The sequence below is a fragment of the Hemiscyllium ocellatum genome, chromosome 32, assembly GCF_020745735.1.
Source record: "Hemiscyllium ocellatum isolate sHemOce1 chromosome 32, sHemOce1.pat.X.cur, whole genome shotgun sequence".
In the NCBI taxonomy this organism is placed as follows: domain Eukaryota; kingdom Metazoa; phylum Chordata; class Chondrichthyes; order Orectolobiformes; family Hemiscylliidae; genus Hemiscyllium; species Hemiscyllium ocellatum.
In genome coordinates this window covers 21,125,405-21,413,762 of record NC_083432.1, presented here as the reverse complement: position 1 = coordinate 21,413,762, position 288,358 = coordinate 21,125,405, and the positions used below count along the sequence as shown (strand labels likewise).

The window sequence follows — 288,358 nt, the reverse complement described above, 5'->3', positions numbered from 1 at the left end:
GAAATCAAGTCCTACTATTCCTAGAATAGATAAGTCACAAAAGATTTTAGAAAAGTACATGGTATTCCCAATGTACCTGCATTTTACATCTAGGGTGATGGAAAACAAATTTCTGTTCTTAGCAGGAATGATGTTTCATTACAAGTAAATAGGCTCTAGCAACAGATAAACAATTATGAATCATCAATTATAACACTTAACAACAAAAACAATAACTGTTTAAAACTCTAAATTCCTTACAAACTACCTCTCTACACATACGCAGACAGCAAATAAAATTGTGGATGTTTTTGTTGGAGGGAAAGATTGGGAAGGCAGTTCAGTGGTCCCTATCCCAGGTTTGCCGAGATTACCCTTGTCTTGATCAAACCATTGTTCCGAAATCTTCCTTCTCCAAATGCTTTCATTTGTTTGCAGGAAGTACAGGATTAATGGTTCCCATTTAGAAATGTCATTGGCACATCAAAAAAAAGTCACAGCCAACGGCAAATGAAAAAAGAAAATAATCTGGCTGTCTTTAAGCTCAAGATATTCCTTTTAGTGCAGAAAAAAGAGACGGCTCTCGCCTCTGTAGAGATCTAAGTGCTTCTCCCAAACATGCAAATTCCAAGCTATTCAGCTATCTGGGAGCCAGTCACAGTGTGGTCATCAGGCAGAAGGCCTTCGTCAGCAGTAAATTGTTAGTAGTCACAGACCAATCAGCTACTTGTTGTCAGCCAAAGCTCCATTCATACACATCCCTTGGAGAAATGTCATGGGACTGTATTCGGACAAAATTATGAGTGAAAACTGAAGAAAACAAGTTTCACACCCATGGGAGTAAATGCTGAAGTAAATGGTAAACAGAATAAAGAAAAGAGACCCAGAAATCTATTCCAAGCTAAACAACAAGCAAAGGAGCACAGCATATATTTCTGAAGAAAGAAAAACTTGCATTTATATAGCGCATTTCACAATGATAGGATACCCCAAAATTCTTTACTGCCAATGAAGTAATCTTGAAGTGTAATCATTTGTGATACAATATGGAGAACATGATTGCTAAATTGCATGCAACGGGTCCCACAAGCCTCAGTTGCTACTGACCAGATAGTATAATGATGTTTGAATAATAAACATTAATTTAAACAATGAGGATAGCACCCTTTCTCACATTTGCTTGAGAAGGTAGAGGGGCCTTTGTTTGACACTTCATCTGAAAGATAGTCCCTCCAACAATGTAGCACATCCTCAGTACTGCACCAGAGTGCCAGCTAAGATGTTTCTACTTAAGCCCTGGAGTGAGACTTGAAACCACAAACAAACAATAATACTACCAACTGGGCTTTGACTGACATAGTTACAAGTGGAAAATGGATTTAAGACTGAAGTTGTTTCTCATACAAAGGTTGATCACCCTCAAATGGGCTTCATGTAGAGTGGTGACTTTTCTAAAGAATCAGTTGAATTCCACGAGAGGTGGTGTTTATTAATGACAACATAAGCTGGAAAAATAGCCTGTCTCACTTATTCACTTGAGAGAAAACATTTTCAAGAAGGAATATAAATTGCAGTATAGAACTTCCTTTAATACACTGGCTCTCTCCTATCATTTACAACTGGACTGCAGAAGTTTGGGCTGGGTGCCAACATCAGTTTAATGCCACTCACTGTTTGTATTGGTGTGGAGGTATGATGGAATCCAGTAACCAGCACAATAAATCTTTGTGCTACTTTCATTGCGGCCCTTTTATACAAGAAATTTTCATGCAATCAGCTTCTTATAAGAATGGTCTCAAGGTGGTTCTCATGTAAAACTGGCAGCGGAAACAGTGCATTTATGATGATTGATTTATTTTCAGAACATGTTGAAGTTTTTATATGAATGCTACGTGGCATTATTATTAGACAGAACATTTTAAAGCTTGTTGTTACGGTATCTATTAAGTTATATATAATATACATGTGTGTGTATGTGTGTTTCGTTTCCTTTGAATACTAAGCAGACATGTGGTTTAGTAAATGTGTATAGATTCAAAAAAGTAATTTAATATTTAATGTTGCCCTGTAAACATTTTGGTTAAGCATACATTTGGGTTTATACCAACACATTCCCATTGGATAGTAATGGAAACATGGTTTAATGCTTTTTCATTTTGCACATAGCTGTCCTCCAGATGTAAATACTTTCAAGGGGTTGGGACAGGTTCTGCTTACTGTTATCAAGGAATAACAATGACCTGCATCTACATCGACTCTTTAACATAATAGATTAGCCAAAATACTTCACAAATTGGCATTATAGAAATAAGTACCAGGCCAGGAAGGGAGTCCTAAAGGAGTGTGATTGATGCTTGATCCAAAGTGATACATTTTGGTCAAATCTTGAAGTTATGAAGAGATGCAATAGAATAGATGTAAAGATATTTCCACTTGCGTGGGTGTCTAAAACTAATGTTCCTAAATATAAGATGTCACCAATGCTATATAACACAGTTAGGACCTGGAAGGTTAAAAAACATCTTAAGATAAGCTCCACCCTTCAGGATATAAAGAACTTTTCCTGAGAGTAGCTGCACTGTTCGCCATGTGTTCATCAGAGTGTGCACAGTGTTTCAGTGATTGCTCTTAATGTTAACAGCATATAGCTGAAACAAGAATCTGCAATTGTGTCTGTGTTTGCAGTTGTGTCTGATGTCTTTAAGAGACAATTATGTATTTTGGACATAATTCAAATAACTATTAAGTGATATGTGATAAACATATCCTGTTTAAACAAAACCAAGCCGACCTTCTGCCTAAGATGTCTTGTGAGCATTCTTTCTCACTGAGTATCACTCACGTAAGGATTAGTGGCAGTGTATCTACCCAAGATGTCATAGATAATTTCAGCAGAAACCAACATTTACAATAACTGCTAATCCTGCAAGGAATTCAGGAGAAACATCTATATTTAGACATTTGTTCGAGTGTGGAACATGCTACAACCTGGAGTGGTTGAAGCATAGCAATGATCCATTAAGTATAAGTTAAATACATAAATATAGGATAAAGGAATAAAGGATACGTGAAATATATTTAGAGTGGGGTGAGACTTGTTGTCCAAATGGACAGATACAGTACACTTCTGTATTATTCTATATAACTTTTAAATGTGGAGTTTTCAGAATCAGTGACAAAGGATGGAGTTTGTGGTTAGGACTAAAAGCTTGGTGCAGCATTACAAGCAGGTGATTCATTCTGCTACATTGCACCTCTTGTTGACTACTTTTGAAGTGCTGGTGTTTACTGTTACAGAGGTCTGCAACAAAATTGTCCTTGCCTTACAATCGCAGTAATCAGACGATCTACACAAAAGATCCACAGCCATATTTTACAGTGAATTGAGTTTAAAATCAGAAATGCTTCAAGTTAGTTATTAACAGCAAATTGCACAGTCACTGTAGATCCTCTTTATGCTGAATGGAAAAACTATGAAGAGGAAAATTGAATTTCAATAGAGGGAAGTGAAACATATGCAAATTCAGAATCATGCAAATTCTTTGTATCTTTCGTCCCCACTAAAGTATCTTTTAAAAAGTGTTTTGCTATATTCACTTTTTACTGTTTTTTTAAAATATGCCAAACAATGGGAAATGGACGCAAAATATTATGGAATACATTACAGTACTATTGTTGTACGATGTTAATGTAATGAATTGATTAAAACGTAATAATATGAAATCAGTATTGCAATCTGATGGAAGTGTTTATCTCATGCAGTATATGTTTATGCTTGCCTTTGCATTCTTCTTGTTAGTTAGAATGTGATCCAAAGATGGTCTGATGAATAAGAGCTTAAACAGAAAGCAAAAGCAAAAGAGTGTGAGGCAATAATTAAATACGGCTATAGCAGGATGGCTTAGACTTCTGCTCAAACATTGAAAAGAGATGCAAAATGTACCTGCACGAAACAATCTCATGCACGTTCCCTGTATGAGCAAATAAATCACATTTCAACGGAGTTTTTACGAATCCAGTTCACAGAAGTAAACAGGAAACAGAGTACAGGTTAAACCAGGTAACACCAACCCATTTTCTAGCTATCAGTTATACTATCACACGCATAAGCAGGTCACTTGCTAGGCCTATCGCTGGTGAGTAATTTACAGCACAGTACTTAATGTGTTTACAATATATGAAATATATAGTACTACTTGGTGCGGGTTAGAGTTTTACTGGTATCCCATTCCGTACTTTGCATGTGGGAAGGTTGGCTGGCTCAGTTGGCTGGATGGCTGGTTTGTGATGCAGAGTGTGTTTAAATTTCATACTGGCTGAGGTCAGTATGAAGGTCCTGCCTTCTTAACCTCTCCTTCCACCTGAGGCATAGTGACCCTCAAGTTAAACCACTGCCAGTTGTCTCTTTCCAATGAGGGAGCAGCTGCATGGGGCTACGGTTGCTTTACATGTAAAACTTTCTGTCTTATCAGTCCACAATCTGACTTTCATACCTCAACTTCTTCATTCCTCAACTTCTTCATTCCTCATCTCCTGGTCATCTTCCTTTCTTTCCCTGCATAGCTATCCATTTCTGATATGTTTATCCTGCTGCAGATTTAGAATGCTTACAAATTCAGGTCTAATTTAGACAACCATGGATTAATGATATGTCTCTAAACATTGTGCAGCACTTTACCCTCACTGTCTTCTACCTACTTTTTCTTTATTCTTTCATGGGATGTGTGCATCATTGGCCAGGCCAGCATTTATTGCTCATTCCTAATTGACCAGAGGCAGTTAAGAGTCAACCATATGTGAGTTAGGAGTCATGTGTAGACTGGACCAGGTAAAGATAGCAAATTGCCTTCTCAAAATGGGGTCAATTAATGACTAAAGGGGACTTGTGAACCATAAGTTTCTTTTTAATGACAGTCATTACAGGGCCACCAGTATGTTAGCTCTTTTATAAATTCCAGCCTTTTATTGAATTCAAATTTCACCATTGATGGGATTCAAATCCATAAATCCAGAACAGTAACCTAAGGTTCTAGATTTCTAGACCGGGGTAATACCAGCATGCTGCCACTTCCCCTATGTATCTTGGGAGTTGAACAATAGTAACTAGTTATAATCTGAACTGGGAATCTGTAATTCCCGCACATATACCCCCTGACTGTATGTCAAAGGAGCAGCACCTTTAGGTGGCATAATGCCCACACAGGCACAGAAACTCCACCTGGCAGTGTTACATGAATGTCCAGTGATGGAAACAGTTGCCTTCCAAATGGAAGAATTGTCTTTTTAATCAGCTCTCGGGCATTCAGTGAGGTTGCGCCTGCTTTGTACCAGGCAGTGGGGATGTCCTCAGGGTCACCAATCCCACCTACCTGGAGCCACTATCTCCCTCTCACCCATATGAGAAGTGACATGGCTGCTCTGCTTAATGGTTAGCACCATTTTACCAACCTTTGTCCACACTCCCTGTCATTGCCCCTGCATACTGACTCTCAGTTCCAGTCTCTCCCTCACATAGAAATGCAGCCACAGTCAACCCTCTGAACAAGTTTCTGGATTAGTGGTGCTAGAAGAGCACAGCAGTTCAGGCAGCATCCAAAGGAGCAGCGAAATCGACGTTTCGGGCAAAAGCCCTTCATCAGGAATAAAGGCAGTGAGCCTGAAGTGTGGAGAGATAAGCTAGAGGAGGGTGGTAGGGAGAAAGTAGCATAGAGTATAATAGGTGAGTGGGGGAGGGGATAAAGGTGATAGGTCAGGGAGGAGAGGGTGGAGTGGATAGGTGGAAAAGGAGATAGGCAGGTAGGACAAGTCATGGGGACAGTGCTGACCTGGAAGTTTGGAACTAGGGTGAGGTGGGGGAAGGGGAAATGAGGAAACTGTTGAAGTCCACATTGATGCCCTGGGGTTGAAGTGTTCCGAGGTGGAAGATGAGGCGTTCTTCCTCCAGGCGTCTGGTGGTGAGGGAGCGGTGGCCAAGGAGGCCCAGGACCTCCATGTCCTCGTCAGAGTGGGAGGGGGAGTTGAAATGTTGGGCCACGGGGCGGTGTGGTTGATTGATTGGTGCGGGTATCTCAGAGATGTTCCCTAAACTGCTCTGCTAAGAGGCGCCCAGTCTCCCCAATGTAGAGGAGACCACATCGAGAGCAACGGATATAATAAATTATATTAGTGGATGTGCAGGTAAAACTTTGATGGATGTGGAAGGCTCCTATAAGGCCTTGGATAGAGTGAGGGAGGAGGTGTGGGCACAGGTTTTACAGTTCCTGCGGTGGCAGGGGAAGGTGCCAGGGTGGGAGGGTGGGTTGTAGAGGGCATGGACCTGACCAGGTAGTCACGGAGGGAACGGTCTTTGCGGAAGGCGGAAAGGGGTGGGGAGCGAAATATATCCCTGGTGGTGGGGTCTTTTTGGAGATGGCAGAAAAGTCGGCGGTTGATTTGGTTTATGGGAAAGTTGGTAGGGTGGAAGAAGAGCACCAGGGGCGCTCTGTCCTTGTTACGGTTGGAGGGGTGGGGTCTAAGGGCAGGATGTGGACGAGATGCATTGGAGGGCATCTTTAACCACGTGGGAAGGGAAATTGCGGTCTCTAAAGAAGGAGGCCATCTGGTGTGTTCTGTGGTGGAACTGGTCCTCCTGGGAGCAGATATGGTGGAGGTGGAGGAATTGGGAATACGGGATGGCAGTTTTGCAAGAGGTAGGGTGGGAAGAGGTGTAGTCGGTGGGTTTGTAAAATATGTCAGTGTCAAGTCGGTATTCATTAATGGAGATGGAGAGGTCCAGGAAGGGGAGGGAGGTGTCAGAGATGGTCCAGGTAAATTTAACGTCAGCGTGGAATGTGTTGGTGAAGCTGATGAATTGCTCAACCTCCTCGTGGGAGCACGAGGTGGCGCCAATGCAGTCATCAATGTAGCGAAGGAAGAGGTGGGGAGTGGTGCCTGCGTAATTAAGGAAGATCATCTGTTCTACATAGCCAACAAAGAGGCAGGCATAGCTGGGGCCCATAACCGCGACGAGGTTGTGTAATTCATCAACTTCACCAACACATTCCACCCTGACCTTAAATTTACCTGAACCATCTCTGACACCTCCCTCCCCTTCCTGGACCTCTCCATCTCCATTAATGACGACCAAATTGACACTGACTTTTTTTACAAACCCACCGACTTCCACAGCTACCTGGATTACACCTCTTCCCACACTACCTCATGCAAAAATGCCATCCCATATTCCCAATTCCTCCGCCTCCGCCATATCTGCTCCCAGGAGGACCAGTTCCACCACAGAACACACCAGATGGCCTCCTTCTTTAGAGACTGCAATTTCCCTTCCCACGTGGTTAAAGATGCCCTCCAACGCATCTCGTCCACATCCCGCACCTCCACCCTCAGACCCCACCCTTCCAACCATAACAAGGACAGAACACCCCTGGTGCTCACCTTCCACCCTACCAACCTTCGCATAAACCAAATCAACCGCCGACATTTCCGCCACCTCCAAAAAGACCCCACCACCAGGGATATATTTCCCTCCACACCCCTTTCCACCTTCTGCAAAGACCGTTCCCTCCGTGACTACCTGGTCAGGTCCACGCACCCCTTAAACCCACCCTCCTATCCAGGCACCTTCCCCTGCCATTGCAGGAACTGTAAAACCTGTGCCCACACCTCCTCCCTCACCTCTATCCAAGGCCCTATACGAGCCTTCCACATCCATCACAGTTTTACCTGCACATCCACTAATATAATTTATTATATCCATTGCTCCCGATGTGGTCTCCTCTACATTGGGGAGACTGGGCGCCTCTTAGCAGAGCGGTTTAGGGAACATCTCCGGGACACCCGCACCAATCAACCACACCACCCCGTGGCCCAACATTTCAACTCCCCCTCCCACTCTGCCGAGGACATGGAGGTCCTGGGCCTCCTTGGCCACCGCTCCCTCACCACCAGACACCTGGAGGAAGAACACCTCAGCTTCCGCTTCGGAACACTTCAACCCCAGGGCATCAATGTGGACTTCAACAGTTTCCTCATTTCCCCTTCCCCCACCTCACCCTAGTCCCAAACTTCCAGCTCAGCACTGTCCCCATGACTTGTCCAGACTTGTCCTACCTGCTTATCTCCTTTTCCACCTATCCAGTCCACCCTCTCCTCCCTGACCTATCACCTATCGATCTGTTGGGGCTGATTATTCTGCTATTTGCTCAAGATTTTACTCAGAGTAATAAGCAAACGCTTGGTGCAACAGGAGCTGAAGTGAATAAAAATGCTGTTTTATTCACAATAGATTGTATTAATGTCCAGTTTTCTACAGAAAATCTATTGAGGAAAACATATCTTAAACATGATTTTTCAAAGCAAAATACCTACATGAATTTTCAAAGACAAGGATCTGAAATGAGAGTTCATTAAGATACTTAATGCTAATGTTTTTCGATTCATTTCTTGCAATTGTAAAACGATTAAGCTATAGATAAAACACACTGACATAGATTGTTTCAGACTATTTATTGTCACAAACTTATGAAAAAGACACAAGTGTTCACAGTTTTTTATATCGATCATCTTTCTTGTCTTAAACTATCTATGTCATGTGTTTTATCTTACAATGTCATGTAAAACCTCCAGTTGAGTGTAAGGATCCAATGACTTCACAATCTAATAGGCATGAGGGGCTTATTGATTATGAGACAAACTAACACATGGCTTAATCAGGAAGACAATTTGCTTTGAAAAATGATTTTTAAGATATTTTTTCCTCTATATATTTTCTATGGAAAACCATGACCTATGCTAATTGTTTGTCATCAGCAGCAAGGGGAGAACCTGATGCTCAATTTCCATTCTATGGACTTATCTAATATGATCATTCTTCCTCCAACTTATGACCAGATCACATTTTTTTCAAAAAAGAGCTCATCAACAAAGATTAGGACTTGCTCTGTGATGTTAATTTAACATATTTTGTTTACTGGCTTTTACCTCACTTTGGTACATATTGATCCTGGTTAAAAAAGCTTCCTCCTGTGCTACAACTTCCCAAGTTATAGGTCATGATCTTTGTGAGGTCACAAGATGAAACTTTGGAGTCACAGGCTCTAAGATATTGATGGTTGCCTGGCAGATTGGACTGATTTGTGTCAGTTTCATGGCCCTATTGAAAATGCCTGTGTTTTCTTCTGACTGGACAATGTGGTCTAACTGGCTACTCATTAAAAGGTGAAAGAGAGGACTGTAGCTGCTGGAGATCAGAGTCGAAAAGTATGGCTCTGGAAAAGCACAGCAGGTCAGGCAGCATCCGAGGAGCAGGAGAGTCAACATTTCAGGCATAAGCCCTTCATTCCTGTGCGTACATCCCTGATGAAGGGTTAATGCCAGAAATGTTGACTCTCCTGCTCCTCAAATGCTGCCTGATCTGCTGTGCTTTTCCAGCACCACACTTTTTGACACTGCTCACTAAAGGCCCAATTTCTCCTGTGAAAAAAATAGTGTTCATCCTGCCCACCTTTGTATCAATAGGGAAATCATTTGAGAATGGGCGCTAAGGAAGGGGAGGATTTGGTGAAAAGAGGGGACGATGGGGTACTTTGCTGAAGGGGAGAAGATGTGGATGTTGACTATACTCATTGGAATTTAGAAGAATGAGGAGGGATCTTATAGAAACATATAAAATTATGAAAGGAACAGATGAGACAGAAGAGAGAGGCTGTTTCCTCTGGTGGATGCAACTAGAACTAGGGAGCAGATTTAGGAATGAGTTGATGAGGAACCTCTTCACCCAAAGGATTGTGAAGTTGTGGAATTCCGTGCCTGGTGAAGCAGTTGAGGCTAACTCATTGAATATTTTTAAGGCAAAGATAGATTTTTAAGCAGTAAAGGAATTAAGGGATATGGTCAGCAGGCAGGTAAGTAGAGCTGAGTCCACAAAAACATCAATTGTGATCTTATTGAATGGCGGAGCAGGTTCGATGGCCCAGATGGCCTACTCTGACTCCTATTTCTTAAGTTCTCAAGATGGGGGATGAAGATGGAGGTTGATCAAGAGGGATGTAATGTTTGTTGAGGAAGGAAGGGAAAGAGGGCATTGGTGAAGCAAGGGGCAGGTGGAGACTGTGTTGATGAAGGGAGAGGGAGTTGGGACTGGTGATGAGGAGAACGCTGAGCGTATTGGTGAATAGAGAGATAGATATTTATAAACATGCAATAAAGGAACAGAAGTAGACCATTTGGCCCCTTGTGTCTGATCTGTAGTCAGTACGATCACGCCTGATCGGTTTGTGTTCTGAATTCCAAGATTCTCAACGATAACCTTTGATTCCCTTGTCTGGCAAGAATCTATTCATTTCTATCTTAAAAATACTCAATGACCCCACCTCCAACATCTTCTGCTGCAAAATCCTGCTGAGAGAAAAGAAATTAATCTCATCTCTTTCCTGAAAGGGTGACCCTGAAATGTAAAACACTGGGTCCCAGCATTGGAAGTAAGCACAGCCTGTCCACACTATTCCCATAAGTCACTGTAAATATCAATCTAATGAACTGTCTTCCTTAATAATGGGACCACAACTGCACATAGTTTTTAAGATGTGGTCTCACCAAAGATCTGTAAAACAGAAGTATAACTTCCTTACTTTTATGTTCAATCTCTCTCATAATAAAATATAGCATACCATTAACCTTCTTGATTACATGGTGTATCTGTATTCATGTAAACGACTGGCGAAATTTGTCATAAGTGAGAAAACTATAGTTCTACGAGGCCTGGCTAACTGAGATCATAATTGTTCAATGTATGTTATATTATTTTAATACAGATACTGATTGGAGAATGGAAGGTGAGATGGGTGAAAATGCTCAGCTCCTTTCACTGCACACTGCTACAAATGAATCACCTCCCCAAATCTGTTCAACAATGGAAAGCTCCCCCTCCCATCCTGCTCAACAATTCTTAGCTGGCCCTTCCACCCCACCAACCCAATTTTCATCCAGTGTAGTGCAAAGACTGTGGCATAAAAATGGGGTCACACAGGAAATAAAACTTTCAGAAACAGTGTCCTGTGCCACTAAGTCTGTTACATTTAACCCAACTGTCACAAGGTGCTCAGCTCTCAATTTTCTAACTATCCTGCTCTGGGGAAGTGGCTAGCCACTGCAAGCCATGCCCTTTGTTGATGAGATTGAGATCTGTTATTCACTACATCAGAAATTCTTGTTAGAAGTCTAGGTTGTATATCATGCACATGACTGACATACTTGATAAACTCCAGAAATTAGGATATACCTTTCACACAAGTGACATCCTTAGCAATTGAATTTAATTATTGTATAATTAAATCAGATTATTATAAAACTGACAAAATGACTGGTAACAATTCTCAATTGGCTGTGAATCGTTCCTCACCCAAGTAACAGCAGTTCACAATTGAACATAGATGGGTAGAAAGAGAAGTAGGGCAATGCAGAAGTGGCAGAGGATGAGTCGGGCAGACGCTGGGACGGTGAGAGGACTTCAGCCTAACCATTCTCACCCTAGGCCTGAATTCTTTAGGCAGATCTATAACTTAAACTGATCTGCCTGGGTCATGCATAAAGCAGCAGCTTAAATATGCAAATCAGGTTCCTACATTAGTTGGGTGCCCTTGCTTGCAAATTTCTAGTTGCAAAAATGGGGGAGTGTGCATCTTGGGAGAAACAAAAGTCAGTTTGTCAACCTCTCTGCTTTTGAGGCTCTGAATGACTGACTTCTATTTCCCTCCTGATGTAGCCTCATCTGTGCATTATTTCTAGTTTTGTTTTCAGACATCCAGCTTCTGTGGTACTTTACTTGTTGTTTCTACCACATGAGTTAAGGTGACGTTGAGTTCATGTACAGTTTGTATTTTGGATCTTCCAGTATTTCTAACTAAGTACATATTTCTACCTATGAACATATGAGCAACACTCGAAATTAGAACTGTGTCTCAATGCATTTCAAATATCACACACCCTCCAGCCAAATCAAGTAAGAACCATTTAAAACGTGCTTGTTTTTCACACAGGGCAAAGTACTGCAAACCTTAATCCACTGGTTGAACCTGATGATACTGTAGACAACTGTTAAGGAATACAGTTACTCACACAGTGTGTACTATTATTTGTGTTGTTTTAATTCGAATGCTAGAAACCGATGAATTTGACACGAACAGACTTGGAGTAGAGACAGTGCTTCTTTGATGTGGAAATCTATAGAATACCAGGTAAAATGTCATTGCTTAGATGTTGATGAGCAATCAGATAGTGGCTAAATCTCAGGTTAAAAATATTCTACAAGCAATGCAGTCACTGAAGCAAAAGGAAACAGGAAGGATGCTTGGTGATTAAATATGTCAGTAGCATTCAGATGTTGCAGAAATTTTGATGAGGTCTCTGTGAAGATTTACACAGCAAAAAATTTACTCAATTCATAAAACTAACTTTTGTGAACTCATTTAAAGATGCTTCAATCTATTTTCTAATTAACTACTTTAAAAGTAATCGGACAGAATCTGTTTGCAAGTCAATGGAAATATATTACTGTACATGTACTTATGTACTTTGCAATTCAGGCCATTAACTGAAACAAATAAAACTTGAAATATTTTCTTGATGGTGATTAAAGGCATAACCTGTTTTGGGATAGAATTGTGTAGATCAGGAACCTCAGAATGCCAATCTGAACAGAATAATCTCACAGGGTAAATTGAGACTTTACAATTGCAGGAGAGAAAATAAAAATTAAACCAGTGTTTTTAAATGTGAATGTTGTCCATTGCCAAAATATGTATGTATGAACAGTGAGTGAGGACTGGTTCAGGCCTTTCTGTGATTTTTCAGTCAGTCAAATTTTAGCTAGCTTCCAGGATCACACATAAAAAATGGTCATGGTAAAAATACAGGTGGATGCCCGTAGAACTGTAATACATGGGAAACAATATTAAAGGAAGGAGACAATTATTTATGTGCATTCCACAGATGTAGTTAATTGGGAAGCATTAGCTTGTTTTCCTCACTGTTAGCTTGCAGTATTTACATAGAGCCAATAAATAGCTTGTCACTGCTCTTTATTGCTGTTGAAAATGTGTTGCTGGAAAAGCGCAATAGGTCAGGCAGCATCCAAGGAACAGGAGATTTGACGTTTCGGGCATAAGCCCTTCTTCAGGAATCTGTTCCTTGGATGCTGCCTGACCTGCTGCGCTTTTCCATCAACACATTTTCAGCTCTGATCTCCAGCACCTGCAGTCCTCACTTTCTCCTCTTTATTGCTGTTGCCAAAATACATCATTCCTGTTTTCTTTTCTCAGTCTGTATTTCCCCTACTGCTTTCATCTTCATGGCTCTATATGCTAACTGACATGCCTCTGCACATATCAATTGTGGAGAATGTTATGGTGGTGGTAAAATGGACTTTCAATTCTCGACTCTCATAATCTGATTCTTTTATGGAACCTTTTATGAATAAAATGGACTTTAAAAGGAAAACCACTAACTTAAAATGGTCACCTGTCCTAGTTAAGCCAATCCCATAAAACCATCAACAAAAAAGACCCAGTCTGAATTGAAATTATCATGTCATTGATAACAAATGATTGAAACCATTCTTTCAAATCTGGATCTTCTGTTTGGTTCACACCTTACTGGAAGTTCCACATATTGGAATGAAAGTTGCAGCAGCTGATCCAGTATTGGGGGGAAAAAAACAATGAATCCAGAAATGGGAAGATACAAAAGAATTATATTTATGGCTATAGCTTTTGGGAGAACAGAGAGAAGAATGATGGATTTTTTTAAAAGCAGAAATTTCAAGGAACCTGAGAAACAGTGTCTGTGGTAAAACAAACTGGAAAAATATCCATTCACTGGTAACTCAAGGATGTCACAAAGTTCACTACTGCCGAAGAGACAAATAGAGTCATAGAGTCATAGAAATGTACAGTATGGAAACAGACCCTTCAGTCCAACTTGTCCATGCCAACCAGATATCCCAACCCAATCTAGTTCCACCTGCCAGCACTCGGCCTATATCCCTTCAAACCCTTCCTATTCATATACCCATCCAAATGCCTCTTAAATGTTGCAATTGTACCAACCTCCACCACATCCTCTGACAGCTTATTCCATACACGTACCACACTCAGCATGAAAAACTTGCCCCTTAGGTCTCTTTTATATCTTTCCCCTCTCACCCTACAACTATGCCCTCTAGTTCTGGACAACCCCATCCCAGGGAAAAGACGTTGTCTATTTACCCTATCCATGCCCCTCATAATTTTGTAAAGCTCTATAAGGTCACCCCACAGCCTCCGACACTCCAGGGAAAACAGCACCGGCTTATTCAGCCTCTCCCAATAGCTCAAATCCTCCAACCCTGGCAACATCCTTGTAAATCTTTTCTGAACGCTTTCAAGTTTCACAACATCTTTCCGATAGGAAGGAGACCAATGTCCTGTACAGCCGCAACATGACCTCCCAACTCCTGTACTCAATACTCTGACCAATAAAGGAAAGCATACCAAACGCATTCTTCACTATCCTATCTACCTGCGACTCCACTTTCAGGGAGCTATGAACCTGCACTCCAAGGTCTTTTTGTTCAGCCACACTCCCTAGGACCTTACCATTAAGTGCATAAGTCCTGCTAAGATTTGCTTTCCCAAAATGCAGCACCTCGCATTTATCTGAATCAAACTCCATCTGCCACTTCTCAGCCCATTGGCCCATCTGGTCCAGATCCTGTTGTAATCTGAGGTAACCCTCTTCACTGTCCACTGCACCTCCAATTTTGGTGTCATCTGCAAACTTACTAACTGTACCTCTTATGCTCGCATCCAAATCATTTATGTAAATGACCCAAATCATAGAATCCCTACAGTGTGGGAACAGGCCCTTCAGCCCAGCAAGTTCACACCAATCCTCCCACCCAGACCCATTTCCCTATATTTACTCCTGACTAATGCACCTAACCTACACATCCCTGAACACTGTGGGGAATTTAGCATGGCTAATTCAATTAACCTGCACATCTTTGGATTGTGGGAGGAAACCAGAACACACCCACGCAGGGAGAATGTACAAACTCCATACAAATAATTACCCAAGGCTGGAATTCAATCCAGGTCCCTGGCACTGTGAGGCAGCAGTACTAACCACTGAGCCACCATGCCACCCTGGCAATCATTAATTGATCAGTAAAATACAAAGAACAGTAGATGTTATAAATCAAAAATCAGTTCTGTAAATCAGTTCTGAAGAAAGTCACTTGACCCAAAAAGTTAACTCTGATTTCTCTCCACAGATGCTGCCAAACCTGCTGAGCTTTTCCTGCAATTTCTGTAACAATTAATCAGTCATAGTCCCAGGTTAAAACTGTGTTAATTTCCTCTTTCTTTAATTCAAGAAAACTTAATGAATTGGCTATTAAATTTTGCTTGGTAATATATTTTAATTGAAGTATGAGATAGCCAAATTCTAAAATGAGCTACAAGTCTTTGTTGCAGCCAACTGCATGGGTGACATGGTGGCTGAGTTGTTAGCACTGCTACCTCATAGCATCAAGAACCTGGTTCAATTCCAACCTCAGGTGACTATCTGAGTGGAGTGTGCACATTCTTCCTGTGTCTGCATTGGTTTTGGCTAGACCTCTACAAAAGGAGGAGAGTTTAATTCTTTGTGTTAATGTGAGATTAAGCAGATGTTCTTCCACCACTCCACCTCTGGGTGGTTAATGTTGGAGAAGAGGAAGCCCCACCCTCTCTCTTCCCTCAGATCCATTAATGATACTTAGCAGGGGTTTCTTCCCTGAAAAAAAACACATAATCTGCTTTCCCCAGCCACCACATTTAAATCTAATAAGTAGAACATCTGATGTGTTTGATTTCCATACTCTATTTTGTGGGTAACAGGCTGAGAATTAATCAAAGAATTTCACATACAATGTTAGTATTTTTATATAAGGAAGAATGCTTGCTTAGGAAGCAAATCGGAGAAGGTTCCTAAGGCTGACTCCTGGAATGAGGCTATTGTCTTGAATTAGATCTAAGCTGGGCCTATGCTCAAGAATGAGAAGTGATCTTATTGAAGCATAAAAGACTCTGAGGAGAGTTTGATAGAGTAGATGCGGTGACATTATTTCCCCGCATCGGAGAATGTAAAACTCTAGGTCAAGTCCAACGTAAGTGGTCTCCCATTTATAACAAAGATGGAAAGGAATTCCTCCTGCAGAGAGTTAGCCTTAGAATTCTTTTCACTGGAGGCTGAGTCATTAAATATATTCATGGTTAAGCAAGACAGATTTTTGATTAATGAGGCAGGTTATGGAGAACATTGAAGAAAATTGTGTTAAAACCACAATCAAATCACCCACTATTTAAGTGAATGGAATGGCTGGCCTGATGGGCAGAATGGCATACTCTTTTCCTGTATTTGATGATGTTATGAACAGTCTTTCAACTGATTGACATTTTGCTCTTTATTAATGGACCACCATTTTTCCATGGAAGTTAATTTGGGAGCTGAGTGAGGCACTGACAGCTGATCAAACTGCTCGTGGTCATCAGCACCTTGTGGTCCTAGGCCCAAAACTGTCACTCATGAGGAGCAGCATCTATAAAATTTGACCTTTTGTTTTCATAGGTAAGCCTGAAGCTTAGGCCAACATTGTACAAGGTGACCCATCTGATATTCAGTTGTGGGGTCATGGTGTGCACAGATTTGCTGCCAGTTTTAACAATATGACAGGAACCACTCTTGTACAAGTCACTGTCTTGTGTCACAGGTGGTCTGTGGAATTTTTGTAATTTGCAGAGTGCCCTCAGGAGCAAAACATTGAGAGCGCTGTGAAGAGAGCTCTGTCAAGGCTGGGCCATTAAGCATATTCAAGATTGAGCTTGACATATTTTTAATCAGCTAGGGAATCAAGAGTTTAATTAGTGAGGGAAAAGGCAAGAAAGTGTAGCTCAGGATTATCAGATTAGCCACAATTTCATTGTACAGCAGAGTAAGGGCTGAATAGCCTATTTCTGTTCTTACACCTTATGGTCTTCTGATCAAAAGAAGTACCACCACAATATATGAAATTCTACGCTCTGAAACAAGATTCAAATAAAGCAACAGTTAGCTGTTCTTACCTAAACTGCACTTTAAACTTGCCAGTTAGGCATGCAATGTCACACAAGTTTATTTTTCGGTAAATTACTAAATCCCATTACCTAATTGATCTATATGTGCATCCTATATATATGATATATCTATATGTAAGGTAGGAAAAGCTAAACTGTGACTAGTTAGAAAAGAGAATATTGAAAATACTCGTTTGAAGAACAACTGATAATTATTTCTTATTTTCTACTGCCTTATCCATTGAAGGTAAGAGTGTTGAGGACCAGGAGAATAATTTGGTTAAATGGCTGATTAAAAAGATATCATTGTCACAGACATTTAATTATTGTAATCAGTTACAAATATTACTATTTTGAGTTCCACCAGTGGCTGGCCTTGCCTGCACTCATCTTCTCACCACCACCTAATAACAGCTTTCGCATTTCCTTCACACCCTCCCAAAATGGAGCTTAAACTTTTCTTTCAAACTCCCGCCTCTTCTCTTATTTGTAAATGTGCACCTCACGCCCACCTCCCCACCCTCCATCTGCCTGAAACAGCCTCCCACATCTTCCGCCTACTCCACTGCTGCCTCTTATCACTATATCTCCATAGCCTGTGCTGACCCTGATAGCCACCCACTCACATCAACGGAAAATGTTCTGAAGGCATGATAGCCATGTGCCTTAGACAGAAGTGATATTTTTCACTCACCTCCATAGCATTTAGTCTTGTCAGAATAAAGATAACAAGGTGTAGCAGCTTTGGAATAATAAGAAGGCATCACAGTGAAGATATCATGGCTTTCTGAAGGTTAGAAAACACGGTATAAGAATCATAGAGTCATGAATAGCACAGCACAGCAAGGCAAGAACACTGACCTATCCTATCCCTAAGTGTTAGATTAATTTGGTACTAACGCTTAACCTGCCTGTTCTCTCCAATTATTCTCATCGCTTTGCTCAACTCCAATTCTAAATGAGATTGGATACGCAGTCATTCATTTTGAGAAATATTTAATGGGAACTCACTAGCTTATTGAAATACTTTGTAGCCTTAATGTACAAAATGTTTTACACATTTATAGCCCTGTTTAATGGCCCACCATTTTCAAAATTGTGATAATTTCGCAACAACGCTTAGGGATATAAGAATGTGGAAAACATTGGAAAAGCAATAGACCACTGGAGCCTGTTCCAGCATCAAACAGAGAATGGCTGAAATATATCTCAACTTTATTTAATCATATTAAGTCCAAATCACTCATACATTCGCCATCTAAAATCTAAGGAACTCAACCTTAAAAAAATTGCTGTTGTTGCAGCATCCACTATCTTTTGGGTGAGAGAATATCCAAATTCATTTTAACAAACTTTTCTAAGGTCTGACAGAGACCAAGTAGATCAATATCAATATGCCTGCATGTTTACACCAGAGTATGTTAAAATATCCAAGCTGTTTCCTGCATTAGATTTTTGGATTTCAGTTACATATAAATAAATACCATAAGCACTTTATGTCAGTAATGTTTCATATACAGCACTAAGTTGAGTCAGATGCAATTGTTTGCATTATTTGAGAGAGTGATGTTAAACCAGAAGAATTTCTTGCTTTTCTACCTGAATAAGCAGCCAAGATTGTGATTCAACATTTCAACAAAGGGCTTCACCATTACAATATACCTGCCTAGAGAACACAAACTTTTTAAGTGTGTACAAGGAAAAGTTCTGATTCAGTACGTAGATGTACCTCCTAGAAAAGGTGCAAAACCTGACCTGCTCATAGGAAATAAGGAAGGGCAAGTGACTGAGGTGTCAGTGGAGGAGCACTTTGGGGCCAGCAAAATAGTGATGGAAAAGGATAGACCAGTTCTAAAAGATGAAGTTCTAAACTGGAGAAAGACCAATTAGGCAAGAACTTTCAAAAGTTAATTGGGCGTCAATGTTCACAGATAAAGGGACAGCTAGAAAATGGGAAGCCTTCAGAAATGAGATGAGAGTCCAGAGAAAGTATATTCCTGTTAAGGTGAAAGGAAAGGCTGTAGGTATAGAGAATGCTGGATGACTAAAGAAATTGAGGGTTTGGTTAAGAAAAAAAAAAGGAAGCATATATCAGGTATAGACAGGATAGATCGAGTGGATAGGATAAAGGTAGTAGGAGTATACTTAAGAGAGAAATCCAGAGGGCAAAAAAGGAACATGAAATCGCTTTGCAAGTAGAGTTAAGGAGAATCCAAAGGGTTTTCACAAATACATTAAGGACAAAAGAGTAACTAGGGAGAGAATAAAGCCCCTCAAAGATCAGCAAGGCAGTCTTTGTGTGGAACCACAGGAGGTGTGGGAGATACTAAACAAATATTTTGAATCAGCATTTACTGTGGACAAGGACAGGGAAGATATAGAATGTGGGAAATAAATGGTGACATCTTGAAAAATTACAGAGGAGGAAGTGCTGGATGTCTTAAAATGCATAAAGGTGGATAACTGCCCAGGACCTGATCAGGTGAACCCTAGAACTCTGTGGGAAGCTAAGGATGTGATTGATTGGCCCATTGCTCAGATATCTGTATCACTGATAGTCACAGGTGAGGTGTCAGAGTCTAGAAGTTGGCAAATGTGATACCATTTAAGAAAAGTTTTAAGAAAAAGCCAAGGAACTATAGACAGGTGAGCCTGACATTGGTGGTGGGCAAGTTATTGGAGACAATCCTAAGGGACAGGATTTACATGTATTTGGAAAAGCAAGAACTGATAAGGGATAGTCAGCATGGCTTTGCGCGTGGGACATCATGTCTCATGAACTTGACTGAGTTTTTTGAAGAAGTAACAAAGGGGATTGATGAGGAAAGAGCACTGGTTGTGATCTATATGGACTTCAGTAAGGTGATCGACAAGGTTCCGCATGGAGACAGGTTAGCAGGGTAGATCACATGGAATCCAGGGAGAACTAGCTATTTGTATATGGAACTGGCTCAAAGGTAGAAGATAGAGGGTGGGGGTGGAGGGTTGCTTTTTAGACTGGAGGCCTGTTACCAGCGGTGTGCCACAAGGATTGGTGCTGGGTCCACTGATTTTCATCATTTTTATAAATGATTTGGATGTGAACATAGGAGTTATAGTTAGTAAGTTTGCAGATGACATCAAAATTGGAGGTAGAGTGGACAGTGAAAAAGGTTACCTCAGATTATAACAGGATCTTGATCAGATGGGCCAATGGGCTGAGGAGTGGCAGATGGAGTTTAATTTGGATAAATGCAAGGAGCTGCATTTTGGGAAAGCAAATCAGAGCAGGACTGATATGCTTAATAGTAAGGTCCTAGGGAATGTTTCTGAACAAAGAGACCTTAGAGTGCAGGTTCATAGCACCTTGAAAGCCGAGTCCCAGGTAGACACGATAGTGAAGGCAGCGTTTGGTATGCTTTCCTTTGTTGGTTAGAGCATTGAGTACAGGAGTTGGGAGGTCATGTTGCAGCTATACAGGACATTGGTTAGGCTACTTCTGGAATACTGTGTGACATTCTGATCTCCCTCCAAGAGGAAGGATGTTGTGAAACTTGAAGGGGTTCAGAAAAGATTTCCAAGTATTTTGCCAGGGTTGAGGGTTTGAGCTATCGGGAGAGGCCGAATAGGCTGGGTCAGTTTTCCCTGGAGCGTTGGAGACTGAGGGGTGACCTTATAGAGGTTTATAAAATCATAAGAGGCATGGATAGGATAAATAGACAAGGTCTTTTCCCTGAGGTGGGGGAATCTGGGACAAGAGGCACAGTTTTAGGGTGAGGGGTAAAGATGTAAAAGGGACCTAAAAAGCAACTTTTTCACGCAGACTGTAGTGCGTGTATGGAATGAGCTGCTTGAGGAAATCGTGGAGGCTGGTACAATTACTACATTCAAAAGGCATCTGGATGGGTATAAGAATAGAAGGGTTTAGAGGAATCTGAGCTAAGTGCTGGCAAATGAGACTAGATTAATTTTTAGGATATCTGTTTGGCATAGACAAGTTGGACTGAAGGTTCTGTTTCTGTGCTGTACGTCTTAATGACTCTGTGAATTGTTGACTAGGGCTGATATTCAAACTTTGATTGGATATGTGTCGACTGTATTTGTCAAGCATTTTTTGGGAGAAATCTTGATGTTCTTTTTTGTTGCACAGCTTATTCAGCAATATGATAATTTTTTTAAAAAATCAGTTGTAGCAGTCTAAGAAGTGATCCAAAGTTCATATTTATAAATATTGACCATTAATTGCATGGTTTCTGGACAGTTTTTTGACCCTTTTTATCTATTACGCATTTTTCAAGTTTTACATAGGAAAGAGGAAAAACGAAAACAAGGGAAGTGATATTGATTGATTCACAAATGCGAGTGCCACTGAGCAGTCTTTATTACCCATTCATAACTCATCTGTGACTTCTTTCCTGAATCACAGTGTGCTGAAGGTACTTCTACATAAGATGCTGCTCTCATATGTCTGCTGCCCTTTTAAGTTCTGTCACTTCTAACAACTCTCTCATTGGCAAGATTTGGAGATGCCAGTGTTGAACTGGGGTGTACAAAGTTAAAAATCACACAACACCAGGTTATAGTCCAACAGGTTTAATTGGAAACACACTAGCTTTCGGAGCGATGCTCCTTCATCAGGTGGTACCACCCGATGAAGGAGCATCATTCCGAAAGCTAGTGTGCTTCCAATTAAACCTGTTGGACTATAGTCTGGTGCTGTGTGATTTTTAACTCATTGGCAAAGTACATCTGCAACTGGTAGATTGGTTGGTCCACCCAGTTCAATTCCTATCCTATTTTGTCATTATAGTTTGGTATATCCAAAAGGCCATTTCAAAGGGCAGTTAAGAGTCAACCGCATTGTTATGTGCCCAATATCACAGAGAAGCCAACTGTTTAGAAAACTGATGAACAGATTGTGTTTTTTTAATCAAAGTCCGGTAGCTTCATAGTCACCATCACCAAAACTAATGTTATGCTCCAGATTTATTTACCTAACAATATTTAAATGACTCAATTTCTATTGCAGGATTTAAGTTCAACATCTGGATCATTAGCCAGTACCTTGGATTGCTGATCCGCTAAAATAACCACTGCAGTTGCAATCTTATCAGGGTTTGAGTGACGTGGGCTGTGGCATGATGTACGGCTAATTCCTATAAAATCCTCACAAATAGAGAGCAGTCGGATGAAAAGCAGCAGGCCACCTTCAATCTTCTGCCCTACTGTCATTCCTCATGGAATGACAGAAATTGCAGATACTACAGGAGACAAAAGACTGCAGCACCATAGTGGGGAGGCAGCACAAATGGCATGCTGGGTAAATGGTGTCAACGGTGGGAATGGATTAGACCAAATGAGGAAGATTTTGCAGGCGGTAATGAAAGTCGCAGAACATGAGCTTTAGTGGGAGGTTGGTGCATTAACAGTGACACAGTGAGTGTAAGGTATAGGAGAGATCATGGTGGAACTTACCCTGGCAGAGGGGTGCAGGCATTAACCCTGTTCTGCAGTACTGGGCATTCCTCCAGATGGTTGAAACTGCTTTAATTTAAGTGGCAACCTTGGATCAGCTGACATATTTTGATGTTGTGGCTTTTAGCACTGGTCTTATGGGAGGAAGAAGTCTCAAATCAGCACCACCCAATTCAGCAGGACCTCCAGGACTCTGCCCTGCAGGGTACTAAATCTAAATGATTATCAAACAGTCTTCTCTGGAAGTGAGGATTGATATTTATAAGTGTGGACTTTTATTCCTTCTGATTTTAATCTTTTCAATAATTCATTTCCGGGATGTGGACGTTATGGGCTAGGCCAGCTATTATCGCCCATCATTAATTGCCCAGAGGGCAGTTAAGAGTCAATCATATTGCTATGGGTCTGGAATCACCTGTAGGCCAGACCAGATAAGGATGACAGTTTCCTTCCCTAAAGGATCTTAATGAAAAAATGGGTTTTTCCCAAAAATCAACAATGGATTCATGGTCATCCTTAGACACTTAATTCCAGATTTTTTTATTGAATTCAAATTCCACCATCTGCCATGGCAGGATTTGATCTCCAATCTCCAGAACATTACCTGGGTCTCTGGATTAATTATTGTTAGAAATGTTTTAAAAGAAACAAAGATAAAAATCTTTTATAAAATCTATTTATTTCTGTAACTGTATTCCCCTCTGTTAATTTCATCTTTCTTCCCTTCTGTTTATTTTCCTTTCTGTAGATGATTTGACGTGAATCAATCTATCCTACACTTTGTGATTTATTCATTCAAAATTCTTTATGATCCTTGGTTAAGGTGATACTCAACCTCTTACCTTATTCCATGGGTAATTGAACTCTTGAGGAGAACTCCACACTAAAAAGAGTTTCTAATTCTATATAAGATCTAATCAGCAAGTGTGAATATTTTAAACCAAATTTTGTTCAGACATTATTATCCACCGCTGGCAGCATTGGGAATTGATCCATGTCTCAAAATGTAAATAAATATGAAATAAGGCAGCAAAAAACGATTTCCATTTATATAGCACCTTCCACAAGCAAAGAATTACTCAAGTTGCTTAACAGCCAATTAAATATTATTGAAACACAGTAACTGTTGCAATACAATGCACACAACCTACAACAATTCCTTGAACAGCCATGAAATAATGACCAAAACAATCTATTTTAGTAGCATTGACTGAGTGATGAGGAATCGCTATGCCACTGGCAAGATTTCCCCTGCTCTCCTTTAAATAGTGTCATGTCTCATCTAAAAGACATCAATTCCATTCCCTCCTCTACACTAACAGTTAGTCCACATTACATGGTGGAGATTCTGCAATGTGGCTTGAACTTACAACTCCTTGACTCAGAGCTCACGTCCTATCATTGCACCATGGTTGGCACTCTCATTAGAATACTTCAGTTTCCGATCAAGAATCTACGTTACTGTGCATTCTGCATAACTCGGTGAGTGTACTAACAGTATTTCTGAAGTTGGCTGGTTTCAACATCGAAGTGAAATATAACATTAGGTTTTACAATTGCAAAACATAATGTGCAAATGCAAATTCTGAATTTCCTTCAATTTCCTAAATATCACAATCTAAAAATAAATGTTAACAATGAGGTCAAGTAATTGTTCGTGACAATAGCTGATAATAGCACTAAAACAGTTATTTTAAAGTTCTTGTTCTCGTTTCAATGGGCTCCCCTCCATCTCTTTAATCTTTAGTCATACAGCCCTCCAAAGTTTATGCTCTCTTCCAATTTCAGCCTCTTGCCTATCTCTAATTTTACAAGCAAAATGATTGGCAGCTTTACTTTCGGCATCCTTAGCCCGAATGACCAGAATTTTCTCCTGAAATCTGATAACTGTCATAAAGCACATTACTTTGACCAAGCTCCATGTCCTAGCCTTTTATGTAGCTCATTGACAAATTTTGTTTCTCAACTTTTCTTTGGAAATGGTTGACTGTTGAAATGCCATACAAGTGCACAATGCAGTTGTGTTTCAGTTAATTATAAGCCTCATTATATAGTCAAATCTTTTGTTAAATATGACAGTTTTCCACATAAACATGAGAAATCTGGGTGTGGTTGCTTTAACTGTTTACTTTCAGGTTTCTAGAATGTCTCTTCAAACAAACATTTCTGTAAGTATTTTTTTCTGCATTCTGTTTCCTGCAGAAGCAGAGCCTAAAGATTAAAGCAAATTCTCATTAAAAAAAAAGAACTAGCACACATTAAATGGTCCAGAGCCAAGGAGGAATAACAAGATTATCCAGGAGCCCTGAAAATTTGTGTAAGATACTTTTAGCTTCTGACAAACAGCTCCTCTCAATGAGATGCAACTGAAGCTCATTTTGAATGCCAGTTAGCTTATCTGCAATTATAATTACTCTTGCACATCTTTAACCTCGATGACAGTTGTCATATTTTTATACATGGGAACAAACCCTCCTCAGAAGACAAGGTTTAATGCACAGCTGTTGCATACCACTAAGGGTACATCGATCACAGGGACTGTGTTACCTATCGCAGCTGCTACAGTTGGCAAGGAAAGTGAGGTTTAACTGTCTAATCCATCTTATCATCTTAATGACTGCATTTGGAACACACGCAAATATGCAATTGTACTACAATGCTCATTTCTAGCACAAACAGGTATTTTACTGTTGCTTCTTGTGGTTTAACTTACTAGCTCGGATTTGCAATTTAGAAAGTGGAGAAGTTGTTCTCCTTTGACTAATTCATATTAGATTGAATAAGAGCCATAACCTAATGTGCACCATTTCAGTTGCAAACACTCTAACTTATGACAATATCATGAAACAAAATTTCTCGTCTTCTTTTACATAAAATAAAATTCATTAAATGAACGCAACACGTTTGGTTTGTAAAATGGAAAATGCCTGCCATTATACTTCCCACCAGAATGTGGTAGTAATTGGTGATTAATGTTAAATTCCAGTGCAAAAAAAGATTTTAATGGTACCAAACATGACTAACTGAATCATCCAGTAATATTTACCACTGATTCCAATAATTATGGTTACTTCACATATTCCATGTGACATTCAATGAAGTTGAGACGGAACATGAATTGTTAACTGATGAAGGAAACTAAAAAAAATTAAAGAAGTACTTCATGCTTTAGATAAGTTCAAATTCTACATAGAGTATTGAGTTGGAATTTAAGCTAGACTAAGACTGCTAGAGACATTTTGTTAATATGCATCTGAGTCCAAATATGCTTCACACAAATGTTTATGTTTGAACAATGAAAGCAATTAAAATATTAATGGAAACTTTGTCAGTATAATCTTTTCCTGAACATCTACAGGTCACTTGATTGAAGATCCGTGTGCCTGCGTGATAATTTGATTTCACCAAAGATTTGATCATGTGTTAATTGTCACATGCTGAATGAGTATCTGGAATCCCATTATCTATTGGCAACAGTGTCAATCATTCCCATGTCCTTATCAGTTTTGTGTCACATTCATTTCAGAAGGAAAAAGTTACATTGGCCTTGCCCATGCTGTATTAATTATTCAGCAGCATCTAGCTCTCAGTGCTGTCATCATATAGAGACAAATGTTTGGAAGAATGCTGACAGAGTACTGAGCAAATAGATGGCTAGCCAGATATCTGTACTTTCAGCCAATTGTGGGCCTCCTGTTGGCTTTGGCAGTGATGAACTATGTGTACACAAAATTTGGAAGGGCTTGCTAATTTAAAATTCTGCTCTCCTTTAGGAGTGAGTGAGGATCATTAGACTTCTTCTCAGCGTCTTCTGACTAAAATATACTATAACATATGTATTATAAAATTATCATGTGTTAACATTAGATAGTCAGGATAGGGCCTACCTGTGATGCCCTCAATTAGTTTCTCTCATAGGCTGAGGGAATGCTGCATTGTTGGAGTCACAAAGTCACAGAGATGTACACCACAGAAACAGACCCTTCAATCCAACTTGTCCATGGCGACCAGCTATCCTAAGTAAATCTAGTCCCACTTGCAGCATTTAGCCCATATCCCTCTAAACCCTTCTATTCATGTCCTCTTCCAGCTCCCTTTTAAATGTGGTAATTATACCACTTCGTCTAGCAGCTCATTCCACACACGCACCACACTCTGTATGAAAAAGTTGCCCCTTAGGCCCCTTTTAAATCTTTCCCTTATGCCTTAATCCTATGTCCTCTAGTTCTGGATCTCCCAAGGAAAAAAGCCTTGTCTATTTACCCTATCCATGCCCCTCATGATTTTATCAACTTCTATAAGGTTACCCTCAGCCTCTGACACTCCAGGGAAAACAGCCCCAGCTATTCAGCCTCCCCCAGTAGCTCAAACCCTCCAACCCTGGCAACATCCTTGTAAATCTTTTTGGAACTCTTTCAAGTTAGATTGAAATGGGTATATCCACAAAAGATTCCTGCCTTAGGTGCTGACCTCTGTCACCCTTCCTGGAGTTAACCCATCTATGTGACTGTATCTGAGACTTTCCCCCCTTCCTTAACTGCCATCCATCACATACTGTTGCTGTTGCAAATTCCTCATCGCTTCTATCTGTCTCTCCAACCAATCCACTCGATCTGATAAGATTCGCATCCAACAGCATTTATGGCAGATATAATCCGCAGTAACCCTTAAACTCTCTTTAAACTCCCACATCTGACAAGAAGTACAAATCACTGCAAAGGCCATTTTTGCTCCTTCACAATCTACAGACCCAGAAAATAACACCAGCTTATTCCTCTACAAACACTGCCCCAGGTTAAATTAAGAGCAATGGTTTATATTTTAAGTTTAATCAAAAGACTTATCTCCAAAAACGTATAATCAAGAAAGAATCCACTATACTCACTACTGCAGCCTTTCTCTTGTGCAGACTTAAAACAACAATTAACTTATCTGAGTCTGTGCTGTGAACTTCACCCAACAGCTCCTCCAAGATTAGTTGTGAATTTCACTGTTTGTTAATTTTCCCAGATGCACTCTGATGTCCAGCGATACACAAATTCAAACAGAAAATGGGGGAGATACTAAATGAATATTTTGCATCAGTATTTACTGTGGAAAAGGATATGGAAGATATAGACTGTTGGGAAATAGATGGTGACATCTTGCAAAATGTCCAGATTACAGAGGAGGAAATGCTGGATGTCTTGAAACGGTTAAAAGTGGATAAATCCCCAGGACCTGATCAGGTGTACCTGAGAACTCTGTGGGAAGTTAGAGAAGTGATTGGTGGGCCTCTTGCTGAGATATTTGTATCATCGATAGTCACAGGTGAGGTGCTGGCAGACTGGAGGTTGACAAACGTGGTGCCACTGTTTAAGAAGGGTGGTAAAGACAAGCCAGGGAACTATAGACCAGTGAGCCTGACCTCGGTGGTTGGCAAGTTGTTGGAAGGAATCCTGAGGGACAGGATGTACATGTATTTGGAAAGGCAAGGACTGATTCGGGATAGTCAACATGGCTTTGTGCGTGGGAAATCATGTCTCACAAACTTGATTGAGTCTTTTGAAGAAGTAACAAAGGAAGATTGATGAGAGCAGAGCAGTAGATGTGATCTAGATGGACTTCAATAAGGCGTTAGACAAGGTTCCCAATGGGAGACTGATTAGCAAGATTAGATCTCATGGAATACAGGGAGAACGAGCCATTTGGATACAGAACTGGCTCAAAGGTAGAAGACAGGGTGGTGGTGGAGGGTTATTTTTCAGACTGGAGGTCTGTGACCAGTGGAGTGACACAAGGATCGGTGCTGGGCCCGCTACTTTTTGTCATTTACATAAATGATTTGGATGCGAGCATAAAAGGCACAGTTAGTAAGTTGGCAGATGACACCAAAATTGGAGGGGTAGTGGACAGCAAAGAGGGTTACCTCAGATTACAACAGGATCTGGACCAGATGGGCCAATGGACTGAGAAGTGGCAGATGGGGTTTAATTCAGATAAATGCGAGGTGCTGCATTTTGGGAAAGCAAATCTTAGCAGGACTTAAACACTTAATGGTAAGGTCCTAGGGATTGTTGCTGAACAAAGAGACCTTGGAGTGCAGGTTCATAGCTCCTTGAAAGTGGTGTCACAGGTGGATAGGATAGTGAAGAAGGCATTTGGTATGCTTTCCTTTATTGGTCAGAGTATTGAGTACACGACTTGGGAGGTCATGTTGCGGCTGTACAGAACACTGGTTAGGCCACTGTTGGAATATTGCATGCAATTCTGGTCTCCTTCCTATCGGAAAGATGTTGTAAAACTTGAAAGGGTTCAGAAAAGATCTACAAGGATGTTGCCAGGGTTGGAGGATCTGAGCTACAGGGAGAGGCTGAACTGTTTCCCCGGAGCGTCGGAGGCTGAGGGGTGACCTTGGAGAGGTTTACAAAATTATGAGGGGCATGGATAGGATAAATAGACAAAGTCTTTTCCCTGGGGTTGGGGAGTCCAGAACTAGAGGGCATAGGTTTAGGGTGAGAGGGGAAAGATATGAAAGAGACCTAAGGGACAACTTTTTCATACAGAGGGTGGTACATTTTTAGAATGAGCTGCCAGAGGATATAGTAGAGGTTGGTACAACTGCAACATTTAAGAGGCATTTGGATGGGTATATGAATAGGAAGGGTTTGGAGGGATATGGGTAGGGTACTGGCAGGTGGGACTAGATTGGGTTGGGATATCTGGTCGGCATAAATGGGTTGGACTGAAAGGTCTGATTCCATGCTGTACATCTCTATGACTCTAAGTTGAGCTGCAATCTTTGGATAAGATGTGAAACCAGGGTTATTTCTTCCCTTTCAGGTCTACTGTAAAACAAATCTAGGGCATTATCTGAAGAGATGTAGAGGGGTTCTCTGCAGCAGGCTAGCCAATACTTACTGCTCAATCACCAAAACCAAAATCGAAATGGTTATCTAATTAGATCGGGTATAAATTTTCTTCAGAACTGCCCTCATGCTGAAGAGGGGTCATATTGGACTTGAACTGTTATTGCTTTCTCTCTCCAGAGATGCTTCCAGACCTGCTGAGATTCTCCAGCATTCTTAATGCTTGTTCCAAGTTACCAGCATCTGCAGTGTTTTGCTTTACGTAATGATAATTGTAGAATAAGCATTTAAGACTGACTGTGTGATAAGCTATTGAGACATTGTCCAGAAATATGGCACTGGGAAAGGACAGCAGGTTAGGCAGCCTCTGAGAGTCGATGTTTCGGGCATAACCTCTTCATCATTCGGATGCTGCCTGACCTGCTGTACTTTTACAGCACCACACTTCTCGACTCTGAACTCCAGCATCTGCAATTATCATTTTCTCCTGTTGAGACTCTGTACCTTATCACAGAATATGATGTAGTAACATGTTCTTTCTTTCAGCCTCATGGCAAGATAAAGCCACAATAAGATACTCCTCAAATAAATTGAATGTTTTCCTAACCTCAACAAACTTTGTCAATATTCTTTAGCAGTGCATCAAGACAAGGAATATTAAATGGTGACAGTGAGTGAAAGAATATATGGAAGTCTCTGCCATCACCGTAAAGCTTTGAGTAGGTCTCAGATCTCAAATCAGCAAGAAGTCTGGCTACGTTGGTGCTGCACATTTGCAAGGTATCGTGCTGCACCTATATTTACTACAACACCAAGCACTGAGCTATATAGATGGTGCCTATATAGATGGTGTCCTAATCAGACCAGGGATTAAAGAAGAAAAAGCTTACTATGAGATCATATTAAAAGTGCTCAATGCCTAAAATTATCAAGCAGGCTAAATTCAATTAACACCTTTAGTGATACTTTTATCAATAATCTGTACAGATGTGCAAAGAATTATGAGAAAGGAAATTTAAAAGAAGAATTAATCTCTCAGCGCATGAGATTAAACTTTACCTGACCGATCATTAACAGTCAAGTGACTACTCACTGTTAACAAAGACACTGGTTGGAAATACCTAGCACAAAAGAAGATGTACAAAGTTAAAATATCACACAACACCAGGTTATAGTCCAACAAGTTTAATTGGAAGCACTAGCTTTTGGAGCGCCGCTCCTTCATCAGGTTCATCATCACCACTCTGAAAGCTAGTGCTTCCAATTAAACCTGTTGGACTATAACCTGGTGTTGTGTAATTTTTAACCAGTCCAACACCAGCATCTCCAAATCATGACAATAGAAGATGGTCGTGGTTATTGGGTAGAGACCATAGGGTAGTGTAGTGACCTAGGCCCAACTAGCTCCAGCTCCTTCCCAAATTCATAAGGTCAGAAATGGGGATGTTTACTGATGAATACACAATGTTCAACATCATTCACAGCTCCTCACATAGTAAAGTGTGATACTGTGAACTTCTGAACTTTAATAATTATTCATGGATTGAAATAACTCTGAAATAACTCAGTATAGTATACACTGTTATTTGGGGATTGAAAATAATTAGTCGTGTCTTGGGAAAAAAAAAGGTGTCGAGAGCTACATAACAAGATTGTTTTAACTTCTGCTTGATAAATGGCTGCCTATGCCACAAGGACAAATGATTACCCTGCAGAAAAATTTAAGGAGTTAATTCTTGACAGCCATATAGAACATAGAACATTACAACACAGTACAGGCCCTTCTGCCCTCGATATTGCACTGAGCTGTGAAACCAACCTGAAGCCCATCTAACCTTCACTATTCCATTCTCGTCCATGTGCCTATCCAATAACCATTTAAATTCCCTTAAAGTTGGCAAATCTACTACTGTTGCAGGCAGTGCATTCCACGCACCTACCACTCTCTGACTAAAGAAACTACCTCTGACATCTGTCCTATATCTATCACCCCTCAATTTGAAGCTGTGGCCCCTCATGCTAGCCATCGTTATTCAAGGAAGAAGGCTCTCAATGTCCAACCGATTTAACCCTCAATTAAGTTACCTCTCAATCTTCTTCTCTCTAACAAAAACAGCCTCAAGTCCCTCTGCCTTTCCTCATAAGGCCTTCCATCCATATAAGGCAATATCCTAATAAATCTGCTCTGAACCCTTTCCAAAGCTTCCAATTTCTTCCTATCATGCGATGACCAGAACTGAACGTAATACTCCAAATGTGGCCGCACCAGAGTTTCGTACAGCTGCAGCATGATCTCAAGGTTCTGAAACTCAGCCCCTCTACCAATAAAAGCTAACACACCGTATGCCTTCTTAACAACCCTATCAACTTGGGTGGCAACTTTCAAGGATCTACCTGGACACCAAGATCTCTCTGCTCATCTACACTCCCAAGAAGCTTACCATTAGCCCAAGTGTCTGCATTCCTGTTACTCCTTCCAAATTGAATCATCTCACACATTTCCACATTAAACTCCATTTGCCAGAAATTTACCTCTTCCTCCACCAAGGTCATCTATTGTATCCATTGCACCCAATGTGGTCTCTTCTACATCAGGAAGATTGGACGCCAACTTGCGGATCATTTCAGAGAACACCTCTGGGCCATCCACATGAACTCATCACACCGCCCCGTGGCTGAACACTTCAACTCCCCCTCCCACTCCGCGAAGGACATTCAGGTTCCGGGCCTCCTCCATAACAAACCCTAACCATCCGATACCTGGAGAAAGAACACCTCATCTTCCGCATTGGGACCCTGTAACCACATGGGACCAATGTGGATTTCTTCAAGCAGACAGTTAAGGCCAAAAGTAACAAGGAGCAGGGGAGTTATTTTGGATAAGGTAGCAAGATTTTCTGTGAGACTTCTTAATAAGTAGCTGAATTAAAGGTAGCTTGTGATGATTGACAAACAACAGTAGCAGTCTATGTCCAAATGCAGCAAAACCTGGACAACATCCAAGCTTGGGCAGATAAGTGGAAAGTGTCACACAAATCCCTGGCAATAGTCATCACCAAAATAATGGAATCCCCTCCTAATAGCATCGTGCATGCCTCAACACTCCAAGCACTGCAGCATTTCAAAAAGGCAGCTCACTATCACTCCAGGCAATAATGATTGGCATTAAATACCGCCCATCTATAGTGCACTTATTTCATGAATGAATGAACAAAATCTGCACTTTAAGTCACTAACTTCAGCAATAGGTTGAGATGAAGGGAAGAAAATTGGAAAAAAAAATCATGGTTCTGAAATATGCGACTATGATTGACTACATTTAATTAAAAAAGATATTTGTGCTCCATTTCTAGATGTCCATGAGTGAATTACAACTTAATTAAGGAATTCAGGTTAATTATATGTGCCAGATATGAGGAGTGAACAGCTCCAATCTCCGCACTTTCATATAAATCTCCTGGCTCCATAATTGAATGCATTTTCGCATATTCCTACAAGTTAATAGTTAGTTCAAAAAACCACTGCCCAGCTCCCTGTATGTGAGTACTGGATATTTTCTCAAACTTGTCAGAACGTTGTCAAATATTAACACTCTGCTTCTGCACTAGACCATTTTCTACTCAGCCATAAACCTACTGCGTTTCGTCACTTAAGTTTTAAAGTAGCTTTGTTTATCACAGCTCTGCCCCTATCGCTATTGTTGTTGAATGTGTTTGTGACTGGCTGCTGGTTCAACTGGTTTTTCAGCTTCAGTTCCTGGCTAAAGTTTCACATTCATGCGCTGAAGTGCATTTCTTCAGTGCTTTGGAACTTGTTAACCACCAAATGTTGGTGCTATTTTGTTTTACTTTCTCACAACCAATTTAGCACATTTCTTGGATATTTGTGGAAATAACCTCAATCAATGTAATGAAGACCATACTACTGTACAGCATAGGAACAGAAGGAGGCCACTCAGCCCATCATGTCTGCTCCCCCATTCAATCTGATCATATAACCTCCAACTTCACTTTCCTGCCTTTACAATAATTCTTGATTAAAGATCTGTCTATCTCAGCATTGAAAATATTTATCAACCCAACTTCTGTGGTAAAGAATTCCACAGGTTCATTAATCTCTGAGAGAAGAAATTGCTTTTCATCTCTGTCTTAACTTTGCGACTCCTTGGTCTGAGATTACACCCTCGATTCTCCCACAAGAGGGAACAACATTTCCACATCTACCCTACCAAGTCCCTCAAGAATTTTGCATGTTTCAATAAGGTTGCCTCTTATTCTTCTACATCCCAAGCAGTGCATGCCCACCCTAGTCAACCGCTCCTTATAAGAAAGTCTCTGGTATCAGCCTAGCAAATCTCCTTTGGACTGCCTCTAATGTCAGTATGTCTTTCCACAGACAGGCCCCAAACAAATCACTGATTTCCAACTGTGGTCTCACTATTTCTCTGTAAAATTTAGTGAAACTCCCTACTTTTATACTCCATTCACTTCCAAAATTCCATTAGCATTCTCTATTACCCACTGAATTTGGGTGCTAGCGTTTTGTGATTTCTGTAGGAGGATTCCCCAATTACTCTGCTCCTTAGTTTTCTTGATTTGGAGATGCCAATGTTGGACTGGGGTACACAAAGTTAAAAATCACACAACACCAGGTTATAGTCCAACAGGTAGGACCTGTTGGACTATCACCTGGTGCTGTGTGACCCTTAGCTTTCAGTAATCTTTCTCTGTTTAACTAATGTTTAGCTCCTCTTCTCCCTGCAAAATCTCACATTTTCCCGCATTATATTCTATCTGCCAAGATTTTGCCCGCTCACTTAATCCGTCTCTATTCCCCTGCAGATTCTTTATGTCATCTTCACCATTTGCCTTTCCACCTACTGTATAAACCATATGTCAATCTCATGTAAAATTTGATCCCCTATTTTTGGCCAGATAACCTGGAATTTTCCATATAACTGGTGTAAAAGTCGACCCTAGTTTTTCACAGATAACAAATCAACATTTATGAGTCAGTGTGCCGACTGTCGCATCCCGCTCCAGTATTCCAGTCTGCCGGTTGTTCCACTCTGCTCTTGGTCTTCCAGTCCGTGGGCTGTTGTGTTCCACTCCGGTTTCTCAGAATTACCATGATACGATTTTTTTTCTTCATTCATTTACAGGTCATTTGGGCTTCTGCTAATGATATAGTATGAATTTTGACGGGCATGAATTTCAGCCCCTCAAAAGTAGTATCCATATAATAGTCAACTCCATAAAGTTAACCTTAAACTGTAGTCAAAGAATTCGACTATTACTCGAGTATATATACAAACCTGGCTAAATTACATTCACTTGCCTCTTTCAAGCCATTAAAGTATACTGTAAATAATTCCAGCCTCTGCATTGATTCCTGTAGCACACCACTAGTTACAGGTTGCCATCCTGAAAAATACTTCCTTGATTCCAATTCTCTGATTTCTATTCATTAGCTAATCCTCTATCGATATTAATACACTACCTCCAACATCATGGGCTGTAATGTAATTAAATAGCCTAATATCTGATACCTTATCAAACACCATCTAAAAATTCAAATATATGACATCCAATGCTTCCCCTTTATCTATCCAGTATGTTCTCCTCTAAGAATTCTAATAAATTTGTCAGGCATGAATTCCCCTTCAAGAAGCAATGATATTATTCATTTCTAAATGCTGTGCTATTACATCCCTTATAATAGGATCTAAGAATTTCCCAGTTACAAATGTTAAGCTAACTAGCCTATTGTTACCTGCTTTTGTCTACTTTCCTTTTTGAATAAAAGTGCTACATCGGCAGTTTTCCAATTCTCTGGCACCTTTTCAGAATCTAAGGATTCCCAATAGATTATGAAGAATGCATCCTATGACAGTCTAACTACCTTTCAAATAGTTTTAGGACATACATTGTAGGAGCAGTAGGTTATTAAACCATTCAATAAGATTGTGGCTAATCTGACAAGCTGCCACCTCTGCCTCTCAACTTTTAATAAATTATTTCTGCCAGTTCCACCCCAGCTTTGTCAAAATTACCTCATTACAGAACCACCAACATTAACTTCAGACTTCCTTGTATTTTATCTGTTTTCCCTGTTTACTATCTGAATACAAGCATCTTAACAATACCAGACCCGGAGTTTTACCATGCTTCTTTCATATGTATGTTCTGCCTGTGATTTCAGACAAGAACTGACACTATCTTCAGATTTATACTTCCTCTGTTTTACTTATTTGATCTTTATTCCTCATATTGTCCTTTCTCCTCATCATTATGCTTCCTTTCCATTGATCAGTTAAACCAAATTTGCACTTCACCATGAAGTAGCTGCCACAACCATCTTTTGATTGCAAGGAGTTACAGGAAAAGCCACTTACCTGATCTAACTAAACAAAACAGTTTCATGAACAAGAACAACTTCTTCCTTGCTGTTATCAGACTTAGTAACGGATTTCTCATATTGTAATTGATTATTCTTTACACTTTCTCTGTAGCTTAACACTATGTTGTGCATTTTGTCCTATGACCCTGATGTACTTATGTAATGATGTGGAGGAGCCATTGTTGGACTGGGGTGGACAAGGTAAAAACAATGAGGTCAGAAGTCACTGCTCCTTTGATTTCACCTGATGGAGGAGCAGCACTCCGAAAGCTTGTGACTTCAAATAAACCTGCTGTACTATAACCTGGTGTTGTGTGACTTCTGACTTTGTACTTATGTAAGGTATGATTTGTCTGGTTAGCCCATACAAAACAATATTTCTCACTGTCTCTCAGTACATGTGACAATAATAAATCAAATCAAATGGCTGAGGGGTGATCTTATAGAGGTTTAGAAAATCATGACAGGCATGGATCGGGTAAGCAGACAAGTCTTTTCCCTGGGGTCGGAGAGTCCAGAATTAGAGGGTATGGGTTTAGGGTGAGAGGGGAAAGATTTAAAAGAGACCTAAGGGGCAACGTTTTCATGCAGAGAATGGTGCCTATATGGAATGAGCTGCCAGAGGAAATGGTGGAGGCTGGTACAATTGCAGCATTTGAAAGGCATCTGGATGGTTAAATAAATAGGAATGGTTTAGAGGAATGTGGGCCAAGAGCGGACAAATGGGACTAGATTAATTTAACCTATTTGGTTGACATGGACTGAAGGGTGTGTTTCTGTGCTATACATGCCGATGACTCTAAATCATGTAGTTTATTGCATGTTAGCAACGAGACTTGGTTTACATTGACATAGACATTATTGCAGAGACTATGAGGAAAACCTGGATATTCTGTCTTAGTCCTTCGAAATCCTAAGATGTTGAGCCTATAACATATAATATTGTTATGGGAGGGGAGTGGGGTGGAGGTTGCTTAAGGAAATCCTCGGTGTTAAACCTTTCAGACCGTTATACCCTTTAACAACACTTTCCACCCATCCCAAGTACTCAGTGTCTAAAATCTGTATACAACTTTTCAGAACACATCAAATTCTCAAATCTCAGTTGCCACTGCCTGTCCAGTAGGAGTATACATTTTCTCTTGCTGCCCACCTCTTCCTCCGCTACATTGATGACTGCATTGGCGCCACCTCGTGCTCCCGCAAGGAGGTTGAGCAATTCATCAGCTTCACCAACACATTCCACCCTGACCTTAAATTTACCTGGACCATCTCTGAGACCACCCTCCCCTTCCTGGACCTCTCCATCTCCATTAATGACAACTGACTTGACTCTGACATTTTTTACAAACCCACCGACTCCCACAGATACCTGGATTACACCTCTTCCCACCCTACCTCTTGCAAAAATGCCATCCCGTATTCCCAATTCCTCCGCCTCCGCCGTATCTGCTCCCAGGAGGACCAGTTCCACCATAGAACACACCAGATGGACTCCTTCTTTAGAGACCGCAATTTCCCTTCCCACTTGGTTAAAAATGCCCTCCAACGCATCTCATCCACATCCCGCACCTCCACCCTCAGACCCCACCCCTCCAAACGTAACAAGGACAGAACGCCCTTGGTGTTCACCTTCCACCCTACAAACCTTCGCATAAACCAAATCATCCGCCGACATTTCCACCACCTCCAAAAAGACTCCACCACCAGGGATATATTTCCCTCCACACCCCTTTCCGCCTTCCGCAAAGACCGTTCCCTCTGTGACTACCTGGTCAGGTCCACGCCCCCCTACAACCCACCCTCCCATCCTGGCACTTTCCCCTGCCATCGCAGGAACTGTAAAAGCTGTGCCCACACCTCCTCCCTCACCTCTATCCAAGGCCCTAAAGGAGCCTTCCACATCCATCACAGTTTTACCTGCACATCCACTAATATCATTTATTGTATCCATTGCTCCCGATGTGGTCTCCTCTACATTGGGGAGACTGGGCGCCCCCTAGCAGAGCGCTTTAGGGAACATCTCTGGTACATCCGCACCAATCAACCACACCGTCCCGTGGCCCAACATTTCAACTCCCCGTCCCACTCTGCCGAGGACATGGAGGTCCTGGGCCTCCTTCACCGCCGCTCCCTCACCACCAGATGCCTGGAGGAAGAACGCCTCATCTTCCACTCAGAATACTTCAACCCCAGGGCATCAATGTGGACTTCAACAGTTTCCTCATTTCCCCTTCCCCCACCTCACCCTAGTTCCAAACTTCCAGCTCAACACTGTCCCCATGACTTGTCTGGACTTGTCCTACCTGCCTATCTTCTTTTCCACCTATCCACTCCACCCTCACCTCCCTGACCTATCACCTTTATCCCCTCCCCCACTCACCCATTGTACTCTATGCTACTTTCTCCCCACCCCCACCCTCCTCTAGCTTATCTCTCCACGCTTCAGGCTCACTGCCTTTATTCCTGATGAAGGGCTTTTGCCCGAAATTTCGATTTCGCTGCACTTTGGATGCTGCCTGAACTGCTGTGCTCTTCCAGCACCACCGATCCAGAGCCTTGTGGTATCCTGCCTATTGTGGCACTTATCACTTTCACAATCAGCAATACCAAAAGCTTCATCCTGCCGATCTCACGGCCTTGCACACCAACTGGGGTCTAAACTTGGAGAAAGTGAGAACTGCAGGTGCTGGGGATCAGACTCGAGAATGTGGTGCTGGAAAAGCACAGCCGGTCAGGCAGCATCCGAAGAGCAGGAGAATCAACGTTTCAGGCAAGAGCCCTTCAGACCTGCCTGACCTGCTGTGCTTTTCCAGCACCACACTCTCGACTAGGGTCTAACCTTGTCAAGACTGAAAACAATCAAATGTTGGAGATCACAGCAGGTCAGGCAGTATGCATGGAGAGAAAGTTTCGAGTCTAGATGACTCTTCATCAGAGCTGATGTGGTGTGGAGGGAGCAGCATTTATACTATATTGGGGGTGAGTGGGTGGAAATACACGGGGTGGAGTGTTGGGGAGAAAGGATGTTGACAGTGCAGATTCAGTGATCAGAATGTGAAAATGGCAGAACAGTGGTGTGTCTTAACTGCCAGACTGGAAAAAGCAGACAGTCCCACTGGAGCTGGGGGAGGGGAGTGAAGACAAGGTGTCAGAGAATGTAACAAGCAAAGCTAAAAGAAAGAGAAGGAATGGGAATAAATTCAATTTGAAGTTGCTGAACTCAATATTAAGTGCAGAAGGTTGTAACATGCCTAGTCTGAAGATGAGATATTGTTCCTTCAGTTTGTGCCATGAGTTACTGGAATATTGCAGCATGCTGAGGACAGACAAGTGGGCATGTGAACAGGATGGTGTGTTAAAATGACCGGCTATGGGAAGGTCAGATCTTGTTTGCACGCAGACCAGGGGTGTTCTACAAAGCCGTCATCCTATCTGTGTTTGGTTTCTCCAATGTGGTGTAGGCCACACTGAATGCCATATTGAGCTCAGCAAACACAATACAAAAGATTGGAGGAAGTACATGTGAAGTGCTGCTTCACCTGGAAAGATTGGTTAGGCCCTTGAATAGTCAGCAAGGAGGACGGGAAAGGTCAGGTGTTGCACCTTCTGCGGTTACATGGGAAGGTTCCATGGAGAGAGGGGGAGGTGTTGGTGGTTGTGAATGGACTAAGATGTCCCAGAGGGAATGACCCCTGCGAACTGCAGACAGGGGGAGTGAGGGGAAGATGTGTTTGGTGGTGGTGTTCTGCTGAAGTTGTCAGAAATGGCAGAGACTGATCCTATGAAGGCTGATGGGACGAAAAGTGAGGATAAGGGGGACCCGATCACTCTGTTGTGAGTGACAGGAAGGGGCAAGGGCAGAAGCACGGGTGATAGGTCGGATGTGGTTGAGGGCCCTGCCAACCACAGTGAGTGGGAAACCATGGTCACGTAAGAGGGAAGCAATGTCTGTGATGCTAATTATGGAAGGTGGCATCATCCGAACAGACATGACATAAGCAAAGGAACTGGGAGAAAAGGATGGAGTACTGTGAGGATGTGGGGTGTGAAGATCTGTAGTGTGGTAGCTATGGGAGTCAATAGCTTTGTAGTGAATGGCAGAGAACAGCTTATTCCCCGAAATGGAGAAGGAGAGGTCAAGGAAAAGAAGAGAATTGTCAGAAATGGATGATGTGAAAGTTAGAGAGGAGTAGTAATTGGAAGCAAAATGAACAGATTTGTCAAGGTCCAGGTGGGAACAGGAAGTGGCAGTGAAACAGTTGCCAATGTACCGAAAAAAAGTTGGAGAAGGGGACCAGTGTCGGACTGAAACAAGGTTTGTTCCACATACTGATAAAGAGGCACACATAACTGGGACACACGAGGGTACCCTTCGCCACACCTTTGATTTGACAGAAGTGAGATGAATTAAGGGAGAAATTGTCCAGTAGAGAACAAGTTCAGCCAAGTGGAGGAGGTTGGTAGTGAATGGGGATTTTTCAGATGTATGGTCAAGGAAGAAGCCAAGAAACCGAAGACCATCCTGATGGGGAAAAGAGAAATAGAGGATTGGACATCCATGGTGAACAGGAGGCAGTTAGGGACAGGGAACTGGAAATTGTCAATATAGTGGAAGGCATCAGAGGAATCGCAGATGTAGGTGGGCAGGGTCTGGAAAGAGGATGGAGTCAAGGGAGGAGGAAATGAGCTTGGTGGGGCAGGAACACACTGATACAATGAGCCTACTGGCACAGTCAGGATTGTGCATTTTGGGAAGAGGGTAGAAGCGAGCTGTCCAGGGTTGAGAGTCTATAAGATTGCAGGCAGTGGGGGAAGATCACCGGAGGGAATGGAATCTGTGACAGTCCTGGCACCAATGACTTGATGTTCAGATATGGGGTCATGATCCAGGGAGAGCTAGGAAGAAGTGTCTGAGAGTTGGCATTGAGCCTATACAATGTAAGGATCAGAACGCCAAACTACAACTGCTGATGTGATGGGCCTACCCGGACAGTCTGATTTGTGGAGTTTGAGCTAATCTTGTCAATCTCCTTCCCAGACATTCCTCTCATTCCTGTTCTATGGACTTTGCCATTTGATTGGGTGCATCACCTATTTCCCAACAAAATATCCATTTACTTCTGCACAAGGTTGTAGCTAAGAAACATGTTCTGAATGATTACATGAATAACATGGCCTTGATGGAAATCTGACTCATTCTCCTACAATTAAACATCCCATCAGGATGTATCTTCCTCCACTTGTTTCTCTGGAACTGTGATGGTGCAGTGTGGCTCTCATTGCCAGAACATCTCTTGGACTATACCCCTACTGCTCTCCGACCTTCCTTTCCTTTCAGCAATGCCCCTTGCTCCACCATTCCCACCTCTCATTTACAATCCTCATTTTCTACCACCTACCCACCATGATTTCTCACTAAAATACCTTTATTGTTTTCCTCCCTTGGCATCCACACCAAACAACTTTTCACTCACAGTGACCTCTGCTCCCAGCTCATTGCATCATGTTCTCACTGCTCCCTCTGAATTTTATATATGTTTAATCTCTCCTCCACATAAACTCCTTAGTTCAAATTCACAGCCAGCCCTTTGATCTTGCCATTTAATGTCTACTTCCATGGTGTCAGTCAAAGATAAGTCCAATTCTAATCACTTTGTTTCTTTACCCACATCCCTCAACCCAACGCCAATCCTACTTTCTTCTATGAATGCCTTTGGAAAAGACATTCTCCCCAACCTCTGCCTCCCCCATAGAAACATATAAAATAGAAGCAGGAGTAGGCCATTCCACCCTTCAAGCCTGGTCCAAAATTCAATGTGATCATTGTTGATCATCCAACTCAGTACCCTGTATTAGCATTCTCCCCATACAACTTGATCCCTTTAGCCCTAAGAACAATATCAAACGCCTGCCTTTAAACATTCAATGTTTTGGGTTCAGCTTCTTTCTGTGGAAGGAATATCACAGATTTAGCATTCATATTATATTTCATTGGATCAAATGAAGCACAATTGGTTCTTTTTTTAAAAAACAGCTCATTATTACAGAATCATCCTGGTGTGACATTATAAACTTCAGAATTTTAATAACTGTCCATGGATTGAAAGAATCAAAGATAAACAATTATACATGGCAAGAAACAGCAATAACTCTGTCAAGAACAAACTATTAAAGACAAGGACAGACTTATACAGGAATTGAAAGCAATTAGCCATGTGTGGGAAAAGGAGTCAAAGCTACATGAACAACTCTGTTTTAATATCTGCTTGATAACTGACTACTTCATGCCACAAGGACTATTGAATGTCCTATGGAAGAATTTAAGGAGTTAACTGTAGGAAAGCTATGTCTTCAAGCAGACTGCCAATGCCAAATGTAACAAGGAATAGAGAAGCTACTTCTGATAAGAAGGTAAGCTGCAGACTCAATGTCTTCAGAGGAGGAGTCGATAATTTGAATGAAAAAAATCAATAATATCACATCATACACCTGAAAGATAAGAAAACTGTATAAGCAAGCAATTCCAGAAATCTTCCTGAGCAGAGCTTTGAAGGACAACATTGCATACAGATCGAACCCTGAGACAGAAATTGTTGGTTCGAAGTGTAGATAAATTCCACCATTTATCAGATAATAGTCAAGTTGAATTGTGAGGCTTAACATGCTCATTTGAGGGTCTTATTTTGGTTGCCACATGCAATAAAGTTCAAAGCATTGTTTCAGTACTTGATTGTGAGATTTCTTAATGAGCAGCCAAATTAAACATAGGTTGTTTTGATTTACCCACAACACTGTGATAAAAGGATAGTCTCAGCTTTCTTTCCTCTATTAGAAACTGTCTTCTCAAATCCCTCTCCCAATTGCCTTCTTCTTCACCTGTAACAAATGCAAGGTGCTTTGAGCTGGCCTCTGTCACCAAGTTAGAGATCATCTGATCAGCTGCCTCTGCCACCTCTCCACACCGCAGGACCAAACATCCAAAAAGGTTTCCCCAAACCCTATCCTGAACTTATATCTTTCCCTGTTGTTTCTTTCATGTCCTCCTCCTGCCTTCCCCACAGGATTCATCTCTATGTTCCTCTAACTACATTGCTAGTCACCTAATTTATCTACCCTGGGTTTCCAAGTTGGTTACCTACAAAATTATCCCTTACAAATCTGTAAATCTCCGGAAACCGTTCTCATCATTGGTGTTATATTTGATCCCAAGGTGAACTTGAGTCTTGTCCTTGCTGAGAGCTTCTAATTCCACCACTGGAATATCAGCCAGTGATGATTATGCCTCAGCTCATCTGCTGTTGAAATGTTCGTTCCTGTTTTTGTCATCTCCAAACATGGTCATTCGAAACACTCTGTCTGGATTCCCATGTTCTACTGTCTATAATCTTTGAGATTAATAAGAACATTGGTGCCCATATGTCGTCCTATAACAAGTCCTATTCATGCAAAAACCGTGTGATTGTTGATCGTACGTTGGCTCTTCCGTTTTAGTAACACTTTGATTTTAAAATTCACACCCTTGTTTACAACTATTTTCACAGCAAGACTCATTGCAAACTCTCAAAACTCTTCGAGTCATAGAGATGTACAGCACAGAAACAGACCCTTCGGTCCAACACGTCCATGCCGACCAGATATCCCAACTTAATCTAGTCCCATTTGCCAGCATTTGACCCATATCCCTCTAAACCCTTCCTATTCATATACACATTCAGATGCCTTTTAAATGTTACAAATGTACCAGCGTCCACATTTCCTCTGGCAGTTCATTCCCTTAAGCCCAACAAGTTCACAATGACCCTCTGAAGAGTATCCCACCCAAACCCATTCCCCATTACTCTATATTTACCCCTGACTAATGCACCTAACCGATACATCCCTGAACACTATGGGCAATTTAGCAGAGCCAACTCATCTAACCTGTACATCTTTTGGATTGTGGGAGCAAAAAAAAGTCCCTCATTTAAGAAAATATAATATTTCTTTGGAGGCAATTCAGAGAAAGTTCACTTGCATGATCCCTGACATGTAGGGATTGTCTTATGAACAATGGTTAAACAAGTTCAGACTCGACTCACTGGTGTTTAGTAGAATGTGGGGGTGATCTCATTGACGGGGTCAATGCTGAGACATGTTCCCCTCATGGAACAGTCTGGGATCAGAGGGAATAGTCTCAAATTAAGGGATGCAATTTAAAACTGAGATGAGTGGGAATTTCTTCTCTCAGAAGCCTGTGTGTTTTTGTATCTCCTTGCCACAGAGAAGCTTTGGACTTGGAGTGCTTTTATATATTTAAGGCTAAGATCAGTAGTGGAATCAAAGTCTAAAGGGAAAAGGCAGAAATGTAGGTGTGAGGAATGCTGGATCAGCCATGATCCTATTGAATGGTGCAGCAGGCTCAAGCAGGAGCAGATCTACTCCTGTTCCTGTTTCTTATGGCCTTATGGTCAGATGGAAAATATAATTGAGAACTAAGAGAAATACAGAAGGTTCCGATGAAAGGTGAAAGTAGCATATCAGAGAAGCAAAGGGATGAAATTCAAAGCAAAGAAATGACTGACAGCCACAATAAAGGGGAATCCTAAAGTCTCCTACAGACTCATCAAGACTTATAGGATGGTAAAAGTGGAAGTAGAACCAATTCGAGACCAAAAGAGAGGATTGGCATATGATGGCAAGAGCATGTCTATAATGTTCAATGAATACTTTGTATTTACCAAAGAAATAGGTGCTACACAGGCCACAGAAAAAAACCTCTCTCTGGAAGGGGTCAAAACTGACAAGAAGAGTGTGTTGGATAGGCCTGCGAGAATTAAAAGTTGACAAAGCACTGAGATCTGACATAGATACAACAAGCTTAAGGAAGTAATATTGGAAACTGCTTTCCAGATTTGAGAAACAATATCAGCATTGGATAGTCTAGCCTTAAACGTCCTCATTGTTTGCACTCCTCCAGTTCAGTCTGTTGAGCATCCCTGCTTGCTCTGATCACTGGCCATGGCTTAATTGGCCAAGGTGTGAAACTCTTCCATGAAATCTCTCTAATTGTTTTTTCCTATTTTATGCGCAAGATAAAATTTGACCACATAAGCTTTTGGACATCTATGCAAATATTTCTTTATATGGCTTGATGTCATATTTGATAATGTTCCTGTGAACCACCTTGTGGTGGTTTCTAACATGAAAGGTAATAAGTGCAAGTTTGTGTTGATATTTTGATCTTAGTGTTAGTGTCAGCCCCAAATTCTGGAAGCAGAACTTTAATCTAATCAAGACTGTACTAACAGCTCTCGTAGCACTGCACCTTATTTTGAGATATACCCTTTGCCTGTACTATCTCTGTAGGCAACATGCTGCTATGGTGTAATGAAATGGTTCTGAAAGGGTTAATGGTGGAGATGACATTAAGTTCCACCAAATCTGATGATGCAGAAAGCCTTTGGGTGGGGAAATCAGGATAATAGCTTAAGGCCTTGAAGGGTTCCGGTATGCCATCTATGTCTCCCAATAGTCTTAGTAGCAACGTCAAGTTCAGTGTTTTGCATCAATCCATTTAGATACATCTCACAGGGCAAGTGGAATGCAAATCCAGACTTTCCAGCCCAGATGCAGGGACACTTCCACTGTGTACCTAATTGCTATCTTGCAAAAACATCTTGTTAAGACAAGAGCCTCTTTTCATTACAATTCTCTCGAGGCTATTCCACTACACTTGTGAACCAAATAAGCCCTTAGACCCAGTCAGGGCAAAAATAATGGCAACAACATCCTTTGATCTGCCCGATACCACAAACAGATGTTCGTTGTTTTTTTCTAAGATTGGAGATGAGATGACCCCTGACCCATTAAGCCCATAGCATATGGGAGAAGCTTCACAACTAGAAAAGTAAGATTGCAAACATTTTCAGCAATTTGTACAAGCATGGTCTTGTCTCTTACCTGTTACATTGACTGCGTTAGCCAGCGACATAAACTGGGCAGATTCCCCAGCACTATAAATCTCACAAAAAGTACTTTCACAACCAAGAATTGACAACATACAGAAGAATTTATGATTGTGAACTTTGCCTAAAAGTACATGTTGGCTCATTGTCTGTTGATGTTTCATCCTGTCTTGTTTCCTGGGCAGTTTTTGTCAGTGGGAGTTTGCCATTACTTTCTAATCCCTGGACAGAGGAAGGATGTTTACTTCAATCAGAGCAGGAATCGAACCTGTCCTATTTTGATATTATTCTGAATGACTGAATAGCCATCTAGCCCACTAAAACCCCATTCAGAAGAAAATGTCTTCTATTTCTGCAAAGAAAAATTCTAAGCTAATTGCGATTATTGAAACTAAAAACAAGTCCATACAACTGAAGCATCTAAAGCTAAGCTATGCTTAAGATAAACACGTATGATCTGCTCAGCGTTCGCATTATCCATTGAGCAGATCTGACCACAGCACCAGCTGCATAATGGGAAATCAGAAGAGATCAATTCCATAGCTTTTCTTTCATTTCACATTGACAAGCTGTGTAACATGGCTGTTTAAATATTCCATTCTGTGTTTCAAGGTATTTGGGTATTGCTTCTTCCTTCAATATCTACAAAGCAAAGATGAACTGATTTTTCATGCCCTTGCAATTTGTTGTGCACAAAGTGGCTGTCCCACTTGCTTACTACTGTAATCAACTCTTTGGAGTTTCGGTGATGAAACAGCAGGTTTTACTGAAGAAATGGCATTAATATTAATGTGATTTGCCCTTACATGATTCTTTTCATCTCACCTCTGTTTATTCCATTTAACGTGGTGACAATGCTACACAACATATGGAGACTATCTTCAATGTGGAGACAGGACTTTATCTTTCTAAGGTCTGTGTGACAGGCACAGTCAGGCAGTCATATTGGTAATGTTGGAGTCAAGTATGGTTTCCCTCTAGTTGGATCCCTCACCACCTACTGCAAACACAGTCTAGCAGCTATGTCCTTTGGGACTCGACCAGTTTGATCAGTTGCAGTACTACTGTTATACACTTGGGAGTGGACATTGAAGTCCCTCTTCCAGACTACATTCTATACCTCAATGCTTCCTCTCAGTGGTATTCACTATGGAGGAGCATGGGTTCATCAGTTGACTGGTGGAATGGTACATGATAGTCAGTAGGGGTTTCCTTGCCCATATTTTACCTGATGTCTTCAGATGTTATGGAATCCAGAATCAATGTAGATGAATCCCAATGCAACTCTGTCCCGACTGTAAAATACTGTGCTGTCACCTCTGCTGGTGCTGGTGTTGCCTGGGACATAGTGTGAAAATTATGATTCTGTGAGTATGTCAGGTGTGACTAGTCTGACAGACACCTCCTGAAATTTTAATATTAACCCCCAAATATTGGTGAGTAGGGCTTTTCAGGCATGACGGATTGAGTTTTATTTTGTTTATTCTGGTATCTAAGTCAATGCAGATTGACTGTCCAGTTTCATTCCATATATTAGGGATTTTTAAAAATTAATGCAAGAATTCAAAGCGGGTGTGGATCTGGAATCCTTCCCCAAAGGGTGTTGGTGAACCTTATATATTTTTACGTAGATGGATTCATGATCATCATTAGATATTGTATTGAATTTATATTCCACCATCTGCCGTAGTCAAATTCAAATCAGGACACCAGAACACTACGTGAGTTCTGGATAGTAGTTTGGCAATGATACCACTATGCCATCACCTCTCGCTGAAAGTTGGTCTAAGTGTGAGCTGATAGCACAACAATGAGGTAAAGCAGATATCTAGAACCTGATCTATACACAAATCAGTTTCAATGATTAAGACGTTTGGAAGGTAGAGTAAATTGGATTTGGTGATATCCATGATGAATTGGGTACAGAAATGAAATAAAGGGAACAGAATGGAATATTTAAGCAGCCATGTTACACAGCTTGTCAACGTGAAATGAAAGAAAAGCTATGGAATTGATCTCTTCTGATTTCCCATTTCGCAGCTGGTGCTGTGGTCAGATCTGCTCAATGGATAATGCGAACGCTGAGCAGATCATACGTGTTTAACTTAAGCATAGCTTAGTTTTAGATGCTTTAGTTGTATGGACTTGTTTTTAGTTTCAATAATTGCAATTAGCTTAGAATTTGTCTTTGCAGAAATGAAATAAAGACAAAAGACTGGATTAAAAGAGAGAAAAGTGTCAGAAAGTAAAAAGGAAAAATGTAAATTTAAAATTTTCCAGTTCTAGAATGTCCAGCAATAATTAAAACCTGAATTTGCAACAGTTATTTTACATTGCAAAAAAGATTGACTGGCTGTTAATTAAGACCTTATATATTGACCCAGAATGAAATGCCCCCAGCTTTACTTTTGTTGACATGCATCTAGTTGTACCTATTACGCAACTACAGCAACGTCACTCCATATTAGAACAGTGAACTAAACAAGAAGCCAAGAAGTCAACAGCGAAGCATGAGCCCATCTCAGACAACAACAACTGAATTTCTGCATTTAAGCATGACGTTTCCTTGACTGAGGTATACTGTAGCATTTGCACATGAACACAACAATTGCAGATAGCCCCACCATTATTTTGACAGCCTATACAACACTATGATTGTGCATATATTTCCTCTTTATTCCTGATTTTCTCCCAGTTTTTCTTTTCAAATTCGAACCATAAAAATCAAAGTGTTCATTACATCAGTTCCTCCCAATCGAACTATGGTTTCATGATTTGAATCTGAGGTATATAATATTCCCAAGTTACTGGCACCTTTCATTGTAAAAGGAAATTTTGAATAATATTAAGTATCACAGAACACAATTTGCAAGCTCCAATTTCATCTGAGAGTGTGACACATGCTTAATTGAATGGTACAATGTTCGTGCAGGCAAACAATATTGTTCTCAAATAACCTAAGGTCGACCTTATGTTAATATATCTTTAAAAATAAATCAATGGTTTTTATAAAGCTATATGAATTGTTGCTTACAATTTTTTTTTACTCATTTCAATTCATTTTTCACACTTATAACACATTGCTAAATACATCATCTATAGCACAGCTTACTGGATGACCACAATACTGGCATAGACCCACATGTAGTAGCTCTATGTGGCGGTTAAAGTCTCTAGATTCTTCGCCTGAAAAATGCGGTCTCCTAAATTAGTATCTTTTGTGGGTTTGTCTTTAAAAAGATCATAGTTACATCATTGCTGTGCTTTCAAAATACAGTTCCACAACTATCTCGTTTGCATTTTCTCTGATTCCTCTGATGAAAGAATATCTTAAATCGTGGAAAGAGTTGCACTGACTTGTTTATTATACATCAAACACAGAAACGTTCTGGAAGCTTTAAATGTCTCAGCCATCAATTTATAGGATTTTTTTCTGCTTTAGAATACATAGCTGTTCTAAAAATAAACTCTTACAATTGCTGTTCTCAGGTGTACCAGGAAAAGTCTATTATCCACTGGGAGAAAGTTACTAAGGCAAAATTCCCTTTAGCAGCTTGATCTAAAATGAATTCCTATGCATTCTTTTTTTCCTCAGATTTCACTTCACCTTCTAAAGGAGGTGTTTTATACTGGGCCAAAGCGTCCTGTTCCTTTTGCAAATGCCACAAATGAGTTTGGTATTTATTACACCTGATTGGTTCCCCACAAGATGCAAAAATGGGGGAAAATTAATTCTGCTTCTATTTTCTCCACCCAAATTTCTGAGTGGATCCAAGGTGGCCATTGCAAGACAAATAGCACAACATTTCAATATTTAAAAATGGGCAGGCAAGGCCCTCACGCCATTTTCCAGCCATTGGACATGAAATGCAAGCATGAGCTTTGGGTCATCAGGTAGGTCATTTCGGAAGTTAACTGATAAATGATTTTTGGATTGCTGTTGTCACGTCTTTGAGTTGGTCCATGCCTGTAATACCTTCCAGGCTGTTTCAGTAAGGAGATGAGATTATGTCATGATTGTCAGAGGTAACATCGACAGATGTTTCTCTTTTCAAAAAGAAGCTACACCAGTCCACCTTCCAATATTTAGCTAACAGTTTTACAGGCTTTTCAATGCATATAATATTGAATGAAACAATGCAGTGCAGATTACGTTCTCTGGCTGCAGTCACCAAAAAGCCGCCAATGAAGTCTGTAGATGATGACACAATTACATAACAATTTAGCTTTACAGGGCCTTAATCAGATATATTGATATTCTATCTGCTGCAAGGACATGTGCAGCTACCCACACACCATGGGGCTGGCACTTGCTGGGGCAGTACCTAGAATGTGGCTACACTTCCTTGCAGCTCTCTTCAATGTTGATCTACTGCAAAGGTGTTGAAACCCTCCCTTGCATGCATTTGAGGCATTGCATCAAACTCAGCAGTTAGCAAACAAGGTCAGAAGAGTTGCTCAATAGCCGCCCAGACATCCAGGTTCTTGTTATTTTTGTCGCAGGCTTCTAAAACTCCAGCCCTTTCAGCTGCTGCTGGATTTAGTTGCTTTTGAAAGCTTTTCAAAGCTTTGTAGATTTTCTTTCCCCCACTGCAGTGACACTCCCCTTTAATTGTCTCCAACCCTTTAAAATTGACTCGCATGCAATCCGTCTGGTTCACCATCAGTGTCCCCATGAACCTGGCTGAGCATACACCTGGTGTTGTTAATAGTTATGCAAATGAGCTCACCAGGGAATTGAATGCTGTTTGCACTTCACCTTACAGGTGGGGCTTGCATCAGTACCCGATCTGTTTTGATCTGAAGGAGGCCTGACAATGATCCTCACCTCCTACAGGCTGGATATTAACAAGGTCAGGTTCTGTGGACTGGAGTTTCAGGCAGGAACAACCGGAGGTCTCGGCTGTCCCCGACAGTGTGCATCTTTTTGCGTTGGTGGTTTCGTCATCTAGAAGTCAGCCTGATTGACAGTCAGGAAGGGAGCACTTCAGGGCGAGCCATGGGAGTAGGTTTGTTCCACCCATGATTCCAATGGTACAGTCTAATCTTGGGTGCTGGGATGGGGTGTGTGTGTTTGTGTGTGGAGGATGGACATCAATCCTGATGCAGGAATGCATTTTTGTCCAGTCTAAGAGGTCAGGGGCACTGATTCCACAGGAAAGGAGTCGGATCCTCAGGGATGTGATGCTGGCTCAATTCTTGCTGGTATGGTCTGATCCTGGACCCTGGGGACCTGTGTGAAGGAGAGGCCACTGGGGAAACTATTATTGTTTCTTCTAACCCCCTCCCCCAAGATGTTCTGCAAAGATGCTTAACTACACTCTGAAGCTGAAGCTCAGCTCACTTCAGTTGTCAAAATTCCAAAACGTGCAAAACCTCAAAAGAAGGTTAAATTAAAGGCTTCCAGTCTCTTTAAAATATTTAAGCTGCTAAACAACCTGTTGGTTAACTGTGTCACCCTTGTTTTACCTCAAATAAAAACCCTTGGATCTGTTTAAAGATAGTAATGAGATTTCCCACTATCCTTGTCAACATTGCTTGTTCAATGACTGATTAATGATATTTTTGTATATTCTGCTGGATAAGAGCGTTAAGTAGTAGGATTTGCATACTGATTAACATTTGTTATTGACAGTCTGACAGGTTTCGCTATGAACACTCCGTCTGTGCTTGTAACCATCTTCATTTCAGACAATATGTTAGATCGAAAAACGGAAATTTAGCATCTGTGGAGAGAAAGCAGAGTTAACGTCTTGAGTCCAGTGACCCTTCTTCAGAACTAAGAGTGAAAAGACTCAAAATGTTAACTCTGATTTCTCTCCACAGATTCTGCCACACCTCCTGAATGTCTTCAGCAACTTCTGTTTTTCAGATTTCCAGCATCCAGAGTTCTTTGTTTTATTATAGTTAGTCCTGTACACAGTAGGGGTTTTGTGATCTTTACAAACCCATAGAACAATGAAGAAGGTAAAGACGTTGGACGCAAGTGTCATTTTATGTGTTAATCTAGACCTGATATTCTGATCCACTCAAAGGCTTGTCTAGAGCACGGTTTGAACCCTACACCTTTTCAGTGAGAGTGCTGCTACCAAAAGGTCACTCTACTTGAATGGTAATAACAATGAGCTTATTGTGTGAAACTGACTACTGTTTTGACCTACATAAAGACAAAGGCGATAGTGATGTGGAGAGGTGGAAAAGATTAATTGTGGAAGTTCCAGAGCTTGCAGCCTAGGCAGCTAAAGGTATGGCTGCCAAATGTGAAACAATAAAGATCGGGCATTCAAAAAAGGCAGAAACCTCACAGGGCTGCAGATCTGGAAGGTATTACAGAGAGTATGAGGAGCAATGCCATGGAGGGAATTGCAAACAGCTTTTTAAGTCAAAGGTGCTCCTAACAAGGAGCCAGTGTAGCCCAGCTTGCATAGGACTGATGGATAAGAATTTGGTGTTAGTGAGGAAATGAGAAGAAGAATTTGGATAAGTACATGTTTATAAAGGGAAGAAATTAGGAGATTAACCAAGAGAGCTTTGACATAGTTAAGCCTAGATATAACAGATAAATGAGCAGCAGATGAGCTGATGTACAGCAGAGTCAGATGATCAAAGAAGTAAGTAACAGAGTTCTATTATGCTTTCTCTCTCAATAAACGTATGTTCTAGAAGCTCTCCATCAAGTATTGTTGATTTTATTTAACAGATTTCAGCATTTTCATATTCCATTTATAAAAGAACCTTGGATGGAATTGGTTCTACATGGTAATGGTATAATTAATGCAGAATCACTCTCAGTTAGGATAAAATGGAAATTCTTACCTGAAAGAAGTTGGTACAAAATTCAATGACATTATTCTAGCCATAAACTTTCCTAAAGTCTGCAGAAAATTCACAGAGACCAGCAATGGTAAAAATGAACAGCCTGATTAAATGTAATTACTATTGGCAGCAGTCATTTAAATAATTCTTAGAGAGAAACTAAAGCCAAATAAGGAGTTTTCAAACTTCTGACAAACTGACACTTGGTTACTAATGTTATATAGTTGGCTATAACAATAATCCTGGGATATTAGGTGGCCTTGGGCGGCACGGTGGCACAGTGGTTAGCACTGCTGCCTCACAGCACCAGGGACCTGGGTTCAATTCCCACCTCAGGCGACTGACTGTGTGGAGTTTGCACGTTCTCCCTGTGTCTGCGTGGGTTTCCTCCGGGTGCTCCGGTTTCCTCCCACAGTCCAAAGATGTGCGGGTCAGGTGAATTGGCCATGCTAAATTGCCCATAGTGTTAGGTAAGGGGTATATGTAGGGGTAGGGGTATGGGTGGGTTGCGCTTCGGCGGGTCGGTGTGGACTGGTTGGGCCGAAGGGCCTGTTTCCACACTGTAAGTAATCTAATCTAATCCTGAGACATTGAATAGCAGTCAATGTTGACTTATAGCACCATTCACAGGTTAAAATTCACAGCATTTTAAAGACCTTACTTTATTAGCAGTTTCATAACTTTATCCTTTGTATTCACAGTAACATTCCTCTTTTCAAAAAACAATGCTTATGATTTTATAATCTAACCTGGATTTGTTTTTAAGCTGAGCAGTGCTTCATGGCATGTGACAATGTTTCGGTGATTTTACATTTATCCACACATGGGTTACATTTTTAAGTGCACATTTTTGGCATGCAAAGCAAAACTATATGCCAGTAAATGGTCACAAGCTGGAACACGTCTGTTTAAATATAGTCAAAGAGGAAGATAACAGCTGTAGTTCTGCTATAACTGCCTTTAGGAAAAATTCTTTAAATCAAGTTTAAAAAAAGCTAATTATCCAGGTGTACTGTACAAGACATATAGCCCATGTCAATCTCTGTTACAAAACTTCATGGAAGCTCCATGCATTATAGAAGGATATGGTGTAGTTGAATGAGTGTTAGAAAATAGAACCCATCCCATTTAAGGCACCAAGGACAAGATGTTCCCTCCAGGGCTTCAAACACAGGTAAAGACTGGTTCCTGCCCAAAACTGTCCCTCACAGGGTGTCAAATTAAGGATGATCAGCAGGGGGTGGGGATGGCCCTGTAAATTGGTCAACCAATCAAAGACTTCTTTTAAAAAAGCAACTGGCTGCAGGAGAGAATTAATAAAGAGGGAAGTCAGAAGGAAGCTTAAACTAAAAAGGAACTTATAGGCAAGCCACCTCGTGGCAAAGGATGATGGAGGAATGGAGGGAAGGAGATTCTCCACAGGCAGCAACTCCTGAAGTCAGGGAGCGCTTCTTGCAGCTTGCCTGGAGATCACTGCACTGCCTCCTCCCCCTTCCATTCCACCAGGGCACTCTGAATTCCAACAACCACTAGGATGTTCACCAATGATGATCGCCAATAAAATTGAAACCATTCTTTCAGATTTCTCAGCAACTTTTCTCCCTTCCTATGCTTACTAATAATGTGGAAGAGCTGGTGTTGGGCTGGGTTAAAAATCACACAACACCAGGTTATATGTATAAATTACTTGGTAAAAGTGAGAACTGCAGATGCTGGAGATCAGAGTTGAGAGTGAGGTGCTGGAAAAGCACAGCTAGTCAGGCAGCGTTCGAGGAGCAGGAGAATCAATGTTTGTGGGCCAATAGGGCTAAGATAAAAATGGGAGGGAGATGGAGCTGGGGGGAAAGTAGCTGAGAGTGCGATAGGTAGATGAAGATGGGTATGAAGGTGATAGGTCAGAGAGAAGGGTGGAGCGGATAGATGTGCAGGAAGATGGACAGGTAAGAGAGGTCAGATAGGTCAGTGCCAAGTTGGAAGTTGGATCCAGAATAAGGCAGAAAAATGAGGAAATTGGTGAAATCCACATTGATCCCATATAGTTGCAGGGTGCCAAGGCGGAACATGAGGCATTCTTCCTACAGGTGGCAGGTGGTTAGGGTTTGGCGATGGAGGAGGCCCAGGACCTGCATGTCTTTGTGGGAGTGGGAGGGAGAGTTAAAGTGTTTGGCCATGGGGCGGTGGAGTTGCTTCATGTGTGTGTCCCAGAGATGTTCTCTGAAGCGTTCTCCAAGTAGGCATTCTGTCTCCCCATTGTAGAGGACACCACATCAGGAACAATGGATACAGTAAATAACATGTGTGGAAGTGCAAATAAATCTCTGATAGATGTGGAAGTATCCTTTGGGGCCTTGGATGGAGGTGAGGGGGGAGGTGTGGACACAGGTTTTGCAATTTTTGCAGTGACAGGGGAAGGTGTCAGGATAGGAGGGTGGGTTGGTGGGGGTTGTGGACTGAAAAGAGAGTCGTGGAGGGAATGGTCTTTACAGAATGCAGATAGACATGGGGTGGGAAATATATCACTGGCGGTGGGGTCTGTTTATTGGTGTTGGAAATGGCGGAGGATGATATGGTGTATCAGGAGGTTAGAACATAGAACATAGAACATGACAGGCCCTTTGACCATCAATGTTGCGCTGACCTGTGGAACCAATCTGAGGCCCATCTAATCTTCACTATTCCATTCTTGTGCATATGTTTATCAGATGACCACTTAAATGCCCTTAAAGTTGGCGAGTCTACTGCTGTTGCAGGCAGTGCGTTCCACACCCCTACTACTCTCTGAGTAAAGAAACTACCTCTGACATCTGTCCTATATCCATCATCCCTCAATTTAAAGCTATGTCCCCTTGTGCTAGCCATCACCATCCAAGGAAAAAGGCTCTCACTGTCCAACCTCTGATTATCTTATATCTCTCAATTAAGTTATCTCTCAACCTTCTCTCTAATGAAAACAGCCTCAAGTCCCTCAACCTTTTCTCGTAAGACCTTCCCTCCAAACCAGGCAACATCTTAGTAAATCTCCTCTGAACCCTTTCCAAAGCTTCCACATCCTTCCTATAATGCAATGACCAGAACCCTACACAATACTCCAAATGTGGCCTCGCCACAGTTTTCTACAGCTGCAGCATGATCTCATGGTTCCGAAACTCAATCCCTCTACCAATAAAAGCTAACACACCATATGCCTTCTTAACACCTCTAACAACCAGGGTGGCAACTTTCAGAGATCTATGAACCTGGGAGCAGATGTGGCAGATATATAACTTGGTGTTGTTGATCTGTAACTTTGTGCTTACTTGAAGTACCTACTTCAAGCTAGCCCCTGCTTGAACTCTGATGTTGAATTTCACCTTGTCCTTAAGAACCATCTCCTGCACCCTTTCACCTGATGCACACTAAACTCCAATTCACTTTCTGGACCATGCTTGCTGAGATTTTTCCTCCAGTACTGTCCCTTGTCTCTTATTAAAATGGCTGTTACCATGATTTAGAAATCTCACCCTTGAATTTTCAGTCCTTGCAATCTCTGGCCTCATCACTAACTTTATTTTCTTCTCCAGACACCTTCAATGATTTGGAACCTTCCAAATCAACACCTACCATAATTGCACAATGCCCTCTTTGAATCCCTTTAATCAGGTTTCTGCTCCATTATAGTACCAAACATTGCTAATTGAGAATGTGGCTTACTTTTCTTTCTCAGCCTCCATGACCTTGTTATAATTTTCAACATGGTTGACTACAAAATCCTCTTTCAAGACCTCTCCTCTGTTTTCCTGTTTAGTCAGACTTCTTTCACTTGACTGAATTCTTACCCATCCAGTCAAAGCCACAATACCTTTCTTTTTCATCCTTAGTCTCATGCTGCTCCTCAGAAACACAAGGTAAACACATTGGTTTTAAATCTAGCAATACTTTGATCTCAAAGTTATCACCTCATTTACAAATGTTCCTATCTATCTCTGCAACCTCTACCAGCTCTACAATTCATCAGAATTGCTGAACTTCTCCGATTCTGGTCTTTTTTATGCCCCTATGTTAACCTCTTTGCTGCTGGTTGCTGCAGCTTATGTCCTAATCTCACCAATATCTTACAAAAACCGCTTTATCTCTTTCTTCATTTACAGCACTCCTTAAAACATACCTTTTTGACAAAGCATTTGATCTGTACTAATTCTCTTCGTATGTATCAGTAGATGGAGGTGGGTACTGCAGATGCTGGAGATTAGAGTCAAGATTAGAGTGGTGCGGGAAAAGCACAGCAGGTTAGGCAGCATCCGAGGAGCAGGAAAATTGACATTTCGGGCATTCCAGATGAGGGGCCTTTGCCCGAAACATCGATTCTCCTGCTCCTTGGATGCTGCCTGACCTGCTGTGCTTTTCCAGCACCACTCTCATCTTGATTTATATGCATCAATGTCAAGGGTTGTTTCACAGCTCTTATGGAGAGTCATCTAGACTCGAAATATTAGCTTTCTTTCTTTCCATGGGTGCTGCCAGACCCCCTGTGATCTTTAACATATTTTTGTTTTCAGTACAGATTCCAGTATCTATAGTAATTTGCTCCTATTTTCCTTGACTGTAACAAGAAACATGGTACTGATTTGAAAAGCATTAATGATAGCCATCAGTCTATTTAACCAGTTAAATTCCAGCCATACCTCAACCTGCATGTATATCAGAATCAAAACATGTCTCTAATGATCTGAGTCTTGCTTTCTGCATTGAAATAAATCAGGTAAATCCTTTAGAGAGAGTAAGTGTGCACCCTACATCATGGAGATGCACAGATGAAGGGTGCCAGTCACTTCATTTATCTACAGAAACATCCAACATCTCTTATTATTGTGCCAAAGTGTCTTGACAGACTTTGACTTTTTGTTTTTCTATCGCACTACCAAGAAAACTATCTTGAGTAATAATCACCTTCTTTTAGAAAAAAATACTTTATGATAACAGTCCTGAACTTGTCCTTTGTTAGCAAAGAGATCTCGACGTGCTGGTACATAGATCTCTGAAAGTTGCCACCCAGGTTGATAGGGTTGTTAAGAAGGCGTACGGTGTGTTAGCTTTTATTGGTAGAGGGATTGAGTTTCGGAGCCACGAGGTCAGGCTGCAGCTGTACAAAACTCTGGTGCATCCGCACTTGGAGTGTTGTGTATAAGTCCTGCATTATAGGAAGGATGTGGAAGCTTTGGAAAAAGTTCAGAGGAAATGTACTCGGATGTTGCCTGCTATGGAGGGAAGGTGTTATGAGGAAACATTGAGGGATTTGAGGCTGTTTTCGTGAGAGAGAAGTTTGAGAGGTGACTTAATTGAGACATAAAAGATAATTAGAGGGTTAAATAGGGTGGACAGTGAGAGACCTTTTCCTTGGATGGTGATGGCTAGCACAAGGGAACATAGCTTTATATTGAGAGGTGATAGATATAAGACAGATGTCAGAGGTAGTTTCTTTACTCAGAGTAGTTGGGCATGGAAAGCAATGCCTGCAACAGTAGTAGACTCGCCAGCTTTAAGAGCATTTAAATGGTCGTTTAATTAACATATGGATGAAAATAGAATCGTGTAGGATAGATGGGCTTCTTTTGGTTTCACAGTTTGTCGCAACATCAATGGCTGAAGGGCCTGTACTGCGCTGTAATGTTCTTTGCTTGTATCCACAATTCCTTTGTCCTACTCCCGCGATTTGATTTGAAGCAATGCTTGGCTTCAAACTTTTTTATTCTGCATTGTTTCTTCATAACTTTTAACTCCAAATTTGAGGGTACCCATTTATTTGAAGCCAGGGCTTTTCTCCTTACAGCAAAGAATGTTATGAAGATTTATGATAGACTTGTTTGAAATTATGGTTCCTGATGAAGGGCTTATGCCTGAAATGTCGATTCTCCTACTCCTCAGATGCTGCCTGACCTGCTGTGCTTTTCCAGCACCACACTGTCAACTCTGATCTCCAACAAACTGCAGTCCTCACTTTCTCCTTGTTTGAAATTATGAATGGTTCTGAAAGAATAAATTAAGATAAATTATTTCTAGTGTCAGAAAAATCAGTAACCAGAAGACAAAGATTTAAGACGCTTGACAAAAGATTCAGAGAAGGCAATGATCTGGAATACACAGGCTGAAAAGGTGTTGGAAACAGATTCAGTAATGACATTCAAAAACAATGAAATACATTTTTGAAAGGGAAAAAAAATACAGGGCTATGGGAAACAGCGAGGGTGTGGAGTTAATTGAATACTCTACCCAACAGCTGACACAGGCAAAAGATGCCAAAGGACCCTCTTCTGTGCTCTATCGTTCAATTATTTTATCATTCTAAGATCTGTCTCCATTCCTACCTTGCAAGATTGGGTTGCAAGTTTTTATCTGTTATTCATACACAATAATTTTACACCGTGACAGGTTGTTTTCCAGGTTTTCGATATTTCTCTTGCTTCTCAGCAGCCAGAATTGAATGCAATATTAAAGTTGCAGCCTGACCAAAGCATTATACAATGTCAAGATGACTGCCCCACACATTTGTTATACTGATTTGCCAATATAGGTCAGCTTACCATTTTCTTCATCAACTGATGTGTCCTATAACTTATATAGCCTTTTCACTATTTGAATGGATGAAATTCTTGAAGCATGTCTGTCACTTATTCTTCAGTCAGAAACTGATATTATACCTTCATAGAATTTTTAGTTTAAAGAATATTAAGCCTAATGAATTTTCACAGTTTCCAGCTGATCAAAATAAAATTGTTCTACAATGAGATTTATACTAACGAATGGGACCTTACCGCACTTGTAATATAATCAGTTCTTATTTGATTGATTCGGTTTGTGCATTAATTGTTGCACCATTACTTTGATAGGGAGATCTGTTTTGGTTTCATTTGGTCCAGGTGGTGTTTGTGAAAGTTTGTTTTGAAGATTAGGTTGTTTTTGTAAGTTGTCTGCTCGTTTTTTTTCCCCTGTTTTGTTGACATTCCAAAATGCTTAAGGGCATTTGGGGCAAGAAAATTGCTGTGGTTACAGCTGTGTGCTTGCTAATGGTGAGAGTGAGCAGGGAGCTGTTTTCCCTTTCTCTTTAATTTGTCAATGCCTTCCAAGAAAATTGAGCTGATTTTTTTTCCCATGGGGAGTAAGGTCCTCCATCACAGGTTTGCAGGTGGGAGGGTCTGTACAATTTCCAGATGGTCTTCTTGCCACCCTCACACCAACCTCCAGCCTACCAACACTATTGTGTGAGACAGGTAAGGCCTAGAGCCAATCATTAGCCATTCAAGGGCTACTTCCTACCTGACCTCAATTAAGAGGCTGAGTTCAAGGCAGGAGAAAATCTCAGCAGTTCACTCTGCTCGAGGCTCAGACAGAAAAATGGCCTTGGCATCTCCCGAATGGGTTTTCCTATCCACATCAGGTTCCCCCCCACATCCCACCCTCCTTACTTCCAAGGTCTGCATTGCAGGCATACCCTCTTCATTAAGGCTCCAACATGCCTCTCCGCAGTCCCCTCTCTGCCCTGGGACATAAGAGTGATAGACATGCAGAGTGACAGGCGTGTAGAGAGACTGACACACTTACATGTACTCAGTCTTGGCACCTGGGACATGGAATCTCAAAACTGCTTCTAATCCCAATCCTGGTCACTGCTTTCCATGGCATTGCCACTCACAGTTTAAAGTTCTTCCCAGCAATTCTTCGCCAAAATCTTACACCTGTACATTTAAATAATACGAGCAGTCTTTCTTTATCTACCTAATTTAAATTATTCATAACATCCATCTAAATCATCTTTTCTCCAAGGAGAACAAGCACAGCTTCTTCTAACCTTGTAGCTAACATCTCTCATCCCTTGAACTATTTTGATAAATCTTCCTTTTACCTCACCAGCACACATCCTTGCAGAATGGTCAGACAAGTTGGATAGAGAGGGAATGTTGAAACCTGAGTCTAGAACCAAGAAAAACCGTCTTAAAATTAAGGGTCACTTTGAGGACAGAAATGAAGGGGTTTTTTTTCTGTGAGGGTTGTGGAATTTTGAAGTTCTGCTTTAGAAGATTTCATAGTGTCATTGAAAATCTTTAAGGCAAGTTAGATAGATTCTTGCATCTGCAGTCCTCACTTTTTTCTCTTTACGAAACCAAGGATTCCACATGCTTCACTATTAACTCCCTCAATATGTTCTGCTGACTTCACAAAAGTCTATCTGAGTCCTTCTGTCCCTCTCAACTTGTGTACTCTTTAGAAATATGCCATTAAATCAATATTGACCCCGCTGATCCTTTTCACCCAAAATGCATGCCCTCACACTTCTGCATTAAATTTCATCTGCCCCCACATGTCCATTATGCTAACCTGACCTGTATCCTATCACAGTCAATTAATATAATCCTTGTTCCTTGCCATTCCTCCAAGTTTGGTGGCTTCAGCAAATTTTGAAATTTTACTTTGTATTTCAATAAGCAATTAATTAACTTATGTGTATTTTAAAGGTGTATATCAGGAAACAAAAATCTTCAAAAACTAAAGTGATATTGTCAGTAGTAACATCTTTTCCAGTATTCTATAGCCACAATACAGCTACTGACCCTATGAAGGGGTGTTCTTTTACATTTATTTTCCAGCTGAATAGTGATTCATGCTTATAAGACAAAAATCAATCCCACCTGTCATTCACACTCTGGTTACATTATCAACTGGATCCACTGCTGCAAGTCACGAGGATTATTTTAGCAATAAATCTGTTCCCTCAGCCTCTACCTGCAAGGATGCCAAGAATACCAATATTGTGTGAATAGAAAGTCACAATCCATTTCAACGTAGACAAAAATCACTCTTGCTTCTCAATTAGTGAATCAGTATTCTGGAAGTCCATACCTAGCCCTATTAAGGAAGCATCATGACCACAAAGACAGCAGCAGTTAGGATTTATAATGATGTAGACAAGGACAAGTAGTGGTGGATCATTAATGCAAGCTTCTCTGCAATGCTGTAATCCTCCATGAACTCTGCATTTCTTACAGACTGACTTTTTGTACATACTCAGTTCCATGACCCATCCTTGGTGGCCATACCTTCATTCTTTGAGGCCTTGTTCTCTGCAATTCTCTCTGCAAATATTTCCACTTCTCTGTCATTGTTTAACATATTTCTTCAAGTCCACCTTCGATATTTATCAACGTTTTGGCCACCTTATCTAATGTTTCCTTTGTTGGGTCAATGCTAATTATTGTCAGATTTCCACTCGTGTAAAACATCTTGGTATGCTGACAATGCTAAAGGCACTATGTCAATACAGGTGGTTATTTTTGCTGCATCCACATTCCCTGAACAAATAATTAGAATGTAATTGAACTGAACTTCAAGCACCTCTTTAAACTGAATGAATCTTTCGAAAAAAGAAGAATAAAACGCCTTGATTTCATTCTTAAACTGATCAATACGAAAAAATTATCCATATGACATAAATAAAATGCAGGAGACTGGTAAGAATTCTGTAACTTGCAGAATTGCAGAGGTGCATTCCACATTCACACTACGCTTTTGGTAAAGATAACTTTGCTGTTAGGTTTATTAGTGACTGAATTATATTTTTGTCTTTTTTTCTTGGTTTGCACCATAAGTGAAAGCCCTATCTTTTACCTCCAGCCTATCAAAAGCTTTATCATCTTAACAACCTTTATCAGATCACCATTCAGCCAACTCTTATCTAAAGAAAAGAGCCCCTGTATGTTTGCCTCTCTCGCTAAGTAAATTATCTTTGCTCAGTTACCACCTTTATCAATCTTTTTAAATATGTATCAATGGCTCTATATCCTTCCTATAATATAGACTCAAGAACTGTGCAGTGTTTGAAATTCGGTGATATGTATGCCTAGATTTTGTGTCCATACTGTTTACTAAGCAATGATAAATAGATTTAAAGCGAACTCTCTACATAAAGCACATCAGTCAGTGACACACTTGTGTTTCTTTTTGCAGTCAAATCTAGTCAAAGACAATTGTTTCCATGTTCTCTAATTTCCAAATTTTAGCAGAATTAATATCAAGCAAGGTACCCAACAGGACACAAATAAAACATTACTTTCCTAATGTAGTTAATCCACTCTTGAGCCAACACGAAATAAGTTACCCGTGATAATTTTACATTTATACTGGCTGTCCCTACCACAAACGGGTGTTCAATGTTCATAGTGCGAGAGGTAGGGGATATTAATTTCTCTCAGAGTGATTTCAACCTGATTCTGTGCAAGTTATCTCGAGGATTCTTCGGTAGAGTAAGGAGTGAGGAAGAGGTGAGAGACAAACAAATGATATGGGAAGACAATCTGAGAGAAAAGACAGGCTGTGCTGCTCTCCTTTTGTTTCTCAGGTCAGGTTTTAAGACCATGTGGACACTCAGCCCAATGGTAGACCTGAAACAGAAAGTACATAACTTACAGTGAGAAAACGACAGAATCTTGAAGATAATATTTCACCTGCATAACCTTATTAAATGGAACAGTTTTCTACAGAAATTGACCTAGAATAGAATTTGACAAGCTGAAATGTTGCTTTTGTCCTCCATCACAGAGTCATAGAGATGTACAGCACGGAAACATACCCTTCGGTCCAACTCATCCATGCCCACGAGATATCCTAAAATAATCTAGTCCCATTTGCCAGCACTTGGCCCATACCCCTCTACTCATATGCCATCCAGATGTCTCTTACATGCTGTAATCATACCATTTCCTCTGGCAGCTCATTATCCTCTGTGTGTATAAGTTGCCCCTTAGGTCTCTTTTATATCTTTTCCCTCTCACCATAAAACTATGCCCTCTAGTTCTAGACACTCCACCTCAGGGAAAAGACTTTGTCTATTTATCCAATCCATATCCCTCATGATTTTATGAACCTCTATAAGATCACCCCTCAGCCTCCAACACTCCAGGGATAACTGCTCCAACCTATTCAGCCTCTCCTGGTAACTCAAATCCTTCAACCCTGCAACATCCTTGTAAATCTTTTCTGAACCCTTTCAAGTTTCACAACATTCTTCCAATCGGAAGGAGACCAGAATTGCACGCAATATTCCAAAAGTGGCCTAACCAATATCCTGTAAAGCCGCACCATGACCTCCCAACTCCTATACTCCATGCTCTGACCAATAAAGGAAAGCATACAAAATGCCTCCTTTTCTATCCTATCTACCTGTGACTCCACTTTCAAGGAACCATGAACCTGCACTCCAGGGTCTCTGTTCAGCAACATTCTCCAGGGCCTTACCATTAAGTGTATAAGTCCTGCTAAGATTTGCTTTTCCAAAATGCAGCACCTCGCATTTATCCAAATTAAACTCCATCTGCCACTCCTCGGCCCATTAGCCCATCTGATCAAGATCCCTTAGAGCTCTGAGCTAACCTTCTTTGCTGTCCATTATACCTCCAATTGTGATGTCATTGACAAACTTACTAATTATACCTTCTACATTAGCATCCAAAACATTTATATAAATGATGAAAAGCAGTGGACCCAGCATCGATCCTTGTGGCACACCACTGGTCTCAGGCCTCTAGTCTGAAAAACAACTCTCACTGAGCCAGTTCTGTATCCAAATGACTCATTCTCCCTGTATTCCATGAGATCTAACCTTGCTAATCTCTCTTCCATGAGGAACCTTGTTGAATGCCTTACTGAAGTCCATACAGATCACATCAACCACTCTGCCCTCATCAATCCTCATTGTTACTTCTTCAAAGAACTCAATCAAATTTGTGAGACATGATTTCCAATGCACAAAGCCATGCTGACTATCCTTAATCAGTCCTTGCCTTTCCAAATACATGAATACCCTGTCCTTCAGGATTCCCTCCAACAACTTCCCCACCAGCAATGTCAGGTGCACCGGTCTATAGTTCCCTGGCTTTTCCTTGCCACCTTTCTTAAATAGTGGCACTAAATTAGCCAACCTCCAATCTTCTGACACCTCACCTGTCACTTTCAATGATACAAATATCTCAGCAAGGGGCCCAGGAATCACTTTCCTAGCTTCCCACAGAGTTCTTGAGTAGACCTGATTAGGCCTAGGGATTTATTCACTTTAGTGGGTTTCAAGACATCCAGCACTTCCTCCTCTGTAATATGGACATTTTTCACCATCTATTTCCCCACGTTCTATATCTTTCATGTCCTTCTCCACAGTAAACACTAGTGCAAAATACTCATTTAGCATCTCCCCCATCTCCTGTGATTCCTTGCTGATCTTTGAGGGGTCCTATTCTCTCCCTAGTTATCCTTTTGTCCTTAAAATATTTTGAAACTCCCTTTGGATTCTCCTTAACCCTATTTGCCAAAACTATTTCATGCCTCCTTTCTTCCCTCCTGATTTCCCTCTTAAGAATTCTCTTTATACTCTTCTGAGGATTCACTCGATCTCTGCTGTCAATATATGACATATGCTTACTTCTTTTTCTTAATCAAAACCTCAATTTCTATAGTCAACCAGCATTCCCTACACCTAACAACCTTGCCTTTCACCTTAACAAGAACATATTGTCTCTGGACTCTCGTTATCTCATTTTTGAAGACTTCCTATTTTCCAGCCGTCTCTTTACCTGCGAAGATCTGCCCCCAATCAGCTTTTGAAACTTCTTGCCTAATACTTTCAAAATTAGACTTCTTCCAATTTAGAACTCTAACTGTTAGATCTGGTCTATCCTTTTCCATCATTGTTTCAAAACTAATAGAATTATGGTTGCTGGCTCCAAAGTGTTCCCCCACTGACACCTTAGTCACTTGCCCAGCCTTATTTCCCAAGGGGAGGTCATGTTTTGCACCTTCCCTAGTAGGTACATCCACATACTGAATCAGAAAATTGTCTTGTACACACTTAAGAAATTCCTCTCCATCTAAACCTTTCACACTATCGCAGTCCCAGTCTATGTTTGGAAAGTTAAAATCCCACACCATAACCACCCGATCATTCTTACAGATAACAGAAATCTCCTTACAAATTTGTTTCTCAATTTCCCTCTGTCTATTAGGGGGTCTATAATACAATCCCAAAGAGGGATTGTCTTATTTCTTAGTTCCATCCAAATAACTTCCCTGGGTGTATTCCCAGGAATAACCTCCCCAAGTACAGCAGTAATGCTATCCCTTATCAAAAACTACACTCCCCCTCCTCTCTTACGTCCATGGCCAGTGGGGAAAACACCTACAAGAACCAGTATCTGAGGCTGCAGAACCCATGGAAACTCCGTTTCACTGCTGCCCATCCTACAATGCGTGGTGTATGTATAGCTTATTTATAACGCTATGTAAGCATGATTGCGAGGTCAGCCCACATATGAGTAATGTGAAAATCACTATATCACAAACTCAGGTCACATCTTTGCTTTCTACTGTTAAAGATCCGTTCAAAGGTAAGATACTCGTGCGAGGTAAACTTTTTTTGTGACTTATCAAAGTTTACATTGGGGGATACATAATTCAAGTTCGGTGTAATGCAGTAGTTCCAATTCCATGCTTCAAGAGCGAACTGCAAGAGATTTATTGGTCAGGCTCGCAAGTAACCGATGTGCAGATAACCAGGGCAAGTCTATGGCACTGATTATTAAGCAAGGTTTCCCGGAGTGTGTGCTTCTAAAAAGTAAACCGTGTTGTTAAAAATGCATGTGCCCCTGGATGTCAAAATGCTTACTTGTTTGAAATCCCAAATTTTAAATTCAATGTGCCTTATGCTGTAACATGTCATTTTCTACAGCAGGGTGTTACTTCTACAGACTGGAAACTTGTAAATAAAGGTGCAAGGGACGATTCCTAAAGTACAAAATAGATGTGCTAAAGCGATTACTGTTAACGACACGGCTGTTTTGTTTACTGTTTGAAGTTCTCAACCAGAGTGTTCATCTAAAAGTGATTTTATATTGATGCTTTGAGTCAAAAATAAACAAACGCGTTTTTAGTTTAGATTTTATCGTTGCCCCTTTTGAACAGATTGTAAATTGAATTGTGTGGTACGAAGTCGTACAATTATTTTTAAAGTAAGGCGACATGCTTTCAAAATGGATAACAATTTCACTAGTACCTCGACTAGCAGAGGGGCACTAAATGTAAAGAGCTGGCTGGCTGTTTAAGTAAATCGAAACGTTCAAATTGAACAAACTGGGATGGTTGCCAGATAACTGTGGGAAAAACAGAGACGTTCAGTTTAGATGTACTGTATTAAGTTACAATGGACTCAAATAGAGACCAATGCGTTTATTATTTCGACAATGACACATAACTTGCTGCAATTTACTGTTAAGTACTTGCAGCACTGAGCGCGAGTTTAAAAATACAGTATGAGCACACTTGGAATACAGTTTCTCTGAAAATCGGAGGGCGTGTTTGCAAATATCTTGTCTCCGTGGATTTTGAACCCAATTGGACTCATTTGACGCAATTACAGCATGCAGCAAGAGCTCGCACAGCAAAGCCACATTGTGCCTGTCATAGAGAAAGAACCGAAGTGTTATGGAAAGGGGAATGGTTACTTGCAGCGGTTTTATAAAGTTGCTAACTCAGGTTTTGGATGGCAGTACTAAATGCATTCGGAAGCGGTGACACTGAGAGCGTAGCTGTCAGTGCAATTCAATGTACTCTGCACTGGGGAGACACACACAGAGATCAGGTGTGCGAGTGCACACATCGGTGTGTAGCCAGACCCTGGGACAGTGATTGACAACTTGACAGCTCGGGGGTGAGGCGGGCTACCGCGCAGGCGCAGAACGGCGGTCTCTTTAAATGCCGGTTATGGAGCGTCGTAATTCCCGGAGCCGGATATCTGTAATGTCATGGGTGCGTTCATCCTCCTTCCCTCCCCGCTCCGCCGCCGAATTCCGAGTCGGATCGAGGTGCGTGGCGGGGAGTTTGCTCTTGGGGAGGTTGTGCCTGTGTTGAGGGGAGATTTTTTTTGGGGGGGGGGGGGGGGGAAGGGACGGATCGCGAGCCGGCCCCGCGGCGGTGCCACTATTGGGCAAAGGTGCGCGGGGAGGCAGCCAGTGCGCAGGCGCACGGCGGCCGCCGCCGCTGCTGGTCAATGGAGAGCTCATTATTTGGCAGCGACCCCATTCCCCCTCCCTCCCTACCTTCAGTCACTGGGACAGGCCACGTCGGCCCGGCCTCTCCCCGCGCGCGCGGGGGGGCGCACGGGGGAAAGATCATTCTGGAAGGAAAGTGTTAAACCGCCCCACTAATTGTACCCCCCCCCCACCGCATACGTTCAACCTTTCTCTTCCCACCTCTTTTTTTTTCAACAGTGTAAACACTTCCAGTTTATTATGAATCATTATTTATTATTATTCCGGTGAGAAGGATCCAAGGGGAGGCCAGTGCCTGAGGAAGTGTCTGTGTGGCTGCTGCGGGCCCGGCGGGTGAGTGTGACTGACTGACTGACGGGGCTGAGCCCCTGACTCCTCCATTTGCCCCCCCCTCCCCCCAGGATAGGGACAGGGCGAGGGTTTGGAGACCACCCCCCCCCAACCCTCTCCCCATGACACCTGCGGGCGGGTACCCTCTACCTCCACCCACCCACCCAGAGCGGGTTTTGGGGTGGGGGGGGAAGAAAAAGGGGGTAAACCGACAAGGGGACACAGCCCCTCTTGTTTTGAGGGGGGAGGGATAGTGCTGGATGGGAGGGAAAGGGTAGGGAATTTACACACACACACACCCCGTGGGGTGAGGACAGACACCACAACAGACGTTCTGTCCCCTTCCTGAGGGAGGGAGGGAGTGATATAAAGACAGATCCATGAGGTGAGGTAATGGGGACAGATCCCACCTCCCCCCTCCCCTGAGGTGAGGGGTGGATATGGGGACAGATCCCACACCCCCCCCTCCCCTGAGGTGAGGTGAGGGGTGGATATGGGGACAGATCCCACACCCCCCCCTCCCCTGAGGTGAGGGGTGGATATGGGGACAGATCCCACACCCCCCCTCCCCTGAGGTGAGGGGTGGATATGGGGACAGATCCCCCCCCCCCCCCGAGGTGGCGGGGGAATAGGTGCAGACCCCCCTCCCTGAGCTAGGGGGATATGAGGACAGAACCCCGCCATCTCGGTGGGGTGGGGGATATGAGAACCGACCACCCCCTCCCTGAGGGGGGCGGGATATGGGGGATAGAACCCCTCCTCCCTGAGTAGGGGGATACAGGGACAGAAGCCCCACTTCCCTGAGGTGGTGGGAACAGAACCCCCTCCACAAGGGTGGCGAAATGGTGACAGACTCTTTCCCCATGGGAGTTGTAATGAGGACACACTCCCTTTTGTTTTGAGGGAGGGGAAACGGGGCGGGTGGTGGTGAGTAGGCACCCCCATCTCTTCCCCCCCCCGATATATGCAGAAGTTCGGACACTCCTCAATCAGTGGCTGACCAGATGGAAAGGGGATACAACTGGTGTCAGGACAACTCCCCCACCCCTAGAATCCTGCGATCGGAGAGAAGGGGCAGAACGCCCGTGTGCAGCCACCCCGATTGTGAGCGTGGGGAGAGGGGAGGAACACTACAGGGGTGCTTAATGAGAGGGGAGTCCCAGAGTGGAGCAAAAGATTGGATGAAAGTGACGGAAGCAGACAGCCCCAGAACGGGGCAGATGAAAAGTTTAGGAGGATTTGGGGTAGGGATGGAGGGGTTCTGGGAATGGGTAACAGACACCGCGACAGTGGGCGAATCGGTCAGACACCATCACCGAACTATCCAGCTGGTAATGCTCCACGATCACTTCCTCGAACATACACTAAACCCCACTTCGTGTTCCATGTCAATTTCATTTGACTCCCTTAGGTGCTTGATAACTGGACATTCAAATATATCTTTTATAATCGTATATCTTATACATGAAGGGATTAAATCCTTCTTCAGGAGCATAATAAATATGAGCGCCATAAATGTATCTTGAGTTCTTTCCCCGCTGCACAATTCCACATCAGATGTGGCAGTTTTCCAGAGGGAAAAGCGAGGCTTAGCGAATCATTTCGTGTCGTTTTCGTCTAAATATTAAAAAAATGTATTGATGTCAAAAGCTTTGCGGCTTTCCAAGTCTTGATTTGCAAAGTATACTGGGCAATAGCATTTTACTTTCATTCATAGTTAACGCCCCTGTGCAAATGTCGAGTATATGTTAACACTGTGCTGACTGCAGTACTGTTGAGCAGCCTCATCCACCACCATTACCCCAAAATTTCAGAAGTGTAACTTGTATTTGACATTATGCATCTTTTTATTTTGTTCTACATTGGTGGAATTAATTTTGTGAATTGGTTTAATATAAGCCAAGTTTGAAAGCTGCATGCACGTAGCAGGTTAAAGGAATGCAAGTGGGCGGATTTTTGTGGTCCGTGTACATTCGTCAACTTATATTTATTTCATGAGCTGTGATTTGAAATGTTGTTTAACTCGAGTGATAGTACAGAATAAATGGGGAGAATGTGTTTACCTACTGAAAATATATAAACTCATTTGATAGTGAAATTCATCCGTTGTTTTCATAACGGGAGAACACTGATTATTTATCACTTCCAGTCGTGATATTCACAAGTATAGAACTATACTTTTTTTGATTGTTGCTGCAACTCGGACGGCTGGAAAATATTGTTGCCCCTCTTGTCCTTGTGTTACTGCTGTTTAAATCATGCGTTGTTTATCTGCTGTAGTTGTTGATTTTAAAACAATTCAGTGTTACATCTCTGTGGCAGGTTCACGGGCCAAGTGTTTGCTCAGTCCATTAGTGTTGGTCATGCATCATTTTGGAGATTAACCTCAGGCCTTCATATAGTTCTGTTCTTAGTGACCTGTATTTTTTTTTGAAGAAAAACACAAGCAAAAATAAAGTATCTGTACACTGGATACTGAATACGTTTTGGTCAGCCAGATTGTTTTAATGCAGTTGAAACAGGGTGCAGGTCTGTCGGTATCGCTGCAAGAAAAACAGAGTTAATGTTTTGAGTCCAGTTTGTATTGAGTTCTGAAGAGTTTTACTGGTCTCCAAAGTTAATTCTGTTTCTCCCTCCTCAGATGCTGGCAGAACTGCTGAATTCCAGAATTTTCCATTTTTATTTAGGTTTCCAGCCTCCACAGTATTTTGCTTTTTAGTTTCAACTGCATACTTGGACAGTAGTTTGATATTCTATTATGATTGTACTCTTAAAAATATTAATTGCAGTTGAAAATGCAGGCGAAACATTTAAGGCACTTTATTGATGTTAAGTTTGCTTATTTGAATTTGCTTTGTTTTTAGCAGTTATTTTAGCTTTCAATTTTAAATGAAATGACCACAGACAATTATGACTTTTGGGTAATTCTGACTAAATCTTTGGCACCTGAGGAAAATATCTGTACAGTTCAGGAGAAAGTATTGTAACCCTTGCACTGATGTATATCAGTCCAATGCCATTAATGTTCTTGACTATGTTGGCAATAATTCAAATAATATTTCTATTGCTCATTTTAAATGTAAATGTAATGTCAATGGGAATATTAATGGGCCGCACTTAGTATTATTGAGTGTTTATTCTTCTAAAGATGGATTAACATACACCATTTGAAATGTTTACAATCTGTCATTGCAGAAGAAATGAATAAAAAGTCACTGAAAGCATCTTTTGATTTTAAAAGATTTTCTATTTTTTAAGAAATTTTGCTGGCATTGAGGCTTGAGGCAGAGTTCATTGTCTAGTTTCATTTTTTAAAGGAATGAGTTGCAGACTTTTTTTAAGAAACATGAGAGCTTTGGTGATGCAGGTGCCAGCAAAATGTTTACTCCGTTTTCTTAAATCTCTGATTTGGTGTCCTGGTTAGTTTTGGTATTCTGCTACTGCTTACCATAGTGAGATTGTTTAAATTGATGTCAGTGGAGCAGAGATTCTTTTTGACATTTTCCACTTATATCAAAGAAGTCATAGTGCAGAGAAGTAAGATTTTCTTATCTGACTCCTCACCTTAAGTTTTTGCCCATTTTGAAAAAGGAATGGTGAAATATTCTCCATAATAAAATCAAGAAGTGAATCACTTATATAATTTAGATTAGGCTTGGTATTTATGAACTTTAAACATGAGAAGGTTTGGAAATGTCTGCGTACTAGTGACAGAAACGAACAATGCAGACAGGCTCCTTTGGCCAGGTGATTTAAACACATTTCCAAAGTTGGGAGCAAAGAAAAGCCAATAATTCAGATTGTAATTTTACTCACTGAGCTGGTAGATTTTATTCTCAGACATTTTGTCATCATGCTAGGTAACATTATCAGTGAGCGTCCGTTAAAGCGCTGGTGTTGTGTCTTGCTTTCTATTTGTGTGTCTTGGTATGTTAAGGTGGGTGTTATAATTTCTGGTCCTTTTTTCTCAGAGGTTGGTAAATGGAGTCCAAATCAATGTGATTGTTGATGGAGTTGTGGTTTGAATACCAGGCCTCTAGGAATTCCCATGCGGGTCTTTGTTTAGCCTGTCCTAGGATGGATGTATTGTCGCAGTCGAAGTGGTGTCCTCCTTCGTCTGTGTGTATGGATACTAGTGATAGTTGGTTATGGTTTTTGGTGGCTAGTTGGTGCTCGTGTGTCCTGTTGCCTGCCCAATGTAATGTTTGTGGCAGCCCTTGCAGGATGTTTTGTACATGACATTTTGCTGGTTGTTGATACAGGGTCATAGAACATAGAACATAGAAGGATACAGCGCAGTACAGGCCCTTCGGCCCTCGATGTTGCGCCGACCGAATCCTACCTAACCTATACTAGCCCAATAACTTGCAAATGCCTATCCAATGCCCGCTTAAATGACCATAAAGAAGGAGAGTTCACCACTGATACAGGCAGGGCATTCCATGAACTCACAACCCGCTGTGTGAAGAATCTACCCCTAACATCTGTCCTATACCTACCACCCCTTAATTTAAAGCCATGTCCCCTAGTAACACCTGACTCCATTAGCGGTAAAAGGTTCTTAGTATCTACCCTATCTAAACCCTTAATCATCTTATACACCTCTATCAAATCTCCCCTAAACCTTCTCTTCTCCAATGAGAACAGCCCCAAGTGCCTCAGCCTTTCCTCATAAGATTTTCCTACCATTCCAGGCAACATCCTGGTAAACCTCCTCTGCACTCGTTCTAAAGCTTCCACATCCTTCCTATAGTATGGCGACCAAAACTGCACACAATACTCCAGATGAGGCCTCACCAGAGTCTTATACAACTGCAACATGACCTCAGGACTCCGGAACTCAATTCCTCTGCCAATAAAGCCCAGTACACCATATGCCTTCTTCACAGCACTATTTACCTGGGTGGCAACTTTCAGAGATCTGTGTACATAGACACCAAGATCCCTCTGCTCATCCACACTACCAAGTAGCCTACCATTATCCCAGTAATCCATCATCTTGTTATTCCTACCAAAGTGAACGACTTCGCACTTAGCTACATTGAATTCCATTTGCCACATTTCCGCCCAGCTCTGCAACTTATCTATATCCCGCTGTAACCTACCACTTCCTCACTATCCACAACTCCACCGACTTTTGTGTCATCCGCAAACTTGCTTACCCAGCTTTCAAGTCCTTCCTCTAGATCATTTATAAAGATAACAAAAAGCAATGGTCCCAAAACAGATCCTTGTGGTACACCGCTAGTAACTGCACTCCAAGATGAACATAATCCATCAACTACTACCCTCTGTCTCCTTCCAGCCAGCCAATTCCTAATCCAAACCTCTAATGTATCCTCAATGCCATACCTCCGAAGTTTTAGCATTAGCCTACCATGGGGAACCTTATCGAACGCCTTACTAAAATCCATATACACAACATCTACTGCTTTACCCTCATCCACTTCCTTAGTCACCTTCTCAAAGAACTTTTTAGGTTCATCAGTAGCTTTTTTTTAGTAGGTTTGTGGGCAGCCATGATACCAAGGGGTCGGAGTAGTCTGGTCATTGTTTCAGATATGTCTTTGATATATGGCTATGTGGCTAGAGTCTCTGGGCATGTTGTGCCTTCTTGTTTAGGTTTGTTGTTTGAAGGATTGGCAGACTGCTTATAGAGTACCCGTTGTTCTTGAATACATTGTATAGGTATTTTTCTTCTGCTGCATGTAGTTCCTGGGTGCTACAGTGTGTTGTGGCTCACTTAAATTATGTGATGCAGCTCCATTCGTGGGTATTGGGATGATTGCTCCGATAATTTAGTATCTAGTCTGTGTGTTGCTTTCTTGTAGATGCTGGTCTGCAGTTCTCCTGAAGGAGAACGATGAAACCTGATGGATCCCACATACTGTTTCTACGGATTACCTAAGGTATACAATTCCTGGGCCCCTCAGACCCATTGTCTCTTCCCAACACGCCAACATACAGACTAGCAAAGGAACTTCATTGTAAGCTGAAATACCTAGTAGAAGACTCACTCCACTCCATCCAATCCACCTAAGAATTGCTTAACATCAGTGAAGACACCAAGATAGATGATGATGATGATGATAAAGTCATAGTCTCCTTCTACGTGATGGCCCAATTCGCATCAGCCTGGCCAAAGAAACACGGACCTCACTACTAGTCAAAGTATGCAAAGACTCGAACAAACAGCCCTCCCCTTGATCCAACCCAAGCTCTGGGTCTGCTATGTGGATGACACCTTTGTCGTCATGAAACTGAACAAATTAGAAGAAACCTACAATATCATTAACACCGTCCTTACTGGCATAAATTTCACCAAAGAGGAAGACGACAACAACAGACTCCCCTTCCTAGGTGTCACAGTGGAATGAACTGCAGACCAGCATCTACAGGAAAGCAACACACCAGAGACCAGATACTCAACTATAGGAGCAATCATCACAACACCACAAACAGCTGCATCACGATATTATTTAAACGAGCCACAACACACTGCGGAACTACGAGCAGCAGAAGAAAAATACCTATACAATCCATTCAAAAACAATGAGTACCCGATAAGCATTGGCAGACTGTGCTCAAACAACAAATCTAAAAGACACAACACATCCAGATACACTAGCCACGTTACCATATATCTGATGATGACCAGACTACTCCAGCCCCTTGGCACCATGGTAGCCCACAAACCTACCAACAAACTGAAACATCTCTAGATGAATCTAAAGGGCCCTGCACCAACAACAGCAGAATAAACATCATGTACAACATACCCTGCAAGGACTGCAACAAACATTTAGTTTGGACTGACAGGCAGGAAACTAGCCACCAGGATACATGATCACCAGCTAGCCACCAAAAAATATGACCAACTATCACAAGTACCCTTGCACATAGATGAAGAGGGACCAGGAGAGTGGTGTTTTTAATAAGGGATAGTATTTCAACTGTACTGAGGGAGGAAATACATCAAGGGAAGTTATTTGGGTGGAACTGAGAAATAAGAAAGGGATGATCATCTTATTGGGATTGTATTTATAGATCCCTTAATAGTCAGGGAAATTGGGATACAAATTTGACAGGAAATCTCTTATATGTAAGAATAATAGGGGATTTTAACTTTCCAAACATAGACCGGAACTAAATCTAAGGGTTTAGATGGAGAGGAATTTGTTAAGCATTTCCAAGAAAATTTTCTGATTTCAGTATGTGGATGTACCAACTAGAGAAGGTGCAAAACATGACCTACTCTTGGGAAATAAGGCAGGGTAGGTGACTGAGGTATCAGTGGGGGAGCACTTTGGGGCCAGTGACCATAATTCTTTAAGATTTAAAATAGTGATGGAAAAGGATAGACCAGATCTAAAAGTTGAAGTTCTAAATTGAAGAAAGGCCAATTTTGGTTTTAGGCAAGTACTTTCAAAAGCTGATTGGGGGCAGATGTTCACAGGTAAAGGGGCGACTGGGAAATAGGAAGCCTTTAGAAGTGCGATAATGAGAGTTCCACGACAATATATTCCTGATAGAATGAAAAGAAAGGCTAGTAGGTATACAGAATGCTGGATGACTAGAGAAATTTGAGGGTTTGGTTAGGAAAAAGAAGGAAACATATGTCAATATAGATCGAGTGAATCTTAAGAGTATAAAGGCAGTAGGAGTGTACTTCAGAGGGAAATTAAGTCAAAAAAGGGACAGCGGATAGCTTTGGTGAATAGAGTTCAGGAGAATCCAGAAGGATTTTATAAATACATTAAGAACAAAAGGGTAACTAGGCAGAGAATAGGGCCCCTCAAAGGTCAGCAAGGCAGCTTTTGTGTGGTGACATCTTGAAAAATGTCCATATTACAGAAGAGGAAGTGCTGGATGTCTTGAAACGCATACAAGTGGATAACTCCCCAGGGCTTGATCAGGTGTACCCCAGAAATCTGTGGAAAACTTGGGAAGTCATTGGCTCTCTTGCTGAGATATTTATATTGTTGATAGTCACAGGTGAGGCGCCAAAAGACTAGGGACTGGCAAACATGGTGCCACTATTTAAGAAAGTTGGTAAGGACAAGCCAGGGAACTACAGACCAGTGAGCTTGATGTCAGTGGTGGGCAAGCTATTGGAGGGAAAAATCCTGAGGGACAGGACAGCGAAGAGGGTTACCTCCGATTACAACAGGATCTGGACCAAATGGGCCAATGGGCTGAGGAGTGGCAGATGGAATTCAATTTTGATAACAAGGTGCTGCAATTTGGGAAAGCAAATCTTAGCAGGAGTTATACACTTAATGGTAAGGTCCTGGGTAGTGTTGCTGAACAAACAGACCTTGGAGTGCAGGTTCTTGGTTCCTTGAAAGGAGAGGAGAAAGTGAGGACTGCAGATGCTGGAGATCAGATCTGAAAATGTGTTGCTGGAAAAGCGCAGCAGCTCAGGCAGCATCCAAGGAGCAGGAGAATCAACATTTTGGGCATGAGCCTTTCTTCAGGAATGAGGAGTGTGCGCCAGGCAGGCTAAGATAAAAGGTAGGAGGGACTTGGGGGAAGGGCGTTGGAAATGCGATAGGTGGAAGGAGGTTAAGGTGAGGGTGATAGGCTGGGGTGGGGGTGGAGAGGTCAGGTAGAAGATTGCAGGTTAGGAAGGTGGTGCTGAGTTCGAGGGTTGGGACTGAGACAAGGTGGGGGGAGGGGAAATGAGGAAACTGGAGAAATCGGAGTTCATCCCTTGTAGTTGGAGGGTTCCTAGGCGGAAGACGAGGCGCTCTTCCTCCAGCCATCATGTTGTTATGCTCTATGCTATGCACCTCCAAATGGACCCCACTACCAGGGATATATTTCCCTCCCCTCCCCTCCCCTATCAGCATTCCGAAAAGATCACTCCTTCCGTGACTTCTTCGTCAGGTCCACACCCCCCACCAACCCAACCTCCACTCCTGGCACCTTCTCCTGCAACCGCAAGAAATGCAAAACTTGCGCCCACACTACCCCCCCCCCCCCTTTACTTCCCTCCAAGGCCCCCAGGGATCCTTCCATATCCACCACAAATTCACCTGCACCTCCACACATCATTTACTGCACCTGATGTGGCCTCCCCTATATTGGGAAGACAGGCCGCCTACTTGCAGAATGTTTCAGAGAACACCTCTGGGACACCCGGACCAACCAATCCAACCACCCCGTGGCTCAACACTTCAACTCCCCCTCCCACTCCACCAAGGACATGCAGGTCCTTGGACTCCTCCATCGCCAGACTGTAGCAACACGACGGCTGGAGGAAGAGCGCCTCATCTCCCGCCTAGGAACCCTCCAACCACAAGGGATGAACTCCGATTTCTCCAGTTTCCTCATTTCCCCTCACCCTCACCTTGTCTCAGTCCCAACCCTCGAACTCAATACCACCTGCCTAAGCTGCAACCTTCTTCCTGACCTCTCCGACCTATCACCCTCACCTTAACCTCCTTCCACCTTTCGCATTTCCAACGCCCCTCCTCCTACCTTTTTATCTTAGCCTGCTTGGCACACTTTCTTCATTCCTGAAGAAGGGCTCATACCCGAAACGTCGATTCTGCTCCATGGATGCTGCCTGACTTGCTGCGCTTTTCCAGCAACACATTTTCAGCATCCTTGAAAGTAGAGTCGCAGATCGGATAGTGAAGAAGGCATTTGGTATGCTTTCCTTTATTGGTCAGAGTATTGAGTACCGGAGTTGGCGGAGGTGGGGGGGGGGTCGTCATGTTGTGGCTGTACAGGGCATCAGTTAAGCCGCTTTTGGAATATTGTATGCAATTCTGATCTCCCTCTTTAGAAAAGATGTTGTGAAACTCGAAAGGGTTCAGAAAAGATTTACAAGGTTGCCAGGGTTGGTGGATTTGAGCTATCTGGAAAGGCTGGATAGGTTGGGGCTGTTTTCCCTTGACCATCAGAGTCTGGGATGTGACCTCTATAAAGATTTATAAAATCATGAGGGGCATGGATAGGGTAAATTGGCAAGGTCTTTTCCCTGAGATGGGGGAGTCAAGAACTAGAGGGCATAGTTGTAGGGTAAGAGTGGAAAGATATAAAAGAGACCTCGGGGGCAATGTTTTCAGAGGGTTGTGCATGTGTGAAATGGGCTGCCAGAGGAAGTAGTGGAGGCTAGTACAATTACAACATTTAAAAGGCATCTGGATGGGTATATGAATAGGAAGGGTTTGGAAGGGATATGGGTTGGGTGCCAATAGGTGGGACTAGATTTGTTTGGGATATCTCATCAGCATGGAAGAGTTGGACCGAAGGGTCTGTTTTCATGCTGTACACCTCTGACGTGGGACAATATGTCCGTCCTCGGACAGGCTAAACAAAGGCAAGCAGGAGAATTCCTAGAAGCCTGGCATTCAAACCAGAACTCCATCAATAAACGCACCGAGTTGGACCACATTTATCAACCTCTCAGAAAAAGAACCTGAAGTGATATCACCCACTACAACAGACCACGACAAACAAATAGAAAGTGGGACAGCACGCCAGTGCTTCAATGGAGGCTCACTGATGATACTTAGCATGTTGACAAAATGTCAGAATCAATCTACCAGTTTAGCGAGCAAACTTATAACTGGAACCACAACCTGAGCTACAAATCTTCTAAAATCTTAGAGCATTTTTCTTTTTGTGTTAAAGATGCTGCACAAATGCAAGTTGTCAATAAAGTATGCATTCATATAATGTCATGTAAATTGTTCTCATTTTACAATTCTTACAGAAACCATAACTTAATGAGAATATTAATCTTTAATGAAAAGAACTATGCAAAATTTCAAGTTAAGACTTTTACTCAAAAATTGGCTATTTAGTAGGTAAGTTTTATACTCTTGAAGACCCACAATTTAACTTTTTTTAAAATGTGCTGTACATTTCTATGACCGACCGACTGAAAATCCCCTTCACATTTGTACCTTACCCTTGACTCAGCACTTGCATCCTCCCAAAACCAATCCAAAGCTGTTCTCCATTTGCTTTCTTTTCCAATCAGATAATGTCTAATCCTTCAATTGACATTTATGGTGAGAATTACCCTGGAGATCTCCTTCTAAAGTTTGGCTAATTTTCCAGTCTTGTTTAATTCCTCGCAAACTTGGTTTCTTTAGTTTGAGTGCAAGGTCCCACTCACTTTCAAAGTGCTGAGCAATGGAAACTGGATATGCTATCTCTCTGCCTTTTTTTTCTCTCAGCTTCTTTCCTACTGGCTTATTTGAGGTTCAGGGTATCTTAAAGAAAATGCTGAGAGCAGATATTATTTTGGGTTCTTCTCTCAAAGCCCTTCTGCGTGGTAAAGTGAATTTAAATAGGCCTTGTATTTAATGTGTTTCTATCTTTCAAATTCCCAACTCCATATTTTTTTGGAGTTGAATAGATATTCCTAACACCTTCCAGTGAGACTTCGATAAGTTTGAACTGTATACCGTTTAGCAATCAATCCATGCAAGCTGCTTGTCCTAAGAATTTGGATCAGGTCACTTCATTACTCCAGTTCACAATAAACAAATAGTCCCAAAAAATAGTGTCTTAAATTCCCTATTTGTAGCACTCAATTAAACTAGGTGATATATGTGTCACTTGACATTCCTAAGGATTTGAGTTGGAAAGTTAGGAATTTAAACCAAATTTGTCACTATTTCTGCTACAAGTGTCAGGGATTCTGATATAACGGGACTTCAATCTTTTATTTTCCCTCAATAGGTTAACTGAAAAAGTGTTAAATTGCCACAGTTCATCTGGTTTGCAGTAAGGCAGACTCATAGTAACTGATCAAAACTGAGTTCTGAAATGACTATTGACTTGGAATAAAAAAAATGCCATTTCACATTCTGTTGATTATTGATAATTATTCCTTTGGCAACCTTCGAGCATTGATTCCAGTTATTTTCCTTTGGAGTTGTCCAGTTTCAGAACCATCTATATTATTTCTTTGCTCTACTTAAGCATCTTAATCCTGTTGAATCAGTTTTTTTGTGGGCTTCTAATTGTAGAAGTAAACAGACATTTGTACAATAAAACAGTACTAAATTAATTTTGTTTATCTTTTAAATACCTACCCTTTAACACAAAAAGGGGAAAAGTGTTCACATCTGTTGAACACCATTTCATCACTAATGGGTCTTGCAATTTGTTTGTCTGTTTCTGTTTATTTCTACTGGAATTTTTTTTCCGTTCTTGGGATGAGGATGCCACTGGCCAGTTCAGCATTTATTACCATCCCTAATTGCCCAGAGGGCTGGGAAGAGTCAACCACATTGCTTAGAGTCTGGAGTCACCTGTAGGCCAGATCAGGTCAGGATGGTAGTTTCCTTCCCTGAAGGACAGGAGTGAACCAGGTGGTCATCGTTAGACTCTTAATTCCAGACTTTTGTTGAATTCAAATTCCTTTGATGTGAAGGGCACTGCTTATCACTGGCCACTCAGGTGTTTCCTTTCTTCTTGGTTTAAAAAAATAAATAAAAATTGAATTCAAATTCCAACATCTGCCATGGCAGGATTCTAACCTGGATCCCCAGAACATGACCTGAATCTCTGGATCAACAATCCAGCAATAATACCATTAGGCTGTCTCCTCTCCCTAACATACCATTGTAGTTCTTAACCCCGTCTGTTCCAGAATGCAGATATTTTAAATGCTAATTCTGACTCCTGCCATTGATATTAAAGTTTGTAAATATCAGATTTGTTTTTGTTTAAATCGGACAGCTCTGCAGACTTGGTCCAAGCTGAAATTAAAGTCAGCAATGAGGCCACGGGACAACAGCCATTTATATATCAGTGTTGGAAAAATACAGTTCCTGTCAACTGTTAATCTGTTCAGTACTAAGATACTTAAATGCAACTGTTGTTACTGACTAGAATCCTGGCTTTCACTGCTGATCTTTTTAAAATTTGTACATGGTCCAGTGGGATGAATAAATTAGAAACTTTTTTTTATCTGGCATCTTTTTGATGTAAAATGCTTTGGCATATCTACAGGTGTAAGAAACAGAATTGATGACCACGCAACAAGGTGAGATGAGTAATAGTTTAGTCAAAGTTATATTCTCCAACAATATTGTCCCTGCTTATCAGTTGTAGGAGAGAACAGTGGAGAGATGGAAGGCTTAAGGAAAAAACTTTCAAAGTAGTAAGCCCAAGTGGTTGCAGTGAGAACTCCTGATGGTGAGGTGAAAAATGTATTTATATACAAACAAGCTGGTTTCTGAATATGGAGAACATGGATTGGACTATAGCACCAAACAGAGTAAGGATGAAAGAAAAGGGTTGAAATAATGGAGAAGAATTAAACTCATGAACATGATTTTTAAATAAAGGATCATAAACAAGAGGCAGAAAGCCTAACAACCAATTTGGTTTGAGGATGCATGAGCAAAAGCTGATGTGGTACAAGATGAGCTGCAGACTTTTGGATGAACTCCAGTATGGTGCATGGAAAATTGGCCAGTGGAACGTTAGAACATAGTCAGACCTGGGTGTTACAAAGGCTTGGCTTCAACATCCGTCTGCAGTAGGATGAAGTAGTGAGGTCCAAGTCAATTATGTTGTAAAGGTGAAAGTAGGTTATCTGCAAAGTTTGATTTGTGTACCAGCCTTATATCCTTCAATCAGAAGAAATTGGGATGGGGATTATTTTCTGCTTCACACCTTCTCCTCTTTTACTACCCCCCACCCACCAAAAACTTTGGCTGCATGGCTTTGCATCTACTTTTCTGCCTTCTGCACCAATTGTCCCCACTAATGCTCTGCCATTCAATGAGGTTATGGCTAACCTGAACTTCACATTCTCGCTGACCCCCAAGAATCTTTCATATCCTTGCTTAGTAAGAATTTATCTGCCTCTGACTTAGAAATATTCAAAGACTCTCTGCTTTTTGTAGAAGGGATTTCCAAAACCTCAAACCTCAGAATAAATTTTTCAACTTTGTTTTAAATGATAACACCTTCTACAAGGAAATATCCTCTCCATGTGCACCATGTCGTGGCATTTCAGGATCTTAAACACTTCAATTAAGTTGCATCTTTCTAATCTAAACTCCAGAAACAAGCCTGGTCAACCCAACCTATCCTCATAAGAGCCCATGTCAATTCTTGGTATTAGTCTGGTAAATCTTCTGACTTGGTTCCAACTCACTTATATCCTTCCTTCAATAAGGAAACCAGTACTGATCATAGCACTTCAGATGTGGTCTCACCAATGTCCTGTATAACTGAAGCATAACATCTCTACATTACATTACTTGCAAAGGGAATTGAATGTCATGATTAAAACTCTATTAGCTTTCCTAAATGAACAACTTCAGATTTTCCCCATTATACTCCATTTGCCAAGTCTTTGCCATAATCCTGACATTTTTATAGATCAAAAAATCTGTCTAAATCAGTTCATAGAATTATAATGAAAAATGTTAATCAACTAGAAATGATGACTTTAGTTCATTAATTAGTTATTTTGGGTCACAACAGCTTCAGCACAAAGCTGCTGAACATCAATTAAGTTACATTTTTGAGTGTTTGTCCTAGTTTTATATATAAAAGTGGCAGTTTGTGCAATATAAATTCTACTTAATATTGTTCTGCTTTTATCTGTTCTTCCTTGTTGGAACAAAAGTGGATGGTCCTACCAGCATGAGCTGGTTTTTAGAATCTGATTCAAAATATATTCAGTGACTTAGCCTCCACTACTGTTTGGGGAAGAAAATTCCTCTCCTCACTGTCACTCTTGCCCCCACCCCCCTAAAATGAGATCCCTATCTGTGTTTCAAAAATGTTAGCCCTTCTTCTAAGCTCCTATGACTTTAGGCCCAACCTGTTGACATTTTCTCATGAGGCAACAAAGGTGTCCAAGGAGTTCGCCTAGTAATCCATTTCTGAATTATTTCCAGTGCTCGTGTTCAGCTCCCTGACAAAAGAGACATTGTGTGCTGTCCTCTAGGAGTGGTCTCACGAATACCTTTATACAATTATAGCAAAATTTCACTACATCAGTACTCCATGTTTTCAGTGAAGGCTCAAATTCCGTTAGCCTTTCTAATGACTTGCTGTATGCATGCTAATTCTGTGATTCACATACAAGGCCAGCTCAATTTGAGATTGAGAATGAAAGTAGTCCAGCTCTGACTAAGGTGGTGACTGAACAGGGAATTTAGGCCAGTATTAGGGTACTGAATCAAAGTTGATCACTCTGGCCTTTCAAACTGAAAGTGTTGCACATGGGTTGGATATTGGACCTGCAGTATAATGGCTGTTATAAGACCTGGCTCATTAATCTCATTTGGCTTGATGAACCAAAACTTTTTAAATATTGGAATAAACGGAAGATCAAAAGGAAAGAAAAGGAGCATGCTGTCCCCTTCTACCTAGAGCCATTTCTTCAGCTTCAGCATTGCTAACTCTGTAATGCAATAACTTTTCTCTCAACAAACACACTCAAAAAAAAATTGAAACCAGCAAACCGCCTTAAACTTCAGTCATCTCCATGACAATGCAGCATGCTTTGAGCAGTTCCTAATCTGACTTCTAGTTTTACGAATGTCTTCTTTACAATTTTCCTTTTGATCTGATAATTGATTTTCACAGCTTTTCATACTTCACTGAATTAGTTTAACTTGGCTTTAACTCCGAAATGACTTTCTGGGCTGTCATTATTGCATGCAATGTACACACCATATCTCCAGCTGAGCCCACCTGCTGCTGTTGATCCTACATTTCTAACTGTTAACCTCTTGAAGCAATATGACCCTCACCTGTTATTTTTAATTGACCTCAATGTGCTTCCATTGCATTTATCACATTTTCTACAGTTAAACTTTAATCCCTGCAGCCCCAATGTTACACTCTACCTAGATAGTCTCATAACGCTAAGAGAAGTAGTGAGAGGGACTGTTGGGTGTCATGAATGTGTAGTATGTGTGGAAGCTGACTTTATCTGAGACCCGGGTTCAATTCCCGACTCAGGCGACAGACTGTGTGGAGTTTGCACGTTCTCCCCGTGTCTGCGTGGGTTTCCTCCGGGTGCTCCAGTTTCCTCCCACAGTCCAAAGATGTGCGGGTCAGGTGAATTGGCCATACTAAATTGCCCGTAGTGTTAGGTAAGGGGTAAATGTAGGGGTATAGGTGGGTTGCGCTTCGGTGGGTCGGTTTGGACTTGTTGGGCCGAAGGGCCTGTTTCCACACTGTAAGTCATCTAATCTATGGATAATGTTGTAAAGTGGGAGTGTGTAGATGATGAAGAGTGGCTGACTCTGGTCTTTAGGCGATTCCGTAACTTTGTGCAGGGGTGGAAATGAACACCAGTGGGCTGAGCTCACAAGGAGAACAGTCCCATTGGATTGAACAGTGATAGTGGATGGCTTGTTGATTGTCTAAGTCTACAGAGAGACTGGATAATGCAGGACAAGAACTGTTGCAATTGCTGCGTTTGTTTAGAGTAGCTTATGAAACATTGAAAACTGTTGGAGTAATTAAGATTTAAGGGAGAATCGAGCATGAATCTTGGAAGAGGCATGTTTAAGGATGCATGACAGCAGGAATTGGGGCTAAAATTTGGAGGGGGTTTAATTTTGTATTGGGAGCAATGCAATAACCAATGGGAAAAATTTAAGTTGGTACTGAAAACATGGAGCAGCAAATTTTGGCATGTAGAAGTTCTTCAACATTTGTTTAAGATATATTTGGATGTAGATTATCTTGCATTCCTCAATTGATAAAATGTAATTTTATAAGTTGTGAAATCGATACTAAAGAGGCATTTATAGTACACTTTTTGCATATTAGATATTTCAGCTTTACGTTAACACCATAAACTAGTTAAATGTTATGAGATTTAAGTTACTCTATTCCTTTTTTAATACCTGTATTTAAAGGAACACAGAGCTGAAGTAGACCATTCAGCTCCTCAAGCTTGTTCAATCATCCAAACCAGATCATGGCTGATCTGTGGCCTAATTCCATATGCTTGCTTTGGACCCATATCCCTTGATACTCTTGCTTAATAAAAATTGCTTTTATCTCCAAATTAAATATAACGATTGAATTAGCATTGACCGCTGTTTGAGGAAGTGTTCTAAACCTCCACTGCCCTTTGTGTAGATGTTAGAAAACACTTCTCTCCTTTTTTTAATTGAATAAAGGGAAATGAGTAATTGTAATGCAAACATTTTGTCTACTGAAATGAGTAACACATTAAATACAGAATTATGTCTGACCATCAGGATATGGTTGGAGATTACAGAAATTCAGTTCAGAAGAAAGAAGCATACACTATACCTAACTAAATTGGCTGTGTCTTTTAACAAAGATGAACATCTTAAGATAGTTCACAGATATGTAATCAGAAAAAATTGATACAGAATCAAAGAAGGAGCTATGATTAGGGGTGACTTAGGTCAAATAGGTTTTAATGAGGAAAAGGTTTAAGGATGAAATTCCACAGCTTAGCTCTTAGAAGTTTAGTTGGCTGAAGGCATGGCTACTGGTGATTAAAGGATTGGAGAATGTACGATAGCATTGTAGGACTGGAGGGGATTAGCAAAAGGAAAAGGAGAGGCTATAGAGGGATTTTAATACAATTATTAAAATTGTAAATTGGAGGCACTGTGGACTAGCAGCCAACATATTAGTAGATGCAGGGATTGGTGAGTTGGGTTTGTACTTTAGCCTATGAGTAGCAAAATCTTGAAGCTGAAGTTTCTAGAGATTGCAAACTGAGGTCATTCAGGAGAGTAAAGTCTGGAAATGATATTTAGTATAGATGAGGGTTTCAACAGCAAATGGATTGAGGTAGGGAAAGGCGTGCCAGTTCAGGGATGATTTGGAGATACCAGTGTTGGACTGGGGTGTACAAAGTTTAAAAATCACAACACCAGCAAGTTATTGTCCAGCAAGTTTTAATTGGAAGCACTAGCTTTCAGAGCGCTGCTCCTTCATCAGGAGGTTGTGACCCGCTTCCATTTCAGGGAGGGTTGATTAAAAGGCAAGATGTTGCCATCCATGAATAAAACTTTTTACTGTCCTAAAGTCATGGATTACATTGATTTCAATGTGTGAGTGGACATGGTGGAAGATGATGTGGTGATGGCAGCAGTGTGATCTGAGATAAGCTGCTGGGGAACAACAGTGGATGAATGAGCAGAATGTTAAGCAGTTTGGTGAGATTACCCACAGCAGCTGAGAGTTTAGAGAGGGAGATGGAATTGTTGAAGTTAATGGTTATAAGGAAACAAACTTGTATGGGGGCTTTTGGAGAATGTTGAGAGGTACATTTGAGTAACTGGGATTCGAGCTCAGTAAAGTGACAGATGGATATGATAGCAGAGGAAATTGAAGAGTTGAGGTAGGGATTGCAGGATGAAGTCCTTCTGAGGAAAAATAAAATCTAATGTGACTGAGTTACATGAAGGTGGGGTGGGGGGGGAGAAAGGTTGATTTATTGGGCTGAAGTGACAATGTAGACATCAATGGATATATAGTATTTAAATTCCACGGCGCACTCCATTTTTCTCTTGCCCATATCATAGCATTGTACAACATGGAAACCATGTCCAACCAGTCCGTGCTGAACATAATCCCAAACTAAACTAGTCCCACCTGCCTGGTTCTGGCCCATATCCCTTCAAACCTTTTCTTATTAATGTACTTATAAAATTTAGAATCTCTAGCACATCCACCACTTCCTCAGGTGGTGAGAAATTCATTCCACACATGAGCCATCCTCTGTATAAAATAAAATTGCCCCTTGTCTTTTTTTAAAATCCCTCTCCTCTCACCTTTTAAAAATATGCCCTCTAGTATTGAAAACTGAATCAAGTTTATGACACTATTTTCCTTCCAAAAAAATCTATGCTGACTATCCCTAATCAATTTTTCTCCCTCTAACTCTCTCTATAAATGCTATATTTTAGAATCACCACCTACAATTTGCCCACAGCTGAAGTCTATGGTTCCCCAATTTCTCCTTGCAATCCTCCTTAAAAGTACATTAGCCTCCCTCCAGTCATCAGGCACCTCACCTTTAGTTATAGATGATTCAAATATTACCTTATTGTAAATGTAGGATATGGAGGAGAGAATGTTCATAAGTTCAAAGCTCAAGTCAGAGTTAGTGATTATAATGAAGTTTACTTGTCAACACCAGCTTGGAGCATTTGAGTCCAGTTTCAAATTTCAAATTTTAGTGGCAGTTGTAAAAGATAATTGTATGAGAAGTCAGGCTACCAAAGATAGTTTAATATAAAATAAGGTAATTAGAGTGTGATCTTTGGTGGTTTCATAATATATACAACTGACCCAATACTAGAGTAGAAGAGGGAGAAACAGCTGGAGCAAAATCCAAGGAATGAGAGCAGTAAAGCCCAGGAAGACAGTGATGGATAAAGTCACATATCTGAAGCAACTTAAGTGAAGGGTCCAGGAGTTCTGAAACACAAGTGAATTTGCCAGTAATTGGAAGCAAGTAGAGGAGAAGAAAAGAAAGGTAATTGGGAGCATGATCTAAAGCAAGGAATGACCAGCTGGAGTAGGTTAGGGTTAGGAGAAAGTGAGGACTGCAGATGCTGGAGATCAGAGCTGAAAATGTGTTGCTGGAAAAGCGCAGCAGGTCAGGCAGCATCCAAGGAGAAGGAGAATCTCGTTTCGGGCATGAGCCCTTCAGGAATGAGGAAAGTGTGTCCAGCAGGCTAAGATCAAAGGTAGGGAGGAGGGACTTGGGAGACAGGCGTTGGAAATGCGATAGGTGGAAGGAGGTCAAGGTGAGGGTGATGGAGTCGGGGTGGAGAGGATTGCAGATTAGGAAGGCGGTGCTGAGTTCGAGGGATTTGACTGAGACAAGGTAGGGGGAGGGGAAATTAGGAAACTGGAGAAATCTAGGTTCATCCCTTGTGGTTGGAGGGTTCCTAGGCGGAAGATGAGGCGCTCTTTCTCCAGCCATCGTGTTGCTATGGTCTGGCGATGGAGGAGTCCAAGGACCTGCATATCCTTGGTGGAGTGGGAGGGGGAGTTGAAGTGTTGAGCCACAGGGTGGTTGGGTTGGTTGGTCGGTCCGGGTGTCCCAGAGGTGTTCTCTGAAACATTCCGCAAGTAGGCAGCCTGTCTGCCCAATATAGAGGAGGCCACATCGGGTGCAGCGGATGCAGTAAATGATGTGTGTGAAGGTGCAGTTGAATTTGTGGCGGATATGGAAGGTTCCCTAGGGGCCTTGGATGGAAGTAAAGGGGAAGGTGTGGGCGCAAGTTTTGCATTTCTTGTGGTTGCAGGGGAAGGTGTCAGGAGTGGAGGTTGGGTTGGTGGGGGGTGTGGACCTGACAAGGGAGTCACGGAGGGAGTGGTCTTTTCAGAACGCTGATAGGGGAGGGGAGGAAAATAAATCTCTAGTAGTGGGGTCTATTTGGAGGTGGCAGAAATGATGACGGATGATATGATGTATGTGGAGGTTGGTGGGGTGGTAGGTGAGGACCAGTGGGGTTCTGTCCTGGTGGCGATTGAAGAGGCAGGGCTCAAGGGCAGAGGAGCGGGAAGTGGAGGAGATGCGGTGGAGGGCATCGTCGATCACGTCTGGGGTGAAATTGCGGTCTTTGAAGAAGGAGGCCATTTGGGTTGTACGGTATTGGAACTGGTCCTCCTGGGAGCAGATGCGGCGGAGACGAAGGAATTGGGAGTATGGGATGGCGTTATTACAGGGGACAGGGTGGGAGGAGGTGTAGTCTAGGTAGCTGTGGGAGTCGGTCGGTTTGTAGTAAATGTCCGTGTTGATTCGGTGGCCCGAGATAGAAATGGAAAGGTGTAGGAAGGGGAGGGAGGAGTCTGAGACGGTCCAGGTAAATTTGAGGTCGGGGTGGAAAGTGTTGGTAAAGTGGATGAACTGTTCAACTTCCTCGTGGGAGCACAAGGCAGCGCTGATACAGTCATCAATGTGCTCCCACGAGGAGGTTGAACAGTTCATCCACTTTACCAACACCTTCCACCCCGACCTCAAATTTACCTGGACCGTCTCAGACTCCTCCCTCCCCTTCCTACACCTTTCCATTTCTATCTCGGGCCACCGAATCAACACGGACATTTACTACAAACCGACTGACTCCCACCCTGCCCCCTGTAAAAATGCCATCCCATACTCCCAATTCCTTTGTCTCCGCCGCATCTGCTCTCAGGAGGACCAGTTCCAATACCGTAAAACCCAAATGGCCTCCTTCTTCAAAGACCGCAATTTCCCCCCAGACGTGATCAACGATACACTCCACTGCATCTCCTCCACTTCCCGCTCCTCTGCCCTTGAGCCCCTAACCTGCAATCTTCTTCCTGACCTCTCTGCCCCCACCCCCTCTCCGGCCTATCACCCTCACCTTGACCTCCTTCCACCTATCGCATTTCCAACGCCCCTCCCCCAAGTGCCTCCTCCCTACCTTTTTATCTTAACCTGCTGGACACACTTTCCTCCTTCCTGAAGAAGGGCTCATGCCCGAAACGTCGATTCTCCTTCTCCTTGGATGCTGCCTGACCTGCTGCGCTTTTCCAGCAACACATTTTCAGCTAGGTTAGGGCTAGGTCAGCATATTATAAATGTCACACTAGATTCGCAAAAAGCTAAGGACACAAATCGAGGCAAGGATTCAGTTGGCCCATGTCACTGCTTTCTGCAGAGATTACAATCATGAAGGTCAGTATGATCCTGAGACCAACAGCGGTCCAGGCAAAAATAGATTTCTGTCAAAAGCAGCAATGTAAGCAGAGGAACCATAGGTGTAATGAAATACAGTCAGAAAATCAGTTTGCGTAATGTTGCTGGTAAAATCTTAGTTTTAAGCTAAAATCCTTCCCAAAAATTAACAAGTTTTTTTTAAAAGGGCAAGAAGCAGCAGTGTAGAATCCTGAAGCAAGAATAAAAATGATATTTCATAATATCTAAATTTTGTCTTCTATGTTTCCATTCCCAAAATACTAAAGAAAATGTTGAGGTACTTAGGTTTGCTGAAAAAAATTGGTAAAATTGTTATTTCAAACAATAAATTTTTTGATAAAAATTGATGTACTGCAACATTGCACATGAAGGAATCCAAAAATCTTTGTCAAGTTTGAGCCATGTTCGAAGTATTGAATTGTGTGACTTTAAAACAAATTTGATTCCATTCCAACATTTTGATAGGGTAGTGAATTGCTGAATTATAGATCATAAATGTGTCTCTATCCTACTTCCCTACCTAAATAACTGGTAACTTAGCAGAGTTTGCATTCCACTTTTCCCACTAGATGTCAAGACTAGTGGTGCGCAGTTGTTTGAACCTCCTTGTTAAGCATTTGCTACTTGTGTATATAATTGAGACAGATCCTTTTTTCAGAGGAAAATAGTCCAAATCTAGGCATATAATATGTATTATACAAGAATTGCTCTTGTTTTGTACTACAGTTCCTGTACTAACCATGAACAGCCCTTGTAGAAAAGGTCTTTAAACAGTTATTTTGTAAGTTAACTAATTGAATGTGTAATCAGATTCTAAACAAGAATGTTATAACTGTGTTACAGGGAAAAATGTTCTTTAACAGCTGTAATAAATACTTCTTCTGGTATTTTACTGTTCATGTGATTTTTACTTCCATATCAAAATGAGTATTTTGACCTCTTATCCATTTCAAATTTAATTATTTTAGCAATTCTACAAGAGATTCCCTCAAATTATGTTAATATCTTTAGTCTCAACTTCAATTCATGTGTATATACAATGTATTAAAGCGAAGCAGTTAACCAGGCTTTTTATGAAAGGCCATCTTGCAAATAGAACCCTTGTCTATCGCAAACAAAATGTTATACCTCATTAATCAAAGATAATCTACTCTTTCTAATACCTGACCGAGGTAATTTGCTGGTTTACAGTGGAAGGCTACCCTCTTCCTATCATGTGATGCAGAGATAACACAAAACTGTGCTGCTGTATTATTAAAGGAAAATTGGAAGATAGAAATTTCTGCAAAACAGGAGAAAATAGTCCTAGCATAACAAAATTGTATTTGCATCCAAATCGTGGTAATTGAGAAAAACTGCTAACTTAATCAAGTGTTGCTATTGTGAATTAATAAATTATTGAAGTCCGATGGACAGTGTGAATTTGTATCAAACTCCTAACCACTTCTTATTTTAAGAGGAAATGATGTCATTGGACCAGTAAGTACATAGAAGGATACAGCGCAGTACAGGCCCTTCGGCCCTCGATGTTGCGCCGACCGAATCCTACCTAACCTATACTAGCCCAATAACTTCCAAATGCCTATCCAATGCCCGCTTAAATGACCATAAAGAAGGAGAGTTCACCACTGATACGGGCAGGGCATTCCATGAACTCACAACCCGCTGTGTGAAGAATCTACCCCTAACATCTGTCCTATACCTACCACCCCTTAATTTAAAGCTATGTCCCCTAGTAACACCTGACTCCATTAGCGGTAAAAGGTTCTTAGTATCTACCCTATCTAAACCCCTAATCATCTTATACACTTCTATCAGATCTCCCCTAAACCTTCTCTTCTCCAATGAGAACAGCCCCAAGTGCCTCAGCCTTTCCTCATAAGATTTTCCTACCATTCCAGGCAACATCCTGGTAAACCTCCTCTGCACTCGTTCTAAAGCTTCCACATCCTTCCTATAGTATGGCGACCAAAACTGCACACAATACTCCAGATGAGGCCTCACCAGAGTCTTATGCAACTGCAACATGACCTCAGGACTCCGGAACTCAATTCCTCTGCCAATAAAGCCCAGTACACCATATGCCTTCCTCACAGCACTATTTACCTGGGTGGCAACTTTCAGAGATCTGTGTACATGGACACCAAGATCCCTCTGCTCATCCACACTACCAAGTAGCCTACCATTAGCCCAGTAATCCATCATCTTGTTATTCCTACCAAAGTGAACGACTTCGCACTTAGCTACATTGAATTCCATTTGCCACATTTCCGCCCAGCTCTGCAACTTATCTATATCCCGCTGTAACCTACCACTTCCTTCCTCACTATCCACAACTCCACCGACTTTTGTGTCATCCGCAAACTTGCTTACCCAGCTTTCAAGTCCTTCCTCTAGATCATTTATAAAGATAACAAAAAGCAATGGTCCCAAAACAGATCCTTGTGGTACACCGCTAGTAACTGCGCTCCAAGATGAACCTAGTCCATCAACTACTACCCTCTGTCTCCTTCCAGCCAGCCAATTCCTAATCCAAACCTCTAATGTATCCTCAATGCCATACCTCCGAAGTTTTAGCATTAGCCTACCATGGGGAACCTTATCGAACGCCTTACTAAAATCCATATACACAACATCTACTGCTTTACCCTCATCCACTTCCTTAGTCACCTTCTCAAAGAACTCAATAAGGTTTGTGAGGCACGACCTGCCCTTCACAAAACCATGCTGGCTATCCCTGATCACGTTATTCCTACCCAGATGTTCATAAATCTTATCCCTTACCATTCTCTCTAAGACTTTGCCCACCACTGAAGTCAGACTCACTGGCCTATAGTTACTAGGGCTATCCCTACTCCCTTTCTTGAACAATGGGACCACATTCGCTATCCTCCAGTCCTCTGGTACTATTCCCGTTGACAATGACGACATAAAAATCCAGGCCAATGGCTCTGCTATCTCCTCCCTAGCTTCCCATAGGATCCTGGGGTAAATGCCATCAGGCCCAGGAGACTTATCTATATTCATCCTTTCCAATATTCCCAAAACCTCTTCCCTGCATATTTCCAGGGCATCCATTCTAATTATTTGTGATTCCATATTCACATCAGCAACAGTGTCCTGTTCCTGAGTGAATACTGATGAAAAGTACTGATTTAATGTCTCTCCAATCTCCTCCGCCTCCACACACAACTTCCCACTACTATCCTTGACTGGACCGATACCTACCCTAGTCATCCTTTTATTCTTGACATACCTATAGAAAGCCTTTGGGTTTTCCCTAATCCTACCAGCTAAAGACTTTTCATGTCCCCTTCTCGCTTCTCTTAGCTCCCTCTTTAGCTCCTTCCTGGCTACCTTATAACTCTCAATCGCCCCTACTGAACCTTCACGCCTCATCTTTACATATGCCGCCTTCTTCCCTTTCACAAGGGACTCCAATTCCTTACTAAACCACGGCTGCCTCACAAGGCCCTTTACACCATGCCTGACTGGTACATACCTATCGAGGACACGCAGTAGCTGCTCCTTGAACAATCCCCACATCTCATTAGTGTTCTTCTCTTGAAGCCTGTTTTTCCAATCCACACATCCTAAGTCATGCCTCACTGCATCATAATTTCCCTGCCCCCAGCTATAGCTCTTGCCCTGCGGCGCACGATTATCCCTCTCCATCACTAAAGTAAAAGTCACCGAGTTGTGGTCACTGTCCCCGAAGTGCTCACCTACCTCCAAGTCTAACACCTGGCCTGGTTCATTACCTAGAACCAAATCCAATATAGCCTCCCCTCTTGTTGGCCTGTCGACATATTGTGTCAGGAAACCCTCCTGCACACATTGTACAAACACCGACCCATCTAATGAACTCGAGCTATAGCTCTCCCAGTCAATATCTGGGAAGTTAAAGTCCCCCATAACAACCACCCTGCTACCTTCACTCTTTTCCTGAATCATCCTCGCAATATTATCCTCTACTTCTCTAGGACTATTAGGAGGCCTGTAGAAAACACCTAACAGGGTGACCTCACCTTTCCTATTTCTAACCTCAGCCCAAACTACCTCAGATGGCAAGTCCTCTTCCATCGTCCATTCCACTGCTGTGATACTGTCTTTGACAAGTAATGCCACGCCTCCCCCTTTTTTACCCCCATGTCTGATCCTACTAAAACATTTGAACCCTGGAACGTGCAACAGCCATTCTTGTCCCTGTTCTACCCACGTCTCTGTAATGGCCACAACATCGAAGTCCCAGGTACCAACCCACGCTTCAAGTTCACCTACCTTATTCCTTATACTTCTGGCATTGAAGTATACACACTTCAATCCACCCTTCTGGTTACAGGCACCCTCCTTAGAGATCGCTGCATTATTCCTAACCTCCCTACACTCAAGGTCCTGTACCCTAAAGCTACAGTCCTGGTTCCCATGCCCCCGCGGAGTTAGTTTAAACCCTCCCAAAGTTAGTTTAAACCCTCCCAAGTAGGGAGATCCTGTATGTTTATTTCAAATAACTGGCTTGTGTAATGTTGTCTTTTATGAGGATAGCTTGTCTAATCTTCTCTAATATTTTAAATGCATAACCATTTCATCCAGCCCAATTTTCATCAAGATGTATTGGTACTGAGCATATGCTGCAAACTTGCCAGCTGTATAGAGATGGATATAATTGGCCATGCTCAATTCATGATTGAGAAATTTGGGTCTGTGGCTCATAGACAGGTATTATTAAATGTGTTCAAATTATCAGCAGCATTTTAATGAGATCAGTGTTCTTTATGATGTTGTTACTCTTCAGACTGTGATTGTTTGAGCGCAGCAATTCTTTTTGCCAGCCATAATTTTGTTGTTTTCTTGAGCATCTTAGTGATGAGATATTATAATTTTTTTCCAACTTTTCTCATAATTATGTGAAATGGTAATTCAATAAATTGGGTTCAGCAAAGTAATAAGGAAATACAAAAATTAACTGTCCTATTGCCTCTAGGGGGGAAAATAATAATCCGAGTGCAATGAATAAATGACAAACTTGTACAAATGACATGGACTCAAAGGGAGAAACTTTTCCTTCAGTACCGTGAATATTATGCAACTATCTGCCAAGAAATTAGGGCTAGCTAGCACAGTTGGTATCTTGCATTCTATTTCATGTTGTCAAAGACCATGGGAGAAAATATCTGCAGCTCATCATCCTCAATTCCTTGTGGTGATATATTTAGTCCAGAGCAGAACCAGGACTAAAGGAATGACTGTTCATAGTGTCATAACTTTTTTTTTAGTACAATATTTATTAAACTTCTACCTGTCTGAATTCTACTGAGGAAGCATGGTACTGTGTAACCCCACCCCTTTTTTTTTGGAGTGGTCCTTTCAGTGATTTGATGGTTTTTAGTCTCTAAGTTTCTAGCGACTTGCAGTCAAACTAATACTGCCAAGCCTTAGCAAAAGTACCACACACTTGTCTGGAGTTGAGGTTTGTTTTGGTTTAAATACAGTAAAAATTGAAACTATATTGATACTGGAGTTTTAAGAAGCTTATTTTCTTACTGTGCTTATTTGTCCTTAAAGCTACTTGAATTGTGAGTTTTAAAATGACTAATATGCTACGTGTGATATAATAACAGCTTCCAAAGATGCATGAACTTCTATTCGCCTTCCATTGAAAATTGTCTGAAGCCATGCATTGATGCATATTTCTATTTCAAGTCTTAAAGATATACATTTGAAATATTTTAATTTGCTTTCATAATAGTTGCTTGTTGACTTGCTGCTACAGATGAAAATTTTTTCTTATACTGGATCCTCATGAAATATATAGCAATTTGCATAAAGCATATAAGCTGAAAGAACTGTGGCTTTTGTAAATCAAAAACAAGAACAGAAATTGCTGGAAATGCTCAGCAGGTCTGGCAGCATCTGTAAAAGAAATCAGTTAATGTTTCTGTTCGAGTGACCCTTCCTCAGCTTCCACTCAACCCAAAACATTAACTCTGATTGCTCTCTAGAGATGCTGCTGGACCTGCTGAGCTTTTCCAGCAATTTGTTTTTGTTTTTGCATTTGTATAAAGCATTTGTTATACAGTGAAATCACAGTATAATTAAAATAGTTTTTCAGAATTACTGCAAATTGTGTAAAATGTTTCTGGTAACTTAATTGTATCTTCTGTGCATTTTTAAATCACGAAATTTTAATTAGACATTCTTTTAAAGCCTATTACTAAAATAGCTTGAAAATGTTATTGTAATGCGTAAACATATCTGTATATTTAAAAATTAATGCATGATCTGAGAATAAACCCAATATAACTTCTGATAATGTTTTTGTTCTATTGGATTTCATTTTGAAGGATTTATTTGAAGCCATGATTAGAAGAATATTTAGTTTGAATTTCTCCCTGATTTTTTTTTTAACTGGGAAATAGACACCAGCATTCAAAGAATATATCATTCGAGTTAACTGTGTCAAACTGATCCAAATCACAAGATAATTCTGTTGAACTTACTGGCAGTTTTAATGATACACATGTTGTGCACCAAAACCAATTTTTTTAGAGTCCAGTTGATAAACTACAAGGGTAATGGATTACACCAGTATTGATGAGAAAATTACGAGTTTTAATTTAATTGGCACATAATCTTGTGTTAGCAGCAGAAGTTTTAAAAAGGAGCAGCTTTACATATAGAGAATATTTAGAAAATGGTGAGTGTAACTGAGGCTGTAACATTTAATTCTCAGTTTGGAATTCAGATCAGAGAATTGGGTTTCTAGAGAAAGGGTTAATCCTAATCCATCTCCAATTCATCACTGAAAAGACTTTATACGATTTCAAAGAATAGATCATACTTGACTATTCATGCCATATACCATGTGTTACTGTTGTAACTCTAATTTCTATTAAGGGAAAACTACCACAACAATCTTAGAATCCACTTTTAAATAAACGTTTACGATAGCTTGAATTTGTTAAGTGTTAGCATAAAGATCAGATAAAGATATAACTCTTTTCTGAGGAAATAGAATGGATGCTTACTAGTCATTTATAATGTGTCTTTACACTTTTTTGTGACTGATACTAGTCATTTGGTTCCTTGATTAATCTGCTGAGGAAAGGTGTGTACACACACACACACACACACACACACACACCTACCATGTTCTCTCTCATACGAAAATGTATTTTCAATTTTAATGTACTGAGATTAGTCCATAAAAGTTTTCTAAACTGGATTTGACTTTTCATTTAATTACTACACCTTGACCATGCTAAGTGGGGTGAGAGTCTATCTCAAGAGTATCTCACTGTACCACTGGAAAGGGAAAATCGTGAAGGGAATTAAGTGGTGATGCAGAATGGAAACAAACTGTATTGGAGGAGTACTCAGGTTGCATTGGCTTGGGCTAGGCTTTTGTTATTGATCTTTGTTATTAAAAATTCATCCTAAACAAATATGCAGTGAAATAAAAGAACTGCTTCCATTTGTTACAAGTCACTTTTTTGGTTTCGCTCCCAACAATGGATTGGACAAACTTTTTTTAAAAAAAAAGTCTTGCTTGAAAGCCTTAAGTCAGTTGCCATCGTTCCAAATTCACCAGTGATGTGCATGTTTCCTCCTGTCTCAGCAAGACAACCACTAGCACTTAGAGATCCAATAGCATGGTAATTTCACATGAGCCCTAAAATTTATCACTACATCATATTCCTTTAGATTAGGTTACTTAGTGTGGAAACAGGCCCTTCGGCCCAACAAGTCCACACCGACCCGTCGAAGCGCAACCTACCCATACCCCTACATTTACCCCCTACCTAACACTACGGACAATTTAGCATGGCCAATTCACCTGACCCGGCACATCTTTGGACTGTGGGAGGAAACCGGAGCACCCAGAGGAAACCCACGCAGACACGGGGAGAACGTACAAACTCCACACAGTCAGTCGCCTGAGGCGGGAATTGAACCCGGGTCTCTGGCACTGTGAGGCAGCAGTGCTAACCACTGTGCTACCGTGCCGCCCACAAACTCCTATCCTAATGTGCTGCACTAAAGTGTCATAAATTCATAATTGGCAACATGATCCATACAACCCAATTGGTTGTCTAGTTGAAATTAGAAAATACATTTCTAGCTATGATTATTTTTGTTAGTCTAACTTAAATATTTAAGTCTTGGTTAATTTTGAAATATGCATTTTTAAAGCTAATATTGATTTTCAAGAGCAAAAACATGAAGTGGCTGACTGAAATCTGCACACAGCGTGACAATCATCTGATAAACATGTGTATTTGTTTATATACTGTTCCTACTGCAGGGTTACTTCTCAAGCCCAGAGCAGGTATCCCAAGCCCTGGCACCCGACAGACACTCAGCTGTCTGGACTTGCACTCTTCACTGCAAATAAACTGCACAATCAGTGTCAATTTCCCTTCATTGTACTGTTTTCTGCTACTACTACATTCCTCCTCACTCCTCAATCTTTAAAGGCTCCCTATATCATGCTGCCGTTGCCAATGAGCTAATCCACTGTGGAACTCTCATAATCATTCAGATGATGAGGAGGTGCCAGTGTTGGATTGGGGTGGACAAAGTTAAAACACTCTCAACACCAGATTATAGACCAACAGATTTATTTTGAAGTACTAGCTTTCGGAGCGCTGCTCCTTTGTCAGATAGCCAGTGGGGCAGGATCATAAGACACAGAATTGATAACACAAGATCATGGTGTTATGCAACTGATATGATATATTGAACAAACATAGATTGTTGTTAAGTCTTTCATTTTTTAGGGTGGGTTGCAGGTTTCAATTCATTAATATGTAAATCCCAGAATTCCTTTTCAAGTCACATTTCTGAGATAACAAGGTTTTATATAAAAAAAAAGTGAACTCTCAGCTCAAGCAATGCATTTAAAGGTGTGAAGTTAAAGCTGAGCTGAGAATGTCAGCCCAGTTGGAATATTGCAAAGGCTCAGGTTCCTGCCTTCCGGTTCCCCTTGCCTGCCTCATCTGTAGTCCGATCTTCCTGTTCCTGACCACTGTCCAAATCAGAAGACACACTCATACCCAAGAATAGTCTCCTGAAATGAAGGGTTAAGTAAATTTCTCCCTTCCTAATTAACTGTAGTGTCTGCTGCTGGCCTCCAGCTCAATAAATCTGACCTTAAGTACTTTCACATGTTTGCCATGGGTTTTATCAACAAACAGAATCTCTTCTCTGTGTTTTCTAATCAAGCTGTTGAGATGTTATTGTGTGGTGCAGGTGGTACTTGAACAGAGTCTTTTGGCCCAAAGGTTGGGACACTATCACTGTTTCACAGCCATCCATACCAGAATCTCCTATGTTCTGCACTTACGTTACTTGCCCTGCCAAGTCCAGTCTGTTGGTCATTGCTAATTAATTGATTGATTATAATGAATACAGCATACACCTCGCAAAATGTTTTAGCACTGCCAGTAAGCTTTACAATACTTGCTCATGAAACTTAGTTTCTAATAAAGGTAATTACTGCAGAAAATTGGAAGTCAAATGCTGAAGGCTGAAAAAATGTAATGGAAAATAGCATCTCCTCCATCCTTCACAATGTCTCACTCAGCACCCTTTTTTAAACTTACTTTGGTAAACTCAAATATGATGCCAGCTGAGATACCTTATTTTAATAAACTTTACTTGAACTATCAATGTGCATTGAATTCCCACTTTGATTCAAATTTCCAGATATTCTCAGTTGGTTGGCAAAGTCTACCTCACACAGTTGTACTCCCCTCCTGAGAAATACCTTTTTGCCTTTATATAATTGCAAATGTAGTTGCGTTGTATTTGAGAAGCTTATTTGATCTGAGAATCAATTCACAATCAGAATTCAACTTCAGCACTTTAAGTGTTGGACCAGCCGTCCTATTGGCTGAAATAAAAACAGAAATTGCTGGTAAAGCTCAGCAGGGCTGGCAGCATCTGTGGAGAGAAATCAGAGTTAATGTTTCCAGTCCAGTGACCCTTCCTCAGAATGCCCCTTGCTTTTCCAGTAATTTCTGTTTGTTTGTTTCTGATTTACAGCACCCGCAGATCTTTTGATTTTTATTAAATTGATTTTGATTTTTGTGTGATAGCCTATTTCACTTAATGAGAAATTAGGCCTTTCGGTGGGAACATCGAGTAATCTATTGGTTTATGTACAATTCATAACTTTGCAATACTTGTTCATTTTAGAGTGACATGGTTCAAAGCTGAGTCTAGGGGAGTATACATTTGTTGCGTTTTGGTACCTAGAAATGCATAAATTGTATGACAGGAATATGATACAACTTGCAGAAATGAGTAGTGATGTGAACAAAAATCTCAAATCTTTATCAGTTTAATTATCTTCAAAACTGTACAATGCAGAACAAATCAGAAGTTGGAAACAAATATCCGCATTTTATGTGAAGGCCATTTTGAAATTTGGAAAGCTGATGGTAAATCTCGCTTGCATAAAGGAATGTGTTTAAAGGAGTAAAACATTTAGTTCATGTTTGCTCAGTGTAAGGTGTCTCTGTTTACAGTAAGAATGTAATAAACCAGTTAATTCTGTGAACACAGGCAGTATTTTGTTCTCATGTATTCCTGTTTTTTTTTATGGTCTGCCCCATCAAGCCAGATCTAGCAACCTAAAACTGGGCATCCATGAGGAACTGAAGGCCATCAGCAACAGCAGAATTGTACTCCACAATCTAACCTCATAGCCCAGCATACTATTACTATCAAGCCACGGATCAACCCTAGTTCAATGGAGAGTGCAGGAGTGCATACCAGGACCTGCATCAGGTATACCTAAACATGGGAAGTCAACATGGTGAAGCTACCAAAGAGGACTACTTTCATGCCAAACAGCATAAGCCACGAGTGATAGACGGAGCTAAGTGATTCCACAGCCAGTGGATCAGATCCAAGCTCTGCAGTCCTGCCACATCAGTCATGAATAGTGATGGATGATTAAACAACTCCATGGAGGAGCCAGCTCCACAAATATCGGATTAGAGTGGTGCTGGAAAAGCACAGCAGTTCAGGCAGCATCTGAGGAGCAGGAAAATCGACATTTCGGGCAAAAGCCCTTCATCAGGAAGGGCTTTTACCTAGCTCCACAGGTTTTTACCTAGCTCCACAAATATCCCCATCCTTAACAATGGAAGAGCCCAGCACATCAGTGCAAAAGATAAAGATGAAGCTTTCAGCCAGATGTGCTGAGTGGATGATCTATTTCTGCCTCCTACAGTGGTCCCCAGCTTGGTAGATACCAATCTACAGCTATTTCGATTCACTTCACATGATATCAAAAAAACATTGGAGGCACTGTATACCCCAAAGGTTTTGGGCCCTGACAAAATTCTGGCAATAGGACTGAAGACTTATGCTTCAGCACTTGCTACTCCCTTAACCAAGCTGTTCCATTACAGTTAAAACACCAGTATCCACCTGACAATGTGGAAAATTGTACATAAAAAAGCAGGACAAATTCAACATGGAGAATAGATTGATGGGGTAGTAATTAGTTATCATCAGTCAAGTGATGAAAGATGTCATCAACAGTACTATAAAGCAGCACCTGCTCAGCAATAATTTGATCAGTTCCCAGTTTGGATTCTGCCAGGGCTACTCAGCTCTTGACCTAATTTCATCCTTTGTCCAAACATGGACAAAAGAGCTGAATTCCAGAGATGAGGTGAGAGTGACAGCCCTTGACACCAAAACTACATTTGACTGAATGTGGCATCAAGAAACCTTAGCAAAACTGGAATCAAATAGATATCGGGAGCAAACTCTGCTGTTGGGAGCCATATGTGACATCAGATGTTTGTGGTTGCTGGAGGTCAGTCATGTCAGCTCCAGAACATCTCTGAAGCACTACTTCAGCAGTTTAATCAATTACCTTCCCTCCATCGTAAGGTCAGAAGTGGGGATGTTTGCCAATGTTCCGCACCATTCAGACTGCTTCAGTATCTGAGGAGTCTTATGTTCAAATGTAACAAGACCTGAACAATATCCAGGGTTAGGCTGACAAGTGGCAAGTAACATTTGTGCCACAAAAATATCATGTTGTGACCATAATCGATAAGTGACAATCTGACCACTGCCCCTTAGCATTTGATGGTGTAATCAATACTGAACCCTCCACTAGTAACATCCTCTGGTTTATCATTGACCAAAAACTCAACTGGATTCATCACATAAAAACAGTGGCTACAAGAGTAGGTCAGAAGCTAGGAATACTGCAGGGAGTAACTAGTCTTCTGAGTCCCCAAAGCCTGTCCACCATCTACAAGGCACAAATCAGGTGTATGATGAAATACACTCCTCCTTGCCTGGATGAGTGCATTCCCAACAATGTTCAAGAATCTGACACCATCCAGGACCAAGCAGCCCGCTTGTTTGGAACTACATCCACATGCATTCACTCTCTTCAACATCGACACTCAGGAGCAGCAGTGTGTACTAGCTGCACTTGCAGAAATTCACCAAAGATCCTCAGGCAGCACTTTCCAAACACATGACCATTTCCAGCTAAAAGGACAAGGGCAGTAGATACATGGGAACATCGACTATCTAAAAGTTTACCTCCAAGCCATTCACCATCCTAACTTGGAAATATATTGTATTCCTTCACTGTCACTGGATCTCCAATCCTTGAAATCCCTCCCTGATGGCATTGTGGGTCAACCCATAGCAGGTGACCTGCAGTAGTTCAAGTGGGCAGCTCACTGCTCCCTTCTCAAGGGCAGCTAAGGATTGGCAATAAATGCTGGTCAGCCAGTGATGCCCACATCCCACAACTGATTTTTTTTTAAAAAATGCATTGAATGGAATTTTACTAGATTTGGAAGGAGTGAAGTTTTAATACTGAGTATTATAATGCAATTTATAAATCCTATTGTCAAATATTGTTTCTTGTGACCATGATCCAGTTTGGGGTTGAGATTTGAATCATGATTCCTAATTGGCTTTCAGGAAGGAAAGGTCAGGCATTTTGAAATAACGTAATCAGGTCCCACAATCTGCTGCTTAGTCTCTTGTTGGTTGAAATATCCTGAATTTACAGTTAACAAACAATAAAAGTTTGTTTGATTTAGGAAGTGAACAACGCTTGTGATTGAGCCTAATGCTAAGACATAGGAGCTGAAATTAGGCCATTTAGTCCATAGTCTGCTCGCCATTCAGTCATGGTTGATAAGATTTTGAACTTCAGTCTCCCACTTTAACCCTGTAACCCTTGATACTCCAGAATCTATCTCCTTATATAGATTAGATTTCCTACAGTATGGAAACAAGCCCTTCAGACCAGTAAGTCCACTCTAACCCTCCAAAGAGTAATCCACCCAGACCCATTCCTCCTTGACTAACGCACCTAACACCATGGGCAATTCACCTGACTCCCACATCTTTGGATTGTGGGAGGAACCCCACACAGACACTGGGAGAACGTGCAAACTCCACACAGACAGGTGCTGTGAGGCAGCAGTGCTAACCACTCAGCCACTGTGCTGCCCTCAATGACTTGGCCACCTGATTTCCTCAATGTCCTGGCCTCCACAACTTTCTGTGGTGGTGAATTCCATAGATTCGCCACTCTCTGGCTGACAAAGTTTCTCCTTTTCTATGTTCTAAAAGATCATCCCTTTTACTCTAAGACCATGCATTCGGGTCTGAGTCTCTCCTACCAATAGACATCTTCCCAACATCCACTCTGACAAGGCCATTCAGTATTCTGGAAGTTTCAATTAGATCCCCCTCATCCTTCTAAACTCCATTGAATGTAGACCCAGAGTCCCCCAAATGTTCCTCATATTTTAAGCTGTTCATTCCTGGGACTATTCTCGTGCACCTCTGAACACCCCCCAGGACTAGTACATCCTTTCTGAGATATGGGACCCAAAACTGCGCACAGTACTCCAAATGTGGCCCAACCAGAGTCTTTTATAGTTTCAGAAGTACATCCCTGTTTTTGTATTCAAGTCTCCTCAAAAGAAATGCCCTCATTGCATTTGCCTTCCTAACTACTGACATAACCTACAAGTTTACCTTGAGAGAATGCTGGACTAGAATTCCCAAGGCTCTTTGCACTTCAGACTTCTAAATTTTCTCCATTTAGAAAATAATCCATGCCTCTTCTTCCTACCAAGGTGCATGACCTCACACTTTCCCACATTGTACTCCATCTGCCACTTCTTTGCCCACTCTCCTAAGCTGTCCAATGCTTCTGTAGCTTCCCTGCCTCTACGATGCTACCTGTCCCTCTGCCTATCTTTGTGCTGTCTGCAAACTTAGCCAGGATGCCCTCAGTTTCTTCATCTTGATTGTTAATGTGTCAAGTGAAAAGTTGTGGTCCAACACTGAGCCTTGCAGGACACCACTCGTTACTGGCTGCCAACCTGAGACGGACCATTTTAACCCACTCTCTGCGCTCTGCCAGACAGCCAAGCTTCTATCCATGCTAATACCTTGCCTCCAAAACCATGGACCCCTGTCTTACTCAATAGCCTCCTGTGTGGTACCTTGTCAGAGAGGCCTTCTTGAAGTCCAGATAAATAAAATCCATTGGTTCTCCTTGGTCTAACATACTCATTACTTGCTCAAGGAACTCTAGGAAATTCATCAGGCTGACTCTACTCTTTTACCATATGCTTCTGATCCTTCACAATGGATTCCTGGATCTTACCCACGACAGAGGTTAGGCTAATTGGTCTGTAATTTTCCATCTTTTGCCTTACTCCCTTTTTAAACATGGGTGTACGTTAGCGATTTTCTTCTGGGACCCTTCCTGATTCAAGTGCTTCCTGAAAGATTACCACTAATGCTTCCACTATCTCTTCAACTATCTCCCTTAGAACTCTGGGGTGGAGTTTCTGGTCCAGGTGATTTGTCCACCTTCAGGCCATTCAGTTTTTCCAGCACTGTCTCCTTTGTGTTTGCCACCATACTCATCTCTGGCCTCTCACTCTTGAATGTTTGGGATATTACTCCTGTCTTCCACTGTAAAGACTGACACAAATTAATTATTCAGATCCTCAACTATTTCTTTTGTTCCCCACTATTTTCTCTCCTGCGTCATTTTCCAGCAGCCCAATGTCTACTTATGCCTCTCTTTTGCCCCTTTTAGATATCTAAAGAAACCCTTACAGGCTTTTATTACTGGACAGCTTACCCTAATATTTAAATTTCTCCCTTTTTTTAATATATTGCCCTCTTGATCTTTATAAACTCCCCAATCCTCTGGTTTCCCACTGTTACATGCTTTCTCCTTTGCTTTTATGCTATCCCTGACTTCCCTAGTCAGCCATGGTTGCCTCATTCTCCCTGTACCATGCTGCTCTCTCGTTGGGACGAATCTCTGCTGTGTCTCCTGAATTACTCCCAGAAACTCCTGCCTTTTGTTCATTGTCTTTCTTGCTAGGCTCCTCACCCAGTCAGTTCTACCCAGCTCCTCCCTTCTGTCTCTGTAGTTGTCTTTATTCAGCTGAAATACTGTTACCTCTGGTTCTATTCTCTCTCATTCTTGCTCTCACTCTCACTCTCAAATTGCAGAGTAAATTCGATCATGTTATGATAACTGCTTCCTTAAGGGTTCCTTCACCTTAAGCTTGCTTATCAAGTCTGCCTCATTGAACAAAACTAAATCCAGTATTGCCTGTTCCCTAAAGGGGTCCACCAAAAGCTGCTCCAAAAAGCCATCTTGTAGACGTTCCACAATGCCTTTTTCTTACAAACCACTACCAACCTGATTTTCCCAGTCTGCCTGCATATTGAAATCCCCCATGACCACTGTAACTTTGACTTTCCTACAGATCTTTTCTAGCTCCTGGTGTATCTTGCACCTAGCTCCTGACTACTATTTGGAGGCCCATTCATGACTCAAAGTATGTTTGTTTTTAAACCTTTTTTTTATGGTTCCTCAATTCTACCCACACAGATTTTACACCATCTGACCCTACTTCATTTCTTACCATTGATTTATTTTCATTTCCTATTAATAAGGCAACCCCACTCCCTCTGCCCACTTGCCTATCTTTTCAGTATGATGTCTGCCTTTGAATATTTAGCTCCTAGTCTTGATCCCCTTGCAGCCACGTCTCCGTGATGACCGCACATCATACTTGCCGATTTCAATCTGCACCAGAAGCTCATTTACCTTTATTCCTTTCTAGTGCGTGCCTTCAGATATAACATTTTCAGTCCTGTATTAACTGTCTCTCTTCCCATTGTCATTTGTTTGTCCAGTGTACTTGAAGTTTGATTGCTCACCCTTTACAGACAGTTAAAAATCACGCAACACCAGGTTATAGTCCAAAAAGCTTATTTGGAAGCGCTAGTTTTAGGAGTGCTGCACCTTCAGGTGATTGTGGAGAATAAGATTGTAAGACACAGTATTTATAGCAAAAGTTTACAGTGATGTAACTGAAGTTACATATTGAAAAAGACCTGGATTGTTTAAGTCTCTCATCTTTTAGAATGACTATGTTGGTTTCGGTTCTTTCATATGTAAATCACAAAACCAGTTTTAAAAGTTACATTCTCAAGTGTACTTTAACAATTGGTGTCATGTTGGCCCAGATAAGGTATTGAAGGTGTTAACCCCTGTGAGGCTGTCTGTGCCAATGGCCAGTCTGATTCTAATCTAAAAATTGAATTGCACAATCTTGCTTGGATTCATGCAGTTTTTGAGCGAAGTAAAATATAATTCTGCAAGTACAAATTCACCCCACAACCTTTGTGTGTGTGTGTGTGGGGGGGGGGGGGGGGGGGGGAAAGAGGGTTATGAGTGTCTGAAAGGGTGAGAGTGTAAAAGGGTTTAAGTCTGAGAGGGTGTGTATATGAGTGTGTGTGTATAGTGCAATGGGCTTGCCTGTAATGTGACGTGAACCCAAGGTCCTGGTTGAGGCCAACCCAATGGGTACCAAATTTGGTTATCAGCCTCTGCTCGGCTGAAGGGAATTCCAAAGAAGCTAAACCCTCTGAGTGGGGGAAAATGTGTTTCCTATCTCTATCTTAAATAGATAATCCATTATTTTTAAAGTATGACTCCTAGCTCTATATCCTCCACTTAAGGAAACGCCCTTTTCAGCATTCACAGGGTCAAAAGTCCTCTTTGGATCCTTGTTTCAATTAAGCCCTGATGCTTTTGACAACGGATACGAAGAGTGTTATAATCCCGGACCTGGTCATCAAATTTATATTTCAGTCTGGCTCGAGACCAGTAACTTTTATTTTTAAAGTAGACAGTAGAAAATAGAATAAATGCACAAAATTCTGCAATTTTGAACAAACAATAAACTTAACCAATAAAGCTTTACAATGTCAGTACAGAAATCCAATCCACGTGTGCAACTCATTGCAAAGCCAGAATTGACATCATAAATATCAGTAATAAACTGCTCAAACACCTATAGTGCATAGCAAATGCAATCCAGAGGTCCCACAAATCTCAGCAACAGCACTTGATGTTAATGACACAAATCCACCTCCTCCACCCACCAAAGGCAATGCTCAAGTATGAAATTCTGTTCCAGAAGTAAAGTTGTGTGCGGTGATTTCCATATTCTTATAGTAAAGGTTGCTCCCTCATTCTTCTGAAAAGTAGGATTTGGCTGTCAATTATCTGCCATTTTTCTTTATGTTAAGTGAATGATTTGCTGCTTGCTAAAGGATGATGCAGTGAAGTTGTTATAACATCAAAAGCTGATCAGTGAGCTCTTGTGAGCTTAATTGTGGTTCAAATAGCTTTGGGTATTGCTGAAGAAAAGCACATTTTGTTGAAGCACCATGACAATTTGCAAGAAATATCTAAGTTGAGGGATAACAAAATTTCATGCCTTGGGAAGAAAGTATCAATTATCTTGCATGTGGACTCTGACAGAGATGTTGCCATGGAGCATACACCAGTAAATGATTGCTGATAGTCAATTGCCTGTCTTTTGCTTAAATTCTAAGTGATCCAGTTTGACTCTGGTCAAGGAATTGCTCTCAAACTAGATAATAGTTCTCACCTAGTTTGTTGAGTTGAAACAGATCCAGTTTATGTTATTTTTCTGTATTCTGCATTCTGTATTGCAACTGCATTGTTACAGCATGAACCAGCTAGCTTTAATTTTCGCGCAAGTGTTTTTGGACACCTTTTGCTTCGAGGTATTCTTGAAGCAGACTTTTCAGGACCAAGAGAAATATGTTCTCCGGTACTCCAATGAGTCATTGGGATCTAGATTTTAGCAGAATAAAATGAATGTTTTTATAATGCTAAAGAATATCTAAATCAATAATATACTTCTGATGTACCCAAGGAATTGATATTCTCTTGACTTAACACTGTGGCGGATTACTTGCTTTAATCAGTGTTAAAATGGGATATTTCAGAGACTGTAATGACACACTATTTACAGAACAATGGGTATTATGTTACAAATTATTATAAATAACTAACACTGAATTGCAGGAAAGGTTTTGTAATTTTGATCAAGCTGAAGATTTGAGTTATACATCTTTAAAAGAAGCATGCTGAACTTTTGTTATTTATTGACTTGCACATTTTTGATTATTTATCAAATGTGTAAATGTAATACCAAGCTTTGTGATTTACAGCTAATAAGATTTTTGTTTCTCCTTCTTACAGCTAATGATTGAAAGGAGTTCTCTCAACCATTTGGAAAATACCCTATTGGAGAATGCCACTTGCCTTTGCACATGCTTGATGAACAAAGAGAGCAATGCACGCTTGAGCCTCACTGCTGTGACGACAACATTATTGTGATAAAACAGAAGCAATTGTTCATTGCTATAAAACAAACGTTGACTGCTTATAGCTGCTTTCTATTACTCCTCACGCAGACAAAGTGGCTGCAGAAATTTGATCTCCTTAATGAAACCCAAACATTGCAAAGTTTCAATCTGATACTATGCTTCACTTATGCTTCTAGGCTTAATGTGATTGCAAGTAATGTACAGAAGAGGGTAAATATAGTTGGGGGCCTTCGGATGAGTCATATTGCCAACACTTGCAAGAATTTATTTAACAGTTGTGCTTTGCATGTTTCTGGAATGGCCCATGAGGGAAAACCGTGTTCTCAGATCCCTCCGTTTTATTGCAATGCTGATAGAGAACTTGATTTATCCACCAAGATTTATCCAAGAGAAGGAAATAAATCTTACTTGGTGAAAGTGGAGGATACAATGGCAAAACGACATTTGAAAGCAAGAGATCAAACATATTATGAGGAAAGCAAGCAAGACAAGGATAATCGCAGAATGGAGGGAGATGCAGAAGACTCTAATGACTCGGATGATCAAGAATCTTATAATCAAGAACAAATCATAGTTGAGGTAAACCTTAACAATCAAACTTTAAACGTGTCAAAAGGGACAGAAGGTGTGTCTTCACAGTCTGAAAAAACTGCAAGGATGGACTCCAGCGATGGGGATAATGAAGAGGATGATGTTGAGCTTGATGATGATATTGATACTGAAGATGATGAAGAAATTGAAGACTACATTAAAAACAGAAAAGCCAAGGAAACCGGCAAAATGGGGAGAGCAGAAGCAATTCCTTCAAGGGAAAGTGCAAAGACTAATATGCCTAAGAAAAAAAGAAAAAAAAGCCCTAAAGTTCCAACCCAGAAAGAAAAACCGATTGAAGAAAAACAGCATCTCACCTGTGAGAAATGCCCCAGAGTCTTCAATAATCGTTGGTATCTTGAAAAACACATGAATGTCACTCACAGCCGAATGCAGATATGTGACAAATGTGGGAAAAAATTTGTGCTCGAAAGTGAACTTGTCCTTCATCAACAAACTGAGTGTGAAAAAAATATTCAGGTAGGCTTTTTTTTGTATTGGCAAGGTTCATTTGTGTATTTAAGCATGAAATAAATCATCTGGCAGAATCTGAAGACATACAGAACGTCTTACAGGTTCTGCTTCCCTTTGAAGTTGTGCTCATCTTTTTGTCATTTCAAGGCTACAAGGTTTTTCCTGCGTGCCAACATGATAGCTGATCTAGAAGCAGACTGTGTTAGTTAATTACAAGAACATTATATAATGATGTAATGACCAACTGATTTCTGTTTATTTTTCTCACTTTTTCAACATGCATGTGATTTTACATAGCTTTCACCAAGCAGTTAGTCGTAAAGCTGAGATGAAGTAGAAGTCTCAGTGGACTGGAAGCTACAGTTAGCAATGTTCCCCTCTGGTTTAGTGGATTCAGCACGTCCTGTTTACTTACAAAGAATTTTAACACACCATAGCAATTTCTGGTCCTGAAAAGTAAGCTTGTTTTCTGCGATTTGAGTAACTTTCAAAACTGGTGTGACTTTATAGTTGAATTAAAATGGACCTGATATGAATATCAAAGGATGTTGAAACTGTTTTATCATTGAGTGGAATATGGACGATGGATGCAATTGAGATAACATTGTGCATATTGAATCAGTATTATCCCTGTGATTCAGTTACATTACAGTTATTATCAAGGATAAACACCAATGTTATGTTTTTAAAAATGAATTTCAATGCAATTACGAATTCATTAGCAGCTAAAACAATGCTTTCCTATGAGATTTAATGTGATCAGAATGTAACGAATAACAACTTGAGAAACTATTTGTATGTGTCATCAAGGACTAGCAAGGCACTAGTCTAGCAAAACCATTATAGCAGTTGTCTCAACTGGTATCTTGAAGTGTGACATCAGTAAAGGTTCATCTAGGCATAGACTGAATTCCTGGGTCAGCTATTTTATTTCTCTTTTGAATTAGTCTCCGGTCAGCCTTTTTTTGTTTGATAGTGTTTCTGTTCAAATTACTTCAATGTAATATGGTTGAAATTCAATTCATTTCATATCTTTTTTGCATGATGTCCTGAATATCTCAGTTGTTAGATTTTCACAACAGAAACAAACATTTTGATGTACAATTTAGGGCCAATTTGAGAAATAGTTTTTAAAAACTGGAAAATCTGTCACTGTATATTCAAGGGTGGTTCTCTCTTAACTGGCTGATGTTGCATGATTAAAGTCCTTTCCAGTTTGTTTAATGAATTTAGATTTTGATCATCTTTACATTATTATAAACAATGATTTTAAAATGCTCATCTTTGTTACTATTTTTCCAAAATTTGAGGGTGTCAAGAGGAAAAAAAATTCTCCCTTGATCTTAAGTTTAAAATTTAATACTCCAAAACATGTTTATATGCATAGGATGCTTGGATTTTTGTGTGTACATGTTGCTCTTCTATAACACTCATATTTTGTTAACATGAATTTGCTGTAATGCGATTGATGAATTGGGGACACTGTTTCTAAAATTGAACTTTGAAAATGTGTGTTGGCTGTAATGTGATTACATCACAAACACTTACGCAAGTTAGAAATAGCACTTTTTAAAATAATGTGGTGTTGCATGAGAATGCAACCATCACGTTTATAGAAGAACTACCTGCACTCACTTTCTAAATGAAGTCAGTTTTCTAAGTTTATTTACTGTACAATTGTCATAACTTTCTAATTGTTGAATATAATTTTTTTTATACTATGCTTTTCATTTCCCTCCAAGTTGTAAAATCAATTCATTGATTTATTTTTTAAAAAAAAATGTTTTAATATTGTTTAGCCTTTTTTCTAAATAATGGGGAATCTAATTTTGGGTAAAAGTGATGCAGTTCTTTTTAAGACAGTTAAGAGTAAATATGCTAGGTTATTCTTACTAAATCTCCACAATTTAAAACTTATTTTGTTTTTTCAATATAAGTTGGTGTAGGCTACAAGCATTCCAAAAAGGAACACCATTTATCGGAATTGAATATACAATGCAAGATCATTAGTCTAATTTTATTACATTTTAAGTGCTGAACTTTGTAAAATATATGATATTAAATACTGGCTTTGACTTTTTTTAAAAAAAATCAAAATAAATATTAATTGTTTGTTATTTAGTAAGGATAATTTAGATATCTACTCTTCCTTTGACCTAATCCGGTGTACTTTTCAAAATATGTGTTCCAAAACCTGCCCATTCAGGCTACTTTGACAGTAACATAATGTTAATGGAAAGAGATTTAACATGAATTACATAAATATAATTTATTAAGTTTGGCAGTGTGTTTTATTATGGAATCGGCAATAAACTTTTTGGTTCACTATCTTGTCCAACAATCCTAACTTTCGTTTTAAAGATAGTGCAGATGGGGGTAGCTCTGGGTAAGAGGATTCTTCCTAAAAGCTGCCTGGACTCTAAGGTGGTAGGAAGATTGGACGTTTTGAATGTGTATGATAGCATTTGTGTTGTACATATCTGTTTACTGCAGTGGCAAAGAGTGATTCTTGTTCACAATTTAATCTCCCTATCCCATCCAGGATTCCTATGAACAGTGCCTATCTTAATATAACAATTTTTTGTGAGAATTGTTTAGTTAGTTCTAATTTGTTTGAGTATTCATATCCATGTTTTTGTATGCCATAGTCAGTGGATAAGGTCAGAAGTCACATGACACTAGGTTATAGGAGAAAGTGAGGTCTGCAGATGCTGGAGATCAGAGCTGAAAATGTGTTGCTAGAAAAACGCAGCAGGTCAGGCAGCATCCAAGGAGCAGGAGATTCGATGTTTCGGACATAAGCCCTTCAGGAATGAGGAGAGTGTGCCAAGTAGGCTAAGATAAAAGGTAGGGAGGAGCGACTTGGGGGAGGGGCGATGGAGATGTGATAGGTGGAAGGAGGTCAAGGTGAGGGTGATAGGCCAGAGTCGGGTGGGGGCGGAGAGGTCAGGAAGAAGATTGCAGGTTAGGAAGGCAGTGCTGAGTTCGAGGGATTTGACTGAGACAAGGTAGGGGGGAGGGGAAATGAGGAAACTGGAGAAATCTGAGTTCATCCCTTGTGGTTGGTGGGTTCCTAGGCGGAAGATGAGGCGTTCTTCCTCCAGCCGTTGTGTTGTTATGGTCTGGCGATGGAGAAGTGCAAGGACCTGCATGTTCTTGGTGGAGTGGGAGGGGGAGTTGAAGTGTTGAGCTACGGGGTGGTTGGGTTGGTTGGTCCGGGTGTCCCAGAGGTGTTCTCTGAAACGTTCCGCAAGTAGACGGCCTGTCTCCCCAATATAGAGGAGGCCACATCGGGTGCAGCGGATGCAATAGATGATGTGTGTGGAGGTGCAGGTGAATTTGTGGCAGATATGGAAGGATCCCTTGGGGCCTCAGAGAAGTAAGGGAGGTGGTGTGGGCGCAAGTTTTGCATTTCTTGCGGTTGCAGGGGAAGGTGCCAGGAGTGGAGGTTGGGTTGGTGGAGAGTGTGGACCTGACGAGGGAGTCACTGAGGGAATGGTCTTTACGGAACGCTGATAGGTGAGGGGAGGGAAATATATCCCTGGTGGTGGGGTCTGTTTGGAGGTGGCGGAAATGACGGTGGATGATACGCTGTATATGGAGGTTGGTGGGGTGGTAGGTGAGAACCAGTGGGGTTCTGTCCTGGTGGCGGTTGGAGCGGCGGGGCTCAAGGGCGGAGGAGATGCGGTGGAGGGCATCGTCGATCACGTCTGGGGGGAATCTGCGGTCCTTGAAGAAGGAGGCCATCTGGGCTGTACGGTATTGGAACTGGTCCTCCAGGGAGCAGATGCAGCGGAGACGAAGGAATTGGGAATATGGGATGGCGTTTTTACAGGGGGCAGGGTGGGAGGAGGTGTAGTCTAGGTAGCTGTGGGAGTCAGTCGGTTTATAGTAAATGTCTGTGTTGATTTGGTCGCCCGAGATAGAAATGGAAAGGTGTAGGAAGGGGAGGGAGGAGTCTGAGACGGTCCAGGTGAATTTGAGGTTGGGGTGGAAGGTGTTGGTAAAGTGGATGAACTGTTCAACCTCCTCGTGGGAGCAGAAGGCAGCGTCGATACAGTTATCGATGTAGCGGAGGAAAAGGGTGGTGCCAGCGTAGTTGCGGAAGATGGACTGTTCCACATATCCTACGAAGAGGCAGGCATAGCTGGGGCCCATGTGGGTGCCCATGGCAACTCCTTTGGTTTGGAGGAAGTGGGAGGATTGGAAAGAGAAGTTGTTCAGAGTGAGGACCAGGAGGGTGTCAGTGGAAGGGTACTGGGTGGTACGGCGGGAAAGGAAGAAGCGGAGGGTTTTGAGTCCTTCGTGATGGGGGATGGAGGTGTACAGGGACTGGATGTCCATGGTGAAGATAAGGCGTTGGGGACCGGGGAAGCGAAAATCATGGAGGAGATGGAGGGCGTGGGTGGTGTCCTGAACGTAGGTGGGGAGTTCTTGGACTAAGGGGGATAGGACCGTGTCGAGGTATGCGGAGATGAGTTCGGTGGTTGTCTCAGCCTGCTCCTGCAATGTGTCAGCCGGGGCAGTGACACTAGGTTATAGTCCAGCAAGTTTATTTGAAATCACGAGCTTTCAGAGCACTGCTCCGCCAAGTGAAGATGAAGGAGCAATGCTCCAAAAGCTGATGATTTCAAATAAACCTGTTGGACTAAAATCTGGTTCCATGTGAATTCTGACTTTGTCTACTGCAGTCCAACACTGGCAGCTCCACGTCCTATTCAGTGGAACTATTTTTTTTATACCCTCTATGTCAAGGTTCTAGATGATTTTAATAAACTGCCCATTTGTGTCTTTATCTGGGAATTACTTAGAATTAGTGTGGACTGTTTTATAGTGGATACAGGCTCAAATTCTACACTGCCAAATTGGCACTGTGCAAGTAAGAGACTTAATGTATTATGTAAAGATAATGTTATTAAATTTTGCAGAGTGTTCACTCCTTTACTCAGCATCAAACTGTAGTATGTCCAGACTTGAACAGTTTCGTGCTGACCCTGGATTGCAAACGTTGAAACAATTCTGAAAATGATACCGCAAGTTGACCACAAATGATGATGCAGGTGACTAGCATGCCAAATGTAACTTGAAAATTCTGTTCCTGTTTTTTAAAAAGGAAAAGCTGCATTGACATGTTTCTATATCAGCATATTAACTTGACTACATAAGAAAAGTTATATCTAATAAATATTTCTTCCAGAAAAAGGAATATTAATCTAATCCATATACATTAGGAAAATGCCAAGTTCACACTCTAATAAATGTTTAATCTGAGTGAAGAGCATTACCATTGTCTTCAGCATCTGAGTTGGGTAGAAGAAAAATGTAGAATCAGATATCTGGTACACTGAGCAAGTGCAGGATTGTACTTGGCTGTCAGGGTCTCTGCAGTGAAATTACCCACTAGCATTCTTGGTGTCAGTGCTCATACATGGAGTATTTGAGTGGTATTATGGCAGTGCAAACATTCATTGAACATTTAAGTAATATTAATGCTGTTTTCTTTTTACAGATGCCGCCAGACCTGCTGAGTTTTTCCAGCAATTTGTTTTGTTTCAGAACTCTAGTATATATGCTTCTTCTTTGTTTTATTATACTTCTTGAACATAGTTAGCTGCAACCTTTTTTGGTAGCACTCTCGCTGAATCATAAGGTACTGATTTCAAAGTCGCACTGTAAGGCTTAGTATCAAAATTTAAAGCTGACAGTCCAAAGGAGGATGAAGGGAATATTGTACTATTGGAAATAAGTTAAACTGGAGGCCTGATCTAACTGATGAGATTAATATGAAAGATCTTGTAACACTATTTCAAAGAAGAGTGGGGGAAATTTCCTAAACATCATTTATTCCTGAGTAAACCTTATGAAAATGGCTTATCTGTTCATTGTCACATTCTGATCGTGAATGTTTGATGCATCCAAATTAGTTACTGTTAATTCCTACACTACAACAGTGACAACAACCCAAAAAAGGTTTGATTGGCTGAAAAAGCACTTTGAGACATCTGGTGGTTGTGAAAATCGATAAATACACTAGTTCCTTTTACTTTTAAGGATTAAGGTAATCTGAAAAAAATTTGGATGCATCGACACTTATTTGTTACAATGCTTATAGCATACCCTGGCATTTCTTCAGAGATCCTAAGTCAAAATTCTGGAACTCAATCTCTATTTTGGGTCTGTTGCAGCAGATCAAATAGGCAGCTCACTAGCACCTTCTCAATGGCATATAGAGATGGACAATAAATGCTGTTCCAGCCAGTCATGCTCACATCTGAAGAATGAATGAATGTTTTTAAAAATTCCTTGTTGGCAAATAATACACTAAACCAATGCTCCCTTAACATTTTCCAGTTACAACCCCACTTTGAGATTTGAAAATTATCGTAGTACTGAAGGGAGACCTGCGAGAGTAAGGGGTAACCCTTTGTAAGTTTGGGCCTGTCTGTTAGTGTGGTGTGCAGTTGCTATACTTCAGTCAGAACACCGTGATGGTCCATTATTGCTTTGGATCTTGAGCCCAAAATTTTAGTTCGCAACCCCAGTTGGGTCTTGACCCACTTTGGGAAGCCCTGCACCAAACTGCAGAAATGGTATTCCCTTTGAATCTTAATACAGCTTTTTTAAAAAAAAAATGCCTAATGCATTACACTATATTTTTAACTGTTATCGTGTTGAGTCCTGAGCTCCTATGACTTAATAGGATCTCTTCTCCCTGCCCTCACCCTGCATTGTGAGTATTTCAGTCTCTTCTTAAATAAAGTTCCCATTAATCAACCTTTTATAAACTTAATCAAATAGACTTCCAGTATAGCAAGGTACCCTTTGGCAATTTTCAATGGTGTTTAACACTTCACAAGCTTAGTTCTCCAAATTGGAATTTCATCTCACTAGTGTTCTGTTTTGTTTTCAAAGCAAATTGTTTTTCTGACTTGGCATAGTAGTATCTGTTCTGGGTTGTCATCTCCCAGAATCCCTCTGTGTAACAGAGTCTGGTAGTCCCTAACTTTTGAATAAGCTTCAATTTGTTTCTTTCTCCATAATTAGCAGTTAATATGGATTTGTTAATTGGGGAGATTTTAGTATGAAGTCTTCTGGTCATGATTCTAGACAGATTTTTAGGAGGTTGCCATCTCACTCTCTCTCCTCTCCTCACCCCAACCCTTGCCCCCAATATCCTTTAATATGACTGACTGAAACCTACAGTGTATTTATTTAGCTGAATGAGTTAGGAGCTTTTCTGTTTCTTGTTTGAAAATGTATTCTTGAGGGCAGCAAAGTGGTTAGCATTGCTGCTTTGGTGCTAGGAACCTAGGTTCAATTCCAGCCTTGGGCAACTATCTGTGTGGGTTTCCTCCCACAGTCCGAAGATGTACAGTTTAGGTGGATTGATCATGCTATATTGTCTACTATACCTATAGTTAGGAAGTTAAAAATCACACAACACCAGGTTGTAGTCCAAGTGGTTTAATTGGAAGCACATTAGCTTTCGGAGTGTCGCTCCTTCATCACGTGGTAGTGGAAGGCTCAATCCTAACGCAGAATTTCTAGCAAAAATTTAGTGTGATGTAACTGAAATTATACATTGATTCTGTTAAGCCTTTGATCTGTTAGAATACCATGACAGTTTGACTTCTTTCATATGTAAATCACAAAACCTTTTTTAAAAAAAATTGCATTCTCAGATTAGCTGTTAACAATAGTGATAGCTAGACAATATGTTGAAGGTGTTAGCCCTCTGTGTTCTCTATGCCATGATATTTAGATTGATTCTAATCTAAAAAGTGAGTTAAGAATTTTACATGAATTCATGTAGTTTTTGAGCAAAGTACAATGTAACCCTTAGTAAGGAAGACTGCGTTTCTGATTACTTTATTCTTAAAACAATTTAATGATTACAAAATCTTGACTAGTTACTAGCTCTGCTCATTAATACACTTACTTTGCTTTTCTGTGTGCACCTCGCAATATCATCATCTATTCCATTAACTCCATCTCAGCAACACTTTTTTTTATCCTGCAGTTGTTTCTACAGTTTCCACTCTTCCATCACCTTGGCCTTACTGGCATTTGACAATTTGCTATTGCTCTGATAAAATCTGACTTAGTCCATACCTACAGTCTGTTTTCAATTTACAATGTTATTGAATTCCCCCAAGTTTTGTATAGGGAGAACTTAGTTACACCAATACATTAATACTGTAAAGTGAGTTTCAAAAATTTTAACTTATTTTTAATGGAAATTAGATTTATTTTCATTTCAATCTATGTTAAAGTTTTAGTTACACCCTATAGTACCTTTTTCTGTACAAAATATAAGCATATACGATATGCTGAAATACTGTGCATTTCAGAAATCCTATATTAGTAAATGAATTAACTTGTATTACAATTTGATTCTTGTGCATTTAAGATTTCTAATACATTTAAAATAGTGAAAAAAAAATGCTGTCTTTTTAACTTCTCATGCAGGCTGTTTTTCTTTTTCTCACTGCATTCTCTCTTGAAATCTTTCTTTTACGTGAGGCTCAGGAACAAGGTGAAAGTTAGGAAGGGAGTGGGATAAAGTTGATAGTGTCTTCAGGATCGGGAAAGGCTGACGCAAAATGGTGGTGATTGGATCCTGCATAAAATGATGCAAAAGCAAAGTGATGCTCAATGAATCAACATGATATCATTAAAATGGGCCTCCAACTTACGTTAAGTTTCTCTACTGGCTTCCTTTTGATCTAAAGTGTTAGATATAAATTTTTTTACACTTCTAAGCCAACATAACTAAGGCCATTAATTTTTAATTTTTGAAGATGTGGACCATTATATAATGTGAATCTAAATTTACTGTTAAGATGGCCATAATATCCAAACAATTAGAACAATTGCCATAAATCTGTATCCTTTTTTTAGATTTTCCTTACCCAACAAAAAGTATTCTTCATAATGAGCAATGGCTTCTAAAGAAGGCCAATGTGTTAATATAATTTGAAACATGAAATTTTAATTTAGTGAAATTTAACTTTCATTGATTTTTGCAAGGTTTGTGAAGGTTTGTAGCTCAGGTTGAGGTTTAGGGTGTAGGTTTGCTCGCTGAGCTATAGGTTTGATATCCAGACGTTTCATTACCTGGCTAGGTAACATCATCAGTGGCGACCTCCAAGTGAAGCGAAGCTTTTGTCTCCTGCTTTCTATTTATATCTTTCTCCTGGATGGAGTTCCTGGGGTTTGTGGTGATGTCATTTCCTGTTCGTTTTCTGAGGGGTTGATAGATGGCATCTAGATCAATTGGTTTGTTTATGGCATTGTGGTTGGAGTGCCAGGCCTCAGAGATATAAATAGAAAGCAGGAGACAAAAGCTTCGCTTCACTTGGAGGTCGCCACTGATGATGTTACCAAGCCAGGTAATGAAATGTCTGGATATCAAACTTACAGCTCAGCGAGCAAACCTACACCCTAAACCCCTTCCATTGATTGATTGATTGATTGATTTTATTGGGGCTTTGTTTTAAATCCACTTGATATCCTTCAAACTACCTATTGTGATGCATTTATGTTTTAGGTTTTTGTAATGATTTGAATCAAACCCTAGTGGATATTTTCAAAGTGCACTTTTAATTTGCCCAATTCTAACACTTGTTGCATTTTAATTTGTCTGAACAAAAGTTGTAACAACATTAAAGTGTAGGCACTGACACATGTGAATTTGATCCTATTTCAAGCTTGGAAAGATAAGTTTTCTTTCTCTCAGCTGTAAAGGTATCTTACATGGAATGAACTTGTGCTGGATAACAAATTCTCTTAATGTAGATTAATAGCACAAGTTGCCCCTTTGGTACTTCCTCCATGTGTAATTTTTAAAATTTGAACAAATGTGGAACTTTACAAGACGGTTACCTCTTATAATTTACAGTGATACAGAATGCACAGGTCTAGGGGTTGGTGAAATCCTCCTTAACTGCCCTGAGATCCATCTATGCAATTTGGTTGTCATAGGGTAAGAGGCCAAAGCCAAAGGAAACTCAAGTGCCAGTTTCTCAACTTGACACAAACACTCAGAATCAAGATACCTGAGGAAAGACGTGATGTTGGGTGAAGAAGCAGAGGAGCTACTGTTATGAGAGCAAGATGCTTGTGATAGTCTGGTTTCTGTCAGAAAGAAGATTGAAAAGACACAACTTCTGGTGAGTTAAGAAAAGGTTGCCAGAGTAGATCTTGCAGCTGGAAGCCAGTTTGAAGATACTAAGAATGCTGTGTAACTGGACACGAGGACTCACCCTGATGTGGCACAAAACATGAAAAAGTGAGGAGAGATTTGTAGAGCCCGATAGCTTCATCTAGTGAGAACTTAGTGTAATATACCAGCGGTTTGTAAAGCTTTTGATTGCATTAATTAGTTAACGGGAAGATACTTTTTCTGTAGTTTTGTGCATTGGTTGTCTACTAAATGATACCTCATCTGTGTTGATCTCAGTTACTTACAATAAAAATAATGAAATTCATGCAAACATTTAGGATGATTGCTGGGCAGTTTATTTCTTTAAAGTTGACTGTCTTGCCAGGATGATAACATAGGACATGACCTTGGCGGACCAAGCAATACTTAATTATATGTAAGTTCACATGAGATGAACATCAGGTTACCTATTTTTGTTGTTAATGATTTGTAGGAGTATTGGCCGAGTTGCCAGGAGAGTTACCTTGTATTGTTCAATAGTTTTATTGATTCTCTAGTAATCACTGGCAGGTGGACTAGTCCCTCACTCAAACATCTGTCAGTAGTGAAGGTGCCCTTGTATGACTCCACTGTCATATCAGGTTAGATGATGTATTTGCAGAATTATGAACACAAAGTAATTCCACATCTTTAGAATTGTTGCTTCATTTTGAATAATTGCTCAGTTTTCACAAGTTTAAAAAAATATTATTTTGCAAATAATCACACTGAATTAATTTTTACTATAGAATGAAATACCACAATTTGAAGATAAGCTTAATCTTTTGGGTGTTCTACTATATATCAGGTGTGTGTTTTTTTTAAAAAAGAAACACACTCTGTAGTTAGCTTCAGGCGAAGTACCTTGACATGCTGCAAGATGAATGCATTGTATTAAGTGTTTTTGAATATGGAAACTCTCACATTAGTTTTTCATTTTAACCAAAATGTACTGTATGCACTTAAACTAAAGATCTCCAACCACATACACTTCAATTTCCTCAGTACTTCTACAAAGTGTTTAAAGTGTTTTGCATTGCTTGTAGCATCTCTGCAGTTGCCTCATATTGCCCATAGATGGCACAGGAGTCCAACTTTTATCACAAATCTAAATGTTTAGTATCTCCATGTATTTATTATCTCATACGTTTGTGCTTTATTATATTGACAATATTTTTGTGTAAGAAAGTTATTCATTCAAAATAGTTAATGTTATTAATGGAAAAATTATGTAGTTGTAAATGTCTGTGGTTAAACAGTATATCCATGCTGTTTCTCTGAAGATAATCATTCAATCATGTTGGTGAGGGTAGTGGCCAGCCACCTTGTTGGCGATGAATTGTTGGTACCTGCTGTCCCTATTTCTGTTGTTTAATGGCTGATTAGTGACTATCCTTCTAGAAGGATCAAGTGGCTCAAAGATTACATGATGGGAAGTTTCAAAACAAGTCAATCCTGCATGGACAACTTGGTGAATGACACCTGAACCAGACTAAATCACACCACTCCTCCATGTTACTGATGGGCTGATAAATAGCTCTAAATAACTGCTTCCTTTTTAGGTGGGGTGACCAAAGCTGTGTGGGCAGTAGGAAATTTGCCTTTTGAAGTGTGGTTTTAGCTGGTTTAACTATATTTTTTTTGTCGTATTTGGAATCCTAAACCTTGGTAAACTACTTCTAAACTGTGTAGATGAAAGAAAACGATGAATTGATTTGTGTAAACAACAAAGTTAGGTTTACACAAATCTCAACATAAATGGTGTGTGTTTATCTGGATCTCTTAATTTTCTTAACAGAACCTGGATATAGATTCTCTAATGCATAACTCAGTCACTGGATCAAGTAACCTACTTAGTCAAAATGAAGTCTCTGAACATAGAAACCTGGAGAGATAATTCAATCCTTTTGAACTTGTGCAGCTTTTCAATTAGATCATTGATCTGTATCTTATCTCCATTTACTCCTCATCCACAGCTTTTTAGATCTCAGCCTCCTAAACAGAAGGGAGTACAAGATGTGTTTACACAAACTTGCATCGTTATTTAATCCTTACAGTATAGTATCATTCTAGTAAATCTGTTTTCTTGCTGAGGCTAAATATATCTTGCATGAGGTGCAATGCTGAAAATGAATGCCATTCTATCTAACTGGGGTTGGACCAAGGTCTTGTATACAACAAATGCTTTCCAATTCCCTTGACATAAAGGCTAGCATTTCATTTGCTTTGATAAAATACCTGTTGTACTTGTGCGCACGCTTTGTGATTTGGATTTGTTTTCTTAGATGTTCAATATTCTCAAAAGTTCCTATTTCCTCTCCATTTTTTAAAAAAAAGATACTGATCTGTTTTTTCTTGGATTTAAAGTGGATGGCATCACACTTAGGATATTGTTCCACTGTGCATAATTATATTTTATTCTACACATTAATGAAAGGTTATAAAAATTTAAATGAACTGCCTGAGTGTAGAAGTAGTAGTACTGAGAATTTTTTTTCTGCAAATACTATTGGTAAAATTGAGCACTTCTTACTCTGGACCAAGTGTGAATAATAGTTAATCACAGACTGTGTGTCACTTTTTAGGTCTAGCTGAGAGTACATTTTGAGGAGCAGCTAATTAGCCTCAATGGTCATTTGGCTGAGTGCTAGTGGAGTAGCAATGCCTGTGGAAGTATCCTAAAATGGACACTTTTTTTTGTTTAAAGGAGAGGAGGGATGAAATGGTGTTTGATGCAGGATAGACAAAGCATTTTGTATAGCCAGATACTCCCATTGTAAGTCAAAATTGTAAAATATTCCTTTTCTTTCCCCCACATAGTGTGTATCCTGTGGTAAATCTTTCAAGAAGCTTTGGTCCCTCCATGAGCACATCAAAGTTGTTCATGGCTTTGCTGAAAAGAAGTTCTCCTGTGAGATTTGTGAGAAGAAATTCTATACAATGGCTCACGTTCGGAAACATATGGTCGGTGAGTTAAGAATATGATTGTATTGCATTTGGATTGAGGAAAGTAAAATGCTTTGTAATATTTTTTAATTCATGATAAAAATAAAATTTAAAAATAGTGAATTCTAGTATAATTCAAATACACTGAAGTCCAGTATATTATCATGTTCAATTATGTCTAACAATTATTCAAGATGGTAACTACAGGTGATAAAAATCATGTGACCAATGTTAGTTCATTATATTCAGACCAGTTTGAATACTTGGAACAAGTGGAATCTGGGATTTAATCTTTCTTCAAAAGCTCCATGAGTTGCTGAATCTGCCATGGTCAACGTTTTGAGAGAGGGATGCACGATCGCAGCGATCTAGGAGGTTTGCGTAGCAGAGCTCTGCACTGCAGCACAAGTGGGACGAACGTTCATCCTACCCAACCCAGATCATCGCGATATCCTGGGATTCTGGAAAGGACGTGGAGTCGCAGGAGATTGTTGAAAATCAACTTACCTGTGTTTTGGTGTCCAGGGCTGCCGAAGAAGGGAGGAGTGTCCGAGGGTAGGCCTGCAGCCTAGCCTGCAGGATCTTTGGACTTAATTACTTACCAGGCTCTGCTGACGGAGCTCGCGAAATCTCATGAGGTGTTGGGTAAGCAAATGGAGGAGAAGCTGGCCCCGGTTTCTATCATGTTGTAGAAGCATGAACTGCAGCTGGGAGACCTGGAAAAAAAGAACAGATGAAGTTGAACATAGAGTCCCAGTGGTGGAAGCTGATATCACTTCCTCCAAGGATAGAATCCAAGCACTGGAGAAACAGGTCCATAATTTGCACGACCAAGTTGGCGATCTCGAGAACAAAGGCAAAAGAAAAAATATTCAGATCATTGGTCTGCTGAAGGGTAAGGAAGGTGAGTGGAATTTGAGGATTGGTTGCCGAAATACCTTAACTTGGAGACTGGAATGAGGAGGCTTGAAGATCGGAAGGACTCACCAGGTCACAGCATGGAGGTCAGCTCTTATAGAGATAAGAGGAGAATCGTGGAAGCTTCCTGAATCCAGGGAAAGGATCCGAAGGCTCTAATTTACGAGGGCTCTAACGTAATGTTCTTCCAGGACTTGTTAGTGGCAGTGATCCAGAAAAGAAAATCCTATGACGGTGTCAAGAAAAGACTGAAGGAGCTTGGGATCCAGTACTCTGAGGTATCCAGCAGTGCTTCAGGTCACCTAAGGTGGATCTGTACATTTCTTTGACATGTCAGAGACAGCAAGAGACTTTGTGGACAAATTAACTTAATCTGAACAATTTAGTATGTACAAGTAGTAGCGTTGCTTGGATATGTCTTTGTTTTTCTTTAAAAAACAGAGGAAGTCCAGTTGGGGCTTTCTTTTCCTTTTTTTATTATTATTGGTATTAGTTTAAACCAAATTTATGGTGGCAGTTGAGATGTGTACTTTCAATTTCTAAGTTAAGTTATACCCAAGCGTGGGTGGGATATTTACCCTTTTTTTAAAAAAAGATTCTTTGTTCATCTTGCTGTTCCATGGTGTATTTTCTTTCCTTTCTGCTTGTGTTTGTGTTGCGGCTCTTGCTAGGAGGAGGGAAAATAGTTGAAATTCGCTGGATGTCTACTTATTGGCAGTTTATACCCGGTTCAAGTATTTAAATGACTGTGCTGCAGTCTTGGCAGCGGGATGGGAAATTGGGTTTTGGGATGGCTGTTGGCCCCTTTGGGCAGGGGGTGAGTTCCTCTATTCAGCACCATTGGTGCTTTATATGAAGGTTTGCTTTTTGGTTTTTGTTGTGTATATAATATTTGACTGCTTTTGTAGGTTTGTTAACTATGGTGGTGTTAGTTTATGTAGTTTTTATGTTGCACCTTCTGACACTAAAGCACATCAATTTGTGGTTCAAGTTCCTCCTCCCTGGAATTTAATGTTACTGCAGAAGGTTATGGCTAATGACTTGATTAAATGGTGTACCTGGAACATCAAAGGGAGTCACTCACCCATTAAGAGGAAGAAGATACTTTTGAGTCTTAGAAAGGAAAAGATGGATATTGCTTTGTTACTGGAGACACACTTGGATGACAGGGAGTATTTGAAACTACAGAATGGCTTAGATCGGGTTTACTTTTAATCTTTTTAATACCAGAAGGAGGGAAGTGGCTATATTGGTTAGGAGGAATCTCCCATTTAAGTTTCTAGAATGTGTTAAAGAGACACAAAGGAGGTTTGTAATTCTCAAAGCCCTGGTAAACTGGGAAGAATATGGTGTTTTAAATATCTATTGCCCTCCGACCCATCTCCTCAAATTTCTGGTAGATGCGTTCTCTAAACTGATCAGTCTCTAGTCCCAGCATATCATTTGGGGGAAGATTTTAATTGTGTCATGGATCCCACAGTAGAAAGGTTGCCCAAAGGCCCCCCTATACCCTCTGTACAAACTAAACAGTTAGTGGATCTGTGTATGGACTTAGGGTTGGACGTCTGGAATTGTCTCCACCCTACAGGCAGGGATTTTACAATTTTCCCCAATCCAAACAGATGTCATGCCAGGATTGATTTTTTTTTTCTGACCTCTGTGGCAACCCTGGACTTTGTGACATCTTGTACAATTGGTAATATTGCCATCTCCGATCACGCTCCAGTGTACCTGTTGGTTAAAATTAAGGATGTTACAGTGGGTCCAAGGCACTGGCACATGGATCCCTTTATCCTTCAGGATAATAAGTTTGTGGAGTACTTCCCTAGGGAACTTCAGGCATTCCTAGACATTAAGTCAGACTCAGTTAGTAGCTCATCTGTCCTTTGGGAAAATGCCAAAACCTGTGTAGGGGATAGTTATTTCCTACTCTGCCAGTAGGAAACGGCAGAAGGATGTTCAGCAACTTCATCTCGAAGCACAGTTGAAGGCAGCCGAGAAGGCTTGCTTTGACAGGCACTCGGTCAAGCTACAGAGGATTACGGCACTGCGATCTGCATGGAATTCTGTGCTCATGCAGACAGCAAAGAAGGAGCTTACTTTTGCGAAACAAAGATTATGTGAGCATGGTGACAGGCCAAGCAAATACTTAGCATATCTCAGCAGGAACAGGAGCGCCCCTCAAGCTATTACAGCAATTGGGGAAGAGTCTGGGAACCTTACATGTGACTCAGAAAAGATGAATGTGGCATTCCAAAGATTTTATTCTTAAGTTATATCAATCGGAGGGTTGTGAGGAGGAGGGGCGGGCTAAAATGCAATCCTTTTTCAAGGATCTGGAGTTCCCAGGTGTAACCCCCGAATAAGAGTCTTTGCTCAATGCCCTCTTATCAGAGCAAGAAGTACAGGAGGCTGTGAAGCAGCTTCAGAGTGGAAAGGCGCCCGGTCCTGATGGCCTTCCCAGCAAATTCTAGAAGGAATTTATAAACACATTCAGGCCTGATGCTCAACATGTTCAGTGACTCATACAGCCATGATTGTATACTGTCACCTCTGAGAGAAGAGAATATTTCACTTACTCTTAAAAAAGGGGAGGTCCCGGAGGACTGTGCTTCAATCAGGCCCATTTCACTCTTAATTGTGGACTTTAAAATCCCCTCTAAGACTTTGTGTTAAGGCTGGAGGTCTCTATTACCTTCTATTGTTAAAAAGGACCAGACGGGCTTCGTAAAGGGCCGCAGATCCTCCAGTAAGGTTAGGAGGCTGCTTAATGTAATTCAAGCATGTCAACAACAGTCGCTACGGGGATTGGTGATTTATCTAGATGCAGAGAAGGCATTTGAGAGTTGAGTGGCTGTACCTTTTTTTTATGTTCTGGAATGGTTTGACTTGGGCGAAGTCATTATAGAATGGGTAAAGGTTCTCTGCAGTGATCCTCTCGCTGCAGTCATCACCAATGGGGAGCAATAAAGCAATTTTAACATTTTTAGGGGCAGCCAGCAGGGTTGTCCCCCCTCGCCACTGCTTTTTACATTGGTGATTGAACCATTGGCGGAGGCCATTCGTAGGTACCCCAATATATCAGCTCTAGAAGTGGAGTCAAAATTACATAAGATTTTGTTGTACGTGGATGATGTCCTTTTTTTTTGTCAAATCCAGCAGTTTTGATGCCTCGCCTGATACAGTGCATCAATGCAACTGACGCCTTTTTAGGGTACAAGATTAATTTTGCAAAATCAGAGGTTATGCCAATGGGTGCTCTTACAAGAATAGCGATTTCCCATTTAAGTGGTCACAGGAGTTTTGTGTATTTGGGGATATTCAGTACTCCACTTCTGGGTTGGCTTTTTAAAGCTAATTTTGTTCAATTATTTGACAAAATCAAACAAGACCTTCAAAGATGGGAGGTGCTTCCAGTCTTGTGGTTGGGTCAGATGAATATTCTCCCCCATTTGTACCCTATACGGATGCTACCCCTGATTTTTGATAAGCAAACATTCGGGAGACTGAACAGCTGGTTGAGCTCTTTTATTTGGCATCGTAAGCAGTCTCTTATTAAATTGGCTAAACTGCAATTGCCTCACAGATAGGGGGGAGTGGACCTCTCAGGCATTAAAAGCTATCAACTAAGCTCGCTTTTATCTTAGGTGAGTGAGTGGGCTTGTGGGGACCCTCTTTCGATATGGTTAGACATCGAAACCTCTGGCAGGGTGCCCCCTTACTAGTTTGCTGTTTTTGGACAAAATGAGGACAGTTGGGAATATTGCCATAACCCAATAGCTATCAACACTGTTAAAGCACGGAGGGCAATTCGGCAGAGAGAAGGCAATATTGGCAAAACATCTTCTCTTACACCTATAATGGGTACGCTGGACTTTCAACTGGGGATGATAGATTCAGGATTTAAACATTGGGCAGCTAGAGGTGTCTTGCATGAGCAGTATATTTGAGGGAGACACAATGATGTCCCCTAATAGGAACCTCTTCCATTTTTTTATTTCAATTTAGGGATTTTATTCAAAAAATGACTACATTTTGACTGCTCCCAACAAATCCAACGGAGAGGAGGGTACTCATTGCTAAGGATACACTTTCAGTCAGCACTTGATATCATCAGCTGGGGAGTGCCCCCTCAGATGAGGTTGATCGACTCTGCAGGGTGTGGGAGAGAACGCTAGGCGTGAAGGTCTCCTTGGAGGCATGGGAAGATATTTGGGAAAATGCAAGAAAGCTATCAATTTGCAATAGGACCCATGCTTTACAGTTGAAGATTCTCCACAGGGTCCCCTTGGCACCAGACCATTTGTCAAAATTTAAATCAGGATATCTTCAAAGTGTCCCAAGTGCAAGGTTGGTATGGGCACTCTTACCCATTGTCTGTGGTCTTGTGGTAGGCTTCAAACTGGAGCACTGTGGCGGGTGCAATTTTGGATGTGAGAGTGGAGAAGGACTTAATCTCTCCTTTTCTTGGCCAGCCCAGTGTATTCCCTGTAGATGTGCATAAGAAAAACTTTTCAACATCCTCACTTTCTGCACAAGAAAAAATATCTTGTCAGGTTGGTCATCCAAAAATCCCCTGGGCCTGTCAGGTTGGTGGAAGATTGTTATGGAGCATATCCCCTTGGATTTCCTCAAGTATGGTACACCACAAAACTGAATTTCTGTAAGGCGTGACTGCCCTTTTTGGACTACCTGGACACCGATTGATCTGCCATAATGATTGTGCTTTTGAGTCCAACATCAAGGGAGGAAGAATTGTGACTGTATGAGTGGTTTGTTTGGATGATCTTAGTTATTACTATTTATCAGTTTGATTTATTTATTTAGTTAAATAGTTTTTTAATACATATATTTATACATTTGTACATGAGGGCGGTTTGGGTTTTTTAACTTTGTTCTTTGTATTGTTTTGAATTTGTTGTAATATTTAAAATATTTTTTCTTATAAAAGAGATTTTTTTTAAAAAACATTTTGTCGGTCACCATTGACTTGATATGTAACTATAATCAGACATATTAACATAGATACAAGAGCAGAGAAAACGTTGAGTGCTCTGTAGTAATTCATTCAACTGCTAATCCTCAAAGTCTATTGTCTATAAGGCTGCAGTAAGAGTAAGATACATCGGTCACTATCTGCTGGATGAACTTAATACCATCAACACTGGAGATGATCCATGTCAGCTAGGACAGAGCAGGACTCTGTGTGACCAGATTTTCTATAGCTGGTATGCTGTGCCTTTGCATCCTGTAGCCTGAGTATACGATGTAGCGATAGAATAGAATTGGCCATTATGGCACTCATATCTGCCAGTTCTGTGCAAGAACAACTCTATTGATACCATTCCCTTGCCTTTTTTCTGTACCCCTGCAAATGTTTTCTCTTGGGGTTACTTGAACAGCATCTCTCCTGCGCATCCACAACAAATAAATTAAACTAAATTAACAGTTTGGTATCCCTTGCCTTTTGACAGGCCTGGGCTTTGGTGACGAGGCTTAAGTTAATTTATGCAACAAATAAGTGTTAATTTATTAAGCCTGGGTTACATTCTACTCAGAAGTCCTTCTCCAACCTAACCCCTCCTTTCCATCATTGAACCACTTTATTAGCCAAGCCCAGGACTTGCACTGAATCTCCACAGTTTCCCTATCATTGGGGACTTGATTTCCAGCTTTTAGTCGAGGTAGGGTTTTCCACAGCCAATTTGAATTGGTACTTTCCTTGAAAACATGATTTGTTTTGTATTAAAACTGCTATATTAACTGAGAGCCTCCAACTCAGGGATTTCATTCATTCTCTCGTTCTGTGGCTGTCGTATTAGCTTGTTACACTTAACATTTATTTAAACTCAACATAAGAGCTTTTAAAGGCTAGAAATTATGGATAAATATTCACATTCAAGCAAGGATCTTTACTTTCTAATTTCCAAATGCAAATATTTGTGTAATAACCGGGCAGAAACAGTATTGTTTTTTCCGTGGGTGGCACAATGGTTATCACTGCCTCACAGCGCCAGAGACCCAGGTTCAATTCCCACCTCAGGCGACTGACTGACTGTGTGGAGTTTGCACATTCTCCCCGTGTCTGCGTGGGTTTCCTCCCACAGTCCAAAAATGTGCAGGTTGGGTGAATTGGCCATACTAAATTGCCCGTAGTGTTAGGCAAAGGGGTAAATGTAGGGGAATGGGTCTGGGTGGGTTGCGCTTCGACAGGTCGGTGTGGATTTGTTGGGCCAAAGGGCCTGTTTCCACACTGTAAGTAATTTAATCTAATCTAACTATGCTAATGTCTTTTTCTTTGCACAATCAGACTAACTTTTTTTAATTCTTGCATTGGCTTGACTAGTGTAGACTAGTATTTATTGTCCATCCCAGTTAAAAAAGCAACCATGTTGTCTTGAGTCAAGAGTCACACATCAGACTAGGTAAGGCTGGCATGTTTCCTAAGAACCTCAATTGTCAAAAAAAATCCAATCAACAATGATTTCATGGTCATCATTAACCTCTTAATTCCAAATTTTTATTGAATTCCCATTCCATCATCTACAATTGTGGATTTAAGCTTAGGTCTCCAGAACATTACCTAGGCCTTTGAATTAATAGTCTAGCCAATAGGCCATAACCTCTCCTGAGCATCCAAAATATGCACTCTCTTTTTTTATTTTTTTCTCATAGTTCATTGAATAATTTCTGCCTCCTTGTGTACATCTGCCTTGTCTTTCACACATTACAGCAATCTCTTAGATCTGTTCCTAAATACTTTTGAGTTATTATGAATACTAAAAACACCTCAATCCTGAGTTTTACAATTCTTCAGCAAATAGAAAGCAAATGAAAGATATAATTCTCATCCTTACCATTTTCATTGGCATGACTTCCTGACATCTGTAGAGAAGTGTTACGGTAAACAAGCCAATTATGTCATTCCATACACTTACTATGGCTGGGAATCCACTTAGTGATTACCGTAATTCTTTGAATAAAACCTTTCAGCTGGTTGAATCGTTGAGAACTAGATGAATATGATTGGGAGAACTGGATCGATCCAATAACTAGAAAAGATCCCAGTACCTACCTTAGAACATCTAATCCAACCTTGGATGATTTGGGACAAGATCTCTCTGATGTTAATTTGGTGCAAGATTGACTGATGTTTAAATTGGAGTCGAAAAGGGTGGCACTGGAAAAACTACAGGTCAGGCAGCATCAGAGAAGTAGGAGAGTTGACGTTTTGGGCATAAGCCCTTCATCAGGAATGTGGGAGTGAAGGGGAATGAGAGATAAATAGGGGAGTGGGGCTGGGGGAAAGGTAGGTGGGAAGGCGATAGGTGGATGCAGGTGGGTCAAAGAATTGTATTGTTAAATGAAAATTTCAAATACAATGACTCATTCGAGATCAATGACACCAAAAGTTCAACGTGCTATTTCTAGTGTCTTTAAACTTTGGATTGGAACCCTTCCTACTGAACTTGCATAAATGAAATAAATAGTTTTACATTTGTATTCTGTCAACATCATAGCTGTCTATAATGCCGATATGTCAGTTATCCTTGATAGATTAAGCATGTGTGACTCTTGAAATAGACCAGTATGGTGGCACTAGCATTCATAGACTATGAAAGAATATTTGACAGAGTATAAAGCTAAATAAAGAGGTGGTTTTGACAATCCTACATGGTCTTTGGAATAATTGTTATAATCTAAGAGAACATGGTCCACAACCCCTGCTAGGTACTTCCAAAGTGTGTGCATGATTTGATCTTAACTCAGTAGATAGTAAAACAAAAATACAGGATAGTGTTCTCTGCTCTGGGTTATGCTCTATAGTCAATGGTCTACATTTGAGAATTTATTTAATATTCTTATAGGACAAAATTGTCTACTTAAGCTAATGTTAAAACAATTGCAGATGTTGGGTCTAACACAGAGCATTTGAAAACACTTGATCCTTGTTATATTCATAGCCGTGTTCTCAAAGGTCAGCTCTATATGCAATCTCTTTTCCCGTCTCCCTCATTAAAGAGGGACAGATGGTGGTGAGTTTTGAATCTATATTCTTAGCATCTGCATTGCAGACCAGCCATCCAGCTAACTCCGCTAACTTTACTTCCCTAAATGCAGTTTTATCTGCAGGAGACCATGCCCAAAACCCTTCTCTGTAATAAGGATTAGATGTAATATACTTCTTCAAATCACTTGTCCAAAAATAAGATACATTGAATGCATCTTTCAAAAGCAGGTGATTTAGTCATATATTAGAGCCATTAGTGCTGTAGAATTAATGTTTCTTGTGAATGGATTCCCTAGTAGGAACATATAAGCCACTGTAAATAGTGCACAAATAGTTGTTTGAACATTTGCACTTGCAGTCAAACACTGAGCGTTGAGTGGTTCTTTGCACCTCTGGCAGTAGCTGTACTCAATTTATGTGAAAGTACTGCCACTAAAGTCAGAATTTCTATAGTATCTAGCAGTTTTTGAACTTAATCCTTTTCTGGACCTGTACCTGAAATAACTTCTTAGTTTTTGAACAGAGCCTTTAGCTCATTCACTTTCAGAATCCGAAAACCCTTGAATGTTTCCTCGTCCTAGTCAAAGTAGTACCGAATGTGTATTGTTTCCTATGATCCAATTATCCCTTTCATGGCTTTGCTTCTTTGCTCTGTCATCTCAGCTAAAGCAGAATTTTCTCTTCTCTGATCTGTTTCACCTTTTTTTTTAAAATGGGACTCTTACTAATTTCTTCAGGTGAAACGGTTTCATTGGGAGAATAGGCTGAATCTTTGGAATTCTTTACTCCAGAGAGTAGTGGAGGCCTGGTAATTAAGTGTATTCAAATATAAATTAGACAGATTATTAACTTGTAAGAGTTGAGGACTACGACAGGCAGACAAAAATGTTGACTTCAAGCCAGTCAGAACTGTCAAGATCATCTTGAATGGTGCGTTAGGCTCAAGGGCTCAAATGCTCCACTCCTGTTCCTGTTTCTTATGTTCTCTGTTATTCTAAAAAAGGCAGAATACTGAATCTATATTGATAGCCATCAAATTATGCTTTAATGTGAGGAAACTGCAAAGAGGCTTCAAGCAGACTTGGGTAGACTATGTAAAAGGGCAAGAACATGACAGATGGCACATGCTGAGTGTAAAGTTGTTCATTGTTGGTAGGGAAAAAATACCCAGAACATTTCTTAACGGAGAAGGTTTGTGTCAGAAAGTGTCCTTGAGGATCCTTATTGAGTCACAGACAGCTTGCTTGCCGGTGCAACAGTATTGCTGGCCTTTATTACAACGGGATTTCAGTAGAAGTAAAGCTGCAATTGCAGCTAATCTTGGCGAGACTTCATGTAAAGTATTCTGTACAGCTTTGGTCCCTTTTTTAAAGGAAGGATATATGTGCCATTGGGGGAGTGCAATGGAAATTCACAAAACTAATCCCCAGATCAGAAAGATAATCTGAAGAGGCAAGATTGAGGAACCTTAGCCTAAGTTTAGATTAGATTACTTACAGTGTGGAAACAGGCCCTTCGGCCCAACAAGTCCACACCAACCCGCCGAAGCGCAACCCACCCATACCCCTACATATACCCCTTACCTAACACTACGGGCAATTTAGCATGGCCAATTCACCTGACCCGCACATCTTTGGACTGTGGGAGGAAACCGGAGCACCCGGAGGAAACCCACGCAGACACGGGGAGAACGTGCAAACTCCACACAGTCAGTCGCCTGAGGTGGGAATTGAACCCAGGTCCCTGGCGCTGTGAGGCAGCAGTGCTAACCACTGTACCACCGTGCCGCCCTAAAACACAAAGGAGGACAAAGTTCTTTAAAGTTTCCAAGAATGACAGGTGATCTAATTGAAAATTACGATAGTTTCACAAGGGCCTGACAGAGTGAATGTGGACAAATTTGTCCCTATTTGAGTTTATAGCTGGGAACATAATGTAAAAATAAGTGATAGGCCTTTGAAATCATGGTTGAGGAATTTCTCATTGAGGGTGGTGAATCTTTGGACTTCTGTACCCTGAAGGCTGTGGTTGGCTGGAAGCTCAATCATCGAGTGTGTTTGAGACAGAGGAGATTAATAATATCAAGGCAGATGGGATACTGCAAGAAAATAGTGTTGAAGTAGATGATCAGTCATGGTGTAATAGAATGGCAGAGCAGGTTAAAAAGGCTGAATGTCTACTTTTGTTGATATATTCCTATTAGAAAATTTGCAGCTTCCCTGTATCTTTATTTAAGTAAGTAATTTCAAATTAGATTGACTCCAGATATACTGAATGGTTACATTTGTAGATATTGAATGCTCAGCAATGAAATGCTACGGGAGTCTTGTGGCACAGTGGCAATGTCTCATCCTTTGCGTTACAAGGTTCAGGTTCATGCTCGTATGCCACAGCTGTGTCATAAGATGTTCAAACAGGTTGATTTATAAATAACTTAAAATAAATGCTTTTCTCAGGTTCTGCTCAAAATAGCTGCAACTGAGATACCTAAAAATTGCGAACTAAATGTAGATATTAAATAATTTTAATCATGGTTATAATCATGGTAATTTGTCATAATATAAAGACTTTATGCTGAATTGAAGATCTATGACAGCGAAAACCTTGAACCCAGGTTTAACTTGGGAGATCCTGTAGATTTTACACTATTTGCAATTTTGAGTTTTTTTACATAGAAAAAGAATGCGTACTGCTATAATGATACAAAGGTTCCAATAAATTTTGTTCTGTAGCATTTGGACATTTGTTGTTTCAGCCCATACAAAAGATATGCCATTCACCTGTGAAACATGCGGGAAGTCTTTCAAGCGTAGTATGTCATTGAAGGTTCACTCTCTCCAGCATTCAGGAGAAAAGCCTTTCAAATGCGAGGTAAGTAATTATGTTAGCTCTGAGTTCTGAGGAAGGGTCAGTCAAGCCGAAGTGTTAACTCTGCTGTCTCTCCACAGATGCTGCCAGACCTGCTGAGTTTTTCCAGCAATTTCTGTTTTTGTTTCTAATTAGGTTTTTGTATTTGCAATTATAATATCACAAATTGATACTTAGTCATATTTGTTTTTGAACTGCAGTCTAAACATAACATGAAAATTGTGTCCGAGCAGACATTCTGAAACCTTTGGAAAGATATTTCCTTCAAAATTATAAATTTGTTTACTGGTTGAATCAGATTTGCTGCCTGTGACAGAAACACTCACTAGTGCACTTCCATATTTTAGCCTGTTGCACCATTTGAGATATATATATATATATACACTGAAATCCATAACCACACATGCTTGCTAGTGAGACCCTTTTAGCAATTCAAGTTAAGAATGTATTAGGAACTTTATTTTATTTAAAGGTAATTTATATAGTATTGAGACAACTTACTAATTTATGCTTTATTTTTAAAAAGTTACCAAAGTTATGAGTAATTCATGTGAAACAATATGGATCACTGATTAGTCTGCCTACAAGGCAGTAGGTTGCTAAAGCACAGATAAATTAGAAGGGCAACTCCAACTCAAATGGTTATTAATATAGCTGGATATTGTGCATTGCACCTAGTTTTTAGGTCACAGTGCACATGTGCATAATACTTATGAAGCAATCTAAAAGAATTAAAGAAGCTGCGTGTACCTCACCATAATTGAATAGAATACTAGAAATTGATCCGTAAACAAAAATAGGTAGTATATTCAATTTCATTAGGATCAGTTTTCCTCACAGAATTACAGCTAAAATGAACAGTAATGTGAGGAATTATTTCAAGCATCATGAACAATTTCTTTCCTGCAATATCTGTTTCTGGTTGGATGGTTGATCTGTTGTTGTTCTTGGACCTAGTGATAAATGATTGTGACCCAATTAAGATGAGTTGTTTCTGTATTCAATCAACCAAGAAAATTAGGCTAATGTGCTAATAGCAAACTATCTGTTCATTAAAGAAGCATAAATGGATAACTAAAATAAGTTGGGCTTTAAAATGATCAAATTTTTTTAAATATCATTTGAAGTGGCAATTTGCATGAAGCGAATTTTGCTTAAAATGATTTGTCACTTTCTAAATGATGCACTGTTTACATCAGAAAGTTATCACTCTTGAAGCAGCCATTAAACTTGCAATGTATAACTGATAATCCAGATATTGAAAAATTAAGTAGATTAATCATCTTTCAGAATTGTGATGAACGATTTCAGTACAAGTACCAACTTCGCTCTCACATGAGTATTCATATTGGTCATAAACAGTTCATGTGCCAGTGGTGTGGCAAGGACTTCAACATGAAGCAGTATTTTGATGAACATATGAAAACTCACACTGGTAAGAACATGATACTGCTGTTAGATATTTATATTCTTAATTTTATGTGGTTAATTGAAATTTGCAATATACAATGAAGCCTGAGTTTTTTTCGGTAGGTGAGCTGGATTTTTCCCAAACATAACCACTTTGGCAAGATAAGATTAGAGCACATCTACAGTCCAATGTGATATTGGCCAGAATATAGACTATGCACAATCACCTGATGAAGGAGCAGCACTCTGAAAGCTGGTGCTTCCAATTAAATCTGTTGTACAACAAAATAATATGCCACTTAATGACAAATTGTATGCCATCTTGCCAAAGTGGATTTGTTTGGAGAAATCCAGCTCTGGATTTCTACTTTGGAAAGATGACACACAATTTGTGTCATGAGTGGAATGTTATTTTGTTGCATAGACTGTATTCTGGCTAATATCATCTTGCACTGTAGATGTTATCACGAACCAGAGCTGGCAAAATAAAATCTGATTTTGAGAGTTAAAATTCTATATATTTGAACATAAATAGTACCTGATCATGCATTGTGACCAAAATGCATTGCAAACAAAAAATAATTCTTTTCCTGGTGGGAAACTTAAATCCAATGCTGTAGCTATTTTTTGACCGTGAAGTTTGCTCATCTTGGGACACGAAAAAATATCAGTGCAAGAAATTTTATTTTGAGAGAGCTGAAGTTTATGGGCCACAAGAAAACAATCTTGGAAAGATCAATGAGTTGTCAGAGAAAATATAATGACTTATATTTTCCATTATGACAGTCTGCAAACTGTTTTTCATTTCAAGTTGGGTGGCTTTTTTAAACAGATTTTCTGTGAATTGATTAGGGAGTGTTTTGATTTTCAGTATATGTTATTTGTTAGCTGAATAGATCTGTAATAGAGACAAATGGCTTTGAATAAAGAAATACAATTAAATTCACAACTGTTTAAAAACTGGACATAAAATCTCACCATCTTCAACGCAGTATTGATCACTTTCAATGGTTTTGAATACTACTCAAAAAGTGCCACATCTCTGAACATTCAGATACTAGCATTCCTTATTGATGCTTTAACAACTTGTGAGGAACCAATAATCACCAAACTCTCGGCATATGTAATTATTTAATATAATTTGATTTTTTTTGATGCAAAAACGTTGCTGTAAAAAAATGCAGGCACATTTCAGCACAGAATTACATTTTTCTTTAAATGCATATACAGGCTAGATATAACATTTTTAAAATTCAAAATCTGCTTTTGTAGTAAATTCCACTGTCAATAAGCTTAAAAATGCGGTTATGTTCTATTCGCAGCAAACAAATACATTTTGTGACAATCCAGTTTGAGAACTGAAGTAAAATTAGATCCCATTGTATTAAACATTATTTTAAAAGTCAATTGACATATAACCTTGTTCTTCTATGGTCATAAAATGTCCCTTTAAACACTTGTGCATTTTTCAATTTCATATTAAAGTAATTGTTGCTTGTGACGAGTGTCGCACCGCAATGTATCAAATGGTGAATTAACACATACATGGTAGAGTGATGCCAATCTGGGCTTCCAGTCCTGTTGTTGTGGCAACCATTTGCCTTTTTTATTTACAAGTTTTGTAATGATGGTATCTAGCCCTTTAAAATATAAACTGGTGTTATTGCAAATTATATTTCCTGATTAATCTCTCTTGGGTTAGGAAAGAGCTGTCAATACAAATAATATCAGTCCCAACAATTAGGTATTTTAATTTGAAGACTGTAGCATATGATTTTTTTTTTTCAGAATCATGCAGACTTTTTAAATTTAAATATATGCTACAGTGTAGAGGTAATCCATTTTTAAGTTCAAAGCAACATTGTACGGTTTACAATGTTTCTAAACCCACATGCTTGTTGCAATAAATAATCTGCTGCGACAACCTTTTTTTAGTTCTGATTTTTAACTGTTAAATGTGCTACTGTAATCCTTTTTAAAGCCCGATATCCATTCAAGTGAGTTTTATTTTGTTATTATTGGAAACCGTACACTATACACATTTCAAAATGTATTTTACAAGATCAAAATTCATATGTTTCTTCCTTTTTGTAACCGAACTTTTTTTTATATTTATCTTTTCAGGGGAAAAGCCATTTATCTGTGAAATCTGTGGCAAAAGTTTCACAAGCCGACCAAACATGAAGCGCCATCGTAGAACCCACACTGGGGAGAAACCATACCCCTGTGATGTTTGTGGTCAACGATTCCGGTTCTCCAACATGTTGAAAGCTCACAAACAGAAATGTTTTCGGGTCAGCAGCCCTGTCAACTTCCCACCTACTGCATCTGTCGCAACTAAACCCACTTCTTCTTCTCCTCCACCAGTCACTATAAGCTCCCACAGCTCTTTTCCCCCTCGACCAATGCCACACCCTCTTTCCCATCTGCATCTTCATCCTCCCCATCATACGCTTTCAATTCCAGCTGTTGCACATCTTCCACCGCCACCTACCCTTTTTAATGCTGAAGCCGTGAACCATAGATGCCAAAATGAAAGCACTTTCCTGCACCACATTTCTGAAAAAAACACTGTAGCAGGTGGAAGCCATCATCATTGAAACATGGATATTTCTACTTGACATTTAAGCTGTGCCAAATGTTTGGCAATATTCCAATTTAACTGTGCACTAAACGGCAAAGCAAAGACTGAGCAATCATGGTGAACTACAAATATTATTTTACTAAACATCCATGTACTTATTGCAGTTGTAGAACTAGCAAAACAATTTTTATCTAATCTATTGTGTAAGACAATTAAGCTGTCTGTGTACAATGAACTAAGGTTTTTATCATTTTTTAAGAAAACTCAGATGTATCCAGTTTTGTCACTTCATATCTGTTGATAAGATATGCTTTTTTAAATGTTAGACTATTCCTTTTGCATTAAAGTGCAGTTTCTATTGCATTAAGATATTCTGGAGAAATTTAATCTACTAAATTAAATAATTACGTTCTCTTATGAAACATGAGAGCATTACATATTATCACTGTGCAAAGATTTTTCTGAAGCTAGTAGTTAAGACTAGATCATGTTCTAGCCTAACCTGTCTGGATAAAGCATTATGAAAAAATCCTGTTAAAACATATGTCTTTCCCTTGACTTAAAGTTTTTAAATGTCTGTGTAGAATATGTAGAAATAATTCTAAGAGATAAATGTATGTCATTATTGTAATAATTATATTTTTGTTCTTGTAGCTGTATTATACATAAAATTCAGTTTTACAAATATTGAGCACATTTATTCCAAACATTCTGTGGAAAAGAGAACTTTTTTGAGCGTAAAAGTGTGCACAATTACAGACGGGTCGTTATACATACCTCTACATTCTTCGACCTTCATATCTGTAATTCAAGAACACCGGCTTTTATGCAAAAGAAATTGTAAGCAAGATAATTTGATGAATTTTAAGGTCACTAACTTGCTAACCGTCTTGTCACAACGGTCCAAATTTGTATGCCTCCAATCTACAGAGAGAAAAAAATGCGAATACAAAAATTTTCATTTGAGAAAATGTGGACCAAGCTTTTAAATAGTTGTAATATAATTCACAAAATACTTAAATCTGCTACAGATGTTCAACATTGAGAAGTTAATACTTTTAAAAAGTTACTTCAAATTGAAGACATCAACAGTTGTCTAAATAACATTATTTTAACATTATACTTTTATCTGCTAATATCTGCTCCAATGCTTCCAAATCAAACTAATTTGTTCTTCCTTCATTACAAACCATTTCTTCCTGTTAAAGAAATAGCATTAATCGCATTCTCCTCTGCACCTTAAATTTGTTTATTTTTTTTTTGAAATCCAGTCTGTGTACATTTCCCTATTTACAATAACTTCTTCCATTCTTGAGTTCCTAATTTCTTTCCATTGATAAGGATATGCACTATTTGAGTGTTTAAACCCTGGTTGTTGCTGCAGTGCCTTGGCACTTGAGCCATCCAGTTTCTGGACTGAAAACCTGGAAGAAAATGTTGTCTTTAGTTTTAGCAAGAACATTATAAATTTCTGCAGTTCGGGCAGCATCCGAGGAGCAGGAAGATCGATGTTTCAGGCAAAAGCCCTTCAATTCCTGATCAAGGGCTTTTGCCCGCAATGTTGATTTTCCTGCTCCTCGGATGCTGCCTGAACTGCTGTGCTTTTCCAGCACCACTCTAATTCAGAATCTGGTTTCCAGCATCTGCAGTCGTTGTTTTTACCTATTATAAATTTCTCTCTGGGTAGATAGAAAGCAATAATGTGGATGTAATGATGAACTTTCTGCTCTTGATGTTTTTGAATTGGTGTAGCGTGTATTTATTCATAAACATTTTGCTCAGATTTTCCTATAGCCCTACTTGGAGCAGAGTTACTCAGGTACATTTAATTCTATGTATCTCAAAATGACAAAATTATGATTGCTGGTCAGAAATGGATCCTTTGCTATATCATAACTAAATAAATTGCAAAGATTTTGTGAAATGGGATGAACACCCAATCACTTTCACTATCCCTAAATACAGCTAGTTAATTACTCTCCAAACATCTCTTCAGATCTTTCTTTACCTCTAATCAGCTACTTCAAAGAATAGAAAGACAGTGTCAGTGGTGAGTTCTTAAAGCCACATATACTGGAAGTGCCCTGTATGTTATCACCTTAAAAACTTTGATAATGTTATATGCAAAGGCTGCATTGCAAATGCACTGAGAAACATGATCGTGAAAGACAATTCACCAGCGTGGAGGGCCCATTTTAAATGTGCATACATGAACAAAAATAGCGCACTGTGTGCGTGTGCTCATATCAGCAAATGCAGCCTAATGAGCGAGCTCTACCAAAGAGCTGACAAAGGCACATTTGGCCTTTTTTTTTATTCTACGATTCTACTTTAGAAAACAACTATTTTAAATTTTGAATAGTATTTCTTGCAGTTGTTTCACTGCCTCCCTAAAGCTAAATGGGTCTTTAGGAAAACTGGTTTTGTATCCGGCTGTAGTCTGATCTGCCTTTAAACACAAGATGCTCATTTTCAGGTTTGTAGAAGGTGAACTTTAATAGTTGCTCCAGAAGAGAAAATTCATTTAATTTAGTCTTTTGACAACAAAATTGGCAATTAAACCTTTTTGTATTCAGAGCTATTTCAATAGAAGGACAAACCACAGCCAGATTTTAAAAAAACAAACGTTTTCTAATGGGAGATTTTTCCATATTGGCACATATTTCAGTTTTTAAGGGGATCATTTTAAAAATGTTTTAGACGAGATAAGAAGTCAGATGGTTGAAATCAAAAATAAGGGAAAGAAAAGTGCTTTTTTTTGATTTTGTGAAACCTAGTTATTCATAGAATCCCTACAGTGTTCAAAAAGCCCTGCGAATCTTATCAGATCGAATAGTTTAGTTGGAGAGACAGTTAGAAGCAACGAGCAAAGGTAGTAGGAGTATATTTAAGAGAAAAATCAGGAGGGCAAAAAGGGGACATGAGATAGCTTTGGATTCTCCTTAATTCTATTTACTAAACAGTTTTTACAAATACATTAAGGACAAAAGGGAATTAGGGAGAGAATAGGGCCCCTCAAAGATCAGCAAGGCGGCCTTTGTGTGGAGCTGCAGAAAATTGGGGAGATATTACATGAGTATTTTGCATCAGTATTTACTGTGGAAGAGGATATGGAAGATATAGACTGTAGGGAAATAGATGGTGACATCTTGCAAAATGTCCATATTAGAGGATAAGTGTTGGATGTCTTGAAATGGGTAAAGCTGGACAAATCCCCAGGACCTGATTAGGTGTACTCTAGAATTCTGTAGGAAGCTAGAGAAGTGATTGCTGGGCCTCTTGCTGAGATATTTGTATCATCAATAGTCACAGATGAGGTGCCAGAAGAGTAGAGGTTGGCAAACGTGCCACTGTTTTTAAAAAGGGCGGTAAAGTCAAGCCAGGGAGCTATTGACCAGTGAGCCTGACGTCAGTGGTAGGCAAGTTGTTGGAGGGAATCCTGAGGGACACAATGTACGTATATTTGGAAAGGCAAGAACTGATTAGGGATAGTCAACATGGCTTTGTGCATGGGAAATTATGTCTCACAAACTTGATTGAGTTTTTTTTTGAGGAGGTAGCAAAGAGGATTGATGAGGGTTATGCTCTATATGGACTTCAGTAAGGCATTCACCAAGGTTCCCCATGGGAGACTAATTCGCAAGGTTAGATCTCACAGAATACAGGAAGAAGTAGCCATTTGGATACAGAACTAGCTCAAAGGTAGAAGACATAGGGTGGTAGTGGGGGGTTGTTTTTCAGACTGGAGGTCTGTGACCACTGGAGTACCACAAGGATTGGTGCTGGGTCCTCTACTTTTTGACATTTACATAAATGATTTGGATGCGAGCAGAAGAGGCACAGTTAGTAAGTTTGCAGATGACACCAAAATTAGAGGTGTAGTGGACAGCGAAGAGGGTTACCTCAGATTACAACAGGATCTGGACCAGCTGAGCCAATGGGCTGAGAAGTGGCAGATGGAGTTTAATTCAGATAAATGCGAGGTGCTGCATTTTGGGAAAGGAAATCTTAGCAGGACTTATACACTTAATGGTAAGGTCCTAAGGAGTGTTGCTGAACAAAGAGACCTTGGAGTGCAGGTTCATAGCTCCTTGAAAGTGAAGTCGCAGGTAGATAGGTTGGAGAAGAAGGCGTTTGGTATGCTTTCCTTTATTGGTCAGAGTATTGAATGCAGGAGTTGGGAGGTCATGTTGTGACTGTACTGGACATTGGTTAGGCCACTGTTGGAATATTGCATGCAATTCTGGTCTCCTTCCTGTTGGAAAGATGGTGTGAAACCTGAAAGGTTCAGAAAAGATTTACAAGGATGATGCCAGAGTTGGAGGATTTGAGCTATAGGGAGAGGCTGAACAGACTGGGGCTGTTTTCTCTGGAGCGTTGGAGGCTGAGGGGTAACCTTATAGAGGTTTACAAAATTATGAGGGACATGGATAGGATAAATAGGCAAAGTCATTTCCCTGGGGTTGAGGAGTCCAGAACTAGAGGGCATAGGTTTAGGGTGAGAGGGGAAATGGGGTAATTTTTTTTCGCACAGAGAGTGGTACGTGTATGGAATGAGCTGCCAGAGGAAGTGGTGGAGGCTGGTACATTTGCAACATTTAAGAGGCATTTGGATGGGTGTATGAATAGGAATGGTTGGGAGGGATATGGGCTTGGTGCTTGCAGGTGGGACTAGAGTGGGTTGGGACATCTGGTCAGCATGGACAGGTTGGACCGAAGGGTCTGTTTCCATGCTGTATATCTCTATGACTCTTAAGTCCACACCAACCCTCTGAAGAGTCACCAACCGAGACCCATTCAGCTACCCTGTTCCTCTACATTTACCCCCTGTCTATTGGATCTATCCTACACATAGTGTTCAGCGATGGGCAGTTTAATATGTCAAACTCACCTAACCTGCTCATCTTTGGATTATGGGAGGAAACTGAAGCACCCAAAGGGAATCCACATAGACACAGGGAGAACATGCAAACTCCACACAGACAGTCACCCAAGGCTGGAATCAAATGCAGGTCCCTGGTGATGTGAGGCAGAAGTGCTATCCACTGTCACCCCTATCTTGCAAGCAGATTCTCACTCACTGCCTCATCTCAATAGCTTGAAGTTAGTGCAATGAAGATAATGACATCAACGAGACACAATCAAGATCTTGGTTGCCTCCATTGAGAGATTCTGCTGATTGCAGGCCACCACAAGATAAAGGAGCAGAATTAGACCATTTGCCCCCATCAAGTCTGATCCACCATTTAGTCGTCAGGAGGTGAAGGAGTTAATGTTTTGGTGTAACCCTTCAGAACAGGGTGTTGGTGTAATGGGAGCTGCAGATAAAGGAGGTGAGGATTGCAGGATGGTGAGGAAAGGAGAGGTGGCACAGGTAGAGGATACAACTTGTTTGGTTAATAGGAGAAGAAATTCTGGTTGATGGCTGGGAGGATGGGTCAATGAGAGGAATGGAAGGGAGGAGGAGGGTGTGGGAAGGGTGTCTGGTGATGGGACAGGAGATCATTTGAAGGAGAACTCAATGTTGAGTTCTCCAGGCTGTAGGCTGCCCAGGCGGAAGATGAGGCGTTGTTCCTCCAATTTGAGGTCTGATTTGTTATGGCAGTGGAGGAGGCCAAGGACGGTTATGTTAGAAAGGGAGTGGGAAGGGGAATTAAGTTGGGTGGTGACTGAAAGGCCAGGTTGGCCCCAGCAAGTCCAGTTGCAATGCTCAGCGAAACGTTCCCTTAGTTTATGATTGGGCACCTCAATGTAGAGATGACCACATTGGGACCACCAGATGCGTTTGGTATCCCCAATGTCGAGAAGACCACAACATTTCGCCAAGCATCTCAACATCCTAGTCACCGCCCATTTTAATTCTCCCCACTCACTTTCCAACATGACCATCCTTGGCCTCCTTCAATGAATCCAACTTCAAATTGGAGGAACAACACCTGATCTGCTTGGGCAGCCAACAGCCTGGAGGACTCAACACTAAGTTCTCCAACTTCAAATAAACTCTCTACCACCTGACTTCCTTATCTGCCCCTCCCTCTCCCATGCATTCCTCCCATCGACCAATCAGATCATACACCCTGCTCATGTTCACCTATCTCCAACTCACCACCCTGACCACCACCCCCTTTGTCTGCGGCTCCCCTTAACCTACCCCCAGCCCTGAAGAAAGGTCACACCCCAAATGTTGACGTCACCTCCTGATGCTGCCTGCCTTGCTGTGTTTTCCCGGCCTCCTGTTTGTCTATTTTGGATTCCAGTATCTGCAGTTTTTTTTGTCTCACACCATTCAATCGTGGCTGATATGTTTCTCAACCCTATTCTCCTGCCTTCTCCCAGTAACCCATGATCTCCCTACTACTCGAGGACCAATCAATCTCCAGTTTAAAAACATTGAATAACTTGGCATCCACAGCCTACTGTGGCAATGAGTTCCATAGATTCACCACCTACTGGCTGAAGAAATTCCTCCTCATCTCAATTCTAAAGGATCATCCCTTCACCAAGGAGTAATGCAACATTTTCTGTGGTACATTTGTAAGCTAAGGTTATGGAAACAAATCTATTCATGACGCCCTATATTTGGAAATACTCTGCATCTCTGAACAAAGTTTTGATGAAAGGCTATTGACCAAAGTGGATAATCCTCCTTGTTTTGAAAATTATTGTACAGATCTAAAGATTCAATCTTTGTGGGTTCTCTGTTAGATCTGTGAAGGTATTTCATTGACCTGAAATGTTAGCTTTGCTCCTGTCTACACACATACTGAGTATGGCTAAGGTGTTCATTTTTCCTTTCAGATCACTAACATCTTTGTGGGCGGCACGGTGGCACAGTGGTTAGCACTGCTGCCTCACAGCGCCTGAGACCCGGGTTCAATTCCCGACTCAGGCGACCGACTGTGTGGAGTTTGCACATTCTCCCTGTGTCTGCGTGGGTTTCCTCCGGGTGCTCCGGTTTCCTCCCACAGTCCAAAGATGTGCGGGTCAGGTGAATTGGCCATGCTAAATTGCCCATAGTGTTAGGTAAGGGGCAAATGTAGGGGTATGGGTGGGTTGCGCTTCGGCGGGTCGGTGTGGACTTGTTGGGCCGAAGGGCCTGTTTCTACACTGTAAGTAATCTAATCTTTTTGTCTTTCCGGTCCATCAGTAACTAGTATGCAATCTAATTATTGTGTCTTCATGCTCACCTTTTTGTAGACTTAAATTTGTCTCACAGCAACTATGACTCTCAAATTTTGCTGTAATCAATGGCTCCAAAGTACTAATCAATTAATAATCTACTTTGATTTTGCAGTGAACGTGTTGGTCTAAGACCTCTTCCAGATTTCTCATGTTTTTTACTCACAGTTTAAACACCTTTTGGAACATAACTTTATTACTCTGTGAAAATCATAATATTATTTAGTAGTAAACTCAATTCACATCTCTCTATTCCTCTTCTGTGAAATATAGCTAAAACAATTTAAGAACCAAGTGTTGCCAAAATGCATACAGGTAAGGAAGCTTGATCAAAGGATGCACCATGATAATGGTTTGCTGCTTTATGAGCTAATATGAAGTTATGTATATATGTGAGGTTACATTATGGTATAGCTGATGTACTATTACCAAATGTCACTGGGATCTAACCAGTAGTAGCCCCTAAGTGAGAATGCCCATCCTGCTCATGTTCTTTACTGGACAGTCTTCTGTAGTTGCCCAGTATGAAATGAAAAAAAAAGATTTGTTTGTAACAAAGCCTCATAATTTGAATTCTGGCATAATTAAATTCTGGTTTCCCATCCTAATAACCCTCTCACACTTAAAATTCATTTTTGGGAGTTAGGCAATGCATCCCATTCTTTGTTTATTCTCAAATCAACCTGATCAAAGATGTTGTTATGTATGTCTGGAGCAGGTAGGACTTGAATGCAGGCCTCCTGACTCAGAGCTAGGGACACTACCACTGCACCACAAGCTATGTTGCTGACCATTTTATCTCTAATCATCCTTGACCACCTTGACATACTGTTAGAATTTAATGCATTGTCCTACTTGGTCACTCATTAGGGCATTTAAATGTCAAACATATTTGTACATGGCTTCGGTTCCACCAAACAGGTTGGACACCATTGTCAGACTTCCTTCCCCAAAGAACGTTTGTGTACTAGTTGGTTTTTACAGCAATTTAACAGTTGTATAATATATATTGAGATGGGTGAATTCTTTTTTATATCATTTTTGAAAATGAATTCAAATATTTAAACTATTCTAGAACTAGAATTCTCATTTAGACAGTAGACAATAGGTGCAGGAGTAGGCCATTCAGCCCTTCGAGCCTGCACCGCCATTCAATGTGATCATGGCTGATCATTCCTAATCAGTATCCGCTTCCTGCCTTATCTCCATAACCCTTGATTCCACTATCTTTGAGAGCTCTATCCAACTCTTTCTTAAATGAATCCAGAGACTGGGCCTCCACTGCCCTCTGGGGCAGAGCATTCCACACAGCCACCATTCTCTGGGTGAAGAAGTTTCTCCTCATCTCTGTCCTAAATGGTCTACCCCGTATTTTTAAGCTGTGTCCTCTGGTTCGGCATTCACCCATCAGCGGAAACATGTTTCCTGCTGCCAGAGTGTCCAATCCTTTCATAATCTTATATGTCTCAATCAGATCCCCTCTCAATCTTCTAAACTCAAGGGTATACAAGCCCAGTCGCTTCAGTCTTTCAGTGTAAGGTAATCCCTCCATTCCAGGAATTGACCTTGTAAACCTACGCTGCACTCCCTCAATAGCCAGAATGTCTTTCCTCAAATTTGGAGACCAGAACTGCACACAGTACTCCAGGTGTGGTCTCACCAGGGCCCTGTACAGCTGCAGAAGCATCTCTTTGCTTCTATACTCAATTCCTCTTGTTATGAAGGCCAGCATGCTATTAGCCTTCTTCATTACCTGCTGTACCTGCATGCTTACCTTCATTGACTGGTGTACAAGAACACCCAGATCTCTCTGAACTGCTCCTTTACCTAAATTAAATCCATTGACATAGTAATCTGCCTTCCTGTTCTTGCCACCAAAATGGATAACCATACATTTATCCACATTAAACGGCATCTGCCATGCATCTGATTACTCACCTAACTTGGCCAGGTCACCCTGTAATTTCCTAACATCCTCATCACATTTCACCCTGCCACCCAGCTTTGTACCATCAGCAAATTTGCTAATATTATTGCTGATACCATCTTCTATATCATTAACATATATTGTGAAAAGCTGCGGTCCCAGCACAGATCCCTGCGGTACCCCACTGGTCACTGCCTGCCATTCCGAAATGGAGCCGTTTATCACTACCCTTTGTTTCCTATCAGCCAACCAATTTTCAATCCAATCTAGTACTTTGCCCCCAATACCATGCGCCCTAAGTTTACTCACTAACCTCCTATGTGGGACTTTATCAAAAGTCCAGGTACACTACATCTACTGGATCTCCCTCGTCCATCTTCAGAGTTACATCCTCAAAAAATTCCAGAAGATTAGTCAAGCATGATTTCCCCTTCATAAATCCATGCTGACTCTGTCCTATACTGTTACTACTATCCAGATGTGCCGTAATTTCATCCTTTATAATAGACTCCAGCATCTTTCCACCACTGAGGTCAGACTAACTGGTCTATAATTTCCTGCTTTCTCTCTCCCACCTTTCTTAAAAAGTGGTATAACATTAGCCACCCTCCAATCCTCAGGAACCGATCCCGAATCTATCGAACTCTGGAAAATAATCACCAACGCATCCACGATTTCCGGAGCCACCTCCTTTAGTACCCTGGGATATAGACCATCAGGCCCCGGAGACTTATCAACCTTCAGACCTAACAGTCTCTCCAACACCAAATTCTGGCAAATATAAATTCCCTTCAGTTCAGGTCCTTCAGCCACTGTTACCTCAGGGAGATTGCTTGTGTCTTTCCCAGTGAACACAGATCTGAAGTACCCATTTAATTCTTCTGCCATTTCTTTGTTCCCCATAATATATTCCCCTGTTTCTGTCTTCAAGGGCCCAATTTTAGTCTTAACCATTTTTTTGCCTTGCACATACTTAAAAAAGCTTTTACTATCCTCCTTTATATTATTGGCCAGTTTACCTTCGTACCTCATTTTTCCTGTGCGTATTTCCTTCTTGGTAATCCTCTGTTGTTCTTTAAAAGCTTCCCAGTCCTCTGTTTTCCCACTTATCTTTGCTATGTTATACTTTTTCTCTTTTACCTTTATATGTTTCTTAACTTCCCTCATCAGCCACGGCCGCCCATGCCTCCTCCTGGGATCTTTCTTCCTTTTAGGAATGAACTGATCCTGCAACTTCTGCATTATACACATAAATATCTGCCATTGTTCCTCCACAGTCATCCCTGCTAAGGTATTGCACCATTGAACTTTGGCCAGCTCCTCCCTCATAGCTCCATAGTTCCCTTTATTCAACAGAAGTACTGTCACTTCCGACTGTACCCCCTCCCTCTCAAATTGTAGATTGAAGCTTAATGTATTATGGTCACTACTTCCCAATGGCTCCTTCACTTTGAGGTCTCTGATCAATTCTGGTTCGTTACATAATACCAGATCCAGAATTGCTTCTCCCTGGTCGGCTCCAGCACCAGCTGCTCTAAGAATCCATCTCTGAGGCACTCCTCAAAGTCTCTTTCTTGAGGTCCAATACCATCCTGATTCTCCCAGTCTACCTGCATGTTAAAATCCCCCATAACAACTGTAGTAACATCTTTACCACAGGCCAATTTCAGCTCCTGATTCAACTTACATCTGACATCCAGACTACTGTTTGGGGGCCTGTAGATGACTCCCAAGAGGGTCTTTTTACCCTTCGTATTTCGCAGCTCTATCCACACTGACTCTACATTTCCTTACTCTAGGTCCCCCCGCGCAAGGGACTGAATATCCTCCCTTGCCAACGAGGCCACCCCACCCCCTCTGCCCGTCAGTCTGTCCTTACGATAGCACGTGTAGCCTTGAATATTCATTTCCCAGGCCCTGTCCACTTCAAGCCACGTCTCAGTTATCCCCACAATATCGTATCTGCCAATTTCCAAAAGAGCCTCAAGCTCATCCATCTTATTTCTAATGCTTCGTGCGTTCATATACAGTATTTTTAAATTTGTTACTACTCTCATCCTTCCCATCAACCCCTAGTTCACTCAACCTTACAGCATGATCCCTTTCCGAATTTTCTGCCTCATTGCTACAGTTGTCTTTCTTGACTTCTCTTGTTCTAACTTTCCCTTCAATTTCCTTTTTATACATCCAGTTTGTCCCCTCCCCCCGCTACTTAGTTTAAACGTAGCTGTGTTGCAGTAGAAAACCTGCCTGCCAGAATGCTGGTCCCTAACCTATCAAGGTGCAAACCGTCTCTCTTGTAGAATTTATGCTTACCACAAAATATACCCCAGTCATTCAAGAACTTAAATCCTTACTTCCTGAACCAGTTCCTCAACCACACGTTCAAGTCCACTATCTACCTGTATCTGGCCTCACCAGCCCGAGGAACTGGAAGCAAACCGGAGATAACCACCTTGGACGTCCTGCTTTTCAGCCTTCTTCCTAGTTCTCCGAAGTCCCTCTGTAATATGTGCCTCCTCTTCTCCCCGACATCATTTATGCCGACATGTACCACCACCTCTGGCTCTTCACCCTTGTCCTTGAGGATTTCCTGCACTTTGTCCGTGATGTCTTTCACCCTGGCACCAGGAAGGTAATACACCATCCTTAAATCCCGTCTGCTGCCACAAAAACCCCGGTCAGTTCCTCTCACGATAGAGTCCCCTATTACCACGGCTCTGTGCGATGTCCAACTCTTCCGCTCTGCCTCTGCGCCAACTTTTGATTGACAGACCTGGCTGCCTTGCGAACTGGCAGTGTCATCAGTCTCTACTGTTTCCAAAAGCTTCAACTTGTTCCTGACAAGTACTTCTCCCGGGGTCTCTTGCACCTGTCTCCTCTCTGCCTTCCTCATCGTCCGCTCTCTTCTGCTCTCTTCTGGCATGATTGGTGTAATAACCTCGCTGAAGGTCTTGTCCAGAAAGATCTCATTCTCTCGGATGACCCTAAGGTCCTCGAGTTCTTTCATCAGCTCTGCAATATGCTTGGTCAATAGCTGAATGTGCACACACTTTCCACACATATACGAGCCAGACACACCAGAGTCGTTGACCTCCCACATCAAGCATGTAGCGCACTGAACCAACCAATTTGTTGGATTATTACTCTAGGAATAAAAATTATTCACTTTGTACACAATCAATTTCTAGAATAAAGCTAAAATTTTGTATCTTCAAATAATTTTCTGCCGGTCAGATTGAGGAAGTAATGAGATTTTTCTTATAAGTGTCGAGAATGTGTTGCTGGAAAAGCATAGGGTGGCACGGTAGCACAGTGGTTAGCACTGTTGCCTCACAGCGCCAGAGACCCGGGTTCAATTCCCGTCTCAGGCGACTGACTGTGTGGAGTTTGCACGTTCTCCCCGTGTCTGCGTGGGTTTCCTCCGGGTGCTCCGGTTTCCTCCCACACTCCAAAGATGTGCGGGTCAGGTGAATTGGCCATGCTAAATTGCCCGTAGTCATAGGTAAGGGGTATATGTAGGGGTATGGGTGGGTTGCGCTTCAGCGGGTCGGTGTGGACTTGTTGGGCCGAAGGGCCTGTTTCCATACTATAAGTAATCTAATCATAGCAGGTCAGGCAGCATGTGAGGAGCAGGAGAATCGATGTTTCGGGTCCTGATGAAGGGCTTATGACTGAAACGTCGATTCTCCTGCTCCTCGGATGCTGCCTGACTTGCTGTGCTTTACCAGCAACACACTCTAGACTCTGATCTCCAGCATCTGCAGTCTTCACTTTCTTCTAGATTTTAAAACTGAAAAGATCAATGTGTTTCGTTCCTGTATGTTGAATTGGTTGACATAAAGCTACAGTAAACATAAACTCTGTTGCCCATCTCCAATAATATGGTATTGACAAAGATTCATGAGGGTATAACTTGGGGCATTCAAATACAAGACTGGAGAATTTGTTTGACCTCAACAATTAATTTGGGAGGATTCCAAACTAGAACAGCAAGCGATGAGATGTATACTTTCAATAATACCAGTGAAGTTGTCAACTCTTTAACAGTGGCTTTCTAAAGAAATTATTAAAGATGTGGGCATCACTGGTAAGGGCAGTGTTTGTTGTCCATCTTTAAATGTCCTCGAACTGGGACATTTGCGAGGACAATGCAAATAGCATGTAAGAGTCAAACATTTTGTTATGGTTCTGAAACCATGTGTATGGCAGATTTCCTTCTGAAAAGGACATTAGTGGACAATGGGTCTTAATAACAATTGGTAGTTTCATGGTCACCATTATTGAGACTAGCTTCATATTATAGGTTTATTCATTGAAATTAAATGCCATCAGCTGCTATGGTGGGGTTTGAGCCCATGTCCCCAAACCATTAAACTGGGCTTCTGGGTTATTGGTTCATCGTTGTTGCCACTACTTCATGACCCCAACCACATACTTTTTTTGTGAAATTAATTAATAATAAAAATCCTGTGGAAAGAGTCCGTCTTCCATAGTTACACTGGCACCACTTCCCACCTTTTCTTCCGCTACATTGATGACTGCATCGGCGCCATCTTGTGCTCCCATGAAGAGGTGAGCAGTTCACCAACTTCACCAACACATTCCACCCCGACCTTAAATTCACCTGGACCATCTCTGACACCTCCGTCCCCTCCCTGGACCTCTCCATCTCCATTAATGACGACCGACTTGACACTGACATTTTTTACAAACCCACCGACTCCCACAGCTATCTGGATTACACCAATTCCTACCCTACCTCCTGCAAAAATGCCATCCCTTATTCCCAATTCCTCTGCCTCCACCGTATCTGCACCCAGGAGGACCAGTTCCATCACAGAACACACCACATGGCCTCCTTCTTTGGAGATCGTAATTTCCCTTCTCATGTGGTTGAAGAAGCCCTCTAACACATCTCATCCACATCCCGCATCTCTGCTCTCAAACCCCACCCCTCCAACCGTAACAAGGACAGAACCCCCCTGGTCCTCACTTTCCACCCTACCGACCTTCGCCTTAACCATATCAACCACCAACATTTCTGCCACCTCCAAACGGACCCCATCACCAGAGATATATTTCCATCCCCACCCCTTTCCGCTTTCCACAAAGACCATTCCCTCCGTGACTACCTGGTCAGGTACACGCCCCCCCACAAACCACCCTCCCATCCTGGCACCTTTCCCTGCCACCGCAGGAATTGCAAAACCTGCATCCACACCTCCTCCCTCACCACCATCCAAGGCCTCAAAGGACCCTTCCACATCCATCAAAGTTTTACCTGCACATCTACCAATGTCATTTATTGTATCCATTGCTCCCGATGCGGTCTCCTCTACATTGGGGAAACTGGACATCTTCTCGCAGAGCGCTTCAGGGAACATCTCCGAGACACCTGCATCAATCAATCCCATCGCCCCTTGGCCCAACATTTCAACTCCCCCTCTCATTCTGCCGAGGACATGCAGGTTCTGGGCCTCCTCCACTGCCACTCCCTCACCACCCGAAGCCTGGAGGAAGAACGCCTCAACTTCCGCCTCGGATCACTTCAACCCCAGGGCATCAATGTGGACTTCACCAGTTCCCTCATTTCCCCTCCCCCCACCTTACCTCAGTTCCAACCTTCCAGCTCAGCACTGTCCTCATGACCTGTCCTACCTGCCAATCTCCCTTTCCACCTATCTGCTCCACCCTCTTTTCTGACCTATCATCTCCATCCCCACCCCCATCCACCTATTGTACCTTTGCAACCTTCTCCCCAGCGCCACGTCTCCCCCCCCAACCCCCATTTATCCTTCCACCCTGGAGGCTTCCTGCCTCCATTCCTGATGAAGGGCTTTTGCACGAAACATCGATTTTCCTGCTCCTTGGATGCTGCCTGACTTGCTGTGCTTTTCCAGCAATACTAAACACTGGTTTCCAGCATCTGCAGGCCTCACTTTTGCCTGACTAGGCAAAGTCTTTTCACTGGGGTCGGGGACTCCAGAACTAGAGGGCATAAGTTTAGGGTGGGAGGGCAAAGATATAAAAGAGACCTAAGGGGCAAATTTTTCACACAGAGGGTGGTACGTGTATGGAATGAGCTGCCAGAGGAAGTGGTGGGGGCTGGTACAATTGCAACATTTAAGAGGCATTTGGATGGGTGTATGAATAGGAAGGGTTGGGAGGGATATGGGCCGGGTGCTGGCAGGTGGGACCAGATTGAGTTGGGATATCTGGTTAGCATGAGGGGTTGGACCGAAGGGTCTGTTTCCATGAAGTGCATCTCTATGAATCTATGACTCTATGTGCAAGAGCATTTCAAATTAAAATTGAAAACCTGCAGGATTAAAGTGAATTTCTTTACAGAGATCAAGATATCCTAAAGAAATGCAATTTAAACCTATACTTTTGTGCATTTTGCATCCAAAACATGTATTTGGGACGTTAAATACTCAGTTTTCAAAGTGACTTTTCAAAACAAATTACTTAGAAGTTGTGAGTGAAATCTTTCAGCCACTGAACAACAGGTGTGCCAAATAGGAAAATATGATGAGAGCTGCAGAAATTAGATTCTCAACTCAAAAAGTCTGATTCTGCAACTAAGTATTGAATACTGGGATGACAATGTCACGAGTGTGCACCAAGATGCATGTATTTACATACCATTTGTACCTAATCTCATCTTATTGACATATATTTCCCTATTCTTCCTACACATCAATGATAAACTAGATTGTGATAATAGCTGAAAAATATGTTGCAGGTCAGGCAGCATCCAACGAGCAGGAGAATCAACATTTCGGGCATAAGCCCTTCTTTAGGAATGAGGAGGGTGTGCCAAGCAAGCTAAGATAAAAGGTAAGGAGTAGGGACTTGGGGGAGGGGCATTGGAAATGCAATAGGTGGAAGGAGATTAAGGTGAGGGTGATAGGCCGAAGAGGGGGTGGGGGTGATCGGGAAGAAGATTACAGGTCAAGAAGGCGTTGCTGGGTCTGAGGGTTGGGACTGAGATAAGGTGGGGGGAGGGGAAATGAGGAAGCTGGAGAAATCTGCATTCATTCCTTGTGGTTGGAGGGTTCCTAGGTGGAAGATGAGGCACTCTTCCTCCAGGCGTCGTGTTGCCATTGTCTGGCGATGGAGGAGGCCAAAGACCTGCATGTCCTTGGTGGAGTGGGAGGGGGAGTTAAAGTGTTCAGCCACAGAGCGGTTGGGTTGGTTGATGCGGGTGTCCCAGGGGACCCCCTGAAACGTTCTGCAAGTAGGCGGCCTGTCTCCCCAATGTTGAGGCGGCCACTTCGGGTGGAGCGGATGCAATAGATGATGTGTTTGGAGGTGCAGGTGAATTTGTGACGGATATGGAAGGATCCCTTGTGGCCTTGAAGGGAAATGAGGGGGGAGGTGTGGGCGCAAGTTTTGCATTTCTTGCGGTTGCAGCGGAAGGTGCTGGGAGTGGAGGTTGGGTTGGTGGGGGGTGTGGACCTGACGAGGGAGTCGTAGAGGGAGTGGTCTTTCCACTTAGATTGTGATAATGCCTGACATGGAAGAATGAGTACTCAGTTGCTTCCAGCTCATCACTTGCTCATCTGGGTCTAGCTGCATGATTAGATTAGATTCCCTACAGTGTGGAAACAGGCCCTTCAGCCCAACTAGTCCACACTGATCCTCCGAAGAGTAATCCACCCAGACCCATTCCCCCCTAACTAATGCACCTAACTCTATGGGCAATTTAGCATGACCAATTCACCTGACCCGCACATCTTTGGACTGTGGGAGGAAACCAGTGCACCCGGAGGAAACCCATGCAGACACGGGGAAAATGTGCAATCTCCACACAGACAGTCACCCAAGGCTGGAATCAAACCCGGGTACCTGGCGCTGTGAGGCAGCAGTGCTAACCACTGAGCCACCATGCTGCATATTCCCAAACAGCTGAGGAGGAGTATTAAATCATTGAACAGGAGGAAAAAGTGCAACATGCCAGACTGGACAACATTGCCTTAGGATTCTAAGAAGGCATAACTTAAATAGCTTGGACCTTAACTGACATATACCTCCACCATCAATGAGCAAAAGACGATATTTGCTTGATGCCATAAAGGTGTTGTGCATGGCTAATGAAGTGAGCTGTGGAAAGTCATGTGAGACAACTCATGTGGTGAAGGAGAGAAATCTTCCATGAAACGTGCTGACGTTGACACTTAGCCAATGAATGGGTAAAATTCAGAACTGTGTGTTTTTAGAATGAAATACATCAGGCAAAACAATGCAACTTTATGCAGCCCTTTATTTGTTTTTAAATTCACAAAAGCAATGTTACGTGCAGCTTATTTACACTGAAATATGTTACAGTAGTTAACATTTCTCAAGAAATTGCTGATTAATCTGATGACATTTCCCCCTTGCAGTGTAATGAATTACTTGTCAATTTTAGAAGGAACTAAAACTTGATTCATGGAGGAATCCCTACCATTTATGGTAATGAACTGAACTAGAGAAATTTAATCACATTGATATTATATTTCAATGTATATTTGTGTTCAGTAGTGTCTATTATTGCATGAAAGAGTTTTAAAAGAAGCTTTGTACTAATCATGGATTTTGGTGAAAGGTATTTTTGGCTGGTGGTGCATAACTCATGCTTTCCAGTTAATTCTGGTGAATCCAGTGTTTGTACTGGCTTAAAATTTGAAACATTGAAGAAAAGGCAATTGAATAAAATGTAAAGAACCTGTACTAGATACACATCAGTTCATCCATGAGATTTATTAAAAGTCAGCATTAAAATTAATTTTACATAATGTTTTTTATACAGTTTTAAATGTTTTAAGGTCAATTCCACACACTGATTGGGTTTTTGTCATATTTTTATACATTAAGTAGTCCTTTATGCTGACCAACAATATGAACTCTCTGTTCTCAGAACTGTAGTCTCATTGCATTCGATAGCCCCTTTCATCCGACCCACTTTAGCATTCTCTGTAAAATGACCTACTCAGCTCCCTACAATGAGCAGCTTTATGTTCTTAACTAAATGGCCAATAGGTAAATGCTGCTGAACCTTCTGCAATTTAGGATTATTAATAGCTGTTGAAACAAAAAGGAAATCTTCATCCTATCAGTCAGAAGTGGATCAGAACCCAGTTCCACAGAGAAGGTTTAAAACCAATCCAGACTAAAAGGCCACTTAGGTCACTAGAATTTGTTTTCTCAAATTCTGCCTGTATAAGTCAAAGAGAAGGGGTTCAGTGTTCTTGGCAAGCAAGCTGTTATCGCTCAGTTGTATTGTCATGATAATACATCCAATAATCAAATACTTGATTAACAACCAAATTAATAACAAAAACAGCAAAACAGGACCTCAAATGTCAGGTAATAAGTGTTAAGTATTATTTAGAGGTGGATCTGTTAAAGCATATTCAGATATAACAGGAATAATGACATGACTGTACAAATTTATATTTCGTTTGTGTAGTGCAATTTAATTGTTTGTCTGGTGTGATGTGCAAGATATTATTGTGGAGAGAATCACCTGGAAACCAAAACCTGAGCCAAAGGATCTTGCAGGCAAACAAGCCATCAAAACATTTCCTTTGGCCCCATTCCCTACACAGCTCCAACCCCAGAATGTGTCAGTGATTCAATAATTCACTGGCCCATATTTGATCATTGCAATGACAAAATTGTTAGCAATCACTGAAATTGACAACAATTTTCAAATTCCGCATTTGTTCAGAATAACATGAAAACCCATATGATCAGTGATTATGCACTTTTCTAGAATGTACAATTTTAAAAGCGCACCCACAGACTGCAATTTATGGAAATCAATAGAGTTACCGATAACTCTTAAATGTGTGCATTTGTCTTGCTTTGTAAACTACTTATTTTTAAAAAAGTTATTCAATAAGGTGCAAAAGAGTTTTTAATGATATATCAACTTCATAACTGCTGCTGGTTCCGATCTTCTATTTCACAGTAAGTGGGAGGCTGCTATGGGGTGAGTGCTGTAGACTTCCCAAGGTTACATGGTTATATCTGCTTTAAAATTTTGAGCCAGGAGAAGCAAAGCTGTTCCAACCAGGGCCTCAAAGTAACCCCTTGACCTCTGGCTGCCTTAATCTATGAGCTTCCCTGATCATGGCCTCTCTTTCCAATGTTAGAGTCTGTGTTCCAACAGCACCCTGACCACAGCTTCCTGTCACTAGTGTTCTCTGCTGCTTCCTGTCTAAGGTGTCAATTTTGCCATTACCTGGGCAAAAGGTGGATCTAATATGCTAATAGGAATCTGACTGAAATATGCAGGATCTCTTCCATGCTAATTTTAACCTGCAGTCTGAAAGTATCAGGACCGTTGTATGTGGGTGAAAACTACACTTCTTGGTTTGAGTTCCTTTTGGCTAAGACCTTTATGAGAAGTAATGAGTATAACCGTATTATAATGCATGTTATATAGGCCCTGCAAGCTCAGATGTACTTCAGTAATTTCAGTGATCATGAATGGGGCACAGTAACAGGCTGCTAACATTGTGAGCTGCAGATATAAACTGCTTTGGGTGTAATGATATCCAGGTGTGAGCAACATTGTGTCTTGGACTTAAGTGACAAAGTCACATTCATTTCGCAAAAGTACCAGATAGAGGGAAAGTATGCCATGAGGACAATGTAAACATTCGGCAAATGCATAGAGATACTGTAGTTTGCATTAGTTTGCAAAGCACAGAGCAGGGTAGCAAATGCCATGTAACGTAGAGAGAAAAAAAAAATCACTCATGGGTCCTGGGTGTTACTGGCTGGGCCAGCATTTATTGCCCATCCTTAGTTGCCTTTGAGAAGGTGCTGGTGAGCTGTCTACCTGAACCAATCTGTCCATGTACTAATAGTGGAGCAAAATGCCATGAGGTAAGGAATTTTAGGACTTTGACCCAGTGACACTGAAAAAACACAATATTTCCAAGTCAGGGTAAGTGAGTGCTAGGGTAGGAACTTACAGGTGATGGTGTTCCCACTATCTGCTGCCTTTGTTCTTCTAGGTGGACATGGTTCATGGGTTTGTAAGGTGTTGTCTCAGGACCTTTGGCAAATTTTTGCAGTGCATTTTGTAGATGGTAACCTGCTGCTACTGAGCATTGGTTGTGCAGGGAGTGAATATTCATGATGTGGTGCCAATCAGGTGAGTTCCTTTGTCCTGGATGGTGTCAACATTCTTGAGTGTTGTTGGAGCAGCACTCACCCAAGGTAAGTGGGGAGTACTCTGCCACATTCCTGACTTGTGTTCGTGATCTGGGTGTACACATTATTTTGTCAATATGTTGTGGAGCAATAATTCATCTTGGATTTAAAGTGAGTCATATTTTTACGAGACAAAAATATATGACTTTAGGGAAATAATACTTGACAACAGCAGAGCAGCTTGTTGAATGCATTCAATCATTAACATGTTCTTTCCAAAATGTGAGGTCTGATCACTTTGATAAGGGAAAATAATTTTGGAGTTTGATGTAAATTGTGAGAAATCAGCATATGTTGGCAATCAGAGTTTTGGATGTCCCGTACAAGAAATACAAAAAGCTGCTAAGGAGGTATGGTAAATAATTTTTAAAAATTGTAGATATTTTCTAATTAGTTGGTTTCTGAGTTGTTATTATATACCTCTGGAGTAAGTAGTAATTGAACTCAGACCTCCTGGCTCAGACAAAGGGTCAATACCACTGCACCACAAGGAAAATTCTATGTTAGCTTTCCAACAAGGGATTTAGAGTAAAAGAACAAGGAAATCTTACTGCAATTGTATAGGAATTTATTACAACCATATCTGGAGTACCATATAGTCCTTATATCACAGGAAGGAAATATTTGTCTTAGCAGGGCTCTATCTAAGGTTGATTGGCGTTGTCCTATGAGGAGAGATGAAGTAGACTGGGCCTATTTTTATACGTTTAGGAGAATGTGAACTGGCCTCATTGGTTTTGAGAGAGCTTAACTGTGGATGCTGAGAGAAAGTGAGGGCTGCAGATGCTGGAGATCAGAGTCGAGAGTGCTAGAAAAGCACAGCAGGTCAGGCAGCATCCGAGGAGCAGGAAAATCGACATTACGGGCAGGAGCCCTTCATCAGGAATGAAGATGCTGACAGGTTGTTTCCCCTAGCTAGAGAACCTAGAATCACGGTGCTTAAGTCTCTGCTTGAAGGTGAGGGGTGTGAGACGTCAATGTCTGTTTCTCTCCCCACAGATGCTGAATTTCTCTGGGCTTGTGGGCTTAAGTGATGAGTCAAAGGGAAGGACTGTCTGTAATAAACCCGCACCCCGCGGTAGCTCCACCTTCTGCCCCCAAGTCACTTGTCTCTAAGTTGCTGGGATTTCTATTGGTTATGTTCCTGGGAGCGTCACAAAAGAAAACCCCTCCTCCTGAAATAAGCAGTTTCCTCGAACCCGCTTCCTGGAAACATCATTGTTACATCTTTAACAGGAGCTCGGTGCAAGTGGGAACCTTCCATGCCAGTGTATGTATGTTCTCTCCCTCTCCCACTCCCTCTCCCTATTCAACCGCCGTGGTTTCACACATTTCTTTTGAATACTCGTAAGTCTATGTCTATGCTCCGCGGGAGAGTAGGAGCAAGCGGAGATTTCACTGTTCAAACTGTTTTCTTTTGTGTCAGTGACACTCCAGCTGAGGTGCTTTTCTAAAAAAAAATGAAAGGATTTTTCACCCGAATCTTATCAGTTTGGTTTTGCTGGGCTGAAGGATTGGCCGATAAAGATATTTGTTGATCTGGGCATAAATCCTTGGCTGATTTGAAGGTCAGTTCCCAGAACAGTGGATGTGGGTGTGGGAAGATGTTTAAAGTTTCTATCTTCAAGGTTAACAGAATTCCTGCATTGATCTTTATTTGTGTAACAGTTACAATGTTTCCGCGCAAATTCTCCCCATTGATCTGAAGCTTTTTAACAAATGATATAAATTAGTGAAGTATTCCGGTCGCGCTTTCTTCTGCCTTCTCCCTTTCCACTGCCTGACAATTATCACAAAGACGAGCTGGAAGGAAGCTGCAATGTCAGTAGCGGATTCTGAGAGGCAGACTGCGCAGATGCCAGCTCAATGCTCAAACTGAAGGATTCCCCCACGGCGACAAGCCGGTTCCTGGCTTTTAATGTTTTAAAAACAAAACCTCTCGATTACAAGGACGGACTCACACCAGAGTTGGGCTGTTGATTTGATGCTGAGTGGAGTGAGTGATAGAACAGGCCATTTGGCCCATCCAGTCCACACCGACCTTTCAAAGGCATTTCACCCAGACTCACCTCCCCTATCCCTGTAACCCTCCATTTCCCAAAGCCAATCCACCCAGCATGTCCACTGTGGGCAACTTAGCATAGCCAATCCACCTAACCTGCACATCTTTGGACTGTGGGAGGAAACTCACGCAGACACTGGGAGAATGCACAAACTGCATAACAAGCAGTCAGTCGTTCAAGGGTGGAATCAAACCCAGGTCCTTGACACTTTGAGGAGCTGTGTTAGTCACTAAGCACCATGTCACCCTTTTTGTTATCGATGTCAAATCTTCCCCCAATCCCAGCACTCTTTTTGCACTGAATCCTCACTTTATTCGAAACAGCTGTAGGATAATTCTTCAATAATCCATTGTGTGTATTCCTCTAATCTCTAGCAATTTATTTCCAATAACATAAGGAGCTGTGCTCCGGGTGGTTATGTTACTGTGTAATTTCAAGTAGTTCACTAAATGTCAATTAGAATTGTAGTGCATAACTTTCTGCCATAGAAAGGGAAGAATCCATGGATTGTTTGGTCATAAAAAAGAATTAACATAAACGTCCACATATAGCATAATATATGAAGTATTCGGCACTGATGAAAAAGACATTGATCAAAGCTTTTTGTCTTTCATTCATCTGGATGATTTGCAAGACACACCAATGTAAAAGCTAAAAAACATTATCCAGTGTGAGAAGAGAATTACCTTCTGTGTCAAAACGTTGTCCCTCAGACCCATTTTAAATCTTTTTCTTATCACTGTATGTTAATTACCAAGCTTTCTTTAAATATAAACTAGCCAAGTCGACTCTTGATTAGTCATGGCATTGCCCTGGGAAATGAGTCAGAGAATGACTGCCAGTATTTTGTTGAAACATGCTCAATTCGTACAGATTGTTTCTGCTTCCAAAGAACAGGGCTCTGCGTAATATTTCCACTGACATGCTGTGTCGGTGACTTGAAAACACAGATTATAGATAATAGGTGAAAAGACCTCGAGGAAAATGAAGCAAAAAAAGTGTTAATTGTATAAGTTGTTAAGAATTGGAATATGCTACCTGAAAATGATAGAATAAACAGATTTAATAGCGGTGTTCAAAAAAATGTCTATACATACTTAAATAAAAAGGGAAACAATAGGTTTATGAATCTAAATGAATAGTCCTCAAAGATCTGACATAATTATTATGGCCAGAATGGACTCCTGTGCCATAAGATTATGCATTGATGGTTTTATATCTATTCTGGAAGTGAAACTTGAATTGCTCAACTTGAATTTGATGGAAACAAAACAAGAAATTGCTGGAAAAACTCAGCAGTCTGAACTCCACTTCTGAAGAAATGTCACTGGTCCCGAAATGTTAACTCTGCTTTCTCTCCACAGATGCTGCTAGACCTATAGTTTTTTTTTTCAAACGTTTCTGTTTTTGTTTATGATTTCCACCATCCACAGTTCTTTGTTTTCGAGTTTTAACTATCTATGAGACAGTTAATATTCAGTAGTTAGAATTAACTGTCTGCTGCTTTGGTGTGGTTGGATTGTTATGTTGCCTTGTGCAACACTGCCTGCTCAATAAGACAATTCGATGACTTTGTGAAGTTTGTACAGTCATAAAAAGTAACTTTGTTGACAAAATCCCAGGGATGAACAAACCAAGGTTTTAACAATGATTCCCCCACACTGTAAACTGCAACAAAATAATCTAAACCGGTGTTTTCTTTTTTAAAACATTAATTTACTGCTCACATTTAGTGTGTTTGAATGCTTTTAAGAAGGTGTTCCATTTATTTCAGTGCCACACCCTTAACGTGGAATTAGCCTGTGTTATTTGCATAGAACCAGAAATAGCAGCACTGTTGATTTATTGTTCCCTGTTGCGGCTGTCCAGGACATTGACGAGGCCACTTTTGGAACATTGCGTACAATTCTGGGCTCCTTCCTATCGGAAGGATGTTGTGAAACCTGAAAGGGTTCAGAAAAAAATTACAAGGATGTTTCCAGGGTTGGAGGATTGGTGCTACAGGGAGCAGTTGAATACGCTGGGGCTGTTGTCCCTGAGTGTCGGAGGCTGATGGGTGACCTTAGAGGTTTATAAGATCATGAGGGGCATGGATAGGGTAAATGGACAAATTCGTTTCCCTGGGGTCGGGGAGTCCAGAACTAGAGGGCATAGGTTTAGGGTGAGAGGGGAAAGATATAAAAGAGACCTAAGGGCAACTTTTTCACGCAGAGGGTGGTACGTGTATGGAATGAGCTGCCAGAGAAAGTGGTGAAGGCTAATACAATTGCAACACTTAAAAGGCATCTGATGGGTATATGAATAGGAAGGGTTTGGAGGGATATGGTCTGGGTACTGGCAAGTGGGACTAGATTAGGTTGGTATATTTGGTTGGCATGGACAGGTTGGACCGAAGGGTCTGTTTCTGTGCTGTACATCTCTATGACCCTATGTTTAGTTTTAAAACTGTCCTGTAAAATATGAAGCAAGTGTTTGACTTCATTTAGAATGGCATCTTCCTCAAGGTACCTTGAAGAAAAGGTATCTTCCTAGCTGGGTTTCTTGTCGTCTATAAAATGCAAGAACCCTGATCAGCAAACTCACCCAGGAGCCAAAGATCTCATCAATTCCAAATGTGCGAAGCTGTCAAATAATTATTGTGACACTTCTTGTCTATGGCAATAGCTCCTCTTTTCATTCTCCTAAAGTCGAGAAAATCTAGAATGACCATGAAAAAATAGGTAATGGAGTCAGCACTGCACTAATGTATACCTAATTTCCCTCAAATGTTATCTGAATAATACTATGAAATTGTTCATCTTGAAGGCAATATTTGTCAATATCCTTAAAAAAAATTGAACCCTCCCCATGCAATTGTTTAGCAGTTCATTATGTGCAAAGAACTTACCATAGCAAGTCTCAAAATCAGGAAGTGCCATAAAATTTAATTATCTTATTACACACAGAAGACATGCGATTTTTATCCTGATTTTTGATGAACTATATTTAGAAATGGATCTTTGTGCTTTTGCTGAAATTATGGAGATAAGGCAGGTCTCTGTCTATCATTGTTCTGGACTCATTCCAAATAAAGTCTTTTGGCAAAATAGTTTACAACAATCCATAAAACTGCTAAAGAAAGGTTCTTTCTTGAATGTACACATATTCCTCTTTAGATTTTCCAAGATGAATGGCTGATTATGTAGATATCAGTATCTTCCCCAAATATTGATACCTACATGTGACTAAAACATTTTCTGTGATGAGCCATAACAGGGTTGCTTTATGTGGTATAAAATTTTCTTGAAGAGTAAAAAAGCCACAAGTACTGGAAAGTCATCAACTTGAAATTATTGGAATCAGTTGACTTTTTTTTTACTCGGGTATCGAAGGTTTACACAACAAAATGTTGGTTTCTTCCTCTTTGATTTGGGGATGCTGCTGTTGGACTGGGGTGTACAAATTTAAAAATCACACAACACCAGGTTATAGTCCAACAGATTTAATTGGAAGCACTAGCTTTCAGAGCGCTGCTCCTTCATCAGGATCTGATAAACCACTACCATCTGATGAAGGAGCAGCACTCCGAAAGCTAGTGCTGCCAAATAAACTGTTGGATTATAACCTGGTGTTATGTGATTTTTAACTTCCTCTTTGAGTCATTGATGGACTAATCCTATGTTCATTCATTTTATATCTTTATTTTATTTTATGCTTTAAAGTCCCAGTTGAATTGATAAATAGATTAATTGAGAAGCAGCTGGAACATTGAAGGTAGGTTATGAAATGTAGTAATTGATCAACATTGACTTTGACCTGAGAGTTTTTGTTCTAACTGTAGGCATTTGTTTTAGAGTATTGTTGTGCTACAGATTGTAGACTCAAAAAAATGTGATGAGCAAACCTGACTTGAACAAGTCACTTGCACTGAAGTCTACTTCTCAGTCAGATGATTTTTAATATTTGGATGATTGTCTTTGCCTAGCATTAAAAGGGAAGATTAAATATTTCCCAGATTATCCAATGAATTGTTGTCCCTCCATATGGTTACAGACTCCAAATAGCCCCTGAAGGCTCTGCTATATTTCTTCCCTATAAAGAACTAGAAATACAGGTACATTGTGCATTTGTAGTTCAAACCAGTGACATTTTGGATGATCATTGATTTAAAAAGTAATGGTATAAAGGCACTGTTAATATCTTTTGTAAGAAGGTTAAACTACAAAATTAAAATTGATGGTCTGTGATGGATGGTACTATTGAAAATAAATAAAATATCACCAGAGAGTTTCTTTATTTCTACATTTTTTTTGTATTCTATGTTTTAACAATTCTCATTATTCTACTGCAAGATTACTGTGCTTGTTCAAAAGCATCACACACAACACAAGGGAGAGGCAAAGAGTTGGCCACCTAGCCATGTCTGAATGAATAGCTGCAGAGGGTGGAGCTCAGACCATTATGACAGTTTGTGTGTTTGTCGATTTGAGAGATGGAGAGCTGGGGTCTCCTTACTATCTGATCACAGGAGTAAATGTCAGGTGGTCACAGGGAACAAAGCACTCACTCATGTTGACCTGACATCAGTAACGATTGACATATGATCACTTAAACACCCTCTTGCCTGAACAGGTCTAAATTATGCCATTCGTCTCCCACAAGACCTGCACGTGTCTGACAAGAGAACGAGGGTTACTGTAGAATCATAGATTCCCTACAGTGTGGAAGCAGGCTCTTTGACCCATCAAGTGCACACCAAAGAACATCTCATCCAGACCCATTCCCCTACCCTATCCCTGTAACGCTGCATTTCCCATGGCAAACCGACGTAGCCTCCACATCCCTGGACACTATAGACAATTTAGCATGGCCAATCCACCTAACCCATGTTTGGACTATGGGAAGGGACTGGAGCATCCAGAGGAAATCCACACAGACATTGAGAATGTGCAAACTCCACACATACAATTGCCTGAGGATGGAATTGAACCTGAGTCCCTGGTGCAAGCCACTGTGTCATCCATCTTTTTCTCACGTCATGTTTTAAGCATTGCTGATTGCAGTTATGTTCTTGCCTTGCTTTCACTGTAAAATTTGACCCAGTGAAATTGTTAAAATTAAATAGTAAAAGCTATGTTAACATCATTGTAATTGACCATTTAATCATGTCGAAAGTGACAAGGTTCTTCTCCCAAGGGAGTTCCTCACACACACACCCTGATGCATTGCAATTAAATGTAAAGATTGGCTCTGCCATATCATTTATGATGGAAAATTTCTTGCGCATCAACCCCCACCCTCGCTACTCTCTTACATACATTCACACACATTAATGTTTGCTCCAAGAGAAAGGGAAACATCCATTTGATGTATTGCTTTTGATCAAAGCTATTACAAATTCCCTGTGGCTAATATTTCCATTTCACTCAAAGAGCATAGAAATGTTGTCAGGTTGTATTTCCAACATCAGCTCAGCTGATTGTGTCACACATAAGCTACTTTCTTTAAGTTCCCTAATAAAGGGTTGCCAATAGTCAGTAAATGACCCAGTTCTGGTAAGTTAAGCCTACTTATTCTTTCAAGTAAAGCATTGTTTAAAATTAGTACTGCGTCAATTTAGTGTTTAGATCTCGAAAAGCAAGTTAGTATACTAAGTCAACTCTAGTCAATTATTTTCAGCCAACATTGATGAATTTTACTTAATGCAATGCTAAACAAATTCTGAACTAGTAGGTTGGCCTTTATGCAATTGAAGCCTCTGGTTCAAGATGCATCAGTGTCTGAGGAAAGCTGGTGCTGGAAGCTCCTGATGAAGGAACAATATTGACATATATCTTATTGCTTATTGTTATGCTGAGTCATTGGCTCATTGGTTTATGATGCAAAGTGATGTCAACAGCATGGGTTCAATCTCCACACTGGCTGAGACTGCCATGAAGGACTCTCCTTTTCAAAGTATCCCCTCTCCTGAGGCATGATGACCCTCAGGTTAAACCAACCTCATTTGTCTCCCTCTAATGAGAGAGCAGCCCTATGGTCTGCTGGAGTGTGGCGGATTTACCTTTCATACTCCACGTAAGCCACCTTATGCCATAATTGCCTCTTCCTATCCTGCTCCCACATCTCTTGATTCCTTTTCCCTTTTATGGATGCATTAAGCTGTTCTTTAATTGCTATTACAATCACTACATTCTTTTCACTCTTTTAAATATTTACTCTTAACTTATTTCTTTAAACTGTCAGCTGCTCTTATTGCATCATTCTGGACATGCACACAAGTAGATGTTCAAAGTTTGGGAGAAGATTTGTAGCTCGGGTGCTCGTTGCGGTTCTGTTCGCCTAGCTGGGAGTTTGTGTTGCAAACGCTTCATCCCCTTTCTAGGTGACATCCTCAGTGCTTGGGAGCCTCCTGTGAAGCGCTTCTGCTATGTTTTGTCCGGCATTTATAGTGGCTTGTCTCTGCCGCTTTCGTTTGTCAGTTGCTGTCCGCTGTAGTGGCCAGTATATTGGGTCCAGGTCGATGTTTGTTGATAGAATCTGTGGATGAGTGCCATGCCTCTAGGAATTCCCTGGCTGTTCTCTGTTTGGCTTGCCCTATAATAGTAGTGTTGCCCCAGTCGAATTCATGTTGTTTGTCATCTGCGTGTGTGGCTACATGCAGATGACAAACAACATGAATTCGACTGGGACAACACTACTATTATAGGGCAAGCCAAACAGAGAACAGCCAGGGAATTCCTAGAGGCATGGCACTCATCCACAGATTCTATCAACAAACACATCGACCTGGACCCAATATACCGGCCACTGCAGCGGACAGCAACTGACAACCGGAAACGGCAGAGACAAGCCACTATAAATGCTGGAGGAAACATAGCAGAAGCGCTTCACAGGAGGCTCCCAAGCACTGAGGATGTCACCTAGAAAGGGGACGAAACGTTTGTAACACAAACTTCCAGCTCGGCGAACAGAACCGCAACACGCAAATAGAATCCGTTTTCCCCATCCATCCTCTTGAACTCCATAAATGTAATGAACTACCCCAGTCCTCTGGTAAGTATTGACATTCTCATAGAAATGGTCTCCAACCACTTCAATCTTGCCTGACAGTTGTGCCCTCCAAATTCTACTAACATTCTTGTAAATTTTTTCCATATTCTCGCAAGTTTTTCAGTATCTTTTCTGCAGCAAAGAGACCAGGACACTTTAAAACTCCACAGGTGGTCTATTATTATTATTATTATTAACTGATGAAGGGCTTTTGCCCGAAACGTCGAATTTCCTTTTCCTTGGATGCTGCCTGACCTGCTGCGCTTTAACCAGCAACACATTTTCAGCTCTGATCTCCAGCATCTGCAGACCTCACTTTTTACTCGAAGTTATTAACAGCACTTTTCTAGTTTTGTATTCTATTCTTATAAACCTCAGTACTTTGGCTCATCTCCTAGCCTGATCAACTTTGTTAGTTCTCTTAACAGTTTATGCACAGTATCTTAGGTCTCTCTGCTCCACTACCCCATTTATCTTCTTACCTTCTAAGGAGTAAGTAACCCTCTTATTTCTCCTATGAAAATAACAGTTCTTTTGAAATAATTAAAAGAATATATATCCTCTTTCAAGCACCAATTCAACTTACAAGTTGTAAGAGTCTTTTCTCTTCCTGTGTGGTTCTTTCAAAGGCTACTTTCATTTTCTAGCAAGCAACGTCAACTGTAAATTGGGAAAGAACACCAACACTTTATAAGAAAGATCAGTGTCTGGCTAACACTTTAAAACATTGTCACCAATTTTTAAAATCCAAGAAAGAACAGGGGTTGTTGTTGTTGTTGTTATTGCTTGTGATGATACTATGCCTTTGAGATCTATTTTTAATTTTTTTTTAAATGGAGGTCTTAAGACAGAGGCGCCAAACAATCTGTGCAAAGTCACTTGAGTAAACAGCTTGTGAGGCTTTGAGGTCTTTTTTAAAGTTGGAATGATCCAAGCAGCCTCAATGGGTACAGCTCCCACAGATCCAGGATTTTTGGGTTTTTTTTTAGTTTTTCAGTAGCAGTTGCTGCAGGGATCTTGAAGATGTGGAAGCTGTTTTTTCATCTTTCGGCCCCAGTTAAAAGCTGGGGTTCTCCTCCTACCATGAGAGTTGCATGTGAAACAATCTGGTTTTCTGAATTTTCCTTTGTTAAAAGGCTGTTTATTGAATGTTACTATGTTGGAACAGTTAGTTACTGTATCTATTATTTGATAAATCATTTTGATAGCGTTACAGCTAAGCCAGTTTTCTTTATTTTCTTCTTTTTGTTATTTTTTTAACTGTCATAGAGGTGTACGTATGGAAAGAGACCCTTCGGTCCAACTCATCCATGCCGACCAGATATCCCAACCCAATCTAGTCCCACTTGCCAGCACCCAGCCCATATCCCTGCAAACCCTTCCTATTCATATACTCATCCAAATGCCTCTTAAATATTGCAATTGTATCAGCCTCCACCACTTCCTCTAGCAGCTCATTCGATACACATATCACCCTCTGTGTGAAAAAGTTGCCCCTTTGGTCTCTTTCATATCTTTCCCCTCCCACCCTAAACCTATGCCCTCTAGGTCTGGACTCCCTACCCCAGGGAAAAGACTTTGTCTATTTATCCTATTCATGTCCCTCATAATATTGTAAACCTCTATAAGGTCACCCCTCAGCTTCTGACGTTCCAGGGCTATGAATAAAGTGTGTTTTGCTTCAAATCTGGTAGTTTGACCAGTTGAATTGCATCTGGAACTCAACACTTCACATTTGAAATAAAAGGTTAGGGTCTAGACCATCTTAATATATTTTGAGTGGGTTTGGTCTGGTCTATAATATGCTGCACCAAGAGATGAATAATTTCGACAATATGAACAAGGACAAGATAAGGTGAAGTTTATTATAGCTCTAGATATATGACTTGTTGCTAATAGTAGTTATATTAATTATGATGTTCAATTGATCATTAGGAATTGATCAACCATGTGGATTAATTTATTTAAAACAGTAAAACACATTACAAGTTATAAAACAGACATTACAACAAGCCAACTGATTCCAGTGTTTGCAACCTTGTACATTTACACAGTACATGGAACTGTGTACTTATCTTAACTGTGTACAAAGTGACTTATCTTAAAGGAAAGGGACATATATACCATTCACACCCGCTCCTTTTTTCAATAGAGCTGTTTACAATAAAAGTAAATGTGTGTTTATATATCCAGATTTTGGGAGAGTGGCATCATCTGGAGGTATTCTGGATTTTCAGAGTCACCAATGTTATTATTGCTTGTGTTGTCATGTTTTTCTTACATGGATTGTAGTTGCTCTTCCGGAAGGTTCTGAGCCTGACGCACTATTGCTAGATTTTGCTCCAGATTAGCTATTTACTTATCTTTTTTCTCAAGCTGGTTTGAATGGTTCCTATCTTCTTGACTGTTATTGGTTTGTTTGTTAAGAGCTTCGAGCTTCTGGTTTAACCATGAATTGATTTGATTCTTCTGTTGATCAAATATACTTTTCCCATTTGTAACCTACTCTAATAACTGTCCGGCCTCTTAACAATTTTCTTTTCTTTTTGTTTTCTTTGAAACCTGGAGCTCTCCTACCTGCCATGTCAGACATTAATTTCCTCTATATCCGACTCAAGTATTTCTATTAAGGCATCATTGCTGGCATTTATTTATGAAAGGACTGTTTCAGCTCATTGTGTGGGCACTGCCTCTTTATGTTTTGTAGGTCTGTCGTTTTCCTCAATGCTTTTTCTTTGCTTTGAGCTCAAGCCAATGTTTCAATAAATGTTCCTGCTGAGCCTGAGCTGTTTCCTGTAAACTAGTAATATTTTCATTGAATTGTTGATTCAAAACTTGGAGTTCAACCTGCTTTCTTTATTTCTCCTCCTGGGCTCAATTCATTTTGTAAGCAGAGCAGAGATATCTGATATCAAGATGGTGTTCTCAAGTTAGTTCAGAGTTTTCAACTTGAGCTTTCATTTCTCTCTCCATGTCAGAGAGTTGAGATTTTAGCTCCACTAATTCAACAGGAAGTGAAGTGTTCGTTCTTCTTTCTTCTTTCGTTCTGCATGTGTTTCCTGAATAATCTGCAATGGTTTCTGTTGTGTCTCTGATTCCATAGCATGTTACAAGTAGGAGGTAACACGTGTTGGTGTATCTGCCTGTCTCTATTATCTGACATCTGGGTGGTTTGACAGTACTTTCCAATACGAATGATCTAGTAAATGAAATTGGTGACCCCTGACATGCTGTATGTTTTACCTTTACTGATTTTTGTCTCTTGTCTTGAGAGTATATGATGTTTGTAATTCACAGGTATAATATATGGTCACTTGTGCCTATGTCAATAAGTTAATAATAAACAGTCATTGGTTTTCCGAGGACAGTTAATTAGAATTTTTGCCAAAGTTCAGATAGTGTAATGATATTGATGTCTTCTAGGAGATTGACAGTGTGATACATGTACATGCCACTCTTTGTCTCCACGTGTATATTTTCGAGTTCTAACATCCAGATCACTTCATCTCTATACATCCAATGCGATGCCAGATGGTCTTTACTATATATTGAAGATAGTCCTTGTGCATGGTTTGTTTGGGTTGGCATATCGCTTTTTGTAGCTGCATCAACCTTTTCCTGAGTGCACTGCCTTTGTAATGCATCTTGTAAAAATGATCAAAAGCTGAGTATTTCCATGGTGTATGCAGAAGGCCGCAACTTTCACGTGTTGCTACGTTTGGGAGTTCTAGTGATTGTGTCAAGCATCAAGTTTGTAATTAGTGACTTGTAAGCTTTGTCAATCTGTGAGGATTGCTTCATACTTATGTTTGTGCTTCACTAGTTCTTCGACACTATAGTTGTTTTTCTGGCAAAGCTTTTTGAAAAGCATCCATTTGTCTGGATGTGGTCACCAATTTGAAAATTCTGCTTGCTCACTTATCATCTAAAAGATCATAACATGATTTTCTTGCATCTGCTTATCAAAGTGGTTATGGATTCTGTAGCCTTGAGTTTAAAAGGCATGAATTTTAATCAATTGATGTGCAAGTTTAATCTGATTCTGAATTGATCTTCTAACATGTCCCATATCTTCTGGGGTGTCTTAACTCTTCAGCTATTAATCCTGATAAGTTAAAAGTGTGGAGACTTTCATTCCTGACTGTTAGGCAAATCTTAATAGTTTGCTATTTTTCTGTATTAGACATCCGTGAATTTAGGCACCATAGATCTGAACAAACTTGAAATATCCTTAATTCTATTAGGAGGTTTGCTGTGTCCAATTTAAACAAAGGAATTTTATTCTGAGAATTCCAAGACTAGTACAAGAGAAAGCCATAGCTAGTGAGAACTAACAGAAGAGTGAGAAACAGGGACAATACTGTTTGGTTTGGAAAGGATCCGGCAAGTAAGGTACCAATGAGGAATTAATAAAACGTGGCATTTGCGGATGATGAGTAGGAGAAGACATTGCAGAGAGCCCACCAAAAGAATGAGAATAAAGAAGAACTCCCTTACTATTTATACCAATCTCTTAATCAATTTAATATTTGGTTCACTCACTACCTTCAAAAGGGGTCCTGACATGATCTGTAGTGTCTGTATTATCCTTGAGGAGACGGAATAGGTGGTTCCTTTCCTTAGTTTGAACTAGTTTTGATGTTTCTCCTCTTCTTTTATGATGGTAAACATAGGTTTGGCGCTAGGAAAAGCTATACTTGCTGCTGAAGTACAATAGCTGTAGATGGACGAGAAGTCAATAAAGTTGGATTCTTGGCATTTGCCACAAATTGAGCTGAAAATGTGTTGCTGGAAAAGCACAGCAGATCAGGCAGCATCCAAATGGCCACAAATTGGAATGCCCTCCATTTTAAAAAGAAATGCTGCTTCAGGATGACATAATGGTTGCATGTTTTACTGTAGTCTATTTATAATCCTGTTTCAGCAGCTGGTAGTTGGAAGATGTGCAATATTTTACATTTATGAGGATAATAACATGTTTTGGATTGTGCCTTTAATGTGAAGTAAAATGAAAGGGACTGACCTGTTCTGAAATCTGGCTGAAACTAAGGTTGGGTGATTTTATTTGTTAGAAATTGAAGGTGACTAAATTTGTTTTCCTGAGAAATAGATGCAGGGTGTTTATGCTTATGGCAGCAGCTGCTGTGCTTATTGTGTGGATTGAATGAGCATCTTCAAGGTCACAGAAACTGGTTAAGCATGTCAGGTTGCAAGCAGTTATGCTTTACGCTGTCCATTTAGTTTCAAGGTGAGAATTGGACTCTTAAAGATAGCCAATCAATATTTCTACCTGGATATAAGGCCCATGTGTTTCATTTGCCTTTGGAGATGAGCCTTGAAAGGGGAATGGTCCACATTATCCCTAATTACTCAAAATATTAATCTGTCAGAATTTTGAGAGAGCTGCAATTTGAAACAGGATGCTGTGGTTCGACAAGCAGGAATGCAGATGGGCACTTACACTCTCTTATTTAAAAGACCGAGTTGATGGGGAGTTGAAATGATACTGGAAGATGTACCTGACTTCATTCAAACTTACTTTTCATGTCTTCAGACAAAAAAAGCTGCCCTGATCAATGCAATTGGGTAGAAGTTTTAAAAATTTTTTTTCCTGTAATTGAATTAAAATATTGATATATTACAGTGATAGCCCAGTGCATTTTATACTAATACAATCGACCACAAAAAAAGCTATTAATAACACGAGAATCCAGTCTTGTGAGTAACCTGATTTTAAATAAATAACAGAATATTACTTTAAAATAACTCTATGTAAAATATATGTATTTAAGAATTTAAAACTTGCCAAATGGTGCCTGTCTGTTTCAAACAAAAATTCAGATTAATTTTAACAACCCCCTTGAAGATCCACGACTGAGTAGAATTTTGAGGGAAGAGGGGTTGGAACATGATTTAATTCACTCTGAGTTTGGGGCTATTTTTGTGGGTTGAATCAGCTTCTGGCACTTATTAAAAAATAGTGCAAAAGAAAACAAATTTATTTTATATTGATGATACTTTGCACTTAAAGTTCAATCATTTTTCTGTACTTCTTTCCAATTTCAGTGAGGGCACAACCCAGCAGCTAGCTTTAGCCGTGTGAACAGGCTGACTTGCACATTTAGTTACATAATAATAACTGCTCTTTTAAAGGGCTAACACATGGGTAACACTTTTTGAGACCTTTCTAAGACATATTAAGATCTTATGTCAAAATGTTTTTCTTTCTTGGTAAGATACAGATTGACTTGAGAACATGTTATAATCTTAGATGAAAAATGTAGCTGGAAAATTGTCGCCATTTTACATTGGCTGGGGCGGCACGGTGGCTCAGTGGTTAGCACTGCTGCCTCACAGCACCAGGGTCTGAGGTTCGATTCAGCCTCGGGTGACTGTTTGCGTGGAGTTTGCACATTCTTCCCATGTCTGCGTGGGTTTCCTCCGGGTGTACCAGTTTCCTCCCACGCTCCAAAGATGTGCAGGTTAGGTGAATTGGCCATGCTAAATTGCCCATAGTGTTAGGTGCATTAGTCAGAGGGAAATGGGTCTGGGTCAGTTGCTCTTCGGAGGGTCGGTGTGAACTTGTTGGGCCAAAAAGCCTGTTTCCACGGTGTAGGGAATCTAATCTAATCTAAATCATTGATCCTCCTCAACCTCCCATAACTTAGCATGAGTTGATAGGCAACTTTCCCATGGTATTGCCGATACTTACCAAAGGAATCTTCTTTAAATCCATATCTATCAAATTAGGTGCTGCCAATTCTTGCAAAGAAAAGAACAAAGCACTTTCCACTTACTTTGATCAATGAAGGTCAGTGAACTATGGCAACAGCAAGGGTGTTAAGAAGAGTAGGGAAGAGAATAAAATTATATTTTTTTAATAAAGTGGTAGAGAATATTTTCTTTGCCTTTTTCCAATATAAAGGGAATAAAATTGCAGTGCAAATAAATGAAGAAAAATTGTGGCATCTGCACTGAACTCATCAGATCAAACCAACCTGCTTCCCAGCTACTTAATTGGAAGGCAGACTACTCAAAAAAGTGTTTTCCTCATGTTTTGTAGAACTGTGGTTATACATTAAAGGTCATGGCAATATAAAGGGATTATAACCCACTTGTTTCAGCTAAAGGCCAGGGCATCAATTATACCATTTTTCTTGCCTGAACCGCTTTCCTTTAAAAAGAATTGCCTAAAATAAATTTGGAGCTGTAAGACAAAATATGACATTTTTAGATAGAATACTGGGCAAATTGCCAAATGTCTCTGGAAGAATGCATAATTTGTGGACACAATAAATAAAATATTTGTTGTGAATTTATGTAGTAATGGAGAAGAAAATAACTATGAACTATGTTGTGTTTTTGATGTCATTAACAAAATATTGTCAGTGAATCACTTATAAAATAGCACAAGGCGCATAGAATTGAGACAATTTTATCAATCATGATTCCTTTTACTTTTTTTTTGAAAAAAAAAGACTCCTAATAACACAAGAATAGCAATTTGTTGCCTCGGCTATATTGAAAACAAAAAGCAATCATAGAAACTATTCATGAATCAAAGGAGTTATGTAGAATCATTATGTAGCAATACCACTCCAAGTTGATTTAGAGCATGATTTTTTTTTTAGAATAAACAGTTGAAACTGTAAGGTACAGCACAGAGATCAGTATTTTACATCCACAAAAGAACATGGCTCTGACTAATTTGATGTATTTTAGACTTTTTTTTCCAGTTAATGCAATCTAACTGGAAAAGGTTGGAAATCGAAATGAAATGTTGAGGATCTACGTGTTAGCCCAGAGCAACTTGTCTGACACTCAGACTGGGGTGATGTTTCTGCTTTGGATATAGTCAACAATCTGGGCACACTCAGGACTAGTGCTAATTTTTCAATGTGCAATTGTGGCTTTGATTTCCACTCAATGTCACTAGCATCGCCACCAACATTACCATCTTCCGTGAATTAATATAGTTGAGCAGAGTTTTAGATGGTAATTTTTATTTTCATCATCTCTCAAACATGATTTTTGTAATAAGCACTACTTAGTCTGCATTAATAAACAGCACAAGGTTTTCATTATTACTTAAGTGTCTATTCAGCAAGCAGTGAGTAACCTGATTTAAGAAACTAAAAATACATTTCGATATTGAATGTGGTTGAACATTAAATTGTAAATTGCAACAGCAATGAAAAGAATTTGTGCCCGCTGTCAATAAAAAAGCACAAAAATAATTAAATGTAAACTTTATTATAGCTTTTCTGGATTTTTTGGGTAATATAGCTATTGTTTTCAATATCCATCAATACTCCATTTCCAGCTATTGACTTCATCCTTCTTCCTGGCAGCTGCTTGAGGTGATACCAGACAATTCACAACCTTGGAGTCATGTTGAACCGCAAATATCATCTGTTAAGACTGCATGCTTCCATCTCCATAGCATTGCTCAATTTTAGACCCTACCTCAGATCCTCTGCTGCTGAAACCCTTGTTCCTGCCATTGTTCACTTTAGACATGTAAACTCAGTATGCTCCAGATGATCACTCACATGTTACCATTCATAAATGTGAGCTCATCCAATATTCTGCTGCTTGTTTCTTAACTCGTACCAAGTTCTGTTCACCCATCGTACATACCACGTGCATTAACCTATAATTAGCTTCTGGTCAAGCAACACCTTAACTTTAAAATTCTCATCTTCATTTTCAAATCTCTCCAAAGCCCTACCTTTTCTTATCTCTAATATCTCTAAAACCCTGTCTGTCCAACAACTCCAAGTCAGATATTTTTCATAAGTCTGTTCAGAGATGTGTTGTCACATGTCTGGAGCAGATGGGACTTGAACCTAGGCCTCCTGATTCAGAGGTAGGGATACTACCAATGTGCCACAAGCACCCAATCATCCAAGGCACCTCTCATCCCCAAATCCTGGCCTCCTTGAGCTTTCCGGTCTTTAATTGCTGCACCATTAGTGATCACCTCTGCATCTGTCCTAAAGTCTGGCATTCCCTTCTGACATTGTTTTCACCTCTTTATCTCACTTCCTCCTTCCAGATATTTCATACAATGATTCTGATATATTTTGATATCAATTTATGCCTAATGAGGCAGATACAGCAAAGGACTTTGATATTTACAAGGGTTTTATTGTAGATCTCTAGGGTAGTGCAAATATTAGCTTCCATCTTTCCCTGTGCAGAAACCAACACCTACAGGAAAAACGCAGTTCTTAAATAAAAAAGTGTAATGAGTATGAACTGCTGTCAATGATGCAGTAGTAGTGTTCCTACTTTGGGACCAGGTAGCCTGGGTTCCAATTTCACCTGCTGCAGAGGTAACATCTATGAATAGGTTGATTCAGAAAATATCTATTTGAGCCTTTAGGGGTCCTGCATTTCTGATTCTGACAGAAGACGACTTAAAATCTCCCTGCTTGTGTTTGATTATCTGACCTAATGTACCTGTAAAGTGACCTGGACCATATATTGTGTGTGTGCATACATAAAGTCATTGTTTTATTTTTCTACTCTCTGCATTTAAAAAAAAGTGTAATATTTACTGTGTTTTGAACTTCAGAGCAGATTTAGATTAGATTAGATTACTTAGTGTGGAAACAGGCCCTTCGGCCCAACAAGTCCACACCGACCCGCCAAAGCACAACCCACCCATACCCCTACATTTACCCCTTACCTAACACTACGGGCAATTTAGCATGGCCAATTCACCTTGTCACGTTGTAACTTATGAACAGTTTTATCAAAAATTCTACTTTAAAAATATTTTAAAGCCAAATGGTCATTTCTTTTTAATTGGTGGGGGTTGGGGGCGTGGGGGGGGTGGGGGGGGGGGGATGGAAAAGTGCAATGATTACAGTGACGGGCTATTGGATCTCATTGACCATGAGATCCTTGATTGGGGTTGTAATGTGAGTCAATCAGGGAACCCTGGCTGATAGATATAAACAGGATTCAGAGAGTCTGCTCATTCCAGGGACTGCCTTTGAGCTGGCTGGTCAGAGACCATCTACTGTTCACAAGTAAATAAAGGATGACTTAATGACAGGGTACCAAGCTATGTGCTGTTATTTCAGAAAGGCAATGAAGGACGATTAGTCACAAAAATGTGTTTCCTTTTGTTAATTTTTGCCTCTGCTGTGTCCCTTCTACTAAAGTGTTGATACTGCTTGCTTGCCATAAATAGTTGCAAGAGGACTGGATGATGAAATGCTGGCAGAACAATGTATTGTTATTTCAATGTGCCAGACCAGCTAAAAATTGCTGAAAATAACATGATATGTGGTTGCAATTTGAAAGTATCAGAATCAACTGGTTTGTTGAATGGGCTATTACACCTGGCTCTTTGCTCAGGTGCATGTAAATGATTCCTTGACACAATTTGAAGAGCGTGGATGTTTACCGGGAAAATATTTATCCATCAACCAACAACATCAAACAGATCGACCTATTGCCTGTGCAAATGAGCTCTTACATTTGTTTCCAATAAACAATACTAAAGTGGACTTAAACATGAATTTATTGCCTGGAAACAACATTGGAACATCCAGAGTAGGAAAATGGCACTGTCTAAATGCAAGGCCTTCATTGTTTCTTATACTTGTTTTGTAATTAAGGTCAGTAAATGGGAAACATGACCCAGCACCACTGACACAACACATGATAAAAGCCTTTTGACATTCTCTTAACATATTAAATGCATTTTTGTTTGTTTGTTTTGCAGAAGCATTTTACCTGTTATCTGATAACTCTACATAGTAAAATGAAAAAGTTTCTGATTGTATTTGATTTTGATGAAACCATCATTCAACACAACTCTGATTATGTCATCCTCAAATGTAATCCTGACCAAAATCTTCCCGAAGAATTACTGCAGCCTCCTGAGGATGGACACTGGACTGAGCATACGAGCAAGATCCTCCGGTACCTGTGGGGAAAGGGTGTCAAGGAAGAAAGCATGAGAAAGATTCTAGCTGAAACCCCACTAACTAAAGAGATGCTAACCCTATTTCAGTTTCTTAGGGAGTCTTCAGATTTATTTGAATGCATTATTATCTCTGATGCGAACACCTTTTTTATTAATAGCACTCTTCAAGCAAATGGCATAAGCAATGTATTCCAGAAAATATACACAAATCCTGCATGCCGTGACAGCACAAACACGTTTGTGATAAATCCTTACCATTCTCACCTGTGTCAGGAGTGCCCCAACAACATGTGCAAAAGACAGATCCTGCACGATCACTTGGAAGAACGCAGTGAAGAAGTTGAATTTGAGAAGATCTTCTACATTGGTGATGGCAACAATGACTTCTGCCCGTCCATAGTCTTGACAGCAACAGATGTCGTCTTTCCAAGGAAGAACTACCCTTTGCATCGGTTGATCTCCGAGATTAAAATGGCAGAACCCTCCGCATTTCAAGCTCAAGTGGTTCCATGGGAGTCTGCAGAAGATATATTGCTTTTCCTTCAAGATTGTGCAGGGCAATAGTACCACTCCCAAATTCACAAAAGAGCTTCAAGAAGAATTTCCATTTTCTGGTAGCAACTTAAATACTCTTTGGGGAGAAATAGAGTAAATTTGATAGCTAAAATGCATGATTTTAATGCTTACTGAAATAAGCAGGGCCTAACAATTATTTTCCACACCCAATATTACTAGTAACTTTATGTACAGTAACAGTTGTGACCAATGCTAAATGTGGATTGCCTTTGAAACCAATGCACCTGTTCTTGTTATATATAGATTACTGGGAGCTGTTTGTCTAATTATTTGTGGAGAGAGATTGTATCAGGACATGGTGGTATTGTTTCAAGGATATGTCTCTGTACTTTCAAACCTCAAGAAACACTTTTTTTTTAGTAATTTAAGTTTTTTTTAAAAGATGAAAAACACAATCTGGAACATGTTTATATATTCAGCTTTACAAACCTATTCACCACAGATTAATAGAGCCATCTTATATCAATGTTTGGTAATTATTATAATCTTCCCTGAATATGGAATGTTGAAAGGGGTAAAATATTTAGATTTCTGAAGGGGAAAATATAAAATATCGTTCTTCAATTTCCATTTCTATAATTTGTTAACTCAGATATTAGTTTTGGACGGAGGAAACTGAAATACAAAAACTATTTGAAATACCCAAACGAGGAATCACTCAGAAAAGCCAGTGAGATGCATTAATTAAATAATGCATGGGTAACCATTAGGAATTTGGGATTACTATTGTATAATTCAAAGATTTTAAGCTTTCTATCGCATTCTTTGTTTGAATGGGACTTTTCACAAAATGTTTGGAGACAGAGGAGGTCATTCAGTCCACCATGTCTCTGTCTGCATAAAAAGCCTGTTCAGCCTCCTCCTGTTTCCCAGCTTTCGATCCATAATATGGCAGGTTACAGGATTTCACGTGAATGTCCAGGTACTTATTACATGCTACAAGAGGTTTAGATTTATTGTCATCACATGTACTCGCGAGTACAATGAAAAGTTTACAACTCTCCACTTATGGTGTCTTCTTAGGTACATGGTACCTACATGCACTACCATTGGCTCAGAGCAGAAAAATATTATACACTCTTCATTGTCCTCCGGTACTTTTGTATTTGAGTACACATGACAAAAAAGTCAAAAGTCAAAAAAAACTCAATGTTTAACATTACAGTTCTTCTTACTGAAAATTAGAAAAACAAAGAAATATAGTTAAAAGTTCAACACCACAGTCCATAAGTGCCTGGCCATTCCAGGCTAACTTTCGTCAGAAGAGTTTGACCTCCTCCTACATTTAAGTCCAAGTGATTGATATGTAAGGGAAGCAAAAGGGCCTAGTTCCTGTGCTCTCCTGAGAAGAGTTTTCCAGCCACAAATAAAATCTTGCTGCTTTAAATCTAGGTTAGTTTCATTAAACGTTAATCTAAACAAGTACTAGACTGGATTATGACTTGCATGACATTCAATTGTATTACAACAGAAATAAATACAGTATCAGAAAATTTTCAAATTTTTATCAAGCTTGCTGATGCATTATATGGAAAAGAAACAATTAGATAATTCTGCTGATTCAAAAGAAATTAACTGTGAAATTCTGCAAGACCTTTATGGAAAATGCTAAAATCAGGGAACATAACACCTGCAAGTTGCATTGGAAAGGAGATGTTACTAATAAATTATTTAAAGAACATGAACTGCACTGTGCTGCTACTCTGGTGCCAGTACGTAATGTATACCAATGACACTGGATCTGAACTCGAAGTACGAAAATGTCTTGAATTATACTGATGTCTTCTGCTAAAATGAAACAATCAGTCAAAGTTCAGACATTAAAATAGTTTTGCTCTTTAACTGCAGCTGTAAAATATAGTACTCAATATATATCTTCCAGGGATTGATGTATTTTAAGTTAAAATGATAATTTCACCAGATATGCAGAGCACTACATTGTCAGAGCCAAGTGGTACACACTGCAGGGTGAAGGTGCGTGAATGCAACAAGACTAAAACTAGTTAGTTTGAAATAAGTGTGATGATGTTTGTGCTTTCTTTGGCAGTTGGTCTTAGTATCTTAAAATACTGCTATTGTTCATCTGATACCCTGTGTTACTCATTACTTACTGAGGTGCAAAGTTTGTCACTGCGTAAATTGGACAGTAATCCTTTTTACCCTCTGTCCAATTTTCTTTTCCAATCCTGAAGAGGGGAGAGAGATCAATTGATAACATTTGAGGAGTTAATAAAGGAAATCCCTCCACAGAAAAGGCCCACTATAAATAAAACCATAAATAGTTACAATGGTAATCTGACTGCAGTGGGAAAACAATGTTGTCATGGAATCCTATGTTTGAGATAATAGCGATTAAAATTATATGCATTCTTTTCATTTCTGAGAGACCGATGCATCCAAGTTCAGCCAGGCTCAATGAATTTTAATCCAAGCCAAGTTAACATAATTCAGATCCCTCTGAACTTTTTGGGGGTCCAAGCTTTGTTCTGAAATGGTTTAACACCTTTTTATAAACACTATTGTCTTGTATCATCTTTTCAAGCATCCATCAGCTCACAGAACTGAGATTTAGAGAAACACATTGAAAGTGAAAGGATTCATTTAGTTTTGTTATACTAACCAAAACAGCTCCTGTAATGTTGTGATCTTTATGGTTTACTTTTCTGAGAAGGCCTACATGGTCATCTTGGAGTAGCATGGATGTGGTCTCAGTGCAATTAGAACCTGCTCTGGGATAGAGACCCTGAATGTAAAAACTACAGCCCTACATCTCAGGAAGCAGCAGAGCTAATTTGGCTATAGCTACATGACATATATTTATTTCTTGATTAAAGTGTTTTATTGTTGATTTGTCAGGTTTATTTATTGACCATAGCTGATGAACAATTTATAGTTATTAGAAATTTTAATTCAGGAAATTATTTCTGTGGCTTAAGGGAGCAAACTGTGCCACTACAGGTTTTTACCTTAGACAATGAATGAGAAAAGAATATGAGAATTTAGTTCCTGTTGCAGAATTTTGCACCTCTCCTACCCCCTTGCCCCCGCCGCCAAGCTTCTTGAATTTCTTTCATAGATACATCAAGGAAATGAGTGGACGTGGAATGGACAAAGTTAAAAATCACACATCATCAAGTTATAAACCTGTTGGACTATAACTTGGTGTTGTGATTTTTAACTTTGTGCTAAATTATGACACAGTTTTCAATATTATTATGTTTTCCACCATTCTTGTCTTTGCAGATATCAAATACAGGCCCATTAAATGCTAAAATGCAAAAGAGTGTTGCGCTAAATTGTCCATTTAGAGATGGATTCAGTGGGCCACAGACTTAACTACCAATGATGGGATGGGGAGGAGAACAGAATGCTCAAGAAACGATTATTATGTTCCCCTACTTAGGAAGTCACAATTCCTAGTCCATCAGTTTTGAATTTTTGATGCTGTTCATGTAAACTTCCCAGTCAGATAACTAGATTTTAACACAGTTGTTGTCATGCTATGATTACAAGTTGTAGTTAAATTACTTTCAAAGGATCTCTGATGATCTGTTGTCTGGGTGGAAGGGAGTCCTTTTGGAGACTTAGTAGATGGAGTTTTATTTGGATAAATGCAAGTTATTGTAGGATTTATACAGTTATAAATAGGGTCTTGGCTGATGTTGAAGAACAGAGAGAGCTAGAGGTTTAGGTACAACATTTTTTGAAGTTTCCATCATACCTGGATAGGATGGTTAAGAAGGTGTTCAGCAAACATTTGCCTTCATTGCTTAGACCATTGAGTATAGGAGTTTGGTCATTATTTTGAGGTTATACGGGAGGTCTTTCCTGGAGTACTCTGCCTAGTTCTGGTCGCCCTGTTACAGGAAGGATATTATTAAGCTGCAGAGGGTTCAGAGGTGATTTACCAGGTTGCTACTAGGAATGAAAGGTTTGAATTATAAGTAAATGCTGGACAGTAGGCTGGGCCTTTTTTCACTGGAGCATAGGGGATTGAAGATTAACAAAATCATGATGAATAAAGATAAGATGAATGCCGGGTGTCTTTTTCCTTAGATGAGGATTTCAAGTCTAGGAGGCATCTTTTTAAGGTGTCAGGAGAAAGCTTGAAGAAAGACAAGGGGCAATCTTTTCACATAGTGAGTGTTTCGTATGGAATGAAATTCGAGAAAGTAGCAGATGCGGGTATGCTTACAACATTTAAAAAAAACATTTAGATAAGTACATGAATATGAAATGTTTGTTGAGGAGGAGATATGGGCCAAGCTCAGGGAGATGGGTCCAATTATGGTCGGCATGGACTGGTTGGACCTAAGGGTCTGTTTCTGTGCTGTATGACCTATGAATGGCTCAATCCCTTGTTTCAAAAATCCTTTAGATGAAGAGCAGGTACAAATTTACTAAAGATTCCCTCTTTGATTACGACAGAGAGCTAACACATGATTACATTTGAGGGCCAGTGTAAGTGAGGACAAATTTCCCTTCATTAGCCAAATTACACTCTCTTCAGCTTCCAGGTTCCCCTGAAACTCAGAATGCATTGACAGTGTAAGATAGCCAACAAGCAACATGCAATGTATTTGCAGCAATGTGCTTTTTAAAAATTTATTACAGGAAAACTTGTTTTGCACTGTCTAACAGTTTGACGGGACTTGAGTCCATCTTGATCTAGTAAGAAAACAAATTAATTTTCGTGGTGGTGGTTCTGCCAAAACATGCATTTTGTTCCTTTAAAGTTGTGCCGATTCCACCCCCTATTCAATGAATCTCAGCGGAGGCAGTGCAATCAAGCCAAAATGCAACTTGATTTTATTCTAGAATAATTTTCACTTCAATGATACAGATTGTGCAGCTGTGAGTAATAATTTTAGCACGTAGTTCCTATAATGGTAATAAAAGATTGTAATATTTTCTCTTTGCACAATAAACTGACATTGGGGGGACCAGTCAAGCTGCCTGGTGTAATAGCTTGTGTTTGTAAACAGTATATGATAGTTCCAACCTTGTGACAATCGTCTGCTTTTCATTGGTTATTAATACCATCTGAGAAATTGAAATAGAAATAGATGTGTGTATTATTGCAAACTTGAAGACAGAAATGTACTTTTAACTGTGCAACCCTTAGCTAGACACAGTAAAAATGAACACTTGCTTGTATTTTTGTTATAATCTTTACCTTTTAGCTTGCTTTAAAAACTAAATATAATGTAGATATCAAATAGTCAATTTGAAATGTGTGCTTCTAAGTAACTCTGAAGTTCACAAGTTAGATGTGGATTTCCTTGATAATTTTTTTTGGCATTTTTTTTGTGGTTTGGCTTGTTTCCACAATATATAGGCAAAGTTCACTTATGCTACAGCCATAATAATTTATCTAAAATTATAACTTGTGTCGTTAACTTTGAAACAGTTGAGCAATTAAGCTCTATTAAAATTTATTGTGAATATAATTTGAATTGTTTGGAAAAATTTAAACTAAACCGCAGTTGATTTAACCTCAAATGGCACAGTGGTTAGCACTGCTGCCTCACAGCGCCTGTAGACCCGGGTTCAATTCCCGACTCAGGCGACTGACTGTGTGGAGTTTGCACGTTCTCCCCGTGTCTGCGTGGGTTTCCTCCGGGTGCTCCGGTTTCCTCCCACAGTCCAAAGATGTGCGGGTTAGGTGAATTGGCCAAGCTAAATTGCCCGTAGTGTTAGGTAAGGGGTAAATGTAGGGGTATGGGTGGGTTGCGCTTCGGCGGGTCGGTGTGGACTTGTTGGGCCGAAGGGCCTGTTTCCACACTGTAAGTCTAATCAAATTGATTTCATTTCAGAATTTTTAAGTACTGTACAACTTTGCCAGCCAGTCTGTAAATTAAGGATAACATTTTAATCTGTATATGTGTGATTCTTACCTTCATATACGTTTGCATATGGCAAAATTTACAAATGGCGACGAGATAAATGATAATATCTAGTGATCCTGTGGGTGAAGTGCACTTATGATGAGTGCTAGAAGAGGACACAACTGGACTTGCTGATTCTCATTATCAAAAAATTGAATGTGGCGATGACCATTTGGGCCAAGAGGGGGAGGTTGATTGATGACCAGGCACCACCGCCCAGTGAGATCTCCTTTAGAGGAATCTTTTTTTAAAAATTGTGATATTTGGAAAAATAAACTATTGCAATGCAAAACATTTTTATATTAGGCTTTCAAATTGCCAAAGAATTCACATTGTGTATTTTATTCTTAAATATCTGATACAAAATGCTCTAAATTTTAAATAGGGAGAACTGGGATGCTGCAGAGGCACTTTAACCATTAAGGTGTAATAAAGTTTAGAATATGGCTGCAATTAAATTATTCTACAGTTTAGCAGTAATTAATTCTGGCACTGTATGTAAGTGTAACATTTTTGTTGACTATTTGCTTAGATTGATGCAACAGACATTATTAAAATTAAATCGGAAAAATCACTAGAAATTATAGAATAATTTAGTAAACCGAGCCGCTGATGTGGAGATCATCTCAATGTGTAAAGCAACTGAAGAATTAGTTCATAAATTATGAATGAAATTTAATATTAATGTGAAAGAGGAAAAGGTTCTATGGAAATCTCAAATGATTTGTTGTTTTGGTATTATGTTGATAATGATCCCTGTCTAACTGATGTCAATAAATCTATTGGAAAAAAATGGGACTCCATTCTGATCTGCTTTGTGTAAAGCATTTCTGTTGCTTTTCTCTTATGCTCTTATTTCCTTGCTCTTGTGCTTCTCTTCCATACTACGTGGTATGTAATCTTTCCTATCCTCAGCAATAGTCACATTAAACTATAGCTTCTTCAGTGCTAGATGCTTATAGGGGGACCTTAAGTTTTTCATTTCAGTATAATTTGAGAAAACACTCAGCCTTCAAGCTTTATTTGGATTGAAACTGAAATAACTCCATAGAGGCTAATATCCCATTACCAATTATCCTTGGCACTAATATTAGCTCCCTAAGAGCCAGCTCTCTGAGTGAACAGAATCTCTGACAGTCCTGTTTATTTTTTAAAAAATTATCTTCTCTTTTCCTTTTTTCTTTTTTTTAATTACCCTCCCACTACCGCCTAATTGCGGTAGTGCTTATTCTTTCCCCAGAATCCATGTTGTGTGTGTGCAGGTGAGACAGTCCTGTTTATTTTTTTTTCTGTTTGTTTTAAATGTGGAAAGTGTCTTTGCCACTGAGCCAGCTCCCGCAGAACCAGTGCTCAGAGTGAACCGAACCTCTGACACTTCTGGTTTTTTTTCAGAGCCAGCTCGGAGTAAGCAGGATGTTGGACATTTTCTGATATTTTTATTTTTGTCTTTTTTTTTTAAACCCCCACACTACTGCCTAACTGCAGTAGTGCTTATTTATTCCCCAGCACCCATGTTGTGTGTGTGCAGGTGAGACAAGCCTGTTTATTTATTTTTCTTTCTTATTTGTCTTAATCTAGTCAAAAAGCCTGATATGGTTTCCCTGTTCCTTGAATTGCCACGTAAAAACCGATAGCGTCTCAAAGTTTGGCTCTTAATACCAAAAAAGCTGCTGGTCCACAAGCTGTCAGGAAAATTACTCATTGCTTTTCATCTGCCCCAACATCATTTGCCCAGAAAAACATAATGGAGTCTTTCCACATACTGAGCCCAGTCTTTGATGGCAGGATCAAATGATTCAAGCTTCTCAGATAACAGCATGATGCCAGAATTGCTTACCCCAACTCAAAAATGACTGTTGTAAGTGAATTTCTTCAGTAGCATGCTTTTTTCTCATTGCAACTGCAATAACTCCACGGAGACCAGTATCCCGTCACCATGTCACCCTTTGTTTACACATGACAAGTCCTTGATGCTGATCCCAGCTCCCTCAGAGCTGACTCTTGGAATGAACAGAGCCTCTGACATTTCTGTTTTTTCTTTTACTTAACAGGATATCTGACCCTTCTGTTTTTTTTAATTTACTCCCACACTACTGCCTAACTGCGGTAGTGCTTATTTATTCCCCAGCACCCATGTTGTGTGTGTGCAGGTGAGACAGTCCTGTTTACTTTTTTTGCCCTTGACTCTAGTCCTGCTCCCTCAGAGCCAGCTCTCAGAGTGAACAGAATGTCTGAAATGCCATTTTTATCTTTTCTGACCTTCCTGTTTTTCTTTTTTTTTCCTTTTTTAAAATTTTTTTCTTTCTTTTCCCCCCATACTACTGCCTAACTGCAGCAGTGCTTATTTTTTCCCCAGCACCCATGTTGTGTGTGTGCAGGTGAGACCGTTCTGTTTTTTTTTGTTTTCACTCCAGACCTCTCGTGATTGTGAATAGTTCAAATCAGATCTCCTCTGAGCATTTTTATTTCCATGAACAGTCGGAGCTGCTCCAATATATCTTGAGAACTGAAATTCCCTCAGAAATAACGCCAGAGGCCAGTATCCTGTCACCAAGCCAATCTTTATTTACATATGGAGAGTCCTTGACACTGATCCAGCTCCCTCAGAGCTAGCTCTGAGTGAACAGAACCTCTGACCCCCTGTCTTTTTTTTTGACACTCCTGTTCTTTTTTTTTTAATAATTTTTTCCCCCCACACTACCGCCTAACTGCGGTAGTACTTATTTTTTCCCCAGCACCCATGTTGTGTGTGTGCAGGTGATACAGTCCTGTTTATTTTTTTTTCCCTGTTTTTTCTTCTGTTTATTTATTTATATATTTTTTCTTTGTCTTTTCCTTTTCTTTTACCCCCATACTACCACCTAACTGCGGTAGTGCTTATTTTTTGTCCCAGCACCCATGTTGTGTGTGTGCAGGTGTTAGACACCACTGAATGATACAAGGTGCACAAATCTTTATTCAGTTACAGTCCTGTTTATATATATCAGCCAGAGTTCTCTGAACCAGATTAACAGCCTCATTCAGGGAACTTGTATTCTGTGAGGTCCACCTGGCTGATCTCTCCACCTCCCTCCCCCTCTGAGTCTGATGATATAGGCCAATTCTTTTTATTTTGTAGCTCCTCCTGGGCTGGTTTAACACGAGGTCAAGTTCCTCCAGCTCTGTCTCGGATACATGCAAATAGCTCACTTCTTGTGTCCAGAGCATCACACAAGAAATTCATTCTCTCCTTCAGTGGTATAAGCATAGAGGTGGCAACGTCCACTTGAAATTCCAAAATATCTTCAACGCTTTTGAAGAGAGAGAACTCAGATTCTAAACAGTCAGGGAGGCAGTCAGGGAATCAGGTGTGTTTTGCTCCCACACCATTTGTGAGGTTGCAGCTTTCATATGGTCAATTGTTTGTTCAGGACCATCATACCACCTCAAACCTCAGACGTCAGTGGGCCTGACTTCACGTCGGCTGTACCTCTCATCCATGCAGGGCCATTTCCATGGTTCCTACATCAAAGGTTGACAAGCAAACTGTCTCTCGCTTAGCAGAATTTTGTGTCCAGCCTTGGCGTTCCTGATGCTGTTTCACCCATCCACTCCCAAGTCTGGGAAGATCAGATTTAACCTGCTGCTGAATCTTCTTCCATTTCGCAACACTGCTGGAGCTATACCTGTGCTTGCATAAGGGGTTATCCTATAATCAAATAGGATTCAGGACAGTTTGGTATCTAGTGAAGCTGTAGGCTTAGGGTGTAGGTTTGCTCGCTGAGCTGTAGGTTTGATATCCAGACGTTTCATTACCTGGCTAGGTAACATCATCAGTGGCGACCTCCAAGTGAAGCGAAGCTTTTGTCTCCTGCTTTCTATTTATATCTTTCTCCTGGATGGAGTTCCTGGGGTTTGTGGTGATGTAGGGTCTTAAAAGATGTGGCTGCTGAAATAATAAATGTATGAGTTTTAATTTTCCAAACTCTTTTATTCAAGAAAGGCAGGAGACAGAGAGCAGGAAACCACAGATCAGTTAGCTTAACATCTATAACAGGTAAACTGCTGGAATATTTTATTGAAGAAGATACTGCAGGGCATCTAGAAAGCCACACTACAGTCAGGCATAGTAGACAGGGAAATCACTAATTGGATTTTTTGAGAATGCAACAGATATTGAGGATAAAGGGTGACCTACAAATGTGCTATACTCCCTCACTGACAGACTGGGACTGGGTCTCAACCTTGAGTCAAACTGATCCCAGCATTGTGCTATGTGCCCAGTGTGCAACATTCACTGGCTCACCCTTTCTAAGTCAGTCCTTGCACAACAATAAATCAGGGGTGTACAACTGAGTATTTAAGAGAATGGTGCACCTGTGGATGACACTAGAGAAACTTTGATACAGTCTCCCAACACAATCAGTTTTTGGGATCCCTACCTAGACGGAACACATGCATACAAAAAAAAATTGCGACTGTAATAAGCATCAAGGGCTGCTGGTACTGCTTGAAAAGATGTTGATGTTTCATTAATATCTTGATAGATAAGGATTTCTTCAGCAATGACGTCCACTGCACATAAGAAAGTACGGGATTTGGGGGGGACATGTCTGCTTCAAATGGAGAGCTGAGGTGACCAGTAGAACTATGTCCTCCGTATTTCCCAATCATGTGCTCATATCAAACGTTCATCTACATCAAAGGATTTCTGAACCTTCTGACTTCTGGCTGGCACAGACAGGCTGCCACTTCTGCATATGCCTCATTTTACCTCACTAGGGGTAAGACTTTGAGTATTTCACCTCACTTTGAAGAAGCCATCAAGCCACTACTTTCGGGAAATCTGAGAATTTTCATGTTCAATCTTTCCTTATTGTTCTTCATATTCTTCTGAGAAAACAGCACCACCTCCCTAACACCAATATCACTGTTACCATGCTTAATGGGCATTGATACATGTACAGGCCAGACTTCCCTTTTAAGCTATGTTTATAATATACATCACAGTAAGGCAATGGAACAACAGACTCTGAACTGCAAAGGTTACATCTCTCACTAAAACACTAACACATGTCTATTGAGATCACAGTAGTATACAAAGTAGGAACAGGAGTAGGCCATTTGGCTTCTCGAGTCTGCTCCAACATTCAAAAACATCATGGCTGATCTGATTACTCCACATTTCTGCCTATCTGTAATAATAACTTTTCACCACTTATTTACTTATCAAGTTGCTTGAAGTTCTTCTAAACACCACTGGGTACAAGCCTGGCCTGCCCAATTCCTCTTAAGACATTCCCTTCTAGGTATTAGTCCAGTAAATATGCTCTGAACTACTTCCAATACACTTGCATCCTTTCTTAAACAAGGTAACCAATACGATGGACAGTACTCCAGAAGTTGTCTTACCAATGCTCTATATAGCTGAAGCATAACCTACTTTTGTTTTCAATTTCCTTGCAATAAACAGTAACTTTTTGTTCACTTTCCTAATTACTTGCTGCAGCTAAATACTAATGTTTTGCAATTCATTCACGAGCACACCCAGATCATTCTGCTTCTTATAGCTCTGCAATCTTGCACCATTTATATGCTTTCTTATTCTTCCTGACAAAATGGATAATTTCTTTGCCCACCCACATAACTCCTCTATTCCCTTTTGTAGCCTGATATCCTCTTGACAATTTATTTTCCTATCTTAGTTTCTGATGACACATTAATAACCATACCTTCATCTCTTCATCAACATCATTTCTATAAATTGTAAAATTTTCATCACTGCTTGCCTCTGTGTAATCATTAAAACCAATCACTACAGCAGGGATATGGGCAGAAGGTGTGTGCAAATGCCACAAACTCCAATTTCCTCTCCAAGTGAAATATTAACCTGACTTGGATGTATGCTGCTATTCTTATGGTATTACTGATTCAAAATACTGTAATTCTTGAAGCAGTACTGAGGGAGTACCTTCACTACATGAACTAACCAGCTGAAGAAACAGTTTATCATATTTCTCACAGAAAGCTAAAGATCAATGTCAATATTAATTTTGCCAATGGTGTGCAATGATCACTAGTTCAAAATTGAAGCATGTAGATCAGCAAGAATGGGAGTAGAGTCACAGCATGGAAACAGACCCTTTTGTCCAACCAGTCCACGCCGACCATAATCCCAAATTAAAGTAGTCCCATCTACCTGCACTTGGCCCACATCCCTCCAAATCTTTCTTATTCATATACTTATCCGAATGTCTTTCAAACATGTAACTATACCCGCATCCACCATTTCCTCTAGAAGTTCACTCCACACATGAACCACTCTGTGTAAAAGTCTTGCTCCTTGTGTCTTTTTAAAATCTTTCTTCTCTCGCCTTAAAAATATGCCTCCAAGTCTTGAAATCCTCCATCATAGCGAAAAGAACCTGCCATTCAGCTTATCTATATTAGTCATAATTTTAACAGCCTCTATAAGGTCACCCCTCATCCTCCTGCGTCCCAGCCTATCCAGCAACTCCCTATAACTCACACCATCTATTCCTGACAAATTGTGGTAAATCCTTTCTGAACTCCCTCCAGCTTAATAATATCATTTCTATAACAGAACCGGACACAGTACTCCACAAGAAGCTTCACCAACAGCTTCACCAACCTCAACATGACTTCACAACTCATACTCAAAGGTCAGAGCAATGAAGGCAAGTGTTTTAAATGCTTTCTTAACCACTCGGTCTACACGTGATGCAAACTTCATAGAATTATGTATCCGGACCCCTAGGTCTCTCTGTTACACAACATTACCCAAGGCCCTGCTTTTAATGGTGTAAGTCCTGCCATTGTTCACTTTACCAAAATGTAATACATTGCATTTATCCAAATTAAACTCCATCTGCCACTCCTCAGCCCACTGACCTAATTGATGAAGATCTCTTTGTAATCTTAGATAATCTTCTTCTCTGTCCATGACACAACCAATTTTGGTGTCATCTGCAAACTAACTAACCATGCTTTTTATATTCTCATCTTAATCATTTATATAAATGACAAACAAAAGAGGATCCAGAACCGATCCCTGTATAGCTATGATGGTAGCAGGTCTCCAGTCTGAGAAACAACTCTCCATCATCACTCTCTGTCTCCTGCTATCTCACCCTGAATCCCATGTGATCTAACTTTACTAATTAGTCAGCCATGCAGAACCTTGTCAAAGGTTTTACTAACATCCAAATAAACAACATCTACTGCTCTGCCCTCATCAAGTTTTTTGGTTACTTCCATAAAAACTCAGTCAAGTATGTGAGACATGATTTCCCTTACACAAAACCATGCTGACTATCCCTAATCATTCCTTGCCTCTCCAAATGAAAATAAATCCCTATCTTTCAGAATCATCTCCAAAAAGGTACCCACCACCGAAGTCAGACTCACAGGTCTCTAATTCCCACCTCTTCTTACATCCCTTTTTAAACAAAGACACAACATTACTGTAATGAAATGAGCAAGTAGAACTAAATACCAAAGCAGTAAGGTGTTTGAGGAGTAATGAAGGATGTTAAGCAATCTAGAGAACCTAAACAAGACTGGTGGTGTCAAACATTTGGGCGGCACGGTGGCACAGTGGTTAGCACTGCTGCCTCACAGCGCCTGAGACCCGGGTTCAATTCCCGACTGAGGCGACTGACTGTGTGGAGTTTGCACGTTCTCCCCGAGTCTGCGTGGGTTTCCTCCCACAGTCCAAAGATGTGCGGGCCAGGTGAATTGGCCATGCTAAATTGCCCGTAGTGTTAGGTAAGGGGTAAATGTAGGGGTATGGGTGGGTTGCGCTTCGGCGGGTTGGTGTGGACTTGTTGGGCCAAAGGGCCTGTTTCCACACTGTAAGTAATCTAATCTAAAAAAAAAATGTATGTGAATATTTTAGTGACAAATGGGCCAAGATAGGATTGAAAGTAAGTGATATATTGAACAGTCTTGTGTATTGTTCATGATGGAGTATGCAGAGTGAGCTCAGAACCTTATTTGTGAGCATTCCGGTTCAGTTTAAGATAGTAGCTAGTTGAGGGAGCTAATGGTGGAGGTTCTTGTTTCTAAACATTTGACAGAAGGAAGTTACAATACATCCAAGCAAGTAATAAAGGTTGCTTGCTCTTGCACTATTTGATCTTGTCAGCGGTTTTATCAGATGATACCAACAATAATCACAGTATGAACAAAAATTAATTAAGAAAACATAAGTATAAGCACAAATCAACAGATGCATCTTTTAGATTAGATTAGATTACTTACAGTGTGGAAACAGGCCCTTCGGCCCAACAAGCCCACACCGACCCGCCGAAGCGCAACCCACCCATACCCCTACATATACCCCTTACCTAACACTACGGGCAATTTAGCATGGCCAATTCACCTGACCCGCACATCTTTGGACTGTGGGAGGAAACCGGAGCACCCGGAGGAAACCCACGCAGACACGGGGAGAATGTGCAAACTCCACACAGTCAGTCGCCTGAGGCGGGAATTGAACCCAGGTCCCTGGCGCTGTGAGGCAGCAGTGCTAACCACTGTGCCACCGTGCCACCTTGTACCTCTTTTCTGTACCTCTAGTCAGCAGTTACTGAGTAACCAGGAAATCAAGCATCTGAAAGGTCATTTCCGAATTTACCAGACTATTAAGTGGATGGAAAAGTTAAAAGAAGAATGCTAGCAATCTGAATTGACAACTGACATAAACACTCATAAAAGACAAGTTTAGCATTATGTCAAGAAATATTTAGTCAGAGAAAAAGTGCTCTATATATGATTTGTAAGATAAGTAATGGATGTAAAATCCCTGTCATGTTTTAAAAAATAATTAGATGCTGCAAAGGATTTCCTTGAACTTACAGCACTGAAACAGGCCATTCCAACAACTGATCTGTGCCAGCCTTTATAATCTATTTGGGCTTCATTTGACTCTATCATTATAGAGTCATAGAGATGTACAGCATAGAAACAGACCCTTTGGTACAACTCATCCATGCTAAGCAGATATCCTAATCTAATCTAGTCCCATTTGCCAGCACTTAGGCCATATCCCCTCCAAACTCTTCCTATTCATATACCTATCCAGATGCCTTTTAAATGTTGTAATTGTACCAGCCTCCACCACATTCTCTGGCAGCTCATTTTATATCTTTCCCTTCTCATCCTAAACCTATGCCCTCTTGTTCTGGATTCCCCCACCCCAGGGAAAAGATGTTGCCTATTTATCCTCTCCATGCCCCTCATGATTTTATAAACCTCTATAAGGTCACCCTTCAGCCTCTGACGTTCCAGGGAAAACAGCCCCAGCCTATTCAACCTCTCCCTATGGCTCAAATCCTGTAACCCTGGCAACATCCTTGTAAACCTTTTCTGAACCCTTCTCTGACTGGTCTTTGGGTAAAGGAGGAAGTTGCTTTTTCTCATCTCCAACCACCTTTTGATCTGTGGAATCTTGCAGAGTGCAAATGGAAGTAGATGTCCTGTTATCATGTAGATGTACCATGCAGGAAACACACAGAAGAGAACTGGGGATAATCCTGACCTTATCCATTATTAGAACTTTGCAATTTTCCTTCTAAATTAAAAATGCCTTGTAATGGAGGCTCCTTCCATTTGGAAAGCACATAAAGCAAATTACATAGGTTTCCATGAAATGAAATGAGAATCAGTGGTGATCTGTTTGCTTTATGATTTATTTTGTAACACAGAGCTTGTGAGTGTTTCTTTAACTTTTGTTGCTCTGTACTTTGGGGTAAGCTTTTTTCCCTTTTCTACAAATATATTTGGATTTAAGTTGTTTGATAAGTGATAAGATTAACATAATGATGACTAGCCTTTATACGTCACTAACTGAGAACAAGGATGATCTTGAGCATGTAAATTTAATCAAACTTACATATGGGAAGATTTTATTACATCCTCTCACATTGTCAGTCAGCAAAAGCATATGATAGAACATGTTTCAAAATGTTATAAAAAGCTCCATTGTAACAACCAGGACCAAAGTCACATGATTTTCCACGATTACAAAGATGAGAATGCGTCAAAGACAAAATATTTCTCAACAAAAAAAAAATAAATAGAGCTGTGTTTATTTATTACAATGCACCATTTAGGAACACATCCATTATTAACAATTTTCAATGAGTAGAACCATCTGTGAATTTCTCTTGATCTATAATGCCTCAAATGAATCAATTTGATATCTTGACAAACCTAAAAATCAGTAATTGTTTTTTGTTCCATCGAAGTAGGGCTCTTACGTAATAAACCCATAACTAATGTAAATGTCTGATGGTTCCTGAGCTGCATACAAATGTGGTGCACATGAAAAGTTATGGGTTCAAGGGCAGATGAGACATACTGAAGCTCTTGAGGGCAACCCTGTTCTTGAAATTAAATAACTAGAGAAGAGTTTGTGATCACAGAGAAGTGGTTGTAGTACAGTGATAACGTTACTGGACTATTGATCCAGAACCTCAAACTGATGATCTGGGGACATGGGTTGGAATCCCACCGTGGCAGATATTGGAATTCATTAAAAATCTGGAGTGAAAAACAAACCATGTAACTACTGCTGATTGCCGTAACAGCTGAGCAGGCCGACACCGATATACTGCAGGGAAGAATATTAACCAATCTGGCTTACATGTGAGTCCAGACCCACGCCTATGTGGTTGACTCTTAAATGCCCTCTGTAATGGCCATGAAGCCATTCATTTTAAAGTCACGTAGGCACAGGAAATGAATGCTGGCCTTATCAGTGATGCCCACATCCCATAAGTGAAAACAAAATCAAGTAAATTTTGTGTGATAGCAAAAGAAATAAACCAGACTCATCTTACATCCAGGGAGAAAGTGAGGACTGCAGATGCTGGAGTACCAGAGTTGAAAAATGTGGTGCTGGAAAAACACAGCAGGCCAGGCAGCATCCGAGGAGCAGGAGAATCGACGTTTCGGGCATAAGCCCTTCTTCAGGATTCCTGAAGAATGGCTTATGCCCGAAACGTCGATTCTCCTGCTCCTCGGATGCTGCCTGGCCTGCTATGTTTTCCCAGCTGAAAATGTGTTGCTGGAAAGACGCAGCAGGTCAGGCAGTATCCAAGGAGCAGGAGAATCGACGTTTCGGGCATGAGCCCTTCTTCAGGAATGAGGAAGTTGTGCCAAGCAGGCTAAGATAAAAGGTAGGGAGGAGTGACTTGGGGGAGGGGCATTGGAAACGTGATAGGTGGAAGGAGGTAAAAGTGAGGGTGATAGGCTGGAGTGGGGTGGGGGCGGAGAGGTCAGAAAGAAGATTGCAGGTTAGGAAGATGGTGCTGAGTTCGAGGGTTGGGACTGAGACAAGGTCGGGGGAGGGGAAATGAGGAAACTGGGGAAGTCGGAGTTCATCCCTTGTGGTTGAAGGGTTCCTAGGCGGATGATGAGGCTCTTCCTCCAGCCGTCGTGTTGCTATGGTTTGACGTGATCGACAATGCTCTCCACCGCATCTCCTCCACTTCCCGCTCCTTCGCCCTTGAGCACCGCCCCTCCAATCACCACCAGGACAGAACCCCACAGGACCTCACCTACCACCCCACCAACCCTCATATACATTGTATCATCTGTTGTCATTTCCGCCACCTCCAAACGGACCCCATCACCAGGGATATATTTCCCTCCCCTCCCCTATCAGCGTTCCGAAAAGACCACTTCCTCCGTGACTCCCTCGTCAGGTCCACACCCCCCACCAACCCAACCTCCACTCCTGGCACCTTCCCCTGCAACCGAAAGAAAGGCAAAAATTGCGCCCACACCCCCCCCCCCGCCCTTATTTCCCGCCAAGGCCCCAAGGGATCCTTCTATATCTGCCACAAATTCACCTGTACCTCCACACACATCATTTACTGCATCCGCTGCACCCAATGTGTCCTCCTCTATATTGGGGAGACAGGCCGCCTACTTGCGAAACGTTTCAGAGAACACCTCTGGGACATCCGGACCAACCAACCCAACCACCCCGTGGCTCAACACTTCAACTCCCCCTCCCACTCCACCAAGGACATGCAGGTCCTTGGACTCCTCCATCACCAAACCATAGCAATTACGACGGCTGGAGGAAGAGCACCTCATCTTCCACCTGGGAACCCTCCAACCACAAGGGATGAACTCAGATTTCTCCAGTTTCCTCATTTCCCTCCCCCCACCTTGTCTCAATCCCAACCCTCGAACTCAGCACCACCTTCCTAATCTGCAATCTTTTTCCTGACCTCTCTGCCCCCACTCCGGTATATCACTCTCACCTTAACCTCCTTCCACCTATCGCATTTCCAAAGCTCCTCCCCCAAGTCCCTCCTCCCTACCTTTTATCTCAGCCTGCTTGGCACACCTTCCTCATTCCTGAAGAAGGGCTCATGCCCGAAACGTCGATTCTCCTGCTCCTTGGATGCTGCCTGACCTGCTGCGCCTTTCCAACAACACATTTTCAGCTCTGATCTCCAGCATCTGCAGTCCTCACTTTCTCCTGTGTTTTTCCAGCACCACATTTTGATGATGCTTTATAGTGTAGTTGTGATGATGATGATGCTTTACAGTGCATTAGTGAAACATGCCCAGAGCACTACTACGATTCCAGTACTAGAACATAAGGATACTTAAAGCAAACATTCCTGATGAAAAGCTAATGCTCAAAACGTTGAATCTCTTCAGATACTGCCTGACCGGCACCACACTTTTTGACTACCCAAAACAAAGTCAACAAATGCAACATCCCTGGTATAGCGATGTGCTAATGTTTTTCTGGCCATAAAAAAGACACAGAGTCATACAGTCATAGAGATGTACAGCACAGAAACAGACCCTTCAGTTCAACTTGTCCATGCCAACCAGATATCTGAATCTAATCTAGTCCCATTTGCCAGCACATGGTCCATATCCTTCTAAACCTTTCCTATCATATACCTATCCAGATGCCTTTTAAATGTTGTAATTGTACCAGTCTCTAACACTTTCTCTGACAGCTCATTCCTTACATGCACTATCCTTTGCATGAAAAAGTTGCCCCTTAGGTGCCTTTTCAATCTTTCCCTTCTCACCCTAAATCTATGGCCTCTAGTTCTGGACTCCTCCAACCCAGAGAAAAGACCTTATCTATTTACCCTATCCCTGCCCTCATGATTGTATAAACCTCTATAATGCCACCCCTTAGCCTTTGATACTCCAGGGAAAACAGCCCCAGTCTATTCAGCCTCTCCTTATAGCTCAAACTCTCCAATCCTGGCAACATCCTTGTAAATCTTTTCTGATCCCTTTCAAGTTTCACAACATCATTCCTAAAGAGGGAGATCAGAATTGCACACAATATTCCAAAAGTGGCCTAACTGATGTCCTGTAAATCCACAACATGACCTTCTAACTCCTATGCTGAATGCCCTGACCAATAAAGGAAAGCATACTGAATTCCTCTTCACTATCCCACCTACCTGAGAATTATGAATCTTCACTCCAAGGTCTCTTTGTTCAGTAATACTCCCATAGACCTTACCATTAAGTGCAGAAGTCCTGCCCTTTTCAAAATGCAGCACCTCACATTTATCTAAACTAAACTCCATCTGCCACTGTTCGGTCCATTGGCCAATCTGATCAAGATCCCATTGTAATCTGAGATAACCTTCTTTGCTGTCCAATACACCTCCAATTTTGGGGTCATCTGCAAACTTACTAACTATACCTCCTATGTTCACATGCAAATCATTTATATAAATGGCAGAACGCAGTGGACCCAGCACCAATCCTTGTGGCACACCGCTGGTCACAGGCCACCACTCTGAAAAACAACCCTCCACCAAGACCCTCTGTATTCTACCTTCGAGCCAGTTCTGTATCCAAATGGCTAGCTTTTCTAGTATTCCATATAATCTAACCTTGCTAACCAGTCTACCATGAGGAACCTTGCCAAACGCCTTACTGAAGTGCCATATAGATCATTTCCACTGCTCCGCCCTCATCAATCCTCTTTGTTACTTCTTCAAAAAACTCAATAAAGTTAGTGAGACATGATTTCCCATGCACAAAGCTATACTGACTCTCCCTCATCAGTCCTTGCCTTCCCAAATACATGCAGATCCTGTTCCTCAGGATTCTTTCAGGATTTCACAGAGATTAATAGGAATAGGAATTAGCCCCTGAAGCCTATTCCACAAGTGAACTGCAAAATTGTTAAGGCTCTTGATTACAACAAAGCTGAATATATTTCATTCTCTCTTGCCAGATTAAACAGATGGAACTGCTTCATAAGGATTTTCTGCTTCTGAATGACGCACATTCTGTATGCAACCTGTTCTGTTTGTAGAACATGTCAACTCTGAGGAAAAGGAATTCAACTCCCTCAACATCCAGCTGGAAATCAATGCATCATACAGTTCAATACTGGATCTTCTGGCACCAGACATAATGCCTTCATTCTGTGGCAGTTCACCATGCCATCTGCATTTCAGCCATCACTCTAAATCAAAGCAACTGGGCAACCAGGGCTACCCTTCGATGACCATGGCTCAAGGCTCTGGAACACAATCCTCTCAAATGGGCAGCATGCACATAATGAAAGTCAAGAATGAGAATTATCTTTGAATGTTATTTCCGGATGTGCCTGGCCAGTTTGACAAAAATCACAGTTTGAAATATATGAAAAGTATCACTGAGCATTTCATTACAAACAAGATAATCGACAGGAAGAACAATTTGGCAGAGGATTGCCAGTTGACCTCAAAATGAATATAGAAAATGACTAGCTGCTTTTGTGGAAGATTGTTATACCTATTTCAGAAGAAAGAAACTGCAATGGACTACAAGTTTGTCTTTTGTTTGAATTTATCTTGTGATGAGCTCTTCAGTATTGATTTTTGAGATATCTTACTGCAATGAGGATATTCTCAATGTACAATTGATTTAATCTTTGGATCCTGTAATTTATAAGATCTGCTTTATGTTACATATTGCAATAATTTTGAATATTTATAAGTATTTTAACATGCAGCATCTTAAAAATATTTAACTGGATGGTAACTAGTGTATCTTATCCAACAATCTCCTTATCTTTTCCAACAATCTCCTTATCTTTTCCAACAATCTCCTTATCTTTTCCAAATGGTTGTGACAGAAAGTGATCCACGTGTGTACATTCCTGTGCTTGGCCTGACTTTGAAAAGAGGTAGGAGAAAGTGAAGACTACAGATGCTTTAGATCAGAGTCAAAAAGTGTGGTGCTGGAAAAGCACAGCCGGTCAGGTAGCATCCGAGAAGCAGGAGGGTTGACATTTCGAGCATAAGCTTTTCATCAGGAATGACCTGATCAGCTGTGTTTTTCCATCGCCATACTTTTTGACTTTGGGAAGAGGAATTTTGGCAGAGCCTGAAAACAAAAAAAATCATGGAAATCACAACAGGTCAGGCAGCAAACGTGGAGCGACAGAAAGCTAACGTTTTGAGTCTAACAAATGCTTCATCAGAGCTAATGTCAAATGTGGAGGGGGCAGCATTTATGCAACACTGCGGAGGTTGAATGCTGGAGGAGAAGGGGTTCTGATAGTGCAGATTAAGCAGTTGGAATGTGAGAATCATCTCTGATCACTGAACCGCACTATCAGCACCTGTTCTCCCCCAGCAGTCCACCCCCACATTACTGCACAGATGCTGCCCCCTCCACATTTTAGATAAGCTCAAATGAAAAGTCATTTAGACACAAAACATTAGCTTTCTCGTACCCAATGTTTGCTGCCTGACCCACTGTGATTTCCAGCAATTTTCTTTTGTTTTCAGACACTACCAAAGTACCTCTTTCCAAAGTCAGGCCAAGCACAAGAATGTACACACATGGATCACTTTCTGTTATGATCATTTGGAAAAGATAACTAAAAGAAATTGTTGGATAAGATATACAAGTTGCCATACAGTCAGCTTCACATCAGCTTTGATGAACAGTTATCTAGGTTCAAAAGATTAGCTTGGTCCATCTTCACCAATGCTGCCTGCTCCATTGTGATTTCCAGCACTTTTTTTTGTTTTCAGTATACATTTCAGCATCTGCAGTAATTTTCTCCTATTATGGCAGAGTCTCTCGACCTGAAAGGCTAGGACAAGATTCAACAGTTTCTGTCAATGCTCATCCTGATCATCTCTGTAATGCTCGACTCCGAGTTGTACTGGATGTTCTAAGGGACACAAACTGAGACAAAAATCACTGGAGTACCATCACTTAGTGAATGACTATCTTTGATCTGTTTGAAACTTTATTGGTCTAAGTCGATGTCAATGAGTAAGTGTCATAGATTGGCACTTACCAAGGTCTATGATTGTGCACTTTGTGGCTTGAACTAAAGGTTGGTGCAGCCACAACTACTGAGTTGGGTGATTGACACACCTGGTCCATTAATGTCCTTTAGGGAACAAAGTCTGCTGTTCCTACCTGGTCTGGTCTACATATGACTCCAGAGTCGTAGTAAAATAGTTGAGTGTCAACAACACTCTGAATGGTTTTGCAAGTCACTCAGTTTCAAGGGCAATTACGCATGACCAATAAATGGGACTTTGTGGCAAAGCCCGTACCAGTGAAAGAATAGAGGAAAAAAAGTCCTGCAATTTATGGAATCATCCTGTAATTTAACGTTTTGATCTGTGTCGTAGTCATTGGTTCGTATTTTATGAGTAGTGAATGGGAGATTGCTTTACCTCTTGCCACTGTACTTTTACCTTTGGTGTCTGAAACCTACCCAGCCAGGAAGATGGCCACAGCTTGTCTCTCCAGTGAGGAGGAGAGACATCTTTCTGCCCTGCTTTATAAATGGTAACTCATAGGTCGGAATTCACATATCTTATTAGGAGTGAGCATGTCTAAATGAGCTCTGGTAGGACCAAGGTTGGAGGGAGTAGTGGGTGCTGAAACTGAGTGAGTGAATGGGGGAGAGGTTGGGTGAGCAAAGGGACTTTACTGAATCTTTGAATATAACAGCAAACATAAGATCATTTGAGTTGCATCAATCGAGGTGTGGCAATCTATTCAGATTGCAGCTCCACAACTGTTTTCCATTTTTTCCCCCAAGGTACTCCACATTTTTGGCCGGGACTTCCAAATTGATCCATTTGAGAAATGTGGCATGTAAACGATCTGGAAGTCTTCCATCCGTGTGGGCGGCACGGTGGCACAGTGGTTAGCACTGCTGTCTCACAGCGCCAGAGACCCGGCTTCAAATCCCGCCTCAGGCGACTGACTGTGTGGAGTTTGCACGTTCTCCCCGTGTCTGCGTGGGTTTCCTCCGGGTGCTCCGGTTTCCTCCCACATTCACAAAGATGTGCAGGTCAGGTGAATTGGCCATGCTAAATTGTCCGTAGTGTTAGGTAGGGGGTAAATGTAGGGGTATGGGTGGGTTACACTTCGGCGGGTCAGTGTGGACTTGTTGGGCCGAAGGGCCTGTTTCCACACTGTAAGTAATCTAATCTAATCATAGTGTGGGATCAGTGCTGTGGACCAAACCACATCCTCTACTTATTGCTGTAATCCAGTATTTAAAGGTACCAAAGCATTTGGACAAGCCACAGAGAGAAAGTCGATGCATAAGGTAGGTGGGTGATGGGGTAGGATGACAGATGGTTAGGTGAGGGAGTTAAGTGGTGAAGGCATTGGGACGGAGAAGTATTGATTGGGGTCAGTTCAGATCTGACTCCAATTCAGAGTTGGGGACTTTTATGCAGGGTTCCAGACATTAGGTTAATTAGAGTCATAGGGATGTACAGCCTGGAAACAGACCCTTCGGTCTAACCTGTCCATGCTGACCAGATATCCCAACCCAATCTAGTCCCACCTGCCAGCACCTGGCCCATATCCCTCCAAACCCTTTCTATTCATATACCCATCAAAATGCCTTTTAAATATTGCAATTGTACCAGCCTCCACCACTTCCCCTGACAGCTCATTCCATACACGTACCACCCTCTGTGTGAAAAAGTTGCCCCTGAAGTCTCTTTTATACCTTTCCCCTCTCACCCGAAACCTCTGCCCTCTAGTTCTGCTCTCCCCGAACCCAGGGAAAAGACTTTGTCTATTTACCCTATCCATGCCCCTCATAATTTTGTAAACCTCTATAAGGTCAATTGCCAACCACCGACATCAGGCTAACTGGTCTATAGTTCCCTGGTTTGTCCTTACCACCCTTCTTAAACAGTGGCACCACATTAGCCAACCTCCAGTCTTCCGGCATCTCACCTGTGACTATCGATGATACAAATATCTCAGCAAGAGGCCCAGCAATCACTTCTCTAGCTTCCCACAGAGTACACCTGATCAGGTACTGGGGATTTATCCACCTTTATGCGTTTCAAGATATCTAGCACTTCCTCCTCTGTAATGTGGACATTTTTCAAGGTGTCACCATCTATTTTCCTACAGCCTATATCTTCCATATCCTTTTCCACAGTAAATACTGATGCAAAATACTCGTTTAGTATCTCCCCCACTTTCTGCGGCTCCACACAAAGGCCATCTTGCTGATCTTTGAGGGCCCCTATTTTCTCCCTGGTTACCCTTTTGTCCTTAACGTATTTGTAAAAACCCTTTTAATTCTCCTTAATTCTATTTGCTGAAGCTACCTCATGCCCTCCTTTTGCCCTTCTGATTTCCCTCTTAAGTATGTCCCTACTGCCTTTATACTCTTCTAAGGATTCACTCGCTCTATCCTGTCTATACCTTACATATACTTCCTTCTTTTTCTTAACCAAACCCTCAATTTCTTTAGTCATCCAGCATTCCCTATACCTACCAGCCTTTCCTTTCACCCTAACAGGAATATACTTTCTCTGGATTCTCGTTATCTGATTTCTGAAGACTTCTTATTTTCCAGCAGTACCTTTACCTGTGAACATCTGCCCCCAATCAGCTTTCAAAAGTTATTGCCTAATACCGTCAAAATTGGCCTTTCTCCAATTTAGAACTTCAACTTTTAGATCTGGTCTATCCTTTTCCATCACTATTTTAATATGGTCACTGGCCCCAAAGTGCTCCCCCACTGACACCTCAGCCACCTGCTCTGCCTTATTTCCCAAGAGTAAGTCAAGTTTTGCACCTTCTCTGGTAGATACATCCACACAGTGAATCAGAAAAATTTTTGTACACACTTAACAAATTCCTCTCCATCTAAACCCTTAATACTCTGGCAGTCCCAGTCGATGTTTGGAAAGTTAAAATCCCTTGCCATAATCACCCTATTATTCTTACAGATAGCTGAGATCTCCTTATAAATTTATTTCTCAATTTCCCTCTGACTATTAGGAGGTCTATAATACAATCCCAATAAGGTGATCATTCATTTCTTATTTCTCAATTCCACCTAAATACTTCCCTGGATGTATTTCCAGGAATATCCTCCCTCAGCACAGCTGTAATGCTATCCCTTATCAAAAATGCCACTCCCCCTCCTCTTTTGCCTCTCTTCCTATCTTTCCTGTAGCATTTGTATCCTGGAACATTAAACTGCCAGTCCTGCCCATCCCTGAGCCATGTTTCTGTAATTGCTATGATATCCCAGTTCCATGTTCCTAACCATGCCCTGAGTTCATCTGCCTTCCTTGTTAGGTCCCTTGCATTGAAATAAATGCAGTTTAATTTATTAATCCTACCTTGTCCCTGCCTGCCCTGACTGATTGACTCGCTTCTGTTCTCAACTGTATCAGCCTCGGATTGACCTCTTTCCTCACTGTCTCCCTTGGTCCCACCCCACCACCTTACTAGTTTAAATCCTCCTGAGTAGCTCCAGTAAATTTCCCTGCCAGTATATTAGTCCCCTTCCAATTTAGGTGCAATCTGTCCTTCTTGTACAGGTCACACCTACTCCAAAAGACATTCCAATGGTCCAAAAATGTGAATCCTTCTCCCATACACCAGCTCCTCAGCCATGCATTCATCTGTTCTATCTGCCCTCAATAGCTCACAGCACCAGGAGTCATCTCGAGGACCTCTCTTTTAAATTCCTGCCTAACTCTCTGTAATCTCTCTTCAGACTCTCAACCTTTTCCCTTCCTACATTGTTGGTTGCAATGTAGACAATGACCTCTTGTTGGCCCCTCTCCCCCGTGAGAACATTCTGCACCCTCTCTGAGACATCCTTGATCCAGGCACCAGGGGAGCAACACACCATTCTGATTTTTCGCTGCTGGCCACAGAAAAGTCAGACTATACCTCAGACTAGAGAATCCCCTAACACAATTGATCTCTTGGAACCTCACGTACCCCTTGTTGCATTAGAGCCAGGCTCAAAACCAGAAACTTGGCTGTTCGTGCTACTCTCCCCTGACAATCCATCCTCCCCGCCTACAATTTCCAAAACAGCATACTTGTTTGAAATGGGCATAGCCACAAAAGACTCCTGCACTAGCTGCCTAGTTCCCTTACCTTTCCTAGAGTTAACCCATCTATGTGACAGTATCTGAGACATCTTCCCCCCCCGCCCCCATAACTGCCATCCATCACATACTGTTGTTGTTGCAAATTCCTCATTGCTTCTAGCTGTCTATCCAACCGATCCATTCGATCTGATAAGATTCACAATCACTAGCATTTATGGCAATATAATCTGCTGTAATCCTTAACTCTCTTTAAACTCCCACATCTGACAGGAAGCACATATCACTCTACTAAAGGCATTTTTGCTCCTTCTAAGCTGGGCCTTCTGAACATTTTCAATGTACTTCTTTTATGTATTGTGCTCCAATTTTTACTTTACAATTGGAAGATCCATGCCGTTTTTAAACTTTCATGGGACGAGTGTGTTCTGACAAGGCTAGAATTTGTTCCCCATCCTTATTCGACCTTGAACTCAGTGCTTTGCTGGGCCATTTCAGAGACAGTTAAGAATCAACTGGCACTCTATGGATCTGGATTTGCATAGACTACATACATCAGGTGATGAGGGTACATTTCCTCCCTGAATGAATATCTGTGAACCAGATTTTTTTTTAACAAGAAAAGGAAATTGTTTTATGGTCACTATTACTGAGCCTAAATTTTAATTCAAGCTTTCCCAGATTCCTGCCAAGCTTGGACTAGTATCTGCGTCATTCACCATCACCTGCTCTACTCACAAGCAGGGTATGACTGGTGTCGAAAGGCCTCTATGGTATACAAAGGGGATGGTACTGTGCAAATAATTCCTTGTGTCAAGATATTGTTAAATCAACCTGTCAGACATCTGGAGCAGGTGGGACCTGCCTGGAGGCAGGGTTATACTGAGTACTGCATTTGGATGAAAGTGCATGTGCAGTCACTGTGCCAGTTACCTAGCATAGGCTAATTTTGATCCATCAGTCTCTCGTTTATGTGCCCAGCATGCTTTTGCTGCACAACTCTGTTCCTGTCATTTTGAACTGGTCTGTGCCTCAGATCACTAAGTGGATGTTGAAAGAAAAACAATAATGTTCTTTATGCAATATTAGAATTGAAATTAATATCTATGCAGCTGGAGGGGGAAACACTTTTTTTCTGACAAGAGATTCCACTTCTCAATACAACAGGAACTCTGTGCAGGAAGGTTCTGTCACTGGTCATGGTGTTACAGCCTGAAGTTTGCTCCTACCTTTCATTTAAAGCTTGATGAACATTTTCTTTTATTATGGTGCCTGACACCATAACAGGAAAATTATTTGAAGACCTTTCTGGCGCAATTGTTTCTGTCTTTGGAGACAGGCGGCTGCCGGGACAAGGCTGGGGTCTTTCCTGAGTGAGTGTCGCGCGGTTGCCATGCAGTCGCGCTCCTTCGTCTGAGCGAGGTTTAGAGAGAGAGAGCAGGATTAAACCCGCCGGAGTCAAAACTGGGAGAGAGCGGGATTAAAGCCGGAGTTGAATGTAAGTCTAGGTAGTATCAGAGCTCGAGTATTGAAGATTGAGCAACTACCCCCCCCCCTCCCAATCATCGAGGCTGATACCTTTTGGGTCTCCTTCCTCCGAGGTTGTGACATTATCACTGCACTGCAAGAACCCCCAAGTGCTTTCTGATTAAGCAGTTCTGCACATACCATTATTATTACAGATACAGAATGTAGATACTCTCTAGTTAACTTACTCAGAGATGTTAATACACACCTCTCTCTAGAGCAGCTGGGATTTGAACCCAAGCCATCCTGGCTCAGACATTGGATCACTACAATTGTGTGACAAGAATCTCTTCCCCCACTAACCTGTATAAACATTGTTCATTGTTCATGCAGAGAGAAGAGTCTTGTGTTTCTCTGTGAAATCCTTGCTTTATTTATAAAGGCCTGCATTATAAAAGCCAAGGGAGTCATGCAAAATCTCGCCAACTGGGCCATAGTGGAAATATTTTGTCTGCTCAGTTCAGAGTACCATGCTTTAGAAGATATTGGAAAGGATACAGAACTGACGTGTAGATTTAAAAAAAAATCAATGTGCTGGGGAAGTTGTGGTAACATCTGTGGGGAGAGTAACTATGCAATTTTATTTGGTTCACAAAGAAAATTCATTTTGGACTACATGTTAACTTTGCTTCTTTCTGCATAGATATTGGTAAATCTGCTGATTTTCTCCAGCACTTTGTTTTTTTTTATTTCAAACCTTTAAAATCTTAAATATTTAGCTTTTACAACGATGAAGGATTGAAATTAATTAGACACGAGAAGCAAGGGTTACTCTTCTTAGAACCTCAGAAATTTAAGAGGAGATTTGATGAGAGCATAATTAATTAATTTGGTAAGAATAAAGAATAAGAAACATTTCAACGAAAGAGGATGAGTAACCAAGGACATGGATATAATAATAGTGATTTGAGGAAACACATTTTAAAAGCAAGTTGTTGTGATCAGGAATGTAAGGGTACTAAAAGTCTATTCATCAGGGCTGTGGAGCAAAGTAAGATGATGAAAACTCTTTGGACAACTCTACCAAAGAACTAGCATAGGCTTGATGGGCCAAATTCTCACTGAAATACAGAATATTTTCACGTTAATTTTGCATCTATTTGATTCATACTGCTTGAAAATCTTGCCTCAGAGTTAAAAAGTCAAACTGTCAGTTCTAGAAATCTGAAACAAAGTTTCAAATCATATATTGTTTTTGTATATTAATAGCTACCACTGTCCAAATTTTTCGTTGTCTGCTCTGATACCTCAGTTTGTGTGACTGTCTAATTTTGTTTAATATCACTCCTGTAAAGTGTCTTTGGACATTTTATTGCATTAGAATCATATAAAACCTTGTTGTTCTCTAAAATTTAGATAATGCATCCTGTTTTAGAAGCTGCATGTTCTGTTACTTTGTTTCCCTCAATTTTGGTTTCCTACTTTAGGATCTGATAAAATTGTCAAGACCTGAAGTATTCCAAGTTTTTTGCCTTTCAAATTTTTGTATTTATTAGTACTCACATGTCAAGAAAAAGACTGACTGGTTACCTTTGAACTACACTTTAGTATGATAGGAGAGCTCTAATTGCATCCGTCAGTTTCTTGGAGAAAGTGAGGACTGCAGATGCAGGAGATCAGGAGAAACTGAGGACTGCAGATGCTGGAGATCATCTTCCGCCTCGGTGGCACAGTGGTTAGCACTGCTGCCTCACAGCGCCTGAGACCTGGGTTCAATTCCCGCCTCAGGCGATTGACTGTGTGGAGTTTGCACGTTCTCCCCGTGTCTGCGTGGGTTTCCTCCGGGTGCTCCGGTTTCCTCCCACAGTCCAAAGATGTGCGGGTCAGGTGAATTGGCCATGCTAAAATTGTCCGTAGTGTTAGGTAAGGGGTAAATGTAGGGGTATGGGTGGGTTGCGCTTTGGCGGGTCGGTGTGGACTTGTTGGGCCGAAGGGCCTGTTTCCACACTGTAAGTAATCTAAACCCTCCAACCACAAGGGATGAACTCCGATTTCTCCAGTTTCCTCATTTCCCCTCGCCCCACCTTGTCTCAGTCCCAACCCTCGAACTCAGCACCATCTTCCTAACCTGCAATCTTCTTCCTGACCTCTCTGCCTCCACCCCCACTCCGGCCTATCACCCTCACCTTAACCCCCTTCCACCTATTGCATTTCCAACGCCCCTCCCCCAAGTCCCTCCCCCTAACCTTTTATCTTAGCCTGCTTGGCACACACTCGTCATTCCTGAAGAAGGGCTCATGCCCGAAACGTCGATTCTCCTGCTTCTTGGATGCTGCCTGACCTGCTGCGCTTTTCCAGCAACACATTTTCAGCTCTGTCAGTTTCTAGTTTGTATTCCAAAAAACTAAATATTTCCCTCTTATTTACTAATCTGTTACCCTTGCTATATAGCATTGATTTTATTAATATACATTTTATGTGGGGTTTGTTGAATACTAGGAAACATTAAGGTAGAAGAACCTCCTCCACAGTTTCTGAATAAGATATAAACCAGGACCTTGAATTATCCTTATGGAATAAGGATAAAGGGCTTAATAGATACCTCTGAATTGTTTGCTCCCTAGTAGTTTAGCAGAAGAATTAATCCACTTATTAAAAATGCATTAATGCCATCTCATGCATAGATTATTTCAGAAGAACTTGTTATGTATTAACATACTATAATTCTGCAATGTATTTTGATCCCCATGCTGACACAGGCACAATGATCAAAATTATGGCATTCTAATTTACATGTGCTCTATCATTCAAAGTGTAATTCAGCTGATCAAAATAGTAAAAGTGTTTTAATGCATGTCTAGAAATGCATCCATAAGTTTAACTTATCTTTCTATTTCAGACTTCTATCATGGATACGGACTTGTATGATGAATTTGGTAACTACATTGGACCAGAATTGGACTCTGATGAGGAGGATGGGATAGTTAGGGATGATGATGTGGATGAGGTGAGGTTATGTTCATTGATAGACTTTAAGCCCAAATAGCTTTACAACTTTATTTGAAATTTATCTTGACAATGCCAAAATAAAATAAAAAGCAAAGTTATTAAAATCATAACATATATGCTTTTAATTCATGTTTTGCCAGTTGAAAGAAATTGCTATTGAATTTACATCATGCAATTTATTACTTTTTAAGGTATAAAACATTTAGCTGTTGCTTGTTGGAATACTTTAAAACTACTAACCTTACTCCAAAATAGTCTGATTCCCTGGTCCCTGACCTTTTTAAATAATGAACACAGTTAGTACAGCTTCAATCCTTTTCCATATACACTGTAGTCAAATATGCAGTTAATTTCTGGAGGTAAGGAAATCAACTGCAAATTGATTTGCTGTTTTAAAACATGGAAGGTTCTTCAATACTGTTTTAATGGACTAAAGATGTTAAGTAACAAGTGCTTAAAGTACTGGATTTCACTTTGCAGAGTGTTAGAATTTTCCTAATATTGCATTTCATCTGCTTGGTTATTGGATGTTTTAAAATTACTGCTTTTGATTGAAAGGAATTGGAGTTTCAGTTTTCTTGTGTTCTTTTCATGTTTTGGTCCAGCTACATCATTGACCTGAACTTTGTAGTCAAACCTTAGAGTGCTTTCTACAAAGGCTAAATGACATCTGCAGAGTATTTCTTTTTTTCAACAACAGTTTAAATCTCTTATTGAGTCAGGGAGATATCTTGGCATGCAGCAGTGGTGCCGCCAACAACCAATCATGTTAAAGTATACATACACACGAAAAGGAAGTTAAAACCATTTAAATCCTTGCATTTCACATTTTCAGTGCAATAAATGAGTTTGACTTGATTATGAGAGAAACCATGAGATGTACTTCTAAAAAAATGTTTTGTTTTAAAAATATAGAATTTTGTTTTTGATTGTATTTGTGGAATACCAAATTTATTCAAAATCAGTTATCATAAAGTGAGAATATTTAGTAGTGATGATGCAGTTGAACATTGCTAACAAGTGAGACAATCAAAACTTCTCATCATGTGCTCATTAGGACTGGGTCCTGATAAGTGCAAAACAAAAAACTTCAACTTTGTGTCTCTTTTAGTACAAAAATTAAAGCATTGCAGTTATTTAGTTACAAAGTGAGTGCACCAAAACGTAAGTGTACCTCATTCAGCGTTTCAACAATGGAAGTTCTTATCAATTTGATTGATTTCAGTTGGATTGCTCAACAGCACAATTTCAGGAGAAGAAAATTTTGCTAGATTTCCATACTGTTTGATGTATGTGTTTACTTGTGCAGTTATTGCTCATTTGGGTGGAGTAATGACGTCAGTATCTTAACTGTTTTAACAGCATTACCATTGCAAAATCTGGATTAATAATTTTAATATGCTGTAACCACAATAACATTAAGCCTTGTGGTAGGCTAGCTTATTTGGTTAAATGGCTAGTATGTGGTTGAGAATAATACCAACCACAGAGCTTCATTTCCCAATCTGGCTGAGATACATTTGGCTCTTGTCCCTGAGAGTGGCAGGCAATGGCAGACTACCAGTATCGAAAAACTGAAGAAAATGGCTCAGAGGAAAGCATCAGTAGACCATAAGCCAAGGCTCTGGTTTCCAGCCTGAGCATGTATGACTAAGTGAAAATTAATCAAGTCTTTTAGGGATTAATATCCTATGATGCTATTGTTCTTTGAAGCACCAAGTACACTACTTGTGCAAACCAGTTTTTAGTTTGTATTTCCTCTACTCCTGCTGTTATGATCACAGCAGAGACCGATAACTTTGAAAAATATATGTGAGCTACCAATCGATGACTAACAGGATCACATGACAAGGCTTCAAATTTAAAGACTTTTATACCAAAATCTGAAAGCTACATTGAATAAACACTATTTCTGTTTCAACTTATACTGTAAACTACAGAAAAGATTCTATATTTAATATTTACAATGACTGGAAATTCCCTGTTAAGCTTGTACTTTTCTCTATCCCTTAAGTGGACACTTCTCTAGGAAACAGTCCAAATCTATTCTTAAATTAGAGATTCTCAATCCCTCTTTCTAACCAAGTCTAGTTGAATCTTCCAGATATGTTTAAATTCTCCTAAACTTCATGTCTTCAATCAGAGCACAAGCTCCCATCCACATCCTGCAAGAGGCTTTCTGACTCTATTTTATTCTCAAACTTGTGCTCGCTCGCTCAGGAAAAAAAAGCCCACCTATGTCCATAGCAACCTGAGTCATATTTCTCATAGTCACATGAGTCTTGTAGCTTAATAGAAATGTTGATTAGTCTCGATCTCCAACTCCAATATATCAGGAAATTAAGCAGCTTTAAAGTGCAACAGTTTATAAAAGCAGCCATTTCTAACATATTCCTGAAGCTTGGAAATTAATTATCTGTCAGTTGTCAGCAAGCTTGTTCAGTTCGTCATTAGGTTGTGAAAAGCTTGCACTTTCTTTACTGAAACACAGCACAGATGTCCTTTTCAATCCACCCTTATTCCTTAGCAATGAAGCCACCAACTTCGTTGTTGGCACAATTCAGATGACATGGTCCTTTCAGTCATTCCTCTTACCTTAAACGTAAGAAGGCATTCCTTACAAATGCACAAGCATTTTTAATGTATTTTTGAATCCATGTTTGCAGCCATAAAGTGGAGTAGAGACTTTCAAAGTTGTTGCATAAATGTACCAAGAACTCTTTTAAAAGTGCTTTAATTTGACTAATTAGGACGACGACGATGAAGAAGAAGCTGGAGATCAGGATGATGATAATGTTGGAATGGAAGTGGTGTTGCATGAAGATAAAAAGTATTACCCTACAGCAGAAGAGGTGTATGGACCTGAGGTAGAGACAATTGTTCAAGAAGAGGATACTCAACCTCTCACAGGTAAAGTGATACAAGTGAATTAATGTGAAATGCATGGGCTTTGGGTTACTCTTCTCCAAACCCCTTGCTTTACTCTTAACAACTACATAATTGTTTACAACTGGTTCTCAGCTCTCTACTTCCAGACTTTTCAGCACACTATACAAAACCAGTCTTTACCTGGTTAACTGATTTTATTTTATAGATTTAATTTAACGGGAAATTGCTTTCCCAAGAAAAATCAATATAATCTGGGCTTTGTCTGGAAATGCCAAACCTTAAAAATGCAATACAATTTAGGTTGCTTAAGTTAATCATGATCATAAAGTTGTTTACTGCTTTTAATGCAAGGTGATGGTGATGGGTTAGGGTCACATTTTAGTTACTTTTTGGGTAATTTTGCATCTAAGAGCTCCTGGCGTGGAGGGGTATCATCTGTGAAAGAACAAGTTTGCATTTGTAAAGCACCTTTCACAATCCCAAGAAGTCATTCAGCACTTTTTAAAGTTAAGTCACTATTTTAGTGTAGTGGCTTGAAACTGAATTGCTTGGTAGAGTTTTGGCTGGAGAAAACAGTAGTAATAGTCCACAAAGGAAATCTGTGATTGATATAAACTGAAGTAGATATGAAATCATCTATGATCATGCCACTTTAACTCACACAAAATGAAAAAAATTAAACAGATTTCAAAATAAATAAATAAATAAATAATTGGTTTTCCTGATGAAATATGTTTTGAATGCAATCATCCAATTCTAATTTTATAAGTTTGAGATTTTTCAACTTTCAGAACCAATCATTAAACCTGTCAAGAAAAAGAAGTTTACTTTAATGGAGCAGGAGTTACCAGAAACAGTATATGATATGGAGTAAGTAAACAGTTTTGTCATTCCCTAGATGTGACTTAAAAGCAAATAAAGCACGTCATCATTGATTGTTCTCATCTTTAGGTATAATGCTACTACATGTAGAATATTTATCTCTTGTTCCCTAAAAGAATGTCCTAAATGTTACCCAGAACAACCTTGCTACATGCCTATGAAGATTTCCACTTTCTGCATCAACCACTGTGTAAGCTTCAACCAATATTGCCTTTTTCTTTCTATCTTGATTTTCAGGATGATAAAATGTTATATGCAAATGACCACTAAAACTTAGTGTCTATTCATAGGCGTATGCAGTGCAGTAATCTTCTGCTGAAAGCTTCATTGAGGCTCAGAATTCAGAGTTAAAAGGTTCCCAGTTCCTTAAAAATCTCTTTGAACATATATTGGGTATACCTAACCAAATAGAATTCAATGCAAGCCACTGCCACTTTTCCTTAATTAAGCATATGATTAGTGTTTATTGTTAACAATCATTTGCTTGTTTGATGATCCAAAAAAGAGAAATGTTTGTATGAATCATCGCATCTATTTTTTAAATTTCAGGTTTCTTGCAGATTTAATGGACAATTCTGAACTTATTCGGAACATTACTCTCTGTGGGCATTTGCATCATGGGAAGGTATGGAAAAGATATGTGGAGATATTGTGTCAGTTCTAGAAAATGATTTGGAATTTACTTTCATTGTGGGATAAAAATCAAAGCTACAAAGTAGATTGCCTTTGTGATTGTTGTCTTGTGAAAGTGCTGATATCGATAAAGTCAGATTAAATATTTGTTATTTTGACTGGTTGTAATGTAAAAGAAGTTGTAAAAGTCAGTTTTAAGTGAAATATTGTTCTGTAATCTACATTTTACACTTTTTCTTTCAGACAAATTTTGTTGATTGCTTAATTGAACAGACTCACCCAGAGATTCGTAAAAAGGATGACAGAGATGTAAGCACTATAGCATCTATTTTCTTAATATTGTGTATTTATCTGGGGAACCTTATTGATAATTGTATCAGTCCCAGTTGTATTTGTATTTGCTTAACGAATAGCAATATTATTTAGTGCTTTTTAATTCTTTCAAGCTTTTCACTAAAAAGAAAGAAACAATAAGAAAAATACATAAAGAAAAGATTCAGCGTTTGTTAAATTGATCGATTGTTGGGATCAATTCTGTTTGAAATCGTAATTTTTTTTACTAATCATTAATTTTTTTTACAAGTTTCAATTTAAAAGAAGATAGTAAATCTCCACTGCATAAATACTATGTTGAAAATTGATCTATTAAATATCTTAATATATTAAAACTATTAAGTCTTAAGAATACTGTATGGCCAGATGCTAGGAATGTCAAAGTCAAACTGACAACTTCAATGGCATAAATAGAAATAATGCTGACCCACACAACCTGCAGTGAAAATTGAATAAGCTGATTGGGTGGAGAAGAGAAAGTAATTTGAGGACAGAAGATCAAAGTAAAATAATGTAAGGTGCAGCCATTTAATTTTTCATGGAGGTGACAATTCAAGCGTAGTCTGAATGCAACATCAGCAGCTTACCAGAGCAGAAAGCTCATTGCAGAGTTGGGCGAAAAAGTACAAATGCGTAGAAAGCCTGATATTTTGGTTGGGTATAATGAAATTATTTATAACTAGTTCCACTGGACTTTAATACGTTGAGGTCCAACATAATTTTTTTTTGTTTCTGTAACCATATGATTGCATTATCTGATTGAGTGTCAATCAACAAAAAAAATCATGAGGTAGGAGCATGAATAGATCTGACCACAAGGTTGCTCCAGCTTTCAGTAAGATCATGATTTATCTTCAGTTGTATTTTCTTGTTTACAGCTTCGCTACACTGATATACTTTTCACGGAGCAGGAGGTACGTTGCATTTTATTTTAATTTATTGGAGTTCTTGAAAATTCTCTTGTGTAATTTTTGTATTTTTTTTCTTCCAAGAGGGGAGTAGGTATAAAGAGTACACCAGTCACAATGGTACTTCCAGATTCTAAGGGCAAATCCTACCTCTTCAACATCATAGATACTCCGGGTATGTACTTTGAATTCAATTCAAATGTTTTGTAGATTGTTACTCCCCAAGTATAGATTATGCAGCTTACGCTTCTGAGCTGATGTAGATAAAGTAGTTTTCGTTCAGCTATTTTCTTGATTCTAAATATATAAATTGCCAACAACAATTTTGACTACATCATTGGCTTACAGGAAAATATACTTGCGACCAGCCACCTTAATCGACCATGGCTGATTCGGGAAGTCAGGGATAGCATGAAAGCATATAATGTGGCGAAGGGCAGTGGGAAACAAGAGGATTGGGAAGCTTACAAAGACCACTAGAGGGCAACAAAAAAAGAAATAAGGAGGGAGAAGATTAAATATGATGGTAAGCTAGCCAGTAGTGTAAAGGAGGACTGTGAGAGTTTCTTTATATATATAAAGGGCAAAAGAGAGGCAAACGTGGACATTGGGCAGCTTTTTTTTAGATTAGATTCAATTCCCTACAGTGTGGAAACAGGCCCTTCGGTCCAACAAGTCCACACCAACCCTTCGAAGAGAAACCCACCCAGACCCATTCCCCTACATTTACCCCTGACTCAAGCACTTAGCACTACAGACACTTTAGCATGGCCAATTCGCCTGATCTGCACATCTTTGGATTGTGGGAGGAAACCGGAGCTCCCGGAGGAAACCTACGCAGACACAGGGAGAATGTGCAAACTCCACACAGTCAGTTGCTCGAGGCTGGAATAGAATTTGGGACCCTGATGCTGTGAGGCAGCAGTGCTAACCACTGAGCCACCATACCGCCCATAAGAAGATTTCCGTTTGGGGAACATTTTCCTGACACCATTAAAAACGTGCACTTTCACAGCAAAGAAAGGGGTTGGAGGAAGAACAACAATTACTATGTCCCTGGGTGGTTTCGAACCACCAACCTTTCGGTTAGCAGCTGAACGTGCTGACCGATTGAGCCACAGAGACAGGCTGGACAATGACGCTTGAGAGATAATAGTGGGGAACAAGGAAATGGCTGACAAACTGAATACTTACTTTGAGTCAGTCTTCCCAAAGATTCAAGAGAGTGAGGGGGCAGAGCTGAGTATGATGGCCATCACTAAGGAGAAGGTGCTATAAAAATTGAATGACCTGAAGGTGTATAAATCATCTGGACGAGATGGACTGCACCCCAGAGTTCTAAGCTGAAGAGATAGTGGAGGTGTTATTGGTAATCTTTCAGGAATCGCTAGAATCAGTGAGGGTGCTAGAGGACTGGAAAATCGCTAACATTACATCCTTGTTTAAAAAGTGGTAAGGCAAAAGATGGAAAAATTACAGACCAATTAGCTTAACCTCAGCCGTGGGTAACATCCTGGAATCCATTGTGAAGGATGAGATTTCTGAATACTTGGAAGTGTATAGTAAAAAAGGGCAAAGTCAGCATGGTTTCATCAAGGGGAGTTCATGCCTGACAAATCTGCTGGAATTCTTTGAGGAAGTAATGAGCAGGTTAGACCAAGGAGGGCCAGAGGATGTTATCTACCTGGACTTCAAGTGCTGCACAGAAGGCTACTGAGTAAAATAAGGGCCCATGGTTTTAAAGGCAAGGTGCTAGCACGGATAGAAGCTTGGCTGTCTGACAGAAAGCAGAGAGTGGGGATAAAAGCATCCTTCTCCGATACAGCCGGTGACAAGTGGTGTTCTGCAAGGCTCCGTGTTGGGACCATAACGTTTCACTTCATACAACTGACAATCTAGATGAAGGAACTGAGAGCATTCTGGCTAAGTTTGCTGATGATACAAAGATAGGTAGAGCAACAAGTAGCACTGAGGAGGCAGAGAGGCTGCAGAAGGATTTGCAGAGGTTAGGAGAGTGAGCAAAGAAATGGCAGATGGAGCACAACGTGGGAAAGTGTGAGGTCATGCACTTTGGTAGGAAGAAGAGAGGCGTGGACTATTTTCTAAATGGGGAGAAAATTCAGAAATCTGAAGTGCGGAGAGACTTGGGAGTCCTAGTCCAGGATTGTCTCAAGATAAACTGGCAGGTTGAGTCTGTAATTAGGAAGGCAAATTCAGTGATGGCATTATTTTGAGAAGACTTGAATATAAAAGCAGGAACGTAATTCTGAAGCTCTATAACGCTCTGGTCAGGCCATATTTGGATTATTTTTCGCTGTTTTGGGCTCCATATCTCAAAAGAATGTACTGGTTCGAAAGAATGTTCTGAGGAGATTCACGAAAATGGTCCCAGGAATGAAAAGCTTAATATATGAGGAAAGTTTGAGGACTCTGGGTTTATACTCGATGAAGATAGGAAGGATGAGGGAAGGATCTAATTGGAACAAACAGAATACTGAATGGCCTGGACAGATTGGATGTTGGGAAGATGTTTCAATTGGTAGGAGAAACTGGAACCTGAGGGCATAGCCTTAGTGTAAAGGGAAGACCTTTTAGAACAGAGATAAGGAGAAACGTCTTCAGCCAGAGAGTGGTGAATCAATGGAATTCATTGACTGTGGAGGCCAGGTCATTATGTATATTTAAGATCGAGATAGATAGGTTCTTGAGTATCAAGGGCTACAGGGAGAAAGCCAGAGAATGGGACTGAGAAACCTATCAGCCATGATTGAATGATGGAGCAGACTCTAGGGCTGAATGGCCTAATTTCTGCTCATAGAACATAGAACAGTACAGCAAAGGAGAGGCCCTTCGGCCTTCGATGTTGTGCTTTCCTATCCTACTCTAAGATCAAACTAACCTATATACCTTTCATTGTACTATCTTCCATTTGCTTATCCAAGAGTCGCTTAAATGTCCCTAGTGTATTAGGAACATCAAACGACCACCGCTGGCAGTGCATTCCATGCACCCACCACACCCGATGTCTTATGGTCTTAATCAGATGGGTTCAAATGGTTAACATCTTCATTGAAAGTTTAAAAATGGAGAAGTTTCATGTAAATCCATCCAAGATTACCACTAAGTGCGATTTTAGTGCACTCATTCACGTTTTTCATATCCATAGATTAAACCAAGAACTCAGCTGGAATGTATTTAGACACAGTTTATCGAGTGAGTCATATGCAATTTGTGCATTATTTGTCAGGCTTGTCATTGGACAACTACTTGAATGAAATCTTAGATTTTCACAAGTTTCTTTGTTATTTTTAAAAATTGCATTTATAAATATAAATATAACTAAATATTTTCGATGTAGTGCTAGAAAAACACAGCAGGCCAGGCAGCATCCGAGGAGAAGGAGAATCGATGTTTTGGGCATCCCACATTTTTCAACTCTGGTACTCCAGCATCTGCAGTCCTCTGTATTTTCGATGACAAGTTCGCACCATAGAGATGGAACTCTTCTCCAATGCTTTGTCCTCCCACCGGTAGCTGTACAGTTAGAACTGGTATATGAAACAGAGTACAGTAATAGCTTTGAGAGTTAAGCTTTTATTATTTGATTTGAAAACTGCCCTCCTGTTGGACCTGTTATCAGCTCAAATGTAAAAGCAGAAAATGTTGGAAATACTCAGCAGGTCATGTAGCAACTGTAGAGAGACTATCAGATCCAAATCAATATCTTTTCTTTAGCTGCCTTTTTAATAAATGGTTACCAGGGTATCCAAGCTGGGAACAATGTGACATTTTGAAGGGATAGGCAGGAAGGAAAGGGTGGTTAGTTTGTTTATACGACATTGAATAATTACAATAGCAAATAATGATTTTGGATTGGAAGACGTAGACACCATAGGAATGGAGGTAAGAAAAAACAAAGCTAAAAGGACATTAGTTGGAGTAGTCTCTGGACCTTTAACAGTAGCTGTAGTGTAGGATGGAGAATAAGTCAGAAGACAATGAGGGTATGTAAAAGGTTAAAATATTAATCATTGGTGGCAATAATTTTCATTTAAGTGATGAACATCAAACTGATGGGTAGCCATGAGGAAAAATTCATGGAGTGTATTTTGGACAGTTTCCTTGAACTAGATGTGTATTCCACCAAGCTCAGGCAATTTTGGATGTAGTAATGTAGAATTAGGTAGTTTGATAAAAGATTTCCAAGTAAAAATCCCCGAGGGAATAGTGACCATAACATGTTGAACTTGGGGACTCATATTAGAATTTAGAATGCTTATTGAAACATAAAATTTTTAGGGGGCTTATTAGAGTAGAAGTTGTTTCCGTTGTGGGTGAGTCTTGGACCAGAAGGCATAATCTCAGAATAAGGTGTTGCTGATATGAGGTAGAGGAGATGAGATGACGAGGAAGTTCTTCTTTCAGAGGATATTGAAGGAAATTTGTTTTGGCAGCATTCAAGGACAACTATTTATTGCAGCGAGCTGTCAAGGCTGAGTCGCTACTTAAGGCTAAGATATACAAATTTTTAATCAGGATTCAAAGCAGGAAAGTGGAGTTGAGAATGATCTCCATGAATGCCAGAGTAGACTCAATAAGCTGAGTGGCCTCGCTGTGCTCCTACATCTTATGGTCCAAATGTTGTTTCTTTCCATTTAGGTCATGTAAACTTCTCTGATGAGGTTACAGCCGGTTTCCGGATCTCTGATGGCATGGTGCTTTTCATCGATGCAGCAGAGGGGGTAAGTGGGTTCAGTAGACCAAAATGAAAAGGATTTTCTTTTGGACAATTCTGAGAGTGAAGACGGTTTCAGGGTCCATTTATGTTTAATTTGGACATAAAGATTTACTTAAAATAAGTTTCTTGCAGATTTTGCAGTCTTTAGTTGCCTTGAATTTAAAAAAAAGTCCTAAGATTTGGCAGTAAATTGACATTCTGTACATAGAAGTGAAAAATATATGACTGTAAAGGCTTTTTTTTAAGGGTTAGATGGATTTCTGATATTAAAAGTGTACATTTTCACCTTGAAAAGAGACCTCTTCTGAGATTCAAAAAAAATGTTCTATAGATTCAGGATCAGTTCCTGTGGATTGGAGAGTGGCTAATGTTGTCCCACTTTTTAAGAAAGGAGGGAGAGAGAAAGCAAGAGAATTATAGACCAGTTAGTCTGACCTCAGTGGTAGAGAAAAATGTTGGAGTCAATTATAAAGGACGAAATTACGACACATCTGGATAGCAGTAACAGGATAGGTCAGAGTCAGCATGGATTTACGAAGGGGAAATCCTGCTTGACTAATCTTCTGAAATTTTTTGAGGATGTAACTCTGAAGATGGACAAGGGAGATCCAGTGTATGTAGTATAACTGAACTTTCAGAAAGCTTTTGATAAAGTCCCACATAAGAGGTTAGTGAGCAAAATTAGGGCACATGGTATTCGGGGCAAAATACTGACATGGATTGAAAATTGGTTGGCTGACAGAATACAAAGAGTAGTGATAAATGGCTCCCTTTCAGAATGGCAGGTGGTGACCAGTGGTGTGCCACAGGGATCAGTGCTGGGACCGCAACTTTTTACAATTTAAGTTAATGATATAGATCTAGGTATGAAAAGTAATATTAGCAAATTTGCTGATGACACAAAGCTGGGTGGCAGGGTGAAATGTGAGGAGGATGTTAGGGAAATGCAGGGTGACCTGGACAGGCTAGGTGAGTGGACGGATGCATGGCAGATGCAGTTTAATGTAGATAAATGTGTGGTTATCCACTTTGCTCGCAAGAACAGGAAGGCAGATTACTACCTAAATGGAGTCAAGTTAGGTAAAGGGGCAGTACAACGAGATCTATGTGTTCTTTTACATTAGTCAATGAAAGCAAGCATGCAGATACAGCAGGCAGTGAAGAAAGCTAATAGCATACTGGCCTTCATAACAAGAGGAATTGAGTATAGAAGCAAAGAAGTCCTTCTGCAGCTGTACAGTGCCCTGGTGAGACTGCACCTAAACTATTGTGCGCAGTTTTGGTCTCCAAATTTGAGGAAAGGCATTCTGGCTATTGAGGGAGTGCAGCGTAGGTTCACATGGTCAATTCCTGGAATGGCGGGATTATCTTATGCTGAAAGATTGGAGTGACTGGGCTTATATACGCTTGAGTTTAGAAGGCTAAGATGGGATCTGATTGAGACGTATAAGATTATTAAAGGATTGGACACTCTGGAGGCTGATGTTTCCGCTGATGGATGAGTCCCGAACCAGAGAACACAATTTAAAAATAAGGGGTAGGCCACTTAGAACAGAGTTGAGGAGAAACTTCTTCACCCAGAGAGTGATGGGTGTGTGGAAAGCTCTGCCCCAGAGGGCTGTGGATGCTAAGTTTCTGGATACTTTCAAGAAAGAGTTGGATAGAGCTCTTAAGGATAATGGAATCAAGGGTTATGGGGATAAGGCAGGAACAGGATACTGATAATGGAAAATCAGCCATGATCATAATGAATGGTGGTGCTGGCTTGAAGGGCAGAATGGCCTACTCCTGTACCTATTGTCTATTGTATATTTCAAGGGACATTAAGAATAAGTTAGAGGATGATTTTGTTTTTCATCTGACACATACGATATGTGGGCAAAGTAAACTAAACATGGATGGCTGCAGAAAATGGGAAAGTCACTCACCACTTGATTGTAAATATTTACCTCGATTTATGTAGGAAGGACCTTCTAAAAGCATTTGAACAAGATATAGCTATTATATATCAGACTGTATGTTTATTCAATGCTGTTTCAATGCTTTTAAGAATGTGCTGAGTATATAATGTATTTTCTTTCTTTTGTAAACTTCCAGGTAATGCTGAATACAGAGAGATTGATTAAACACGCAGTACAGGAAAAGCTAGCTGTCACTGTTTGTATCAATAAAATAGACAGACTCATTCTGGAGCTAAAGCTGCCTCCGACTGATGCATATTACAAACTACGTCACATTGTGGATGAAGTTAATGGATTGCTTAGGTAGACCATCATTTCTCTGTTTTAAAAATATATTTCTTGAAGAAAAAATATATAATTTTATTTATTATTGAGGGGATTTAGTTGTTGTTATATTTTCAAAGTCTTTATAGTTTTAACCAAATCTACTTTGTTTTTGGCCAGATTTGATTTCTTAATATTTGTGTGAACTGAAAAAAAGCTGAGTCAGTGAAACATGAAGGGTATGTGCTATAAACTATCTCAGCAAATGCTCAGTGCACACAGTGAAATTGCAAATTCATCCCTCGTTATCTGCTTTTGTTTCAAGATGAGTCAAATTAAAGGAAATGTTATTTTAGTTTTAAGAGCACAATATTTGCATATTTGACCATGGACATATTTGAATTATGGACATAATCATCAGTCAGAAATGTCTCCAAAGGCACTATTGATCCTGTTTTAACATTACCACCTCACAGAGCCTGAATTAGTGGTAAAGCTACCTCTGACCACCCTCCTTGAATTATTGTTTACCTAAATCCTGCTTTTCCCTCAAATCATCCTTCCTTCTATGTTGGCTACTGGGAGAATATGAGAAGTGACTGACTAAATGTGGATTGATGTATGCTTTTGGTTTGGCAACATTTCTGGGACAGGCTAAGCTCCTTGTATACAGAATTGAAGAAATTGTGAGTGGCTTGCCAGTACAATGTATTGTGGGCAAACAGCACTGCAGTCTTGACAAAAGCAATTACCACAACTAGAACTAAATTAGGAATTGTATAATGTTTTGCAAGTAAAACCTAGTAACTCGTTTAAGAGAGGCATTGTCAAAGGCCTAATTTAGGGTTTCTGCTCTTTTTGGTTAATAAGAATATATTCTGTAATGCACATGAATTACAGAAATTCTAGTTTGAGAGGAGACGTTTTGCTTGTTGCTGCTGTGTAGGTGCCAGCTTTCCAGCTGGAGCTAGTAACTCTAATCTCTTTTATCTACCATTTAGAGAAACTCAAACTGAACAGGAAGTAATACAACTCTTTAAATATATTTAATGGCTCCTTTTTTCTCTCTCTCTCTCTCTGCCTGCAGTGTCTATTCAACAGATGAAAACCTGATTGTTTCCCCTCTGTTGGGCAATGTTTGCTTTGCTAGTTCTCAATACAGTATTTGCTTCACCCTGGGATCCTTTGCCAAGATTTATGCTGATACATATGGTGAGCATTAGTTATAATTAAAGATGACAGAACATCTGGCACTTAACGTACATCCTTTGTAACACCAGTCTGCATTTGGTGGTCTGCTTTGTTCGTTTAGCATAAGTTGAACACATTGACAGACAATACAGTGTGTTCCTATATGAAATGTAAGACTTGGATAACATGAGCATACTTCAGTTACTTTATGCATGTTCATAATCGCAACTAAAAAGATTAACACAGATCTTCATCAGAAACAATCTGGTATATATAAGTGTAGAATGGCTTATTAAACACCCCATTGATCAGAATTAGTCATGAATAGTGTGGAAATGTTCCCTGAAGAAAAATATACTGACATTGGAAGGCATCCAACAGCAATTCATCAGGGTTGATCCATGAGTTGAAGGAACATCCCTATGATGATAGATTTGTTACTATATTCCTCAGAAACGAAGCATTTAAAATAACGAAGTTCTCCCTTTAGAACAAGGGTGCAACATCTCAGAACTGAAAGATAACAAGATAAGGAAAGATTGAGTAGAACAGGGTTCTGTCCTTGGAAAAGAGAACAGTGATTAAAGGTGACCTTTATAGAAATCAGTGTAAAATGATTTGATTGAGTAGATATACGAAAGGTCTTTTTATTTATTTGGGAGACCAAACCTTAGTAACTGTAAATATGAATTGGTCATCAGTAAATGTAATAGAGACATTCAAGGGTGTTCTTTAACTCAAAGAGTGTGTAATTGTGGACCTCACTGTCATAAAGAGTGATTGAGACAAATTGTATGCATGCATTTAAGGAAAAACTGAATAAATTCATGAAGGAAAGAATGGAAGGTTATGTTGGTTAATTAAAGAGGGCCAGAAGAGGTTCATGAGAAGTAGAAACATCAGTTTAACTAATTGGATCAAATGGCCCAGTTCTATAAATATGTGGATTATCTTAATCTATTAGCTCCATTTGTTAATCCAATTTAGTTTCTTCCAATATCTCCTCTGACAAATCAAGTATTGATATTGATTAGTATTAATATCACTATTGCCCTCAGTAAGAACAGGAAATGTGCAAAGGTGGATTGGCTCTGCTGAATTGCCCCATTATGTTCAGGGATGTGTTGGTTAAGTGGGTAAGTTGTGGTAAATGTGGGGTTATAGAGAAAAGGTGGGGGTCTGGGTCTGTGTGGGATACTCTCCAGTTTGTTGATGCAGATTCAAACGGCCAAATAGCCTCTTATTGCATATTTCAATTAAGTAATGGCTGATCATCTAATTCACTGCTAATTTCCTGCAATATCTCCATATCCCTTGATATTATTTTTGCAGTTTTTTCAGCTGTTAAATCTAGCCTTCTTTAGAGGTGCCAGTTGATTGTGAATTGACTGCTTCCTCTGAGGGTCTGTACACCAGGGGATACAAATCTGGCTTCCTAACATCAGAGGATACGAATTGCCTGGGTATTCTGTAGTGCACAAATTTAAATATGTACTCCACTGATGTTGATATGCTGTTCAGGAGAGTCGGCGGGCATATACTGTTCTTTTTTGTGGTTAGTTTAGGTGCAGAGATTGCAAACAAATTAGCTGCTTCCATATCCCTTTGATATCAAAGTTTTAAAGGCAAAGATTAGATATTCTGCATTTAACATGTTTTATATATAGCATTATAGGGATTTTCTTTGATCATTCAAATCACAGAGCTAGCATGTAGGCTTCCAAATCATGAAATCCCAGAAAATAAGCTGAACAGAACCAGGAAAGCATCGTGACCTGGAACCAGAGGCTAGTTCTAATATAGTCTTAGTATTGTTGTTGCTAACCACTTCAAAAACGATCATGTTCTCTAAGGAAATTAAAATTGCATGTGACTAACACAAGAATTTCTTGCCCAGAATTTTTTATATGATCCTAAAAATAAACCTGCATCATAAACACTTTAAAGGGGAGAAGCTGTATCTATTCATAACACCTTTTCAAGTGCTGTAACAACTTTCCAATCCCGCCTGATAAATTGTGTAAACTATGTGAACATCCTGATATCAGGTATGCTCTTTGTTTTTAATCTACAATCCACTTAAGGTGCAACTTTTCAGTGCATGCAAGAAAGTGAATACGTAGAGTGAACGACAACATTGTTCCATGTGTTTTGCTTTGTTGTTTTTTTCTGTCACGCGGCATCAAATATTGTTTTCATCCAATCACACATGCATTCCCAACTAACTCTACAGTTTAGTGATTTCCTTCGCAGCTTCCCATGACATGACATAACTCTCTCACTCTTTGAACCCAACTCTACTGCAATGGACTAATTCCCTGTTCCATCTCTAATTGCCATGATGCATCCAGCAGTGTGCACACAGTGGCTATACATAGCGGAAAATGAGACAATAGTAGAGAGAAGGTTTTGTATATACACAAAGATGAAAAATTAGACAAAGTCAAAACCAAAAATACTGAGTATTAATTGCAAAGAATAGAGAATTGCTACAGTTACTGTCTAAAATGTGCAGTTTTGTTTTAAAAACATTTCTCAGTTTTTATGTTCTCTTTCTTTACAGGGGATATTAACTATATGGAGTTTGCAAAGCGTCTGTGGGGTGACATTTACTTTAACCCAAAAACGTAAGTTTGAACCCCTCATTTTGGTTCAAACCTTTTGATCCTAATACCAAAAGAAAGCTGATCTATGTTATGGCCATTTTTATAAAAAATTATGCTTGTCAAAGTGAAAGATATTGGTGGTGGGAAACGGACTTTATCTCTTTCTAGGAACTGGGGTCAGTTATGATACAGATGAATAAAATATTCCATTTGCTGTTCCATCACCAGGCCCTAGACATGGAAGGGTAACATCTGATTCTGTGGATGTGGGCATCACTTAGACATTCAGCAGCTGGAAACTGTTCAGAAGAGATTTATCAGGATGTTTGAGTTACATAGATAGGCTTGATAAGCTGGGACGTTTTTCACTGGAGCATAGGAGTTTGAGAGGCGTCCTAATACAAGTTTATGAAGTAATGAGTGATATAGTTAAAGTTAACGGTAGTTGTCCTTCCCTAAATTGGGGGATTTCAAGTCGAGGGGTCACATTTTTAAGGTGAGAGGACAGAGATTTAAAAAAGACGTGAGGGGCAAATGTTTTACATGGAAGGTGGTTTGTGTGTAGAATAAACTTGCTGAGGAGGTGGTGGATGTGGCTATAATTAGGATGTTTAGAAGACATTTGGATGAGGACATGAATAGGAAAGGTTTGGTGTGATATGGGCCAGGAGTAGGCAGGTAGGACTAGTTTAATTTGGGATTATGTTCATCACGGATTGGTTGGACTGAAGGGTCTGTTTCTGTGCTGTATGACTCTTACGACAAGCTTTTTTGAAGGAGTGATGAGCCTCTTGAATCCCTGCAGTCCATATGCTGATGGTTTTCCCACAGTGCTGTTAGTAAGAAGTTTGAAGATTTTGATCCAGAGACATTGAATGCTGATGTTCAAGTTGGGATAGAACATAAGCCATACAAAAAGAATTTACCATTCAGCCCATCGTGTTTGCTCCAACATTCAGTCATGGCTGATATGTTTTCTCAACCCAATCCTCCTGCCTCTCCCCACAATTTTTGATCCCCTTACTAATCAAGAACCTGTCTATCTGTCTTAAATACATCAAAGACTTGGCCACCACATCCTTCTTTAGTAATGAATTTCGCCATCTTCTGGCTGAAAAAATTCTTCCTCATCTCCGTTCTAAAGTATCATCTCTTGGCTCTGAGCCATCATGTTTTAGTGTCTCCTACCAGTGGAAATATCTTTATTTCCACTCTGTCCAGGCCTATTTGGATTTTGTAAGTTTCATTGCTATTCCCATTCATCCCTGTAAATTCCGTTGAGTACAGACCCGAATCTTGGCAGCTCATGTGCCAAGGTCTTTATTCCCAAGATCATTCTTGTAAACCTCTTCCGGGCACCCTCCAAGGCCAGAACATCCTCCTTTAGATATGGGGCCCAGAAGTGTGCACAAAATTGCAAATGTGGTGTGACCAGAGTTTTATTCAACTTTAGCAGTATATCCCTGCTCTTGTATTGTCACTTTCTTGAAATGAATGCTAACATTGCGTTTGCTTTCCTTTCTGCCAACTGAACCTGTATGTCAGTCTTGAAAATCTTGAGGTGGGACTCCTGAGTCCTTTTATGCGTCAGATTTCTGAAGCCTTTCCCCATTTAGAAGGTAGTCTCTGAGTTTATTCTTTCGGCCAAAGTGTGCAAGCTCACACTTTCCCACATTATATTCTATCTGCCACTTAATTGCCTACTCCCCTAGTAAATCCTCTGCAGCCTCCCACTTCCTTAACATGACTGAACCCGCCATCTATCTTAATTTCATCTGCAAACTTAGCAACAGTGTCATCAGTCATCATCTGGATCGTTAATATATAACATGAATAGCTGTGATCCCAACACTGGCCCCTACGGAATTCTGGTAGTCACCAGATATACGTGACTTTAAGCTTTTTGAACCCCTGCAGCTCTTGTTGCTGTAGATAGGCAAGATCAAAGCCTTGGATATTGCAAAGGAGCCTTGATGAGGGGTTGCAACATTGCAAATGTAGGTAGTATGTACTGCAATAGTTGTAGATAGTGGGTCAGTTAAGGAGACTGTGTTTTATTCTGGTAGTGTTTATTTTTCTTGCATTTTGATATAGTTACACACATCCAAGTAAAAGTTAACCTCTAATTAATTTCAAGAATTATAGTAGATACAATTTACAAATGAATACAGATTTGAAAAATGTGAAACATCTTACCAACAAAACAGTGGATTATTTTCTACGTGGCTTAAACATCTGTGCAGTATCCAACTTTCCATAATCAATACCACTGAAGGCATATCAGTCAAGCACCAGAAATGGGAAATGACCTGTTCTTAAATAATGTGAGGATACCTTTGTATTACAAGTACAACCTTAAAATGAAGCAGTTTTACTTTGGAGCTACATTGCCAATGCAGTACAAATGTAACCTGAATTTCGAGTCAGAACTCAACCTGCAACTAAGCTAGAATCACAGTGACTTCTCTCCAGTGTCAGTTTTGACTTTATATTTTAACATCAACATGGAACAGTGGCTCCTCATCAGTGCCAAATTTGGAATGTAAGTGCACTCTAGGCAATTTGCCCTGCACTCCACTGGGACATTTTCCAGAGGCTAGCTGTGTAACATTAAGCTAAGTGTTTCTTAAAGTTTGATTTCCAGCTGATGAACACACAAATATATTCTTGTTGCAGACGGAAGTTTACCAAGAAGGCACCGACCAGCAATTCTCAGAGAAGTTTTGTGGAATTCATTTTGGAACCTGTTTACAAGATTCTTTCTCAGGTAACTATATCTAAACAATTGTTGGCACACTACATGGTGTATACGTTTATTATACTAACATAACAGACAGTATATAAATGATAGAGTTTCAAGGCAATAATTTAATCCAGATTAAAATCTTACAGATGCTGGAAGTTTGAACAAAACAAAGGTGAACTGTTGTGATCTCTTTATAGCCATTAGTTGACTTATTTCAATTTACCTAAACCCCCCCTATTATGCCCCTTCCACCGCCCCCAAAAAACTTTTTAATATCCTATTTATAATTGTTTAACTCAACCTCTGATATGAAAAAATGTGAATGATTAACTGTGTTCCATCAAAAAACTACATGATGAAACATTTGTTTATTAGCTGCAACTGGACACCCAAAAATGTTTGACCACATCCATGCTTGATTTCGTTTGCGGTGTAGGAAACCCTTTCTGTGGGAGTGAGTCAAGGAAAAAATGTTTCTTGTGTTTTCATACAAGCTTATAAACCAAGAATGTAGATTTTCATTCTGCTGAGAAGCTTATTAAAGCTTTCTACTTGCAATGCACAGGTTGTTGGTGATGTAGACACCACTCTGCCACGCACATTGGATGAGCTTGGTATTCATTTGACAAAGGAGGAATTAAAGCTCAACATTAGGCCATTGCTGCGGCTCGTCTGCAAGAAATTTTTTGGTGACTTTACAGGTAATTTAATGCTCAGCTTCTAAAGATTGCAGGAAGTGTTGTATATTTCTTGTTAGCTTGATGCTTAGTTTGCAATGAAAACTGAATGTGCTCAAAATTTAGAAGAAAATAGAAAATTGAGGAAGGAGAGTCTGCATTAACTGGGTGAACCTTTTTTAAAAGAGTGACCCCATTCTTAAAACTGCTTGAAGAGAGTATATATGATATATAAGTGGAAAAGACTGCTCCAAATATTTTTACTCTGAGTTTCATGGAAGAGTACACAAGTGGTGCTTTAAAGGGACATGGCTAAGGTGAATATTTTAGAATTTTAATTCTGCATTTTAATATGAAGAAAACTCTAGACTGTTCATAAATTAAGCTGTTGGAAATGAGCTTGAAAAACTTAAATTTATTTTATTCACAACTTTTTCAAATCTGGATGATTCAGCACTTAATATTTTCAAGTTTATTAACTGCAATGGTTCATATGTAATTTCTATCATTGGTTAGTCGTAAAGATTTGACTGCAGTATCATAATTTGTAACTTATTATGGCAATGCAGTGACAATCTTTTACCTAATATCTACTGAATTATATTTATCCATTCAATCTCTTTTAGAACCTGATTATAAACAAAGATAATCCAAAAATGAGAATATATGATTCAGTTCAGTGGATTTGAGGCATTCTGTTTTAGTGTGGATATAGTAGGCTGTCTTTATGGGAGAGGTAGTGTAGAAAATTTCCTGTTACTACTTGATGTTATCTCTACTTACTAATCCTCAATACCCAGTGTAATTTTTCTACAGGGTTGGTAGATATGTGTGTGCAACACATCCCATCCCCACAGTCCGGTGCAAGGAATAAAATTGAACATACATATACAGGTAGCCTGGATTTGGATCTTGGCGAAACTATGCTTGAATGTGATCCTGATGTAAGTGAAGTTTTCTTTTAAAACAATCTTCTAAAAGCTTTTACTGGTAATGATTTTTTTTAGTCTGTATAATCCAATAATGATGCAACCAATAACCTGATCCATGCTGATCACCTGAAAATGCCAGGGGCTAACACCACTTTTTCATATCTGTTGCCAGCTCAATGGAGAGATTAAGAGTTTGAAGTATTTTTTTGGTGGTATTTCATCTGTTGTAAAGAGCTAACTGCTATGATACTTGTTTTCTTGACCAATGTTTCATTTTGTCTGTTTACTGTAACTTGGTATGATGGTGGAAACCCTTCCATAGAATCCCCAGTGTGGAAATAGGCCCGTCAGCCTAACCAGTCCACAACAACCCTCCGAAGAACAACCCACCTAGACCCACTCCCTCACCCCACTATCCTATATTTACCCCTGACTAATGCACTAACCTACACATACCTGAACATATTATGGGCAAGTTAGCATAGCCAATTCATCTAATCTGTGCACCTTTGGATTGTATTTTTTTGTTATTGCACAGGGCCCTCTGATGTGCCACACCACTAAGATGTACAGCACAGAGGATGGAGTACAATTCCATGCATTTGGTAGGGTGTTGAGTGGAACCATTCATGCTGGGCAGCCAGTGAAAGTACTCGGAGAGAACTACACACTGGAGGATGAAGAAGATTCACAAATTTGCACAGTTGGTAGGCTGTGGATTTCGGTTGCAAGGTGCTTAATCAAAGTGTTTCTACTAATCAGTTTGGCTGTGAATTTGAATGAAGTGGATAGCAGTTTCCATTCTAGATCTACAGTCTGCTTTCTAGATGATATGAAGTTATGTATAGTGAGCATCCAAAGAGACCTGGGGTTCAGGTGTGTAGATCTTTTAACGTGTCACAAACGGGTGCAGAAAATAAGCAAGAGAGCTCATGGAATGCTGGCCAGACTATTCAGAACAGAGTGTGGTGCAGAGGAACCGCGATTATCCAAATGAGATGGGCAGGACAACAAGTTGTCTATGAAGTCTGCTCCCCTTTCAGGAGACTAGGCAGCAGTACACCATGGGCTACTCCTGTTCCTATGTTCCTATCACCACTGTTGCATTAAAACAAACATATTGTTTGTTAGACAGTCCCCCCCCCCCCAAAAAAAATCCAGATATGTGATATTAGTCACTACTCTTGAAAATTGTTTCCATTGCTCTTCTTTGTAAAGGGAGTAAAGTTAGTTAACTTGTTATGCCCCAATTTATTTGGTTGTTATATCTATCTCGTTTATTACTTTGCCTGATACAGTGGATGGATTGCACATTGGCTCCCATGTAGAAATCTGTTGGATGCTAAATAATTCACAGAACCTTGTCCAAGTTATTATTTTCTTGCTGTTCCTATTGATTCTTCATAGAATACAGCATTACCTATCTGACAAGGTGGTTACCGTGGCCAGATATTTGATAATTCCATTGAAGCATTTATTAAGAATTGACTGAGTGACATAACTTGGTGGTTTTAGCATAATAAAAGAGCTGGAGGTACTTCACATGTATTATACAATGATACTTGATCTACATAAACTGACAATAGAACAGATGACCAAATGTTTAGTCAAAGAATTAAGTGTCAAAGAGAAAAGAGAAGTACAGTGGCAAGATGCCCAAGTTTAAAGATGGAATTTTCCTTCTAAACTTTCAATTCAATGAAAATACTGGGCTCAATAGTACCTCCCTTTGATGCCCTGGACTGGATTAGAAATGTATCTTGGTCATGGTGGGCACTTATCCAGGGCCTTGATGTGCAGCACAGGCTTTCAGTGCTCCAAAATCTTAAACTGATTACAACATAACAAGTGAAGAATGCATTCAGCATGGTGCCTCCCACTGTTGCCTGAGCTTCCAATTCACTAAGGCAACTTCAGGCCAATCCATATCAAACAATGTGCTCTAAAAATTCAGCTCCTATTTTGAGAGTTATGAAAAATGTCAACAGGGCCAGCTGAGAAAATTTGCAAGAGTGTAAAACAATTAACATCATTATAAATTAGCCAATTCATCTAAGTATACAAATTAGGAGCAGAATTAAGCCACTTGGTGTCTCAAGCATGTACTGTCATTCAATAAGATCATGATCTAAGCATTCTAAAAGAAGAAATCCATTCACCCTATCAACCTATTTTAATGAAGCTTTTGTAGATAGCTCCTGGATCTGGATCTTTGCCAAAACTAATTGTTTCTTCCTTAGTCCGTGCCCTATCTGTGTAGACTTGAAATCATTGAAATCTGTACACTTGATTTTTAAAAATATTGTTTGTAGACTAATAGAACAAAAAACAGGTCTCAGTATTAAGCAGCATAATTGCATATCTGACTGGTTAACGTACAAAAATAGATTCATCATTGATTTACATAATTATTAAATCCCTCACTGTATTCTCCTCTAACCTAAAAATGTTATGGTTTATCCTTCAAGGTATCATATAGAGGTTAACAGAGTTCCAGCTGGTAACTGGGTGCTCATAGAAGGAGTAGACCAACCCATTGTAAAGACAGCAACCATCACAGAACCAAGAGGCAATGACGAGGTAAAGCACATCACTGACATTAAAGATAGCATCTGAAATTGAATTTGTTCAAGAATGAGGGCAGCACGGTGGTTCAGTGGTTAGCGCTGCTGCCTCACAGCACCAGGGTCCCAGGTTCAAATCCAGCCTCGGACAACTGTCTGTGTGGAGTTTGCACATTCTCCCTGTGATTGTGAGTTTCCACCGGGTGCTCCGGTTTCCTCCCACAATCCAAAGATGTGAAGGTTAGAAGAATTGGCCACATTAAATTGCCCATAGTGTTAGGTACATTAATCAGAGGTGGGTGGGTTGCTCTTTGGAGGGTCGATGTGGACTTGTTGGTCCAAAGGATCTGTTTCCACTCTGTAGGGAATCTAATCTAATAAATTATAATAAAATACTTTTTGTAGATCTGGAGACAAAAACCACAGCACGTAGATTAGATTAGATTCCCTACATTATGGAAACAGGCTCTTCGTCAGTCCAATAAGTCCACACCAACCCTCCGAAGAAAAACCCTATATTTACCCCTGACTAATGCACCAAACACTATGGGCAATTTAGCCTGGCCAATTCACCTGACCTGCACATCTTCAAACTATGGGAAGAAACTGGAGCACCTGGAGGTGACCCACACAGAGAGAATATGCAAACTCCATACAGTCACCCAAGGCAGGAATCAAACCCGGGTCCCTGGTGCTAGGAGGCAGCAGTGCCAACCACTGAACCACCATGATACCCCATGTCTGTGCTATGATTTACGGGTGTTTGCCATGGAACTGATCAGTTAATTGATTGCTTAAAATTTGCAATCACTGGTAAACTGGTAAATCTTAAAAAAGAAATGCCCTGACATGCAATGCAGTGGGAGTAAACTTATGTACAGATTCTATTGATTGTTGAATGTAAAATTGATAGGAAAATCACAGGCACAGCTCAAAAGAAAATTAAATAGTATTTGGGTTATTTCTGGGCAGAATGTTCTAAAACTTGAAGATATATGAGCAGAATCAGCCCATTGAGTCTGTTTCACCATTCAATCATGGCTGATATGCTTCTCAACCCCCTTTTCCTACTTTCTCCCTTTATCCGCATACTGATCAAGAATCTATCTACTTCTGTTTTAAAAACTCTTAATTTTCCAGCCTTCTGTGACAATGAATTCCACAGGTTCACCATCCTCTGGCTGAAGAAATACCTCCTTATCTAGGTTCTAAAGACAAGGGTCCTAGTCTTTCCTGCTAGTGGAAATATCTTCTCCATGTCCACTCTATCTAGGCCTCTAGGTATTCTGTAAGTTTCAATGAGATCCCTATTCTTCCTCAAGTACAGACCAGAGTCCTCGTGTGACAAGCCCTTCATTCCAAGGATCATTCTTGTGAACTTCTTCTGGACCCCTTCCAAGTCTCCTTAACATAGGGCCCAAAACTACTCATAATACTCCAAATACAGTCTGACCAGAGCTTTATATGGCTTCAGCAGTACATTTCTGCTCCTGAATTCCACCTCTCTTTGCATGAATGTTTACATTGCATTTGTCTTTCTAACTGCCAACTGAACCGTATATTAACCTTAAGAGAATCCTAAATTAACATTCCAGAGCCCCTGTGTTCTTAAGATTTCGAAAGCCTTTACCCAATTAGAAAATAGTCTATGCCTCTAATCTTCCTACCAAAGTGCACAGTCTCAATACTTGCCTGCATTGTTTTTCATCTGCCACTTTGTGCACTCTCCTAACAGGTCCTTCTGCAGTCTCCCCACTTCCTCAGTACCACCTGTCTCTCCACCTATCTTTGTGTCATCTGGAAATTTAACAACAAGACCCTCCATTCCTTTGTCCAAATCATTAATGTTGAACATGAATAGTTGCGATCCCACCACTGAGCCCTGCAAAATTCCACTAATCATTGGCTGTCATCCTGAGAAAAACTCTTTTATCCCCATTCTCTGCCTTCTGCCAGACAGCCAATCCTCTATCCACGCCAGTACCTTGCCCCTAACACCATGTGCTCTTATTTAGCAGCCTCTTGTGCAACATGTTATAAGTGGTCGTCTTGAAATTGAAATAGAGCATATCCACTGCTTTTCCTTTGTCTGACTTGGTAGTTACCTCCCCAAAGAATTCTAATAGATTTGTCGGACTTGACCTTCTATGACAAAGAGGTGCTGATTTAGCCCTATTTTACCATACACTTCCAAGTATTCCAGTCTTATCCTTAATAATGGATTCTAAAATTTTACCAAAGTCTGAGGTCAGGCTAATCAGCCTATAATTTCCTGTTTTCCTGCCTCCCTACCCTCTTAAACAGGTGTATAATCTTAGCCATTTTCCAGTCCTCCTGGACCATCTCTGACTCCAGTGATTTGGAATGCTGCATAAAATTCTGGGCACCCTTGTATAGGAAGGATGTTCTTAAGCTTGAGAGGGTGCAAGAAAGATTTACAAGGATGTTGCTGGGACTGGAGGCTTTGAGCTATAGGGAGAGGCTGAACAGACTGTGGCTTTTTTCCCTGGAATATCAGAGTCTGAGAGGTGACCTTTATAAGGTTTACAAAATCATGAGGAGCATGGGTAGGATGTATAACCAAAGTCTTTTTCCAAGGATTGAGGAGTCCAAAATTAGAGCATACAGTTTTAAGGTAAGAGGACCAGATTTCAAAGGGACTTAAGGGATAACTTTTTCAGGCAATGTGATGCATGTATGGAACAAGCTGCCAAAGGAAGTGGTTAAATTACAACATTTAAAAAGGCATCTGGATGAATATATGAATAGGGAGTGTTTAGCGGGAAATGGACCAAATGTTGGCAAATGAGACTGGGTCAAATTGGGATGTCTAGTCGGTGCAGATGATTTGGACCAGAGGGTCTGTTTCTGTGACTCTGTGGTTCATCAAAGATCGCCACCAATGCTATCACAATGTCCTTGGCTATTTCTTCAAAACTCTGGAGTGCAATCCATTTAGTCCATGTGATTTATCCACATTTAGACTTTTCAGCTTCCCTAGCACCTTCCCCTTAATGATAGTCGTTACATTCACCTCTACCCCCGACTGTCTTGAAGTTCTGGTTTGGGGCTAGTGTCGTCACTGTGAACTGACACAAACTACCTATATAGATCCTCTGCCATTTATTTTCTCCCCATTATTATTTCTCCGGCCTCATTATCCAGCGGTTAAGTGTCCACTTTTGCTACTCTCTTAATTTTTTTATTTATGTAAAAATTCTCTTGCAGTTTTTCTTTATATATTACTAGCTAACTTATCCTCATTCCATATTCTCCTCCCTTATTCCTTCAAGGTTTGTGCAAAGATTTGTAGCTCGGGTGCTCGTTGTTGTGGTTCTGTTCGCCGAGCTGGAATTATTCCTTTTTTGAGTTTTTCTCTTTAATTTTAAAGGCTTCCATCTTCTGGCTTCCTTCTAATCTTCACCACATTGTGTGCTTTTTCTTTTTCTTTCGTGTTGTCTCTAACTTCTGTTGTCAGCCATGGTTACCTTCTCCTCCTTTTAATATGTTTCTTCATCCTTGGGATGAATTTCTGTGGCATTTCCCAAATAAGCCCTCAAACTTCCTGCCATTGCTGTTCCATTGTCTTCCCTGCTAGGCTACATTTCAAGCAACTCTGGCCAGCTCTTCCAACATGTCTTTGTAGTTACTATTACTTAATTAATATACCATTTTATCTGATTTCAGTTTCTCTTTCTCAAAGTGCAGGGTGCATCCTGTCATATTATGTTCACTGCCCCCTCAGCATTTCCTTCACCTTAAGCTCCCTAATCAAGTCTGCCTCAGTGCACATCACCAAATCCAGAATTGCCTGTTCTCTAGTGGGCTTTACAACAAGCTGCTCCAAAATACCATCTCTTTGACATTTCATGAATTCCTTTTCATGAGATCAGCTCCCAACCTGATTTTCCCTGTCCACCTACATATTGAAGTCCGTCATGTTTACAATAATAGTGCTTTTCTATTTCTTGTTTTATTAGCGAGTTTTGAGAAGATTTGTAGCTCAGGTTGAGGTTCTGGATGTAGGTTTGCTCGCTGAGTTGGAAGGTTCATTTCCAGATGTTTCGTCACCCTACTAGGTAACATCTCCAGTTGGCCTCCAGGTGAAGCACTGCTGATAATTCCTGCTTTCTATTTATATGTTTGGGTTTCTTTGGGTTGGTGATGTCATTTCCTGTGGTGGAGTCATTACCTGTTCTTTTTCTCAGGGAGTGGTAGATAGGGTCTAACTCAATGTATTAGAGTCCAACCGGAAATGATTCCCCCACAGGAAACGATATCATCAACCCAAAGAAACCCAAACATATAAATAGAAAGCAGGAATTATCAGCAGTGCATCGCCTGGAGGCCAACTGAAAATGTTACCTATAGAGTGACAAAATGTCTGGAAATAAACCTTACAGCTCAGTGAGCAAACCTACATCCTGTTCCTGCTTTATTATCTTCCACTCATTCAGCTTGGAGGCCTTTGTATAACTCCCATTGATGTCGTTTTCCTTTACGGTTCCTGAACTCTGCCCACACAGATTCTAGGCTTTCCAACTCTATATCGTTACTTGTATTGATTTAATTTCATTTTCTTACAAACAAGTCAACCCTACCTTTCTGCCCATCTGCCTGTCCTTTTGATAGGACACATATCCTTGGATATTTAGTTCCCAGGACTGATCCCTTTTGCAGACATGTCTCTGTGGTATCAACAACATCATACCTGCGAATTTGAATCTTTTCTATAAGCTTATTTACTTTCTCTCTTGTACTGCATGCATTTATGTACAGCACTCTCAGTCCTGCATTGATTGCCCCCCTTCTCATAGTTGTCCCCTTATCTAGGGTGCCTGAAATTTGATTCATAATTTTCATGCTCTCTGTTCTATTATTTGTTCTAGAAAGTTTAATAACCTCTGCTGAGTCCTTCATCTTTAGGTTTTTCCATGAAACTGAACCCCCCTCCCTGGACTTTAATCCCAGTATGATTCAGGTGCAGCCCTTCCCGTTGGAATAGCTCCCTCCTTCTCAGGTACTGTTGCTCGTCCAATAATTTCAAACTAGTTTCACCCAACACCAGTCTTTGAGCCACACATTTTGCCTCATTAATCTTGTTGACCTTTAACTCATAGCTCAAGTAGTATTCCAGAGATTATTACCTTGTTGATCCAGTTGCTAATTTAACTCCAAGATGCTCATTTCTCTCAGCAGAACCTCTTCCCTCTTTCTACTTATATCATTTTTACCAATATTGTCCATGACAACTGGATTTTTCCCCTCCCACTCCAAGTTCTTCTGCAGCCCAGATGAACTATCCTAAACCAGGCAACACAGCCTTTGGGACACTCAAACCTGGCCAGAAAGACGTGTCTGTTCCCCTGACTATACTATCCATGATTACAATTACATTTTTCTCCCCTCTTTTGAATGGCTTCACGTACATGGTGCTATAGTCTGTTTGTTCATTCTCCCAATACCTCTACTCATCCACATGGAGCAAAGAGCTCGAACCTGTTAGACAAGCTGAGGCTCCTTCAACATTACCTCCTGGATCTCTCTACTGGCCTTGCTTGTAGTCACACCTTCTTGTCCCTACCACTATCTGAATTCAAGGTTGGCCTTGCTTTGGTATACCAAGTTTCTCTTGTTTCAGACGTAGAAATTAATGCCTTGCTAATGGTCATGTCTAATTTCAGGCTCAGATCTTCAGGCCTCTCAAATTTAATACAGCATCTGTTATTAAAATTGCTGTGGAACCAGTCAACCCATCTGAGCTTCCGAAGATGTTGGATGGTTTAAGAAAGGTTAACAAAAGCTACCCATCACTAACTACTAAGGTATGAATACAAATAACATTGCAGAAAAGTTGTTTTTATATGCTCAAAGAAAAGTTTTGCATTTATATCATTTAAGGAATAGGAATATTCCATATTGGCCATTGGTGGTGCTTGTATGTTCAGCAAGTTCAAGGCTCATCTTTCATATGAACTCAGCTTTTTTCCAAACTCTGGAGAACACAAGCATTTTACAGCCATTAAAATATGTTTTGAAGTATAGGTGCTGATGCAGTGTATGAAATGTGGCAGCAGGTTATGCACAGTAAAGACCCACAGATGGCAATTAGATGCTGATAAGAAGATCTGATTTCTGTGACTTGAGAAAGAAGTATTGGCCCAAACAACAGAAAAGTTCCCTGCTCTTCGCAATGAAGTTATTGGATCTTCAAAGTTTATGCAATAAGTCAGACCAGACTTCAGTTAATATCTCATCTTAAAAGCAGCACCCATGACAATACAACGCTCCCTCAATATTTAAGTGTAGATTTTGCTCTCAAGGCTCTGGATTCAGTTGAACACACAATGTCTGCTTCAGAACAGGAGTTCTGTAGGTGATTCACTTTCTAATTTCAGGACCATGTTAACTATCCAAAGTCTTCATACTTTGAGCAGCATTACACTTTATTCTTTTTTGCCAGTGTTTGCAAGAAAATGCTGTTCTTTGGATATTGCATTGTGCAGAAGTGGTGGATCAAGTAAACATAATGAGGTTTACCTCTGGATAAATGAAACACAAGGTGTGCTCAATTGAAGACTTTCTAACCCTATGAAGCAAAGATTTTTTTTTGTAGTTGAGAAATATTGACCTGCAAATAACTGAAGCATTTTGAGGTTGAATTGGTTTTTAAAAAAGCATTGCCTGTTTGAAATAAAATGTACGTACTGCATTAAATACTGCAGACTATTTGGACACTGGAACATAGTTGAACTGGCAGTATTCTTCACAGGAGGTGGGAATAGGAACACTTTTTCTACAGTTTTAACTATTTGGTTACATTTGTACCCTACTCATTCAAGTGTGTTTATTTACAAAAAAAAAATTGTTGGAAACAACATTTTCCTTTCGTTTTCCTGGAGTACAGAAACAAGTTCCATCTTACATTTGCTGTTGACTACCTTGATTTTATGGTTGAATTTTTATCCTTTAAAATTTTGTAAATATGGCCTGTGATTTTTGGTCTGCTGTTCTCTAACAATTTGGAAAAATTATAAAATGGCAAAACTGTTCAGTCCCTTTTCATAAAATAGTGTTGATTATTTTCATTGTCGAAGAGTGTGGTGCTGTAATTCCCCTTTATCAGTTAGTAAGGATCGAGATACTTCTGTCATCATTTACTTGACTTCGAGCATAGATGATGGAAAAGAGTGAAAAGTCATGAAGAAAACATTGAATATTTTAACTATTCTGGAAGGATTCATAAGTATTATATCTGTTGAGCTCTAAACATGTCACAGAGTCCACAGAAAATCTTTCCCACTCTTAAAACTTATGGTAACAAAAATATTATTGCTGTCATCACAAAGAGTAAAGTGAGCAATTTTACTCTTTAGTCGAGAGTGTGTTGCTGGGAAAGCACAGCAGATCAGGCAGCAACCAAGAAGCAGATGAATTGACGTTTCTGGCATAAGCCCTTCATCAAGAATGAGGCTTGTGTGCTGGGGGGCTGAGAGATAAATTGGAAGGGGTGGGGTTGGGGGAAAGGTAGTTGAGAAAGCAATAGGTGGATGAAGGTGAAGAAGAAGGTGATAGGTCCGGAGGGCGGTGCTGAGTTGGAGGCTTGGGACTTGGATTATGTGGGGGGGGGGGGGGGGGGGGGGGGAAGGGGAAATGCTGAAGCTGTCGAAATCCACATTTACTCCGTGTGGTTGCAGGGTCCCAAGGCGGAATATGAGGCTTTCTTCCTCTAGGCATTGGGTGGTAACAGTTTGGCAGTGGAGGAGGCCCAGAACCTGCATGACCTTGACGGAGTGGGAGAGGGAGTTGAAGTGTTCAGCTCCAGGGCAGTGGGTTGTTGGGTGCATGTGTCCCAGAGATGTTCTGTGGAACGATCTGCAAGAAGGTGTCCTGTCTCCCCAATGTAAAGGAGACCACACTGGGTGCGATGGATGTAGTGGATGACATTGGTAGAGGTACAGGTAGATTTCTGACGGATGTGGAAGGATCCCTTGGGGCCATGGACAGGAGTGAGGGGAGTGGTGTGGGTGCAGGTTTTGCACTTCCTGCATTGGCAGGGGAAAGTGCTAGGAATGGGGTGTGGGCTGTAGGGAGGAGGATGGACCTGACGAGGGAGTCGAGGAGGGAAAGATCTCTCCGAAGCGCTGATAGGGGTAGGGAATGAAATATGTCATTGTGGTGGTGTCCGATTGGAGGTGGTGGAAAGGTTGAAGGATGATGCGTTGTATGCAGAGGTTGGTGGGTTGGAAGGTGAGGACCATGGGGGTTCCGTCTAGTTGCGTTGGGAGGGTTAGGGTTCAGGGGTGGTGGCGCATGACGTGGAGGAGATGTGCTGGAGGGCATCGTCAACCATGTGGGGAGGGAAGTTGCGATCATGGAAGAAGGGGGCCTTCTGGGCATCTTACACCACCAAACCAGGAGCGCCTCATATTTTGCCTTGGGACCCTGCAACCACACAAGATAAATGTGGATTTCAACAGTTTGCGCATTTCCCCTCCCCCCACATTATCCTAGTTCTAAGCCTCCAACTCGTTACTGCCCTCCAGACCTATCCATCACTCTTCCCTCTGACCTATTACCTTGTCCCTCACCTTCATCCACATATCGCTCTCTCCTCTACCTTCCCCCCCATTATTTTCTCATCCCTGGCCGAAAAGCCTCATTCCTGATTTTAGATTCCCTACAGTTAAGGGCTTGTGCCCGAAACATCTATTTGCCTGCTCCTTGGATGCTGCTTGACCTACTGTGCTTTCCCAGCAGCACACTCTTGACTCTGATCTGCAGTCCTCACTTCCTACGAATTTTATTCTTTACCCTAACAATAATAACCATTCATTTATGTCTGCTTTCTCCCATGAAAGGTGGAAGAGTCTGGAGAGCATGTAATACTGGGGACTGGAGAACTTTATCTGGACTGTGTAATGCATGACCTTAGGAAGATGTATTCTGAAATTGATATAAAGGTAATTCTCCAAAATTGCAACTTCAAAACCTATGAGTGGTTATTTATATTTCTTTATGGTAATACATGCTTCATGTAAAATTAATTGTTGCTGTCTTAGTAACTGTTATTTCCTTCTTGCAGGTGGCTGACCCTGTTGTAACATTCTGTGAAACTGTTGTGGAAACCTCATCTTTGAAATGTTTTGCAGAGACACCCAACAAAAAGTGAGTTTCTCACGTTTCCTGCATGCCTCATGCTACCATAAAAACTACAGCTTTTAGTTTCCATTAAGTTGTAAAGCTGCAAGTGAATCATTTGCTTTAGCCACAAATCCATGTGTGAAACATCTATATTGTTTCTGAATTTGGCCAAACATTCTCTACTGTTGTTTAATGACCAGTTGCTAAAGTTGTTTTAATCAATTTTCCCTTTTGTAAAGTGGTGGATTAGCAAAAAGCTGCTGAATTTTCACCAAAAACCCATTTTACCAAAAGGTTGAAAGTTCATACTCATTGTTTTTTCATGTCAGCATTTGGAGTAGCCTGCCACATCGGTTTAGTTTGCTACAGAAAATAGACTGAGGTTTTGCAGGTTATACTTTTATAATTGTTGCTGTCTCGTTATGGAGGATGCTGTGGTTCTGTTTGCCGAGCTGGGAATTTGTGTTGCAGACGTTTCGTCCCCTGTCTAGGTGACATCCTCAGTGTTTGGGATCCTCCTGTGAATCGCTTCTGTGATGTTTCCTCTGGCATTTATAGTGGTTTGTCTCTGCTGCTTCCAGTTGTCAGTCCCAGCTGTCTGCTGCAGTGGCCGGTATATTGGGTCCAGGTTGATGTGTTTGTTGATAGAATCTGTGGATGAGTGCCATGCCTCTAGGAATTCCCTGGCTGTTCTCTGTTTGGCTTGTCCTATAATAATAGTGTTGTCCCAGTCGAACTCATGTTGCTTGTCATCTGCATGTGTGGCTACTAAGGATAGCTGGTCGTGTCGTTTTGTGGCTAGTTGATGTTCATGGATGTGGATCGTTAGCTGTCTTCCTGTTTGTCCTATGTAGTGTTTTGTGCAGCCTTGCATGGGATTTTGTACACTATGTTGGTTTTGCTCATGCTGATTATCGGGTCCTTTGTCCTGGTGAGTTGTTGTCTGAGAGTGGCTGTTGGTTTGTGTGCTGTTATGAGTCCTAGTGGTCGTAGTAGTCTGGCTGTCAGTTCAGAAATGTTCTTGATGTATGGTAACGTGGCTAGTCCTTTGGGTTGTGGCATGTCCTCGTTCCGTTGTCTTTCCCTTAGGCATCTGTTGATGAAATTGCGGGGGTATCCGTTCTTGGCGAATACGTTGTAGCGATGTTGTTCTTCCCTTTTTTGCAGTTCTGGTGTGCTGCAGCATGTTGTGGTCCTTTTGAACAGTGTCTTGATACAACTTCTTTTGTGTGTATTGGCTGGTTGCTTTCGTAGTTCAGGACTTGGTCTGTGTGTGTGGCTTTCCTGTCTATCGACAAAACCCTAGCCACAGAAACAATAGCCAACCTGCTGGACATACAGAACAGGCAACAAGATGGCGAACAGATTACAGAGGAGGAAGTGCTGGATGCCTTGAAACGGTTGAAAGTGGATAAATCCCCAGGACCTGATCAGGTGTACCTGAGAACTCTGTGGGTAGCTAGAGAAGTGATTGCTGGGCCTCTTGCAGAGGTATTTGTATCATCGATAATAAGGTGCAGGAAGACTGGAGGTTGGCAAACGTGGTGCCACTGTTTAAGAAGTGCGATAAAGACAAGTCAGGGAACTATAGACCAGTGAGCCTGACCTCGGTGGTGGGCAAGTTGTTGGAAGGAAACCTGAAGGACAGGATGTGCATGTATTTGGAAAGGCAAGGACTGATTCAGGATAGTCAACATGGCTTTGTGCGTGGGAAATCATGTCTCACAGACTATATTGAGGTTTTTGAAGAAGTAACAAAGAAGATTGATGAGGGCAGAGCAGTAGATGTGATCTATATGGACTTCAGTAAAGCGATCGACAGGGTTCCCCATGGGAGACTGATTAGCAAGGTTAGATCTCATGGAGATCTAACCATTTGGATACAGAACTGGCTCAAAGGTAGAAGACAGGGTGGTGGTTTTTCAGACTGGAGGCCTGTGACCAGTGGAGTGCCACAAGGATCGGTGTTGGGTCCTCTACGTTTTGTCATTTACATACATGATTTGGATGCGAGCATAAGAGGTACAGTTTGTAAGTTTGTAGATGATGACACCAAAATTGGAGGTGTAGTGGACAGCGAAGAGGGTTACCTCAGATTACAACAGGATCTTGACCAGTTGGGCCAATGGGCTGAGAAGTGGCAGATGGAGTTTAATTCAGATAAATGCGAGCTGCTGCATTTTGGGAAAGCAAATCTTAGCAGGACTTACACACTTAATGATAAGATCCTAGGGAGTGCAGGTCCATAGCTCCTTGAAAGTGGAGTCACAGGTAGATAGGATAGTGAAGAATGCGTTTGGTATGCTTTCCTTTATTGGTCAGAGTATTGGAACTGGGAGATCATATTACAGCTGTACAGGACATTGGTTAGGCCACTGTTGGAATATTGCGTGCAGTTCTGGTCTCCTTCCTATCGGAAAGATGTTGTGAAACTTGAAAGGGTTCAGAAAAGATTTACAAGGATGTTGCCAGGGTTGGAAGATCTGTACTACTCGGAGAGGCTGAACAGGCTGGGGCTGTTTTCCCTGGAGCGTCGGAGGTTGAGGTGTGACCATATTATAGAGGTTTACAAGATTATGAGGGGCATGGATTGGATAACTAGGCAAAGTCTTTTTCCTGGGGTGGGGGAGTCCAGAACCAGAGCGCATAGGTTTAGGATGAGAGGGGAAAGATATAAAAGAGACCTAAGGGGCAACTTTTTCACGCAAAGGGTGGTACGTGTGTGGAATGAGCTACCAGAGGATGTGGTGGAGGCTGGTACAATTGCAACATTTAAGAGACATTTGGATGTGTATATGAATAGGAAGGGTTTGAAAGGATATGGACTGGGTGCTGGCAGGTGGGACTAGATTGGGTTGGGATATCTGGTCAGCATGGATGGGTTGGACCGAAGGGTCTGTTTCCATGTTGTACATCTCTATGACTCTATAAACAGACCTAACGATTTTAGGTCGAAAAAGTTAGATTTTATAAATAGCTGCAATTGTTTATTCCTGCAATTCAAACCTTTTCTAAAAGAAATTGATAATCGATTAATAATTTCACTGCCTCAGTCCACTACTTAATGCCTGATGTTTTGCTATAACATACATATCTCATCCAGCTTTCAAACAGTGCAGTCTAAAATGTGTCGAATGTGATTGAATTTGTGTTTGTGGAAACAATTGCATTCACACATGCTTTCTTCTCCATTGTTACCTGTAAATAGGCAATTGAGGGGAGATTTTGAGGAACTGATGATAGTAAACAAAGAGAGGAGAGAAAGACTAACAAGAACATTCTATGACCTTAGGTTTGACTTTGAAGGACACATTCATACCCGCAGGCTTTGATTCTGTGTCTAAGTAGATAACTAGGTTTTTTAGTTTAGCAATCTTTGTTCATCTTTGTTTATAATCTTGATCCACAGCAAAGTTCTATGCTGAATTTCTTCAAATTTAATAGGATATTTTAAGGTTCGACCTTATTCCGTTTTAATTCTAAAATAGAAACTGAAGTACATGTAAAATAACTTGATTGAGGGAAACCAGATTGGCACTTGGTAATTACTGTGCTGCACTAATATCTAGCCTGCAACAGCATTCTTGGAAATCCGAGGGCATGTTATGGATTTGGTTACACCTGGTAGTAGATATTGGGAGGTGAGGAGAATAGCGGGGAGATAATAGAGTAAGGCTTAAAAGAAAATCTGTGAACCTTAGCACATAAAACATACCCCAAATATTATGTTTTTCTCTTCCTTCCCAAAAGGAATAAGATCACAATGATTGCAGAACCCCTGGAGAAAGGTTTAGCAGAAGATATTGAGAATGAAGTTGTCCAAATTACCTGGAACAGGTATGAAATGCATAACTGCCAATTGGGTATGTAATTATTTGTAATGTATATGTGGTGTATTTGTAAATAGCACATTGTGAAGTAAGTGCAGCTAAGTGATAGAAACATTTTGACATAATTTGTTTGCAAAGCAGAACTTGAGTTATGTACATTGTTATTTTAATGCACCAAATTGGCCTTTAAAACTATGTAATTCAACTTTCTTTTGTACCCAACTACAGGAAAAAACTGGGTGAATTTTTCCAGACAAAGTATGATTGGGATTTATTGGCTGCCCGTTCCATTTGGGCCTTTGGACCTGACACAACAGGCCCAAACATTTTGGTTGATGATACATTGCCATCAGAGGTAAATGTGTAAAAACAAAAGTACTTTTCACAACAGCTCTGTTATTTGTCACAAATCATTTCCATGAAATGTAAAGTTAAAAATGAACTAATTCTGCTCAAGTTCAGTGTAAAAAAAAGCATAAATCTTGAACTGCTTGAAGCCACATTAAGCCTTCCTGGTGTGTTTATAAGAAGTAAATTCCAGTGTAGCATCTGTTGTACACTAATTACATTGCAATCATCTTCCAAAGCCACCTTTTCAACATAGTTTGAGTATTTTTAACATGTGCATTTTTCATACTTGTAATTTGGAAAGTATTTGATCACAGAATTGTTAAATGCAGAAGGTGGCCACTTGACCAATATTTGCACCAGCTCTGAGTGTTTTGAGTTAGTACCAAACTCCTGCCTTTTCCCAGAACCCTGCACACTTGAAAAAAATTATCCAGCATCCTCTTGAAGGCCTGAATTAAACCTCCATCCTCCTGATGGTAATATCTCATTTTTGGAGCTGTTTGTTTTAAGTTCTAACTTCCAGTTACTTTTTTGGGTTTTAGCTACTAAGATTTAATGCTTCGTTATTGAATTTACAATAAATATTGTTTGGGTTTTGCAAGAAGATTGAATTGATGTTGTTCTGTTATTTGAATCCTTAATCCATACACAATCATAGAAGGAATGTTACAGTATCCAGGTACTGATCAAAAGGAAAGACAGAGACTGAAACAGCTATGCTTCACTGGCAAGGTGTTAAACCTCACAGATAATATCAAAATTTTAAGATTTAACATGATTTGGGCCTAAAAGTGAAGAATCCATTAGTTAGCTAGCATGGCAGCTGATGTTAGCTCACTCATTCTGGAGCTGGGGAAATCACACCAAGTTTTACTTCTTTGCTATAAATATTTAACTTAATAAACTTAGTAATCTGAATGAGCCTACATTAGACTAACCTGTATATTGTTTTTAAATTGGTCCTCTTGTAGGTGGATAAAGCACTTTTAGGTTATGTGAAAGACAGCATCGTCCAGGGATTCCAGTGGGGAACTCGAGAAGGACCACTTTGTGATGAGCGTATGTATTGACAAGCAAGCAACAAAAGCAATATGCGCAATATTTTAGTAACTGGTAGAATCACTTTTTTAAATTCAAGTAATAAATTATAAAGATATTGTTAATACGCAATATAAAACAATTGCAGATGATGGAAATCTGAAACATAATATGCTGAAATCCTCCCCATAGATGCTGCCAGACCTGCTTAATTTTACCGGCAATTTGTTTTAACTTTGATCTTTGTCTTGTTACAGTAATGTTGTTGTGTTAGTCAGCCTAATAAACGTTAGTGTACAAATTTAATTGATCCCTCATATGTTCCATTGTTTGTTTCTGTCACAATTTGATGTACTTTGCTCACTGACTCATACCTGGCTCTCATAACTCCATTGCAAATCATTGCTTTGGTGAGTTATATGGCAAAAATAACCCAGAATGATTTTATTTAAGTGTTGATAATCTGGAGCTCTGTGATCTATGATTAGAGTCATACCTAACACAAAAGAAAGTGGTTGTGGTCATTAGGATAATCAACTCCGCTACTACGGGAGTTATTCAGGTAGTGTCCAAGGCCGAACCATCCCAACTGTTTCATCAATGATCTTTCCTCCATTGTAAGGTCAGAAGTGGGATTTTGCCTGATGATCGCACAGTATTCAGCAACTCCTCAGATACTGAAGCAGTCCTTTTTTCATGCAACAAACCTGGACAGCATTCAATCTTTGGCTAATAAATGGCAAATAACATTCATGGCACATAAGTGCCAGGCCACAGTCATCTCCAACAAGCAAAATTCTAACCAATGCCACTTTATACTCATTAGTATTATTATTGCTGAATCCCTGACTATGTAAATCCTGGGGTTTATAATTGACCAGAAACTGAATAGGACCAACTGTACAAATACTGTGGCCACAGGTCAAATCAAAGGCTGGAAATTCTGCTGGAATTAACTTAGTTTCTGATTTCACAGCTCATACTTCCTCTACTAGGCACAGTTCAGAAGTGTGCTGAAATACTCTCTATTTACTTGGATGATTGCAGCTCCTATAACATTCAAAGAAAATGTGCCACCCAGGTTAAAGCAGCCCATTTGACTGGCACCCCCATCTGCCACCTTCTACATTCATCCTCTGCACCATTGACACACAATGACAGCAGTGTGAACCGTCTATAAGATGCACTGTAACAGCTCAGCAAGCCTCTTTTGACTGCACCTTTCAATCTTACAATCTCTACCACGTAAAAGGACGTTGGCATCAGATACATGAGAGTGTCACCAGCAGCAAGCTCTTTTTCAACATACACACCATCTTGACTTGGAATTATATTGCTGTTCCTTCATGGCAGTGGGTCAAAATCCTGAGAGTCCCTCAGCAGTGCGGCTATTTCTCTGCTTTATTCATGAAGGTAGCTCACCATCGTTTTCTCCAGGGCATTTAAGGATGGGCAATAAATGCTGGCTAATCCAACAACCCTATGTATACAATATTCTCATCCTGCAGTGGGAAGAGGCATGGTTGGATGTGAAGTCACACTAACATTCCCCTGTAATTCCATGAAGAAAAGAGATTTCTCGCTTCCCTGAGAGGTTAGAGTGTTGGAAAAGGAGTCATTATATAATTCCTCAGAGTGACAATGGTAGGAAACAAACTTTGACTGCAACTGAAAAGTTGCACTGAGAAATCTAATACTTTGATTTATTATTGCCATATGGGCAAGGTGAAGTGAAAAGTATTGTTTTGTGTGCTAAGCAGACAAATCATACTTCATGTAAGTACATCAAGGTAATAGAACAGAATGTACAATATAGTATTACAGTTGTGGAAATGGTGCAGAGAAAGATCTGTTCACAAGTCTGATAACAGCATAGAGTCATAGAGATGTACAGCATGGAAACAGACCCCTCGGTCCAACCGTCCATGCCGACCTGACATCCCAACCCAATCTAGTCCCACCTACCAGCACCCGGCCCATATCCCTCCAAAGCCTTCCTATTCATATATACATCTAAATGCTTCTTAAATTTAGAACTGTTGGCAGGAGCATTTCTTCACACAGAATAATCAACAGTTACAAAGAAAGTACTGAAACTGCAAATTATTGAGAGCCAGTGGATGCTGTCATGCGGAATCTTTAGGATCACTCTAAATTGGTGATCTTCATTTAGTGGAATGGCCTTACTCAGTTTTAATAACCTGATTAACCTTTCTTAATGCATCTCGTAATAGATAATGGAAAATATGCTTGCATTCTAACAAAGCTAATGGAAAGATTACAGAATAGCACTTTTGTGTGTAAATGTGATAATCATTTTTGTGTACCAATAGGTGTCACAAACAATCAAAACATAAATAGTTAATCCTACATTACAGTATTGATTGAATACTAGACAGTAAGAAGTTTTTATTCCTCATCTGATCATGATTATTTATCATCCGCTGTGACAAATGAAGCATCAGTTTAAAATTACACTGAAGGGATGAAAACTCTGCAAAGCAGTACTTTGCTGTTTATTGACTCAGTCAGACGCACACTGATACTTCTGTAGGTACTTTGGTTTCACTAAACCCAATAATCCAGAATAGTATCCTTTATTTGCAAATATATCTAAGTATGATTTGATAAACCTTCCAAACTTTCTTCAGAAAGGAGCAAGTGATTTGCATCTCCAATTTGAAATTAATTTGGTATTAAAATTAGAATTATCACAAATGTATTTTGGATTTTGTATCTTCACAGCAATACGCAATGTGAAATTCAAGATACTTGATGCGGTAATAGCTCAGGAGCCATTACACAGAGGTGGAGGACAAATTATTCCTACAGCCAGACGAGTAGTGTATTCAGCTTTCCTAATGGTAAGAGTTTTGCTCTAACGTTTTGTGTCTTTTAACAGTCCATAGTTACGATGCATCATTTCCTAATTTATTAAGTGAAATGACGAAAGTATTAAAAACTTTGTTTTACCATGCAAAATATTTCGGTGTATATTTGTGTATGTATATGTACTCTTTAAATAAATGCCTGTTTGTTATTTTTCATGTTCTTTAACCATTCAGCACACTAAATTTTAACAAATTTATTCAGATCAACAATTGTTTTGCTGCAACTTTTGAATTGTAAGATACCTTTCTAAATATGGTTTCTCTGTCCTGTGATATTCTAGTAGGTTTGCTAATAAAATAATGTTTTCTTATAGGCCACACCTCGTCTGATGGAACCTTATTACTTTGTGGAGGTGCAGGCACCAGCAGACTGTGTTTCAGCAGTTTATACAGTCTTGGCTAGAAGGAGGTATGCAGATTAATTCTACCCATGTCAGGTTTAAGCTTTATCTTGGATTTTAGATAGCACAAATGTACTATAGTATTCTGTGAAAATGTTGCAATATTGGCTGTGGGCAGAGGGAAGCAGCAAAACTAAAATTAAGGGTATGCTTTACCCCTGTTCAGTTTTATTTAAATACTTTTTAGAATCACATATTGCCTGTTTAAACAAAGGAACTTTTAGTTTTGAACATATTCTGCAATACACTGTGCCATTTTTTAAAAAAACGTAGGCATATCGATGGCAGTGTTACGTATGGTATAATCTGGTAAATTAAAGTGATTTTGGATCAATTGCGAATCAAATCCTAGCAGTAAGGTTAGGATTTATTGACCTCGCTTTAAAAATGTGCCTCTTCACAAGCTGCTTTGGAGCAAGAATTAGGTCTCAAAGATCAGCCTCTGATTTGGGGAATAAAAGAGGATTGAAAAGACCTAACCACTTCAATGCTAAGTTGGAGCTCCATGGCAGCCACTTCTGGTTTGGAGCTTGCAACTTCAGAATCTCATGGTCCCTTGTGACCCACTGCTTGAGAAACCCTGGACTAGATAGTCAATCATGGAATAATGGCAGTACAGAGACTGCAATGGCTTCATACATTTTCAAGCAGGAATTGCATTGGAGATATTTCAGTACTCTAATTAAGATAGCAAGTTAGCACACAATTATAAAGGCTCAAAGGAGCTCTCTGGTCAGAATTTGTTATACAAAGAATTTTTACACTGGCATTTATTATCCAATGCAGACTGGATAATGTAAACATGCAAGTGTGAACATTAGTTTCTCTGCAATTTTTTTATTTTCAGAGGCCATGTGACACAGGATGCACCAATCCCAGGTTCTCCACTTTATACAATCAAAGCATTTGTACCAGCTATTGATTCATTTGGCTTTGAGACAGACCTGCGGACACACACACAGGGGCAAGCTTTCTCTCTCTCAGTCTTCCACCATTGGCAGGTGAGAATTTTACCTTCAGAAGCAAACAACTGCTGCGTATTAATTTGAAAGCATCTCATCCTTTGTGTTGCTCAAATCTTTAATCAGTCAGCTGCTTTCAGATGTTAGCATGGCATGGTGGTGATCTTGGAGTCAAAAGCTGGTGGGTTCAAGTTTCACTCGAGGACATGGACTTCCAATAGGTTGCCATGACTGTTCAATACAACAGAATGTGAAATTGTTACTGTTTGGAATATGGTGTCCCTACACATCAGTGGCTGAATATGCTTTCCAAGTCATTTATTTTCTTTGAAATATCCGAAAATTAGAGAATACTGCTTTCCGTAAATAGATACATCATATGTACAGGTGAAAGCGCAGTTTTCCAATTGACAGCAGTGTTATTCAACATAAAAATCATCATTTTTCTAATCTAATTATTATGAAGTGCATTCGGAATTGGGAAATTGCTATTTTTAAGAAAGCACGACCAGTAAGTTGCTGGGTCATCATAAAAATTCTCAAATAGTTTCCTAATGTTCTCTTATTTAAAAAAAATGTATGATTCCAATCCCATGTCAACAGGCTTGTGTCTTGTCAGCTCTCTAAAGACGTTAAGTTGTATTAAATTCTCAGCAACTAAATGCTGACCTTGGCCATGATGTTCAAATCCTGGGGATGACTGTTTTAAGTGTTCATAACAATTAATTCCTTTTAAATGAAATACCAAGTAAAATGTTCTGAAATTTTAAATTATTTTCAGAGACTGGAGGAATAATTGTTAGCTGTAATTACTTAATGAGATTTGTGGTTCTGTGATTAGATTGTACCTGGTGATCCCTTGGACAAAAGTATCATTATCAGACCATTGGAACCACAACCTGCACCTCATCTGGCCAGAGAATTCATGATCAAAACAAGGAGGAGAAAGGTAATCAATTATCTATTCCAGAACTTTTGGTACCAGTAGACATGAAACATCGGTCTATTCTGCACGGTATTGTTTCCTCAGCAATATAGGCCAGTTAAGCTTTGTTGAAATATATGTGCCTTTTTTTCAATGTGGCCTATCAAGTTATCTATTTGATTGCTAACCAACACAAGATATCTATGATTATTAATTACAGTGAGACTCTTAAACTCTTGGTCCATCTAACCTTACAAACATTCAGTTTTGAGTTTTGAACTTTTGCTAACTTTTAGATTGACATCTTGGACTGTTGACTTGAAGTTTAAATGGGTGGCATAACCAGAGGTGATAAAAGATCTTATAAATCACAATGAGCATGTGAGACAGCAGACCACAGAAGTTCCACATTTTCTGTTAGATTCTGAAGAATCTGATTATTGCACATTTTGACAGCGTGGAAATAATGTTTTGTACATATTGCTCAGTCCAATTCATTACTTCAACCTCCAACCAATAGGAGAACTTCTTAAAACTAGCTAGTGGTTGAAGTAACTACAGAAATTTCAGAACGCATAACAAGTATTTGATTATTCTGAAGAGAGATGATTTGTGTGTAAAGACATTCCTAGAGACAGAATCACAATAAATGAAGACGTGGGCAGAACATCTATCCATTAAATGTCTTTGTTGCAAATTGAATAAATAGAGATTTTATTCCCTGTGCTTTACTTTTCATATACTGGATCCCAAGCCTATATTCTGCTTCTCTGCCACTATCTTTATCTTTATTGATCTGTTCCAGTTCTGCTCTCCCTACTATAGGAAAGATGTTGTGAAACTTGAAAGGGTTCAGAAAAGATTTACAAGGATGTTGCCAGGATTGGAGAGTTTGAACTATAGGTAGAGGCTCATTAGGTTGGGGCTATTTTCCCTGGAGCATCAGAGGCTGAGGTTTATAAAATCATGAGGGATATGGATAGGGTGAATAACCAAGGTGTTTTCTCCAGGTTAGTAGAATGCGTAGGTTTAAGGGGAATGATTTAAAAGGAACTTTTCATGCAGAAGTTGGTGCGTGTATGGAATGAGCTACTAGAGGAAGTGGTCGAGGCTGGTACAATTACATCATTTAAAAGGCATCTGGATGGGTACATGAATAGGAAGGGTTGAGAGGGATATGGGCCAAGTTCTTCTAAACGGGACTAGATTAGGATATTTAGTCAGTGTGGACGAGTTGGACTGAAGGGTCTATTTCCATGCTGTCCAGCTCTATGACTCTTTACCCGAGCTTAATTCTAATTGGAGAAAATTAATTGTATTAGCAATTCTCTTCAAACATTAAAAATTGTTTGACTATTGAAAATTGTGCAAACTTAAAAGTGTAAATAAAGCTACCAAAAATGTTTATTGGAATATATTGTTTTAGTAATTGGACAGAGCCATGGAATGAGAATACAGTTAATGCTACCTACAGTAATTTGCTTTCTACCAGTCAGCTGTCCTTTTCAGCATGGAGTTCTAAATCTGTTGCAGCCTGGGTTTGGGCCTTGATCTTCCAGTACAAGGTTCTGAGGTGGCTTAACAGTGTAGATGCTGAAAAGATATTTCCACCACTGGGGGAGTCTCAAACTACAGAATGAAAGGATACCCATTGAAGACTGAGATGTAAAGGAATTTCTAGAGGGCATGCAATAGGTTTCAGAGCTACCCTCCACATTCAAGGAGAAAGAGAAAAAAAACAAAATGGTTTTCTCATCCCTCCTCTCAAGACTTTGAATATCTTGCCTGCCCAACTTTTAGCAACTTAAAATAAATGCACCGCCATGCAAAGATAATGACCCTAGTATATTTTAACTTTTCAAGCCCTTGATAGCCTTCTTATGATATATCAATGTAATGGCAAGCAATTTCTAGCGCTGGACTTTGTGTCAAAACTGAAGAAACATGCCAACTTCTATTCTATAAATTGCCCGTGTAGCTTTGGGAGTTAAGCCATTGTACTGTAATTTGAATCAGATCTTTTATAACATCACAACAAATAAAGTTCCTGAAACTGTCATACATTTGCTTTCAACAGAAATTACATTTGCTGGCTTTTGTTTTCAGTTCACGTCTTAAAAAAATGGCATCTAATTTTACATTAAAACTGTCATTTAGTGATTCCCAACCTACGTAATGCCACAAAGTGAAATTATTCAGTGAATTTTTTTTGGAGATCAATTTGTATTGCCTCTTAATATTTGAGATATTAAGTGTATCAGGTAGAAATAAATCTTAATAAGTGTTGCTACTTCCTTTATTAACAGGGCCTCAGTGAAGATGTTAGTATCAGCAAATTTTTCGATGATCCCATGTTGCTGGAACTTGCAAAGCAGGATGTGGTTCTCAATTATCCCTTATAACAAAAGCAGCAGTTTCTGCAAGTAAGGACCAACTGCTTACAACCCTCACAGGACTCTGTACGTTGTATGCTCAGTCACAATGATGGCATCAGCTGAAATCGTACAAAATGGAATGAATAAGCCTGAATGTGAGCTGATTTGAACTTTATATTTTAGCTTTACAGGTGAATTGTTTTTAATAGAATACATCCCAAAATAAAAAAAAGCTCTGTTTTCCAATTGAGTTGATTGGATTTTTCTTAAAATATATCGAATTGGTGTGCTATCCAGGTGGAGTTCGCATAGGTTTGACTTTGTGAACAAGTTATTAGTTTTAAATGGTGTTCATGTATGCTGTGCATAAAAATCAGAATCCAAACAAAATTACTGAACCTTTTGTACTTTGCCTTTGTTTATTAATGAACAGAAAATTCTCAGTGCAAAGAAAAGCGAGTGTGCAAAATATGAAACTGCCAACCTTTGGAAAAATACATTTCATGTTAAACCATTTGTGAGGATGTCATTGCTTCAAGACATCTCAATACCAAGTGGGACATTAATAATAATACATAAATATATGCAGCATATCACAGTGAGGAGATTTACTTAGAGAGATTTGCTTCTCTTGGCTTCACCACATATTCTTTGTACATGGAATACAGGACACCTGCAAAGACAGTTGAGAACAAGACATGAATGCAGTTGTTTGACTTGGACGCTGAGTTTAGAAAATGGATACATGTACTAAGAACATAAAAATTATGTGCCTTAATTGTGGAATACCACAAATATGCCATAACTGTTAAAGGCAAGTGTCCGATGTGTTCAGTTGGCACGATTTAACCGATTCAACGAAATAGTCATGTTTGAATGCTAAATGTTAACTCATTTTCTCTTTGTATTTGTATCTGTATCACAGATACTGCCAGACCTGCTGAGTTTCTCCAGCATTTTCTTGGGTTTCAGAACAGCAATTGAAATGGTTACACTGAAAGAAATTCCTACTGGCATCAATTATTAACATCTAGTTCCAGAACAAGGTTTAGCTGGCTTATCAATGAGCTGAACAAATTAGTGCTTTGGAAGAAGTGCACAAAAATATGAAATTGTGCAATTGGATTTATTTCTAAAATTGCCACAGCTATTGTATCAAGCCAAGATTCTCTAATAATTTATCCTTACTGTAATTCTGTTTGTTGTATAATCTGTAAAATATAATCGAAATACTACTTTCAATTATTGCAGTCGACCCATATTCATTAGATTAGATTAGATTAGATTACTTACAGTGTGGAAACAGGCCCTTCGGCCCAACAAGTCCACACCGACCCGCCGAAGCGCAACCCACCCATACCCCTACCCCTACATTTACCCCTTACCTAGCACTACGGGCAATTTAGCATGGCCAGTTCACCTTACCCGCACATCTTTGGACTGTGGGAGGAAACCGGAGCACCCGGAGGAAACCCACGCAGACACGGGGAGAACGTGCAAACTCCACACAGTCAGTCGCCTGAGCCGGGAATTGAACCCGGGTCTCAGGCGCTGTGAGACAGCAGTGCTAACCACTGTGCCACCGTGCCGCCCTCGAATACAGATAGAAATGAGTTTGGGCTCACCGTAGCCTTTTGTGGAAAAAAGAGGTCCGTAATCAAACCAGCAAACATAAAGTTAGTTCTGTATGGTCAACACTAACACTGGGATCATTTAACTCTGACTTTCGAATCAGACAGTACAGAAAAGGCCTTTTGGCACACCAGGTTTATATGACCAAAATTATGCTAATTTCTTGCACTTGACTGTTATGGCATCTCAAGTGGTCAAACAAGATTTCTTTTCACATTGTGAGCTTACCTGCCTCAACTAACCTCCCAGGCAGTGCACTCTAAATCCCCACTACTTCTGGGTGATAAAAGACTTTCCTAAATCCCCTCGGAGCTTTCTGCATTTCACTTTATGCCTCCGAGTTATTGATCCTTCAACTTAGGGGCACAGCTGCTCGATTCACCTAGTCCAGCTCCTCAATGTTTATATACTTCTATCAACACCCATTCCATCCTCTCTGCTGTAAAGAAATCAGCCCTCACTTATCCAGATGTTCTTCATAGCAGAAATGCTCCATCCCAGGCAACATCCTGGTGACTGTCCATTGCAATGATATCCTTCCTATAGTCTCATGACCAGAAACTGCTACTCCAGCTGTGGCCTAACCAAAGCTCTGTACAGCTGCAACATGGCCCTCCTGCTCTTGGAAACAACTCCACGCCTGATAAAGGCAAGTGTCTCACATGCCTTCTTAAATACTCTATTTAACAAGCACCCCAAGATCCTTCCGTTACTCTGAGCTTCCTAGTGTGTGAGTTCAAGTGCTGATTGCTTTTCTGGAATCAGCTTTATTCATCTTAGAGCAATTTTTGAATGGTTGTGAGAAGCTTTTAATTTTTATTTTTAATACGTATTCCTTCCTGCTAACACATTCAATTTTGCTGAAAACCAAAACACTTACCGAAGGTCACAGCTCCCACTACACATGCCTGTGCAGCCACACGGGTGTGTATAAGGTGCACAGACATTTTGGTGTTCCCTCTGGTTCGCAGTTTATAAAGTCCCAATCCAACTATTGCTGCAAATCCAGTCATGCCTGTAGGGAATATTAATTTTAGTCAGAATGTTTTAGTTCTTCATGCAAATTATTTCTGTTGTTGCAAGTCCATTGTTAACCCAGAATTCTGCCAATTCATCTGTCTGAAAATATTTCTACTGAGAGATTAGAAGGTGCTAATCAGAATAAATTCGACCCAATTGTAAGTTTACATTGTCCATTAAGTATTGGTTGGAGGTATACCTATCACCGTCTTTAGGGGCATGGATAGGGTAAATAGACGTGGTCTTTTCCCTGGGGTGGAGTCATCCAGAACTAGCAGGCATAGGTTTAGGGTGAGGGGGAAAAATTTAAAAGGGACCTAAGTGCCAACCTTTTCATTCAAAGGATGGTACATGTATGGACTGAGTTGCCAGAGGAAGTGGTTGAGGCTGGTATAATTACATTTAAAAGGCATCTGGATGGGCATATGAATAGGAAGAGTTTAGAGGGATATGGGCAAAGTGCTGGCAAAAGGGCTTAGATTAATTTAGGATATAAGGTCAGCATGGACGAGTTGGACCGAAGGGTCTGTTTCCATGTTGTACATCTGTGACTCTATGATTGTACTCCATCCCTACCCCCATTCACCTATATTGTACTCTTTGCTACCTTCTCTCTCTTTCCCCCCCCCCCCCCCCCCCCCCCAGCCATTTATCTCCTGCACCCTGGAGGCTCCCTGGCTCTATTCCTGATGAAGGGCTTTTTCCCGATGCGTCGATTTTCCTCCTCGGATGCTGCCTGATCTGCTGTGCTTTTCCAGCACCATGCTGATCTAAACTCTGGGTTCCACCATCTGCAGTCCTCACTTTTGCCTGGAGGTGTAATAGGCTGACACAGCACTGACAAGCTGTATAAAGCTGGTATGGAGGAAGATCTATACAAGTACCCAATCCCATTAATACTATCCATGTGGCATCAAGCAGTGCAGTATCTTATTTCTTAGATGAAAGCAGACAAAAAATTAAATTAGATCTCACTGAAGAGCAGATTTTTAAATTGGACAATGCCTTTCATATAAACTTCTGCACAAAGTCAGTTACTGTACTCGATTGAAAATCATAATTGAGGTTCAAAAGGAACAGAGTCTTACAATGTTTCATATACTGTTAAATACAGAAGAAATTGATTGCAATTTTAATGTGTTTATGTTCACCATATTCCCCTTCTAATTGGCACTCCTAAATGTCACATTTTCTTAACCATTTATAATTGAAATATAAATTTCAGATGTTTACATTTATTAACTATTTTATTTTTGATCAAAATAATCATTTTCCTTAATATCACTGTAAAGTTGGTGCATATTTTTAAATTTATTGAAATAGAAACCATACTAATGAGCTATTTGTACACAGAGTTAACCTTTGCATTACCTACAGAAACTCACCAATTGGAACAAAAGGTGACTCTTTGGACTTGTCAATCAATTTTGAAACTGGGCTCTGAGTCTTGGAACTCCATGGGGTGGTATCTGTGGACATGTTCACTACAGCAGCAGTAAATAACAATCCATCTTAGTGTACAATATTAAATGGAATGATTTATACTTTCAAAAACATATATGTCTAATCTGGATTTAATTACACCACCTAAAATTTTGGAATTTTTACAAATCTTTATGCCAAACTCCAAGGAGAAAATGTTCACATTTTAGAGTTTATGTAAGCACAGTCATTAGATACATTGCTAATGATTTTTCTATCACCCTTTCAAGATCGTTTTATGAAACCCCTCATTAGCTCTTCTAATGAATACTTGTAGTTCTTGTAATTGAAACAGTACAGTAATTCAGAGGGGTCAGGTCTGCAGTTTATACATTTAAGGCTAACTATGAATTGTGCTAGAAGAACTCCATCTATTTAATTAAATTTCTTCTCATTCAAAGAGGGTAACCTGAGTTCAAGCTGCATTTCTGCCTAATAAAGAAAAAAACTGGGAACAGGAATAGGCCATTTGGACCGGCTCGGCCATGTTCAATCATCCAACTCAATACCTTGTTCCCACTTTAGCCACATACCCTTAGGTTCTCTTAACTAAAGAAATTATATCTATCACTTTGAAAACACGATGTTTTGGCTTCAGCAGTGGTCTATGTAAGAGAATTCCACATGGTTTAGAAATTTCTTCTCATTTCAGTCATAAAAGGCCTACATTGTATCCTTAGTGTGATGATGCTCCTTTAACAAGTTCATGTTGTCCTTGTTTTTTTTCTCAGAGCGGTCATAAAGACATAGACTCTAAGAGGTCTAGGTTTGAAGAGTTTTAGGGCCAGTGTGAGTATAGCTACCAGATATTGCCTCAGGCAAAAAGGCTTTCAAGTTTAGAAAAAAAATTGTACAATGAAAGGGGAGTGGCCAGTTCTCTCAGCTCAACTTTTCTCTGGTTTGGTGTGGGTTCAGTTGTGAAGCTGCTGGACTCAGAAGCAAGTCCATGCTGATCCTCTCTCTCCTGTAAGATCCTGATTTTACCTTTTGTGCCAAGGGGTGTTTATGAGCATTTTAGATTAGATTAGATTAGATTACTTACAGTGTGGAAACAGGCCCTTCAGCCAATCAAGTCCACACCGACCCACCAAAGTGCAACCTACCCATACCCCTTACCTAACACTACGGGCAATTTAGCATGGCCAATTCACCTGACCCGCACATCTTTGGACTATGGGAGGAAACCGGAGCACCCGGAGGATACCCACGCAGACACAGGGAGAACGTCCACACAGTCAGTCGCCTGAGTCGGGAATTGAACCCGGGTCTCAGGCACTGTGAGGCAGCAGTGCTAACCACCGTGCCACCCACAAATGCATTGTTGCAAGTACTTGCATCATTAAATTGAGGTAATCTGTTGGGTTTTCGGATAGGTTAAGTTATTCTATATTCTGTTCTCTCTTGTTTGTGTTTCATTCGGCAATCTTGTAAATAAATTCTGTTTTGTTTAAAACTAAGTGGTTTGACCACAGCTGCATCTCCCTCCTGGAATTTCCACTTTACACCTGCTTAAAATGGCTAGCAAAGTTAGGATCTAGGCTATATTCTCAAAATGGTTTGAGAGGATCTAGCCTGGTCCTTAACATTAGACTTTGACCGCTGGTTCTGGAATCCGCAGTAATCAGAAATAGCCTTCCAATATTTGCCCTGTCTAGTCCTGTTAGAATTTTATTGGTTTTGTGTAATCTCTCCTTATTCCTCTAAACTCTAGGGAACATAGTCCTAACCAATCCAGTATGTCATCATATATCAGTCCTGCCATCCCAGGAATCTGTCTGGTAAACATTTGTTGCACTGCCTCCATAGCCAGAACATCCATCTTCAGATAAGGAGACCAAAACTGCACCCAGTGCTGCAGGTGTAGTCTTGTCAAGGACCTGTAATTGCAGCATGTCATCTCTGCTTCTGTACGCAAGTCCTCATGCTATGAAGGCCAATATATTATTTGCTTTCTTTACCGCCTGCTGCACCTGCATGCTTACTTTTAGCGACTGGTGTATAAGGACTCATGGGTCTCATTGCACCTCCCCTTTTACAAATCTATCGCCATTCAGATAATCTGTCTTGTTTTTGCTACATTTATCCATATTATACTTAATCTGTCATGCATGTGCCTACTCACCAACTTATCCAAATCACACTGAAGCATCTCTGCATCACGGTCACCCTCCCACCCAACTTTGTGTTGACTGCAAACTTTATCATTAATAGATTGTGAATAGCTGGGGTCCCAGTACTGATCCCTGCTGTACCCACTAGACACTAGTTTATTCCTACTTTCTGTTTCCTGTCTGCCAGCCAGTTCTATGTCCATATCAGTACTCTACTCCAATCCCATGAGCTTTTGTTTTACATGCTAATTTCTTATGGGAGATCGTCGAATGCCTTCTGAAAGTCCAAGTATTCACTGGTTCCTTCTTGTAACCTCTACAAGTTACATCCTTGAAAAATGCCAGTAAAATTGTCAAGCATGATTTCATTTTCATAAATCCAAGTTGACACTGTGCAATTCTGTCACTGTTTCAAGTGCTCTGCTATTAAATCTTTTATACTGGACCCTAGAACTTTCCCTACTATACTGATGCCAGGCTAACCAGTGTATAATTCCCTGTTTTCCCTCTGCCTCCTTTATTCAATATGCTACCCCTCCAATCTATAGGAACTGATTCAGCGTCTATAGAATCTTGAAAAAAGACCATCAATGCAGCCACTATTTCGAGGGCCATTTCCTTAAGTACTCTTGGATGTAGATTATTGGATCCTGGGGATTTGGCAGCCTTTAATCCCATCAGTTTCCCCAATAGCATTTCCCTACTAATACTGATTTCCAGCAGCTGTGAAGGAATGGCAATTTATTTCCAAGTTCGTCTCATTCGAGCGGGTGTACCTCAACATTTTTAGGTCTTTGTGTCGCCTTTTATGAAGGTCAAACTAAAACATGCCATATTTGCTCCCCATTTTAGTTTCTCTGATTTCTGATTTTGATTAACCTACATTTGTCTTCACTAATCATTTTCTCTTTGTTTTTCATCCTTTTGCCCAGCAAGAATCTATCTCTGCTTTTAAACTATTCAAGGACTCTGCTTCACCACTTTCAGGAAGCATTCCAAAGACTCTTGAGCCAAATGGACAGCCCCTAATTTTAAACATTAAAATGGATCTTCCCATAAGAAGAACCATCCTCTGCAAATCTACCCTGTCAATGCCCATCAGGAGCTTGTATCTTTCAATCAAGTTACCTCCTACTTTTCTAAATACCAGCAGATATAATTCTTTCCTCACAAGGCACCCACCTCAAGTACGATTAGACAGAACTGTCTCCAACCTTCCTTAATAAGGTGACTAATGCTGTGCACAGTAATCCAGATTTTGACTCAAAAGTGCCCAGATCAGCTGAAGCATAACTTCCCTACTTTTGTACTCAATGTCTCTTGCAGTAAATTAGAACAGTCTATTAGCTTTCCTAAATGGTTATTTAATAATATAACACTTTGGGATGCTAAGAGAAAAGTAACATCTTTGCTAACGTCCCAATCAATGACTGTCTTCAATAAATGAAGGTAACGATTTCCTTCATTCTGACTGTCACCACTAATTACAATCTTAACTGGCTGTACAATATGAATACTGTAGAAGGCTCTTGCAATGCAGTGGTAGATTTGGGACCTTAGTTCAAGTCCAGTCCAAACCACAGGTGTGTTATAACACATCTGAACAGGTTGATTAAAAATTATTTATATATATAGTGTGGTTACAGAAGTTGGAAAGGGGCTCATTGTTCTTTGGTAAGCAAGTCACCTCCTGATTCTGTAAAGCTTGCCCAACATCTGGGCACAAAGTGGATTATGACATAACACTTTTCACTTGGCTGGATGAGTGCAGCTTCAACATTCAAGATACAAGACAATTTGGCCAACTTTGACGAATTCCAACAAAACTGGAATTGGGATGTAACTCTCCACTGATTGGAGTCATCTTGGCACATAGAAAGGTGGATGTGGTTGTTGGAGGTCAGTCATCAAAGTTCTGGGGCATCTCTGCAGCACTTCCTCATAGTAATGTCCATGGCCCAACTATCTTTAATTGTTTCATCAGTGACCTTCCTTTCATCATAAGGTCAAAAGTGGGGATGTTTGCCAATGATTGCACAATGTTCAGCATTATTCGTGACTGCTGAGTTAATGAAGTAGACCAAATTCAAATATAACAAGATCTGGACAATATCCATACTTAGGCTGACAAATGGTAAATAACATTCACACCACACAAATGCCATGCAATCACCATTTCCAATGAGACAATATAACCACTGCCTTTGACATTCAGTGGTGTTACCATTCACTGAAACCATGACTATTGACATCCTTGGGGTTAGCATTGACCAGAAAATCAGTTGGACTCACCATATATTCCAGTGGCCACAAAAGCAAGTCAGAGGCTAGGAATACTGCAGCAAGTAACCAACCTCCCAATTCCTCAAAGCCTGTGCACTCCCAACTTGCTTGGATGAATGCACCTTCAATAACACTTAAGAAGTTTGACACCATCCTGAACAAAGCAACCCACTTGATTGGCACCATATCCACAATGGATTCCTTCCACTGCTAACACTCTGTAGCGTGTGAACTATCTACAAGATGCATTGCAGAATTTCACCAAAGGTCCTTAGATGGCACTTGCAAACATGACCACTTACATTAGAAGGACAAGTGCAGCAGATACATGGGAACATCACCACTTGCAAGTGACTGGCGATATAAATTCTGTGTTCTATAATACTGCCTCACTAGCTACCTGATGAAGGAGCAGCACTCTGAAAGCTTGTACTTCCAAATAAATCTATTGGACTATAACCTGGTGTTGTGTGATTTTTAGCTTTGAAAACACATTGCCATTCCTTCAGAGTTGCTGGGTCAAAATCCTGGAATTTTGTCCCTAAGAGCATTGTGGGTCTACCCACAGCACGCTGACTGCAGTGGTTTGAGAAGAAAGCTCACCACCACCTCAAGGGCAATTACAGATGGGCATTAAATGCTGGCCAGCCATTTCTCAAGAATGAATAAAACATTGTCCAGCATCTTTAGTAACAATGACTGCAGTGTGTAGTGTCTACTAGACATATTGCAGCAACTCACAAAGACTTATATAGAACCTCTATCACCTAGAAAACACCAAGTGCAGGTCATACAGCATGCAGAATTGGACATACTTCACCCTTATCATAATTTGGTCAACATTCTGGAGCTTGCTAACTCAGTACTGATAGAACACCTTAACACACACACACACTGCAGCAGCTGAAAGACTGGCTCAACATCACCATCCAAAGGTCAATGTATCCTGGTCTTGCAGGAACACCCAAATTACAGGAATAAGAAAAAATAAATCTAGCTGGAAGTAATGCTAAGATTGAAGAACATCACTGCAACATTGATTTAATTTGTTATTCATACAGGATTAAAGTACTTCAGTAGGTTGGACAGCACAATTCTCAAATTACCATTAGACAGTATTTTGCAGAATTGTTTCATATGTGCTCTTTGCTAAATATAGCTGTAGCTCACACAGAATAGGACGCCTGGATCATGGCTGATCGTTTTCTCGCACCGAGGGATGTCCTGAGGTTACAGCAGACGGTACAATCCCGTTTTGACAGTGGTAGGGGCGAGCTCCAAACAGACCCACCTTCAGCTGTTACACTAACCATTCAATCCGGCCCAAGGCCCACTTCTGACGTTTTTACAATCCATCAGATTTCAAAAGCCGCTGTTTAAGCGACTTTCACAAGCTACACTGAATCGATCAACAATGTTTTAAACAATAAACATCAGTTTAATCGTTGAAGACATTACCTTATTCGGAAATCAGCCCTGCTTAGAAAAAAGGGTGCTCCTGCTCCACTTGTTACAGTCAAACTATTTGGTACATTTCCGGGTTGGACAGATTTTCGAGAAGCCGATGATGGAAAATCGATGTCTTAATGAGATATCGTAAATGTTTGATTGCGCCAGAGTTCAGCAAATAACCTGCTAAAGGAAAGGTTGAATTGAGGAACTTGGTGTTGTTAAGACCGGCTTCTGAAGGGCTTTTGCCCGAAACGTCGATTTTGCTGCTCCTTGGATTCTGCCTGAACTGCTGCTCTCTGCCTCTGATCCAGCATCTGAAGTTGACTTGCTGCAATGTTGACCTTGTGTGCTTTGCATTTTGTAAATAATTATTTCATCGCCTCTTGTATGCAAAATTTGATTACGCAGATGAACTTGGTCTTTAATTTGTGTAGAAATCGTATTGTACTATTGAACAATTTGGGTGCGAATGATTTGTGCAGGTCAGATAGTTCGTGCCTCTTTAAGGAAAACGGAAAGTGCTGGAAAGACTCGGCATATCAACGCCTGTGGGGGAAAACAGAGTTCATTTTTCAGGTATTGATGATTCTAGGCAGCTTCTTCCCAACCTTATAGGTGCAAATTACTGCAGATGCTGGGATCTGTGCAGAAAACAACAAAATGCTGGTAATCACAACAGGTCAGGCAGCATCCATGGAGAGAGAGCAAGCTAACCTATCTGACTCTTCATCAGAGCTCATCAGGTCTTGCAATACCTGACCACAACTATCCCAAAGGACATGGTCAGCAACGCCTCCTATCAGTTCTCCTCCCAGCCACCCTTCATCCTGTACTCCTGGAATCTCCACCCTAACTGCATTGTGGATGCACCTGCATTAAACAGAATGCCATGGATGAAACAAGCAGTTCACCGTCACCTTCTCCACTGCAATTAGGGACTAACAATAAACAGTAAGTGCGCGTGATTATTGTGGTTTAGTGTTAGTCCCACCAGCCCTAGAGTTATGTAACAACATCTCTGAATAAGTTGATTAGAAAATACCTAAACAGTAGCTCAGCCAGCGACAGCCACAAACCATGAACAAATATATTAAAAAGGCTCTTTGAAGAATCATCACAACCTGAGACAAATCTCTTTTCTGACCTGCTGAGTATTTCCAGTGCCTTGTTTTTATTTCAGATTTCCAGCAGCAGCAGTTTAGTTTTAATGATGGCCCAGTGGTATTATTGCTCGACTGTTAATTCAGAGACCCAGGTAATGTTCTGGGCACCTGGGTTCAAATTCTGCCATGGCAGATAGTAGAATTTGAATTCAGTAAAAATTTGGAAATAAAGTCAAATGATGACCATGAATCGATTGTCAGAAAAAAATCTACTCGTTCACTAATGTCCTTTAGGGGAGGAAATTGCCATCTTTACCTGGTCTGGCCTGACTCCAGAACTACAGCAATATGGTTGCTTCATAACTGCCCTCTGGCAACTGGGGGTGGGTAATAAATGCTGGCCTAGCCAGCAATAGCCACATCATTTGAATGAATTTTTAGGAACAAAATGGAGTGTTTTAGTGATTGGAAGTAGAGTAGATTGTCATTGTTGATTGCCTCATCCTCCTTCTCTTGGTCATCACATCCTTCAGACCACCCTCCCTTAGTATGTAAGGATTTACTGCATCCCATGCAGGTCATGAGAGCGATTATGATCAGTTTATGAGATGTGACCAGGCTGTTCATTTCTTAATCCCCTCAGTTAGCCACAACAAAGATTTTTTAGCACACAGTTATGTAAGTTAATTTACCTGCAGTGCTATTCAAAATGAAGGAGCCGATTACAAGGTTAGTGAAAGAAAAGAATTCTATTACTTGCTAACCCTGAGAACACGACACAAATACACATATATCATTTTAATGGAGAGAACGTCTTGTACAAAAGGAAAGATCAAGAATAAAACATTTTCAAAAATGCCTAGATTTAATCTGGGACCACAACTGTTTCATTGATGATTTGTATTCTTGGCAGTGGTGAAAGTTTTAGACATAGAGTCAGAGTTTTACAGCACGGAAACACACCCTTTGGTCCAACACATCCACTGCGACTAGATACTCTAAATTATTCAAGTCCCATTTGTCAGCATTTTGACCATAGCCCTCTAAACCCTTTCTGTTCATGCATCCATCCAGATGTCTTTTAAATGCTGTCATTGTCCCAGCCTCCATCACTTCCACTGGCAGCTCATTCCAAACGTGCACCACCATCTTGATGTTCTCAGTAAATTGATGTTTTGTGCAATTTGCCTTTAACCAGCTGTGGTTTTCTGAGAGGCTAAGACATAAACCAGTTGAGAAAGATCCTTTTGGTTCTGCTGTTATGAAGCCATCATTCATCCATTATTAAGTTTTTTAAGGACCAGGATTTTGGGGGGGGGGGGGGGGGTGTTTGAGGAACAATTCTTCATGCAGCAGCTTGTAGATACCTGGAATTCACTGCCAAGAAGGTGATTGAAATGGGAATCCTCAACTTAAGAACGATTTAGATACACACTTGAAATGTCACCTTGTGCTTCCAAATAAACCTGCTGGTGTTGTGTGATTTTTAACACTTGAAATGGCACTGCATACAAGGCTCCAAGGCAATTCCTGGGAAATGTGATTAGAATTGATGACTGGCGTCAACACGAATGGCCAAAAGGACTCTTTACACGCTGTTAAAACTTTGTGATTCTTTATCTCTTTGTGCCAAAAAGCTGCTGCCTGAAATACAATTTCATTGTGTATTCATGTGTCTAAACCTTTTTTTTTCCAAGCTGGATAATCTTCAGGTGACTTTTTTTTCAAAAATATACTTTATTCATAAAATATTTTGATGGTCTCTACAGTTGGTCATGCTATACATATGTAAACATTCCATTTCTTTGCATACAGAGATCAGAATTTATCATTTGTATATACAGGTCTGAACGTTTATCAGTCAAATATCAATATATTTAGCTGAGGCATCAGCAGAACCCAAATGACTGCTTGGGCCCCCTGTTCTTCCTAGGCAGGCAAATGTTAAATGGTGGTCTTTCCCCACTGCGCCTTGGTAGCAGCTGCCCCAAGATTCAGTGCGTCCCTCAACACATAGTCCTGGACCTTGGAATGTGCTAGTCTGCAACACTCAATCGGGGTCAACTCCTTCAGCTGGAAGATCAACAGGTTTCGGACCACCCAGAGGGCGTCCTTCACCAAGTTGATGATCCTTCAGGCACAGTTGATGTTCGTCTCGGTGTGCGTCCCGGGGAACAGACCGTAGAGCACGGTGTCCCGCATCATGGAGGTGCTCGGGATTTACCTCGACAAACACCACTGCATTCCTCTCCAGACTCCTTCTACATAGGCACATTCCAGAAGGAGGTGTGTGACAGTCTCGTCCCCCCTGCAGCTGCTTTGAGAACAGCATGCGGTACGGGAGAGAGTCCGGGCTTACATAAAGGATCTCACAGGCAGAGCCCTTCTCACCACCAGCCAAGACATGTTTTGGTGCCTGTTGGAAAGTTCTGGTAAGGAGGTGTTCTGTCAAATGACTTTGACAGTCTGCTCAGGGAACCGCTTGATAGGATCTGCCCTCTCCATTCCTCGAAGGGTCTCAAGGACACTACGTGCTGACCACTTCCTGATGGACTTGTGGTCAAAGGTGTTTTTCTTCATAAATTTCTCCACAAAGGACAGGTAATACCGAACGGTCCAACTACTTGGAGCGTTCCGCGGCAGCGAGGCCAGGCCCAGCCTTTGCAACACCGGGGACAGGTAGGACCTCAGTACGTAGTGACACTTGGTGTTTGCGTACCGGGGATCCACGCACAGTTTGATGCAGCCACACACAAAGGTGGCCATCAGGGAGAGGGTGGCATTGGATGTATTTTGCCCCCATGCCCAGATCTTTATACATCAAGTCCCTTCGGACCCGGTCCATCTTTGATCTCCATATAAATTGGAAGATGGCCCGGGTGACTGCAGCGGCACAGGTTCTGGGAATAGACCAGACTTGTGCCACGTATAACAGCAATGACAGTGCCTCATACCTGATGATCAGGCTTTTCCTCGCGATGGAGAGCGACCGTAGCTTCCATCTGCCCAGTTTCTGCCTGACTTTGCTGATACACTCCTCCCAAGACTTGGCGCATGCCCCAACCCCTATCTCAGAGGGATATCTGTACACTGACTGGTGTCCCTCAGTTTGTTTGTTGTTCACAAGCTCTTTAGTTTTGAAATAATGAACCAGGACAATGTGTGACAGGATCTTTAACCTGATTATTGCTGCTGATAAGAAGAATTTTATGATATAAAATGGGAAAAAAAATCATAAAGTAGTCAACTTTATGGATGTCGCCACCCAGTTTTTCTGAAGCCCAGAACAGTAACAGTAAATATATTGAAACTTCCCTTTTCATATTTCAGTAATTCAGTATTTTTTCATTAACTGTTTTTTTGTTTCTTATTTTCTATTTCTGTGTATTAGTCAATCAACCTCATTGGAGTTGTTACAAACACACTTTTTCATTACAGTCTCCTCTCTTTCAGTAAAAATTGAAATGAACTCATGGTCAGATTTATTTTTCTATTCTGATATATTATCAATAGGATTGTGTCTTACTTCTTTCAAATTCTGTCAGTCAATTTTCTCCAATCATTTTGTCTTCTGAGGCTTCTCAAGTTAATGAAAATGCCGGATGTTCTTCAATGATTCTTCCTAATTTACAATGTTCATATATATCTCCTGTTACAACTAGTCCCCGAATGAGGTTCCCCAACTTATTACGGTTTCAGCTGGGATACAACAAATTGTCAAACTGCCAGCTAATGAGGGGTGAACTAATTCCCCTGAGTTACTCATCCACTCCTTGGTCGCAACAAGGTGAACTTATGAATAACACCCCTCCTTATGGATGCCCTTCTTCCAGACGAAATGAATTTATGTTTTAAAAGGAGCCAATCTAAACAGGTTTTTCTCTAAAAAAAAACACAAGCTTATCCAGCCTCTCCCTACCTAATCTGCTCTATCACAGGCAACACGTGGTGGAGTTTCTCTGGATCTCCAATGGTGCACTCATATCCATCCTACAGTGCAGTGATTAGAACTGCACACAATACTCCAGCTGTGGACTAACCAAAGAGCTGTACAGTTCAATATAATCTTCAGGCTTTTATAATATATGCCACAATCAGGGCAAATGTTCTGTATGCCTTCATAATTACCCTATAAACCTGTCCTGCCATCTTCCGGAATCTGTAGACAAGCTCCTCGAGATACCTCTGTTCCTCCAAACTTCATTGTAGCATCCTTGCTCCATGCATCTCTGATTTCCTGCTTAATGCCATCCAATTACCTATGGACAACTGATACCAGTGTTTTCCAACCCTTATTTGCTTCTTAGCGTTATGCACACATATTCTGCATATAGATTTCCCACACCTATATTCTTTCTCATTGGTGCACTGATTTCATCTTTCATTAATAATGCCACCTCACCTACTTTTGTCCAGCCTGTCCTTCTGAATGATGAATAAACTTGAATGCTCATTTCCCAGCCATGGTTACCCTGAACAGGGCCCTCACCTCCCTTGCTCCTCTCAGTGACGGTAACTATCCATCACAGGGTCCTCACCTCACCTGCACCTCTCAGTGACACCGACTGCCTGTCCTATGGTCCTCAGTGCACCTGCCCCTCTCTGTGATGTCTGTCACAGGGCCCTCGCCTCCCTCGGTCCTCTCAGTGATGCTGTCTGTCTGTGAGAGAGCCCTCACCTCCCTCGCTCCTCTCAGTGATGCTGTCTGTCTGTGAGAGAGCCCTCACCTCCCTCGCTCCTCTCAGTGATGCTGTCTGTCAGTGAGAGGGACCTCACCTCCCTCGCTCCTCTCAGTGATGCTGTCTGTCTATCACAGGGCCCTCACCTCCCTTGTTCCTCTCAGTAATGCTGTGTGTCAGAGGGCCCTCACCTCCCTCGCTTCTCTCAGTGATGCTGTCTGTCTATCACAGGGTCCTCACCTCCCTTGCCCCTCTCAGTGATGCTGTCTATCTGTGAGAGAGCCCTCGCCTCCCTCGCTCCTCTCAGTGGTGCAGTCTGTCTATCACAGGGCCCTCGCCTCCCTCGCTCCTCTCAGTGATGCTGTCTGTCTGTGAGAGAGCCCTCACCTCCCTTGCTCCTCTCAGTGATGCTGACTGCTGTATCAGAGTCCTCATCTCGCCTGCTTTCTCTCTCTCCCTCAGCCACTACATTTACATCCATAGTAATTTATTACACTGTGGCAATTCTCTTTTAAAAATAAGCACATGTTGGAAATTAAAGTTTGGTAGTCTGTAGATGACGCTCCCAGACTTTATACTGGTGCTCACTGAAGAAGACATGAGAATGTGTATCGGGTATAAGCAGGCAATGAAAGAGTTTAGTTCTGAGTTGTGTAAAACAAGAGGTTCAGCTGAGCATCACTCAGATCAGATAAGAGCTTATAGTTAACAACAGGGTGCTGGAGGCAAGTTTAATGGGTTAACAAGGTGGAAAAGTATTCATTATGTAGAGCTATTTAACAATATTGGAAGCATTCTGTACACAAGGTCAGCTAACAAGGGGAAAAGTATCCATTATATGAATCAAGTTAACAAGGTTAAGAACATTCATTGTATAACAGTAAAAGGCATGTCCTCTGCTATTGATAATCACTGATTGTAACGGTCACCCAATTAATATGTATGTTGCTTCATCTGGATGCTCCTCCCTGTAAAATGACCATGTAGTTCATTGAGAAACTGCTATTGCAGAGAAGACTGTGAACTCATGTCTCTGTGCACATGGGCGATCATTCTCTCTCCCTCCAGGGCCCGGAATAAAGATGAAGGAAGTAAAACTATGTTGCATCTCTGAGCATTTTGCTTCAACTGGGGAAGGGGTGGTGGACAACGGGATGACAGGCAGATTGCATGTTTCTCCTAATGAAGTAAAATATCATATTAGACAACCCAGTTTGTGGAATGTAATTATGCAGGGCTAACTCTTTATTGAACAGTAGTTTATATTGGACATAATACAGGATACAAACTGTATATTCTTAATATTTTTGACAGGTCCAGAAACACAATATTGACAAACCATATGATTCAGGTTGATCTACAAATTCTTCAGTGGAAGAAAAATGGACACATAAGCAAGTTAAACTGTTCAGTAAAATGCAAGTCTAAACACAAAACTTTCAAAGTAGAATCATGAAATTGACTTGACACATTTTGCTTCCCATTAATATAATTAAACAGTGATGGACTAATCAAGGTATCGCAAGATTACTTCCCTTGAACTGACAGCACACTGCTTGTGAAAAGGCATTCATGATCATTGCAAGGCATTGTTGGACCATGATGCTACAGTACGCTAACAATCTTCGGTTCAGTCCCCTGGATGTCAGAAAAACTTTGTAAATTAATTACTTTTCTTAGCATGTTTAATTCCACTACTGCACAAATTCCATTTGTTATTAAAGGGATTAAGGGATATGGGCAAATGTGTGTACAAGGTGTCAGAATCATAAAATCCCTACAGTGTGGGAGCAGGCCATTTGGCCTATCAAATCCACACTGACCCATCCCCCTACTTTATCCCTGTAGCCTCACATACTGAATGGCTAACCCACTTAGCCTGCACATCCCTGGACACTACGGGCAATTTAGCAAGGCCAGTCCACCTAACCTGCATATATATGGATGGCAGGAGGAAACCAATGCAGACACAGGGACAATGTGCAAACTCTACAGAGACAGGGCCAAAGTGAGGACTGCAATGCTGGAGATTAGAGTCGAGGGGTGTGGTGCTGGAAAAGCACAGTAGTACCTGATGAAGGGCGTTTGCCCGAAACATTGATTCTCGGATGCTGCCTGACCTGCTGTGCTTTTCCAACACCACACTCTTGACTCCACAGAGACAGTTGCCTGAGGATGGAATCAAGACCAGGTCCCTGGTGCTGTGAGGCAGCCATGTTAAGCACTGTGTCACCATGCCACCCCAGTATTTATTTACTAACATGGTATCTGCATCCACAATTTCATATCCTATCAATCTTTAATTGACCCGGTCATTTTATTAACTAATTTTTTACTATTCACATATTTCTATGGTTTTTGAATTCACCCCTCTCTCATGTGCGACACTGAATGTTTCTGTCTGATTCCACCTTCATAACACTGAGGTGAATTTCTCAGCCTTCTGTACTTTCTGAAGAATCAAGACTATTGTATTGAATTAATATGAAAAAATATACCTTGATTCTGCATGTTTTTGCGAGCACAGATCAGTAGGAGTCACTGTATAATGGTCTAAAATTTTGAGAATGTTGCCTCAACCTATACAGTGGCTTGATTCTCAATGAATTACAGCAAAAAAACAAATTTCCCCTTAAGTGCATTCATGGTGTGTGCCTCAACTATTCCTCCTGATCATGGGATCCGTCCTCTCAGATACAAAGGATCCTCCTGAAGTCCTAATGGTGATATATTGTGGTCTATCTTATATTTATGGCCTTTGCTTTGATCTCCCCAGCAAGAGTAACAAGAAGATGGAGTACTGGGCTAATGGTCGGATACTTGGTAGTGTGGATGAGCAGAGGGATCTTGGTGTCCATGTACACAGATCTCTGAAAGTTGCCACCCAGGTAAATAGTGCTGTGAAGAAGGCATATGGCGTACTGGCTTTTATTGGTAGAGGAATTGAGTTCCGGAATCCTGAGGTCATGTTGCAGTTGTATAAGATTCTGGTGCGGCCGCATCTGGAGTATTGTGTGCAGTTTTGGTCGCCATACTATAGGAAGGATGTGGAGGCACTGGAACGGGTGCAGAGGAGGTTTACCAGGATGTTGCCTGGTATGGTAGGAAGGTCATATGAGGAACGGCTGAGGCACTTGGGGCTGTTTTCATTGGAGAAAAGAAGGTTTAGGGGTGACTTGATAGAGATGTACAAGATGATTAGGGGTTTAGATAGGGTTGACCATGAGAACCTTTTTCCATGTATGGAGTCAGCTATTACGAGGGGGCATAGCTTTAAATTAAGGGGTGGTAGGTATAGGACAGGTGTTAGGGGTAGATTCTTTACTCAGCAAGTTGTGAGTTCATGGAATGCCCTGCCAGTAACAGTGGTGGACTCTCCCTCTTTATGGGCATTTGAACAGGCATTGGATAGGCATATGGAGGATAGTGGGCTAGTATAGGTTAGGCGGGCTTGGATCGGCGCAACATCAAGGGCCGAAGGGCCTGTACTGCGCTGTATTTTTCGATGTTCTATGTTCTAAATGGAGGACCTTCATCTCTGTCTATCAGATGGCCTATGGGAATGTAGGAGAATTGGTCAGTCAATCGGATTTTCATTTTTCATGAAATCATGTTGCTTATGCTCCTTCCAATTGAACATTGTATGGAGCAGATGTCCCAGGATCTGATCAACTACAATTAAAATCAATAGAGGCCTTCTCGAGGATGATAGTGGGTGTGTAGATTGAATTCAGCTTGTGTAAGATCCCTCTCACATTCCCATTGTCAGTTAATGGAAGAACGTGATAAAATACATTATATAATGAATACAGAAACATCGATTGTAATGTTTAGCGTGCACAGCCACATGATTTGCTGTAACTGCAAAGAGGTGAATTGTGTCAAAGTCAAAAACAAATTTACAAGCATATAGAAATAAATAGAGCTGTGTTTATCTGCTACAATGCACCATTTAGGAACAAGTCCATTATTAACAAACCTCAATGAGTCGAATTGTTCTTGATTCTTTTCTTACTTGTTTTGATCTGCTGCTGACCTAAGCATCAATAATTTTGTTGTTGATTGTGTTGTGCTTTTATGCAATGAACTCAAACCTATTGCAATAAGTGCTTGATGGTTCCTTAGTTGCACAGGCATTGGAAATGTGGGACAAAACAAATGTTAACCCTTTTCGAAATATCTTGCCTCTTTCAAAGTTAAAAATCACACAACACCAGGTTATAGTTCAACAGGTTTATTTGGAAGCATTCGCTTTCAGAGCACTACTCCTTTATCAGATGGTTGTGGAGTACAGGATTTATAGCAAAAGTTTACAGTGTGATGTAACTAAAATTATATATTGAAAAAGTCCTGGATTGTTTGTTCAGTCTCATCTTTTAGAATGAACATGTTGGTTTCAGTTCTTTCATATGTACATCACAGACCTTTTTTAAAGTTACATTCTCAAGTGAACTTTAACAATTGGTTTGGAGGTGCCAGTGTTGGACTGGGGTGTACAAAGTTAAAAATCACACAACACCAGGTTATAGTCCAACAGGTTTAATTGGAAGCACACTAGCTTGCGGAGTGTCGCTCCTTCATCACCTGATGAAGGAGTGACACTCCGAAAGCTAGTGTGCTTCCAATTAAACCTGTTGGACTATAACCTGGTATTGTGTGATTTTTAATTTTTAACAATTGGTGTTATGTCGGCCCAGATAATGTTTTGAAGATGTGAGGTGCCCTGTGTGAGACTGTCTGTGCCACAATGTCCAGACTGATTCTAAACTAAAAAACGGATTAACAGAATCTTACATGGATTCATGCAGTTTTTGTGCAAAATAAAATGCAATTCTGCAAGTACAAATTCACCCCACAAACTTATATGTGTGTGCATGTGGGTGTGTGTGTGGTGGGGGGAGTTATGAGTGTTTGTGAGAGAGTTTGTGTAAGCGTGTGTGTATGAGTATGAATGTAAAGGGGTATAAGTCTGTGAGAGGGTGGGTGTGAGTGTGGGAGTGTATGAGAGAGAGCTTGTGTATGAGAAAGGATATGCATGAGTGTATGGGTCTGTAGGTGTGTGTGTCTGTAGGAATGTGTGTGTGTGTAGTGCAGAGGGGTCACCTGTAGTGTGAATGAATCCAAGATCCCAGTTGAGGTCACCCCCATGGGTACCGAACTTGACTATCAGCCTCTGCTCGGCCATTTGCTTTGTTGCCTGTTCCGAAGTCCGCCTTGGAGGATGGTCACCTAAGGATCTGAGGTCGAATGTCACACACTGCTGAAGTGTTCTCTGACTGGGAGGGAGCACTCCTGTCTGTTGATTGTTGTGCAGTGCCCATTCATCCATTGTCATAGCCTCTGCTCGGTCTCGCCAATGTACCATGCCTCAGGGCATCCCTTACCTGCAGCGTATGAGATAGACAACGTTGGCTGAGTCACATGAGTACCTGCTCTGTACATGGTGGGAGGTGGCCCCCATGTGTAGTGGCGGTATCCGTGTCGACACTCTGACACGTCTTGGAGTGCCTACCGTGATAGGGTTGTATGGTGTTGTCCTGAAAGCCGGGCAGTTTGCTACGAACAATGATCTGTTTGAGGTTTGGTGGTTATTTAAAGGCGAGAAGTGGTGGAGGCCTGGGGAAGGTCTTGGTGAGATGCTCATCCTCATTAATAATGTGTTGCAAGCTGCGAAGAACATGGTGTAGTTTTTCAGCTCCTGGGAAGTGCTAGACAACAAAGGGCACCCTGTCGGTTGTAGCACGTGTCTGTCTCCTGAGCAAGTCATTCTGGTTCCTCACAGCGTCATGTTGGAACTGATGGGCAATGAGTTGACCACAATGTTTTCATCTTTGACAACCAGTTCTTAATCCAGACACAGGGAACAGCCGTGGGGACCAAATTTGCACCCAAGCTGCCAACATTTTCATACACAAGTTTGAACAAGACTTCTTCTGTACGCAGGACTTCCAACCAACACTACACACCAGGTGAATTGATCATGCTTTCTTCCTCTGGACCCACGGCGAGGAGTGACTGAAAAAACTACATAGTGATATCAACGAGTTTCATCCAACCATCAAACTCAGCATGGACTACTCTCTACTATCTGTCTCATTCTTCAATATATAATTTCAGTTAAATCACACTGTAAAACTTTGCTATAAATTCGGTGTCATATGATCTAGTACTCCACAACCACCTGATGAAGGAGCAGCACTCCGAAAGCTAGTGCTTTCAAATAAACCTGTTGAACTATAACCTGGTGTAGTGTGATTTTTAAATTTGCACACCTCAGTCCAATGCTGACATCTCCAAATCTTGACTGTCCTTGGATATCCTCCTGCCTCATTCCACCAGTGACAGAAATACTAACCATTGCCCCAAATCTATTGTGTTTTGCTAGTTATCTTCCCCACTGGACAGGATTTCAGCTGTTTGTTATCTGCCTCCACAATGTCTACCATAATGAGTATACAAGCATCCTATGGGCCCTTAATTACAGATTATGTGTTTTATTCAGATAATTCCTTTCTTTTGTTACAGAGGCTGAAAATTCACATGATTCACATAGTCCCCATAAATAACTCAATACAATTATTCTGAGAATTCAAACTAAGCAACAGATAGAAAAAAAAGTGACTTAATACTGATGAGTATAGGAATGATTAACAAGATAAATAATGCCGCAGACAGCATAACCAACCTAACATGCAGCCTCTGTTTTGATTGAGTCAATAGCACAAAATGTTTAAAGATTACAAGTTATAATCCAAAATCCAAAGCTATTTATAATTAAAGTTGAATCTCATAATTGCAACTATCGATTTAATTTCTGATTTAATCACAAAGCTCATCCTCTGAGATCACATGTAGATATGGTGAATGCTTTGCAGAAAACCTTTGCTGAATCACCTAAGTGGCTCTGTGCTTTACATGTTATAGTAATTCGCCTCCATCTTGCTCCCAATCTCCCATTCCCTCCTGCAATGTTATAATGAAACTCAATATAAGCTTGAGGACCATAATTTTGTTTAGCCTCTGAATAGCCTTCAACATTGAGTTTAACAATTTCAGATCTTACCCCCTACCCTCTCATTCTTTTTCCTTTTTTCTTCCAAAAATTTGGTTTTGCTGTCTCGTGTTACTCTTTCTTTGCTTTCGGACACCTGCTGTTCACCCATGACCCATTATCCTCTGCACATTTGATTTGCCTCTTTAAAAGCAAAGAAGTGCAGATGCTAGTGATCTGAAACAAAAACAGAAAATGCTGGAGAAACTCAGCAAGTATGGCAGCATCTGAAATGTAAGAAACAGAGTTAACATTTAGGTGATGCTTTGGAACTACCTCTTCCTAAGGCATGATGTGGAGGTACTCATGTTGGACTGGGGTGTACAAAGTTAAAAATCACACAACACCAGGTTATAATTCAACAGGTTTATTTGGAAGCACTAGCTTTCAGAGCGCTGCTCCTTCATTCGTTGGTTGTGGAGTATAAGTTCATAAGACACAGAATTTAAAGCAAACATTTACAGTGTGATGTTACTGAAGTTATATCTTGAAAAAGACCTGGATTGTTTGTTAAGTCTCGCATCTTTTAGAATGAACACGGTGGTTTCAGTAAGATTAGAGTGGTGCTGGAAATGCACAGCAGGTCAGGCAGCATCCGAGGAACAGGAAAATCGATGTTTCGGGCAGGAGCGCTTCATCAGGAATGAGGTTGGATGCCTAGGGAATGGAGAGATGTGGGAGGAGGGTGGGGCTGGGGAGAAGGTAGCTGGGAGTGCAATAGGTGGATGGAGGAAAGGGCAAAGGTGATAGGTCGGAGCGGAGAGTGGAGCGGATGGATGGGAAGAAAGATGGACAGGTGGGACAGATCATGAGGATGGTGCTGAGCTGGAAGTTTGGAACTGGGATAAGGTGGGGGAACGGGAGATGAGGAAACTGGTGAAGTCCACATTGATGCCCTGGGGTTGAAGGGTTCCAAGGCAGATGATGATGTATTCTTCCTCTAGATGTCAGGTGGTGAGGGAGTGGCGGTGGAGGAGGCCCAGGACCTCCCCACTCTGCCAAGGAAATGCAGGTCCTGGGCCTCCTCCACTGGGCCTCCTCCACTCCCTCACCACCCAACGCCTGGAGGAAGAACGCCTCTTCTGCCTCAGAACACTTCAATCCCAGGGCATCAATGTGGACTTCTCCAGTTTCCTCATCTCCCCTCCCCCAACCTTATCCCAGTTCCAAACTTCCAGTTCCAAAGTTCCCTAGTGCTATGAAGAAGATACAAAACAAAAACTGATAAGATTGTTGGGAGCTTCTAGAACAAAGTCATTGTTGGCATTTGTGCTCAGTGTTTCACCTCAATCATGGCAAAACTGGCTGTGACATGCTCTAATGTTAAAGACAAATCTTTTAGAACTCTTCTTTTAAGACAGAAGTTAACTTGGTCAACTTTATCATGGTTAATCCTTTCCAAGGCTTTCATGATGCTTGATTTAGGCCCAAGCAAAATCCATGAGAGACCATTTCAATGGAATAAAGGAAAATTAGAGAATTCATATGAGTTAACATTCATAACCTGATAATGTAAATAATTTCAATAAAAACTTAAAAGGATTAATGTTTTAAGCAAATTCATTGGGGTAGCAGAGCCCATAATTTCTTCTTGGCCTTAAATACAGTGATAGAGAAACCGCTGATAGAGAAAAATCCCTTTTCTGTCTTAGAGGCAAAGTTATTGCTGTTGCGTGTTCACAGGACATCAGCAATGGAGCTCCACCAAAAGAATTCATGACTAGGCTGAGATCAGGAGTTAAGCTTTACAACGATAGCCTGATGAATCAGCCTCAACGGTCGAAAAGCCAGAGTTAATTGTTAATTCCTCTAAGCTATGCTTTTCCATGAATGTTTATAACAACTCATTGCCAGTGGAATCGAGAGTCCCTCTTTTATAATCTTCGTGCAGTTCCTGTGTTTAAACTGCCTGGTATTTATACATTTACAATGACATCAAATCATTATCATTTTCAGGAATTTACTTTAGTTATGCAATCCTTGTGTTCCAATTGCTGTAAAATCAGGGTAAACTTTTACACAAGATACATAAAACGTACGTCTTAACCAAAAGTCATGATGTTGATTTTTACATGTGGTTAACTTTTGCAAGAGTAAAGTAACTATACCCCATAGTCGCAAACATGACAGCATTATTGAACACGCGTAGAACTTGAAAATGATGTAACTGGTTCAAACTTATCTTGTGTACCTTAGTATGGTGCTCCAGTTTGAACCTAAACTATCAGTTCCAGGTTTTAACTACTTTTATTTCCTGAGAGCTGTCTGCTTTCAACAGTTAAATACCTCAGTTAAAAGAATGTTGAAAGGAAGTTAAGCCCCTTTGAGTTTGCTAATGCCATCTTTGGCCCCACTCCAATCACCCAGTACTTTAGCTGAATAGCCATCTAACTTGTACCATTAGGGGGAAGGGGTAGCATAGTGTGGTGTTAATGTCAATGTCTATGGACTAGTAATCCAGAACCCTCATCTAATGTTCTGGAAGCATGGGTTCAAATCTCACTACAGCAGATGTGAAATTTTAATTTAGTAACATCTGGAATAAACACTGCCAATTGTTGTGAAACATATCAAGCATGATTAAATGGAGTAGACTCAATGGACTGAATGGCCTAATTCACATCACATTCACTAATTTAATTATAATTATTTGGCCTGACCTCCTTGTGACTCCAAATTTGTGGCAAGATGATTAATGCTTAAGTGTTCTCTGGGCAATAAATGTTGGCCTCACCCATAAAGCTCAGTTCCCATGAACGAACAAAAGCGCCATATTAACCTATGGATGAAACTATAACCATCTGATTCAGAAATGAGTATGTTATTTGGGTTGGACAGCATTGGCAGGAGGTGGCAGGACATGACCTTACCCCATGCATCACTCCTCCTCCCATCTCCACACTTATATAAATAATAAGGAGAAGTTTGCATGGAAAATAAAAATAAACACCTTTTGAAAATGATTCCATTGGTTTCTCCTGGTTTGCTTGCAGTAATCAGTAGGAAGTCAACATTTAATAGAAGGCACCGAGACTATTTGGAAAGGTGGCAGTCCTGTAATATACTTCCTGGAGCAATGTGTTATTTCATTACCTATTACCTGTACTTTGTGATGCTGTAATACAGTTCAGCGTATAACTCATCATAAATACCTGGGTGTTTGGTTCTGCAATGACTTTAAGTCTTGATTACACACTGCACTTGACTAAAGTGCAGGTGCAAAGTGCTATGACTGTATTTGTTCAGAAACAATAAATACCAATGTACGCCCTTTGAATATTTAACAAGCACTATCCCTTTACACAAATTATAACTTGTGATAAATGTTAAAAACACTGACCATCCAGTCACAAATATCTGTAGTATCAAACAATTCTATTAAAAAAACTTGCCAATCTCAGGAGAAAAAAGAATGTAGCTGCATTTCGATGAATGCTTTTGTAAACGTTGGTTTCTGCTGGAACCATGTAATATATCCTGGGCAGATTCACCACCATTAACCTTCTTTGCTTGTATTGCTTTCAGTGACCCTAACATGTGGAGAAGGATGTCCACATGACATCTTAGGCAGGAGATGGCACTGTCTTGATAAATATAACAAATGGATTTATTACATATTAAATTACTAGTTCATTACATTACATCTAAAATGCTGATAGTCTTCAGTGAGACACCAGACCCAACTTAAGGGTAAATACATGTTACCACTTTAGCATTAGTAATATGAGGGACAAGCACTAAAGTATACTGGAGATGATGTACAGCAAACAAATAACACAGACACACACACACACAGACATACACACACACACACACACACACACAGCCAGTGCTTTTGTATTTCAACAAAAGGATGCAACAGAGCACTACACTTCTTGATTTGGTCACAGTGTGTTCTGAAAACCTTCACTTGAACAAGTCAAAGAGGAATCAAGTTGCTTCGAGATGAACAGGAAATATTACAACATGACTCACCCAAGCTCTTCTTATGCAACAGACAGGAGTTAAAGCTGAGTCACTATTGTGGCCAGTTAACAGTACAGCTAATCACTGTCTCAGGTTGTCCACAATATTGGTAGTGTTCTCAGTGCAGGGCAGAGCTGTTCACAACAGTGATTATGACAATTTGACTTTCCTCAGCACCTGCCCTCAACCCATGTGCTACATAGTGACCCATCCCATCACCTCCCAGAATTTACTATAGTTTTCCTGGTTGGTCTCCCATCCTCCACACTGTACAACCCTCAGCTCCTCTAAAGTTGTGATACAGTGGTAGATCCCCTACCTCTGAGCCTGGAGGCCTGGGTTCAAGTCCCACCTGTCGTAAAGGTGTGTTATTTCATTTCTGAACTGGCCAATTAGGAAAGGAAAAAATCTACCACCCAAATTCAACAATGCACCAAACCCCAATCACCTAGCAACACTGTACTTGCAGTACTAAATTGGCTATGAGTCGTAGAATCATACAACATGGATACAGACCCCTTGGTTCAGCTCATCTCTACCAACCAGGCATACCAATCTGACCTAGTCCCATTTGCCAGCATTTGGCCCATATCCCTCTGAACCTTTCAAATTGTACCTGCCTCCACCACTTTATGTGGCAACTCATTCAACATATGCACTTCTTTCTATGAGAAAAGAGTTACCCCTCAGGTCCATTTTAAGTCTTTTCTCTCGCACCTTAAACCTATATCCTCTGGTTTTGGACTTGCCCACTTTAAGAAAAGAGCTTGGTTACTCACCCTATCTATATCCCTCATATAAACCTCTAAGGCCACCCTTTAGTCTGCCCAGCCTATTCAGCCCCTTCCTATAACTCAAACCATCCAGTCCTGGCAACATCCTTGTAAATTTTCCTGCACCCTCTCAAGTTTAACAACATGCTTCCAATAGAATTGTATCAGTATTCTAAAATTGGCCTTGCCAACGTCCTGTACATCCACAGTATGATGTCCCAAATCCTTTACTCAACATTCTGCCAATGAACACAAATTTGCCAACTGCTTCAATCGCCACCTGTGTCTCCACTTTCAAGGAATTATGTGCCTGCATCCCTGCATCTCATTGTTCGGCAACACTCCCTAGGGACCTACCATTAACTGTATAAGTCCTGACCTGGTTTGCCTTACTAAAATGCAACATCTCACATTTATCTGAAATAAACTCCATCTTCCCCTCCTCGGTCCATTGGCCCATCTGACCAAGGCCCCATTGTACTCTGAGATGATCTTCTTTGCTGGCCACAACACCACCTATTTTGGTGTCATCTGCAAACTTACTTACTATATCTTCTACATTCACATCTAAATAGTTTATATAAATGACAAAAGGCAGTGGAACAGCACTTATCCTTGTGGCACATCACTGGTTACAGGCCTCCAGTCCAAAGAACAAACCAACACTAACCCTCCACCACCACCCTCTGTCTCCTATCTTCAAGCCAATTTTGTATCCAATTGGCTAGTTTCTCCTGGATATCCAGAATCTCATCTTCTGTCATACAAACTCTTTTCAAGACATCACTGTTTATTTCCCAATACCCATGTCCTTTACTGAGGCAAAAGTTTGGTTTAGAATCTCACCAATTTCCTGTAACATTAAAATTTTAATCCTTACATCCAAGTCCTATGAATGTCCATTTCTGTAACTTTACCAACCTGGAACCATACCATAATGATTCTGGTTCCGATGGCATTAACAATTCCAAACTTTCTTGAATTTTTTTCATCAGATGCTTCTCCATATTGAGGCTCCTGTGCATTCACCTTCCTGCCTCAGGAGGACCAACCTCTTGTGGTCAGGCTGCTGGCCAGCTAAGGGTCTTCCAACAATATGAACAACCTACCCCCATACGCCCACAATCTTAATTAGATGGTTAACCCGGAGGCAGGCAAGTGCTTGGGAGTGATATTTGATTCAGGGACCAAATTCCTGACCCCTGCAGGATAATTGAGCCTAATTTTGCATTGGTACACTAGGTCTTACAGTGAATCTGATGTCATGATCCTGCTCTAATGAAAAAGAGGTGAATTGCTATTTCCAGGATAGAACATAGAACATAGAACAATACAACACAGGAACAGGCCCTTTGGTTCACAAACTTGATGCCAAATTAAACTAATCCCTTCCGCCTGCCCTTGGTCCATATTCCTCCATTCCTTGTGTAAGCATGTGCTTATCTAAAAGTCTCTTAAATGCCCTGTTGTATCTGCCTGCTCCACCACTCATGGCAGTGTGTTCCAGACTCCTACTACTCTCTGGGTAAAATACTTTGCTCACGCAGCTCCTTTCAACTTTCTTCCTTTCACCTTCATTGCTTGCCTCCTAGTTTTAGACATTTCAAATCTGGGAAAAAGATTCTGACCGCCAATTCTATCTATGCATCTCATAATTTTATAGACGCACAACCCTCATCTCCTCTACATTTTTGATACAGCAGGAGATCCCCTCCCTCTCAGCCTGGAGGCCTGGGTTCAAGTCCCACCTGTCGCAAAAATGTGTTTTTGTCATTTCTGAACTGGCCAATTCAGAAATTCAACAATGCACAAAACCCCACTCAGTACTAAATTGGCTGTGAGTCATAGAATCATATAGCATGTAAACAGATCCCTTGCTTCAACTCATCTCTACTAACCAAGCATACCAATCTGACCTCGTCCCATTTGCTAGCATTTGGCCCATATCCCTCTAAACCCTTCAAATTGTACCTGTCCCTACCACTTTGTGTGGCAGCTCGTTCCACATACGCACCACTTTCTGTGAAAAAAAAGTTACCCATCAAGTCCTTTTTAAATCTTTTCTCTCTCACCTTAACCCATATCCTCTGGTTTTGGACTCACCCACTTTAAAGAAAAGACCTTGACTATTCACCCTATCCAAATCTCTCATGCTTTTATAAACCTCTAAAGCCACCCCTTAGTCTGCGGAAAATAGCCCCAGCCTATTCAGGCCTCTTCCTATAGCTCAAACCCTCCAGTCCTGGCAACATCCTTGTAAATTTTTCTGCATCCTCTCAAGTTTAACAACACGCTTCTAATAGAATTGTACCATATTCTAAAAGTGGTCTTGCCAATGTCCTGTACAATTGGTCTTTAAAATTTTACTTTACTCAAAAACTGCATGAATCCATGCAAGATTCTGTAAATCCGTTTTTTAGATTAGTATCAGTCTGACCATTGTGGCACAGACAGCCTCACACAGGGAAGCTCACACCTTCAATACACTATCTGGGCCGACATGATACCAATTGTTAAAGTTCACTTGAGAATGTAACCTTTTAAAAATGTTTTGTGATTTACATATGAAAGAACTGAAGCCAACATGGTTATTCTAAAAGATGAGAGGTTTAACAAACAGTTCAGGTCTTCTTCAATATGTAAATTCAGTTACATCACCCTGTAAACTTTTGCTATAAATTCTGTGTCTTACAATCTTATTCTCCACAACTACCTGATGAAGGAGCAGCGCTCTGAAAGCTAGTGCTTCCAAATAAACCAGTTGTACTATAACCTGGTGTTGTGTGATTTTTAACTTTGTATTTTTTTGTGTTGTTGTTTCAATAATAGAGAAGACATTTCTACACTTTGCAACTTGGCCCATGGGTTGGTGAAAAATTGAAATGTAGCTATTTGCATGAAAAGCTTGGATTCCTCTGATGAATGGAAGCAAAGAACCAAGATCCTTCAACAATTGAACTTCACCTTCTCCTCAATAGAACATGACGATATCCAAACCCATGGCTATAAATATCTAGAAAGATATTTCAGAATGGGAAAACCTTGTTTTAAGTTCTCCTTGAAGATACCATTCCTTCATTGTCATAGTGTCAAAGTCCTGGAACTCTTTTCCCAACAGCACTGTGGGGTGTCCCCACACCCTAAACTCTGCAACTATTCAAGAAGTTAGCTCAGCATCACTTTCTCCGATAACATTATATGGGAGGAGCTGTCAAAAGAGGTGGTGGGGCTGGTACAATTACAGCATTCAAAAGGTATATGGATGGATATATGAATAGGAGAGGGTCTATTCCTAATGAAGGGCTTTTGCCCGAAACATCGATTTCGCTGCACTTTGGATGCTGCCTGAACTGCTGTGCTCTTCCAGCACCACTAATCCAGAATTTAGAGAGATATGGACCAAGTGCTGGCAATTGGTACTAGATTAATTTAGGATATCTGGAGATGGACCAAAGGGTCTGTTTCCTTGCTGTATAACTCTATGACTGTATAAATGCTGGCCAAGGCAGCAATGCCCACATCTCAGAAACAAACAAACACAAATGTCTTCCATTTCAGCTGAAGCTTCCAGTTTTGTTATGCTCTGATATCGTTGACTTACAGTTGCAAATCATCAGCAGGATTTGTGCCTATCTCAAAAATAATGCAACCCAAAGCTCCACAAAAACAATTAATTAATCATCAGTCATTTTTCTGTTGAAATCAATGGGATTGAAATATCTGCCATAGTATATAAATTAACTTTAACCCCCAATATGATAAGTCCCAATCAACCAACCATCTACGCTTGATTGAATTTTTCAAGGAGGTGACAAAGATGAAAGTATAGCAGTTGATGTTGTCTACACGAATTTCAGTAAGGCTTTCGCCAAGGTCCCTCATGAAAGACTCATCAAGAAAATTAAGTTGCATGGGATCCACGGTGACTTGTCGGCATGGATTCAGAATTGGCTTGCCCGTAGAAGGGGCCACTTCCAAATGGGGATGGGAGTGAATGTGATTATTCATACTGACTTTGACACTTCGGATCCGGCTAGCTCAGCCGGATTTGACCTGGCAATTTTGCCAACTGTCACGCCTTCAAGGCGGACTGTCCCCATGTTTAGGCCGAGTTCATCCATTTCCCATGGTGGGAAGTGGTCCAAATGGGGATGGGAGTGAATGTGACTGCTCATGCTGACTTTGACACTTCGGGTCCGGCGAGCTCAGCCGGATTTGACCCGGCGGGTCTGCTGATGGTCTGGCCTTCGAGGCGGACTGTCTCCCATGTTCAGGCTGGGTTTCATCCATTTCCCATGGTGGGAAGTGGTCCAAATGGGGATAGGAGTGAATGTGACTGCTCATGCTGACTTTGACACTTCGGGTCCGGCGAGCTCAGCCGGATTTGACCCGGCGGCTCTGCCAACTGCCTTGCCTTCGAGGGCGGAATGTCTCCAGTATTTTGGCGTTTCCAATTGTGGAAATTGGTCTCTTTCACAACGGGGACAAGGGTCTGAAGAGGTGAATTGAGTAACCAGCACAGCTTAGGAAAGGGTTCGAAAGTTCTCAACAGTGTGAAATAAGTTACCAGGAAAGCTTAGAAAAGTTGTCTGAGAGTCCCAAACGAGTGTACTGTAAAACTTAGGGAAATGCCCGAAAATGTTTAAAAGTGTGAAACCAGTATCCAGGAAAACATAGAAAAGTGTCTGAAAGTCCTAAATGAGTAACCTGAAAAACGTAGAAAATGCCCAAAAATGTTTAAAAGAGTGAATTCAGTAACCAGAAAAACTTAGAAAAATGTTTGAAAAGAAGAAATCAATAACCAGAAAAACATAGAAAAATGTTTGAAAATGAGAAATAAGTAACCAGAAAAACGTAGAAAAATGTTTGAAAATGAGAAATAAGTAACCAAAAAAACAGAAAAATGTTTGAAAAGAAGAAATCAATAACCAGAAAAACATAGAAAAATGTTTGAAAATGAGAAATGAGTAACCAAAAAAACAGAAAAATGTTTGAAAAGAAGAAATCAATAACCAGAAAAACTTAGAAAAATATTTGAAAATGAGAAGAGTAACCAGAAAAACTTACAAAAATGTTTGAAAAGAAGAAATTAGTAACTTAGAAAAAAGGACTTAGAAAAATTTTCAGCCAAGTGTGAAAAATATTCTGTGTCAGCGGAGGAAAATGCCGAAGCATCAGAAAAGATTCAAAAACTCATGCCGAACATGAGTTCCGAAGTGCCGGAGGAACTGGATGAATTGAGCCCGGCACTTGGCCAGCTGTCATTTTGTGACTGCAACCCGAAAACTTTAACTTTGTCTGTCGCGGAAGTCCGGACCCGGAAAAATCCGAACGGTTTTGCGGGGCTCGAGTTCCAGACCGAAGCAGTCGAATTTGGAATTCAGACCCATTCAGTGCCACTTGACGTTAATCCACAGATTAAGAAGTGGTGGAAGGGTGTTTTTCGGACTGGAGGTCCATGACTAGTGATGCTTCTCAGGGATCCATACTGCAACCTTTGCTGTTTGTGATA

At 40.5% G+C, this 288,358-nt stretch overlaps 4 protein-coding genes and 1 non-coding gene across 12 annotated transcripts; 3 read left to right on the top strand and 2 right to left on the bottom strand.

The window, feature by feature from the left end:
- The first annotated feature begins 65,932 nt into the window (after window positions 1-65,932).
- Window positions 65,933-139,040, top strand: LOC132830900 (zinc finger protein 652-like). Of its 7 annotated transcripts, XM_060848837.1 has the most exons (8): window positions 67,268-67,442; window positions 67,848-67,961; window positions 100,258-100,428; window positions 108,260-109,458; window positions 122,477-122,624; window positions 134,287-134,402; window positions 135,690-135,834; window positions 137,934-139,040. In XM_060848837.1, exons 4-8 carry the CDS (start codon window positions 108,331-108,333, stop codon window positions 138,407-138,409), a joined length of 2,013 nt encoding a protein of 670 aa, XP_060704820.1. In that variant the 5' UTR covers window positions 67,268-67,442; window positions 67,848-67,961; window positions 100,258-100,428; window positions 108,260-108,330; the 3' UTR covers window positions 138,410-139,040. The 7 variants fall into 7 exon arrangements, with proteins under 7 accessions (XP_060704822.1, XP_060704820.1, XP_060704818.1 ...); XM_060848835.1 differs by lacking the exon at window positions 100,258-100,428 and having other exon boundaries at window positions 67,268-67,386; XM_060848833.1 differs by lacking the exon at window positions 100,258-100,428.
- A 20,878-nt stretch (window positions 139,041-159,918) lies between these two features.
- Window positions 159,919-255,540, top strand: eftud2 (elongation factor Tu GTP binding domain containing 2). Of its 2 annotated transcripts, XM_060848904.1 has the most exons (29): window positions 159,919-159,983; window positions 199,460-200,039; window positions 209,944-210,051; window positions 212,804-212,963; window positions 213,734-213,812; window positions 214,374-214,449; window positions 214,701-214,766; window positions 215,669-215,704; window positions 215,783-215,873; window positions 220,358-220,440; window positions 222,534-222,700; window positions 223,749-223,873; window positions 226,416-226,479; window positions 229,135-229,225; window positions 229,770-229,905; window positions 230,698-230,825; window positions 231,352-231,545; window positions 233,282-233,393; window positions 239,062-239,202; window positions 242,239-242,340; window positions 242,463-242,545; window positions 246,272-246,358; window positions 246,580-246,706; window positions 247,674-247,761; window positions 250,486-250,604; window positions 250,946-251,040; window positions 251,880-252,033; window positions 252,836-252,943; window positions 255,226-255,540. In XM_060848904.1, exons 3-29 carry the CDS (start codon window positions 209,953-209,955, stop codon window positions 255,319-255,321), a joined length of 2,907 nt encoding a protein of 968 aa, XP_060704887.1. In that variant the 5' UTR covers window positions 159,919-159,983; window positions 199,460-200,039; window positions 209,944-209,952; the 3' UTR covers window positions 255,322-255,540. The 2 variants fall into 2 exon arrangements, with proteins under 2 accessions (XP_060704887.1, XP_060704886.1); XM_060848903.1 differs by lacking the exons at window positions 159,919-159,983; window positions 199,460-200,039 and adding an exon at window positions 206,959-207,075.
- Window positions 159,920-185,974, top strand: LOC132830942 (phosphoethanolamine/phosphocholine phosphatase-like). The gene is made up of 2 exons (XM_060848905.1): window positions 159,920-159,983; window positions 178,547-185,974. The coding sequence occupies exon 2, from the start codon at window positions 178,586-178,588 to the stop codon at window positions 179,312-179,314; it is 729 nt and encodes a 242-aa protein (XP_060704888.1). The 5' UTR covers window positions 159,920-159,983; window positions 178,547-178,585; the 3' UTR covers window positions 179,315-185,974.
- On the bottom strand, window positions 216,750-216,823 carry trnas-gcu (transfer RNA serine (anticodon GCU)). The gene has a single exon. It is a non-coding gene; the product is annotated as a tRNA-Ser (tRNA).
- Window positions 255,541-255,715: 175 nt separating the features above from the next.
- On the bottom strand, window positions 255,716-265,576 carry LOC132830943 (HIG1 domain family member 1A, mitochondrial-like). Its single transcript, XM_060848906.1, has 4 exons — window positions 265,281-265,576; window positions 259,332-259,430; window positions 257,807-257,941; window positions 255,716-255,967 (listed from the first exon to the last, which is right to left on the bottom strand). Exons 2-4 carry the CDS (start codon window positions 259,423-259,425, stop codon window positions 255,903-255,905), a joined length of 294 nt encoding a protein of 97 aa, XP_060704889.1. The 5' UTR covers window positions 259,426-259,430; window positions 265,281-265,576; the 3' UTR covers window positions 255,716-255,902.
- Window positions 265,577-288,358: the final 22,782 nt, after the last annotated feature.

What these genes read in the sequence shown, in the direction of transcription:
- LOC132830900 (XM_060848839.1), top strand. Translation starts at nt 108,331, where the DNA reads ATGCTTGATGAACAAAGAGAGCAATGCACGCTTGAGCCTCACTGCTGT. An exon ending in AGTGTGAAAAAAATATTCAG is followed by an intron (nt 109,459 to 122,476) that starts GTAGGCTTTTTT and finishes TCCCCCACATAG; the next exon opens with TGTGTATCCTGTGGTAAATC. An exon ending in AAAAGCCTTTCAAATGCGAG is followed by an intron (nt 134,403 to 135,689) that starts GTAAGTAATTAT and finishes ATCATCTTTCAG; the next exon opens with AATTGTGATGAACGATTTCA.
- LOC132830942 (XM_060848905.1), top strand. Translation starts at nt 178,586, where the DNA reads ATGAAAAAGTTTCTGATTGTATTTGATTTTGATGAAACCATCATTCAA.
- eftud2 (XM_060848904.1), top strand. Translation starts at nt 209,953, where the DNA reads ATGGATACGGACTTGTATGATGAATTTGGTAACTACATTGGACCAGAA. An exon ending in GGATACTCAACCTCTCACAG is followed by an intron (nt 212,964 to 213,733) that starts GTAAAGTGATAC and finishes TTCAACTTTCAG; the next exon opens with AACCAATCATTAAACCTGTC. An exon ending in TACTTTTCACGGAGCAGGAG is followed by an intron (nt 215,705 to 215,782) that starts GTACGTTGCATT and finishes TTTTCTTCCAAG; the next exon opens with AGGGGAGTAGGTATAAAGAG.
- LOC132830943 (XM_060848906.1), bottom strand. Translation starts at nt 259,425, where the DNA reads ATGTCCACAGATACCACCCCATGGAGTTCCAAGACTCAGAGCCCAGTT. An exon ending in GTCACCTTTTGTTCCAATTG is followed by an intron (nt 257,942 to 259,331) that starts GTGAGTTTCTGT and finishes TATTCCCTACAG; the next exon opens with GCATGACTGGATTTGCAGCA. An exon ending in AGTGGGAGCTGTGACCTTCG is followed by an intron (nt 255,968 to 257,806) that starts GTAAGTGTTTTG and finishes CTGTCTTTGCAG; the next exon opens with GTGTCCTGTATTCCATGTAC.